The sequence below is a fragment of the Chelonia mydas genome, chromosome 1 (assembly GCF_015237465.2).
Source record: "Chelonia mydas isolate rCheMyd1 chromosome 1, rCheMyd1.pri.v2, whole genome shotgun sequence".
Classification (NCBI taxonomy): Eukaryota; Metazoa; Chordata; order Testudines; family Cheloniidae; genus Chelonia; species Chelonia mydas.
The window spans coordinates 121,107,998-121,396,355 of record NC_057849.1 but is presented as its reverse complement, the minus strand read 5'-3'; the positions used below and the strand labels follow the sequence as shown (position 1 = coordinate 121,396,355).

The 288,358-nt window shown below is 43.0% G+C and overlaps 4 protein-coding genes across 18 annotated transcripts in view; 1 reads left to right on the top strand and 3 right to left on the bottom strand.

Annotated features, from left to right (window-relative positions):
• Nucleotides 1-72,517, bottom strand: part of JADE3 (jade family PHD finger 3) — a 105,832-nt gene extending 33,315 nt beyond the window's left edge. For 2 of the 10 annotated variants that reach the window (XM_037899011.2, XM_037899041.2), the window contains exons 1-4: nucleotides 54,325-54,478; nucleotides 40,579-40,641; nucleotides 11,537-11,596; nucleotides 9,630-9,712 (exon numbers count right to left, since the gene is read on the bottom strand). In XM_037899011.2, the coding sequence (XP_037754939.1) occupies nucleotides 9,630-9,712; nucleotides 11,537-11,585 (132 nt within the window). In that variant the 5' untranslated portion in view covers nucleotides 11,586-11,596; nucleotides 40,579-40,641; nucleotides 54,325-54,478. Of the gene's footprint in view, nucleotides 1-9,629; nucleotides 9,713-11,536; nucleotides 11,597-20,601; nucleotides 20,680-40,578; nucleotides 40,642-44,981; nucleotides 45,011-49,897; nucleotides 49,967-51,341; nucleotides 51,445-54,324; nucleotides 54,479-72,498 lie in introns of those variants that run through there. The other 8 variants (XM_043537713.1, XM_037899049.2, XM_043537712.1 and 5 more) reach the window with 8 other exon arrangements.
• Nucleotides 64,774-93,831, bottom strand: RP2 (RP2 activator of ARL3 GTPase). Its single transcript, XM_037899003.2, has 5 exons — nucleotides 93,590-93,831; nucleotides 74,991-75,656; nucleotides 73,863-73,977; nucleotides 72,499-72,584; nucleotides 64,774-67,243 (listed from the first exon to the last, which is right to left on the bottom strand). Exons 1-5 carry the CDS (start codon nucleotides 93,716-93,718, stop codon nucleotides 67,160-67,162), a joined length of 1,080 nt encoding a protein of 359 aa, XP_037754931.1. The 5' UTR covers nucleotides 93,719-93,831; the 3' UTR covers nucleotides 64,774-67,159.
• A 22,326-nt stretch (nucleotides 93,832-116,157) lies between these two features.
• On the top strand, nucleotides 116,158-237,992 carry SLC9A7 (solute carrier family 9 member A7). 6 transcript variants are annotated; one of them, XR_006287812.1, is made up of 18 exons: nucleotides 116,158-116,589; nucleotides 176,821-177,020; nucleotides 178,209-178,286; nucleotides 179,030-179,106; nucleotides 181,312-181,424; nucleotides 182,857-182,962; nucleotides 185,335-185,476; nucleotides 191,333-191,438; nucleotides 192,449-192,537; nucleotides 192,636-192,749; nucleotides 196,989-197,100; nucleotides 198,483-198,636; nucleotides 206,331-206,390; nucleotides 212,735-212,798; nucleotides 214,157-214,413; nucleotides 214,824-215,020; nucleotides 216,481-216,563; nucleotides 221,579-221,614. XR_006287812.1 is itself a non-coding variant. In XM_037898962.2 (17 exons), the coding sequence occupies exons 1-17, from the start codon at nucleotides 116,337-116,339 to the stop codon at nucleotides 236,392-236,394; spliced, it is 2,106 nt and encodes a 701-aa protein (XP_037754890.1). In that variant the 5' UTR covers nucleotides 116,166-116,336; the 3' UTR covers nucleotides 236,395-237,992. The 6 variants fall into 6 exon arrangements, 2 of the variants coding, with proteins under 2 accessions (XP_037754897.1, XP_037754890.1); XR_006287814.1 differs by lacking the exon at nucleotides 206,331-206,390; XR_005225342.2 differs by lacking the exon at nucleotides 214,157-214,413 and having other exon boundaries at nucleotides 116,161-116,589; nucleotides 221,579-221,609.
• Nucleotides 237,993-240,207: 2,215 nt separating this feature from the next.
• Nucleotides 240,208-277,727, bottom strand: CHST7 (carbohydrate sulfotransferase 7). Its single transcript, XM_037898955.2, has 3 exons — nucleotides 277,039-277,727; nucleotides 265,054-276,071; nucleotides 240,208-245,464 (listed from the first exon to the last, which is right to left on the bottom strand). The coding sequence occupies exon 2, from the start codon at nucleotides 266,908-266,910 to the stop codon at nucleotides 265,081-265,083; it is 1,830 nt and encodes a 609-aa protein (XP_037754883.2). The 5' UTR covers nucleotides 266,911-276,071; nucleotides 277,039-277,727; the 3' UTR covers nucleotides 240,208-245,464; nucleotides 265,054-265,080.
• Between the last annotated feature and the right edge of the window lie 10,631 nt (nucleotides 277,728-288,358).

The following is a 288,358-nucleotide window of genomic DNA, read 5'->3' as shown; positions in this document are numbered from 1 at the left end:
CACATTCCCCTACAGAACCTTTTGTAAAATTATGTGCTTAGTGATCATTGCCACACCCAAGGACCAAAGTCTGTCATGGGGTTAAACCCAGCATAGCAGGTACACAACCTAGGATATAATTTTCAGCAGAGATTTTGCAGCTGAAACCAAGCACCAATTCATGTCCACCTCTATCCACTGCTGCCTGACCGTTGGACAATCCCACAGGATAAGCATCAAGGTTCCTTTTTCTTTGTTACAGTGCCAACAAAGAGGATATGGCCTTTATCTTGTGTAACCTCTGTGGCATACAATACATTTTGAGTAAAATTGTTTGTTGCATCAAGCAAAGCCTGAGACAGAGGCATTTTTAACATTAATAATATGCTCTGCCACCTAGATTCTTTTAAGGACTCAAATCTCCTTCCTGCACTTTCACAAAACTCTAAACCAATGGAATTTCTCTTCATTAACAAAATACACACAGTGGACATGGGCCTGGGGAGTTTATGAAGCATTTCTAAGGTACCCACTAGTTCTGAGGTCTCTGGGCCAAACTGATATTTCAGCAAGCGTCTTAGTTGTAACTACTGCCACTCCACTGAGGGTAGCAGGTCATAACATTGCTTTAGCATTAGGAAAGGGACAGCCCTCAACAATGACTGATTATCTGGGAAATCCAAAGGATGCTTCTGCCCAACCAATTCTTCCAAATTATAATTCTGTTCCCAATTTGCAACTCTGAGTTGCCTCAAATAGGTGTTTTTGACAGCAAGGATGAAATTGATCCCTCTTAGTTAGGATAGCCCAGATCTGTGTACCAGCCTCCACTGAAGGCACCTTATTTTCCTCCATTGGGCAAAAAGAACTGCAGAGACCCACTGGGGAAATTGGATGCATTAATGCACATTCAGTTTCCACCCACATAGATAAAAAGATGTTGTCAAATTGGTTCTACCACGTTATCTGTGACCTGATAAAAGCATAATAGTAATTATGTAGGTTTGGGAGCCCAACCCACCCGCCTCACCCCTTGCATACAGGGAATTGGAGGTTGGTTATTTTTTTTTATTTTTATTTTTTTTTTTAATAAACAAAACACAACAACCAATAATCCTGGGTGTTGACCAGGGCCCCACAGGAAGGCTCTAATAATGCTATTAAACCTTTTAAAATAAGATGGAGGAATTTACACAAAATAATTATAACAGTCTCCATATTATTCACCATCCCATTACTTGTGTATCAATACTTTGTTTTTGACCACAGCTGCATCCTGAGCAGAAGTCTTCACTGAGTTACCTAAGCCCAGGTTGCTTTCCTGAATTAATAAACTTAAGCTGGAACCCTGTAAAGTATACAATTTAAGTTTTTTCCTTCAGTGTGCATTAATTTGCTTTTATCAACATTTAATTTAATATGCCACCACACTGCCCATTCACACACGGAACACACAAGAGGTTTGTAAGTTCTCAACGGAATCATGCCCAACTTCTCATTCAGAATCTGATCTTGCAAGGTGCACAAACCTTTCAGACAATGATCAGCAGCTTGCAAGATCAGGCCCTATGATTTCATGTGGCAGGTAATTCTCCCAAAATCACTCTACATAAAAGCTTCATACGTCCAGGTTATAAAACTGGGTACCTTGCACGAAAAGAGCAAAGGTTGGTATGGCATCAAAGCATCTCAGCGTATTATAGTCAGATATGTCCATACGAAATACTATGAGTAAATTTAATGCCCTCGGGGCCAAGATAGAATCCCCTCTGCAGGCAGTTTTGGCCAAGAAAAGGTTTGTCCAGGAATGCAGCAAGGAAACTCCTTTCCACCCCAAAGGCACCTGTTCCAAACCCCCGGGAGTAAACATACACACCGGAATAGTACAAAGAATATAGGAAGGGGAAATATTTATTTACAGAGGGGTGAACGAAGGGGAAAAAAAACAAGGGGGGGGGGAGAATAAAGGTGGAGCAGTAAAACAGGATTACATCCAACACGAGGTTCCACAGTCCCAGTGGTACCACAATACGAAAGGACAGACACTGAGCAATGTGTCTACACTAAGAGTTTTGGGCAAAGTTCCAATCTGGCAGTGAATCTCAGATGCTCCTCGTCATCTCTGATGCCAGTAAACTTTCCCCAACAAACCCCTCTGGTGCCCACTTCTGCCACTCTCTGAAAATCCACAGAGTGACAACCTTCCACTTCGCTAGCTACAGCTTCCCTTCTTATTCCCAATGCAAAGTTACCAGCCCTAGTACTCTCAGCTCCATACAGCTCTGAGCAACAGATATACTGGGTCCAGCTCTGGTTTGTCTTTCTTGGGTGATTCCTCCCTGGCACAGTGCTCCTCCTGTCCTTGGGCATCTGCGGTCAGCCGCTTGATCCCTCCAGGCTTTAGGCAAGTTCTTGACTGCTTATGTGGGGGCCTGCATACCGTACCTCTCTTGCTTGGAGCTACTGACACCTTAAGTTGAGGAGGAAGAAGGAAGGAGTGTGTGTTCATTTACTATATGTTCCATTCTATGCATCCGATGAAGTGAGCTGTAGCTCACGAAAGCTTATGCTCTAATAAATGTGTTAGTCTTTAAGGTGCCACAAGTACTCCTGTTCTTCTTGACACACCTCTGTCGCTCTCCTTCTCTCCACTCCACTGGAACAACCAGCACTCCCTCTCTCTCAGGGAGAAAGTTTTAAAGGGGCCATGCTCTCTAAACCCCAAGGGGGCTACATAAGCAAAGAAGGGAAGATGTGAAACCAGCATTTCTATGTGAGGAGAGTTAAAATAGCATGGGAGCCCTGTTTGAAGATTGCAACCTGAACTCTGCGTTCCTTAAAATTCCAAGGGGGAAATTTTCCCAGGAATTAAAGGAGCACAAGTCCGAGTGACTATCAGTGGAACTCATGCTTCTAAATCCCTTAGGCACTTTTGGAAAATCTCCCCCTTGGAAAAGGAGCATTCACTCTACTGCAACCTTAACAAAAAGTTATTCAAAGCAACCTCTAAAGCTAACTGGTGGGAAAAAAAAATGTCTTGGCCCAACAGCTACTGTATTACTTTAATATCATGAAAACAGCTAAAGTTTTAATTTATAAAACTCTAAAGGTGGGGGTGGAAGGAGGAGAGAACACTTAAGTTTAGAAATTTGGAGACCTAGCAAACCAAGACTTTGTGTAAGAAACACAAAGGGGGAGGGAGAGAGAGAGAGAGAGATCTCAAGTACTTGGGAATACTTGGTGAGAAGATGCCCAAAAAAGAAGTGAAAAAACAAATACACATCTGGTAAACCTGACTTCTGATCTTTCAGTGAGTGGCAATGTAAAAGAAAGACTACTTAGCGGGGACCAGAAAAAAGTATCCAGAGAGCTATTTACAGCATTAGGACCTTTTTTAGATTTTCTGCATTAACTCTAGAAACAGTCTGGTTCCTGGTAAGCAGAAGTCACTGGAAGGAGACCAATTCCAATTCATTAGCAGGACACTACTGTCAAGCTAGAAAAAAAATACATCACCTTTTATCTAAAAATCTAACAGGTGCAGTTAACCTAAAATTATTGTAATTGTTTTGAAAGGTGGGGGAGGGGGGAAGGGGGGGAAAGGATCTCCTTTTCAGTCTTTATACACAAAGTGCTGACAAATATATGGTCAATTTCACTGTTTTGTTGATGATCAGCAGGACTTCCTGTCATGTACTACTCTGCAAGCTCTTTTCCAGGCCCACAATGGCTGTTTATCCCTAGGCAGCAGAACTGAAGCTAACAGTCAGGTAGATTTTTTCCCCCATAGTCCTGGACTTTATTTGGAACTAATCTACGAGATACAAACCAATCAAAAACCATTAAAGAAAACTGGCAGCAGAATGACTGTACCCAATTGGGTGAGGATTCTGGGCAACGGTAAGCAGAAACAACTAATGTTTGTATACTTGGGTAACAAAATTGAGGAACTAGAACTACTGGTGCAGAAAGTAAAACCAGATATTACAGGAACAACAAGAACATGGAGGAATAATAGTCATTACTGGAGTAATGAAGGGAACTGAAGGGAATGTGTTGTTCAGGAAAGACAGAAATAAAAGGTAAAGGCGGTAGAGTAGCATTGTATATTAATGATGACGTAGACTAAAGAAATTAGAAGTGATGGAATGGATAAAACAGTCTCTTTGGGTCAAGATCACTTAGGGGAAAAAAGTTCCCACATTCTCCCGTGGGGTAATGCTGGGGGTTTGTAGTATACCCCAGGATCCAATTTGGGTATGGACAGAGACCTTGAATATTTTTAAATAATAAATACTACTGGAAAGTGTGATTATGGGAAACTAACTAGATACAGATTAGAGGACAAGTGCTACTAATAATAGTAGGACCCAGATTTTCCTGGATGTGATAAGCTGACAGATTTCTTCACCAAATAGTTGCTGAACCAACAAGAGGTGATGCCATTTTAGATTTGGCATTGGTGAGTAGTGAGGAACTCAGAAAAGCTGGTTGTAAGAGACAACCTTGGTTCAAGTGATCATGAGCTAATTCAGTTTAAATTAAATGGAAGGATAAACAAAAATAGATCTGAACTAGGGGCCTTGACTTCAAAAGAGCAAACTTTTAAAAAAATTAAGGATATTAATTAGGGAAGTGGACTGGTCTGAAGAATGCAAGGATCTGAATGTGGAGGGCGCCTGCAATTACTTCAAGTCAAAATTGCAGAAACTATCTGAAGCCTGCATCCCAAGCAAGGGGAAAAAATTGGTAGAGAAGGGTTGCAGACCAAGCTGGATGAGCAAGCATCTCGAACAGATTAAGAGAAAGCCTACAAGGAAAGCTACCCTCCTAAAAGGTCAGAAAACATAGGGAAAAAGTGAGAACTGTCAAAACCCAAGCAGAGCTGGACCTTGCAAAGGCAATTAGAACTAATAGTAACAGGTTCTATAGCCACATAAATAGAAAGAAAACAAAGAAGTTGGACCACTAAACACTGAGGATGGGGTGGAGATAAAAGATAATCTAGGCATGCCCCAACACCTAAACAAATACTTGGTCTCGGTTTTTAATAAGGAAAATGAGGATCTTATAGTGGCAGGGTGGCTACTGGAAATGAGGATAATGAAGTAGAAATTGCCACATCTGAGGTGGACGTCAAATTTACATCTTAACAGGACTAAATCGGGGGGGCCCAGATAATCTCCATCCAAAAATATTAAAGGAACGGGCACATGAAATTGCAAGCCCAATAGCACGGATTTCTAATGAATCTGTAAACTTGGGGGTTGTACCCTATGACTGGAGAATTGCTAATACAGTCCCTATTTTTAAGAAAGGAAGAAAGTGATCTGGGAAACTACATGCCTATTAGTTTGATCTTAATTGCATGTAAGGTCTTGGAACAAATTCTGAAAGAGAAAAAACAGTTAAGAACGTAGAGGTTAATGGTAATTGGGACAAAATACAATATGGTTTTACAAAAGGTAGGCCCTGCCAGACCAACCTGCTCTCCTTTGAGGAGGAGGAGACAACAAGTCACACTGAAAGGAACTGTGAGGCTGGAGAGAGGTTACTAGTGGAGTTCCTCAGGGATCAGTCTTGGGACCTGTCTTATTTAATATGTTTATTAATGACTTGGCACAAGAAGTGGGAGTGTTTTAATGAAATTTGCAGATGACATGAAGTTGAGATGTATTGCCAATACAGAGGATATCATACAAGATTTGGATGAGTTTGTAAACTGGAGCAATAAAAATGGGATGAAATTTAACAGTGCAAAGTCATGCACTCAGGGACTAACAAGAATTTTTGCTATAATCTGGGGATATATCAGTTGGAAGTGACAGAGAGGAGAAAGACCTTGGTATATTTGTTGAATACGGGATGACTGAGCTGCCAGTGCAATGCAGCCGTGAAAAAGGCTAATGCAGTGCTAGGATACATCAGTCAAGGCATATCCTGTAGAGAAAGGGAAGTGTTAGTATCATTATACAAGGCACTGGTGAGACCGCATCTGGAATATTGTGCGCAATTCTGGTCTCCCATGTCTAAGAAAGATGAACTCAAACTGGAACAGGTGCAGAGAAGGACTATTAGGATGATCAGAGGAACAGAAAACCTACCTTATGAGAAGAGACTCCAAGAGCTTGGTTTGTTTAGCCTAACCAAAAGAAGGCTGAGGGGAGGTATGACTGCTCTCTATAAATACATCAGAGGGTAAATAAGTCCTCTCCCTCCCTGGTATTTAAGTGAAGCGCCAATGTTGACACAAGAAAAAAAATTTAATATAAACTGGTTATCGGTAAGTTTAGTCTTGAAATTAGATGACAGTTTCTAACAAGGAGTGAAGTTCTTCAACAGCCTTCAAGGTGAATAGTGGGGGGGGGGGGGGGGGGGGGGCAAATCAATCAATCAATAAATCAATCAAACTGTCTTGAAGACTGAGCTTGATAAGTTATGGTATGATAAGACTGCCTACAGTGGCATGCAGCCAATCTGCAACAGCTAGTAGCAAATATGTCCAGTGGCTGGTAATGGGACACAGCTCTGAGTTACTACATGTCTAACTGATCGCCATATTTGGGGTCAGGAAGAAATTTTCCCCTGGGTCAGACTGGTAGAGACCCTGGGGGTTTTTCGCCTTCCTCTGCAGCATGGGTCACTCACAGCTTTAAACTAATGTAAATGGCAGATTCTCTGTAACCTGAAGTCTTTAAATCATGATTTGAAGACTTCAGTAACTCAGCCAGCAGTTAGGAGTCTATTTCAGGCGTGAGTGGGTGAGGTTCTGTGGCCTGCATTGTTCAGGAGGGTCAGACTAGATGATCATGATGGTTCCTTCTGGCCTTTAAGTCGATGAGACAACTGAAAGTCACATGCATAGAGAGAAAGGGGTAAAGGGTTGAGGTTGGACCCAAGCAGTTTAGTAATGTTCCCTTAAGAAGGGTTTAAAAAAAAAAATTAAAAATCAGGACATTCTTCTACAAGAAAATTGTATTTTTTTTTTTTTTTTTTTTAAGATCAAGTTGCAAGTGTCCCTTTAAACATTGTAGCAGGAAAGCAGGATTTCAAGCACTATTAGAATAGTTGGTCTGATGAAGTTCAAAGACACTTAATTATTTTTCATCAGAGTACACTCTAGTTTAATTGAAAAAGGAGATTCATACTTGGAAGATAGTCTCTTACTGGCAAACCAGACCGAGTGCATGTTTTGGGGCTAAAGATACGTACTCACAGTTAAGAGACAGAAAATGTAACGTGTAAAGGAAACTAAAGTATGAGAAACACATGCCTAATTTTATCTTCCAATAGCTATTACATACAGCTATACATTTGATGAGTCTTCATATTTATTGTTGTTCATATGTACATGCGTATAAAGACGGGTGGAAGGGAGTTGAAGCGAAAATAGGAGATAGGAGAAGATAGGAGAGTCCCTCTGCAGGGAGACATGGGAGAGCCACAGCTTAAGGAACATGGGGATCTGGGTGGGAAGAGCATGCCTGGGTAAAGGGATGATGCTACAGAATATTTAAAATAGTGGCAGACATTAATATTCTCATTAATTGCAGTTCATATTTGTCTTTCTGGTACGAAGGCTGAATTACTGTACAGAGAAAATCCTTAAGAAGATTTCGGTGGTTAAAACTAGAATCTAAGCATATTATTGAAGAGTGCGATTTCATAAGGAAACATTTTACCAAAAAAGACAGACTTTTTCTTGGCAGTGCAAATGACAGGTCACTACATATACCATTGATCAATCTTCCCCCATGCTTCAGAACACTTGTTCAGTTTCTCTTTTAAAACATCTACTAACATTGGGGAACTTAATTAACACTTGCTAAAACTAACTTTGGGAGAACAAGATACACATTTTAGACACTGCCCTTTCCCACCAAACCAAATACATTAAGCCAGTAAGCAGCATTTAATTAAGGGACTTCCACCTGCTCTTGAATTCTCATAAGGACAGGCAAACTTGTCCATTCACAAAATGTAGTCAGCATTTCATTGTGCGCACTCCCCCGCAAATAGAGGAATTTTGCTGCATACATTTTCCTGGATGAACCCAATCTAGCTATTTATACAACTCCCATCACAGCAGGTGGCTAAAAAGCCTATCATTTTGTACAGCATACATTTTTACCTTGAGCCATGAATCTCTGGTTTAAATTCTAAAGAATCAAAACATTTTCCCCATGCTGTCAGTTCACACTTCCCTCAGCTATCAATAGTCACACCGGCACACATGGGCATTTGTGGTTTTTCAGGGGGGGTTTTGGGAAGGGATTAAGGGGGGGTGGAGGTGGCACAAGATTGGCAACAAGTGAATAGAAAAATAGTTCCCTCAGGGAATGATTAGTTCACTTCAGCCCCTAAGAAAGAATGTCAGACTTCATAATGCTTCCAAACGGGAAAGCAGACCATCAGGGGCTAAGCCCCACATATAGTGGCAGAGCTGTCACAGTAAATACTTGTAGGATGACTGATATACTGCATCACCACTTGTGGGCTACTGTGCCTGAAGCTGCTCTAGCCTCTAGCAATCACTGTAGCCTGGTCCTCCAGCATGTAGACCTCAGGTGACAGTAGGGTGACCAGATGTCTTGATATTATCAGGACCATCCGGATATTAGAGTCTTTGTCGTATATAGGCAACCTATTACTCCCTCCTCCATCCCGATTTTTCACACTTGCTATCTCTTCATCCTACGTAACAGAGGGAGAAAGCAGAGACCAGGGAATACAGGCTTCTATGGTGTCAATCGTCTTCAGCCCTACAGAAGGCTCCCTACTGGGTATGCTCCTGCTTCTCCAGGTCCAATCATTGGTAGAAAGTGGAGATTTGAGTTAGGGAATAGAGTCCTGAGCCAGACAGGAGAGGGAAGAGCTGTGTGTCTAAAGATAGATTTTCTCACCTGCAGAGACTGGGTACATACGTTTGCAATGGAGTGTGGCACGTCCTGATACTGGGGAAGTAGGGTGAGAGGTTAAGAAAGCGGGCATGTACTCAGCCCATAGGCATAGATGTTCGATATTCCTGAGAAGGTGAGAGATGGGCTGGAGAGAGCTGAGTGGTCTTAGGGAGGTTCTCAGCCAGCAGGGGGATGGACTAGGTTGACATGGTTAAGCACAGGGGAGTGGAACCAATTGGTGACAAGCATGTAGAAAGGGTGAGGCAGCAAGGGGACATGGCAGAGTTAAGAGCTAGATTTGAAGGGATGAGGCTGGAATTAAGAAAACTGTAAGGCGATGACAGAGTAAATACAGTCCTTTCCTATCCTGCCCTTTGAAGTGTCCCCATGTTTCATTCTGAAGAGGGCACCCCTGCCCCTTAACAGCCAGCCTTATATGCCCCCCAAAACTCACCAAAGTGTCTGTATTTCACTTTCAAAATAGGATCAGCCTTCAAGGGAAAAGATCATGTGGGTCACCTTCTTCTCTGCAGCCCCACCATTCATTTTAGGCCCCAGACACCACTACTTCCATACTACTATCCAAACATCCTGTTTGTGGACTGGGAGCATGCAGTTTCATTTGAGAGATTTTACAGTTAACACGATCACCCCTCTCCCCCAAACCCATAGTTCAAAGCTTAGAGACAAAAAATATACATTACAAAATAATCAGATTACCACAATCTAAACTTTAACCATTGTTCTCACCTCAGCAGGTTTCTTTTGTTCATTTGCTGGAGTTTTTGATTTGCTCCTGTATTTGGAACAAGAGGAAAAGGAAGTGGAAGGACCTATTTAAAAAAAAAATACAAGAGTTTAGTTGTAACCCATTGAATTTCACATAATTCCTCGATATATTGCAAGGCACTATAGACTTGAATCATCTTTCTGGGTCAGCTGTACCCAAACAGGAACTTTCATGAAGCCTGTAGCCCAACCACAGTCTCTTCTCAATATGTGTAGTTTCAGAAAGAATAAGTGAAACCATGATCAGAATATTCCCTGCTCTGCCTGATACACACCAGGTAAGAGCAGAGAGGACACGATTATGCAGATTCCTTCCCTTTCCACCAGCAATGTTCCCTCTAATTTTTTACGTCCATGTGCGGAATCAATTTTGCTATGTGCACCTATATGGAGGGGATGTGTGGTGGGGGTGTGGCCGAGGGGTTCGGAGTGTGAGAGAGGGCTTAGGGCACTGTCGGGGGGTGCGGGCTCCTGGGTGTGGCTGGGGATGAGGGGATTGGGGTACAGGAGGGGCTCAGGGCTAGGGCAGAGGGTTGAGGCTGGGGTGTGGACTCTGGGGTAGGGCTGAGGCAGAGGGTTGTGATGCAGGCTCTGGGGTGGGACCAGAGATGAGGGGTTTGGGGTGCAGGCTCCCCCGGGGCTGCAGTGGGGAGAGGACTCCACCCAGCCCTCTCTCGCCACAGCAGCAGCTCGGGGCTGGGGGAGGGGCACCTCTCCTCTCCCCAGCAGCTCCGCCAGGGCCAGGCCAGGGAAGGGGCACCTCTCCCCACCTGCACGGCCCTTGAGAGCCTGCTGCGTAGCAAAGCAGCTTACAAGGAACTTAGTTTTACACCCAATGCAGGCAATATTGGAGGGAGTAAGAGTACAGGAGGACTGAGGGAGACTAGAGAATCAAGATGGCGTTAAACTAAAGTGCAGAGATGCACAAAAATCACTGTCACTGCACTGCCAAGTTTTTAAGAAGATACTGGGTCAATATGTGATGCAATATATCATGTCTGTGTGACTCAAATGCAACATCAGCTGTTAATAGTGTCAGATTTATGTAATGCTTAACAAAAACAGATCAGTCACTGCCCTGAAGAGTTTACACAATTTGATCCAGGGCCTCTAGACCCACAACTCAGTATCTCAGTATCTTGAAGGGAAAGACAAAAATATAAACCAAAAGTGTGCCAAGAAAATTAAGACAAAAGTTTAAGACATTTGGTAGACATTTTTTCCATTTAGATCTCAATCCTCAAGCTGATCTGTATGGGCAGAATCCTGAACCCCTGTGGAGCCCAACTGCCATTTATATAAATGCTAAAAAGGATGTCCCATTCATCTCTAGGCACACTTAACATGAGTGTAAAAACACATCCTAAGCGAAGTGTTTTCAGATACCCAACTACACATACCTTCTCCCACAAACAGTTCTCTACCCCTACAATTAAAATTTTTCCACTGAGGCTCTGCACAGGCTAGACCAATCATTCACATGGATCAGCTTACAGACTTTGGGCGCTCTCTCACACTCACTCACACACACACACACACACACTTCAAAAATATATATATTTCTGACTACACCCAATTTTCCTCGACAGCGCATGCTCTCCTGCGTTATGGAATTTTCTCTGAAAGTACACATTACGTTCAAATTCTGCACAAGATTCAAATTCTCTTCCTGAAATTATCAGGTTTTGTAATTTCATCTCTTCTGATGACAGATTTCAGTATTTTGAATTTTGGAGAAAGCAAAAAAGGAAAGGAAATCAAACTTGTTTAAAAAAAAAAAAAAAAGGGTAAAACAGTTTGCCCTCAAGCCACAGGAGGAAACCATAAGGAGGTGACAAACCAAGGGAAGATTAATGCATACTACTTACTCTCATTGTCTGAACTGTCACTGGTGCTTAGATGCCTGTGGCGTTTCATCCTGACGCATCCTAAAGACAGAAAGAAAGTTGATACCATCCATTCTACCAGGCAATCAAAGGACTTGCTTACACACTTCCCCGCAGTTTGGACTATGGGGGTGTGAATAGCAGCACATACCAAGCTGCTGCACTAACTTCTCCATTGATGATGCAGGCGCAAATTAAGAAGTTCCTAATTTGCCTCAATTAGTCCTGTTTCAAAATGCTTACATTAATGAAAAATAGGAACCCTTTAGTTCACATCTGCAACATTCACACAGGGGAGTTACCATGCAGCACTTTGGTGCGCACTGCTATTCACACGAACATAATCCAAACTGTGTGGCAGTGTAGACATGTCCAAAGTCTCTGTGGATCCTGCTGGTTCACAGCAGGCTAGTCACACACAAAGCAGGATTTCTCTGAAGAGTTTTCTCAAGTATGTAAATACCTGGTGATCTAGCAATAGTTAATCACAAACAAAATGTAGTGGCCAGGCACACACAGCTCTATTTATGAGATTTAATATCCTCAGAGTTAAATCACAAACAAAATGTCTCCTTTAAACTTTTTTTTAGAAGTTCAACCCGCTCAACACTGGTTGCTTTCTATAACCCATCTGCTCAGCTAAAGGAAGAGTTGCCATGGTGGCAGTTGCTAGTGGAGTGGGCAGAAGCACAGAAATAAGATGGCAATAGAATAAGACAGGGAGATAAGTGAAAAAAGAAAAAAAAGAAAAAAAAAAAGAGGGTTCTGTGAACATGTAAGGGTATATTTTAAATTGAGGGTATTCAGACAACACTGAAGAATAGTAATTTAAATAATCAGACCAGAGCTTTATTTAAAAGAAAAGCTTAGATACCAGAAGTGCCCTTTCAAGAGTCTGAAAAGTGACAGCGTCAATAACAATTCTATGACTGCATCATTGGTTTCATAAGCCAACATTTTTTAGGTTGCTATTTTAAAAAGTTTAGAAGACAAGCAGAGAGAGGAAGGAAAATTTGAGCCAAAAGAAAAAGAGAATAATTTAAAATATCTGATATGCCAATCAAAAAGTGTCAGCATAAATCCAAATACATTTTTACAGGTCTATGTGCCCCAGTGACAGTGTAATAAAAAATTGATAGTTGCCTAATTAAAGTGATAGCCTTCTCACAAAATTAAGGGATCTTGGCCATCTAAACAGGCTATCTGCACCTCTGTATCCCAATTCCTCACCATGCTTTACTGAAAGGCAGCAGTACCACATTAAAGTGTTTGCTGTACCAGAATTGCTTGTCCATACCATAAGCTTACTTTATTAGATGAAAACTTCCTTCCTACAAAAACTGCTAAAAAAAGACTAGCACATTTTGTATTAAACACTTATCAATGGTTCTTGAGTGTACCCAAAGCCCGTGGGATAAACAGGATTTCCAGTACAGGGAGCCTTTCAGAAGGCTTTGAATTTCAGTGGAATGGTTAAATTACTCAAAATCTCCACTGGTTTTCAGTTTAAGGTCTTTGTAGCGAAAGGGGCGTGGCCTCCTTCCAAGCATGACAGGCAGGGATGGCCACTTACACCCTGGTGGGTGAAGCCAGGCAAGCCATGCCCGCACCACCGGAATAAGGAGAGTGGTACAGGAAGTATAAAAGGCTGACCCTGCAGCTCAGTCGGGCTGGAGCTGCCAAGGGAGACAGATGCTTCTCCCCTACTGCTGGAGCGGGATGCCAAGGAGGACCTCTGCTGTCCCAAGGACTTGTCTGAGCTTCCAGAGTGCCCCACCACTCCAGACATCAAGATGCTGCTGGGACTACCATTGGCGGTGTATCCGGGAAGATAGAGGACAACCCTTGGATGCAGGTACACCCCAAGGGGAGGGGAGGAAGTAGCCCAGGGACAGCTGACAGTAGTCCAGCTGCAGTGCTGCCTGACAACAGGTCAGCGTGTTGCAGCTGGATTCCCCACTGACCCAGTAACAAAACACCTTGCCACTATTCAGGCCCTGGGCTGGGAGCCAGGTGGGCCCGGGTCCTCCTACCACCCTACCTTAGGCCAGGAGGTCTGTGTTAGTTTACTGTCCACCAGAGCTAGGATGCTAGATTAATTGCTCTGCCCTGCCCGCAGGCCAGAACCTTAAGACTGCTTGGTGTCCACCCTGCCTGAGACTAGACTATTCACTGGTCTGCCAGAGCCCTAGACTATTTGGAGCTCCCCCTTGCCTAAGGGCTTGCGCCCCAGAGCCTGATGACTGCTCAGCCCCACTCAGAGGGCCTAGACACCCAAGACAGCTAATTTCCCATTGTTCCAGATGTAGCGGAATGAGACAACATGGGGGGCACTGACTCCCTCCGAAATCGACAGGGAGGGGACTGCCAGGCATTTTTACAGGCTTGAATTTACGGAATATAATCTTAATAGCAAATATATATTTAAAGAATACCTTTGATGTCCTTCCTCTAGAGAGAAAGATTTATAAACAGAGAACTTGAGGGGAAAAAAACTGCATTACTAAAGTTAAGACTTCAAAATTCTTTGTGCGAGGACACCTACTCTACTGAAGTCTTTTTTGGCTGAGGTGGCATTTGTGTAAGTTTGTGCAGGAGACAGTGTTGCCAAGTTTGTTTTAATACAAGCTAAAGTAAAATAGCTGCTAACAAGGTTAATGTAATGTGTACAATGGGTAATATAATTCTAAATAAAACTGAATTATGAACTGAACTATACAAGAAAAGAAAACAATCACCACTTCTATGGCTATTTTAGTCTTAACTGGGCCCTTACTATGCAAGATTCATCTGAAGCTAATAACTCAAATAGCGACTTCCCACACTGAAGCAGCTTTGTAGAAACAAAGCAGCCACACCCCAGCCAAAGCTTATGTCCCAACAGGAGAGCTTCCTCACATTTTCCAGCCGTGCAGAATTTCAAACTACACATAGAAACTAAGCATAGAGTGGGCTAGAATCAGACCAATGAACTGTTACGTGAATCCTTTTAGGCATGAGAATCTCAAGAACTCCGAAAGTGTTAGAGTTGGAGGGGTTCCACTTTAAATAAGTTTCTGGGGCAGCGTGTTTGTCGCGGTATTAGTCTTAGGCCTTGTCTACACTGCCGCTTTACAGAGCTGCAACTTTCTCGCTCAGGGGCGTGAAAAAACACCCCCCTGAGCGCTGCAAGTTTCAGCGCTGTAACGTGGCAGCATAGACAGCACTCCCGCACGGGTAGCTACTCCCCTCGTGGTAGTGCCGCGACTACATGGCCACGTTTAAAGTGCTGCCGCAGCAGCGTTTTAACGTTGCTAGTGAAGACGTGCCCTTAGGGTTAGCTGTGGGTGTTGGCGATGTGATAGGGAAGACCAAGGTAGTAATCAGCAGCAGCTAAGACTGGAGTTTAAGGTTTGACCAACAAAGCCCTAAATGGCTTGGCACTCACCTGCCTAAGAGCTCGCATGTCACCTCATGCCATACTGTAGCAGACAAAATCACCAGAGATGCTCAAGCTGAAGTCCCTCAGTATAAAAGGGTTGGCTTTCTCTACAACAGGGTACTCTCCTGGCTTTGAAGCTTGCTCCCCCTTGGTTTGAAATAGCTCTAACTTGTTGACTTTCTCGATATGTTGCAAAGGGGGACACTGCTGGAAGGCTAATTCTTGGGTGCGCATAAGGTATTATTCCTCATTTGCCTTTTAATAGATGGTTTGAGTGGTTGCCGCTGGTTTTGTTTTTATAGTCAGTTGAGCTTTTTAAACAATTGCTAAAGGTGCTGAAAGTTTGGGATCAGTTACAAATCTACAGTTACACAGTGATAGAACTGCCTTGTTAGGTGCTATGAACTCAACTGTTTAAAGAGTGCAACATAAACGTTTGCCTGAACGGGTTAAACATGTCAAGGGACAGCACTATAATAGAAATACGACAAAGCCTAGATTGGTGAGTCTGCATTTGGCAAAGTTAGTTGGTAGACAGGAGATGCCAAATTTAATTATGGCTTATACACAGAGATATGAGCTGGAATGGCAAACGTAATAGCTACTTTCATTTACAGATATAGAGAAAGGAAAGAAAGCAGCTAAGCTCTAAAGTGCTTAGCACAACTATGAAAACAATTCCATAGTTAAAATGGGTTATTTTTTTTAAACCTATTAATTAGGTTTCTTGGAGCTTTCTTACAATAGCTCAGACAGTGGATTTACACCTCTGTTCCAGCCTGTAGAGGGGAACCAGAAAGCTAATGGTGTTATAGAAGAGTAAGCTTCCATCCCAAAAATGTGGTGGTCTCATCTTGCCATGTAAGTCTCCTGGACACTATCCTTAGGCCACCACGAAAAGGGTGCCAGAGTCACATACTCTTTAGGATTCAATTAAGTATGGTTCTCAAGATCTAAAAATAAGTAACTTCTGGAGGGCAGGCTGGGAGAACAGCTTAGCCACTTCCCCATCTACGCAGAAAACAAAAGGGTCCCTCCATTAAACAAAAAACAAAAAAACCCTGCAACTCTCCTCATAAAAAAAACAGCTGCCAAGAACCTTGTCTTTAGAGTAAGGAACCAAATGGGAACCCAAGTTTCAAATGGCTGATTTATCCAATCTTTCAACAGCAGGCTAAAATTTCATGAACAAAGGACGCAATGCGTCACCAGATCTAAAAAGAAATCCAGAAAACCCAATGCTTCCCCAATCCCCTTGAAAAGAAACTGAGTCAGATCCTTTACTACTGAATACCTCCTTCTCAGATTCAAGGAAATTAACTCAACCCCTTTGCAAGGCCCTCCTGAAAAAAGAAAGTTCATTCATACCTGAATATGACAATGCATTAGAGGTTTTCCTCTCTAGACTAGCCCACAAATGTCCTCTGAGTATGGTACACTGCAATAGTTTCACATGAAAATAACTCAATGAAGTTCTCTTTCTCAAATGTCATACCATGAACACAGGTAAAGCAAGGTGCTAAGCAAGCATTAGACCATGCGCAAAGACAGGAAAGTGAGACTGACTAAACCCTCTTCATCACAGACCATACATCCTTGGAGCACACTGGTGCTCCAACGAATTTCTCAGCCTTGCAGGATACCATGTTATTACTGTCCAGTGTATGTTTACAGAAGGAGGGGAGAGGGTTGTGGGGAACCCCCACTCCCAAGTTTTTAACCATCCCTCCTCAGGAGGGATCCATGGAGCAGTCTTGTAAAGACCACCAGCTCAGAAACAAAATGATTGAACGGTACTGTGAAAGTATACACATAGAAATAGTTCGGGCAAGATGTTATAACACCAAGAGAATGGGAAGACTGCTATGCTAAGACCCACGCTGTAAAAGAGGCTGAAATATGGTCCCAGCTTTTCACCACTCTGGTGCCAGATAGAAATACCTTGTCCATTTGGATACATTAATAAATCCAACAAGGAAGGAATCAACATGATCATTTTCCGGGTAACTATACTCACTGCCTTCAAAGTACACACTAGCTATTGGTAACATGGCCTCTAATTCAGAGTGAGAGAGAGTCAGTCAGTCAGTCATCAACATGGGGATGTGGCCCTGAATTTACAGCCTCCCATTACTCCAGCCACTGCCCATTTCTGCTAAAGAAGAAAAATGGCCAGAGAGAAAAAGACTTGAATTCCAGAGAATAGTTATCGGCCACCACATCTAGTCTATAGTAAATGCAGTTCCTCCACCCCAAGTCACCCCACCGGGCTGTCAATTCTGTTGAAGCAATCTACACTAAAAGGTAGAATGTACTTTCCATAGAATCAGTTATGGACACTTTGCCTTGTTGCAGGATATCAGCCCAGCTTTATAAGTTTCTACCAAAGGAGAAATCATAACATGACATTTGACATTCTGAATGACAAAAAGTTTCCAGAACAGACAAGTAAAAGAGGATTTCCTATCATAGGCACCCCATTTCTCATCCATCATCTCCTGGAGAGATTTATGTACTTTGAGAACTTTGCCCAGCTTCTCAGTGCTAGCAAAGATCAGCTCTGCCCATGGAGATCCTCAGCCTTCAGTACACAGCGGATATTGTTTTACTAGTGTCACTGAGCTGACTTGTTTCAACAAGGCCAAATTCAGGGAAGTTTTATCTTCATCATTCCCAGATTCCATCAGGGGTATTACAGGCTGTAAAAACTGTAAGACACTACTTCCAAAGGCCTGTGGTAAGCAATTCTAAGTGCCCACTATAGTCCTCACGACACCTGAAAGGACTTGTTTTTATTAAGCCTGAGCAGAGGCTATTGCTTTCCAGAACATCTATGCAAGAACTGCGATCACCCATCAGGCCCGGATCGTTATTGGCATGGAGCAACTGAGTTTGGAAAGGAGACAGCTGCTAAACGGTAATCCCCATGGATCCCCCACCATGGGAACCTATTTGGAGTCAATTTGAGCCCTCACAGAGATTCCTCCATTTGCCAAAGATATTTAATAGATTTGAGAATATGAGAACTCATCCTACAGCAGGGGTGGGCAAACTTTTTGGGCCAAGGGCCACATCTGGGTGGGGAAACTGTATGCAGGGCCGGGGAAGAGGGTTGGGGTGCGGGAGGGGGTTCGGTGTGCAGGAACGGGCTCAGGGCAAGGGATTGGGCCAAAGGAGGGTGCGACAGGGGGCTCAGGGCATGGAGTTGGGGGGCAGGAGGGGTCCAAGGTGCAGGCAAGGAGTTGGGGGGCAGGAGGGGTTCGGGCTCCAGCCCAGCACCGCTTACCTAAAGCGGCTCTGGGGTGGCAGCAGCACGCACCGCGGCCAGGGCAGGCTCCCTGCCTGCCCGCGCGCCCTGGCCCCATGCCGCGCCGCTCTGGGAAGCGGCTGGAACCACATCCTTGTGCAGCCCCGGGGGGGGGGGGGGGGCGGGGGAGGCGCCCCACAGGGCTCCGCGTGCTGCCCTTGCTATGCCTCCAGGTACCTCCCCCAAAGTTCCCATTGGCTGTGGTTCCCCGTTCCCGGCCAATAGGAGCTGCAGGTGGCAGTGCCTGGAGGCAAGTGCGATGCACAAAGCCCTCTGCCCCGGCCATCCCCCTTGGGCCCCAGGGACGTGGTGCCAGCTGCTTCTGAGAGCAGCGCGGGGCCTGCAACACCATAAGGGTGACAATCCCGCTGGCTGGATCCAAAGCCCTGAGGGGCTGGATCCAGCCCACGGGCCATAGTTTGCCCACCCCTGTCCTACAGAATGGTCAGGAAGAGAAAGCAATACTGATAAAGCACCAGTGGAGTCAGATCTCCATTTTCCTGAGTATCTCAAAAATGGCCAGGGTTCCCTCTGAAGGAAGTGGGCAGAAACATCTTGAAGAGAAGCACTAGACAGTGAGTGGGAGGGTAGTGGAGCAGCTGGGTCCTCAAGTGTAGTAGGAACACGTAGTATTGAAATCCTACCCGAAGGACGTAACAAATCCTGTAAGAACAGGTGTGGGTTCAGCATGCTGATATACTCAGTGGTAGCTGATGTCTCACGACCAGGCTGTTCTACTGCTGGAAGCACAGTACGTTAAAGGACCAGATGTGAGAGCCAATGTCCCAAGACTAGGCAAGCCGTATTATACAGAACTACCAAATAGCTTCAAGTATTTAACTTGAAATTTTTATGCTTTGTAGGAAGGAATCAGTCACCAAATGGAAATAGCTAGAGTGCCCAAATACGTGGGCTACATCTACAAAAGGCCTCGCACCCTATGCCGGAAGGCAGTGTTGGAGAGAGCAGCTATATTGGCGTCACACAGTCTGGGAATTCATGCATGATTGGTAATCTCCAAAAAGGGAAGATGCTGTTACTTCTTCTTTTAATTATTCATTTTATAGAACTCCTGAGAGAAGGATAAATTCTGATTCTACCTGACACAAGTAGCAATATATTCAATAATCAAGGGTCAGAAATAAAATGAAACTCAGTAGGTTCTTACTCAGCAACTCTAAATCTAAAGCAGTTCCAATTTTGATGTAACACTCATGTGACAGAGCTCTGTCAGGTCATTACTTGATCGCAGATGAAGACTTAGTTTAGGTGAGACTGCTCACGTAAGTACTAACACTAATAAGTTACCATATGCTCTGCACAGAGATTCTAATTCTAGAAGCACTAACTACAAACTAGGAAAGAACAAGCATGCACTAGTTAAACCAATAAGACACAGCAGACAAATTCATAAGGTACCTCCTTCTGTGCTGCACACACAAAATTCTATGAAAAAAATATCCCCCCCAATACTGCAAGTTCTTAGGAGTAGCTACTGGTGAATAAATGATGAGAGGGAGACAATGTAAGATCAGGAAGAAGAACAAATAAGACGTTAAACACTTGCAAATTATACATCTTGCTATCAAGCTGGAGATAACACGGATAACAGTCGCCAAGTGAGTATGTATGCATGTCTCTCCCACCTCCCTGTATCTGGTCACAGTGCTTATGTTTTTGCACTCTTCAGCATCACAGATACATTTTATGGCAGGAAAGCAATGATTGCAATCCAGGAGGAGACGATAATATCCAAAAAACATACAATATTTAGGACTAAAAAAAGGGACGCACTTTTTGCACTGATATAACTACTACAACTTCCAGTCTATGGAACTCACTCACCTAAAACAATTGCTATGTTTTTGTACGGTCAAATAAAATTAAAAGAAAACAAAACCAACTATCATGACATTTTTCTAAATCTCAAATCATTAAATAAAAACACTTAGGCACACCAACAACTCCTCTTAGAGGCGTTTCAGCTTTACTTTAATGCAGGTTACTGCAAACAAAAAGCTTCCTACTGTAATGCTTCAAAAAGACACAATTTGCTGCAAATCACAGGTACTAGCAGTCAACATGTTGTAGCTGCTGCACCTAAATACAGTGACAACAGGAGGGTTAATAAGATCTCTGAAAAATAGGATGATAAAGAAGTTAAATACAAACATGCATTTTTTTTTAAAAATAAACTAAATACAAACACAGAAGCTGGTCATGTACCCTAAGCGGCCCACATTCACATTTACAGCTGAGTCTGACTCAGATTCCAGCTCGTTGATATAGCTTTAAATTGTAATCTGGAAGGCTTTTTACCTGCCAAAACAGGAGTTCAACTTCTCAGGGTTCTGTTTGCCTTTTAACAGCTGATGACCTCACAAACACTTGAAGAAAAGGAAAGGAAGGCTGCAGCTCCTAATGAGGTCATCAGCTGTTTAAAAAAAAAAAGAAAAGAAAATGGAAGCTGAACCTGGGTCTTAGCAAGTAAAAACGAAGTCACCCATGGACCTAGACCCCCCAAAGGAATTCTGGTGGTTTATGATGAAATTATGGTCAACTATGGTCAGCTTCCCAATTCCCCTCCCTTCTCCCCTGCTGGCATCCATCTTCAAGGAACACTGGACCCAGTTCCTGTGCTGCCACCTTGGTAGGAATAGCAAATTAAAATGTGTGCACTCATATGCTATGGGGGACAGATTTTCAAGCTGTATTTAGGTGCCTAGTAGGAGTTTTCAAAAGCTCCTAGGCATGTAACTCCCACAAAGCGAATTAGATGCATTTTCCCCACTAAGCTGCTTTCTACATCTTTAGGCACCTAAATACCTTTGAAAAATCCGGCCACAGAAGAACCCATTTCATGCTGCTACTTCTAGAAAAAGGCTGTGTGCAGAAGCACAAGACGAACAGTGCAAGACTCAGTTTCATTCTCCACTCCCACTGAGCCACAAGAGAAATGCTCTGTGCAAGCGCTGAACAGAGAAATGCTGTGGAAAGAAACCAAAGTAAACTGTGGGGTGGTGGAGAGAATAATTCTCAAAAAGGGTGGGGAAATGGAACAGGGGAGAGAAATAAATTGCTTAGTTCAAGGATAGTGACTGTATCTGAATTTTTTTTTGGATAACACTCCAATTAACAGGAGGTTAGGCAAGACTGGGAGTTAAATGAAACTCCCCCACCCCAGCCAACATCTGAATTCCCCCAATCTATAAGGTTTGTGGTAGACAGGAAGAGGTCTGCCCCACAGGCAAGATGAAACTAGAGTACTACCCATTAAACATGATCACATATAGATACCCATTGTTTTCCAATTAGACATCTCTCTCACCAAAATGCAGCTGCCTCAAATAGCTGTTTTTAGTGCAAATCCAACAAAGTCAACCCCCCCCTCCCCCCCCGATTACCATTATCCCATAAATTAACCAGGTTTGACCAAAAGAAAAATCAGGACAGATTAACGTTTTCAACTTGTTTTTAAGAAACTAAATTAATGTAAAAGCATATTGGCATAGAGCATTTTTCTTAAGGCACTCTACCCATTCACCCTTTCTGTTCAGAAATCAAAGGAATAGATTGTTGAAAGACAGGAGAAGCAAATAATGTCACAAAACAACCTTAGCTATCAAAGTGCACTTTATTTGCAGTACAAATGGTTCAAAAGAGGTAACAAGAACAGGCAAAGGAAAGAGTTAACAGTTCAATCATTAGTCACTGTATATCTCTAAAGCAGTGGTTCTCAAATCAGGGGTCCGGGGCCTCCTGCCGCAAGCAAGTTTCAGGGGGCTGACAAGCAGGGCCAGCATTAGATTTGCCGGGGCCCAGGCAGAAAGCTGAAGCCCCACCGCACAGGGCTGAAGCCCGGGACCCTGAGCTCTGCCACGCGGGGCTGAAGCCTGAGCAACTTAGCTTTCCGGAGCCCCATATGCCATGGAGCACAGGCAGTTGCCCTGCTTGCTAACCCCTAACACTGGCCCTGGCTTTTATATGCTGAAAAACAGTTGTCGTGGCAGAGGTGGGCTGTGGAGTTTTTAATAGTATGTTGTAGGCGGCCTCAGAGAGAAAAAGGCTGAGAACCCCTGCTCTAAAGCAGAGACAGATCCCCAGACTTCCTCCATACTAAAATAAATATACTTTTAAATTACCCCTCGGAATGTTAGATTTGCTATTGAAGCAGTAGTGTCCACTGAAGTGTTTGAGAACTGTTTCTAGAAAGAGACAGGTGTAGCCCCTGCTCCTCAAACATTTGTCATTCTAACAGTTTGCCACAAGGCAGTGGGACCACAAACTTCTATGCAGCAAGTCAATTCCCACTTCCCATCGTCACATCAAAGTGTCATGAATCTCCCCACACATTTTATGTCAAGATACACATTTGCACTGAAAAGTTTTTATTCTACTCTCCACTTGTAGACAGAACAAGGAGTAATGGTCTCAAGTTGCAGTGTGGGAGGTTTAGGTTGGATATTAGGAAAAACTTTTTCACTAGGAAGGTGGTGAAGCACTGGAATGGGTTACCTAGGGAGGTGGTGGAATTTCCTTCCTTAAAAAAAAAAAACAGGAGTACTTGTGGCACCTTAGAGACTAACAAATTTATTACACCATAAGCTGTCATGAGCTACAGCCCGCTTCATTGGATGCATAGATACACACATACATCTTACTATGTTCCATTCTACACATCCAATGAAGTGGGCTGTAGCCCACCAAAGCTTATGCTCTAATATATCTCCCTCTACACACACACGAACGAATGTTGGAAGTTACCATACAAACCATGAGAGGCTAATTAGTTAAGATGAGCTATTATCAGCAGGAGAAAAACACAAAAACACAAAAACACTTTTGTAGTGATAATCAAGATGGCCCATTTAGACAGTTGACAAGAAGGTGTGAGGATACATAACTTACGGAAATAGATTAAATGTGTAATGACCCAGCCACTCCCAGTCCCTAGTGGCTGGGTCATTACACATATTGAATCTATTTCCTTAAGTTATGTATCCTCACACCTTCTTGTCAACTGTCTAAATGGGCCATCTTGATTATCACTACAAAAGTGTTTTTGTTTTTTTTCCTCCTGCTGATAACAGCTCAACTAATTAGCCTCTCACAGTTTGTATGGTAACTTCCAACTTATCTGTATGTATATGTGTATATATATCTATGTCTATCTATATCTTACTATATGTTCCATTCTATGCATCCGATGAAGTGGGCTGTAGTCCGCGAAAGCTTATGCTCTAATTTCTTAGTCTCTAAGGTGCCACAAGTACTCCTGTTCTTTTTGCGGATACAGACAACACGGCTGCTACTCTGAAACCTCTCCTTCCTTAGCCCTGGTCTACACTATGACTTGAGGTCGAATTTAGCAGCGTTAAATCGATGTAAACCTGCACCCGTCCACACGATGAAGCCCTTTTTTTCCCCAACTTAAAGGGCTCTTAAAATAGATTTCCTTACTCCACCCCTGACAAGTGGATTAGCGCTTAAAATCGGCCTTGCCGGGTTGAATTTGGGGTACTGTGGGCACACTTCGACGGTACTGGCCTCCGGGAGCTATCCCAAAGTGCTCCATTGTGACCGCTCTGGACAGCACTCTCAACTCAGATGCACTGGCCAGGTAGAAAGGAAAAGAACCGCGAACTTTTGAATCTCATTTCCTGTTTGGCCAGCGTGGCAAGCTGCAGGTGACATGCAGAGCTCATCAGCAGAGGTGACCATGATGGAGTCCCAGACCTGCAAAAGAGCTCCAGCATGGACTGAACGGGAGGTACGGGATCTGATCGCTGTATGGGGAGAGGAATCCGTGCTATCAGAACTCCATTCCAGTTTTTGAAATGCCAAAACCTTTGTCAAAATCTCCCAGGGCATGAAGGACAGAGGCCATAACAGGGACCCGAAGCAGTGCTGCGTGAAACTTAAGGAGCTGAGACAAGCCTACCAAAAAACCAGAGAGGCGAATGGCCGCTCCGGGTCAGAGCCCCAAACATACCGCTTCTATGATGAGCTGCATGCCATTTTAGGGGGTTCAGCCACCACTACCCCAGCCGTGTTGTTTGACTCCTTCAATGGAGATGGAGGCAACACAGAAGCACGTTTTGGGGATGAAGATGATGATGTTGTAGATAGCTCACAGAAAGCAAGCGGAGAAACTGGTTTTCCCGACAGCCAGGAACTGCTTCTCACCCTAGACCTGGAGCCAGTACCCCCGAACACACCCAAGGCTGCCTCCTGGACCCGGCAGGCGGAGAAGGGACCTCCGGTGAGTGTACCTTTTAAAATACTATACTTGGTTTAAAAGCAAGCATGTGAAAGGATTAATTTGCCCTGGCATTCACGGCTCTCCTGGATGTACTTCCAAAGCCTTTGCAAAAGGTTTCCGGGGAGGGCAACCTTATTGCGTCCTACCATGGTAGGACACTTTACCACTCCAGGCCAGTAACACGTACTCAGGAATCACTGTACAACAAAGCATTGCAGTGTATGTTTGCTGGCGTTCAAACAACATCCGTTCTTTATCTCTCTGCGTTATCCTCAGGAGAGTGAGATATCATTCATGGTCACCTGGTTGAAATAGGGTGCTTTTCTTCAGGGGACATTCAGAGGTGCCCGTTCCTGCTGGGCTGTTTGCCTGTGGCTGAACAGAAATGTTCCCCGCTGTTAGCCACGGGGAGGGGGGAGGGTTGAGGGGGTAGCCACGCGGTGGGGGGAGGCAAAATGCGACCTTGTAACGAAAGCACATGTGCTATGTATGTAATGTTAACAGCAAGGTTTACCCTGAAAGAGTGTAGCCAGTGTTTTATAAAATGTGTCTTTTTAAAATACTGCTGTCCCTTTTTTTTCCTCCACCAGCTGCATCTGTTTCAATGATCACAGGATCTTCTCCTTCCCAGAGGCTAGTGAAGATTAGAAAAAACAAAAACAAAAAACGCACTCGTGCTGAAATGTTCTCTGAGCTCATGCTGTCCTCCCACACTGAGAGCACAGACGAATGCGTGGAGGCAAATAATGTCAGAGTGCAGGAAAGCACAAAATGACCGGGAGGAGAGGTGGCGGGCTGAAGAGAGGAGGCAGGATTCAATGCTGAGGCTGCTGGAGGATCAAACCAGTATGCTCCAGTGTATGGTTGAGCTGCAGCAAAGGCAGCTGGAGCACAGACTGCCACTACAGCCCCAGTATAACCAGCCACCCTCCTCCCCAAGTTCCATAGCCTCCTCACCCAGACGCCCAAGAATGTGGTGCGGGGGCCTCCGGCCAAACAGCCACTCCACCACAGAGGATGGCCCAAAAAACAGAAGGCTGGCATTCAATAAATTTTAAAGTTGTAAACTTTTAAAGTGCTGTGTGGCATTTTCCTTCCCTCCTCCACCACTCCTCCTGGGCTACCTTGGTAGTAATCCCCCTATTTGTGTGATGAATGAATAAAGAATGCATGAACGTGAAGCAACAATGACTTGATTGCCTCTGCAAGCAGTGATCGAAGGGAGGAGGGGAGGGTGGTTAGCTTACAGGGAAGTAGAGTGAACCAAGGGGCGGGGGGTTTCATCAAGGAGAAAAAAAACAGAACTTTCACACCGTAGCCTCGCCAGTCATGAAACTGGTTTTCAAAGCTTCTCTGATGCGTACCACGCCCTCCTGTGCTCTTCTAGCCGCCCTGGTGTCTGGCTGCGCGTAACCAGCAGCCAGGCGATTTGCCTCAACCTCCCACCCCGCCATAAACGTCTCCCCCTTACTCTCACAGATATTGTGGAGCGCACAGCAAGCAGTAATAACAGTGGGAATATTGGTTTCGCTGAGGTCTAAGCGAATCAGTAAACTGCGCCAGCATGCCTTTATACATCCAAATGCACATACTACCACCATTCTGCACTTGCTCAGCCTGTAGTTGAACAGTTCCTGACTACTGTCCAGGCTGCCTGTGTACGGCTTCATGAGCCATGGCATTAAGGGGTAGGCTGGGTCCCCAAGGATAACCATAGACATTTCAACATCCCCAACCGTTATTTTCTGGTCTGGGAATAAAGTCCCTTCCTGCAGCTTTTGAAACAGACCAGAGTTCCTGAAGATGCGAGTGTCATGTTCCTTTCCCAGCCATCCCACGTTGATGTTGGTGAAATGTCCCTTGTGATCCACCAGAGCTTGCAGCACTACTGAAAAGTACCCCTTGTGGTTTATGTACTCGCCAGCTTGGTGCTCTGGTGCCAAGATAGGGATATGGGTTCCATCTATGGCCCCACCAGTGTTAGAGAATCCCATTTCAGCAAAGCCATCCACTATGACCTGTACATTTCTCAGGGTCACTACCCTTGATATCAGCAGATCTTTGATTGCGTGGGATACTTGCATCACAGCAGCCCCCACAGTAGATTTGCCCACTCCAAATTGATTCCCAACTGACCGGTAGCTGTCTGGCGTTGCCAGCTTCCACAGGGCTATCGCCACTCGCTTCTCAACTGTGAGGGCTGCTCTCATCTTGGTATTCATGCGCTTCAGGGCAGGGGAAAGCAAGTCAAAGTTCCATGAAAGTGCCCTTACGCATGCGAAAGTTTCACAGCCCCTGGGAATCGTCCCAAATCTGCAACACTATGCAGTCCCACCAGTCTGCTTGTTTCCCGAGCCCAGAATCGGCGTTCCACCGCATGAACCTGCCCCCTTAGCACCATGATGCATGCATTGGCAGGGCCCATGCTTTCAGAGAAATCTGTGTCCATGTCCTGATCACTCATGTGACCGCGCTGATGTCGCCTCCTCCCCCGGTATCACTCTGCCAAGTTCTGGTGCTGCATATACTGCTGGATAATGCGTGTGGTGTTTAATGTGCTCCTAACTGCCAAAGTGAGCTGAGCGGCCTCCATGCTTGCCTTGGTATGGCGTCCGCACAGAAAAAAGGTGCGGAACGATTGTCTGCCGTTGCTCTGACGGAGGAAGGGGCGACTGACGACATGGCTTACAGGGAATTAAAATCAACAAAAGGGGTGGCTTTACATCAAGGAGTATTTCAGGCAGGACTTCACGGAGGGTTCCAATAAGAAATGGTGCACCTAAGTAATTGTTCTTATTGGAACAAGCAGGTTCGTCTGGCCTCTGATTGATACATGGCTAGATTTACCTTGCTGCACCTTCTCTGTGAGTCCCCGGAGGGGGTGGGGGGGATGTTTTTAATGGGGACAGACGGACTCTTTTACATCTTTGGCTGGCAGCAGACGGTGCAGAAGGACTGATAGCCATCCTCATCTCTTGCCCGCCCGGCAGAAGATGGTACAATAGGACTGACTGCAGGACTAAAGAGAATGACCTGGTCAAGTCACTTCTAATGTAGTCCCTGCACCCATGTGCAGCCAGGCGGAGCACCTCGGACATGACGATGACAGCTACCAGTCCTATTGTACCGTCTGCTGCCACAAGGCAAGGGGTTGCTGCTGCTGTGTAGTAATGCAGTACCATGTCTGCCAGCACCCAGGAGACATACGGTGACGGTTACCTGAGCGGGCTCCATGCTTGCCGTGGTATGGCGTCTGCACAGGTAACTCAAGAAAAAAAGGCGCAAAACGATTGTCTGCTGCTGCTTTCATGGAGGGAAGGAGGGAACAGGGGCCTGACGATATGTATCCAGAACCACCCGCGACAATGTTTTAGCCCCATCAGGCATTGGGATCTCAACCCAGAATTCCAATGGGCAGCGAAGACTGTGGGAACTGTGGGATAGCTACCCACAGTGCAACACTCCGGAAGTCGACGCTTGCCTCGGTACTGTGGAAGCACTCCGCCGAGTTAATGCGCTTAGAGCATTTTCTGTGGGGACACACACACTTGAATATATAAAAGCGATTTCTAAAAAACCGACTTCTATAAATTCGACCTAATTTTGTAGTGTAGACTTACCCTTAGAGGTTTTTAAGGTCAGGCTTGACAAAGCCCTGGCTTGGATGATTTAGCTGTGGATTGGTCCTGGTTTGAGCATGGGGTTGGACTAGATGACCTCCTTAGGTCCCTTCCAACCCTGATATTCTGTGATTTCAGACAGATTCCACAAAGTGGAAGAGGTAACACTACAGAATGAACGCACATACACACACACACAGAGGTTGGGTCTGTTCCAAACTGAGAGAATATGCCTGACAAGAATTTCCTAGACTCAAAAACCTTTCAAATCTCCAAAATTCAAGACTATTCGTTAAATACAGTAAGTTTTGTAGTTAAGCTTTTTAACAAACGTGCTTATATAGTAACTTAAATATCAATGCAAGGTTTTGCTTAGTGACAGATGGGTAAACAAATTTTTTTTTTTTTTTTTAAATTTTAATATCTTATTACTTATTCCTCCTTGTTTTTCTCCAAGGCTCTCACTCTGGGAATATTTAATTCCTTTAATTTTGGGGAACTGCTGTAAACAACTAACTATGCAATTACAGGGCCACAGTTCAAAAGTCCATGACACCTTGTTCCCTCTAGGAATTATATTTCCATTCACCGAGGTTTTGATAATTGGCATGCTTTTCCCCAGAGATATTATGTGTCTATTATCTAAAACTCAAACATTTTCATGACAGATTTGAAGTTTGTTTCTTCCCACTTAGGGAAACAATTCAGAATATATAGTCAATGTGCACTGCTATATTTCTGAATGCAACAGCTAATGAGATGAATTCCTATTTCCAAAAAGACAACCAAGTTTAAACACTCACTTGGAGAGCAATTACAAGTGTGGTCCTAATCTAAGAAGCTGAACTATTACAAGTGGCATCTTATCAGATCATCTCCCCATATGTTTTCAAGGTCAGGTCTTCTGACTTCAGTGACGAAAAACTTACTGCATTTTACTCCTGTTAACACTGTGGTCAGCCCAGCTAAAAAAAGAGATAGATTAAATTATTCTTGTGCAGCAGCAGCATTGCTTATTAAGTTCCAGCCCATTATATCTGTACAAACTCTCAAAGCAATGGAATTGCACAAAGTATACAAGGATATAATTTTGTTTGCAGAACTTTGGGTGATGCACAAGAGGAAGAGAACTATTCTCAGAGCTCAGCTTGCATTTGTAGAAATGGTAATTCAAGACTAAAATGGGCATAATTTATATAGAAATAATTGGGTCAACACCATTTCATAATCATTGTCAAAACAGAAGCACACTTTGAACTGCAGTACTTTGAACTAGTAGCCCTGAAATACAGAAGGCTACATCTCTTCTCTGCCACTCCCCATACCTCCAGGCTGCAGACAGTGGCTAATCAACAACTTTCTTTTCTACATCAAACAAAAAGTAGAGCTAAAGTAGTACTTTGTCAGGGCAGGATTTTACAGTCCTACATACACAGATACAGCCAAGATGAACACCCCCCCATCTATTATACAGGACTGCTTGAAAAAGAATAATTAGTTACAGGTGCTGCCACTAATTAGATACAGGCAGATGATTGAGGACAACAGGTCCTCAGAGCAGTGACTTTGTATTTTAACCCTTTAAGGCTACATTTCCAGAAGAGGAATCAGTGAAGAAAATTCACTTCAGTAAATGTCCATGCCAAGTACAGAAATAGTTTTGCCTGCTTAAGAAAAAAATTAAACTCAGTCACAAAACTGCACAGAAACTAGCTCTACAGTATTTGAACACATACAGAAGTTTTAACCAAACACGCAACTGGAGTGCTTGATTGCAGACAAGCTACTGCATGGACTGTATACACAGTTCAAGACATTATGAGCAGTCCATATTTGGAGATAAAAACACACAGAATAAAAGATAGAAGGAAGTCACCTCATTATCGCCTCCAGGTGCAGGATTTTTCTTTATAGTGTACTGGCTAGTGCTTTGTCTAGTGTACTTTATAAGTGTCCAAAGTGATGTGGCTTCCACCACTTTACTTGAGAAACTACAGATTTTTGTAATTCCCATTGAAACACTAATGCTTCCAAGTAGCATACCTAAAGTAAGATTTGGTTCAACATACTAGGCATATCTGGTCATACTCAAGTAATTTAAGGAGAGAGTAGAGGGGTGGGGATTGTTTTGGGATTTGGGTTTTTTAGTTTGTTTTTTTGGTACTTTAAATATTAAGGGCCTTCAGCATTTGTGGTAGTCTTGGCTTTTTTGGGAATGGGGAGAACCTGAGTAAAGACCAGATTCTGTTTTATTCACCTTGTTATATATCATGTGGGCTATGATATGTAAAGTCAACACATCTGCCTGCAGTATCCTAGCACTACAAGATAAATAGACTTGGAAGAATTTAATTTTTTTTAAATAATTTCAGTGTTTATTTTTAAGCTTTTTTTATTGTTGATTTAACTTTTCACAGTTGCACAATTTTCCGGGGGTTCAGACATTTACTTATAGTACATGTTGAGATTCAAAATGTCAAAACTTTATAACAGTTACAAACTGTCAATATCACATGTCAAAATATACAAAATAAATATTTGTAAATCAAATAAATTCTCAAACATTTTTCTTATTTTGCCTATCTGTACATTTTTATTAACAGCGATGAACATATTTCTTCATCAGGATAGGAGTATTGTGAAATTGACATTCACTGACATTTACCAATAAAAAACTAATCCCTCCAAACTCAAGGGTAGAGATCAAAGCAAATTGTAACTCTGAATTTACCAGAGAAACATCTGCAGGTTAGAATCCAATTAACATCCTTCCTTTGTATATTCCTTTCCTTTAAGGATAATCTACAAAGCTCGTTTATAAGAGATATTAAAACACAGAACGTGTAAATTTAAATTGAACACTTCAAGGAAAAATACCTACTTTGTGACCTGGCATGTAAGGAGGAACTGATTTTTTTTTTTTTTTTTTTTTTGGTGTTTCAGGGTTTCACTAGAAACCAAATTTAGGTTTTGCCAGGTGACTGAAGGATAAAATGATTTTATAAAGTCTATGTTTAGTTTTAAGCTTTGCAATTCACTTAAGAAAAAAAGATCTAGAAGAATAATCATTCAATTGGCACTTCATTTGGGTATCTGAGTATTAATTTTCCCTTAAACAAGCCCCATATATGAAGAACTAGCTACCACGTTTATTGAAAGGCAATCAGACACACCAAATTTAAAATTAAATTTCTTATGACTATTAAAATTTAACTTTGTTATAGTTTGACTATCCATATGAATAGACACCATTTTTATATTATCCCACTCACGTTTTGGAACTATGAGATGGAGGATGCCTGTGTTGGATAGCTGAAGTATTATTCAGCTGACTGAGATCACTAAGAGAAATGCTGAAACCTGCTTTCATAGGAATTATATCTGCTCTGAACTGTATTTGTGTATGTGTCCACTATAATAGTCTAATCAAAAATACTGAAAAAGAAAAGCTATGACCACATTCATTTCCCAGTATATTTCTGTAATGGCCAGCCCCAGATACGTCAGCTTCCTTGGCAGGAATTCTGCTTAGGTGGTCTTTTGAAACTGGTGAATGGCCTTGAACAACGTAAGTGCTGTAAGAAATTCTTCCTCAACCAACAGTTCATACTCAGAATCTCAATGCTTTCTCTACCCCTATAATTCTTCAAGGAAGGAGGAGATGATGATATTTTGTGCCCTATATAGAGAGCATTAAAACAGTTATAATTGTCATACCAGATAGACTTCAAACATTTCTTCAGGATGGTCAACCATTATGTTGAAACCCATCCTAGCAGTCAATACACTCCATGTCCTCCAGACAGAAAAATCCAATAAAAATGGAAAAGCTACTTCCAAGAAACACAATATAGAAGAGGTAGCAATGAAAGTAGAAACTAAGGAACCAATGCATGTGAATGTTGCCAAAGTGGAAAAAAGCGTTTTAAAAAAAAAAAAAGTTACTACACTGTTCGTTTCTCAGTGGAATGAGAGAACTTCTGGCAAGAAGCTCAGCACCGTGTGACAAATGTGTGTGGCACCACTCTTCTCTAGTGGAAAAAGAGCATCATGCCAGATCTTGTCGGGGCAGAAGAGATGCTATTACTTAGCCTAATGTTTCTCAACCTTTTCAAGTTGGGGACCCTTTATTCAGAATTGAAAATTTTCACAGCACCTTTACATTTACTATAAAAGTAGAAGTAATAAAATAAAAAGTTAAAAATGTATAATAAAATCTACTGCATTTGACCTCATGAACTTTGAAGGTTTTGACCACCCTGAAATTCTGGTAAATTGATTTTCTTTAGAATTATCAAGTTTTCAATATCTTGCATGCCCCTGATTGTGTGTGTTTTTCAAGGAGTGGGTCATGACCCCCCAGGAGGGTCATGAAAGGCAATTTCCACCACAATATATATTTTGAAAAGGAACAAAGTACAAAAACAATATATCTGAAATTTGGCCTTGATTAAGGTTTCTTACTCCACGCAGAAACTTGATGTAACTTTTAATGGCCAAGTTAATCCCCTTGAATATACGTTTATAATGGAAGTGCAAAGAAACCTTTAGCCACAGCAGCACAAATGCTGCCATGAAAATACTACATGGGTTATAAGTGGAAACAAAACCACAACCCTTGTGTTGTAGCTGAACCAGCAGCCAAACTAATGTTCTGTTCTTTGCACTGTTCATGAAAAGCTTGCATTTGTTTTCTCAATTGGATACTACGGTTGAACTCAGATGAAAACCAAACAAACTTCTCATCCCATTTCCCAGAAATCATGTACTACTAAGTAAGTATAAGCAGACCTTCAACTCTACTGTTTAACCAATTTCAGGAATAGCAAGACACATTCTGTCATATGCAAAGCATGGAGGGTACTAATACCACAAAACATGAGAAAAATAGTGTTTTGGTAAACCAGTTTTCACATTCTCGTTCGACAACAAACCAATATTCTTTAAGTGTGCAGTCATCCTCAAAGGAAAAGACGGCTGGCTGTTTTCCACTATGTTAAGAGCAGAGAGAGAATTTCCCGTCTCTCTGGCTTGAAGTGCCAATCCCCAAAACTCGCCTTCCTCATTGTCTAATGAAGTCAAAAGCAGAAACTACAGTGAACTCAAGAGAAGTAATTTTCCGAGAGGAAGAGAAACATCAATGCCTTTACATACACTAAGCCAGCAGACCCATTATTTCTACTACCTGACAGAGATGAAAGTATCATGGGAGAAAAGGAAGCAGCGGCAAAAGATTATAGGGATGGAGTGGGTTAGGAAGAGAAAGGGGAAAGTTAATTTTACAGGAATCTGAAGGGCTACTAAAAATGAAATACTTCGGAAGGAAACCAGGCAGAAAACTCAGGAATAGCCACTTTTTAGATTGTTCTATCAAAGGCCTGACATGAAAATACAATAGAACAGACTGTCATAAATATAAAGGGAAGGGTAAACCCCTTTAAAATCCCTCCTGGCCAGAGGAAAAATCCTCTCACCTGTAAAGGGTTAAGAAGCTAAAGGTAACCTCGCTGGCACCTGACCAAAATGACCAATGAGCAGACAAGATACTTTCAAAAGCTGGGAGGAGGGAGAGAAAAAAGGGTCTGTGTCTCTCCATCGGTATGCTGCTTTGCCGGGGATAGAACAGGAATCGAGTCTTAGAACTTTTAGTAAGTAATCTAGCTAGGTATGCGTTAGATTATGATTTCTTTAAATGGCTGAGAAAAGAATTGTGCTGAATAGAATGACTATTTCTGTCTGTGTGTCTTTTTTGTAACTTAAGGTTTTGCCTAGAGGGATTCTCTATGTTTTGAATCTAATTACCCTGTAAGGTACCTACCATCCTGATTTTACAGGGGTGATTCCTTTACTCCTAATTACTTCTATTTCTATTAAAAGTCTTCTTGTAAGAAAACTGAATGCTTTTTCATTGTTCTCAGATCCAAGGGTTTGGTTCTGTGGTCACCTATGCAAATTGGTGAGGATTTTTATGAAACCTTTCCAAGGAAGTGGGGTGCAAGGGTTGGGAGGATTTTGGGGGGAAAGACGTGTCCAAGCTACGTTTCCCAGTAAACCCAGTTAGAGTTTGGTGGTGGCAGTGGTTATTCCAAGGACAAAAGATAAAATTAATTTGTACCTTGGAGAAGTTTTAACCTAAGCTGGTAAAAGTAAGCTTAGGAGGTTTTCATGCAGGTCCCCACATCTGTACCCTAGAGTTCAGAGTGGGGGAGGAACCTTGACAGTAACCTCGCTGGCACCTGACCAAAATGACCAATGAGGAGACAAGATACTTTCAAAAGCTGGGAGGAGGGAGAGAAAAAGGGGTTTACCCTTCCCTTTATATTTATGACACAGACATTATTAGACATTGCCTATGTCTAAACTAGCACTTTTGTTGCTAAAACTTTTGTCGGTCAGCAGCGTGAAAACACACATGCACACACACTCACACCTTGCCCAACAGAAGTTTCACCAACAAAAGTGCTGGTGTGGATAACACTATGTCAGCAGGAGATGCTCTCCCACTGACATTGCTACCGTCACTCGTTAGGGGTAGTTTAATTATGCCGGCAGGAGAGCTCTCTCCTGCTGGCATAAAGCGGCTACACAGGAGACCGCACAGAAGCACAGCTGCAACGGTACAGCTGCACTTCTGTAAGGTCTGTAGTGTAGACATAGCCTTAAACATTAGAGACATGACTGAATAGGAAGAAGGGACTTGAGATACCTTGCTATAGATGACTAAAAGAACTCAGAACTCCTATACATAAAGGAATGGGATATGCAATTTCTTGCTTTGGTTTAGATATATTTCTAAACCCCACACATGATTAATTCTGGAATTGGGTTTTTGTTTTGCTTTTTTATGCTGAAGAACCTTAAAGCACATATATTAAAAAAAACCTCAAACAGAAATGTCATTCTTAGTAAGGCATTCTTGGTAACCGTCAATACCTTAAGCACTAGGTTTACAGCTATTACCCTGAAAACTGGACACTTACGTGTAAGGTGTCTTAAGTTTTATTTTTACAATTATGCACAATACTTACAGAAAGAAGTTCAGAACTGGAACATTTTTGCAACTCTTTTCCTTGTAATGTAGTACATATTAGAAGCAAGAGTAAGACCAAGAACAGGGTAGGCCCATTACTCAGTGACAAGGGAGAGAACAGAAAACACAGCAACAGCCAAAAGTTTTAAGCGTCTTGTTTCACTTTTCACTAAAAAGGTTAGCAGCGATGGGACAACTATCGTAGTTAACATTTGTTTAAATGGAGCAGGAACTACCCCTAAAATAGGTAAAAGAACACATTAAGAATTACTTAGACAAGCTAGATGGCTTCAAGTTAGCAGGGTCTGACAAAATACATCCTAGACTACTTAAATGTGTTAGTCTCTAAGGTGCCACAAGTACTCCTTTTCTTTTTGCAGATACAGACTAACACAGCTGCTACTCTGAAACCTAAAGAGCTCTGAGTCATTAGTGATTATCTTTAAGAACTTGTGTAGGACAGAAGAGATCCCAGAGGACTGTAAAGGGACAAATATAGTACCAGTCTATAAAAAGGGGGAATAAGAACAATACAGCTAGTTATACACCTATCAGGTTAACTTTGATACGCAGAAAGATAACTGAGTAAATAATCAATTCATACGCACCTAGAAGATAAGCTGATAAGTAACAGTCAACATGGATGTGTCAAGAACAAAATCACATCAAACCAACATAATATCCTTTGATGGGAAAATAAATATTGTGGATAGGGGAGAAGCAGCAAATGTGATATTATCTTGACTTTTGTAAGACTTTTGACACAGTCTCACATGACTTTCTCATAGGCCAACTAGGCAAATATAGCCTAGATGAAGTAGGCAAATACAGCCTACGATAAAGTAGACGCACAACTAGTTGGAAAACCGTACTCAGAGTAGTTATCAAATTACTCAGAGTCAAGCCGAAAGGGCTTATCAAGTGGGGTCCTCCAGGAATCTGACCTGGGTCTAGTTCTATTCAAGATCTTCATAAATGATTTGGATAATGGCATAGAGATTGCAGTTTGGAAACCACTGGCATCAAACCCAATATATTTCCAAGGTTGCATGTGCATTGTATCATGAAGCATGTATAATGATCCCCTTCTGTTTATGGCTTTGGCAAGAGCACACTGGAACAGGCATTCAGATGCCAAAGGTAATGCATACATATGGCTTCTGGTTTTTTAGGGGTTTTTACTAAAAATAATCCCCAAAGTAATTAACTAATTTGAGTTTTATGTAGATGTCCAAAACTCAGAGTTTTTCAGGCATCTCTCTTCATATATACTGTAATGCAGGAGTAGGCAACCTATGGCACGCGTGCCAAAGGTGGCACACGAGCTGATTTTCAGTGGCACTCACACTGCCCAGGTCCTGGCCACCGGTCCAGGGCTCTCTGCATTTTAACTTAATTTTAAATGAAGCTTCTTAAACATTTTAAAAACTTTACATACAATAACAGTTTAGTTATATATTATAGACTTATAGAAAGAGACCTTCTAAAAACGTTAAAATGTATTACTGGCACGCGAAACCTTAAATTAGAGTGAATAAATGAAGACTCGGCACACCACTTCTGAAAGGTTGCCAACCCCTGCTGTAATGAATAATCTCTTTGTAATGTTCCCTAGTGTGCTTTAACATAATTCTGTTTCAAACATCACTACACTGAAGTGCACTAGAGAATCTTCAGTGCACACCAGCAGGGCCAAAAGGACCAATTGGGTAAATAGGCCCAATGGCCTGTGATGGGATGTTTGATGGGGTGGGATCTGAGTTACTACAGAGAATTCTTTCCTGGGCATCTGGCTGGTGAATCTTGCCCACATGCTCAGGGTTCAGCTGATTGCCATATTTGGGGTGGGGAAGGAATTTTCCTCCAGGGCAGATTGGAAGAGGCCCTAGGGGTTTTTTGCCTTCCTCTGCAGCATGGGGCACGGGTCATTTGCTGGAGGATTCTTTGCACCTTGAAGTCTTTAAACCACGATTTGAGGACTTCAAGAGCTCGGACATAGGGGAGAGGTTTATTGCAGGATTGGGTGGGTGAGATTCGGTGGCCTGCATTGTGCAGGAGGTCAGACTAGAGGATCATAATGGTCCCTTCTGACCTTAATATCTACGAATGCATAACACCTTAGAACACTTTAGAGCTCACACTCTAAATCCACATTAATGCTCTGTGTAGACAAGCCTTTAGATACAAAAACACTGGAAATTGTTACTTTCTGTGTTCATTAAATAAACAGCTTTCAATTTTTATTTTTTGTATCGGGGTTTTATTTGTATTCATCATTTAAAAATGAAAATCAGACTCGCTATAACAGAACAATTGCGTAAATCGGGGAGCGTCTGTAGTAAAAAGTGACTGGGGCAGAAATGACTGACTTACAAGGGACGAGCCAAAGGAACAAAATATACATAAAAACTTTACTGAGCAAAGAAAAGCGTGTGGAGAAAGAGGTGACTGCATATTTTTAGGCTCCTAATACCAATGTAGTAGAGGAAGTAGGGTGCAAAGGACAGTGACTAAAGGTAATGTGAGAGATTAAAAAGCAAGAATTTAGGCTGAATATTAGGATAAAACTTCCTCTGAATAAGAGCTATTAGGCTGTGTCCCCAAAGGAAGTGGTAGAAGCTACTGTTCCAAACATGCAAATAAAGACTGGACAAAGCCCTTGTATTTTTTTTAAAATAACAAAGGGTGCACTACATGAGCCAAGGCATCTTTTCCCATCTCTAATCTGCACTATTTGGAGTGCATATATTTGTGCACATTTATATACTTTTTAAGTGGACATCTTAAAATAAAAACCTAAAGTGTGAGAACATCTAAAATATGGTAGCAGATGTTATGCTGGTAATGCCATAGCTATGCTATTCTCATACACTCTGCAGAAAGTCTCACGACCCCAGAACAAGCACAGGAGAGTCACAACCATTAAAAACACTCTCTCTGCTTTTTCATGGATCCCCAAACACTAAGTGCTACACTTGCAAGGGGGACTCAGGCACATGGATGCCTGAAAGAGCATTTAAGTCCAAAATTTAGGTGTCAGTGGCTTTCACAAAAACACCTGCTCAGCAGTCACTTGCAAGGCTATGTGACAGAAGTCAATAGGCACCAAAGGGCAGGTATTCACTACCCGCCAGATCGGCGGGTAGTGACCTATCTATTGGGGATCGATTTAACACGTCTCATCTAGACGCGATAAAATCGATCCCCAAACACGCTCCCCGTCGACTCCGGAACTCCAGCTCATGAGAGGCGGAAGTGGAGTCAACAGGGGAGCAGCAGCAGTCAACTCGCCGCCGCCCTCACAGCCAGGTAAGTCGACCTAAGATATGCCAACTTCAGCTACACTATTCGCGTAGCTGAAGTTACATATCTTAGATCGACACCCCTTCCACCCCCCCAGCATAGACCAGGACTAAGTATCGACTGGTAAAGTCCCTGAAGTGCCCATATTTTGGCAGGTGGGTAAGTGCAGAGTCACCTCAATCACCACATCACCCAGCAACTCTGCGCGTAAATCACACTTAAACCCCAGCAGAATTCACAAGCTAGATGTTACCCTACTTAACTTGCCTTTGGGGCCCAATCTGATAGATGTGCTCTGAGCATGCCTAAACCCGCATAAAAAAGGTCAGAGTTGGTGGCAATACCCCCCAAATAACTTTTAGCCAAGTCGTTAAGACACTCACCTAGGATGTGGGAGACCCAGCTTCAGTTCCCCACCCCACCTCCCCTACCTGATGCGGAGAAGAGATTTGAACTTAGACCTCCTACATTTTAAGAGGGTGCTCTAACCCCTGGACTAGAGAATCACTCTCACTGGGTCTCTGACCCATGGCATATTTATATACAGTTCAATAGAAGAGATTGAGGGAGACCTGTTCACAAAATACCCTACAGCCAAGTGGTTAGGGCACTCTGGGTTTGTTTTCACTGTAACAGTTAGCTTGACTTACTCCTCTCGAGCTAAACTAGCTTCAACCCACATCCCCTGATAAGATAGGTAGCTCCATTTGGACAGCACTTAACTCAATCTAGAGACGACGTATGGACAGGCTTCAGGTTTGGGACAAAACTTGAGTTATAGCTCAAGCTTACAATGCGATGAAGACAAGCCCTGAGAAGTGGGAGACAAGTTCAAATCCTCTTTTCACATTAGACAGAGGAGAGAATGAAACCCTGATCCCCCACATCCTGGGTAAGTGCCCTAACAACTAGGTTAAAGGCTGGAGGGGGGAGGGAGGGGGGCACAAATACCTTCTTCTTGCAACAAACGTCTTAAGTGCCTAACTGCAGAAGAGAGTTGAGTGAATACCAAGCAGAGAAATGCACCTCCCTCTGACCGAGACTTGGGCACTTAACTCCCTTAGGCCATGCCCCTCTCCACAAGGCATTTTCTACTGGCTAGCTTAGGCAGCTCCTGCTCAGCGTGCTACCTGTTGTGAATCCCATTCTTAGACACTGAACCGTCCCCATGCATTGTATGGGGAGCCTAACTCAGTTGTGAACTCCACCAAGAGGCAGGGCATCTAAAGTTAGATTCTCCATTGCTTGAGTCCCTTCGCGAATCTCGTCCTAACAATAAAGAGATTTCTACACTAAGAAGAAAATCTTTTACTTTCATACTATTAACAAGCAGAACACTGAGTAATAGACTGGCCGTCTTTTAGGTCATTTTAAATGACCTAACTCAGCAAGTCAAGACACATATGCTTCCTCCTCCCCCCGCCCCATCACAATCTCCCATTAATCCACAGCAACTTCAGTTTCCCACATTGAGAACCTGCCCAATCCAGCAGCATCCCCCACCACTTCATCTCATCTTCAACTCATGAGGGTTGATCCCAACCTACTGAAATGGCTACTCATTCAACTTTTCCTCACTAAACACTATTTCTTTTTTCTCAATATTAAAGTTCCATCCTTCCAACAGCACCCACTTGCTTCATGCGTGCGTGTCCCCAGTCCCCCCACCAGAGCCTTGGAGGTTTTTCACTCTCAGTCCCTTCCTCCTAGCCCTCACCTCAGATTCAGTTGTCCACTCTTCCAACTTTGACTCCCCATTGTCCCTTTCTCCCACCAATTCCCATCCGCTGAACCCCAACCCTGTCTCACTTGCAAAATTAATTTACCTGCTCCTGGTTTTTGTTCTGCCAACACCCGTAAAAAGTCTCAATCATACACGCTTCCTCCACTACAAGTCTGTCCTCTCCTCTTTCAGTTCTGTCATCTTCCTGATCAACCAACACCGTCCCTTATCACTAACCATGACCACTGACCCTCTCCCTGCCCCATCATTAAAACCCTTCACCCCTCTCCAGGCAGGATATTGCCTCCTTCATATTGCCCCAATGCACAGAATACTGGAATACTCTTCCTAAGCTCACCTGCAAGGCCTCTGCCTTCTCTGCAATCAAGTCCCAGCTTAAGACCCACTTCTGCTGCAATGCCTGCAGAAAAAGAAATGACAAGTTTAAGTAGTAGTTAGGAATAATTTATATAGCCTGTTTGAAGTATGGGGGTGAAGAGACTTTGTAAATGCAACCTTATATTACCAAGATGTGGTCAACTATCACCTTGACCACTAATATGTTGTGCCCTTCCGTGTGTTTAGACTGGGAGCTCCTTAAGCAAGGGACCTGCCCTCATTTTAGTGGGGAAAGCACTTTGCATGCTGGAAGTGCTCTCAGTGACTGTCCACAATTGTAATTCCAGACATTTGAATATAAAAATCCCCACACTTCTAAAGTTTCCTCAGCTGTACTCTCCATAGAGCTCTATAAGCAAGACCATTTTAAATATCTTGGCTATAGCTAAGATGCCTATCACCTTTTTATCTAAGCAAATCATGGGGCGGAGGGAGGGGGAGGGGGAAATCAATGCCAAGATGGAACTCCAATAAACTTGTTACTTTGAGACTTAATGATTACTTTAAAAACAAACAAACAAAAAACCTTTCTACTAGTCCCATTTAGCTAATGATTCTGATATTCATTAGTTAATGAATTACTATATTTATTTGTTTCTGTGGTATTGTCAATCTTTTCTTCCTGGTCTCTCCTTTCTAAGATGCGAACAGTGGTCTCCAACCTTTTTACACACAAGATCACTTTTTGAATTTAAGTGCAACACAGGATCTACCCTGCCCCGTCCCTTCCCTGAAGCCTGCCCCACTCACTCCATCCTGCCTCCATCGCTCACTCTCCCCCACCCTCACTCACTTTCACCAGGCAAGGGCAGGGGGTTGGGCTGCAGGAGGGGGTGCGGGCTCTGGCCTGGGGCCACGGAGTTCGGAGTGTGGGAGGGGGCTGAGCCTAGGGCAAGGAGTTGGGGTGCAGGAGGGAGTGAGGGGTGCAAGCTCTGGGAGGAAGTTTGGGAGTAGAGGGGGCTCCGGACTGGGGCAGAGTGTTGGGTTCCAGGAGGGAACTCAGGGCTGGGGTGTGAGCTCCCACTGGGCAACAAAGTGGGGCTAAGGCAGGCTTCCTGCCTGCCCCGGCCCCACTATACTCCCAGAAGCGGCTATCACGCCCCCCACAGGAAAAGGGCTGCACCTGGCTCCATGCACCGCCCCTCTCTGCAGGCACCGCCCCCACAGTGCCCATTGGCCGCAGTTCCCCGTTCCTAGCCAATAGGAGCTATGGGGACAGTGCTTGCAAGCAGGAACAGTGCACAGAGACTCCTGCCCCTGCCCCTGCCCCTTCCGGGCCTCAGGGGCATGCAGGCCGCTTCCAGGAGCGGCATGGGGCCAGGGAGCCTGCCTTAGCCCCACTGTGCCGCCAGATTTTTAGCAGCCGGAGATCGCGATTGACTGGCAGAGGCTCCAGGATCGACCCGTTGTGGAGCTGTTCTAAGGCAGTGGTCACCAAACAATGACATCACCACCACCAGCTCACCTTAAGGAGGCTGCCCCTCCATATCAACAATTTAGTCAGTATTCAACAGGAGGTTAGGCAAACGCACAGGAGAAGAGAGAGTAGGGAAGAGAGAAAAAAGGTCTGTTTTAAACACCAGTGATTTATCATGAAGAACACAAAATTATGTACGACAGGTGCTAAAACTACTCAGTTCATCACTTTTTAAGACTACAGAAGTAACTGCCCCTTATCTGCATTCAAAGACCCACTGGCCCAGTTATGATTTTCAGCACTAGCACTTATGACCTGTGCATTACCTTTATCCACAGAAGAAACCCCTGATATTTATCCAGAAGTCAGAAAAGAGAGACTTTTCCATTTTGGCCTCAAAATAAGGTGTTGAAGACAATCAAGAAGGTAATAATTCTGGAAGTAGAAGACAGAGTGGCCACACACAGTAAACTAGACTTAAATAGCCTCACCTCTGTGGCTACACATTTCATGGCAGTACCCAGAAAATAATTCTTCCTTAAAGTTTTGAATTGTCAGTGTCCCTTACTACTATGAAAGGGAAGCCTCATCTAACATAATACTCCCTTCGGGCCGTGCTGCACCGCACCTCAGTCTGACAGAATTAACATGGAGTTCTAAGAAACAAGTAGTGAAATCTTGGCACCACTGAAGTTAGCAGGAGTTTTGCTATTGACTTTAAGGGGTTCAAGATTTTTGCAAAGGCAATCTAATGACTTTGCTAGCACCTAACAGAAATCTAAAGATACCAGTGAGTTTGCTTTTTAAGATGTGCTTAGCTTTGCTGTGTCCCAGGCAAACAAAGACTTAAGATCGAGTTAGGATATAAAAGCCTTTGTTTATAGAGGTCAACTCTAGTAGGAAGGAGTATTATGAAGAGTAAAATTATGACTTTCAATAACAGTCTAAAAACTTCAAGGTCTTCATGGTCTCCCTCCACTAGCTTAAAAAAGTTACGAGAACAGTTTTGAGAGACTGACATATAAAGCAAACATCTTAAAGCAAGCACAGTTTCCACTGGAGTTCAGCAAGGATTAAAGTAGAAATGTAACTGAACACAGAAGTCATACCCTACCTCAACAGAGGAGATAGCAGCATCAATTCTGAGAACTAAAGTACATAATGTCTCCCCTCAAAAAGCAAGAAACAGCACTAACACAACAATTAAGGGGTCATTTATGCTTACTGTAAGAGCCATGTTCAAGAGAAATTGTACACCCATTGAAATTACAAGAGAGAAGCTTTGTACCGTATCTTCCATGCTATTATAAACCAGAGCTCACTGATGTCTGAAAACTTGGCATTCAAAAAAACAGATGACATTAAAAGAGAAGATTTATTCTGAAAAGTGATCACGGTACATAAAAAAGCATGTTAAGATATCTGTTCACTGAGTATTGTGGTATTGTACCCGCTTATTTTAGTGACAAAAATTAGCTCTCACTGTTCTACTCTTGATAGCCCTGCAAAGCCAACAGCAACGTAAGAAACAGAGCTGAATTCTGCTCTCTAGTGAACTATCACCATAGCTAAATTCAAAATTCTGGTCAGTTACATCTATGCTAACCAATTAAAGGAAAAAAAAAAAAAGAGGTTGCACAGGTGTCATTGACAGCATTATATGAGTACAATAAGGTGGCCCAGACACCCCTTAGGGCACAGTTAGACCTGAAGAAACTTATTACTGATGACAATGCCTGATAAAGAAGCCAGTTTGACTTTCACATCCCAGTCACAGCAGGATAGGCTGAGAGTAAAGCCATGTCTATATTAAAAGATGTATACCAGTGTAACTAAGTTGATTTAGCTACATCAGTCCAAACCCTTAGACAGACTTGAGGCTGTATAAGTTGTTCTAAAACCAATTTAGCTTATACCATTTTCTCCTTTTGTATAGTTCTTCCAAAGAGCAAGAAAACATTTTACAAAATAGAAAAATTAAAAACCACAAAACCTAGTAAAAAGGCATCTGGGAAAAAGTATAGTATCTGAAGCTAATTTTAAACAATTTGGAAATTAACTAGACCTCAAGTGGATATGGTCCCTTTGAGTTTTTATTTTACTAATTCTGGTTTTGCTCTGTTACAGGAAATCACTCAGAGCCACACACAGCTGTAAATGCCGATCAAAAATTAGTAAAAGAGTATGACAGAATGATCTAGTAGGAAGGTTAATTACAACTATACAGATGATGTATATATAAATGTGTACACACAAGTTTGTGACAATTGAAAAGCAAAATAGAGTAAGACCACCTACTTATATGGAAGCAGAATTATGATCTACATCTTCTATATTTATCATCTGAAGTGCGTTCTCAAAAAAAAAATACAGCACAGTCAGTGAGAACGTTTCTTCTCTCCCACCATAATAAACTCTCACCAACAGAAGTTGGTCCAATAAAGATTGCCTCACCACCTTGTCTTTTATATGATTTCCATGCATGCTAACACAAACAGCAACTTTCAGTAGATGGTACTGTATACCCCACATAAATGTCTGCCAGGAAATTATACCACTAACAGACAATCTTCTACCTGACCTAAAGCATTTCCATGAAGTCCATCCAAAAAAGAGCTGACAGGTGCTGGAATGTTTGCAGGCTTATTACGAACAAAACCTGGAAGAACGAACTTGCTGGAGTATAGCTTTGCAGTAAAGATAAATCTGACCCAGATGATTTACACGGTACCTGAGCAAATTGTTTGGCAGTGCCAAAAAAAAAAGGGGGGGGGGAGGGGGGAGAAGAGGTGACTTTCTGGGATCATTATAAAATGATTTGGAAAATCAGCATCAAGATGTTAGAAGGTAAAAAACACCAAATGGAAGAACCGTAAGTGTCAAATGCATGGTTGGAAAGGTAAATAGGACATAAAAGACAACGCGTTCAAGCTGTTTTTAAATACCTTTGACAATTGATTTATCCTATTCCCCCCACTCCCATCTCAGTTCAAGAATGCAGCAAGCCCTGGAAAGAGATGAGAAAATTGGAATGATAATTTAATCACTTTTTTTAAGGCGGTGAAATAGTACCTTCAAAAGCAGTTAGATGCCCAGGCAGTCTGGTTGATGCTGAGTTGGCAGCCTTTTAAAAAGCTTCAGAACTCAGCCATCCTGTTTTCCATGATCTGACTTCCATAGTTTTATGCCATTTTTTGGCCACAATCTGACACTACCTTATTCACAAACCAGATTTAGGTTAGAAATATGGATATTCAGTTGTAAACTCTATAGGAAAAGGCATAAACTAAGGATTAGGTCCACAAATTATGTTTTAACCTCTTCCTCCTGTGCTGGCTCAACCCATGAGCTTTATATTTGGTAAATCATATTGGCTAAAACACAAATATTCCATAGTTTCTCTGAATAGTTTTATTTTATCTGTGTGTGGCCCATTTCTGTTTAATTAGATCGAAGCCAGATTTCCACTGAGAATGCAAGAGTAGCATCATCAACATCCATCCATCTAATCCCTTGGAAACCTCTTTCAACTACCATTGTAAATTCAGTGTCTCTAGACAGCCTTGTTGTGTAAAATGCTGTATTTTGATTCAAGTCTCTCTCATGCTCGGGGCAAATTTCAATACACTTATTTTAGCTGGATGAAAATAGAGAATTTCCCAGAGACTTTGACAAAATATCATTGGGAAGCTACTTTAAAGCCTTTTTAAGACACCAATCAGGTGTTTCATTAATGAAAGTACTGGAAATTTAAAAAAATCATTTGCATTGTGTTTTAGAGTTACTATGTCTACTTCTTTATAAGGTTTAAGTAAGCATGCTGAACACCCATATGTCAGAATTTTAGGATGACTTCAAAGAAATTCTCATCTTTCATTTTATTTTTGTTGCCCGAGTAGATGGAAAAAGGCCAACCAAAACTTGTAAAGAAAAGTATCTTCAGCAAGTTGGACGCAATATTCTGCCATTTTTTCCCCATACACAAGAATCAAGAGCATTAAGCAAGAATGCATCTACTCCATGAATGTATGCTTGTAGCCATTATTAGATCACTCACGTTTTTCCAACCATTTAGTATTAATATCACTGTTGGTTTTTTCAGTTCTTCCTTCAGTTTGATTCACTTTTACCACATTTAGATGTGAAACAGGAGTTCAAATTTGTCTAATGTAGTACATGCAGGGCAAGGTGCTTCACTTGCCTCTTTACAATGCTCATTTCATGCTACACTAAAGGTGATTATGATGTTAGCATAAGTTAAGATTGCAACTTCATTATCAAATTCAAGTCTCCATCTTTTAAATGATAATCACCAGTTTGATCTTTGCCATTTATTTGAGAGAGAAACAGACTGCTGTTGAACAAAGCTGGATGTCGAAGAGCTGCTGGAATGTCCAAAACGGTGGCTTAAATTATGACAGCATAATAGCAATGCTGACCAAGCTATCAAAAGTCTCATTTGACGGTTCAAGCGCCAGTGTTCTGCTCTTCCTGTCCAACAGTGAAATTTTAATTCAGTGGCACATTTGCTCTCTAAGAATCCAGAAAAACTGATTTTCTGCACTTCTTGAGCATAGACGGTTAAAAAAAAAATTTTCTCTGACTGATTTCCCAGAGCCTGAAAGCCCTGGCAGCTGCTGAGTAAAACTGACAATTTCAAGCAAGTCGTCAGGGTCCAGGGAGCAGATTTGTTTTGGAAACTCCATGTTCCGGGGGGAAACCGTCCTCTCCCCCTCCCCCACCCCACCCAGATTTCCAGTTCACAGGGCTTAAAAATACTGGATTCATTTTGACTGGAACAAAACCAAAATTTCAAACCCACAATTTCCCACACTCCAGTAATCCTGCATTGTGACCAGCTCTGCTCTTGAGATGACCACAAATTTCACCTATCTGGTTATTTATTAATGTTTACATTTCGTTTTAGCATTATCATTTGTTTTCATTACTTCACTCCATTCAGTCATTTGAGGGAAAGGAGCCTCTCTGTGTTTCTCCCCTCCTTGGTGCTGCAGATGTAGAAGATCTATGCTCAACTCTTTTCCCATCTTCCATCTTGGAGCCGCCTCCTCAATGAATAGGTCCTGTGCCTGCCTCTGTTGTTCCTTAGTGCTTTCCTAAGGAGCCACAAAATGAAACTTACATTCTGCTGAAGCGGAAAGCACATGCCCAGGAAAACTCTCTCTTGTGATCAGGCCCAAATCTGGATGGGATTTCTCCATACTAGGTCACCATAATGTGTGATTGATTCCAAGTGGACTTATTTGATATCAAGGTATGTAAATTAATGCTAGAATGATATTAAAAAGAAAAATAAGAAACAGGCTGTTAAAGGAGAATAAAAGTCACATATGATCCCACCAAAGACTTGTAATGCTTTTCCTTACCAGGAGTATACACTTTCTGGTTCATCATCACTTTTGTATGTGGTCATTTAAAATCTGGAAAGAACTGGTGTGAAACAATGGCGGGGGGGGGGGGGGGAAGAGAGGCACGAGAAAATATTGCCATTTATTTTGCAATATATGCTAGGTGGTGTGTACATCAAATATGTGGTGTACTGGAACAATAAATTGCTTACAATTTACATTACCCCATTTACATCTGAAACCCGTCAAATCATTTAAAAGTTAACTTGTGAATATTTTCATGAATGAAAGCTCTAAATTCAGTTCATTATGATTCTGTGAGAGAGAGAGATCTATTCAGTCAATCCCCCTAATTATTGAACAAAGCATTATTAGTCTGGAAGTTTGTAACAGAGATACTGTATTCATTATTTTCATGTTTTAAAAGTTTCCATCACTCAGTCAGGGAGATGAAACAATACCACATGGACCAAACACTTACTACAAACAAGGAACTGAACATTTCATGAACAACCCATACATCTAAGATTTCTTCCTTGAAATTTGTTGAATACTTACAAATAGCTAACATATTCCAAAACATCAAAATTAGTTTGTGAACTTGCTAAACAAAGAAAGAGTTAATTATGAATTTAATACTCAATTAGTTACTTATAACCAATGCTTCTGTTATAGTCTTTAGTTCTATTTGTATAGTTATACACCAATCCCTCTCTCTGAGACAGAAGAATAAAATACAAATTATGTATCAGGCGTTAACAGTTTTAGCAGCCAGGAGTGCATGTATAAGCCATATTTTGAGTCTCTCCTTGCCGTTAGGATTAAAACATAAGGAGGCATTTGCAGTGTCATATGCAATGTTCAGTCTCCAGTTTGACAAACAAGCAGAACTCAGTAATACAGTGTTAAGACGACAAACAGTGTACTTAAAGAATGAAAATAACTCTAAAGTTTTCAAACAAAGTTTAACAAGCTGTGACATACACACACAGCAGTATCTAATCTGGGAGCAATTTGTAAAAAATTGCACTACCATTAATTTATCACCCTACCTTCTGCAAATACTACAAACAGGCCAACTTGCTGCCAGTTCAAGCTTCACAGCCATGTGAATAGTCCAAGTTCTCCTCCATTGTCTATATTAAACAATAACTTGTAGGAAAGCTCTACAAAGGCTTAAGCATTCAGCACGTCTAAGATAATGTGTCCCAATGCCGTTCCAATACCAGAACTGTTAGTCTCCTGCTAACTGAAATGTAGATCTCTGTAATACTGAAAGCTCAACTTCTCAGAAGAGGGGAGATTTGAAATTCAGTGAAATATGAAAAAGTGAACAGCTCAAAAAAAAAAAAAAAAAAAAAGAGGGGATTGGTTAGTAATTACAGACATACAGGGGTGAAAAAATGCAATCCTGAGGTTCTGACTTCTATGGAGAGAAGTCAATACCTGGCTGTGACATTACACACTTAAGCCCTCCTGCAAGATGTTATCTTATAGTTAATCTCAAAAGACAATAAAATACAGAACAATATTAATAACATATTGAGGGGCGGGGGGGTGTTGTATTTCACATCTGCAGCTGTACCCAGGAGACAGCACAAAAAGCAACGTTATTTTAGAATAACATTAAGTGATCAGTTGCATTCAGGTGGCTACATATTCTCGGACCAAGATTTTTAGAACAGGAGCCTAAAGTGGAGCTGTTAAATCTATATTTATGCAGCCAAAGAAATGACCCAATTTTCAAGAGCCACAAGTACCCCACAGCTCCCGTTAATCTCAAGAAGCCTCATTCTTACCTCATGCATTCTCCACAGACCTATATTCTGTCAGTTCTGAGTGCAAAATGTTATACATCAGCTTTTGAAAAAAAGTCGTCATCTGTTAGCTTTCATTACATAAACAGAAACATCCCTGATGAGGGATGCTATTAACTTGGTAGTTTCCAAGTTTTAAACAGAGTATACTCAAAATTTTGTTTATAACTCCAACTTCATTATGTTTTCAAACAAACACTAAAACAAAAACTATTTTAAACTTGAGACATCAAAGAGATACACCAAACATAAAATTGTAGAATGGAGTCATTTTTCTCTTTAAAAATTCCAAAAGTATTGAAATTATTCACCTATAACTGTCCAGAAACCTAAACCTTTACCACAAGAGTAAGTGGTAAATTTGGCTATGATCACCATTTGCTTTGGTCAGCAGCAAAGTGACTAAAACCCCACTTTAAGATGCAATGCACATTTAGCTATAGACTTGGTAAGGACATCTTCATAATTTAAGATAGATGCACAGTAAGAACTTACCAACCTGCCCTAACTGGCTCTTTAAAGTATCCTTCATAAACATATGATATTTTAAACAAAGTTTCTTTGTTTTAAGTAGCAAACTAACATCTGATTATACAGAGGGACACGCATGTAACAAACCAGCTTAATTCAGAGCCCCACAAAGTCACTTGTCTAGGCCCCAGGCAAATAACTTACCTTCAAACAAGAGTGTAGAAGAGATACACTGTTTGTTATTTTTGTTTGACCTGTACCAGTTTTCATCCAAAGATCACTAAATGTGTTCTACAGAAGGGAGTAAGAACTATTATCTGTATCCTAGAGATATAAAGAAAAGTTGTACCCTTCAGCAAGTCATATACAATGAGTTAACTGTATAGGTGGGACTAGAATCCAAGCCTCCAGACTCTAGGCAGCACGATCCCGTGGGCATGAAGTTTTCAAAGATTCTTTAGATATAGTTTAGATATCTTACCTACAGAAATACTATGAGTTTTAAACAGACATCTTATTTTAGATCTCATATTTATTATTCTTTTAAATCAAGAGAACACACTAAAATTAAAATTAGTTCTCGTAACCACATGGCTGCTATCATGCCAACAAGGGATTTAACTTATAGGAAAATGCAAATGTAAAACCAAAGTTAATGGTAGGGGCCTCAGGGGCAGTAATACGATCTCAAACTACTTTTAACTCATTTTTTAAATTGACTCAATTTCAGGTTGACTGTATCCCTTTTATAATATAGGCACTAAGGATGGAACTTACAAGGGGGACTTAGGCATCAATGACATTCACAAAAAATGATTGCTCTGCTGCTTCCTAACCGTGTAGAAACCTAAAGTCCGCACCAGTAAAGCCCCTACAGTGCCTACATTTTGACAGCTGGCCATGTGCAAATCCAGCTCAGTCATGACATTGCCCACCAACTTGGTGCCTAAATCACATCCACCTACGCCCCAGTGGGATTCTCAAACAAGGCATTCCACACCTATTTTGCCTTGCAGCTGAATTCACGAGACAAGTTCTGAGCACCCCTAAACCTATAAAACAGATGCAAGAAGTGGCAGTCGTGCCACCCCTTCATTCCCAGAAACCTTTAGCACAATGGTTAGAGTACCCACCAAGAACTTGGGAGACCAGGGTTCAATCCCCACTGTGCCTGATGCAGAGCTGGGTCTTGAATTTGGGTTATCTACCTCCCAGAATAGTGCCCTAACCACTGGACTATGGGGTATTTGGGGGCAGGTCTCAATCTCTCCCGTTGAAGCCACAACCATAAATATTTTAAAGAACTGCTAAGAGCAAAATGCACTCAACATTCTCCACAAGAGTAGAAGTTCAGCAATAAAGAACAGCAGCTTTTTCAAAGCATAGTTTAGAGTAAGTTACAGGTAAACTGCTATTTTTTAAAATGGCAAGACTTAAGATAAAAAACATATAGCCTAGTAAAAAGTTTATAATTTAAATTTTACCTTATTAAAACAACAAGGATGACAACCTCTGAGATGCCAAGAAATGAGACATAAACTTTCTGGTTTCTCTGTCAGAGTGAGTTCACAAGCAACAGGTAGAAAGGGAAAGAGGGTTTAACCCCAATCCTGCCCAGAGGTCCCCTGAAGCCGACACTTATACTCACAAAAGATTCCACTGATTTCAATAGACCCTTGATCTGGCAATAAGTTTTGACACCACTACAGGCGTTCATGTGTCATCTCCTTTGCAAATCTTTGCTTCAGGTCCCTGCTATATTACTCGCTCACTCTAGAAAGAAAACAAGGAAAACAGCTGCTCAGATTTCTCACAATCTTAAGGAAGCAGTTTTTGTAAAGGTGACCTAAAAAAATAAAGGGGGAGAAGAAAGGTTATAGCTTTTTTGGTGATTTATAGTCCACACAAAAACGGAAAAAGATTTCCCACCTCAGCAAAAGTTTGGTTCCCCCTGCTTTCCTTAAGCCTTAAAAATATAAGGCATGTCATGTCTAGTCTGACTGGAAGTCAGAAGTTCACACAAAAAAAGACCCAAATCATTTTATAGTACACCCTACTGTGAAATGATTTTTTTTTTTTTTAAATCAACTCACTTGAAAACTCATTTTTCTACTAGAACAGCCTTTCAATATCACTTACTTAAAAAAAAAAAAAAGTTTTGTGATTTCCAGTTTATAATTTTTTAATGGTCTTCCGGGCAGTCCTAAGAGCATGCTCAGATCTTCCCGTTCTTATCTGTGCACATGCCCAGGCCCCCCAGCATTTTAGCTTAATCAGAACTGAAACTGAAAATATCCTCATGTATTGTTCAGGAATAGTAGATGCAATTGAGCTCCCCCCAAAACAGGGTATCATAGGTGTGTCACCCACATGATGTAAGAAGTGCAACTGATCAACAAAACAGTGAATCTTGTCATACACAAACTGCTGTCAAATGCATGAAGAAAAACTAAAAAGAACAGCTCACTGCCAGTTATAACAACATTAGGTGTTACTTATAGCAATAGTAGATACAAAATTTTCATATGGGAATGACATTTTCAACTGGATGGGTGTCTTTTCAATTACAGGACTGTCAACCAAAACAGTTGTCTCCCCTCCCCCACGTATATCAATAAATGAAAAGCAGGATAAATGCAGATTTTAAAAAAACAAAAAAACAAAAAAACACACCCTAGATCTTAAATTGTTTAGTCCAAAGTATCATTTGACTAAATTTAAAGCTCACAATCACCTAGAAAGATGCTTTCACCCTGAGTTCTGAATCATGTATAGTTAACCTTTGCACAACACCAAAAATGTTTGATTCACAGAAATTAAGTTTTAAAGGAAGTGCATATTTAAATAATAAGAAAATGGAAGATTAAATATCTCTAGCTGCACCACAATAATTTTAACCCTCTTCCATGGCTTGTCATACAATAATTGATTTGTAAGCATTTATTATTTGTATTACAGTAACACCTACTCATTGTGTTGGGAGCTCTGCAAGTGTAAAATAAGGCAGGCATGTCTCAAAGAGCATGACAACATTAACTAAATACAATATGAAGGGTACTGAAAGGTGTTTTCTGGAACGGCAGCAATATAAACTTCCAATTTCCAATTCCAGCGGTAATGTGACATTTATCAGAGGGGTAGCCGTGTTAGTCTGCATCCACAAAAACAATGGTGGCACCTTAAAGACTAACAGATTTATTTGGACATAAGCTTTCGTGGGTAAAAAACCCACTTCTTCAGATGCATGGAGTGAAAGTTACAGATGCAGGCAAAAAACGTGACATTTGGCACTCTGTTGGATTCTCCATTGTAAAGTAATGATACTACTTACCTGTGTCGCACTATGCTATGATTAGTGTACTTTTAACACTGTGTACATGTAAAGATAATGCAGGGATGTATTATTTTAGCTATTAAACTACTATCTAATAAGAACTTTTTAAAGCTAAAAGATCAGATTTTTCATGAATCTGAAATACTTGATTTACCTGCACTCATCAAGTGAGAAATACTGCCAACAAATACTATGAAGCCATTAAGACAACTCTTCCACATAAGCTACATACTTTTCAGTCTGACTTCATTCCTCGGGGCAGAATATGTCCTCATTTATTCCAAAGGCAATACTTATTTTGCATACTAGGCTAACCTCCCACCACACCCAAATGCACTCTTTCATGATTAAGCAGACTCGTGCAGAAACTAACAAGTCTTCACATCTATCTGCAGTGAACAAAGAACATTTCAGCATGGACTTCTCTTATTAGGCATATGCGCAGAGCATAGCAGAACAAGGCCCTGATCAGGTCTTTTGGCATTACCACAGTATTTATAGTTTAAGTGCCAAGAGAGCATAATAAAATAAATAAATAAGTGCATACTGACCCGGTGAGCCCATCCCCAAGTCACCTTTGCTTTCAGCTTGATTAGCACAAGGGGCTCATCTACACAAATTACATTTTCTTGCGGGGAAGGAGGGTAGGTATTTATTTCTTACACCCACTAATCAATTTAAGCTACATCAAAATAAGCCACTCTAACCGAAATAACTGCGTCCCCACAGGGTTTTGCACGGGTTTAACTAAAATCAGTTTTAAAAGATCACAATGCTACTTAAACTGGTGCAACTTTCTTGAACTGACAAGGCCTAAAGTAGCAGCACCCCTGCCTGGGAGAGCCTTAATTCCGCACACAATGCGGGAGCCGAGAGGCAGAGGGAGAGAGAGAAGCAGGGAGAGATCAAAAGGACGCTCGCAGCTCGTGCACTTGTTACTGCCCCTTTGTCGACACACGTGGGGGCCGAAAGGGAGAGAAAAGATCTGCGAGGAGCTGCCGAGCGAGGCACCCCCAGCCCTGGGCTCACCCCACAGTATCCGGCTCCCACCGACTCACCCACCCCGATGCTGCGTCTCCGCCGCCACCAGGCGCGGCTGCTTTCGCCCCAGTCGCTGGCGCCCCAAGTGCTGCCGGAGGTCCCGGGCCGGGGCCGGTGCCCCGGAGCCGCCTGGGGAGACGAGCCCCGCTGCTGCCCCGGGCCCCGCCGGGAGAGGGAGCCGCGCGGCCCCCGCGGCCTTGGCGCCAAACGCCCCGCGCCGCCTCCACGAGGCTCCCGCCCGCAGGGCCCCGCTCACCTTCTGGCCGCGCCCGCGTCCCCCGGCGTGTGCGGCCGCAGCGGCTCCGGGGCGCTCAGGGCCGCTCCCCGCCGCTCATCGCCCTCCCCGGCCGGGGCGTCTCCGCTGCTGCTGCCGCCGCCGCCGCCCTCCCCGGTCCCCGGCCGCGCGCCCGCGCCTAGGCCCCGGCCGCCCCGCTCATGCCGGCCCCGCGGGTCGCTGCTGGCGCTGGCTCTGGCAGGCGGCGGCGGGGGAGGCCGCACACAGGAACCCTATTGTACCAGGGCCGCCGCGGCGCCAGGCCCCGCCCCTTCCCGGCCCGGCCGGCGCGTCCCGCCGCCGCCGCCGCCGCTGCGCAGAGCGGCCTCCCCCGCCTCCCTCCGCGGCGCGCCCGGGCCCCCTCGCCGCCCCTTGGCCCCGCCGCGCTCCGGCCCGTGGGGGGGGAATCGGGTCCTAAAAGCCACCCGGGGGACGGGGGGCGCCCCCTCAGCGCCTCCCCCCTCGGCTGCTGGGCTGTGCCACAAGGGCGGAGGCTGCTCGGCTCCATCCCCCGCCCCAGCCCCAGCGAGAGCGCACAAGGGCCGCCCTTGAGCAAGGGAGCAGGTGGCCGAAGGGGAAGCCGCAGCGGCGGCGGGGGCTGGCTCAGGCCCGGCGGACACACACCGCCCAGCCCGGCGAGAGGCGCGAGTCGAGCTGGGGCCTGCCAGCCTCGGGCCTGCAGAAAGCTGCTGCTGGGCTGCTTTTAACCGTCCTTGGGCACCTGGGCCCTGCTCCGGCACCCACTGAAGCGCATAACATCCCCCTGAACTTCATGGGGTTACTCTCATGTGGAAGCGTTTGTGGGAGCGTTGCTTTGCCACGTCAGAAAGTGCTTTGTTTTTAACTAGTGCCATCTCAGAGCACTTTAATTCTCAGTACTTGGCATGTATGAATAATATTTGCCATCTTTACCAAGTGGTGGCATGCCACTGTGGCTGCCACTGCCCTGTCTGAAAGAAGCATGCCTCAATAGACCTTTGTGCAAAATACAGAATGCCCTCATTGACACCCAAAACCTGAACAAAACAGAAAACAAACCTAATTCGAATAAAACTAACCAAAACAAATGAGAATTACATCATGCCCTGAACTTTGGCAGACCATCAAACTACCACACTGGCACATTTTATCTTAAAAAAAAAAAGGGGGGGGGGGGATCTCAATCTGATTTCACCTACCTCAATGGATGTAAGGTAAGGGGTGCTTTTCATAAGTGGGCCCCTGAAACTTCAGAACTTTAAGAATAAGAGTCAGCACTCTGAATTGCACCCAGAAATTAATAGGAAACAAGTTCAGAGAGTTGGTCTGATTTTAAGTACACATTATTAGTTACATTTCCATGTGATAAATTCCAGCTTAGAATAAGACACAATATCTGTCTCAAAGAATTTACACTCTAAGGTGCTGATCTTGCAGATAGATATGGGAATAACTTTATGCAAATGGACAAATGGGGCTACTTGTACGGTTACTGATAAAAGTGCAAGATTAGGGCCTAAATTTACAATCTCCAGCCCACCATACTTTCAAAATAGACAGCTGCATGCTGCACCTGTATCAAAGTATAGATTGGTCTTTTAAGTGACAAAAAAGCAATGGATAGCCACATGTAAAGCCTGGCCAGTGACCAGCTTTAGGTTTTACCTATTTTGACCTACTTCAAATTAAAAGCCCTCATCCATTGCTCTGAGAAACAGTACAGTAAAATATACAATTGAAACAAAGGATGGTAAAAATTGCTATGGGTCACCACTGTTAACTGAGAATCAAAGAGCAGTGATGGCTCCAGTAGGCCATCAGATAGCAAATGTTTTGGGCAAAAGACCAACAAAATACCTTCAATAATAAGTGCAGAGTCCACCCTGGATAATTCCTTATGCCAAGTATCAGTTATGTCATAGGTGTGTTTTATTTGCCTCCAAACCTATCTATCTTAGGTACTTATGTAGCTTCCATCACCCATAGTGTGTGAGTACTTCACAGTCCCTAATGGATATATCCTCACACCATCCTGTGAGGTAGGGATGGGAGGCTAAGTTCACGCAAGGTCATGCAGGAAGTCTGTAGCAGAGCAGGGAACTGAATCTCAGTCTCCCATGTGCTAGGCTAGAACACTAAATGCTAGCAGTGGTTCTCAAACTTTAGCAACCCCAGGACCCCCATTTTGATTTAAAATTTTTTACGGATCCCCAAGTAACCCCAGTCAGCCCCAGGCCCTGCCCCCACTCCACCTGTTCCTAGGAAATGCAACAAGATAAACAAATGTAAAGCAGATATTGTGCTGTTCTTTTCAGAGATGTCAAAGCAGTTTCCAAGTTTTAGGCTGAAAGGATGAACTATAGATGCTCCAAACATCTAGAGAACATGAGGAATTTGCAGACCCAGATGTTAACATGCCAATAAAATATAGCACAAACACTGAAAATCATCCCTAGGGAAGAACACTCTGGAAACAGAAAAGAGATGGGCAGGATAAAATGTATATAGGTATACCATACTAGGGCTGAAATGAGTAATTATTCAGCTGTATAGATTAGGCTCCACACAGTATATTAAACCAATAACAAGGTAACGTTAAAATAATATTTAACATCTGAGAAATAAGGTCATTCAGAGTTTAGCATGAATGGAACTGGGGAAAGGATGTATAATTTGGAAGCCTGAAAGTATTTCAGTGAACAATTTTGGGAAGCAGGGGGACATTTTCTACCAACTCTACAGTCTGTGTGCAAAGGTGTCACAGGTGATCAGGCACCTGTGAGGTACAAATGTCACAGGATCAGTCACCTGAACTGAGAACAGAAATTCACAAATATTATGTCAAAGCTCAATATACCCCCTTACTTCAAGAGCATTAATTCCAATTCTGAACACTGCCAAAATTCTTCATTCACTGGTAAGAGTTTATGCAGTTGGTGGAACCTTAACACAAACTCAGTAATTATTAGTGCATGATTTTCTGGCATACTGGGAGGACACATCAAGTAGGGTCCTGCAGGGATACCTCCAGAGTTTGGCACTATTCAGTATTTTCATTAATGACTTGGACAATGCAGAGGAGAGTGTGCTTATAACATTTGCTGATGTCATCAAGCTGGGAATGGTTGCAAGCACTTTGGAGGACAGGATTAGAATTCAATGTGATCTTAATAAATTGGAGAATTGGTGTAAAATCAACAAGATGCAATTCAATAAAGACAAGTACAAAGTACTACACTTAGGGAAAAATCAAATGCACAGCTAAAAATCTGGAATAACTGACTGGGCAGTAGGATTGCAGAAAATAATCTGGGGGTTATAGTGAATCACAAATGGAATATGAGTCAACCGTATGATGCTATTGCAAAAAAGGGAAGTGTCATTCTGAGGTATATTAACAGAAGTCTCATATGTAAGAAACGGGAGGTAACTGTTATGCTCTATGTGGCACTGGTGAAGCCTCAGATGGAGTACTATATCCAGCTTTGGGCACCACACTGAAAGATGTGGACAAATTAGAGATGAGCAACAAAAAGAATTTTAAAAAATCTGACCTATGAGGAAAGGTTAAAAAAAACTTGCAAAAAGACAACTGAGGAGAGCCTTCAAATACATAAAATATGTTATAAAGAAGATGATGATCGATTGTTCTCCACATCCACCAAGGAAGAAGAGGACACCAAGGACAAGAAGTAATTGTCTTAGTTTGTGGCAAGGGAGATTTAGGTTAGATATTAGGAAAAATCTTTAAGGATCCTTAAGCACTGACACAGGTTACTTAGGGAGGCTGTGAACTCCCCATCACTGTAGAACAGGTTAGACAAACACCTGACAGGGATGTCTAAGTATACTTATTCCTGCCTCAGTGCAGGGGAATGGACGAGATGACCTCTTGAGGTCCCTTCCAGCCCTATATTTCTATGAAATACAGACTCAAGCCCAGTCTTAAACACCCCTTGCACAGAATTCCCACTTATTTCAATGGTACTTGTGTATATTGCTTTGCATCAAATTTGACACTCCTTCTGGAAGAAGTTAAATATCTCTCAGTCTTTTATCAAATTGTCTCTTGACTTCTACATCATTATGGTAGTAGAAATCAGATGAGATACTTTTTACAATTTCTTAGCAATAAAACTCTTCGGTCAGCACACAGCAAGTCCCCACTCCGGAATTTACTACCTTTGGTGGACTATCAGAACTTGTGCTCATAGAGCTCCAGGATACAATGCAAAGTCTGATTAGCACTTTTTTTGTTTATCTTTTTGTTAATCCCCCAAGATGAATGTTTAGTCATATTGGACACAGACAAAATGTGTAATTTAAGGTGTGCACTGGGTTTCCTGTTGCTGCTGACCTCCTAAATTTCACAGTAATTCTTGTAGACTTGGAAAGCCTGCTCAATAATTAGGAGGAGCAAGAATGGCACAGTAGTTTAGGGATAAAGGGAAAAGTTAATGGGGAAAACTGCCTGGTAGCAAAGTATCATTGGAGCTTAAGAACTTTTAAAATATGCATCTGAAACATGCACACTCTATGAAATATGCATCTGTGGCATTCTGGTGTTTCTTAAAAAATTCACACCAATCTCACCTGCAAGCTTTATAAAATCCCTTCAGCAACCCATACTAAAAGTTGGACCTTCCCCAGTTTAAAGACTTAAGGGTGTGACTACCATTACAGTGAAGATGCATGCATGAAAAAGAAAGCTACATTAATGAAACCTAAGTACTTACAAACATGGAAACATTTAAGACAAGTAAAATACATATCCAAATATTCAGAGCTAATAGTCTTAAATATCTCAAAGAATAATTTTGTTCCTGTTTATTAGCAAGGACTACTAAAACATTATTTGCATTATAAGTAGTGAAGCATGAGGATGCCGTTCAGCATGGGCAGTGGGTATCGTAGGCACGGGAAGGCTCTGCCTTCCCAAACAGCCTGACATCCCCCCACCCATACTCCACCCTCAGACTCCATCCTGCCTTTGTGCCACAGGCTGGGGCAGGCAGGCTGGGGGCCGGGGTGCACCCCCGGGGCCGTGCTATGCCACCCATCCTCCTAGCACTGGGACTGCACTGCCTGCCCAGTGCTGGGACTGGGGGTGCTCCAGCAGAGCCACCACTGGCGGTAAGAAGGAACTGAGGAGGGGCGGGGTCGGCAGGGGCATATATTCAGCGCCATTAAGATGCCACTCCAGGGGGCTCCACAGCCAACCTGACGGGAGCTACTCAGGGAAAACTTTCCGACCACTGTGCACATGGCGCACACACACCCTAATTGGAATCAATATGAGCAATCACTCAAAGAAGAATATTGAATATTTGCAAATTGAGCCATAATCTCTTCTCTGGTTGGCAGTTTGAAATGTTCTCTTTGTATGGCCTTGCTGAGGTCTCTGGGATCTAAGCATATGCCTAGCTGGCTATTACTTTTCTCCATAATGACTAGGGAGCTCATCCATTCTGTTGGCTCCTCAATTTTTTGTGCTACTTGCATTGCTTCCATCCTTGCAAGCTCAGCCTTGAGTTTACCACAGAGTGCAAATGGCACCTTTCTACATAGATGGATAACTGGAAGGACCTGTATGTTTATCCGGATTGTATGTTCACCCTGCGAGCAACCCAACCCTTCCCTTGAAACAGGTCAGGATATTCCCAAAAGAATGCCTCATAGCCATGTTCAATATGATCTTGTAGTGAGAGCACCCATTTTACCAGATTGAGTTTCTCACATGCAGTCAGGCCTAAAATTGGGGTGTCACTTCCTTTGGCACTACAATGAAAGGTAGCCTGTATATTGTGTTTTTATGGTTGATGCTAGCAACACACCTGCCCTTCACTGGTATATTTGTTCCAGAATAACCAGCTACTTTTATTTTTGTTGCTCCCAGTTTGGGTCTTATTTATAGTCTCTAAATCTTGTTCAGACAGAATATTAAGCCGAGCTCCTGAGTCTAGTTTCAGAAGAATAATTGTTCCATTCACTGTCATAGGCAGTATCCAGTCCTTCTCATCAGGCTAAATCCCAGTACATCTATGAAAAACTTCTCAACCAGATGGTCTTTAACTGAATACACTTGACTTCTCTGCACTTGGGATCCACAGCATTTTGCAAAATGATTATTTTCCCCACATTTTTGACAGAGTTTCCCTCAAGGCAACATACTATTTGGAGCCATGCTGTGATCCACACCTTCCACATGACCATCTGTGCCCAATCGTTCCCCTAGCAGTGGTTTTCATAGCAAGTGGTTCCACTCTTTGATTTGACCTATTCTGGCTATATTCTTTTGTACTTAGTACATGGATAACCCCTTCTGGTGAATTCAGTTCTTTGGCTTGGGCCTTCACAATTTTTGCTGCCCTACATATTTGGAGAACTTTTTCTAAAGTGAAGTGTTCATGGAGCAGTCTCTCTCTCAACACATCATCTTTAACACTCCAAATGATTCTGTCTCTGACCAGAGACTCTGTCAGCCCACCAAAGTCACAGGTTTTACTGAGTGTCCTTAATTCTGTGACATATTGCTCTATGGTGTCATCAGTTTTTTGGAAGTATGTAAAAATGTATCTTATGTTTTATTCCTTTTTGGCATGCAATGTTCCTCAAATTTAGTCAGTATTTTACTTAACTTCATGCTTTCACCTTCTTCAAACTTAAAGTTGTTATAAATATCCTATGCTTCCTCCCAAACAACATGAAAAAAGATAGATGATTTCACGCTACCATTTTTCTCCTTTGCCCCTATGGCTGCTAAATACAATTCAAATCTGTCTGAATTTTTTCCAGTTCTCTGCAACATTGCCTGACAATTGCAGACTGGATGGATGTTGCAACACATCTATATTTGGCTTTTCCTCCCTTTTTAAGCTAGTCAAGCTACTATATTGCTTGCCAAATACATGTGGAAGCCTCTGTGCCTTGCGCTCCACGTGCTTCTCTGGTGCCTCTGTTTGTTGCAGTTGCAAACACTGGAGTTCAAAATGACTGGAGTTTCCTTCTCATTCAGCATTTCTAACACCATGTAACAATCTTGGGGTTCATTAAATAACAAGCCAGTGAACGAGAAAGGAATAAAACTTTAATAAAACAAACTGGAGACTGCACACAGCCATGTGGTGTTCCCAGTCCCTATCTCCAGCGCTCATCTCCAAATTCCTGTGTTCATAATACTGTCCCTTATGAGGGAGCATCTCTAAATTACAATCTTCTACAAATCTCTCTCTGCATGTATGTTTACACATAAGGAGAGTTTGGATGCTGCTTTTCAAGAGCTACACCTAGCCTTGAAGTCTCATTTATTAAACTAACATGACATTTGTTTACTAAAAGAACTAGCTCTTAACAGTTTGTACTATTACAGTTAACTGATAGTTTGAGATTAATAAAATACTTACACCAGGAAAATAATTTGTTTCTTACACATGTCCAAAGATCAATACACACAATTTATTAATGCATTGTGTTTTTGCAGTTTGTTTTTTTTGTTTTTTTTTTTAAAGTAGGAACAAGCTTGATTTTGCAGGGCCTGCACATGTAACCCCAGCACCTGGTCTTTGTTTAATTGACTAGGAAACAAACAGTAAATAGCTCCTATTTGCACATTAGTCATGCCATAATGTTTCTGAAAATAATCTAATGGAATAATCATTCAACTACTGAGAGGCAGAACATTTCTGTAAAAGTTTTGCATGGCTCCAATGCTTTGAGAAGGGAGAAATTATATTACATGACTAGTGCAATAATCCTTCCAAAATACACTCCCATCAGCTTTAGCAATAATAGAAATCAAGTATAAAAAAGGCCAGCTCAATTGTTAAATATTACTGATATAATCTAGATAGCCTTGCAGAAAGCTTATCTGAATTTCTAAAGCTATGTTCCTTTTGTTTTACTTTTAGCCCACCCATGGGTAGATTTCCCCATTTTTGTAAAGGTGCATGATTGTTTCACTGACTTTTCCTATCTATTTAAGATTTTTATACCCTTGCTAACATTATCACATTTCTGTGTCCCCCAGGGGGCTGTACTGAGACCAGTACTGTTCAACATATTCATAAATGATCTGGAAAAAGGGGTAAACAATGAGCTGGCAAAATTGGCAGATTATACAAAACTACTCAAGATACTTAAGTCACAGACTGTGAAGAATTACAAAGGCATCTCACAACACTGGATGGTTGGGCAGCAAAATGGCAGATTAAATTGAATGTTGATAAATGCATAGTAATGCACATTGGAAAACAATTCCAACTATACATATAAAATGATAGGGTCTAAATTAGCTGTGATCACTCAAGAAACAGATCTTGGAGTCACTGTGGATAGTTCTCTGAAAACATCTGCTCAATGTGCAGCAGCAGTCAAAAAAGCTAACAGAATGGTAGGAATCAGGAAAGGGATAGATGAGAGAGAAAATATCATGTTGTCTATATAAATCCAGGGTATGCCCACATCTTGAATATTGCATGCAGATCTGGTCACCCCATCTCAAAAGAGATATACTGGAACTGAAAGAGGTATGTGTGACGAAGTGGGAATGTTCTTAATGTTTCCTCTGAATCCTGTAGGAGTGCCTCAGTTTCCCCTATGCATTTCTTAAGTCTCTAGGTGGTGGGATAAGGGGGTGTAATTGTTGCAAAGGGCCAGGGTACATAAATGGCTGACACTGGCTCCTGGCACCTGATGGCCTGGGCCCTTCCCCCCCCGCAAGGTGATAGCTAAAGGGTTGGAGAACAAAGGAATCAAGTGACCTCCTGGCCTGGGAAAGGGACAAAGCCCAGAGGAGGAAGGGCTGGAGGGTGAGTCAGTTTGGGCTGGCTGGGGACGAGGAGTGAAGTGCAGGCGTGGTTGTCTGGCTCACTGTCCCCCAAAAATGGACCTGGCTGTGGGGTCCTGTTCTCTGTACCTACAAGCTCTGTTTTAGACAGTGTTCCTGTCATCTAATAAACCTCTGTTTTACTGGCTGGCTCAGAGTCATGTCTGACTGTGAAGCTGGGGTGCAGGACCCTCTGGCTTCCCCAGGACCACCTGGGCAGACTCGCTGTGGGAAGTGCACAGAGGGGCAGAGGATGCTAAATGCTCAGAGGTCAGACCCAGGAAGGCGGAAGCTGTGTGAGCTTTTTGCCCTGAAGACAGTCTGCTCACAGAGAGGAGACTTCACCAGAGTCCTGACTGGCTCTGTAGGGAGCAGTTCCAGAGCATTGCCTGGAGACTCTGACAGTACAGAAAAGGGAAGGAAAAAAAAAATGATTAAGAGTATAGAACAGTTTCTGTATGGAAGCGAGATTAATAAGATTGGGACTTCTGAGCTTGGAAAAGAGACAACTGAGGGGGGGAATATAATAGAGGTCTATAAAATCATGACTGGTATGGAGAAAGTAAATAAGGAAGTGTTATTTACTCCTTCTCAACACAAGAACTAGGGGTCACCAAATGAAATTAATAGGCTGCAGGTTTAAAAAACAAACAAAAGGAAGTATTTCTTCACACAACAGTGTCAACCTGTGGAACTCTTTGCCAGAGGATGTTGTGAAGGCCAAGACTATAAAAGGGTTAAAAAAAACAACCAAAAAAACGCACACACCCCCCTCTCTACACTCATGGAAGATAGCCATTGATAGACCTATTAGCCAGGATGGGCAGGGATGCAAAACCTGAAGTGTTCTGAGCGTCTTTTTGCCAGAAGTTGAGAATAGGGCGATGGGGGATGGATCACTTGATAATTGCCTGTTCTATTCATTCTCTCTGAAGCACCTGGCATTGGCCACTATTGGAAGATAGGATACTGCGCTAGATGAACCACTGGTCTGACCCAGTATGGCCATTCTCATGTTCTTTCCCCAGCCTAGCTACTGTTCCTCAGTAGCAACTCATTTCTATATTTACTACATAAATGGTTGTATAAACAAAAAATTCATCTTTTGAGATGAGCTGACAAAAACCTCAGTGCTTTCTCCACTAAGTAGTAAGTAATTTGACAGTTTAAAAGTTCTTCCCTTTAACTATTATATCAGTTAACATTTTTGAAATACAGTTTTAGCTATACCACTGTAGAAAGTATTTTAAATTCTTATGAAATGAAAATAACTTTGTTTTGAACAATGTTTATTATAAGTCACATTTCACAACTACTAGAGAAATTACATACAAAAAACTACCAAACATATACAAAAGCTGCATGAAGCACATTCTGTTACACTATACATATAACTGAGGTGAGCTTACTTCATTAGGAATAGAAGTGTTCCTAATATTTGTTAGCAGTAAAGTTTATTAAATAAAGTTCAAAGATTCAGAAATATGCTGTTATCAAGCAGTTATTTAAATATTACGAAAGAAAAAAGTGTGCTATCAAAAAACCCTTTAATTGCATTTGACAGTTTAGTTAGTTACCCACCACACGTAAAAACACAGCATTTTCCTTAAGTTGCGGGAAATTTCCCCCAATATTTCAAACCTAAATTTGTTTGTCATATGAAAGTTAATGCAGAAATAGTTACTCATTCCTGTAGAGACAATTAAAAACAGAACTTCAGTCTGATTAACAAGCAGAAAGTGTTAACGGTCAGAGGAAAAAAAGAACTAAATCCTCATTTACATATAGCACATGGTTTAATTTACTGATCACAAAGGGTTTAAGAATAGGATGACCAATTATATTTCGACTGTTTATTACATGAAAACAGCTTTGCAATATATAGCATGCAGGATTCTAAAGTGAGTGTCAGGACAGACATAGATCTGTTGCGTGTTCAGTTCATTTCCACTCAGTTTACTGAAACAAATTTTACCCTCCGCCCAAATTTCATCATGGCAGATGCATTATACTGGAATAAGAATTTGAATGACGACTTCCAAACAGAAAAACATACTAATTTCTACTACCAGCTAGTACTTAATGGCAGAATAATCTTGTTTTGACCTGTCAAATCAAAACAGAACCTTACCATGTCCATGACAGATTTTTGAGCATCAGCACAGTTTGCAAGTTAGTCAGCTCAAAAGATGCTCCTTCTCTAGAGATAGAATAACAGTTTCCTTTCAATTTGTGCACCTTCCTTATATTAAAAAAAGTGGAGTTAAGAGCATGCGTTTATCTAGTGACAGCAAAGTGGCAGACTTCAGAACCTACATATACTCTTAATTACATTATGGGCCTTGCAAAGGCTGGGAATACTGCAGACAGACATACCCCTTTCTTTCCTTCACCAATCCCAAAGGAAAAGCATTTCAACCAGCCTCCTATGGCATTCTGAAGCCACAGCACTGACTGACTATCACAGTCATTTCCTGCTCTATTTGCAAGACCTTTTCTTTGGATGGCTGGAGGATAAACTACCAGACTATATAAAGTCAATGAGATTTTGTTTAGGAAATCACAACATAGCATTTTACATTCAATGGTACTGGGAAGCTTGTGTTTACACCAGCAAGTCACATCTAATCTGAAGAGTTGTGGGTTTTCACCTCGTATGGTATGAAGGCAGTCAGTTGAGAAGTCCAGTAAATTTGCGACATAATGCAGATTAAGTTTCTGCTGTCTGAACCGAGGGCCTATGGGACCCTGACTTCAACTCTTGTAAGACCTTGCACAAGCTCAGTCTGCATGCTGAGGATCCAATATTCTCATATGTATGCATTAAGATTCACTACATTGTAGTGAATGTTCTTATGCTGGAATGATGTACCTAGTACATGCCACCAGGAATTCTATATAGCTCATTACTGAAAAATAACTACAAATCAGACAGCTATTGTTAAAAAAAAAGTTACATTCCTTTCCTCTCAAATTAATGCTTTCTTGGTCTGTTTCTAGAAGTAACTGACTAATGTTAGTTTTACAATTAGTCATTATCTGCAGCCGTTGGAGACCTTGTGTCCATATCCTTCATCATGATGGAGGAGCACACTCAGATGCATGCATCCAAACACTGCTTTAAAACCATCTCCCAATTCTAGACTGTGGTGTGGTCCCAGTGTAACTAAACTATGGCGGTTGTCAAAGACCCATTATGGCAGCTGGGCTGTAAGGAAGCCTCAGGCTTATCCTCTGCACTAGCCCAAAAGAGGGATGAGACAGGAGCCACTATAACACTGGAGACACTCCTAAATGGGGGGCTGGGAGGGTGGAAAAGAGGGTACAAAGCATCTGCAGCATAGCTCCCAGACTTTATACTATTTGTAATGTAATTAAAATTAATGTTAGTATAGTACATTAATATTTAAGACCATCTGGTATAGAACACTTGGTGCATTTAGTTTTTTTATGAACACAGACTGAAGCAGAGTAAAGTCAACTGTGAAAGCATGCCATTTAAAAGAGGAAACAATTTAAGAAACTTTAGATCAGTTAGCAATGACATGTCTCCTGATTAAGATAATTTTGCATATGGGAAAATTCTGTGAATTCTACAGGTTACCTTCTCTAACGTACCATTGACACATACCAGCAGCAGTGTTTCAGTTAAGAAATTACTTTTTTTAGAACTACATAAAATGTGGTCTAGCATTGTACCTACTTTCTAAAAATCCTACAAATTAAAAGATTTGAGGAATATTCACATCAGAATATAATTAAAATTTCACTATAATCATGAATTACTAGAAAGTTTAAGTGGTACTAAGTATCAGGTGTACATGTGAAGCTACACTGTTCATTGTAATTCACGTGATGCAGTATTAAATTTACCAATTCCTTTTATAAAAAAACATATGCAATACAAAGATCAGAAAAAAAAACCTTGCTACTAATGCAGCATTACACAGTCAAACCAAAGCTATATCCAAGTGGTGAGCCAGGCCATGCATAAGAAAATCTTCAAGTCACACTTCACATTCCCATCTGCATGTCAGCAAAGTTGTAGAAGCTGTCTACATCTCGAGAGGCCGATACTTTGTTCTCCGATACAAAAATCTATATATTTTAAACAAGGAAGTATGTCACTGATATAGATATACAAATGCAAGTCATCTCTGCTCATTCAAGATCCTTACATTACAGAAATGTTGGTATTTCTAGAGATTTATTCATATAACAGATGCAGAATTCATCTTTGAAAGGAAATCAAAATAGTTTCAGGACTCAGTATATGGAACAAAAATTCATTTGTAGAGCAAAACTATCTTTCCCTCATAGAAAATAGCTCCTGTTTAAGCAGTCCATCCTAAAACATAGTTTTAAAATTTTAGACTAGACTATTTAAAGTCACTTCAACCAACATCCTGTAGGGGGAAGAAAAGCTATTAGGTACCATCAAAAACTCACTTAAGACAGAAGAGCAAGTACTCCACCACTTTCCTCTCCCTCCCAAGCCACACAACTGAGAAACGCATTTCTCTCCTCTTCTCCCACATATACCTCCTTGGGTATATTTTCAAAATTTCAGAAGTACTTCCTCAGCAAAGGTGGCTTCCACTTTTTGCCAACATCAAAATTGTTTAAATATTTAAAGTTTTACAAAAAACTCCACTTGTGCAAAGTAGAGGTCCTTGAATATAGTTGAAAAAAATATTGATTTTAATAAATTAACTAGGCCTGCCTGCATCCATCAGGCATCCAAGATTTATCTAAAACAACGCAGCATAAGTTGTCAGGGAAATGGTTTGGCAGTTTACATCTAGCCAAATGCAAGTTTGTCTCCCAACCCAAAGCTGGATTTTAAAGTCTATTTTATACAACCCAGGAGGAAGTTAAGATGTGACTAAATGATAAAGTACAGTGACTGAGTACCCCAGAGTTCTTCAGTTAACTGAGTTATCCAAGGTATCGGTTAGAGACTGATAGTTCTTGGTGACCATGTAAGCTCAACATCTCAAGATCACCATACCAAAACATAATTGTCCCAGCTAACATCAAGCTCAACTCCAACTCCCAATCTTAGTTTTGAGATGAGATTGGAGAGAAGGGTGTGTGTCCTTGTATTGGGGCAACCACTACACTCCATCTTGATATCAGGATAGACACCTTTCCTGTCAGTGCAAAAGGCCTGTTTTGGATGATCCACTTTCAGAGTCCAGTGAAATGTGGAGCCCTCTGACACCCAACAAGGAATAATATCTAATAGATCTATTAATGCTTTGGTGGGATATCATGATCCATTTTTGGCCATGAATACAATGGCTCTTTAAGACCTCCCCACCACCACCACGCTTGTCCTCACAGGACATCACGGTTTTCAGACAGACTGCAAAAGCTTTGTATCAAGACAAAGGACTGGGGAGCAATATAACCCCCCCATCTGTAAAACGGGCATCTTCAACAGAGATTAAGTGACTGTCCAATGTCACAAAGGAAGCCTATGGTAGAGCCAGTAACTGAACTGAGTGAAGTCCAATACCTTAACAGTTCACACTGGAAGAAGTTACTAATGCACCTGTGTCAGAAATCTCAGTCTCAAGTCAGACCACTTTTACCAGGAGTTTTTGTAAATGTGAACTGTGGCTGTGCAATTAGTGAGTGGCTTCTTCACCCCTACCATAACATCCAGAGTGGTGACCAGAGTTGTTTCAAGTGAAGAATCAAGTTAATCACAGTTGTTTTCACCCAGTGACCAAATTAACATTTTTAACAGCACTCTTCAAATCTAGCAGATAAAATAGCCTGTTTAGAATCCAAGTGTGCTCTCCATGGTATTAGATTGAAACTATCAGGAAAAATTCACCAGTCAGTGGCACATTCTGCATACCCCTGGGCAAGACATGTTAACTGATCCATGCCCCAGCTGGCTGGTGAAGGCCAGAAGTGTGGTGCTAGAACCATTTCTGAAGTGGATTATGAATACCTCCTTGCAAAAACAAGTCTGAAGTTGGTTATTTCCATAATTAAAAAGTTATGTTTCCTACTAAAAGTGACATGAAATATATTTCATAATATGCATTTTAAAAGTTAAATTATGGGAAAACTCCTTCATTATGTAAATGCTTGTTTTATTATGTAAGTGGTCTTTGGACTATGTGCAAACAGAAATATTTCCCAGATAACCCCATGTTCCAGTTACTTATTCAATGCAACAAGCATTTGCACATAGATGAGGGCATGAAGTCTGCCATGGAAAAGTGCTGTGTGTAGAAATCAGCTTTAAGTCAGAAAGCAGGGTGTCATTTCCAATTTAGGACTGGAAGTGATGGCACAGACATGCTACTTGAGGGTAATCCAGAGGTTGTCTTATTTGTACATGTTAAATTAGCTATGTAATCAGAATTTGACCACCACACAGTGTTGGGGAAGGGGACTTTAATACTCTGTCCACAGCCACACCCAACATCATGACAACACACCATTCCATATCATTTTTAGAAGTAGGCAAAGTATAAAAAATTCAGTTTGATAATGGTAACTGAAACAACTTCAGCCTTTGAATAAGGAACTGTAACCGAGAATAAGGAACTGGGAATAGCCAACCAACTTCAACCTCATTTCCTGAGAAAAGCATGCCAGCTTCTCAAAGCAGCAATTTTTAGACCACTGCTCAAGCAACTCTGTGCTAAGAAATTCATAAGGCATCTTCCTCTTTGGGTAAAGTGAATAAAGTTGTAGCAAGGCTACATCAAAATTATCTGGATTTCTCTCATCTGATTGCCCTACGCTGGTTTGGTTTTAGGCCTGCTTATGCTATGGCTGTTTGATCTCATGACCTGTGTTCCCTCTAAGTGTGCAGCCACCCAAGGGTCAATCAAGTGCCATGCATTTGATAAGCAGAGCCACACACATCTGGCAACGTGTGTTCAGGTGCCCCTCCCCCCACTGCTCTGCAGCCGGATTGCTCCTGTCCTCTGCCTTGGAGCCTCTGGCCAGCTGCTCCCAGGTCCCTCCTGCTTGCTGTGCAGAGTGAAGGTGGGGCGTGCTGATGTCAGGGGCTTCCTTCCCCTCCACCCATGTACCCCATCTCTGCAGAGCAGGGATAGTGGGACAGGACTCAGGAGCAGGATGGAGTTGCTGAGGTCTGAATGAGCCTTCTGGTGAGTGCTGCTGTGCTTAAAGAGACAGACACTTGTGTTGTTACTTCTTGGTACTTCCTGCAATGCACATATATTCTCTGTAATTTTTTTCTTTCAAAGTGATGTTATTTTAGTTTTTTGACTCGTCTGTGCATTTCATAATTTTATTTCTCTTATGCTTAAATTTAATTCTTTGAATAGTGAGTTCTAAAATGCCTAACCTGTCCTGGCTGAAGTAATTATCCCTATGGTAACTTTTTTAAAAAAATTATATGTTGTTTTTTTGTTTCTACTGGTGGTTCACATCCACACATTACCTTGATATTGGTGCACATAAAATTCATTCCGCACATGGATGGAAAAAATTAGAGGGAACATGGCTCATGACAATGGGTAAAGAAAAACTGTCTTGAAAAGTTGGCATCTTCTCACAATAAATCAACTTAAAGGCTGCTAACAAAAGACTTTGCAGATTGAATAAGTCAAGGAGTTGTTCTTTTGATGGAAACTAAGGCGTAGTTTTGGGCACCTGAAGGCTGGTGTACACTACAAAGTTAGTGTGACATAAGCTCAGTGGCATAGCTAGATGGAGGAAACAGGGGGAGCAGACACAAAGAAAGGTGCTACACGCTCGTACTCACCGGGCAGCGCTCTGGATCCTCAGCAGCTTTGAAGGCCCTCGCACCAAAGTGCCGCTGGACCCAGAGCGCGTGAAGACCCTGCCGCCGAAGTGCCGGACCGGCCGGCGAAGACCCAGAGCGCCTCCGGATGAGCAAAAGTTAAAAAGGCCCCAAACAATTAAAAAGGCACCACTTGTGCTCAGTGGGGGAGCACCCACTCCCACCCAGCTGCTCTACTAGATAAGCTACCTTATGTCAACCTAATTACATCAGTGTCTACACTACAGATTTCCTCCCATCCATGTACGTGCCCTCCTACGCCAACATAACTACTCCACCTCCACAAGAGGTATCACAGTGTCTGTGTAAACACTGCATCCCTTGCATCCAACTTTGGCTATCTTGTCAGTTTCATGGCTCCTGTCCTGAAATTGACAAGAAATCTGGGAGGCTAGAGCCCAGGTGCCCACAGCTCCCTGGAGAGTTGGACCCCGCTCCCAGCTGGGGCAAGAAGCCCCAGCAGCTTCCCCCCTGCTTCTCCTGCCCCCAGGCTGGGAGCCAAGCAGGGGGCCCCCCCCCCCCAAGAAGCCAGGGCAGCCAGACCCCACTCCCCAGGCAGGAAAGCCCCGGGTGGCTTCCCCCAGTTCCTGGTGGGGAATGGGGACGGGGCAGCCCACCAGGAGTCCAGGAACCCGTGGGGCAGCAGCTGAGGCTCTCAGCTCCCCACACTGCCCGTATTAGTTCGGTGGAAGCACTCCTTGTGAGGCTGCACAACACTGACACAAGGAGGGTAGTGTGGACATGGATACGTAATTACTGCAGTGGTTGTAAGTCAGCCTAACATAGGCTGACTTAGGTTTGCAGCGTAGACATACCCTTAGCTTAATGTATGCCACAACAAGGTCTATAAAAAGCTAAGCAAACAGATGAAAGATTATTGGGGCATTATCCAGTTTCTTGCTGCATCATATGATGTATCTGCTTTGAAATGCTCATGTATTAAAGAACTTAGACAAATTACAAACGCTATCCCAGGGAAAGCGTTATTAGAACAAATGAAGAGAAAGCCATCTGAAAAATATGGTGTGAGAAAGCTAAACTATGAGGACGTTTAGGTTACAGGGAAAAAAATTGGTACATCTTTAGATCATCACCATGACCATTTTGCAATTACAGTAGAACCTTGAAAGATATCTACTGATCACTCTTCAGTGAAACAACATAGTCTCATCCTACTTCTCTGCCAAGAATTAAGAGCAGATTGCTCCAGCGTGGTCTACTTTATAAGTCCCAGAACACAGCCCTGCCTTACTGTACATTAGGTAAGATTTTTGCATCCACACATTTTAAATGGAAAGCTTAAGTTCTTCAGAAATTGATGATTTAGCATCCCCTTTTCACTCAGCAGGGAAAGTTTCCTACTTCCCGCTGGTGAGTACTTTTCTTTGGAGTAAATTAAATTCTATGTGAGTTTCAAAAAATTAAGACTCATGTTTTCAGGTCTTGCTGGCTGACAAAATCTTAGGAAATGAAAAATAAGGTTTCTAGATCATGAAATTTTTCAGGCAGATTCTGGTCATACTTATTTCCTCAAGAGAAAAACATAGCTCACCTTGGTTCCACTGAAGACATCATTTATAATGCTTCGACATCCTTCCACGGCATCATCTCCATTAAACTCCAAAGCAACAACAGGGCCTACAAAGAGAGAGTTTCACCTCTAATAATGTTTTTTTAGATTTCTATCTTAAATGGAAGATTAGAGATTTGCTGTTTTCTTTATCCCTTACAGCGCCCTGAGTTTTGTTCACATAAAGCCTCAGAGTTCCTATTGCAGCCACCATCCTTCAGGATAAGGATTAAAGCTATGGTTAATGGAGCTGTGAAAATACAAAAGTTGTCTGGGGGGGAAAAATGTGTACAAAGGAAAACATCTGCAATTCCATGTTTGAAAAACAGCTGAACAATGCAGATTTCCAGTTGAATTTCTTGAAAAGCAGTTGGTCGTAAAATGAAGGAAAAGTCTTATAGTGTGACTAAGAGTCACAGTACTGACTGATGGATAGCTGTGAGATGGCTCAAAGTTCATTCGGATTAGGACCTAATTCCTTCAGAAATTTTTGCCTGGATCACAAGATTGGACACATGCCTAGTATCAACTGGCCCTCATGCACCATTCAGGTTTCATCCTGAAGCAAGGTTCTCTCTCAATTCTCTGCAAGATAGGCCTCCAGCAGGCTTGAGCTGCCACGTGAGCATGACAGCTTTTGCAATTCTCTATTTGCAGAAAACAAAGCTGTTTGTATGCTAAGCATTATGAAGACTAACATTTATGCTTAACTGCTCACTATGGCTGTATCTGATTTCTCCAAATGTATACAAAAAGGACTACTTCACCACTTACTAAGTATGAACGCTAACTTTGAAGCCAGTGGTCTTCAACAGTAGTGAATCATCATGGCGAATGACAAACTGTGATTCTATTTTGGTCTGCCATGCCAAGTTCTAGCCTTTTTCTTTGTGAATTACAGAGTTAATACAACACCTTTGTGGTTTGCCAGAAGCAGGGACTGAACATGCAAGATCTGGATCTAAAAGCATGAATTTATTTCCTAAGCTAAGAGAACCAAGTCCGTTAGATGTTCAGGTTGCCATCGCCTAAGACCTAAGACCCATGTGGTCCTTTCACTAGGAGACAGCCACACTAAGCATGGGTTAGATCAGCTTTGGAGCATTGCCTGGAGGGATCAGGAAGGAATTCACCACTTCATTCAGGGCCTGATCCAAAGCCTACTGAAGAAAACAGAAAGACCTTCCATTGATTTCAGTGATTGTACTGCTCCTGCGGCTCAAGCTATTTTCCCCCTTCTTTTGAAGGATTATCTACAGCCAGAGGGAATACACTAAGATGGACTAGAAACTGAGTTGTATGTGTTGGGGGGTATCACTTAAAAGTGATATTTTAAGACTACTTACCTTTTTCAAGCAAAGGAATGAAGTCAGATGCACTCTGCTGGAACACTCTTTGAGCATCCTCTGCTTTCATTGAAACTTCCTTAGTCTGAACCAACAAAAAGCCTTTGCCAGTCATCTGGTAACAAACAAGGTATCCATATTAAAAACAGCTCTTAACATCACTGATATATAGTGAGGACTGATGTTTGGCTTTTCTGAAAGCAGAAGACCAAATAAATTACATGGGAGTATAATACATAATTTTCCCCTCTGACTATTAAACCACAAGACAACCTTCTCAATTTATTCTCTTCTTCCCTAGTTCGCAAAGGGAAAAGTACTTTCTTCACCATACTTGAAGATTCAGTTTTACTTATCTTTTCATTCCATTCATCCAATCTTTGCTTCTGTTCTATTCCCCTACCTGAAACTAAAGTTTTTTTTAGTAGTTTCAAATTAAAAATGTACATGTGCTGAACACCTACAAATACTACTGAAGCTAATTGCCCAACTTGCAAAGGTGTTGAACAGTATTAGCTTTTCTTTAGCTGCAATAGACACCAAACCTGGATCAGGCTCCTCTCTAACCCACAAATGCAGCATCTGGCTTTTATCTACTAGTCAAGATTGTTTTTTAAAGCCATCCACAAGTTTATGGTTTTAGCCCTAAAATGGAAAAACTTCTCCATGCAGAGAAGTTATCTGAAGATATTGTATCCACACTTCCAAGAAAGCTTCCATTAGCTTCCAACTGGAGTCTTACCCAAGTAAAAATAAATTACTTGTGCATGTAAAATGTCACTCTAAAAGTAACTTTTGATGTTCCCATGTATCCCTCAAGTTTGATAGGTATCAGAATAAGACTGAACATTCTGAGCTCATGTTCTGATGGCAGTTATGGGTACATTATAAATAACCAAATCAGTGCAAGAAAATGCGTCATGAAAAACAAGTTTGGGGATAACAGTTTCACATTTTTTTCCAAACACACCAAAACTACATACTGAAAAGTATTCTAGTAGACATCCAGAAGCAAGCCAGTTTGAACTTCAGTATCTTCACTTCAGTAAGCTATGAGAATTTGCAATTTATTCCGAAAGATATGAAATTGGAAAGTCAAGAAGCTAGAAATAGAAAAATGTGTCTTACCTCATCAATTAACTTTCTAGCATTTGCAGTTGTGTAGTCTCCAGCAAAGAAAACTGCCAGACACGATTCTTCACTGCTCTTCTGCCTCCCACCCTGGGTTATTGGAATTATGCTCTTTGTGGTATCTGTAGAAATTCTGATTACTTTTAGTTCCTCAGATGTAGGTAAGGGGACATAATCCTGAACAAGGGCATCTTCAGGTAGAAGACTCCAATTGTTTTCTCCCGACACAGGTGTAAAGTCATGGATGTTGCTCCATGTGTTATTGAAGATACTCAGTCCAGCATCTTTGAATTGTAAAGCCAGCTCTGGATAGTAGTACTGGAAACAGCCAAATTTCATACCTGTGGATGACTCAATAATGGGTTGGGTGGCACAGCACAAGAATACTTCCAACTTTCTGCAGTCCCGGGTACGAAATTGTTGGCATGCCACTACACATTTACAATCTTTGCAGTCACGGAAAAACACACTGCCTTTTACGGGTCCTAGAAAGATTCGGCAGCTTGTACAATCATCAATTGTGATTGTGGCAGAATGGTCAAAGATGTAGATATTACAGTTCTCACAGTCCTGAATGACAAATTGTTGCCCTGCAACTTTCCCAGGTAAACGGCCCACAGTTTCCTCCTTAAGTCCAGAAAATGTGTAGTCTTTGGGATCAACCTAGGAAAAAAAAACATAACAAGTTTTACAAGTGACAAAAGCAATAGCTAGCATTAAGAACAAGTGGAGAAACCGGAACAAACTAAATTCAAACAGAGACTGAGGGTCAAGGAACTGGCCAGGACACTTATCTTCAGAAGAGACTTTTGTCTGGGATTTTGTCAAGGTGATGGGAGACAAAGACGGATGGTCTGCCAGTGCCTTCATTAAAAGATCTTGATTCAATTTCTCATACTGCTACAGATTTCCTGTATGCTCTTGGGGAAAAACATGCTTCAGTGCTTCGGCTATTCAATGTCATGGCAATCTTTTCCTTCTCCCTCCCTTTCTCTGCCTGGTCCATGGTTCATCTTATAAAGAGTGCACAATCCCATTGCCAATGTTTTTATAGAGTAGTTTGCACGCTGTATAATGTACCCTAGGTGCTACTGAAATAGAAAATCAGATATTGGTCAGCATACCCACATCTCATGGGTCTTCATGCTTTTCAGCTTTTGTCTTTTCTTCCACCAGCTCTCTACCTGATCCCTGGCCCAAAGGAACCTTAGGGCAATATTTTGATCAGCGTATGTTGCATTTGTTAAAAAGTTATCCCTCTCTAGCCTACAATGTCACAAGGCAGGAAACGGTTACTCTATACTGTATACTCTACAGCTAACGGAAAATGTGCATTTTTTTTAAAATTAAGACTGTAGACAAACATTGGCTGGGCTAGCAAAGTCAGCTTTATAGCCTCTGTCTCCCAGTATTACTCTCTTGTTCAGGAGGGCCACCTTTAAAAAAAAAAAAGTTAACTGGATGAAGAGTCCTGTTTTAATGAAGAGAATGACTAATTGTCAGCCAACTACAATTTATTGTTTGAAAGAGAACTTAACAGTAGAGAAACAAATGCTATACTGCAAAATAATTGATGTTACACACTTCTTGCTACATAAAAGAGTAAAGAAAGTTTAAGTGTTACAGCAGGTTCCATTCTGCCCTCATGTATATGTGTTAAAATAGCATCTTACAGTAGTTGAACACTTGGAAGTGTAGGACATTCTTACATGAGAGGTCACTTCCAAAGCCTGAAATTCAACTCCCTACTATATCCTGTGTCAACCTGATAGCTTTGGAGCATTTGCCAAGCCATTAGTAACTCTAAAAGCTAGTAGGAGAGCAACTTCTATATAGTCAGATTTGAGTAGTATGTCCCATTTTTCAATAAGAATAACTTCCCTCTATGCAATTTTAGAAGGTTACATAGACAATGCAAGAAAAATGGAATAGACACAAGTGAACCGAGATCCAGAAATGCCTCTTGCCAGAATATCCTTCCTCACTCTGAAAATCCTAGGAGAGATTTATCCAAAATAGATGTTGAAACTAAAGACTTCAGGAAGGAAGCTGAATAATCTTTTCAAGAAAAATGTATTGTTTACATGGTAGATAGCTAGAGAGAGAAAGAAAGTTAGTCTGATGGAGTGCTACATGCAGCCACTGAAGAGTGTTCTTTCTAAAGTTTTGTTCCCTTTTCCTTCTAAATTCAAGTTGGCCAGTCTCCTTAAATTGTGCTGGCAGGCCTTAAGACAGCCAGCCCAGTAACAAGGAGATGAGCTTAGCTTTCAGACTACTGCAAGCTCTTTGTGGCATAGACTGGTTTCTATGTCTGTACAGCATCTAGAATAATGCGGCCCAAACCCAGCTGAACTCAAACATATATGATGTGGTAATGTCTAAATAAGTATTAGGAAACACTTTCATCAGTAAAGAACAAACAATTATGATTAGAGACCAAATTTCAGGACTCTTTCCCCAAACGCACAACACTCCAGACTACTCCACAACTGGAAGCCGAGCAGAGAAAAGCAGGGGAGTACCTGTGACCATTCCAGAGACTTTCAAGAAAGGCGTGGTACAGAGCCAGGGGGACACAATGAACTACACTCTGTGGTGCTGTTTCAAGGCCTTTCTTACAGTTGTTTTGGACAGCAATGGTACAAATGTTATTGTGATTTGAACTTAAATGGACTAGAGCGCAGTGGCAGGTCTCACAGAAGGCATTCAGAGAACCTACACACACACATTTATTGCGAGCATTTAGTAGAAGACTTCAAGGGAATAATTTGGATAGTCTTGGGATAAACTGTTACTGCTTAAACAGAGTGCGGAAACAAAAAGGAGACGACTTCTCCAAGAAAGGGGAAGATGGAAGTTTAAGGAAGTTATGACTTCCAGTGTTTAGCATAAATATGCTTGTCTTTTTTTTAATCTATAAAGACTTCAAAATAATGCAGGTTCAGAAGTCTTTAGGAAGTCGTGTAGACATACCACATTTCAATAGAATTAGTTTTCTAGTTTTACACAGGTTAAGAAAAAAGTGTCATTCAACAAAGCTTAATCTAATTTGTAGTTCAATCTCAAGTGACAGTGATTTAGTGGAAACAAGTGTTCCTGAATCACTTACTGATAATCAGGTGTCCTTCCATGTGCCTTAAGACTGAATGAACAGTCAGCTTGTGACTTCCTGAATTGAGTCCTTAATTGTGCTTAACATTTCACATGCCAGAGAGAGAGAGCATTGTTAAATGCAAAAGCAGCATTGTTGCAACACAAATTAACTTCCTTGATTTTATTGTGTCACTGAAGTTTGTCAATTTCCTTTATAGGAAAATTGCAAAGCAAAAACTGTAGACCAAGTTAGCTGAAACTAGGGTGGAAGTTGCACAGAAGTGCTTTTAAACTTTGCTAAATTTTCCTCAAAAAATTCCCTTGGTGCTCTCATTCACTGAAGACAGTCTGGAGGGCAACAGCACTAGTGAGGTCAAACGTATGCATGCTGAGAAGTAAGGCCCTATCTACACTGACAAGTTTCTGCACAGTAAAGCAGCTTTCTGTGCTGTAACTCCCGAGGCATACACACTGCCAAGCCACTTAGTGCGCAGAAACTGCACAGTTGTAGCGCTCTTAAAAAAGACCACCCCGCTGAGAGGCATAGAGGTTCTGCGCCGGGGCTACAGCGCTGTGGTGCCAGTATAGATGTGGTGGTGATTACAGTGCTGCGATTGGCCTCTGGGAGGTGTCCCACAATACCTGCTCTCACCTCTCTGGTCATCGGTTTGAACAATACTGCCCTGCCCTCAGGTGACCAACAGTCATCCCCACCCTGTACATTCCTTTAGAATTTTGAAAGTCCCCTTCCCGTTTGCTCGGTGATGCGTGCAGTGGTCTCAGCGCATCTTTCCAGGTGACCAAGCCTACTCCACGCACCAGGCAATTCCCCTGCTTGGAGCAATGTCAAGCTGCTGGACCTCATCAGCATTTGGGGAGAGGAAGCTGTGCAGTCCCAGCTGCATTCCACCTGTAGGAATTATGATGCCTATGGACAGATTTCACAATACATGATAGAAAGGGGCCATGACCGGGACACACTGCAGTGCAGGGTCAAAGTGAAGGAGCTGTGGAACGCCTACCACAAGGTGCGGGATGCAAACCGCCTCTCCGGTGCTGCGCCCACGAATTGCTGGTTCTACAAAGACCTGGACGCGATATTTGGTAGTGACCCCACCTCCACTGCAAAGGCCCCTGTGGACACTTCATTGGCTCGTGTGCCAGTCAAGAGCGGAGCAAGCCAGGAGGAGGAAATCTTGGATGAAGAGGGTGAGGGAGATCCAGAGGCAGAGGATGACTCTGAGGCCAGAGATGCATGCAGTCAGGAGATCTTTTCTACCCTGGAGGAGCCTAACCAGTCACAGCAATCAGATCTTGGTGAAGCGCAAACAGGAGAGGAGGCCCCTAGTAAGTGGATCAGATTTAGGGAATTGCTGAAGTGAGTTGTTGGGGGCAGGAGGGATGGAGAAAGCTGGCTTGTCTCCTACCACATGCTTAGACTCCCTCACTTCACGGGAATCTCCCTCAGAGATCTCAAGGAAACATTGCTGCACACCGGTAAGCTGCATAGGGGCTGGGGGGGAAGCCTCAGGCTTGGAGAAGACCCTCCCTTGATTCCCTGCTCATGCTTAGCAGCGAGATATCTTCCATAATGATCACCTCCTGTGGAAAGTGTGGGGACAGGAATGATTATCAGGCCCTCCCTACAGTGCTGGCTCTACTCAAGAGCCATGTGCCCAGTGTACAGCAGGGCTCGGGAAGAGTGATTTTATCCTGAGGCTACTCACCATTTTGGGCATCTTGTGGCTCATGTGCGCTTGCCTGCATCAGCCAGTTTTTGACAGGTGAGTACTGGCTGTGTTTTAAAGCCCTGAATCAGTGTTCTGTGTTGCAAACAATACTGCTTCTGTAAAACATTGCACTTAAACTTCAGAGATGACCTTGGGAGCCCAGCCTATCAGCGGCAGAAAAGCTGTGCAAAATTAGAAAGTGGCCAAGGAGAATTAAGGAGGACTTTCTTCGTGAGGTTATGATGCACTCAGCCACTTGGAAACAGGAGCTGAAGGAGTGGTGGGACAGCGAGAAGAGGGACCGAAAGGAGAATGCGGCACACCAGAAAGAAGCCACGGAGCGGCTCTTAAACATTATGGAGCGCCAAGTGGACATGGTCCAGGTGATACTAGTTTTTCAAACCGAGCAGCTCCACACCTGCCCTCCCCTGGAGCCACTGTTGCAAAACTCTCTCTCATATGCCCCCCCCACACGACCAACACACTGTTATCAACCTCCTGGCTCCGCTCTCTACCCGCAGCATTCCACTGCAGTTTGGCCCTGCTGAAGTACTGCACTGGGTGCACTGTATTCCAAAGGAGAAGGTTGGGTATGATCCCTGGACATACACAAATCTGTAGCCATCCCAGGACCCCTCCTCCTCTGAGCACAGCAACAAATATTAGTGGCTTTCAGCTTAAAATTGCTGCCTCAGGGCATCCCTGATCCTTATGGCCCTACACTGTGCCCCTCTAATAGCCCTGGTCTCTGGCTGTTCAAACTCCACCTCCATGCGCTGAGCCTCTGCAGTCCAGCCCTGAGTGAAGCTTTCAGCCTTCCCTTCACAAATATTATTGAGCGTACAGCATGCAGCTATAAGCATAGGAATATTGTCATCGACCAAGTCCAGCTTCCCATACAGGCATCGCCAGCAGGCTTTTAAACAGTCTAATGCACACTCAGTCATTCTGCACTTGCTCAGCTTGTTGTTGAACCGCTCCTTGCTGCTATCAAATTGGCTTCATAAGCTACTGCATTAAGGGGGAGGCGGGGTCTCCCAGGATCACAATGCGCATTTTGACTTCCCCTGTGATGATCTTCTGGTCCAGGAAGAAAGTCCCTCCTTGCAGCTTCCTGAACAGGCCAGTGTTCTGAAAGATGCCCATGTCATGCACCTTTCTGGACAAACCTGCATTAAATGTCTGTGAAACACTCACAGTGATCCACAAGCACCTGGACAGCCATTCAGAAATACCTCTTGCAATTAATGTACTCTGAGGCTAGGTGGTCTGGTGCCAGAATTGGAATGTGCGTACTATCTATTGCCCCTCCAAAGTTAGGGAAGCCCATTTGTGCAAAGCCATCCACAATGTCATGCACATTGCCCAGTCATGGTCTTTCAGAGCAGGATGCGATTAATGGCCCTGCACACTTCCATCAACATGAATCCAACGGTCGACTTTCCTACTCCGAACTGGTTAGCGACCAATCGGTAGCAGTCTGGAGTAGCCAGCTTCCACAGTGCAATCACCACGTGCTTCTCCAGCAACAGGGTGGCTCTCATTCTCATGTCCTTGTGCCACAGGGCTGGGGCGAGCTCAGCACACAATCCCATGAATGTGGCTTTCCTCATCCAAAAGTTCTGCAGCCACTGCTCGCCATCCCAGGCATGCATCACAATGTGATCCTACCGCTCAGTGCTTGTTTCCTGAGCCCAAAAGCAGCGTTCCACTGTGGTCAGCACCTCCATGAATACCACAAGCAACCTTGTGTCGTAACTACTATGTGTGGCAAGATCAATGTTGCACTCCTCTTGCCTTTGTAGTTTAAGGAATAACTTCACTGCCACTCATGACATGTTGGTCAGAGGGAGCAGCATACTGGTCAGCAGTTCGGGATCCATTCCTGTAGCCCAAAAGAGGCAGGGCAGGGAGCGCAGTACACTGGCCATTGCAAGATGGTGCCGTATCTGGACTGAAGCACAGGGATTGCTGGGATGCAAAGCAATGCACCACAGGGCACTGGGACTGGACCCAGGATGCCCCATGACTCCTCTCCCCCCACCCCCCCTCCCACAAGTCTTAGGGGCAAAAGAGAAAGATGTTCTGTGGGACAGCTGCCCAGAGTGCACCGCTCTGAATAGCGTTGCAAGTGCCGCAAGTGTGAACACACTATTGTGCAGGCAGCTGTCAGTGTGAACACACAACAGCAGTTTTCCTTCAGCGCTCTGACCGGCACTGTAACTGACAGTGCTGTAACTCTGCCAGTGTAGACGTGCCCTAATTCTTTTATGTGTTTTGTGGGAAGGAAGGGGGTGGAGTGTTAAAATACTTGTAGAGAGAGACACTGTCCACTTGAGGTTTATTTCAATTGACTTTCAAAATTAAGTTTATGCTAAAGTACATTTTTAGTATTTTTTTTTTAAGATATTTTTAAAAATTAGGAAGAGTTAACAGCACCCCTGTTCATAGGGTCTTTTCAGTAAGAGAATCTGACAGCCAGGAAATACAGGGGAAACACTGAGTTACTGTACAGGAAGTACTGTCAAATGCAAGAGGCAAATGAAAGCAATTTTTTTCCCCCGTTAACTTTTCTGTTGTAGTCATCTTAGATGTTATTTGTAATTGCATGAAGTTAGTCATTTTCAGAATAAAGTTTAGGTCAGTGTTCCTTTAAGAACTTCTGTGCTGAATGCAGCTACTGTTGAGACAGTCAGTACAGAAGTTCATACATAATTCAGTTTCTTTGCAGCTCTCTTCAGACAGAAGGGCAGACAGGATTTAACTTAGAAGTGAGCCTTAGGGATTTAAGCACAGAGCTCCCATAACAAATGGGTACTAAGGGGTTAAATCCACCTTCATTACAGTTTATCCCTAGTTGCTTAACAAGTTCAGTTTGATAGCCTGCTTTTTGCTACATTAGGAAAGAAAGACAAGCCTACAACCAATAGATTTCTCAAAGAAATCTTTACTCAAAAAGATTCTTTACCTAGCCATGTATGCTAGAAATTCCATAGCAAGAGTTTCTACACCCCTGGGAGAAGTGTCAGAATTCAGTTATCAAGCAAGTCTGTGGCTGAACAATTCTCATCTATATTACCCATCAGTGGCTAGACAAGATTTTTTAAAAGCTGTGCTATGGTTCCCCCACCCTCCTTCACCATTACTGAGAAGCCCTTTAACAGTATTTGAAGCTGTTTTCCCAGTTTGGTAAAAATTCTAAGAGTGACAGGGCTTATAGGGAAGGGGGAAAAAAGTGAAAAATTAGTAAGTACAAAAGCAAAAAAAGCCAGGGCCTCAACCTTTCAAAATGGTAAGTGTTCCCAAGATGACCAAGGATTTGAACAGCTACCTGAACTTTCCTAAAACAGCTTGTGCCAGCATGCCTATTCTTTGCCTATCCCACCAAATTAGTGGGTCTTACTACTCAGCCCATCATGATGCATCACTGTGGGCTAGTAACCACTACAATTCTCAATGGATCATGCCTGGCTACTGTTTACCCAGGATGCCAGAATTTAGTGGGCTTCCTACCCCAGACTATTGACATTAAATGGTGTCTTTGAACTATGCTATTATAAGGTAATAACAGATGCCCAAATATGAGAGTGAAAGCTAAAGCCACAACAAAGCAGCCTGGTAGAACTCCACAGTTCTTAATGTTTAAAGTAGAAAGAACGAGGAGTACTTGTGGCACCTTATAGACTAAAATTTATTTGAGCATAAGCTTTCATGGGCTAAAGCCCACTTCATCAGATGCATGCAGTGAAAAACACAGTAGGAAGATATATAGATATATCTAACAGACAGCAACATTAGAAGTAAGGGACGTTTGTTTTATGAAAAGCTCTTGCTTTTCAATAGTATCACCTAGACTTCTGGATTGCTGAGATGCTTGAGTGTTCTGCAGAAGTTGGGATGTCAACCGAGAAGATCCAAGCTTCAGTGGATACTCCTACCAGAACCTGAAAACACAGACTCAGTAAACTGCAAAGTGGTACTAACATCAGACCCAGGACATTTGAAGACAAGACTGCCAAGACCTGATTAGGACTACAGGAGATATCTTGGCTCCACTACCAACAGATCTCCTGAAATAATGGAAGCAGAATGAACAGAGGAGTTCTTGATTCCAGTCCAAGAAAAGGGAATATGCCAACACTACTTGTATGGCCCTGGAGCAGAACTGGAAGAGTCTCTGTCCTTCGTAATAAAGGCTAGTCAGGATTTTCTGCCTATGCAGAACAGGTAAGACAAAACTGAAGACACATCTGTGCTGTTGTATACAAGAACTCTGTTCAAAGCATCTTCCTAGACACAGGGAAAGTCTCACAGACTAGACAAACAGCTCTCAAAAATCAATAACTCTTATGTTTAGTGTTCATCTCCTACAGAGTCCACAAACCTTAAGAAGACTGGAAAACAACGTGAATCCCAGTCTCTCCATCTGGAAATATTACAGAATATACGGTAAAATAGGTGACAAGTGAACTCCCTGATGAGGATTTTCAGTGACCTGAAACATATGTGGTTCAGGTGTACATAGCATCAGGAAACTGTTGTATCTTTGTAATTAGTTTTATAAATAAAGGCATTACCTAATTACACGGTCATGGAACCTCTCTGTGGACTAGAGTCTAGAGAGAGACAAGAATACACTCAGACCCAACAGTAGGAGAAGGTCAGGTACCAACTTTCCAGCTTAAAGGATACCTTGGATACTTGCAGCCAGTCAGCCAGTAACAGGACTTAAATTTGTCCCACAAGAGGCGGCAATTTGCCAATTATAGTACCAATGTAGCAATTTTAATGTACTATAGAACCAAGGAATAGGCATTCTTAATCTCATCTGAAAATATCAGATCTACAAGTTAAGTGGTCATTGTCGCTTGAGTGTCCAAGGTCAGATAAATTTAAACCGATCTGAAAACACTTCTGAGGCATCTGCACTAGAAACAGATTATCTGCTACAAAAAGATGAAGGATGAAAGCCCTAGATCTTCCTGGCACTGCAGCAGAACAGGCTCCAGGACGGAAAGATCAGAGATGTGACACCAGAAGGCCCAATCGAGTTGCAACAGAGGCTTTCAATACCAAGGAAGCGTAGTCCCAGTAGTCCCAAGAGTGACTGCTAATTTTTTATTTTGAAAAAGTTGCTCCCAGGAAGCTTAGGGGATGTCGATTTTAGTACATTGCACAAAAATAGAAGCATGCAAATCCAGCCTCTGTAGATGATAGTGGAGCAGATCTGAGAAAGAACTTCAGTTTGGGTCTGGGAATGGTTTTCAAGAATTCAGTGCTGAGGATTCAAGGACACTTTGGTTAGGGAACCCCATTGAGGGGTTCTGGAGCCTAAGGCAGCAGTTCTGGATACACCTCATAATTCTGGCCTGGAAATAGAAAGTGTTCTACTCATTTCATTTGGAGGACCTCCAACAAAAGGAACGTCTAGGCCCTAGAGCCTCAGCCGACTATCGCTGCAGGCAGTGATGAGCTGCCAAAAAACTTAACCACCGGTTCCCTATAAAAAGTGCTGATTTAAGGGATGTCCTGTCCCCTCCCGCCCCCGCAGGCTCTGTCCTGCTCCCCTGCCCTTCCCAGGCCTGTTCTCCATCCCAGGTGCCTGCTGGTGGTGCAGGAGTCCTGCAGCCCTTTCATCAGTGGGGTTGCTCCCAGCATGTCGGGCGGCACCTCCCTGCAGGGGCAGACTGTAGCCTTTCCAACTCCCTACCGTGGGATGTGAGCGCCCCTGAGCGGCGGAAGCCAGACAGCCCCACAGCACAGGCGCAGGAGAGACTGAGGGGGGCTCACCCAAGGCAGCCCCCAGCCATGGCACCAGCCGGCCCTGCCCAGCTCCTGGGGCAGAGGAGGCTGCTGCTGCCAGGGGCCTGGCTCCCCGTCCCTATGCGGCGCCCAGTCACACAGTGCCTGATCTCCCTGCCCAGCAAAGCCAGTCGCGCTCCCTGGGCCGGGCACGAAGCAGCATGGAGCTCGGCCACGGCTGCTGAGCAAGGCGGCACTGGATCAGCCTCTGCGTGTGGGGCCCTGGAGCGGCTGCCTGGATGGCTGCACAGTGCAGGTACCAGCCACACCCCGGCCCCTGCCCCAAGACAGGACTCGGGGTCCTGCAGCTCTTCCATAGCCCCATGTCCCCCAAACAGTGCTGCTCCATGCACCCCTCCTCTAGTACCAAACCCCTTCTCCAACCAGGGCCAGCTTTAGAATTTTTGCTGCCCCAAACAAAAAAATTTTTGGCCACCCCCACTTCTTTTTCGTGCCCTCCTGCCCTGGCTCTGCCCCTTCCCAACCCCTTCCCCAAATCCCCAGCCCCACCTCCTCCCCTGGGTGTGCCACATTTCTCCCCCCCCCCCGGCAACCCTCCGCCCTAGCTCACCTCTGCTCAGCCTGCTCCCCTGAACACACCACTGCTCCACTTCTCCCCCCTCCCTCTCAGACGAGGGAGAGGCAGCGCGTTTAGGGGAGCAGGTAGAGCGGAGGTGAGCGAGGGGGGCACAGGAAGTAACGGGGGGAGAGCGGAGGTGAGCGAGGGGGGCACAGGAAATAACGGGGGGGAGGGCAGAGGAACCGCTCCCTCCCCCAGCTCGTCTCTGCTCCACCACCACCACCTCCTCCCCTGAGCACACCGTCGCTCGGCTTCTCTCTCCCTCCCTCCCAGCGTTGCCACGGAAAACAGGCATGCAGCAAGCCTGGAAGGGAGGGAGGGAGGGAGAAGCGGAGCGGTGGCGGCACGCTCAGGGGAGCAGGCGGAGGTGAGCTGGGGCACATTTCTAGGGGCGGCATGGCCGGCACCGGAATGCTGTCCCTAGAAATGTGCCACCCCAAGCACCTGCTTGTTTTGCTGGTGCCTAGAGCTGGCCCTGTCTCCAACAGCCCCCTTCTATAACACTGAGCCCTACACCTTGCACCCTCCCTAGGGCCGCAAGTCGGGGCCCCTTGGCCTGGGGGGCTGCCCCAGCTGAGCCACACCCCGGCTGGGACTTTCTGGGGCAGCAACTGTCTACCCAACTCACCCCACCCCATTCCCTGACCACCCCCCCAGAACCTCCGCCCGCTCCAACCACTCCCTGCTCCTTATCCAACCCCTCCTCCTAGCCCCAGCCCAGCCCCCTTACCATGCTGCTCAGGGCAGCGTGTATGGATGCTGCGCTGCCCGCTGGAGCTTGCAGCCCCACCCCCTTACCATGCTGCTCAAAGCAGCAGATGCTGCAGAGCTGCCCAGGAGTGGTCCAGAGCACTGCTGGTGCGGCATGCTGAGTGTCTGCGAGAGGGGGGAAGGCGGGGGAGGAGCCAGGGGAGCCTCCCTGGCTGGGAGCTCAGAGAGCTCTGGGAGAAAGCTATTGTTGACACGGTCCCGTGTCAACACTACTCAGAGATTAAGCATCGGATATCAAAAAGACTCTGGGACAGGAAACCCAGTTTTTAAGTGCCAACTCAGTAGTCCCCAACAGATCAGGTGACTCTGGTGCCACCCATAAGAACAGCAATCAACACTGCCAGGTTCTCAGCACCAGACTTAATCTAGATGCTCTGGGGACTACCAGCCACTTACACCAGACAATCTCACAGCACGTGATTTTCCTGATCCTGCAGTGCTCAATTCTTAGCATTGGACTGCTAAGCCCAGAGTTGATGGTTCCAGAAAATCAAGGGAGCTGGCACTTCAGCACCTGAGTGAGCCAGTGTTTGCAAGTCAGGGAACTTGGTGACAGTCATGATGGGGATAACACTACTTTACTAAGTGACATTTCAGAGACAGTCAACAGCACTGAACCCAGCTGACAGTTGGAAAACCCAAGGACCAGGGTATTTGTGTCCAGTAGCAATGAGCCACTTTGACAAATGGTGCTATATCTTTGGCAGCTAGGTATGTTGACTCAGATGGATCCCATTGTCACTTGAGTACAAAACCTCAAACTAGTGGTTCACCAGTCACTGATGCTTGATCTTTCACACTGGGGGAAACCAGAGACATCTGTGCACCAAGCCACTTCAAGCAAGTGGCCCTGGACAGTCAGTTGTGCTGGATCCTCAGCACCAGACTGTCAACACAGACAGACCTGGGGACCAAATGCCACTTTGCTTGAAGTGGTCTAAGTAAGTGCTTACAATAGTCAAAGGTATCAGAATCCTGGTACCAGATGAAGATGACCCAGACTGGTATGGGGACATTAAATACTCAATATAGTGTGCTGCAAACCACTTTAATGATAAATGCTCGGCACTGGACTCTGTTAATCCAGATGAATACAGGGACCTTGGTACCACTTAGAGGTCACTGAACCACTACCAGTTCACTAAAGTCAACAGTGCCAGAACTCTGGCTTCAGATGAGACACAAACTACAATTTCTCTCTTTTTAACCATTTAGCTATGTCTTCTACTTAACTGAAAGTTAAGTCCTTACCACCATAAAGCATGTAGTAATTTTGGCTCTGGTCAGAATGTGTTTTTTGCATCTACCACAAGGTATTTAAAGTACGGTTTGATGTAATGAAATATTAAGTATGGAGACACTAACAATCCCTCCATAATACATTAGTTATCCTGCAACATACACAATTTAAAAAAAAAGAAGACACTTATGTTGTTTGAACCTTGATAAAAGCAAACTGGATGAATACTGCACTACACAATGCAGAAACTTAACAGTTATGTGCAGATGCTGTTTCCACCTAACCATTATACATTTACATTCTTGTATCATCTTCTAACCCCGCCAAGTTCCAGACCATCTTCTGCCCAAAGCAACAACCTGCTATATTTCAGAAGTAGCCAAGAATCCTCTCATACAAAACAGGATAGTTTAAGACAAATATAAAATCCAGCGTCTCTGTGGTTAATGTACCACACTACATGATTTTAGTGACTGCATTGTAGGCATGCCAAAAAGTACCTATGCAATAGCTTGACTCAGGACCACCAAATCTCTCCTCTTAATCTGAAGCTAATACAGACTTTTAAAGGGTCACTGAAATTTAGCACCCTTTTTGAGTATTAATTTTACAAGTAAAACCTAAGATTCTTTATAACTGAAATATCAGAAAACATTTCTGGTTTTTCCAGTTTGTTTTCTGTGTGGCCTTCTCACCAAGTGAGAGAAAATACATCTTCAAGCATTAGGAAAATATGGATGTAAAACTACAAAACGTTAGCAGGAAGATCCAGAAAAGAAGGTAGTCCCCCAAGTTTCTGTACAGAGCCAATGCACAAGAAATTGCTACACAGAAACAATATTTGGAAACATTAAAATGACTGAAACTAAGGATTTATAACTGAAGTGCAATCTGTTTTACTGTTTTGTCATTATTGAAATGCCAATTATGAACAAAAAGTAAATCTAACAGTGTGGCTATTGACTTTAGCTCAGCCCTACACTAAGAAAAGTATCAGAAGATAATCTCATTTTTAAAATTTGAAAACATTACACTAAACAAAGCCATGCAACTTACATTGACATGGGGGGGGAGAAATCAATTTTCACACTTCAGTCACTGTGGCTAGATTCTGTATCTACAGCACTGTCTAGAATGCAATAAAGAGGGCTTCTTTTACAGTATTTGAAACTTGTGATGTCAAAGTTATTGAAAACAGAAAGCTCTATTCAACTCTTAGTTCACAGGAAGGCAACTAAAGTCTAAGCAGAAAGATTCAGGTACACACAAGGAGATTTTTCTACACATTGTTAGACCTATAAAGTTCCAACAATTTTTTCTTTAAAATAACTGGCAACTCCTATAGTTGACAGACAGCACCACATACAATAAAAACCGTCTTGCTGACTGACAGACTGAAGTTAGAAATAGTACCCAGTAAATATGAACGTCCTACCCAAAGCAGGTTTCAGAGTAACAGCCGTGTTAGTCTGTATTCGCAAAAAGAAAAGGAGTACTTGTGGCACCTTAGAGACTAACCAATTTTTTTGAGCATGAGCTTTCGTGAGCTACAGCTCACTTCATCGGATGCATACTGTGGATGAAGTGAGCTGTAGCTCACGAAAGCTCATGCTCAAATAAATTGGTTAGTCTCTAAGGTGCCACAAGTACTCCTTTTCTTTCTACCCAAAGCAGTGTATTAATCACTCACACTATTAAAAGTGACCAAAAATGAATGCCAGAAGACACCTAGTGAAACTATTTATAAAGCTGAGGTTTTGGGGGTTTTGTTACTACGTATTTTCATGTGTGTTTTTGCACAACATAGAAAGACCTAGGTATCCTGTAAATGTTCTACTTTACTCTGTGCATTTGACAACAGTTCTTCATACAGTCAGTTTTCATATTTATTTGGTCCTTTCACACAGCAATGAGGGAGAGGACAACATTAAAGACAGCATAACATGGGAGGAAACCTAGGGACAGTATCTAAAGCAACTTTTAAAAAAAAAAAAAAAAAAAAGAGTTTACATTTTGCATTTGGGCCCCTTTAAAAGTTTGTCAATTCCACTTCATGGATGTTGGTATACTAAATGCCAAATTCTCTGTTTTAAAATTAACTTTTTTTCCATAGTCATTTACTACTATTTCTCAACTTCAACACAAAAACAGTAGCATTGAGTACATTTGGCAGCCAACACAAAAAGACAGAGGAAAGGACAGAGGAATGTTTGAAACAGTTTCTATATATCTTCTTGAGACATTCAAAAATTAAATAGGTTTCAGAGTAACAGCCGTGTTAGTCTGTATTCGCAAAAAGAAAAGGAGTACTTGTGGCACCTTAGAGACTAACCAATTTATCTGAGCATAAGCTTTCGTGAGCTCCAGCTCCAGCTCATTTCATCGGATGAAGTGAGCTGTAGCTCACGAAAGCTTATGCTCAGATAAATTGGTTAGTCTCTAAGGTGCCACAAGTACTCCTTTTCTTTTTGAAAAATTAAATATTTAACCCTGCTGTTTTCAGTATGGTCCTCTAAACTCAAAAGCCAGGAATCATTACATATGATTGTTTGGAAAGACGAAGCCTTTGCATAACTGCCTACAGACATTATGTGCAACAACTTAATATTTAAGTATGAGATTCTCTTTCATACATAGAATTGTTTAAAACTTGGTGTAATCTATTAGGAAAGTTAACCCCAAATGTAGTCTATTCTAATGTCTGAGACACTGACTGCTCCTAATGTTTTAATACAGTCACCTCCTGAGAAACAAGCTCACCTAAACACTGAAGGGGAGTGGGGAGGAGAGAAAAGTGTGGAGTTTTCTCCGAATGACTTGTTTTGACCTTCCTCCGGGTTAGTAAGTTTTTAATATAAAATGATAGCTACAGTTACTTATCCCCGTGGCTGGATATGACAGGTTCACAAAATGTAGTTTACTAATTTAACCGCTTTAACTTTAAATGAAATTAGTGTTTGGGTGGCTTCTGTTGTATCCTTTAACAATGATGTAAGAACCATTCCAACTACATTAAAAAAAGTAGTAACTGATAACAGTAACACTGTGGCAAGGGAATAACAGCTATATAAGTAATATGGTCTACCTCCTCCCTTTGCAAGCACTGTATTAGCCAAGCTGTGCCATAAGTATTCCCTACGTCTAGGAAATCAAAATATCAAGCCTGACATGAAGCAGCCTCCTTTGTCCTTACCCTCTAATCTTTGCACATACTTAACCCCATATCTTAGTTTAATCCACTAGAGAGCCTTAGGTGTCACACCAGGGCATCTGACCATGCTTAAATAAGAATGCAAGCCTGCAAAATAAAATAAATAAATAGTTTATACCTTTTCTCCCTTTATGGCTCATAAATGTGGTCTCAGTTTGGTTTTCACACACACAAACTGAATTTCTAGTCTGTTCTATTTTTTTCAGGAAGGCTGTGTAGAATTGGGGAAGTACCAAGTACGAAGGAAGTGAAACATGAAGCAGTGAGTGAAAAGGAGAAGGATTTTTATTCAAATTTTCTTTCATATTCATTTTTGCTTAGAGACCTCTCTCTCTCAGTGGCCTCTCCACCAGTTGGAGGAGAATCCTTAGCAAAGATCCTGCCATATTATGAGCCAAAACTCCTCTGATCCTCCAAGACAACTTCCAGCAAATAAAAGGAAGAAGTGTCAGGGATATAAAATATTGCCTAAGAGAAAACATGCAAGTTTTAAAAAAGCCTTGCACACATCCTTGACACATCATAATAGCTAGGGCCTGATGAAGTTTAGCTATGCATGGGTAAAGAGGCATTTATGTCAAGAACGCTGTTTGGTTCTGTAGCTACTGCTGAATTTTATTTGTTTTTCTTACGTGAGTCTAGAGTGCCCCAGGACATCCACCCCCTTTTAATCACTGTTAGAAAGCCAAGGGATTAATATAAATAAAGGTACAAATTCAGTTCTGCCCTGTCTACCACTACTTCGCATGTAGGTCACAGTTACCATCTAGCTTAGTGCCAAAAAAGGAGCAAACTCCAATGAAACAGGAGAGAGAAAAAACCAGCCTCATTCTACTACGTTTTACATGGATTAAACCTTACTTTGAAGGCTGGGAGAATGTGGCTGCCCAACTAGTAAGCAATGCCTTGCAAAGAGAGGTAGTTTGCCCCAGTTGCCTGTTACATTCCACCCTAAAGTGAAGGGGTTTGTTTTAAACTTTTAATTTATAAGTCCTGAATGGCATATAATGGGATGGGACATTGCCATATAAGACTGCATCTTTCCATAGGTGACACCACCTAATCTGCAAAAAGAACGAGGAGTACTTGTGGCACCTTAGAGGCTAACAAATTTATTTGAGCATAAGTTTTTGTGGGCTAAAACCCACTTCATCGGATGCATGCAGTAGAAAATACAGTAGAAAGAGATACACACAGAGAACATGAAAAAATGGGTGTTAACAAGTGATCAATAAAGGTGAGCTACCATCAGCAGGAGAAAAAAACCTTTTGTAGTGATAATCAGGATGGCCCATTTCCAACACTTGACAAGAATGTGGGAAACAGTAGGGGGTGGGGCGGGAGGCGGAAGGAGGAGAGAGAGAGAAATAAGCAAGGGGAAATAGTTTTACTCTGTGTAATGACCCATCCACTCCCAGTCTTTATTCAAGCCTAATGTAATGGTGTCCAGTTTGCAAATTAATTCCAATTCAGCAGTCTCTCCTTTTGCGATCAGTAAAGATACTCAACCGACACGCCTCCGGTTTATCTGGGCTGCTAGCAGGGCATTCTCCATGGGAGGTCCTCAGCTCTGAACTTCGTTTCTCACGCTTTGGAGAAATGCTAGAGATCAGATCTCCTAGCTTTCAGGATATGCTAGGACTTCGTGGCAAGTAGGAAAAACAAGACATGGAACTGGAAGATAGAATTTAGTACTATCTGTCCAGGATGGGGAAAAGCACATTTCCCCCCATAGGAGACTGCACAGAGAATATTTTTTAATTAACAACAAAATCAAATATCAACACAACTACACAGGGTGTTTGTTAGCTGTAGCCTGAGGGGGCAGTTCGGGGGCCGGAGGGGGGGGTGTTATGATTTAGCTATCTAGAGTGCCCAGGGGTCAGCAATGGCACCTCCACCCACTCTAGAAACAAAACCCAACCCACCCGAGGGGAAGGAAAAGATGCGGAGGGGGGGGCAAGAGTAGCTACGGCAGAGCCCCACGGGAGCGACGCCTGAGCCGCCGCCACGCCAGGGTGCGGGAGATGGGGGTAGCCGGGAGGAGGAGGAGAACGACTCGCCAGGCTGGGGGGCTGCGGCGGAGGCTCTGCCAAAGGGGGCGGGGGGCTGCTGCAGGGGAGAAGGGGAGGAAGTGCCGGGAGCGGGGGGGGGGTGCCGGGGCGGTACCTTGGCTCGCTGGTCCCAGCTGTACTGCGACGGCGGCTTCTCCTCGTCCGCGGCCGGGGGGTCCTGGCCCGCCCCGCCCTGCGCGCCCCCCTTCGCCGCTTTCCGCCTCTTGGAGAAGAAGCAGCCCATGACCCCGCCGCGCGCCCGCCCGCCCGGAGGCGCCTCCCGACACCCAGGCACCCCCCGCCGCGCGCGCCCACGCGCGCGCCTCCCCGCAGCCGCCCCGGCCTCTCCCCGCGCGCCGCGGCTTCCGGCTTCTCCCACCCCCGCCTCCCTTGGTTACGGCAGCCCCGCCCCCTCCACCTGCAGCCGCAGCCAATGGCGCCTCGGCTCCACTAATCAGCCTCGCCTGCCGCGAAAGCGCCGAGCTCGAGACGCTTTTAAAGAGACAGGCGCAGTGTTTTGCCTGGCCCCGCCTCCTCCCCTGCCCCTGATGGGGGGGGAGAGGGAAGCAAAAAAAATAAACAAATTCCCTCCCTCTTCTTCTCTGCCCGCCCCCGTCTGTTTCTTTAGTTCCCATCTGGCAGCTTTAAAGATTTTTTTTTAAAAAAAAAACATTATTACAAATTTGTCCCTGATTATAACACCAACAAATAGCAGCAGCCCCAGGGGATGTGCCACTGCCCTGTCGGTCAAAATCAATCCTGATTTTTTTTTCTTTTTGGAATTTTTAATTCTGAAGTTTCATAGAAATTTCAACATTAAAAGCATGTCACCCCGCTTTAGGAGCCAGCGTTAAAAGCCCCAGCCAACCGGGCATCTGCAGCCACAGAAAAACGCCTGACCGAACCAGGTTGAAAATGAGGCACCATTAATTGAAAACCCTTCAACACTCCTTCAAACAGGACAATGCACAGCAAGATCCATGGAGAGAGGAATTGTTCTGCAGTTCCCACCCCCTATAATATTTAAAACGAAGCTGCTAGTTTAGCGATCACATCTTCAAGCTTTTCTCTATGTTCCTAAAGACGAAAACTTCCTTTTTAAAAAATCAAAACTCAGATTTTCTCATAATCACATGATTCCAGCAGCTAGGGCTCTAAGAAAAACACCAAATATCAAAGGCTCACAATAAAATTCTGAGGGTTATCAGCACTGAGGCAATATAGCCGTGTGTGTTTTGGAGAGTTATCAACAATATATAAAAAGAAAAGGAGTACTTGTGGCACCTTAGAGACTAACAAATTTATTTGAGCATAAGCTCTAGTCTCTAAGGTGCCACAAGTACTCCTTTTCTTTTTGCAAATACAGACTAACACAGCTGCTACTCTGAAACCAACAATATATAGGGGGCCAGATTCTGCCTGCTGCTTATACACAGGTGCAGAGTGTGTGCGCACGTGTGTGAACATGCATGGACACAATTCCTGTTTTTGTACACAGGCCTATTTCCTCCCTCCCTTGAAGTCACACAGAGTGCCAAATGGGAAAGAGAAGCCAGGATCTAAGCCCTGGCCAAACCAGCTGCACAGGGAGTAAGCTGCACCCTCAAAGAGAAACAGCACACATCCATGCCCTGCCTCTATGATTCTGCTCCACCTCTTTCTACGTACCTACCAGACATAGTTGTGATCAGTGTTTTAGTAGAACTTTACAGGGTTGAAAAGGTTGGGTTTTTTTACATTGCACTTACCCAGCACCTGCCAAGTGAAAATCTAAGGTCAGGACAAACACTCATTAATTAAGTTTCACAACACCCTTAGGAGGGAAGTGCCTAATTACAGCAGTTTGTTTAAATTAAAAGTAAGTATAGTAATGGCTGGTAGTAACTGAGTTATTACTGCAATCATACTGCTACTGTACTTCAGGCTACAATTTTATCAAGTCTCAACTCATAAGCAGGGCTTGGCCTTGTTAGTATTTAGACAGGAAACTAAGTGCTGAAAAATTACTTATGGTTTTTCAGTAAGTGGCATGCTGCCTTCTTAGTCAGCAGGAGCTAATGCTCCAGTGTCGTGGCAAGGGGCACTGTGCAAATATATTTTGCATGAAAGGTAACACCAAGGTCCTGACCACTTGTGGCCATTACAAATTCCATAGCACTTTTTGCAAGAAATTTTAGCCATAACACCATGGAAAACTTCCAGCTCAGCTAATTAAATTGTTCCGTAATTTGGCCTTTGTTTCAAATGAGTAAGTTATTCTTCACTTCCCCATTAAAACACCATTATGTGGTGTTTTCCATACTAACTGCGTGATGCATTTCCACTCCAGAGCTGGCAGTTGCTCTCCGGCGAGCAAGAAGCAGGAGAGGAGACGCCTGGTAAGTGGCTGTGGTTTGTGTAGTGCGGAGGTGGGTTCAGGATATCTGGCTGTGTTTCTGTGAGCTGGACATTTCTTTGTATAGCTGATCAGTACAGCAAAACAGGGTGTTGATGCATGCCGAGATCTCACAGGAATCCTCCAGAGAGATCTCTAGGAAAGTTTCCTGGAGGTACTCTGCAATCCTCTGCCAAAGGTTCCATGGCAGAACAGCTTTGTTCCTTACCTGATTGTAGGAAACTTTCCTGTGCCATTTGGCAATCACTTGTGCAGGAACTAAAGCGGCACATAGACGAGCAGCATAGGGAGCAGGGCAGAAGCCACAAGCATGGAGCAGATGTAGCCTCGTTTCCCTGCTTATCCTTAGCAGTGAGATATCTGCTAGAATGACCCCCGCCTGTGGAAAAGTGTGGAAGAATTTTAGAATTTTTCCCTAGTCGGCTGCACCATGACCCTTGCAAAGTGTGTGCTCTTTTCCCCATGTAGAGCGCCCCTCTCCCCACCAACACTCACCATGCTTTGGCTGTTCGCAGGGATGTTTGCCTGCCAAGGGTCAGTGAGAAAGTGATTGTTATGTTGCAAAAGGTGCATTTAAGTGAAATGTTTCAATGCTGTGCGTGAATTTAACAATCCCACTTCTGTGCATTGTCTCTTGTGCTTCAGCAGATGTGGCCTTCAGGAACACTCCACACACCCCGGCCAAATGTCTCCACCGGATTAGAGAGTGCCGAAAATGCAGCAAAGACGACACGTTCTGGGAGGTACTGCACTGCTCCAATACAGAGAAAAGGGAACACAAGGAGTGCTGGGAAGCCAAATGGCAGGACAGAAAAGAGAATCAGGAGTTTGTTAAGGATGCAACTGAGTGGGTGATTAAAGTCATGGAAGAGCAAACGCAGATGCTGAAGTCCTTAATAATGCTGCAGACTGAGCAGATCCGTGCCCACCCTCCCCTGCAACACAGGGGCTTCTTGGTTTCCCCTTCACTCCACCACCTTGGACAACTTTCAGAATGACAGCTGGACCAACACACAGCTCTGAAAGTCTGCCCTTCCCTGGTTCCTCCTTTCCCACCAAGCGTGTTTGTGTGTGTGTGCATGCTGTTTCTTGTGCAATAAAAGCAAAGTTTTTGAAGGGTAACTCATTTTTATTTGTTTCCTAGAAATTGAGATATCAGGCACTACAAATACATACACAGGCAGTTTAAGTCATTTGCTCACTGGAATGTGAGGCCCCAAATGTCACCATTGCTTTCTGGGAAAACTACATGTAATGTAACATTGCAGCACCAATCACAGAGATATACATTACTGGTTCTCATTTTCAAAGTGTTGCCTCAAAGCCTCCCTGATTCAATTTGCTCCCCTCTGGGCTCCTCTGCTAGCCCTGGTATCTGGCTGCTCAAAATCAGCAGCCAATCGGTCTGCCTCAACACTCCAGCCCGGAGCAAACCTTTCACCCTTAGCTTCACAGAGATTATGCAATGTACAGGACTCCGCTATGACCATGGGAATATTATCCTCATTGAGATCTAACCTGCCATACAGGCATCCCCAGTGCACCTTTAATCTGCCAAAGGCACATTCAACTGTCATACAGCATCTACTCAGCCTGTTGTTGAACCACTCCTTACTGCTCTCCAGGTGTCCCGTGTAAGGTTTCATAAGACACGGCTGTAAGGGGTACACTGGGTCTCCCAGGATCACTATGGGCATTTCAACATCCCCCAGTGTAATCTCCTGGTTTGGAAAGAAAGTCCCCACCTGTAGCTTTCTGTACAGGCCGGTGTTCCTAAACATGCGTACGTCATGCACCTTTTTAGACCACCCCACGTTGATGTCAGTTAAACTCCTTTTGTGATCCACAAGCGCCTGCAACACCCTGGAGAAGTACCCCCTCCTACTGATGTACTCCATTACAAGGTGGTCTGGTGCCAAAATTGGAATATGTGTGCCATCTATTGCCCCTCCACAGGAAAACCCATTTCTGCAAACCCACTCACTATTTCACACACATTTCCCAGAGTCACGGTCTTTTGTAGCAGGATGCAATTTATTGCCCTGCACACTTGTATTAATGCAGCCCCAATGATCGACTTCCCCACTCCAAATTGATATGTGACCAACCGGTAGCAGTCTGGAGTCGCCAGCTTTCACACAGCAATTGCCACACGCTTCTCTACCGATAGGGCAGCTCTCATTCTGGTGTCCTTGCATCATAGTGCTGGGGCGAGCTCTGGACACAGTTCCAGGAAGGTGGCTTTCTGCATCTGAAAGTTCTGTAGCCACTGCTCATCATCCCAGACCTGCATGACAATACGATCCCACCATTCAGTGCTTGTTTCCTGAACCCGAAAGCGATGGTCTACCCTATGCAGCTATTCTGTGACTGCCAAAAGCAATCTAAAGTTGCTCCTATCCGTATCATGCAGCATGTCAGGCATCCGGGAGTCTTCCTCAGTTAGGAACTTCATGATTAACTGTACTGCCATCCGTGATGTCTTCATGACAGTAAACAGAGCATAGGAGAGCAATGCAGGATCCATCCTTTCTCACAAAGATGCTGAGGTGCACAGCAAAGAAGGGCTGTTGAAAAATGCTGTGGAAGAAAGCCAGAAGCCCATGGAGTGCTGGGACAGAAAGCAATGCATCATGGGACATTGAGCCCGGTCCCAAGATGTGCCGTGATCCATTCCGCCTTCCCACAACACCTAGCGACAGAAGGTGTTGAACTGGACTGCGGGATAGGTTCCCACAGTGCATTGCTCACACTGTTGATGATAGTGCCCCAACTGTGGATGCCCTCTGCCAACAGAGTGAGCAAGTGGGAATATGACATTCCGATTTTCACTATGCCGATTTTTGAATGTCGACATTGGTAGTGTAGACACCTCACTTTACAGGCTAAAGGATATGACAAATAGTACCAGTACATTCTCCTCCTCTCTGTCAATCTCCCTCTCCCCTTCCCTCTGCCTCTCCTCTCTCTGACCTCCCTCCAAAGCTTTCACCCCTTTATCCCTTCCTGTCTCTCTTCTCTCCTTTCTCCTCCTGTCCTCTCTGTCTCTGGGGGCTCTTCCTTCTTTTTTCCTTTGTCACTTTCCCTCTCCCTCCTCCTTTTCTCTCCACTCCCTTCTGTCTCTGTGTCTGTCCTTCTGCCCCCCACCCCTTGTCTCTCTTTCCATCTCTAAGCTCTCTCCTCTTTCCCTCAGTCTCTCTTCCCACACATTTTGGCTCTCTCCCTATGTGAGATGTTTTTCTCACAACCTCCTCTCAGCTCAGCAAAAGGTCAGGGAAAACCCTTTGGGGTTAGTTGTGCTGTATTTCCCAGCTGCCTTCACCGCCCTTGTCTTCAGCAGGAAAAAGGTGAGTAGTCTCCTCGAGTTAGCTAACTCAAGATAAAATCCTAGTGCAGACAAGGCAGTTTGTACTTTTCACACAAGCTCCCAGGATGGTTGAGTTAAAGTCTATGTGGGAGCCTAATGGTGCTTGAAACAGAAATTTCAAACTCCCGGCCGGGGAGGCTAGCCCCCATCCTCTCCCCTGCTGTCTCCCCTCCCTCGCAGCCTCAGCTCAATCATGCCGCCAGCACTCTGGGCAGCGGGGCTGCAAGTTCCTGCCAGGCATTGTGGCGGGGTGGCTGGCTCCGGCCGGGCAGTGCGGCTGCCAGTTCTGCTGCTCTGAGCGGCATGGTAAGAGGGCGGGGAGTGGGGGGGGGGGAGTTGGATAAGCGGCAGTGGGTCCCGGGGGGCAGTCAGGGGACAGGGAGCAGGGGGCAGTTGGATGGGGCGGAGGTTCTGGGGTGGGGGTGGTCAGGGGATGGGGAACAGGGTGAGGTTGGATAGGTGTGGGAGTCCTGGGGGGGGCCTGTCAGGGGGCGGGGGTGTGGATAGGGGGCAGGGCAGTCAGGGGACAGGGAGCAGCGGGGGTTGGATAAGGGGTGCGGTCCCGGGAGGGCGGTTGGGGCAGGGGGTCCCGGAAGGAAGAGGTCAGGGGACAAGGAATGAGGGGGTTGGATGGGTGGGAGGTTCTGAGGGGGGCAGGAAGTGGGAGGGGGCGGATAGGGGCGGGGGCCAGGCTGTTTGGGGAGGCACAGCTTTCTCAACCCGGCCCTCCATACAGTTTCGGAACTCCAACGTGGCCCTCAGGCCAAAAAGTTTGCCCACCCCTGACTTGACAGGTTATTCTTTACTTTGTTACCAGCACACTCTATCAACTATGCTCCATTGCATTAACTTCAGGAGATTATGGAGGGCCTACATCCATGCACAATTTGGCCACACACTTTTACAGCATACCCAGTCCATATTGACTAGGGAGGCAACAGTTCAAGATGAAAAATAAGCCAGCGCCTCAGATATAGCAGCACTACCATTAAGCCAGTGGACTACACTAAAACTAGATATTTTAAATGGTAATTTATAATAAAATGATGCTATTAAATTACATAAATGTGAGATTCTGCTTAGATTTTCTCTATCAGCAGACTATGTGATAAACAAACATACTGTTTTTGGAAATACTGCTATATCACTATGGGTCTCTGTGGAATAAATTATCCCACTTGTTGATAACACAGAACAGCAGGGAACTCTGTAAATACAGAAGATGACACAGCAAATATTTAAGCAATTAATAATTTGAAGCATCTGAACTCTAAAGCTTGCTTTCAACTCAACGTATTATAATAGACTGTTCCCTCACCTGCCCAGTATTGATCATATTAGTGCTCATTATCAACAGCCTCAGAATACGATGGACCTAAGAAGCAAAAATCCTCAGGGGGGGAAATAATCCGGAAATAAAACATACGTATGTAGCTGGGTAGGGAGGAAATAAAGGAAATACAGTACTGGAAAATGGACATTTATACAGAAGAGGTACAACCTAGGCTAATCCTATGTGTGGAACCACCTTCACCTGAGATACCTGTAGGCAAAGTATTGGTTTTAATGTTCCTAAAACCAAATCCTGAGGGAGTTCTGTGATACCATGAGAGGTGCGTACCCTCTATTTAATCCACCTGTATGCTAGAGGCTGATTGATCCTGACACAGGGAGAGGAGGGGATGCACAGCCATGCTATGGGAACCAGGTGCAGAGCTGCTTGGAGAGGAGATGGGTGTTGGGAAAGGGCTGGGACCTAATGAAAAGGAGGTCTATGCCCATCTCTCCCTGAGTAGCCTTGCATGGATCTTAGTCCCTGTCATAAATATAAAGGGAAGGGTAAACACCTTTAAAATCCCTCCTGGCCAGAGGAAAAATCCTTTCACCTGTAAAGGGTTAAGAAGCTGGGATAACCTCGCTGGCACCTGACCAAAATGACCAATGAGGAGACAAGATACTTTCAAAAGCTGGGAGGAGGGAGAAAAACAAGGGTCTGTGTCTGTCTGTGTGATGCTTTTGCTGGGGACAGAACAGGAATGGAGTTTTAGAACTTAGTAAGTAATCTAGCTAGATATGCATTAGATTTGATTTCTTTAAATGGCTGAGAAATTAAGCTGTGCTGAATAGAATGGATATTCCTGTCTGTGTGTCTTTTTGTAACTTAAGGTTTTGCCTAGAGGGATTCTCTGTTTTGAATCTAATTACCCTGTAAGGTATTTACCATCCTGATTTTACAGAGGTGATTCTTTTTTACTTTTTACTTCTATTAAAATCCTTCTTTTCAGAAACTGAATGCTTTTTCATTGTTCTTAAGATCCAAGGGTTTGGGTCTGTGGTCACCTATGCAGATTGGTGAGGATTTTTACCAAACCTTCCCCAGGAAGTGGGGTGCAAGGGCTGGGAGGATTTTTTGGGGAAAGATGTTTCCAAACAATGCTTTCCTAATAAATAAACCCAGATAAACGTTTGGCAGTGGAAGTCTAAGGGTAAAATAGTTTGTACCTTGGGGAAGTTTTAACCTAAGCTGGTAAAAGTAAGCTGAGGAGGTTTTCATGCAGGTCCCCACATCTGTACCCTAGAGATCAGAGGGGGGGGAGGAATCTTGACAGTCCCTCTCATATGTCATTGGAGCTGCACAGCATCTATGAGGGAGAGAGGCACCAGGGCAAGGCTAAAAAAGAGAAGACAAATTGATGTATTGTGCGGCTGGATCATGCAATGAGCTGTGTTTCCTCACTCCTCTAGTCTCTTTGGGCCCACATGATACTGTTTCAGAGCTCTCAGATGAGAGATCTCTCTTGGGGCAATGCAGACAGCCTATTCATTTTCTCAGATTTTAATCAGCCAAGGAGGAACTTGCCCTTTGGCATGGATCCTGCAAGGCATTGCACATACTCCGTGTTTCCCCAGTTTCATATAAGGCCCTACCAAATTCACGGTCCATTCTGGTGAGTTTCATGGCCATAGGATTTGAAAATTAATAAATTTCAAGTTTTCAGATTTTTACACCTGAAATTTCAAGGTGTTGTAACTGTGGAGGTCCCGATGCAAAATGGGGATGTGGGGGGTTGCACAGCTGTTGTAGTGGGGCTGTGGGATCGCCACCCTCACTTCTGTGCTGTCTTCAGAGCTGGGCTCTGAAGGCAGCAGCTGTGGTGCTTCCTGCAGCCAGAGGAGGCTCCAGAGGTGCAGATAATCTCCCCTGTGCTTCTGGGAGTTCCCCAGCCAGGGGCTCCTAGCTGCTCGTCTCAGCTGGGCTGGGGAGGGATAGGACTTGCTCTTCCCCTGCATGGCCCCTCTTGGGTGAAGATCAGACCAGGAGCCATGGAAGCACCCTAAAAGTGTGGGGGGACCCACAGGTGCCCGAACCGTGGCTCCAACCTTCCCCGCCCCCCACGTCATGCCGCACCCCTGAGGCCCCGCCCTTGTGCCAACCATTCCCCCTAAGTCCCTGCCCTCAAACCACCTCTTCCCCCAAGGCCCTGCTTCCACGCCACCTCTTCCCCCCAAAACCTCCTCTGACTCGCTCCTCTCTGCTCCCTCCTCCCGTTGCTCACACTTATGTCTGGTAAAAAGTGCGGGGACCATGGCCCTCTGGCTCCTCTGTTCCCCTGGATCAGACCCACCTCTGGGTACCTCCTCCAACTGCAGAAAGCTTCACAGGTAGACAGCAGCCTTGGAGCTTCCTGCAGCTAGAGGAGGCTTCTGGAGGTGTTGGTGGACCCAATCTCTCCTGTGCTGCTGGGCGCATCCCAGCTGGGGGTCCTAGTTGCTAGTTCTGGACAGTGTTGGATTAACACACAGGCCCCTGGGGCCCATGCCTGGGGGTCCTCTGGAAAAATGGGCACCCCAAGTCCTGGCAGAAGCCTTCGGGGGCTGAAGCCCTGAGCCCCAGCAGAAGCGAGCTGCGGCTGAAGCATCAGGATGGAAGCCCTGAGCTCGACTCCCGGTCGGGCTGGGGACAGGACTTGCTTTTCCGCTGCACGACCGCTCTCCGGGTGAGATCAGACCCATCTCCAGGTCCAGGTCCGGATTAACTCGCCTGCGGCTATTAGATCTTGTGGGGCTCCTATATACAAGTCTTTTTCCTAATTTAAAACAAAATGACACAATTAGGAATGGCCACCTCTGAATGTCCCCTTAATTAAATTCCCCTATTTCAACAAGGTTACCATGAATGATATCACTCTTTTGAGGATAACACAGAGAGATAAAGAACGGATGTTGCTTGAATGCCAGCAAACACCGGGATCATACGCTGCCAGGCTTTGTTATGCAATGATACCAGATTACTTGCTACTAACATGGCTTGGTAAAGTGACCTACCACGGAGGATGGAATAAAGCTGCTCTCCCCAGAAACCTTCTGCAAAGGCTTTTAGAGTACCTCCAGGAGAGCTTCATGGAGACGTCCCTGGAGGATTTCCACTCCATCCCCAGACATGTTAACAGACTTTTCCAGTAGCTGTACTGGCCACGAATGCATTCCAAGTCCTCAGGGCTACTTAATCATTAAAAAACGCTGGCTTTTATAACATGTATTATATTTAAAAAGGTACACTCACCAGAGGTCCCTTCTCCAGCTTGGAGTGTTGGGAGGGTATTTCAGTCAGGGTGAGAAAAAGATCCTGGCTGTCGGGGAGAAGGGTGTGCTGTGTGCTCTCCTCAAGCTCGTCCTCCTCCTCCTCATCTTCCCCGTCCGCAAAATCCTCAGACATGGCGGAGAGGACCCCAGCATCGGAGTCCATGGACAGGGATGGGGTACTGGTGGCGGCCCCCCCCCTAGAATTGCATGCAGCTCAGCATGTCTGAGAAGCGGCATGTCTGGGGCTCTGTCCTGGAGCGTCCGTTTGATTCTTTGGTTTTCTGGTACGCTTGTCTGAGCTCCTTAAGTTTCACACGGCACTGTGTTGCATCCCTGCTGTAGCCTCTGTCCCTCATGGCCTCGGAGATTTTTTGAAATGTTTTGGCATTTCGTCTTTTGTAACGTAGTTCTGATAGCACAGATTCCTCTCCCCATACAGCGATCAGATCCAGTACCTACCCTTCGGTCCATGCTGGGGCTCTTTTTCAATTCTGGGACTGCATGGTCACCTCTGCTGATGAGCTCGCCTGGCCAAACAGGAAATGAGATTCAAAAGTTCCTGTGGCTTTTCCTGTACACCTGGCCAGTGCATCCGAGTTCAGAGTGCTGTCCAGAGCAGTCACAGTGGTGCACTGTGGGATAGCTCCTGGAGGCCAATACCTTCGAATTGCGTCCACACTAACCCTAATTCGAAACGGCGATGTCAATTTCAGCGCTAATCCCCTCGTTGGGGAGGCGTACAGAAATCAGTTTTAAGAGCCCTTTATGTCGAAAAAAATGGCTTCGTTGTGTGGATGGGTGCAGGGTTAATTCGATGTAACGCTGCTAAATCCGACATAAACTCGTAGTGTAGACCAGGCCTTGGGGTATGTCTTCACTACAGAATTAACTTGGGTGACTGGTACTTGGTTTGAACACCTGGGATGGCCTAATTCAGGTGTGAGCAGTCACACTGCACTACTATAATCAAGGCTGTCAACTTGACTGTGTCAACAGTGGTATGGTTCTCACTCCTGTGTGTTGCTAGGACTTCTGGGGACATATCCCATAGTTCTTAGCACTGCACTAAGCTGCACTGCTCTATGCATTTTTTTTCAGAGCTTTGCAGGAGAACTTTTCTATCCTCCCTGGGCACCTATGCAGAAGTGGTCTTAGCCCAGCAACCCAGTAAAGTAAACTCTGTAGTAAAAGTAAACTGACTTGGTATGCTCTAGAATTCTGTCTTCAATCTTCATTCCAATCAGTGGAAGGCACAGATCCTACTCTGAGTGATAACCTGTTCCAGCTGTTGGCATCAGTTCAACTCTGACTCCGGCAACAAGATGCAGATACAGTGTATGGAGGGCATTTTGGTCACAGCTTGTCACCCTGAGAAGGTGGCAGCGTTCCTCACTAAGGAGATCATGCAGGCTGCATGCAGATACAGAGCAGTGGAGACATGTGATATATGTTTTAATTGCTGCGGATTCCCCCTATGCTCATTGGTGGCTCTGGAGTAGGACCATGAGAACAAAGTGTTGGGACTACATTGTCATGCAGAACTGGGACAACCAGCAGTGGTCCAGAACATCCTCACGAGGAAGGAGTCCTTTGTGGACCTGTGTGAGGAGCCTGCCTCCGACCTTCAACGCCAGAACACAGAGATGAGAGGCCCTACCAGTCCAGAAGCAGGTTGCTATTGTCATCTGGAAGCTGGTTAACTCAAAGTGCTACAGGTTGACGACTAATCAGTTTGATGCTCTGGTGATGGATGCTTGCAAAGCAATTATTGCTGTGGCTTACCAAGGCATGGGTAACAGCATTAATAATGACAGGTTTCAGAGTAGCAGCCGTGTTAGTCTGTATTCGCAAAAAGAAAAGGAGTACTTGTGGCACCTTAGAGACTAACCAATTTATTTGAGCATAAGCTTTCATAAGCACTTCATCGGATGCATAAAGTGGAAAGTACAGTGATGAGATTTTATATATACACACGGACCATGAAAAAAACCATGAAAAAACATACATTGTAAGGAGAGTGATCACTTAAGATGAGCTATTACCAGCAGGAGAGTGGGGTGGGGGGAGAGAAAACCTTTTGAAGTGATAATCAAGGTGGGCCATTTCCAGGAGTTAACAAGAACGTCTGAGGAACAGTGGGCGGGGGGGGGGGGAAGAGAATAGGAATAAACAAGGGGAAATAGTTTCACTTAGTATAATGACTCAACCACTCCCAGTCTCTATTCAAGCCTAAGTTAATTGTATCCAATTTGCAAATTAATTCCAATTCAGCAGTCTCTCCTTGGAGTCTGTTTTCGAAGTTTTTTTGTTGAAGGATACTCACTTTGAGATCAGAAATCGAGTGACCAGAGAGATTGAAGTGTTCTCCGACTGGTTTATGAATGTTATAATTCTTGACATCTGATTTGTGTCCATTTATTCTTTTACGTAGAGACTGTCCAGTTTGCCCAATGTACATGGCAGAGGGGCATTGCTGGCACATGATGGCATATATCACATTGGTAGATGTGCAGGTGAACAAGCCTCTGATAGTGTGGCTGATGTGATTAGGCCCTATGATGGTGTCTCCTGAATAGATATGTGGGCATAGTTGGCAACGGGCTTTGTTGCAAGGATAGGTTCCTGGGTTAGTGGTTCTGTTGTGTGGTGTGTGGTTGCTGGTGAGTATATGCTTCAGGTTGGGGGGCTGTCTGTAGGCAAGGACTGGCCTGTCTCCCAAGATTTGTGAGAGTGATGGGTTGTCCTTCAGGATAGGTTGTAGATCCTTGATAATGCGTTGGAGAAGTTTTAGTTAGGGGCTGAAAGTGATGGCTAGTGGCGTTCTGTTATTTTCTTTGTTGGGCCTGTCCTGTAGTAGGTGATTTCTGGGTACTCTTCTGGCTCTGTCAATCTGTTTCTTCACTTCAGCAGGTGGGTATTGTAGTTGTAAGAATGCTTGATAGAGATCTTGTAGGTGTTTGTCTCTGTCTGAGGGGTTGGAGCAAATGCGGTTGTATCGTAGAGCTTGGCTGTAGACGATGGATCGTGTGGTGTGGTCTGGGTGAAAGCTGGAGGCATGTAGGTAGGAATAGCGGTCAGTAGGTTTCCAGTATAGGGTGGTGTTTATGTGACCATCGCTTATTAGCACTGTAGTGTCCAGGAAGTGGATCTCTTGTGTGGACTGGTCCAGGCTGAGGTTGATGGTGGGATGGAAATTGTTGAAATCATGGTGGAATTCCTCAAGGGGCCTAATCACATCATAGGGCCTAAGTTCCTCAGACTTTCTTGTTAACTCCTGGAAATGTGCAGGAAATGGCCAACCTTGATTATCACTTCAAAAGGTTTTCTCTCCCCCCACCCCACTCTCCTGCTGGTAATAGCTCATCTTAAGTGATCACTCTCCTTACAATGTATATTTTTTCATGGTTTTTTTCATGGTCTGTGTGTATATATAAAATCTCATCATTGTACTTTCCACTTTATGCATCCGATGAAGTGAGCTGTAGCTCACGAAAGCTTATGCTCAAATAAATTGGTTAGTCTCTAAGGTGCCACAAGTACTCCTTTTCTTTTTAGCATTAATAATATCAGGCTTTACATGAGCAGGCTCCCCAAACTGTGCTGGGGCCATAAATGGCATGTGTGCCATTGTCACTCCCTCCTCTTCCCACTATTCTGGGTTTCAGTCCAGGGACCCTATGTCCAGCAATTATGGTCTGCTTGCTCCCAGACCCTGTTGCTATTTCCCTGGACTCTCTCCTACTTCCCTTCTTTATCTTCTACCCCCCGCCCCCCAGGGTTTACCAGCCTAAACGTCTGCTTCCCAGGGAATAACTGTAGACTACTTCCCCTCTCTGACTTCTTGGCAGACACTGTAGCCCCAAACAAACTTCCCTTCTCTCTGAAAGTGACTGCAGATTACTTCCCCTGCAGCCCCTTTCTGTTCTCAGCTCCATCCCTTTATACAAGTCCAGCCTGTGCCTTCATCTTCCATTCAGCTTTATTGCACCCTGGCTCTCCTCCAGATGCAGAACACAAGATTAATTGATTTAATTTAAACTGCTCTGTATTGTGTGGATTGGACACTCCATCACAAAGTGGAACCGAAGAGGGAATTTTGATGGTGAGAATCTAGGTATTTTAATTGGAATTTGGCTAGGACACCAGGGTTAACACTCCTGTTCTTAGAGATAGTGGTATGAGAATGTTAAGGATCACAGGTGGTCATGCCTTACTTTTGCACCTCACCTGAAGGACAGCAGTAGCTTCTGCATCACAGTGCTCTCTATCCCCACAGAATAGCATTGTCTCAGAGAGAAGAATATGACCTGCTAAATCACTAACCATACTGCAGAGGTATCATGACTGATGTATTTTTATAAATCAGTAAATAAAAATAATGCTGTTGAAAGTCATAGGCAAAAGGAAAATTCTGTGCTGACAGAGTATAAAAGAACAACCAAAATGGGACATTTCCAAACCTTTCCTGGTAGAAGGCTCGTATAATGCCAAATTCTGATACCTTTTCTCATGTTGAGTAGTACCTTACTCTGCAAGTAATCCCACTGAAATCAGTGGGATTATTTGTGCAGTATGGTTCTACTCACTGAGAATGAGGGTGGCCAGCTCATTCTCTTAGTGATCAAACACACTGTGTTGGCAGTGCACAGTAAATTCCTTGGCAGTGTACTCCAGACAAGACGGTCACATGAGGGTGACTTAATTACATGCTTCAGAGTAGCAGCCGTGTTAGTCTGTATTTGCAAAAAGAAAAGGAGTACTTGTATAAATTTGTTAGTCTCTAAGGTGCCACAAGTACTCCTTTTCTTTTTAATTTACATGCCACATAAAACTTCTAAAGGGACACAAACAATCATATGCTCACTAGCAATTCAAAAACAGACATCTTATCACATGCGCACCCATGATAAGGTGATTGTGTCAGATTTATGTATAAATACTGAGGTATATAAAGTTGGTATATAATAAAGTACTTTGGGCAAATCACTGCTCATGCATTGACTTCAATGGGGCCAATTCTGGATTAAATTTGACTCCTGTGCAGAGGGCCATATGGCGGTGTGAGGCTTGAAGGATATTATAACTTAAATATTTAAACATATAATGCTCACACTATACTAAAATAATTCATGGGAATTTGTGACATCAGACAGTCTGAAGAAGTTAACCTTTAATTGTTAAGGTAACTTTTAAGGAACAGATCCTAAGTACTGAACTAATCTCTTTGATGGTCAAAGTTTGCAAATGGAGGAGGTATCAGTCTGACTAGTCTCACTGGCACATGTTTAAATATTTACAGGTAATTGCACATGAGAAGACTGCAATCTCAAGGCTATTCAAACTCAAGGAGTCTACACATTTAAAAGGACTCCGGATAAACACCTTAGGTGTGTTAGGAGTGATTACTTAAAACTGTTAATGCCTTGAAATGTCTGTTAATGGTTAGCTAAATTCTGGGTGAGGTTATGTTTTGAAATAGGATACAATGTGGACTAAAGCTAAATTGATTTCAAGACCTTGCAGTGATGACAGCCAACGTATTAGAGAACTGGAAGAGGAAAAACATCAAGAGAAGGAGACAGCTAACTTTTACTAATTCACAAGCATTTTGTACTGGTTTGAGGAATTATATTGTAAAAATAGGGTACAGAAATGATAGAAAATTCCAATTATATGCAGTATATTTTCCAACCCAACTCATCAGAGCATATGTGATAAGATACTATGAAGGAGAGAAAAGAAGAGTTGGAGGAGCAGGTACACTTTTACAGCAGGACAAGATTTTCAAATAGAGTAGCTGACTTAACACCTACACTAAAACTTTAAACAGCAGCACTGAGAAAACCAGGATCCTCCAACATGGCTAATTAAACATGTGACCAAAGGCTTTGAGGGGGTTTTTAGTACAATGTTACAGACAGAATAAATTTACTAGGAATTGTGATCCAAAATAACATGCCCATGTTTATGCTGGGTTATCTAGGTACATAACTCCCACCAAAATGGGAAATGTGGAACATTTCTAGACGTAGTTGGGGTCAAAGCCTGCTCCAGAGCAGCTTACCAGAGCTGGTCAAAAAATTGTACATTTTACAATTTTTTAAACTTTGTTTTCTGGAAATGTTTCATGAAAAATTTCAAAATTTTCTGATTTTTTTTTTTTTACAAATCCCACCTCCCCTCCACACACCCCCTAAAAAGCCAAAGATTTTTCATTTCTGGATTTCCCCCTGTTGTCTCCTGCTCTTCTTCTTCTCCCCCCCACCCCCGCCCTCTTTTCCAGTTCCATTTTGCCACTGAAAAAAGAAAACAGTGGAAAGGGGGAAAACAAAAAAATAATTGAAAAATTGGAGAGTTTAAAAACAACAAACATTTTCTGGCAAAACATTCATTTTCAGAAAAGGCTACTTTTTCATTAAAAAAAATCAAATGAAAAAAGTTGACCAGTTCTACTTTACATTTCACAGGAAACAGCATCAAGACCTCATCCCATTTCTCACCTTGAGGAAACAGCAGATAAATTACTATTTCTGAAATTTAGTTTAACTGTTTTGCTTCCTGGAACCAAATATCCAAATAGCACAAAAGGCATCTGAATGGAAAGTCCTAGTTAGAGCCATTAAATGTTAGCTCCGTTTTTATTTTGTATGTTTTTCTGCCATGTGTATACCACTTTTGTCCAAGAGAGGTGCACCTATAAATATGCATTCAATACATATTTGTTAAGAAACATAGGGGTGTGTGTGTGTGTGTGTTCAAAAGCACCTAAGAGATCCACGTGCTTCTAAATCTGTTAGGGACTTTTGAAACTCTCCCCGATTATTAACAGTATGAGTAACTGGTGAACATATTTATACTCTGAGTACCTTCCTTCTATTTCCAGAAACAAAACTACCAGATGACATAGTTCACTTAACCAAGGTGAAGAAGTGTGCATGTGTATTACCTTTTGTGGGACTCACAGTAGCTAAAAAATACTCTTGTATGTCTAGGAAAGTCTTTGGGATCAACTTGGAGTGCTGAGCAAAAGATTGTGGGCCACTGGTGCTTGATGGGCTCAACCTTATGTTGTGGGTAGTGTGGAGCTGCACCTCTACCGGGAATGCTCCAGAGAGATGGAGTTCTCCTGGGCACATAGATATGCAGGAGTAGCATGCCACTTGCAGCATCAGCATCCCTCAAAATATTCCTTACCAGCTCAGCAGTCTGATGTGACTAGAGGTGGGGCTATTTCTCTACTGCCTTCCTATCCCCTTTGAGGTGGCTTGCAACCCTGGGCACACAAGGAGGGAGTAGTCCCTACACTCAGTAGGGCATGGAGACAGCAGTTATGCTTAGTCACTGCAGAGGGTTTGCAAACTGGAGAGAAAGATTCTTGCAACCTCCCTCATTGCAGTTGCCTAGCATAATCTGTTCCTGTAAGGACAGAGCGAAAGCACTGTCCCTTTGTATATCAAACACTGTCAAGGTGATATGATGGATAACTCTTAAGGCCCAATCCTTACTCAGCCAAAACAATTGTGGGAGATTTGCCTGAATAAGGACTACATAACTGGGCCTTAAAACAATTTACAACAGTTATTCTTACAATATGTACTTATGTCTACACACAAATGCAAGGAGTATGGGGAATAAACATGGAGAACTGGGAATCTTAAATAAGAGAAATGACATAAGAAAAATTATTACTTAATTGGAATCACTGAGACTTGGTGGGATAAATCTCATGATTAGAATACTGGTACAGGAAGGACAGGCAGGGAAAAAAGCGAGGAGGTGTTGCATTATACATCACAAATATATACACTTGTTCTGAGGTCCAGAAGGAGGTGAGAGACAGACCAGTTGAAAGTCTCTGAGTGAAGATAAAAGCAGGGAAAAAACAGTGGTGACGTCAAGGTAGGGGAGTCTACTACAGAACCACCAAACCAGGAAGAGGAGGTAGATGCGGCAGGAGCAGCTGAAGGTCCATAAAAGTGTGTGTGTGTGTGTGTGGGGGGAAATGGTGCCTGAACCATGGCCCTACTCCCATGCCGCCCCTTCACCCGAGTCTCCGCTCCCACGCTGCCTCTTCCCCCCAGACCTTGTGCCCCACTCACTCCTCTCTGCACCCTCCCTCCTGTCACTCATCCTTATGGCCAGTAAAAAGTGGGGGGTACATGACCCCCTAGCGTCTCCTGTTCCGGCGCCACTGAGATGAGGCATTTCTAGAACAATTAACAAAAATATCCAAAACACAAGTAATTTTGGGGAATTTAAACTGCCCAGGCATCTGGTGGAAAAGTAATATGAGACAAAACACAAAATCTCTCATAAGTTCTTGGAATGTATTAAGGACAAATTCTTGTTTCAGATGGTGGAGGAAGCACTGAGGGAGACAGCCATTTTATACTTGATTCTGACTAACAAGGACGATTTGGTTGAGAATCTATGGCTAAAGGCAACTTGGGTGAAAGTGATCATAAAATGATAGATGTAATGATTCCAAGGAATAGGAGGAGTTAGAGCAGCCAGATAAGGACAACAGACTTCCAAAAAGTAGACTTCAACAAACTCAGAGAAGAGAACTGGTAGGTAAGCTCCCATGGGAAGAAAATCTAAGAGTTCAGGAGTGCTGGCAATTTCTCAAAGGCAGAACAGCAAACTATCTTGATGTGAAAAAATGATAGAAAGAATAGTAAGAGGCCAATATGACTCCATCAGGGGCGCTTTAATGACCTGAAAATAAAAAAGGAATCCTACAAAAAGTGGAAACATGGACAAATTGCTAAGGATGAATACAAACGAATAGTGCAAGCACATGTGAACAAAATCAGAAATGCCAGGGCACAAAATCAGTTACACCTAGCAAGGGACATAAAAGACAATAAGAAAAGGTTATTTAAATACATTAGGAGCAAGAGAGAGATGAAGGCAAGTGTAAGTCCACTACTTTGCAAGAAAGGAGAGCTAATAACGAATAACATCAAGAAGGCTGAGGTGTTTAATGCCTATATTATTTCAGTCTTCACTAAAAAGATTGTGATCAGATACTTAACACAATAACTGTTAACAACCAGGGAGAAGAGCCAAGGTCACTAGGCCTCACTGACCACTTACAAATGGACAGCTGGAAACAAGTCTTGCTTGTCTGTGTTAGCATTATCAAAATCCTCATTAGAGTGAAAAGAAAAGGAGTACTAGTGGCACCTTAGAGACTAACCAATGTATTTGAGCATAAGCTTTCGTGAGCTACATCCAATGAAGTGAGCTGTAGCTCACGAAAGCTTATGCTCAAATACATTGGTTAGTCTCTAAGGTGCCACTAGTCCTCCTTTTCTTTTTGCGAATACAGACTAACACGGCTGCTACTCTGAAACCTGTTATTAGAGTGATAACATCGTGTTTAGCATTTAGATTTTATGGAAGGCTTATAGGATGCTGCATGTATTAAACCTACTTACAATGTCTTTATCCCATGTTATAAAGTAATGTTTAAATCTTTTTTCTGTAACTATAAAAATGTTTGTTAAGACCTTAAACTCCCCACAGTCAGGGGAAAAGCATTACCAAATGTGAAGTATTAGTTTACTCCAAGAAGTGTTATCTCCTGCCCATCAGAAAGGGCTGTTGAATCCATATGGGCTATTGAGGAACAAAGACTTTATCGAATGCTCCCCCCACCCACCCATGGAGAGGTTATATGCTGGAGCACTCATCCCTTCACCTTGGATTCTGGGGTGAGAGGGGATAAAAATCCCTGACAAGGAGAATCTGGGTTTCTTTATGCTGTTTTAGAGACTAACCAATTTATTTGAGCATCATAAGCTTTCGTGAGCTACAGCTCATTTCATCGGATGCATCCGATGAAGTGAGCTGTAGCTCACGAAAGCTTATGCTCAAATAAATTGGTTAGTCTCTAAGGTGCCACAAGTACTCCTTTTCTTTTTGCGAATACAGACTAACACGGCTGTTACTCTGAAACCTGTTTTTATGCTGTCTGAACTCTGAGGGGCAAAGATTCCTAGACATAAACAAGTGATCCCCAAGCTGCTTGGCTTGGGTTAGCTCCAAAGGCCATAAAAACTTGCTTATTATAGACGCGTCTATTACCTTTTGAATTTAAGCTTGTACCTCATTTGTGTGTTTATGCTTACCTGCTTTAATCTTGTAAATAACTCTCATTTCTTTTCATTTCTTTTCTTAGCTGGAACAAGGGCTGTACCAGGGGAAAGGATTGTGCCCAGACTAGGAAGGTGTCCAGTCTGTGATAGAAGCTTCTTGAAACATCTGAGGGTGAGATTTCATCTGTAATCACTTTTCTTACTGTATCAGGCTTAGACTTGCATGTTTTATTTTGCTTGGTAATTCACTTTGTTCTGTTTGTTATTACTTGGAACTACTTAATTCTTACTTTTTGTATTTAGTAAAATCACCTTTTACTTATTAATTAACCCAGAGTATGTATTAATACCGGGAGAGCGTGGGTGGGGCGGGGGCGGGGAGGGAACAGCTGTGCATATCTATCACTGTTATAGAGGGCAAACAATTTATGAGTTTACCCTGTATAAACTTTATACAGGGTAAAACTGATTTATTTGGGGTTTGGACCCCACTGGGAGCTGGGCATCTGAGTGTTGGAGACAGGAACACTTCTTAAGCTGTTTTCAGTTAAGCCTGCATCTTTTGTGGGATGTTGTTCAGACCTGGGTCTGTGTTTTCAGCAGGCTAATGTGTCTGGCTCAAACAGGCAAGGTTCTGGAATCCCAAGCTGGCAGGGAAAATGGGTTAGAAATAGTCTCAGCACATCAGTTGGCAGCCCCAAGGTGGTTTCTGTGATCCAGCCCATCATAGACACCAAGATGGAAGAGGTTTCACAATTTGGATGACAATTTGGAATTCAAAATTACCTTGACAAATTGGAGAACTGGTCTGAAATCAACAAGATGAAATTCAATAAAGACAAGTTCAAAGTATGGAAGGAAAAGTCAAACACACAGCTGCAAAATGGGGAATAACTGGCTAGGCAGTAGTGTTGAAAAAGATCTGGGGATTATAATGGATCACAAATTGAATATGAACTAACAATGTGATGCAACTGCAAAAGAAGCTAATATCATTCTGGGATGTATTAAATGAAATATCATTTGTAAGACAGGGAAGGTAATTGTCCTGCTCTACTCAGCATTGGTGAGGCCTCCCCTGGAATACTGTGTCCAATTCTGGGCACTACACGATAAGAAAGATGTGGACAAATTGGAGATTCCAGAGGAGAGCAACAAAAATGATAAAAGGTTTAGAAAACCTGACCTTTGAAAAAAAGTTAAAAAATCTGGGTACGATTAAACTTGAGAAAATAAGTGGGGAACCTGATAACAGTGTCCAAACATGTTAAGGGAAAATCTTTCTAGCTATAACATGAGTTACGGACTGGAACAGGCTTCTAAGGGAGGTTGTGGAATCCCCATCATGGGAGATTTTTAAGAACAGGTTAGACAAACACCTGTCAGGGATGGCATAGGCTTACTTGATCCAGCCTCAGTATACGGGGCTGGACTCAATGACTTTCTGAGGTCCCTTCTAGCTCTATATTTCTATGATTATTACTAAATAGATTAGTAGTTTGTAAGCTAGAAAGTCTAAAACCTGGTCCCTAATGCTGATAGTGCCTTTGAGTAGTGTATTTGATCATCCAAAGTGAGTCAATTGAAAAAAGTAAAGCAAGATGATTCCTCCCACCCCAAAAATTCTTACAGTTTTAAAACCATAAAGCAGTGTCAATATCATAGGCAATGTAGTTTTTCTAAAAATATTGCCTTATTCTAACCATTATGATGTACAATGTCCCTTTAAAATAATGTGGAAAAACAGATCCTGCTGCAGAAATGAAGCACTTCGTGCTTTGCATGTTATGTAGTCACTTACGCCTGTGCCAAGCACCTGTACAAGATGTTACCCACCAGTGTGCATGGACAGTGTTGTACTGCCACTCTGCCCAGCTGCCAATCAATGGCTACACAAAGGGCAAGAAGGTAGAGAACCAGGTCCTCACAGCGTTTGGATTTGGTAGAGGGAAAGACAAATCTTCAGCTGGGGAAATCGGACAATCTAATAGCTACCCTAACTAGCCATCACACCAGGACTAGCCAGTCGTCAGACATGACTCTGCATAGTCTAGTCCAAAGGCAAAGGGCAGCTGACTCTCACCCTGCCGGCGGCAGTGTGATTCCCAGGCTGCTCCTGCAGAGCACCACGGCACCAGGCGGGCGAGCGCCAACCCAACGCGAGGGCTCTGCCGCCCACCCCGTCTGGATTTGGGCCCCGGGAGGCGGGGAGGAGGCCTGCGCCTTTAAGAGGCTGGGCAGGGGAGGGGGCGGCTGGCTGGCGGCGTCTCCCGTGTGCGCGGGGGGATCCTGCGCACTGGAGCTGCGCCCTGCTTGACAGGCTGCGCGCAGGCAGCGGCGGCGGCAGCAGCCAGGGCTCTCGGGCAGCCGGGATCAGCCGCAGCGCGGCGGGCGGAGGCGGCGGCTTCCAGCCATGCAGCTCCCCGTGCGCTCCGCGCTGCTGCTCCTGCTCCTGCTGCGGGCCCGCGGGCTGCGGGCCGGGGAGCGGAGCAGCAGCGCCATGGAGGAGATCGCCACGGAGAAGGAGGCGGAGGAGAGTCACCGGCAGGACAGCGTGAGCCTCCTGACCTTCATCCTGCTGCTCACCCTCACCATCCTCACCATCTGGCTCTTCAAGCACCGCCGGGTGCGCTTCCTCCACGAGACCGGCCTGGCCATGATCTATGGTGAGCTGGAGCCGCGCGGCCGCGGTGCTGCCCCCGCCGGTCCAGTGTACGCCGGCTGGGGAGGGGGCGCGGTTCCTGTGCTCCCCGCCGCGGTCCGAGCCGGGGGCGGGGGGATGACCCGGGCTGTGCGGGAGGAGCCCCCCCCCCCCCGCTCCTTTTCACTTTCCTTTCCCCGTGTAAACGCGCGTGCCCGTGAGCTCCGGGACTGCACCGCTTGTAACGAGACGCCGGCTCGAGTAGTGTCTCTGGCACTCTTTCCTCTTGACTTGTCTCTTTATTGCCAGGCCCTCGGGCGATCCGGCTGCGCTCCCCCTTCCCTGGCCTGCCCGCCCGCCCGCCGACAACGGGGTGTGGGTGTGTGTGTGTGTGTGATGGGTTGGACGGGACCCTCCTTCAGTTCTGATTTCCCATGAAATGGGCTCAGGCCGTGATTGGTCGGTGTGAGGGGAGCGGAGTAGCCAGGTGTTTCGGTGCCACTCTGCGCTGAGGGGTTCAGTCGCGCAGTGATGGGTGGCGGAGGGAGCCTTCCACAATAACATGGGTGTGTGTGTGTGTGTGGGGGGGGTGTTGCTCTTGTCTGTTCCTGTTTGCTCCTTTCTCAAACATGCTGTTTTATTCTGATGAAGAAGGCAGACATCCTCCAACATGCATGTGGTTGGGCTCTGTTTTTTACACCACGCTTCCTTGTTGTCAAACGGCTAGGAGACCCAGGAATGTAAAAAAATAAAACCAAATAAGAGTGAGCTTTTATGGTAAGTGACAAGTCTTGTAAAATCCATGTCAGGCCAATAAAGCCCCCTCTTGCATAACTTGTCTTTGGTGACAGTTTTTCAGGCAGCTTAGCTTGGGGACTTGCTCTGGACCATAGCAAAGAAGAAAACACCCATTATGCCTGTGAGTTCATATGTGGGGTATAGTATCCAAGATGAACAGTTTTCCCCCCATTATGTATATTTGGGGTAGCTGTGCTCTGTACCACTTGCATGGTTGTATTATGGCATTAGAGTGTTCAACACGAAAAGGGCTCTGGCTTTTCAACCAATTTCTCTGATTTTAGGAAGCTAGCTTGATAAGATAATTTATTCTATATTTCTTGTACTATGTGCACACAGATCATCTCCATCATTACTTTGAAATATAACTTAAACAGTGCTGCCATGGTGAGTATTTCACAAGATGAAAAGAAGCATCATTAAACGTTCATGCACTCTGTCCTGGTAACTGACTGCCAAAGAACTGCTATTTTGTTGTCTCTGGCACCCAGTACTTATTGGCTACCAATTGATTGCAATGGAATTGGATACCAGGAAATGTTCACACAGTGCATCTTAAACCCTCTTGGTTGAATAGGCAATGAAACAAACAGAGCATGTTCTTTTTTCTTTTAAAAAAAAAATCCATCTGTAGGACAAAAATAAACGACACAGCAGAACAGATGTTCACACCTGCACTCTGTGTAGCTGTTAGTTCAGATATGCTTAGTCCCACAGTCTGCTATAATTAATGAGTGGTGCAGGAGCCTGCAGGTAGACCTGTGCTGATGGTTTTTACACACACACAGACAGACACATACATACACACACACAGAGAATTCGTACACACTTAGTTACTCAGAGAACATAAACAATTTTGACCATAAGATATCATCAGTTTTAAAAATGACTTGTCTGTCTGTGATTGGTAACTCTATTACTGCTAGTGGAACTTCTTTTCTTTCATTAGGTAGACCAGCTCTTGCATCATAATGTAAAACACCTACTTGAAATTTGCATTTACTAACTTATCCTAAGATCTGATCACTTGTTAAAACAGTGGAACTTTCCTCTGTTGATGTTTTTCTTAACCCATCCCAGTCTCTTCTTACTCACTGGTCTCTTGCTGCATTGCTGTGCATTTCATTTTACACACACGCACTGCTGCAAACTTAAAGGTTAAAAAGATTGGCGAATTATCTACTAGCATAGAACTACTTAGCACTCGAATAACACTTTGGAGGTGTAAAGCACAGTACAAACATTAATTAGAAAGGAAAGATTACAATCATATCATGCATGTTACTTTGTTACTGCCTTAATGTAGTCATTGTCAGAATTGCTTCAGGTGGGAGTATTTAAAAACAGCACAGTATTCTAGACTTAAGTGGTTTTTTTTTCTTTTCATTGTATATGAAAGTTTTATGTACATCAAGGGCTTAAAAATACCTATTGATAGTGGTGTGCGTTTACTACATTTCTAAAATACACACACTTTTTTTTTTTAATAGGACACCAAGGGTATTTGAATGTATCATGCTTACCTCTTGAGATGCATTTTGACACAAAATGTGAAATACTTCAATTGGAAAAATCTTGGATTTTAATTAAATGCAATAAATTTACTGTGACTTTTAGGCCTTGATACTTAAGATGGTTCCCTAGCTTCTGATCTTTGACAGAAAAATGAAATTTCTATATTCATAAATCTCAGGAAATATGGTATTGTAGGCTTTCTTGTTGTGAATGCAAAAATGTCAGGGGAAATGTCAAAACATTTAGTTACTACATGATCCTGGTGCTTGAGGAAAATATGGCTATTGTTATAATTATTACATGTTTTCAAACAGCAGCTCTTAAAAGATTTAGTATTTGGAATGCATAGATGAGCCTCTTTGTTCCAAGATTATAATATATGATGTGCTTGCTTTAGAACACCCTCTTGCCATGACACAGCAGACCTCTGAGGAGAAATATTTAAATGAGTTTGCGGCTTTTTTTGCAGATGTTAAAATCTTCATGCCAATAAAGCTATGTCAGGGTCTGTCTCACATTATTTAAAAATATTGAAGGCTTCCTATAGAACAAAGCAAGCTAGATTTGTTACGTTTCTGATATTACAGCACATGTACTATATCAAAATTACATCATTCGTATAGCAGTTTCTTTCTTCCTTTTGCACAAACCTTCATACAAAGAATGGTCGCTAAGCTGAGAGGCATTTGGTAAAAGATGATACTTGGGTATTTAAGGAATATAAAACAAAACACAAGCGAATCTATATATATGTATATAAAATTTGATATCCTCTCCTCCATTGTCATGTACTGCTTTACACACACACACAGTCATTGGAGAGCTTACAGTCTAGGAAGCCAAATATCTAACAGAGTTCTGATTCTGACTTGGATTTCTGGGTGTCACTGCAATATAAACATATAATATCAAATGAACCATAACGATGCATGGTTTCAGAGTAACAGCCGTGTTAGTCTGTATTCGCAAAAAGAAAAGGAGTACTTGTGGCACCTTAGAGACTAACCAATTTATTTGAGCATAAGCTCACGAAAGCTTATGCTCAAATAAATTGGTTAGTCTCTAAGGTGCCACAAGTACTCCTTTTCTTTTTTCATAAAGATGCATGTGACTTTTTTTTTCCAGCATAGATTCTAAACAATGCATAATAGATAATAATAGTACTATGTGCACTAACTTTTGGTTCAAGACAAGATAGGTTCCCCATCAAATTTAATTTCAGTAAGGAAGGAAGCACTCCAAAGTCCCAGGTGGCTGTACAAGAGTAGTTGCTTAAGATATCTAAGTACATTTATAAAAGAAGCAGATTTGCATTCTCTAACACTGAGTTACTTTTTCACTCATAGGAAAACTGACCTCCAGACTGTTGGCCATAATTTTTGGTTATGCTTCAAAGAACAAGTTTGTCCACAAGAGCTGAGTTCTTGGAGGTCTGTATAGAATCTATGTCTGATAAGGCCACTGCCATGCCCGGATTTGCCCTTTTACCATAACTTTACATTACTGGCTGACTTGATTCCAGAATACCAAGAGCCATTGTGTAGTCCTACAACACTTATAAATTCCCTGCTCTCTCACAACCGCCTCAATGGCAGCTGTTGCCACTTGTCTATCTGTAATAGGTTCTGATTAAATATGCTCTCTAAAAACTTTGTATTGTTGTGATATGAAGTAGAATTTGAGGTTTCATTCTTCATGCTGTAAGCCATATTTTTCATAACCTGTTGTCACAGTTGCAGCGTGAACTGCACCTTAGATCTCTTATAGTACCTTTTGAGTGCAGCCCATAGATGACAGGCCTCGCTTCCTTAACATCACGCTGGGTGGAAACATGAAGTCTAATCATTCTTAGACTGGATCTCTGGGCTGCAGCCTCCCTGTTTACCGACTGGTTTGGTACCTGTCACCCCTTTTCCTCCTGGGACCTGTGTCTAACAAGTTATTAAAGAAACTCAAAAACAGTGTCTTCAAAACCAAGCATTAGTTATTAATTCCTCTGAAGGTTCAAAGCATCTAGAACAAAGGGTGAAAACTATCCAAGACCTTTATGTGTCAAATTTGCACCATAATATTTCCTTGCCAGGTTTGGAAAGTTCTCCTCAGCCCAGCTAACCCCCATATCTGGTTGGGAGAAGCAGATGGTCCTGCTTGCCACCTGCTCTTTCTGTGTCTTGGTGTGGTCCTGCCAGCTCTCGCTGGCTCTCTGAGAAGCCTCTGTCCACTCATTCAACCCCTTCCCTTGTCTAGGCCCAGTGTTCTTTAGTGGTTTATCATTTCCTTTAATTTTGCTCTTCTCAGCCTTGGCAAAACAGCTATGTCACCTGGTGCTAAGGAGTTGCTTCTTCATGGCTATGAATCTAGCTGTTGTGTGTGTTGGTATGTTACACCTTTATGCTGTCTTTCCTGCTTGGTTCCTTTAACAACCCTTTTGATCTAACTCCAAAGGATGTAACCCATCGTAAACAAACCCACAGAGACATATACCGTAATAATAAGAAAATACAAATATTTCCCTATTTTCACACCTGTAATTTATAATCTTACTTAAGATTAAGCAATATGTGTTGCATCCTGGACATCTCCCGCAAGTACTGGAAGTCGTCTTTGACAGGCTTTGAAAAATACTCTAACAATGTGCATTACATTTAATTTCAGATGGCTAATAGATGTTGTTAACCAATTACAGTTTTACAATTATACCTTCTGCCAGGTGACATGGGCAGCAACAAGGGTCGGGTTCAATATCTAGGGCAGTGATACTCAGACCTCAGTGGTTCAGGAGCCAAATAACCGATCAGCATTACCGAAAAGAGCCACAGTAGTGTGACTTCATGGTTTCATTTCCTGTCGTATAATTTAGACATATATAAAATAAATATTTCCAGTCGTACAGTTTAAATTATTCTTACAGCAAAATGACTATTATTTTACCAAGTACAATTGGTTAATAACAAAGTAAAAGCATCCTGACTGGTTAATAACTTAGGTTAATAAAAATCACAATGTTTTAATGTCGTGCTGCAGAGAGATGCAGGGGACCCATTAAAGAGCCACTTGCGGCTCACACGCCTCAGTCCGAGTATGACTGAGCTAGGGTTTCCTCTTAATGATACAAAACAGAACTGGCTTGAGCGCACACCCAGTGATGTGGGAAAACATAATACCACATCTGGGAGCCTCTAAGAGGCAATACTTCCCCTCTCGCAAGCACTAAGTCTTTGTATAACAAAAGAGAACTTTTAATAAAAGGGAAAGGGAACCAAGCATTAGTTTGGGAAAACACCATAACTACATTCAAAAGCATGTGACCATAAGCAAACCTGACCCCGCAGTGCGTTGGGCACTGTTCTTTGCCTCAGTTTCCCACCTTGTGGTGGGAAATTCCGATGAATGAATGTTTCTTTAACACATCACTCCCCTCTCCCTCTGCTGCATCCTTGGTTAGCCAAGACCTGAGTTTAGAGGTGTGTTTGCAGGGGTTCCCCTCCCATCCCAGAAAGGGTGTGTGTGTGTGGGGGAGAGGGGGCGTTGAGCAATGTCTCTCTGGTCACTGCATGCCTCTGCAAGTGGCTATTTGCCGCTGCTGTCACTGCTTTTTTCTGCTACTGTTGGTTGCTTGCTGCCACCACTTTTCTCTGCTGCCACTGGTCGTGTGCTGCCGCTGTTGGATGCTTGCTGCAACTTCTGTGATGTGTTCTGAGGTTCTACCGCTGAACCCAGATCTTTAGTGATTTTTGCTCTTCATGATTTCACTGGTTTCAGAGAACCTCACTGCCAGGACAACCTCCCCATCGTCTTTCCTTTCATCATTGTCTAAGACATAGCCCCTTGACCTGCTTATCAGTGATTCAGCTCTGGTAATGGCTGAACAGAAACAATGGCTCTCAATTGAGTCTAATTAGCTCTGTCTTTAAACAGTGGAGTGGGGAAGGTCAAATAGTATCTAGGACTCTTTGGGCAGAGGCCACTCCACCAGGTAGGAACACCTGTGCCCACCCTCACTCGCCTTCGCTGGGTGTGGCATCCCTACACCCTGCTTACAAGTAAGGTTCAGATTAGAGTGACCCCCCTCAATCAAGGCTGGCTAAGTACAGTTCTGCTGCCCTTTACTCATACAATACGGATAACAACATTTCATAACCCCTGCACTCAATGCTAAAGTGCTTTGTAGCGCAACACCAGCCAAAAGTGATCATTTTGGCAAAGAAGCTCCATCATACTATGTATAGAGGAAGAATAGGTGTGTCAATGCAAACACGGTCTGTTCCTGAAGTCTTTCCCCCCTGCTCATCACTAGATGTGGTAGAGCTCATGCAGACCCTGCTTACACATCTCTTAAATTACAAGCAGGGCTCCGTGTTTGTCGCTGAAGTTACGGATTCCGTGACTTCCTGTGACCTCTGTGACTTCTGCAGCGGCCAGTGTGGTTGACCCCAGAGCTGCCCAAGCAGCAGCCGATGTGGTTGGCCCTGGGACTGCCTGAGCAGCGGTCCCGGGGTGGCTGGAGCAGCCGCTGGCCCCCTGGGCCTCTTTTTTTTTTTTTTCCCCCCCCCCCCACCAGGGGCAACTGGAGCTGCCACTGGCCACCCGGGGCTCCCCCCACAGCAGCTGGTACTGTGTCCCCCCCAGGGCTCCCCCTCCCCAATGTGTGCCTCCGCCAACCCCCCGATTCAATCAGGGGTATTTATGGTATAAGTCATGGACAGGTCATGGGCTGGGATTTTTTGTTTCTTGCTCATGACCTGTCCATGGCTTTTACTAAAAATACCCATGATTAAATCGTAGCCTTAATGATAAGCCCTTTGGGGCAGGCGTTGCCATTTAGTACGTGGTGTGCAGAACACAATTGGGCACTGACCTTTTTGAGGCATCTAGGTGCTAACACAATATAAATGTTCAGTAATTGTGTAAGACCCACTTCTTCAGCTGCCCTGCTTGTGGTACTGCTCTTGAAGTCAATGAAAGTACCATGTATGGAGCAGGTACAGAAGCAGGTCCTCCCTGACACAAGCATACAAACTTGCGATAGCAGTTGGGGTGGTGGAAGTTCATTTTTCTTGATGTTGATCTGAGTCCTGCATTCGATGCATGGTGGCCAATATATTTCCTGATAAAGATCACCCTTATAACTTAATTGATCTCTGTATTGTTATCATAAGACATTTATTTGGATTTCTTTTATTGATTGTAGCTTTCAAACCCCACTAATGTTGCCTCCTCCCTCTGAATCCCCTCAGATATCTCTTTTTATATCATGTGGAGCAATCTATGTAATAATACCTGTTGCTATACCATTACTTGAAAGCAACACTCCCTGTGAGTAATGTAAAACAGGAGATTTATTTACTGAGAGTATCAAATGGACAGAAACAACGTACAAGAAAAATGGAAACCAATGTCAAATTAACAAATGTGCAAATTTTACCTTCCTGATGTCTGACTACAGAAAAGAGAAATTTTTCAGTTCTCCAACTATCTCAGATAAATGTGTGGCTAAAATTTCAAACTTAGGTTCCTAAAGTTAGGCTCCTAAATCCCTATTGTAAATGTGAAAGAAGGGCTTATTTCTGTTTTCCCACCACAGCGCTCAGTGTGACAAGATTGACCGTCAGACACGGTGGAAATAACATCAGGAATCTCCATGTTGCTGTCAAAATCAATGGGTGTTGCAGGTGCTTAAACAACTGTGTAAAAAGGCCACGCTTACTTAAGTGTTTAAATACAGATTTAGGAGCATAACTTTAGCCACCCTAGTTTTGAAAACGTGATGCTGTCTTTAGCAACCTGGGCCTTCTGCATATTGTTAAGCCACATAGTTTCAGATCTGCCTACTTGCCCAAAAGGAACTGCGGTGCTCAGATTTTCAATTGTCCATCCTCAGTTTGCTCTCTGAGCTGAAGGTCAAACCCAGTCACAGGCCAATCCTATGTTTTGAGAGAGACTCAGTCATCTTATCGCTGTCACAAGCCTTCTTCCCCATTTCCAAACTGTCCTGCAGACAGTGTGGAGAAATGCAGCCAGATAGCTATGATAAAATGTCTGTCGAGACCAACTCTGTCACAGTGGGCACTATGGTGACTCAGTTTTATTAGCAATGAGCATAGGGTATGGCTTGACTTTTGTTCTTGGAAGTTTCCATTTCAAACAAGGTGTTTGATCAGACCGTGCCAAATATTATAACTTTGTTCTGATCTGTGGGGCGGGGGGGGGGGGGGGAAGCCTTTACTTAATGAATTATGTTCTACATGTCTTTATGAAATTTGTCTTTTCTATAGGGGAAGACTCCTTTGGGGGAAGTGTTACAACTGTTAAAAGAGATCTAATATTCATTTTTTTTAAAGACTGGGCTATCAAACTATTAATTGTGAAAACACCTCTTGAAAGTGATGAAGGGGGATGGGAATCCATTTCATCTGGCTTACACCTGACAAGGTTGGAAAAAGTGACCTTTTGAAGTTTAGGAAAGGCTTTAGGTACTCTTTTTCTTCTTCTTCCAAAAATAGCTATTGATTTTGGTGCCACAATTTTTGGGTGCCCAACATGAAAGGATCTGAGACGCGGTGGGTGGGTGCTCTGCCCTTTCTGAAAATCAGGCCACTTTAAGGTGTCTCGTGTTGGACACCCAAAATCATGAGTTGCATTTGACAGTCTGTGTCTCAGACTCAGCTCACTAGGCAAAAAGAACTCAAAGCTGTAGCAGCATGGGATACAGAGCTTGAAATTGGGAAATATAGTAGTGGGTACGTAGCAGCCATTATAGAGACAAAGTGGGTATGGCAATATCTCTTTTATTGGACAAACTTCTGTTGGTGACAGAGATAAGCTTTCAAACTGCACACCTGAAGAAGAGCTCTGTCTAGCTTGAAATTTTTTTCTTTCACTACCCAAAGTTGTTCCAATAAAAGATATTACCTCACCCTCCTTGTCTCTCTAATGTCCTGGGACCAACACGGCTATGATGACGCTATTAGCCCTTACGTCATTCCTCTTTCTTGTTAATGAAGGCTTTTGTTACCTTCACACACGGCCTCAGGAATAATATACACTGATGTCCTCTTGAGAATTAGACGGAAAAGAAACTCTGCCTTAAGAGCCAACTGGATTGATACATAAAATTGTAGAAATGTAGGAGTAGAAGGAACCTCGAGAGGTCATCTACTCCAGTCTCCTTCACTGAGGCAGAACTAGGTACTATCTAGGCCAGGGGCGGGCAACCTTTTTGGCCTGACGGCCACATCAGGTTTCAGAAATTGTATGGAGGGCTGGTTAGGGGAGGCTGTATCAGGCTGTGCCCCCCCCCACTTCTGCCCCATCCAACCCCCCCTGTTCCCTGATAGCCCCCCAGGATCCCTGCCCCATCCACACAGACCCCTGTCCCCTGACTGCTACTGGAACCCCTGCCCCTGACTGCCCTCCACCTCCCCATCCAACATCCCCCCCTCCTTCCTGACTGCTCCCCCGGGACCCCTGCCCCCATTCAACTCTCCCCCGCCACCGTTCCCCGCCCTCTGACCACCCCGACCCCATCCACACCTCTGCCCCCTGACCACCACCCCATACTCTCCTGCCCTCTATCCAACCCCCCCTGCTCCCTGCCCCCTTACTGTGCAGCACAGAGCACCGGTGGCCGGCGGCACTACAGCCACGCCGCCCAGAGCATTGCCCGGCTACCCAGAGCATTGTGCTGGTGTAGTGTAGTAAATTGCTACCAGTAGCACATTCCTACGGAGAGCAGTTTAATACGCTACACTGCCAGCATGGCGTGCTGAGGCAGTGGGGGATGGGCCAGCAGCGAGCCTCCGGGGCCAGGAGCTCAGGGGCTGGGCCGGATGTGGCCCACGGGCCGTAGTTTGCCCACCTCTGATCTAGGCCATCCTTGGCTGGTGTTTGTCCAACTGTTCTTAAAAACCTCTGGTGACCGAGATTCCACAACCTCCCTGGGTAATTTGTTCCAGTGCTTAACTACCCTTACAGTTGGGTTAGACATTAGGAAAAGCTTCCTAACTCTTCCTTGCTGCAATTTAAGCCGATTCCTTCTTGTCCTGTCCTTAGTAGATAAGGAGAACAATTGATCACACTCCTATTTATCGCAACCTTATACATACTTGAAAACTGTTATCATGTCCCCCATCAATGTTCTCTATTCTAGATTAAACAAATGCATTTTTTCAATTTTTCCTTGTATATTTTGTAGACCTTTAATAATTTTTGTTGCTGTCATCTGGACTTTCTCCAACTTGTCCACAGCTTTCCTGAAGTGTGGTGCCCAGAACTGGACACAATACTCCAGCTGAGACCTTATCAGTGCTGAGCAGAGTGGAAGAATTACTCCTCATGTCTTAGTTAGCACGCTTCTGCTAATATATCCCAGAATGATGTGTTTTTTTTGTTTGTTTGTTTTTTGCAACAGTATTATATTGTTGACTTATATTTAGTTAGTGATCCACTGTTAACCCCTGAGATACTTTTCCACAATAATCCTTCCTAGGCAGTCATTTCCCACTTTGTATTTGTGCATTTGATTATTCCTTCCTAAGTGTAGTACTTTGCATTTGTCCTTATTGAATTTCATCCTATTTACTTCACACCATTTCTCCAGTTTGTCAAGATAATTTTTAATTCTAATCATGTCCTCCAAAGCGCTTGCAACCCCTCCTAACGTGGTATAATCCACAAACTTTATAAATGTACTCTCTATGCTGTCATCCCAATCATTTATGAAGATATTGAATAGAACCGGATGAGGATTGATCCCTGTGGGACCCCACTTAATATGCTCTTCCAGCTTGACTGTGAACCACTGATAACCATTTTCCAACTGGTTGCACCCACTTTATAGTAGGTTTGTCTAGGCTACATTGCCTTAAGTTGTTTACCAGAAGGTCACGTGAAACCGTATCAAAAGCTTTACTAAAGTCAAGATACAGCACATCTGCTTTCCCACAAAGGCTTGTTACTCCATCAAAGAAGGATATTAGGTTGGTTTGACATGGTCTGTTCTTGACAAATCCATGCTGACTGTTACTTACCATCTTATTGTCTTCTAGGTGCTTACAAATTGACTGTTTGATTATTTGTTCTGTTTATCTTTCTGGGTAATGAAGTTAAGATGACTGGTCTGTAATTCCTTGGGTTGTCCTTATTCCCCCTTTTACAGACCGGTACTATATTGCCCTTTCCAGTCCTCTGGGATCTATCCTGTCCTCCATTAGTTCTGAAAGATAATTGCTAGTTCCCTAAGTATTCTAGGATGTACTTTGTCAGGCCCTCTTGACTTGAAGACATCAAATTTGTCTAAGTAATTCTTAATTTATTCTTTCCCTTTAGTAGCCTCAGATCCTACTCCATTTACACTGATGTTCTCTAAGTTAGTTGTCCGATCACTGCTAACTTTTTTTCGTGAAAACTGAAACAAAATAGGCATTTAACACTTCAGCCATTGCCACATTTTCTGCTGTTGTCTTTCCCTCCTCATTGAGTAACAGGCTTATCCTGTCCTTGGTCCTCCTGTTGCTTCTAATTTATTTGTAAAATGTTTTCTTGTTACCATTCGTGTTCCTAGCTAATTTAATCTTGTTCTGTGCCTTGGCCTTTCTAGTTTTGTCCCTGCATACTTGTGGTGGTGGTGTTTTTAATATTCATCCATTGTAATTTGACCTAGTTTCCACTTTTTGAATGACTCTCTTTTTTGAGTTTCTTGTCCTTGAAGAGCTCCTTGTTAAGCCAGGGTAGTTTCTTAGATAGGAAGTATGGTTTTGTATACATTGGGATAGTTTGCTCTTGTGCTTTTAATCTCTCTTAAAAACCTATCAACTCTCCTGAATTCTTTTTTTCCCGTAGACTTGCTTCCCATGTGATCTCACCTATACATTCTCTGAGTTTGCTGAAGTCTCCCTTCTTGAAGTCCACAGTCTTTATTCTGCTGTTTTCCATCCTACCATTCCTTAGAATCATGAACTCATCATTTCATGATCACTTTCATCCAAGCTGCCTTCCACCTTCAAATTCTTAACCAGTTCCTCCCTATTGGTCCAAATCAAATCCAGAATAGCTTCTCTCTTAGATTTTGTCCACCTTCTGTGATTAAAAAGTTGTCTCCAATGCTTTTCAAAAACTTGTTAGATATGGATGGAAGCACTGGAATGGATTACCTAGGGAGGTGGTGGGAACCTCCATCCTTAGAGGTTTTTAAGGCCCGGGTTGACAATCATCCCAGCCAAGGGTTTAGTTGGTGATGGTCCTGCTTTGAGCAGGGGGTTGGACTAGATGACCTCCTGAGGTCTCTTCCAACCCTAATATTCTATGATTCTATAATCTGTGCCCTGCTGTATTATTTTCCCAACAGATGTTTGGGTAGTTGAACTCCCCCCTCACCACCAAGTCCTGTGTTTTGGATTATTTTGTTAGTAGTTTAAAAACCTGTTTCTTCTCACAGGTGGAGAACAAGTGTTCATGTTGCCAGTGGTAAGCCTTTAGACACTATATGTATCAAGGCATGGTTACCACCTGTTTTTATAGATGGTAATTGAAATCTAATAGGAATTCTCTTAGCTGGCCAAGCTGACAAATGTGTAAATAATAACTTACAATCAGGTCTCTGTTTGTTCTACTGAGCGATTTCCTTCAGCCCTTTCTGACTGAATTTGGATGTGCTCTTTCCAATTAGGTTAGTAAAAGGCTTATCTATGGTGGTTAAAGTTCCTCTAGCTCCACCTGGAATTTCTGGATGTTTCTTCTATACCAGGGGTGGGCAAGCTTTTTGGCCTGAGGGCCGCCTCAGGTTTCTGAAATTGTATGGAGGGCCAGTTAGGGGAGGTTGTGCCTCCCCAAACAGCCAGGCATGGCCCGGCCCCCCCGACCCCTATCCAACCCCCCCCCACTTCTCACCCCCTGACCAGGGGCCCCCCCAGGACTCTTGCCCCATCCAACCAACCCTGTTCCCTGAGTGCCCCCCCCAGGACCCCTGCCCCATCAACCCCCCCTGCTCTCTGTCTCTGGATCCCCTGGTCCTAACTGCCCCTTGCCACCCCATCCAACCCCCCCTTCCTGATTGCACCCCTGCCCCATCCAACCACCCCTTCTCCTTGACCGTCCCTGGACCTCCCACCCCTAACTGTCCCCCGCCACCCCATCCAACCCCCTCTCCTTCCTGACTGCCCCCCCCCCCCCGGACCCTGGCCCCCATTCAACCCCCCTGTTCCCCACCCTCTGACCACCCCAGCCCCTGACCACCCCCCGAATTCCCCTGCCTTCTATCCAACCCCCCTCCCCTGCTCCCTGCCCCCTTACCGCGCTGCCTGGAGCACCGGTGGCTGGCGGCACGGCTGCACCAGGATAGGCAGCTGTGCCGCGCAGCACAGAGCACTGGGTCAGGCTGCGGCTCTGCAGCTGTGCTGCAGGGGAGGAGGAATAGTGGGGGAGGGCCCCAGGGCTAGCCTCTGGGCTAAAGAGCTCAGGGGCTGGGCAGGATGATCCTGCAGGCCACCGTAGTTTGCCCACCTCTGATCTATACTATGCACTTTAAAAAATTTATATGATGATCAAGTGATAGGCAGGTTGGGGAATTCCGAATCAATTTCTTTCTCCACATAAGCATTAGGGTGGGGTTTTCAAAAGTGCGTAAGTGACTTGGAAAGTCAATAAGACTTGTTACCTCTAAGTCATCTAGGCACTCTTCAAACTCCTACTCTTAATCTGGATTCTGAGTTTATCAGTGTAGCCATATTTAACTCAGATATTTTTTCCCTCCTCCTTGAGATGGTATGGCATCAGTACTGGGAGGATGAGAAACAAGTAATTTAGTTTAAGAAGACCATTCATCTTGAGGAAGAAACAACGAGGTGTCCTTGTGGCACTTTAGAGACTAACTAATTTATTTATTCCATCTTTTCATGTGCTGTGTATTTATATCTGCTACTGTATTTTCCGCTCCATGCATCTGATGAAGTGGGTTCTAGCTCACGAAAGTTTATGCCCAAATAAATGTGTTAGTCTCTAAGGTGCCACAAGGACTCCTCGCAGAGGTGAAAGTAAGCTGGTCCGGTCCAGTCCGGCATACCGGCAAGAGCCAGTACGCCGTGCTGGACTGGACCGGCTTCCCTGGCAGTGATTTAAAGGGCCCGGTGCTCCTGCCACTGCAGAGAGTCCCGGGCCCTTTAAATCACCTCCGGAGCTCCGGCAGCGGGGCTTGGGCAGCGCTTTTAAAGGGCCTGGGGCCCCCCACAGTGGCAGGACCCCCGGGCCCTTTAAAGCACTGCCAGAGCCCGCCTGTTGGAGCCAGGCTTAGGTGGGGATTTAAAGGGCCTGGTGCTCCTGCCACTGCGGGGAGCCCAAAGCCCTTTAAAGCACCTCCAGAACTCCGGCAGCAGGGCTCGGGCGGGGGCTCCCCGCAGTGGCCAGAGCACCGGGCCCTTTAAATCCCCACCTGAGCCCAGTTGCTGGAGCCCCGGGGCTCTGGCAGCCGGGCTCCAGCAGGGATTTAAAATGCCCGGAGCTCTGCCAGAGCCCTGGGCCCTTTAATTCACCCCTGAGCCTCGGGGCTCCCAGCTGCCTCTGCAGCTGGTAGCTCTGGAGTGATTTAAAGGCCCCAGGGCTCCCAGCCAAAGCCTTGGGGCCTTTAAATCGCCTCTTCCTGTTGAGGCCACGCCCCGACTCAGGACTCCGGCGTACCGGTAAGTCCTTTAAGTTACTTTCACCCCTGACTCCTCGTTTTTGCTGATACAGACTAACACGGCTACCACTCTGAAACTGTTCGTCTTGAGGGTATATTTATTAGTTATGCTAAAAGCTGCTAAATATTTCATACATATCAGACCTTTTCAGATTTTTTTTTCTACCAGAAAATGGGTAATTTAGCTCATACTCATTGGCTTTTGGGTTTTTTTTCAGTAGAAGGTGACTGCAGAATGCAATAAACTAGATGTGCAAGAATATAATAAAAATGATAACATTTCTTCTTCATGCACTGAAATCTGATAATTCACTTTACCTTAGAAAAGCCTAAAGCTCCCTAAAAGCTGGGATGGAAGAAATTGGTTTTATGAGGAAAGAATAATTGTGGGTGAGGAGTGGAAAATGTAATAAGACTAATTGTGCTCTTTAGCCAGGAGAGTTGTCTCGTTGCCCCGGAAATCCCAAACCTTAATTCTCAAATGTGTGGGCTTTTTTTGTTTTCTTCCTGTTAAATGTCTCAAACTCTTCTGGGTAAGGTCACTGCTTGCTCAGCCTTCAGATCTCTCAAGACCCATCTCTGGTGAAATGTCTGTAAGAAATCGGTCAGCTAATAATGGTTTGAAGGGCCAATGGGGATATTTGGAACTTCTTACACTTATGAGAACTACAATGTGCATAAAAACTGTGTATTTATTTGATTGCATCTCTTACCTCCCTCTTGTTGTTTTAGAGTATAAGCTATTTGGGGAGAAGCTTGTATTAATGCCTGTACCATACCTGCATAATGGAGCCACGAACCTGAATAGGGACTCTGTGTGCTACCATAACCATCTGGGAGATTTGTAATTCCATGGGGCAGTTAATGTCAGAAAGGAGTCATTTGATTTGTAAAAATCTACAGAATCCTAATTTCAATGGTGTCACCCTCTGCGGTGGGGTGGGGGAAGGAGAGGAGGGGACTCACTGCTCCCAGTTCCAGGTCTTTTGGTTGGTGGAAATTTTCTTAATATAGCGAGGTCGGAAATGGATCAAGTTAGATATAGTTAGAAAGCCATTTCTCCCATGAACACAAAGGTACCAAACGTGACAGACCTAAAGCAATTCTGTAGATATAGAAGTCGAGAAAATGTTTAAAAATCAACATTTTTGTAAATTATACTTTAAACACTGGCTTGTCAGACATGCAGCCCTCACAAAATTGAATGGTGGCCCTCAACTGACAGTACTGTGTTATCATTTAATGCTTGGAACATACCTGCCTAATTTTTTTTTTTAATGTTACAGATTATATAAATGGAAGGAGTGCTTGTCTATTATTGCGGGGGCGGGGAAGAAGCGTTTCAGTAGTATTGATTATCAGCTTTGTTTACTTTGCTGAAAGAATTGTAATGAGGAACTGGTTAAGACATCAGCATCTAGTCAAAAATTAGTGGAATCCCATCTTCAGATGGTATGCACATCGTTCCATGACATACATTATATAATATAATTAATTACAATCCCAAAGCAGGAGTGGCTGAAGGTTGGTAAAAGTGTGGGGGGGGGGCACCAGTGCCAGAACTGAGGTCCTGCTTTTCCTGCACCGCCCCTTCCCTTCTTGATCCTCTCCGCCCCCTCCCTCTCATCACTCGCCCTCTTGGTGGGGCCGTGGCCCGCTGACACACACATACCCCTGTCCCAAAGTAATTTATTACAAAATCTATGTTTTTAATTTGGTCTTGATCATTTTTTTTTGGTATCAATGGGGAGATGAAGAGTAGAATAGTAGCTGAATTTTTGAAGAATACCACTGCGAAGGACCTGGTTAAACATGGTGCTCAGTGACACCTTACATGCTACAAGAAGTAAATTCCTAAACTGAACTTGGCAAGGTTGGAGAAGAATTACAGTGAGCATCAGGAAAAAGTTGAAGATGCCAGGACAAGTGCTAACTATGGGCAAGAATTGCCTTGTACTAAGATGCATGGCACACATTTCAAGATGAACACCTGCTTCTTTTGCAGTAGGATGGAAGACCAAACACACCTATTTAAGCACAGTTTCGACAGGTGAGAAACTGTATGAAGTAGTCACTCTTAGTGAGGACATTGTATGGAAAGTAAACTGGGTGTATTGACCCAAAAGATGCCCGCACGTTGACTTTGCGTATCATAGTGAGTGCTGCATTAAGAATGTACATAATGTAAGTAAAAGGAATAGAAACAAATGCAGATTTTTACTCCTGCAAACTGCAACTCAGCTGGAGTTGATAAATTGCCTCACAGAAGCTCTAATGGTGAAAAGGTGGTGGGGGTAGGTGATGCAGAGGCTAGATATAGAGAAATATGTGCTTTAAATGGAATTGAAGAGGACCAAATGCTTCGCAGAAAGGCTTTTAGAACATGTATTGAAGATGAACTGTGGGATATGGATGTTGTTTGTAGCAATCCACAGAAGTGAATCACAGCACGTATTCTTAAAAGCTGCAAGAGACATGGTGCTATCAAAAGTGGAAGAAAATACTGATGTCAACAGTAACATGAAGACTTGGTTTGCGGAGTCCTTTTAGTGTAGCAGCCATAGATGTCATGGCCGAGGCACAAGCTCTTGACAACCCAGAAACTTAACACCTGCTGAGATTTGGCTGAACACCTCATATGAGGCTACAAAAAAAATACTAAACCTATGACTAAATCCACCTTTTGTTTGATGTATATGCAGCGGAATCAATTAAAAGTATTAACAGGAAAGAGACTCTGGTTTTGGTCCAATATACATTCGTTGACTCCATGAACATCTCCAGCATCACAATGAAGAAGCTGCTGTCTCATATTTACATGAAGGAGAGTTAACCGCATACATTGCAGGGAAAATGCTCCAGCATGCGAAGAATTGCTTGAAGAATTTTGTCATTTTCATGGTGTAATGAAGCTGCTGCCTCACATGGTTCAGTGAAATTTCTTCTTAGCTCCCGTGAGGAGGCTGACACTAAAACTATCTTGCATGCTATCAGTGTCACAGAGAGAGGTGCTACTAAACGCTATAGATTTTTGCATGAGACACAGATGTTCTAATACTCTCTCTAAGATGTTACCCAAGATTTATACAATATTCTGTTTTTGTGCCTGCTGCTGTGAAACAGAATTGCTTATACTTTCAGAGATCTGTTCCTATCACTAGGATCATTAAAAGCTGCCACACTGCCAGGTTTCTGCACCCTTTCAGGATCTGACACTGATGGAAAGTTGGCTGGACAGACCAAATTATCTGACCTGGAAGGGAATTGATTCAGCCTTCACAAACTCTCTCCTCACTCAGATGATGCTCAGAATGGTGGAGACTCTCACTGATGAGGTCATAAATACACGGAAGGGGTTCATATGCCGAATTTATCATTTGAAGACCAACATTATGACACTTGCAGAGCTATGTTGGTGGATGTTGTCCAAGAAGCAGACAAATGGAGAAAAATTGTCACCGACAAAGGGTGCATTTGTACCTGCTATCAAAAGGGCAAATTATCAAGCAATGGAATGACTCCAGGACGATAGAGTGCATCCAAAACTACCCTCCCTGTCAGACATGGATGGATATTGGATGGTGGACTGATCACACAAGTTCTGTGTGAAATACCACGTGCTTCCAAGTCAGTCCTCCAGTTAATCAAATGCTCATCTGCAAAGACTAATGCTCACCACTCTACAAATGTTTGGCCAGCAGCCTATCTTGTATGGAGATGTGTGGATGAGGATCAGTGTGACAAAGAGTCTAGCCATGATGATGATGATGATGATGATGCAGATGACACAGATGATGAATTTGATGAATAAATGTTTTCAGTCCTATATGTCTGGGCTAACTTCCCTCGATTACCAAAGATCAATGTCTTTGTTTACATTTTTTTTTTTAAAAAAAATGTGTCCCTGTGTTTAAAGTAGGATTTTAAAAATTGACTTTAAAAATACTTCCTCAAATACATATCAGCGTAATTGTTCTAGGTTTGTCATGTTTGGTGCCGTGCTGTTTGTGGGAGAAAAGGCTTTCCAATGATACCCAACTAGACCCATTCCTGATGACTGCGTTGTCAAAATTTCTACCAACCAGAGGACCTGAAGCTGGGAGCTCAGGCCTCAGGGAGGCAATGTCTTGCCTGTGCCATGCTGCAGAGGGTGACTCCATGGAACTTAAGATTCTGTAGATTTTTACAAATCAAATGACACCTCCCTCACTTTTCTATCACTGACTTTCCCTCGGAATGATATTTAACGACCTGATATTCCCAGACTGTAATATAAATGTTACATCACCTTCCAGAGGCGGCTGTTCTGAATGACTGACTGAAAATGCCTGCCTCTGTATGTGTTGTGTACTTTGTCAGACTGACTTCTTACATGAGTAATCACTGAGAGTTTTTTGCTGTGCTGTTCTCGATCACGTGAAAACAACCAGAAAGAAAAACTCAGTTATTTGTGGGATTATTGGTATGAGCTGGGTGAAACCTTGTTGTGGGCCAAGTTAAAAACTCATTCAAATGGCTGTGTGAACGTGCCCTTTGTTTAGGATGGTTGTAAGAAATGCTTAAGGGGGTCACATCTAAAACAAGGCCTATTAGAATCTGCCCAGAAACTAGCACTATGTGGGCAAGGGGCGGGTATCATGACCAGGTAGAGGGATGATGAGAGTACACCTAGAAGCTGAGAACAGACCGGGGGAGAGGCGCAAAAAAACTCCCAAGAAAGCCAAGATGAGTGGCTACATCAGTGAGAGTAACACGTAGTAATCACAACTACAGAGGCTTAGGGCTGTAAGCTAAGAAACTGCTCTTTTTGTTCCTCCTGCATTTGGAGAAGTAGGACTTTGCACATTTCCTTGTAAATAAACAAGATTGCATCAAAGAAAATACCAGATTCCATCCATTTCTGCTTCCAAGTGGAACAGCCCCAGGGCCCTGAAATTTGGCTAGCTGCTTGGGTCAAAAAGGGGCAACGTTACCTGTATTATTTCCAATGCATAGTTGTTGTTGGTTTTTTAAATATTTCTCATACACTGAAGGGCAAAATATAGATCTAAATTGTTTCATTTTAAAAACAAATGAATCCATACATCAGTGAGTAAACCTAAGCACACAACTTAACACTGGCTTCTTATTATGCTTTGTTAGTTGTCTATAACCATGCACCTATCCAAGCTGGCTGCCATTAGTGCTAATAGTATCTCTGAGCATTAGTGAAGACCTCAGCTTGTCATGAAACTTTGTAGCCATAATTATGAGAAACTCATGTGGATATTGGCCCTCCATTGGCTTTGACAGTATGGCTTATTTGGTCAGGCTTAATGACAACACAGTGGGAAAGTATTTCTGTGACTGAGGGTAGAATTTCCAAGCATTAGATTTATAGTGTGAAAACTTCAGTTCGTTTAACTCTGTGTGCCATTACACTGAATGTCTGTGCATTTCTACTAGAAAAATAAATTGCACAAGTTTCCTCTGAGAACTAAATACCTCTGATTCATTAAACTTCTTTCTTCCTTTTGTGCAGCTGGCCCACAGGCTGTTAAAACAAAAGGAAGTCGTGTTAACTGAGGGATGGCTGACCGTTAGCAGCAGTGCCATAGTTGTTAAAATGGTCTGCTTCCTTTAGAGACCGCTTTTGACTTACACATGAAACAAGCAGAACTGGCAGTATCTGATTTCTTAAATTTGTGTGTAGTCACAAATAACGACAAGAATTAAATTCAGTCTCAACTCTTTTTGCTGAAAACCTTCCTCCCAACTATTTAATAAAATTCTATCATGTTACCCCCATATCCTCTTTAAATCGCTCCATTGATTTCCGATTCTTATCACATAAAATTCAAGGAGAAAAGTTATAAAGGGCCTTTATGTTGGCATAACCAGTTGGAGGAAATGGCAGAAGTAAATCTGACCATTTTTCATCCCTGGAGTCTGCAACTTGGGGTTCTGGTTGGATTTTAGACAGCTTTTGCATACCTAGAAAGTAGTGGGTGGTGACCAAGGATGCTTTTCCCACTCTCAATCTGATCTTGGTGAGGAGAATGTGATCACTTCTTCTGGTTGCCAATCTTGCTCCAGTCCTATGGGCCTCTCTTACTTCCATCTTATATTACAGGATTATGCTCTACATGGGACTGTACATGGAAACAACACTGAAACTTCAGGTGGTGCAGAATGCAGCTGTTGCTCGTAATAAATAGTGTCTTGCAGAGAGCACATTATGGCTGTGCGCCACAATCTTCCCTTGGCTTCTACTTTATTTCTGGTTGTCTTGAAGATGTGAGGTCATTAGAGTCATGTTCTTAATGAGAGACCCTTCATGCCAGAATATGCTCTGACATGGGCATTTGTGCACATGTACAAGCTTTTCAAAATTTAGCCTTGTGACTGTTGCTTTTGCAGCTGTAGTAGGTCACCAGAGTGGTTGCACATCAGCTTGAGCTAGAAACTTAAAGTGAATCTGTTGGAAGGCAGTGAGAGAGATGTTAATTCTGTGGAATGTATTTTAAGATAGTATGTTCGTCTTTTGCTTAAACACTTTCATCTTTAGTCTTGAGGAACTTAATGGGGAACTATAATTCTTCTGTTTTAGCTTGACTTCGAAGCTTTGGCTTCAACCTTTAAGCTCCAAAGCTTTTGGTTCTTCCAGGTGTCAATCTGTTAGAAGCAGACTCTGCAGAACATCACATGAGACTTTTCAGTTGCCCAAGAGTCACGGGAATAAGGCCCTTGGTTTAATAATAGCAATGGAATTTTGCAAAAAACAATACACAGTGCTAACTTTTTCTCCAGCAAAATGTATGACCGGAGGCTTTTGTAGACAGTTTTCATACTGTGCTAATGATCAGAAGTTCCTTTGTGTAATTAAATTTGGTCTACTTCAGCATAACACATGTAACATGACAAAAATGAGACCCATTAATGTAGGCTCTATCTTGATATCTTTTTGTTTTATGATTGTTAAAAGGATATTGGCCTCAATAGACAGTAAAGGCTAATTTGTTGACCTTGCTGACAAATGTTTTTAAAAAAAGTGAATTAAAGTAAATACATTCAAAGTTCTTGACCTCTGGTGGTTTTAAGCTCTTCTCTATCATTCAGTGGCTGTTAGCCAGGATGGGCAGGGATGGTGTTCCTAGCCTCTGTTTGCCACAAGCTGGGGATGGGTGAGAGGGGATGGATCACTTGATGATTGTCTGTTCATTCCCTCTGGGGCACCTGGCATTGGCCACTGTTGAAAGACAGGATGCTGGGCTAGATGGACCATTGGTCTGACTCAGTATGGCCGTTCTTATGTTCTTAAAATGCAGAATTGATTCCTATATCTTTACAGTTTAAACATACACACACCATAAGCTTCTGACTGCGTCAAATATTTGTGCACACAGTCATGATTTATGTACTGTGGTAGTGTATCCGCCCAGGTGTGCTAGGCACTGTACATGGAGTCCCAGCTCCAGAGATTTTACAGCATGTAAGCAGCCACTCTGTAGAAAACAGGACACACAAACACAATCCAACTGTTATTTATTATTTAACACTTGTATTGCAGTAGCCTCGAGGCTAACTAGGTGCTGTACAAACATATACTAAATGACAGTCCCTGCCTCAAAGAGCTTGCAGGCTAAAGGACAAGAGGATCAGACAAATAAGAAGGTTGGGGTGGAAGATAGGATAACAAAAATAAAATGTATTCAACTTTTATCCAGTTGGGGGCAGTCATCACAACTTGCCACTTGCCTCACTGTTATCAGGTTGCTCTTTATTGCATGCATTATGGAAGAGGTACATTTTAAGGAGAAACCTGAAGCAGGATAAAGGTGGTGAATTTACGGATTTTGATTGGAAGATTTTCCAATGAAGCAGGGGGTGAAAGTGCTTGCTGAAGAAGTCTGCTGCCAGCATTGGCAGAGTGAAGGCGGAAATTGATGACTTAGGGATTGCATTCAAAAATGTTATATATATTTAAAAATTGGCTCACCAGAAAATAGCATTGTTTTAAAAACAAAAAAAGCTTGTTTATTGAGGTAAGCATTAAAAATCATACAATTGTCAATTTGCTTTTTTCCATTTAAGGTAGGTAAAGAGGCCTCCGCAAAGTTGAGTCTGTTTACAAATAATATTAGATTTGTTTAAAATGTTGAATGGCTTGGCATTGTATGCCTCTTCCTTTGCTCCCACTTTTCTTCCAAAATGCCTGCAACTGAAATTATAAGCATGCAAAAACAAAACAACTGGCCACATTCCTAAATTCACTGCATGGGGTACAGTACGTCTCTGTACGCAAACACCGTAAAAGGGAAGGGCACAATTCTCCCTGGGTAGAAAGATTTTATTCTCTTTTAAATGGTTTAAACCACTGTTTGATATTTGAGTTGCAGATGTGTTACTCTTGGCTTTTATTGTCTGCTCCTTGATATTTTGATTTAAAGAACTGTGTGTGGGATGTTTTGACTGAAAGCTCAATATTGTGAGGTTTAAGGTTTGTAAGGCACTTCAAGGCCTGTGGATGAAAGGCACCTAAGAGCAAATGACTTCATATTTAGAAGAAGACTTGGACCAGCTGAACTGTTAGCCTTGTTGATCCTGCTCTGTATGTGAGAAGCTTTATCTTATTACTCAACAACTTAGGACTTTTTTCAGTGCTTTAATTTTTGCCAGGGCTGAGCCCCAGCAACTCTAGGCTGGGCAGTTCATAGCCCTGGCACTAGGATTGCCAACTTTCTAACTGCTGAAATTGGGACTCCCTTCCCCCAAGGCCCAGCCCCCGTCCTGCCTCTTTCCCAGGCGTGCCCCGCCCCCCCGTTTGCTTGCTCCCCTCTGTCCCGGGACTCGCCTGCAGAGCTGGCCTGATAGGAGCTGACGTGACACCTGCCTGCCTGCCTGCCCAATCGGGGCATTGGGGGGGTGGGGTGTCGATCCCTGGAGCAAAGAGCCAGGGTGGAGAAATTGGGCTGGGTGGGGCCAACAGGATTCCCCCCCTATCTGCCGGAGAGGCTGGAGCCAGCCGAGAGCCAGCCAGCCACTTCTCTCTCTGAGCAGCTCCTCCAGGCTGCAGCTGCTGCGCTTCCTGCCCTGTGGGGGTGGAGGCCGGTTACTGCAGATCACCGGAGTTTTAGTGGACGGTTAGCACTGCTCACTGGACACTGACAGGTTCCCTTTTCGTCTGAACTTTCCAGTTGAAAGTCGAAAACCGGACACCTGGCAACCCTACGCCGGCACCTCTGGGCTTGCTGCATCAGTCATGAATGTAAAAAAATTGCTTGAGCCCCGGCATCTCTTTCGTTATAAATTAAACACTGGCTTTTTTATGTTACCTTCTTGAATTATTGGTGAGGAATTTAACCTTTCTTCATTTGGTCAGCATTGGACTGAATGCATTTTCAGTGCTAAAGACCATATAACTCTTTTTAATTCACTTGTCTGTGCATAGTAGAGGTAAGATCATGCACAGCTCTGGGAAGGCTAAAAGCGAGCTGACTCTTTTTGGGTCTTATGAAGGGGAGGGGGGATAAGGAGAGCATATCAAACAGTTGGCTACTTTTGTTACCCTGGTTACAAGGTGGCTGAATTAAGATACTTGGAATCTAGATACTATTCTCCAGACACCATGAGATTGTAAAGATTCTAACATTGATGACACTTCTGTCTTAAATGCATATTGTGTGTGTTTTTGTTTTTTAAATACTCTGAATTATTATCTTACTACAGAGAGGTTTATTCTTGGAATATCCTCTCTGAATACAGAAAAGCAATGTTATTTCAGGAGCTTCACTGGCATCCAGGAGGAAAATACAGTTTCTAATGTATTCTGGAGTTGTATAGGAAAGCAAAACTTCACTTTTGAATGTATTGGTTATATTTTGTATACATGTACAAGACCTGTCAACTAAGGGAAATTGTTGGGACTCTTCTATTTTATCACAGGTCACAGGACAATAGAAGTGAAGAATATAGAATACCATGAAGTAGTATGGAAGATCTATATTATCTACATTGCTGTTGTTTTGGAAATCATTTTGTAATGACGGCTGAATTGGGGGATATACTGTATATTGTTGCTGGTTGAGAAATGGGGAGCATACTATTCTCTCTTCTCTCTCCCATGACCCCTAAAAAACCCAAACAAATCTGGATTTGTTAAAATTATTGTTTGTAGGAACAGCTTTATGCTGTCAGTCAGCTCACCCTAGCCTTTTTAAAGTTCTAGATAACTGGGAAAGAACTTACGTATTTGCTAAACATATGTTGGGAGCAAAACTGTTTTCCATACTGTTGTAATGCTACCGGAGTATTAGTTTTCAAAGCCAAGAAAAGTTAAATTTAAAATAAACTGTTCTTGGCTACTGGCTAACAACATTTTGTTTCCATATAATGACTTTAAGAAACTTGCTGATGTGCCCTAAATTTAGTTACCTATTTGTATGTGGGCTTCATGTTTGGAAACCACTGTCTGCCATTAAGTAGTGTAGGATGTAAGCCAGGACTTACTGTGCTTTGGCTTAGGCTTCTGGTATGAGCACGTAGCTTACGGTGTGATTAGTTTTGTTTCTTGTTCTTAAAATGTGTATACCGTGTACTGTGACTAGTTGGCTTTCCTATTGCCTTCCATATTCAGTTACTTCATTTTAAAGACTATTTTTCAATGTTAGAAACTGAAAGCCAAATTCTCTTTTTGAGTGTAAAGAGACCACTCCTGTGAGTAAGGACATGAGTTTTAGGCCCTTGTGACAGGTGTCGGTCTGTCCTCCGAGCCCCTAGGGGCGATGGAGAGCTACGGTCTCCGTGGCAGGCCTCAGCCACACCTTCTGGGCGTTGGGGAATTAGCGGGGAAGGTGTGCCGGCACGAGTCAGTAGCGCGCCCCTCAGGCAGGGGAGGCGCCGGCAAGAGTCAGTATCGGACTCACGCTGGCCCGGGCTGCAGTCAGGCCCCTCCAGGTCCTCTGGGTATTCAGCGGCTGGCAGCCCTGGTTGCCACAGGCCTTCCTCCCGGTCAGGCTCCTCCTTGCCCAGGGCTTCGCCTGGGTCAGCAGCAGGATAGTGAGGGAGCAGCCTGCGTCTGTCTCCCTCCCTGGTGCTCTCCTCACTGGGCAGAGGGCCCCGCCCTTTGTACTTCCTCTCCCACCCTTCCCCTTCCGGGGATTGGCGGGAGCTTGGCCTGGCCCCGCCCACTCAGGCTAAAGGGTGGCTCTTTACCCTCTGGTTCGGAGGGGAGCCACCCTGGCTCCCTACAGCCCTTAATGCTCAACTTGGCACTTTCTTAATAGTTCAGCATGAATTGGTATTTGTATTCTGTTCAGCCTTCATTTTGCTTTGATTTATTTTTGAAGATTTGTACAGATGGCTTTTCTGAGTCACTGTCTGTAGCCTAAAAGTAAATAACTAATCAAAAGGGGAGCACAGTCTGAGGCTATGACTTCATTAGAAGTGCTGCAGTGCTTGTGTGTAGACAATTACTACAGTGATGGGAGCAGTTGTCCTGTCGCTGGACAGTAGAATCTTAGTGTTCCGAACACCAGACTTAGGAACTGACCAGCCAACCACACATCTCATTTGGAACCAGAAATACGCAATCAGGCAGCAGCAGAGACCAAAATAAAATAAAATATTTTTTTTTAATACAGTACTGTGTTAAACGTAAACTACTAAAAAAAATAAAAAGGAAAGCAGCAGTTTTCTTCATAGCAAAGTTTCAAAGCTGTATTAAGTCAATGTTCAGTTGTAAACTTTTGAAGGAACCACCATAACGTTTTGTTCAGAGTTACGAACACTTCAAAGTTACGGATATCCTCCAGTCCCGAGGTGCTCATAATTATGAGGTTCTACAGTAGTTAAGCCTCCTCCCTGAGAGGAGGTAGCGAAGTTGACAAAATAATTCTTCCGTCATCTTAGTGGTGTCTACTCTGTGGGTTTGGTCAGTTTAATGGTTCTGCTCACAGGTCTGGATATTTCAGTCCCCTGGATTGACCCAACTTTTTGGTGTAGAACTGGCTTGACTCAAGTTTTACCTTTAAAGGAAAAAAATCCAGGAATATTTCTGAAGTACTCATGTTATCTCAGACTGAGTGCACAAAAACAAATCAGGAGCCTTGATAAATTCAAACCAGAATCTGTGTCTAATCCTACCTGTATACTTCTGGCCCTTATCTTTGTATCTGAGCACTTTACAGCATTATTGAAGTTACCCTCACAACATTTCAGTGAAATAGGGAAATACTGTCTCCATGTTCCAGAGAAGGAACTGAGGTGTCCAAGATCAGACAGGAAGTCTGTGGCACAGTTGGAAGTAGAACCCAGGTTTCTTGCGTCCGTTCTGTGCGTTCAACCACAAGAGATTACAGAAGTGGCTACTTACAGATGTGCGTCTCCTCTGCCATAATGCAGCCAAAGTTGTGTGTGTGTGCATGAATTTCTTTCTCTTGTAGTCATGATAAAATGCCCTGTACATATGCAGTTTGATTATTCTTACCTTAACAGACATACCTAATCATAACTATATCCTGTCCCTGACAATAAAATCAACTGATTCTCTGGCAGTCTGTGTGCTATAGGTGGACTACCTGCTGCATGAAAAAGTATTTTGCAGTCAAACCTCACAGATGCACACTGCAAGTTACTGAATTTTGAAGTCTAGCAAATGTATATCCTTTTTTTAAAAAAAAGGATAATTAAAGCAAACAATTATAGCACTTGAGTGCTAGAAAATGTGCTATAGCAAACTTTGGAAGACCTCGGCTATTAAATTGCTGCCGAGAAGCAGGGAGGGCATATAGCACTGTGTGCGTATTAAATGAGGTATGTGCCCTGTAGAGGTTATACTGTATTTGTACATTAGTTAGCTTCAGTGAATGATGATTTGTTCTGTGAATAATAAACAGCATGAAAAGGAAGGTTTTGTTAATTTTCAATCTTTCATAGCAAATCTCCCGTTTAATTTTTCCCCTTCAATCTGAGTCCTAACTACCTGAGAAGAAGATGGGAGAAGTGAACGCAGTGCTCTCAATGAGTCACTCTTCATATGTCATTATAATTTGTTCTGTATTTTAGTGCACTCTGTCATCCTACTAGCATTTAGCTACTGCACTCTTCATATAATTTTTCCCTGACTTCAACAGGATCTTCTGGAAAAAGATGATTTGTGTATGAGATGAAAAATCAAGAGTACTGTTTGTCAATAATCTTATTATGTTACAAATTCCCAAGTTAAATTTAATCTATAAATCTATCTGCAGTTTCTTGGACTAATCTCTGGATTTACTAACCAAAATAATTTGGTCCTCATCAAACTTTACCAATGGTACTTAGATACTATGATGATGGGCACAGAAGAAAACGATATTGTAGATAGTGTCCACTTAGTCTTTTAATTATTAAGAAATATGTAGCACTGGCCCCAAAACAGACGCTTTAGGAAACTCGGGAGATTGTGGAAACTTCACTGGAGGTTTTCAAAAGGAGGCTGGATGGCCATCTGTCTTGAATGGTTTAGACACAACAAATCCTGCATCGTGGGAGAAGGTTAGACTAGATGACCCTTGTGGTCCCTTCTAACCCTCTGATTCTAACTATTGACCTCTCAATACTCTCTGGTCATCACCTCTCGCAACTGTCAGTCTGTCAAACTCCATCGCATGCCCCCCTGTACTTTTTTTTAGAAGTTTCTCATAATCCTTATTTTATACCTTGATGGCTGTAAAATAAGACTATTTAAAGGAAAATCTCCTATATTGGGGAGGAAAGGAAGTTACCGTATCCCTATACACCGGCTCCAGCATAGTTCATTGGTAGACATGATGTCACCTGCAGAGTAAATCCTGTCTCTGGGATGGCTCACCAGCTGGGTTGGAGGTCATGGTTGGTTCTGGACTTCATGGACCTGGTGGCATGGGGAAAGGTAACTCTGAAATTGCTGTTATTAAAATGCTCCCTTAAATATTCACCTGAGGCATTCAGTTTATATTACTAAAGAGGTAAAGGGTGTGTGTGTGTGAGAGAGAGAGAGAGAGATTGTATGAAACAAGTAGTCTTTATTGGCCTTCTGCTTAACCAGTATCATTTGGCAGTTTCCAGTAGGCTGGTGGAAATGGGATTTGAGGACAGAGTTAATAACTTTATGGACTAAGTTCAATGAAGATGTTTTATGTATGTGAGGCAGGATGGTGGAAAGCTTGAAGGTTTTTGTGAAAGAAGTATTATTGGGAAATGGGTGATGGAAGCTGGCATAATTAGCATAGTAGAGGCAATACAGTCAGATACCAGAGAAGATAAGTAGGGAGGGGGAAGAATTGTGAAGGACCTGAGGTGGGAACGAAAAGATCGAATTGGTTGTGGTTTAGAGAGTTAGTCAGTGGAGGGAATCTGAGAGACAGGATGATGTGGTGACAATGCTAGGTCAGGAAGATGAGCTTAGCAACAGTTTTTTTTTTTTTTTTAAAATGGACCCAAAAAGTAAGTGGGCATCAGGAAGACTAGATAGGAGAAGCTGCTTTAGTCTTTAGATAAAGGTCTGCATGACTTCACCTGGGAGATGGGTTTGTGATTCCTTTGCCTTGTCTATATCAGGTGAATGCGTGTTGTAGTCTTCTAGCAATAGTGGAGCTGCACCAACACTAGGAAAGGTGTAAGCGCTAGTGTATGTGGGGTTCAGAATTTCTTGCCAGCATGTCTTGAACTCCTGCTCATGAGAAGTAACAGGAATAGGGAGCCAGAGGCTTCTCTGGCATGAGAACCTTTATAGCTATACAATGGAGTTTCTGCAAGTTGTTCAGCAGTATTTGGGTGTTTTTTGCAATGTGTTAAAAGTGAAAAAGCATAAGTGGGTTTTGTGCCCCTTTGCTGATTTGTGATTTTATAAATTAATGTCTGAAAGGTGGTCAAACATGTTAACAATTTTAGAACTTCAGATCTTATCGCCCCAGGAGGACTAGGATGACCGGAGAAGTGATTAGATCATCACCTGTGGAACTGAAACAGGAGTGAGGGGGAAGTGGTTTTTATTCAAACTGTTCAAAATGTTTCATGGTTATGATAATACTCACTTAACTTAAACTGAGGAGAAGGGACATCTTTAAAATTAAACACTTCCATTTCTTCAATTAAGATCAGAGGCCTGCTCTACACTAAAAGAGGAGGTCAACATAAGCCACCTTGCATTGGCCTGGATGTGCATGTTTCTACACTGAAATTGGTCTCCCACTGATGGTAGCACCCTGTTACAGCGACGCGGTAACACTACCTCCCCAAGCAGCGTAGAGCTGTGGTCAGTGCATGGAGGTCGATGCAGTGCAAATACAGACACTGCATTACCTACGTTGACCCTAACATTCCTCCAGCAGCTGTCCCACAATGGCAGACCCTGACCGCGCTGGTCACAACTGTGTACCCCACTGCAAAGGGGTTGCAGAGATTGGAAGTCACTACCACCGCCCATTTATAAAACCCAGCACATTTTTGAAATGCCTTTTCCTGATTGCCCAGCTTGGCAAGCACACCTAGTAGCTCTCCCTTGTTGTGTGCCACTGCCCAGCTGACCACGCTGGCTACATGCTCCAGACACGCTCCGGCCTGGAGCAGACAGGAGGTAGTCAGTTTCAGAGGGGTAGCCGTATTAGTCTGTTTCAGCAAAAACAACAAGGAGTCTTGTGGCACCTTAAAGACTAACAAATTTATTAGAGCATAAGTGTTGGATCTCTTGGGCCAGAGAGGCGAAGAGGCTGTGCCTGCACAGCTAGGGAGTGGTTGTAGAAACATGGACATCTACGAGCAGATCGCATGGGGCATATAGGAGATGGAGTACAACAAGGAACCAGCAGCAGTGCTGCATGAAAGTGAAGGACCTGTGGCAGAAGGTACCAGAAGGTCATGGAGGCCAACTCTTTATCCGGTATTGAGCCACAGACCTGCTACTTTTACAACTTGGCAGAGTCCCCACCGCCACCCCGCAGACCACCGTGGATACTTCCAAGGAGCCCGAGACACAGACCCCTGCCATGAACAGCAAGGATGAGGTGGAGGCAGAAGAGGAGGCGGCAGAAGGGTCCAGCTGTGCAGCGAGCCAGGACCTGTTCTGAGACTCCACTGCAGTCCAATCAGTCCCAGCAGTTGAGCACGGGTGATCCTCATGTTGGGGAAGGAATCCTGGGTACGTGTGTAAATGTATTCCCCGTTCCAGTGATGTACTGATGATGCCCCCAACTTAACAGAACACAGCTATCGACTTTTCATTAATTTGCGTGGGCTAGAAGAGGCAGCAGCTCAACGAAGAGGTAGACTTATCTGCTTTTCATTCCCCTGTAGAGTTAGGCAGAGGGGGCCATACAAAGCCATTAGTTTGTCTGCACAGGGTTGTTCCTTGAATCCTCCTGAGCGATCTCCAGGCACTCTGCAATCCTCTCCTGAAGGTTTCTAGGGAGGGCTGCCATGTTTCTTCCTTCACAGTGGGACACTTTCCCATGCCATTTGGCAATAAGTTCAGCAAGCACCATTGTAGTACTCAGGCTAGCAGCATACAGGCCCAGGCAGCTTTGGGATGCCAGCAGCAGCTGTGCTGTCTGTGCCTTTGGTATCCTCAGGAGTGAGAGATTAGCTAAAATCACTACCACCTGTGGAAAATGGTGCCAGTATTCAGTGCCATTGTCCTATCCTCATAGGGTATGTCTGCACTATGAAATTAGGTCTATCTTATAGAAGTAGATTTTTAGAAATCTGTTTTATACAGTCGATTGCGTATGTCCACACTAAGCGCATTAAGTCAGCAGAGTGCATTCACAGTACTGTGGCTAGCGTCGACTTTCAGAGCGTTGCACTGTGGGTAGCTATCCCACAGTCTCCGCTGCCCACTGGAATTCTGGCTTAAGCTCCCAGTGCCTGATGGGGCAAAAACATTGTCGTGGGTGGTTTTGGGTACATGTCGTCAGTCACCCCTCCCTCTGTGAAAGCAACAGCAGACAATCATTTTGCACCTTTTTTCCTGGGTTACCTGTGCAGACGCCATACCACGGCAAGCATGGAGCCCGCTCAGCTCACCGTCGCTGCTGTTGTGGGCAAGTCTGCTGTGGGGGCTGCTGTGATCCAAGTAGCCAATGCAATCATTGACGTTCTGTTATCAAGGGTAGTGACTCTGGGAAATGTGCAGGCCTTTTTAGATTTTAGGTGCTTCGTAGTCCTGTCCTTTGTCACTGGTGAAGAAGTCTTGCAGCCGTACATTCCAGTCTGGTTGGTGTTGTAACACCCCATAGCACTTCTGTGGTTGACCCATGTAACAGCTCCAGGGCTCTTGCTCTTTTGCCTTGGCCGAGGTACCTTGCCCTACCAGGATCTCCAAGCATTTGACACAGAAGCACCTGCAGCAGCTCCTGGGTACCTTCGCAGCAGATGGTGCAGTTGGACTGCTAGCTGTCCTTGTCCATGGTGTACAGCTCCACCACTTCCGCTGCAACTCTGCTCTCCTGCGAGCTGGAGGCTTCTGCCTCAGGCAGCTCTCCCAGCTGGCAGCACCGTGTGGTTGCACCTACCCCTGTCTTCCCATGGCTCATGAAGCCTGGACAGTAGTAAGGAGCAGTTCAACTGTAGGTTGAGCAAGTGGAGAATGGTGGCAGAATGTGCCTTTGGACGTTTAAAAGCTCGCTGGTGCTGTTGGTCAGACCTCAGCACAACCAGCATTCCCACTGTTATTGCTGCTTGTTGTGTGCTCCATAATATCTGTGAGAGTAAGGGGGAGACATTTATGGCAGGGTGGGAGGTTGAGGCAAATTGCCTGGCGTCCGATTTTGAGCAGCCCAGACACCAGGGCGATTAGAAGACCACAGCAAGACACGCTGCACATCAGAGAGGCTTTGAAAACCAGGTTCACGACTGGCCAGGCTTCAGTGTGACAGTTGTGTGTGTTTCTCCTTGATGCAAACCTGCCCCCTTTGTTGATTTTTAATTCCCTGTAAGCCAACCACCCTCCCCCCTTCAAAATAAAGTAACTATTGTTTTGAAACCATGCATTCTTTCTTTATTAATTTAAAAAAGAAAATGAGATAACGGACAAGGTAGCCCGGGTGGGGTGGGAGAGGAGGGAAGGACAAGGTCACATTGCTTATTGTAGCCACACTAAAATCAAACTGTTTGAATGACAGCCTTCTGTTGCTTGGGCCATCCTCCTGGAGTGGAGAGGCTGGGTTCCTGGAGCCTTCCCCTCCACCCCCACCCCCCCCCACGTTCTTGGGCATCTGGATGAGGAGGCTATGGAACATGGGGGCGGGGGAGGGGAGGTGATTATACAGTGGATGCAGTGGGGGTCTGTGCTCTTGTTGGCTTTCCTGCAGCTCCAACAGATGCGTCATCGTGTCTGTTTGCTCCCCCATTAGCCTCAGCATCGCGTCCTGCCTCCGCTCTTCGCGCTCACTTAATTCTTTCCTTGCCTCTGCCGCTGAATGCCTCCATGCATTAAGCTGTGCCCTAGCAGTGCGGGAGGACTGCATGAGATCGGAAAACATGTCATTGCGAGTGCAGTTTTTTTCGCCTTCTAATCTGCGATAACCTCAGTGACGGAGATGATAGGGGGAGCGTAGAAACATTCTATGCTCTACGATTCTGGGGGACGGCATGGTCACCTGTGCTGCTGAGTTCACCACGCTGACCAAACAGGAAATGAAATTCAAAAGTTCCTGGGGCTTTTCCTCTGTACCTGGCTAGTGCATCGGAGTTCAAAGCACTGTCCAGAGCAGTCACAATGGAGCACTCCGGGATAGCTCCCGAAGGCCAGTACTATCGATTTGCGTCCACACTACCCCAAATTCAACCCAGCAAGGTCAATTTTAGCGCTGCTCCCCTTGTCGGGGAGGAGTACAGAAGTCGATTTTAAGAGCCCTTTAGGTCGACGGAACGGGGTTGGTTGTGTGGACGCAGTCCTTTTTAAATCGACCTAACGCAGCTAAATTCGACCTAACCCCATAGTGTAGACCTGGGCATAGTTTCATGCAGCTGAGCAGTTCCCTCCTCATTTCTGTTATCCGTGGTGGGCTGTATTCACTATGGCTGATGCTGGTGAGTGGTGCCCTGCACAAGTGCTCTGAGGCAGAAGTGTTAAGTTTTACATAAGACATGCTTATTTTGTGGAGCTAGGGAAGGGAAGTCTGAATCTTAACTTTCATTTTCTGTTGTGACTGTACTGACAATGGTACCTCTGAGTGTTTTATCGCTATCTGCTGCCATTGTGGCCTTGAGGGGTTCCCCTTCGACACCCATTGAATGCCTGAGCCAGATAAGGAGGAGAAAGAAGAGGACTCGGGATGACATGTGCGGCAAGATTCTGCAAGCCAGAGCTGTTTCAGACTTTGAGCAGAGGGCCTAGAGGATGAAAATTGTTGGCTGTATGGAGAAGAAAGGAGTAGACAGGAGGAGGCCCAGCAGGAAAAGGAGAGAGAGATGTACTAGGACATAATGGGGCTTCTTTGGCAGCGCAAACAGATACTGCAGACTCTCTGGTGGACCTATAGGGTCAACAGTCATGGGGGCACCTCCCTTTGCAGGCCCTGGAGAACTCCATTTCAGTGCCTATCTACAGATCCCCTCAACATTCCCCATGTCCTCAGGGGCCACCTACCTACCCCTGCCACTCAGAGGCGGGGTTGGCCAATGGGGGCCCTAAGCAGTAATATTTTGCAGGGGCCTCCCCACACACAACAAAGCAAATACTAAAAAAGCAAATAGGGAGCCCATTTGAGCTGCTCAGGGCCCTAAGAAATTGCTTAGTTTGCTTATGCTCTGCTACCACTCCACAGCTTCAACCACAGCTTCATACACAGTGACATGCGAGAGCCACAGTTGCTGTATGTGTAGCCAAAATAGACGTGAATGTTCTTTTGCCCCATTAACTTCTGTTCTGTTAATTTAAGTTTTAATGTGTTAACTTGCACATAATGTTGTCTGCACTGGTTTTGTTACTCAATAAAATTTTTGTTTTGGGGAAAGCAGTTAATCTTTCTTCATTCCCAACATACCATGCAGCATATAATATAGAATGCCTGATGGGACTGAAAGCATCTACTTATTTGTTATGTACATTGTGACACAACTCATAGGAACAGTGACAAACACAGTGTAATAATCCATAAATGTACATTGAGCACCACAAAATTAATAAGTGCAGTGACACTGTTAAATTCATAAATGTGTGTCAAGCACTGCTCAATTCCTAGCAGGCCCCCAAACTGCAGGACCAGGTGGAGCATCGTCCACCACAATGCATTACTGTGGCTTGCTGATAAAGTAATCTTTCAAGGCCTTCCTGAGTTACAGACCTCCACGCTGAGTTCTTCTTCACTCAGCGCACAGTCAACCTATTGAACGCCTTGCCTGAGGAGGTTGCGAAGGCTAGGACAATAACAGGGTTTAAAAGAGAACTGGTTAAATTCATGGAGGTTAAGTCCATTCATGGCTATTAGCCAGGATGGGTAAGGAATGGTGTCCCTAGCCTCTGTTTGTCAGAGGGTGGAGATGGATGGCAGGAGAGAGATCACTTGATCATTACCTGTTAGGTTAAATCATAGAATCATAGAATATCAGGGTTGGAAGGGACCTCAGGAGATCATCTAGTCCAACCCCCTGCTCAAAGCAGGACCAATCCCCAACTAAATCATCCCAGTCAGGGCTTTGTCAAGCCTGACCTTAAAAACTTCTAAGGAAGGAGATTCCAGTGCCCCAGAGGGAGGTTAACTCCCTCTGGGGCACCTGGCATTGGTCACTGCCGGTAGACAGGATACTGGGCTTGATGGATCTTTGGTCTGACTCAGTATTGCCATTCTTATGTTCTTATGAGCTCTTTTAATAGCCTTTGTTTGGCTGCTCAAACTTGGCAGACAGCTGCTCCACCTCCACCCCAGTGGCTACTTTTCCTCTTTTGCCTCATAGATATTATGCAGGACATAGCAGACAGCTGCAACCCTTGGGTTATTTATCTCACTGAGGTCCAATCTTGTGAGTGAACAATGCCAGCGTCCCTTCAGTCTGTCATTCTGCACCTCCTGAGCTAGTAGCTGAATCTTTCCTTGCTGCTGTTGAGATGGCTTCATGAGCCAAGAGAGTAAGAGGGAGGCTGGGTCCTGCAGGATAACAGTTGGCATTTCAACATTCCCAGGGGTAATCTGACAGTCAGGAAAGAAAGTCCCTGCTTGTTGCTTTCTGAGCAGTCCTATGTACTTAAAGATATGAGCGTCATGCACCTTTCCTCATGGTGAAGCATATCCGGTGATCCATCCGCACTTGCATAATTATAGAAAAATAACCCTTTACATTGGTGTACTCTGTGGCAAGGTGGTCTGGTGCCACAGTAGGGGTATATGTGATGTTTATGCTCCACTGCAGGTCCGGAACCCCACTGCTGCAAATCCATCCACTATGTCCTACACATTGTCGAGAGTCAGTCCTGCATAGCAAGAGATGACTAATGGCCCTGCACACTTGCATGACAACGGCCCCCACAGTGGATTTTCCAACTCCAAAATGACTTCCCACTGACCAGTAGAAATCCAGCATCGCAAGTTTCCACAGTGCGATCACCACTCACCTTCTCAGCTGTCAGTGCAGCTCTCGTTCTGGTGTCCCGGTGCTGGAGGGCTGGGTTGAGCTCAGCTCACAGATCCAGAAATGTGGCTTTTGGCATCCAAAAGTTCTGCAGCCGCTGCTCGTCATCCCAAACCTGTATTACAGTGCGATCCCACCAGTCAGGGCTCATTTCTCAAGCCCAGAAATGGCTCTCCACTGCCTGCAGCTGCTCAGAGAACACCACCAGCAATCTTGAATTGGTCTTCACTGTGTCCCACAGCAGTCTGCCCTCCAGGAAATTGTCATTTCCCCTGCTGCTGTGGTTCTTTCTGCGCCTCTGCAAATACCAGAGAATCTTGTATCCTGTGCTTGCAACACTCGTGACAGTAGTATGTAGTTGTCCAGTTTCCATGCTTCTGTCGGAGACAGGGGATGGGGGTTCATAGAATTTTTTAAAAAGATGTGGAAAAATTATGCAATATGAATGGTATTATGGGATTGAGAAAGCTGCATGCTGGGAAGTTGACACCTTGCTCCCATTCACACCTGTGCAACTTGTTTCTGTCTCACCATGCATTGCCAAAACTTCCCAAAAGAGAGTGTGCTGGATGGAGCCAAGTTACACAGTGGGATGCCTACCCATGTGTGTACCTACAGCGTGCATCGACTCACTCAGTCCTGGTGAGTACCTGGAGTGCAAATGCAAGAAGCCAACTATGCATCCGCAGAAGCAGCGTGCTAACTGCAGTGGTTTTATGCCAATGTAACTTGTCGGCCAAAGTTTGTAGCTTAGACATGGCCAGAAATGCTACCCACGTTTCTGATATCTGCAACACTCCTTCCAGAAGGACCAGTGTAACCTTAGAGCATCCCAATGCTGGAGGGCAGGGGACTCCCTGATATCTGATAGCGTTTCAGTTGGCCTGATCAGTTCAGTGTACTCCAATTCATTAATGTCATAAACTATATCTGATATGTCGTGTAAGGTATCCGTGGAAAACTAATAACACACTGATCATTAATATTCTTGCATGGTGTATGTACGATCAACGCCCAAAGGACCAGACAATGTGAAGGACGTGTGGGACTAAAATGTGTTTACCAGACAAGTCTGTGGAGTGAGTAAACAGGTTTCCCCCAAACACAGGACAAGCCGAAGCCTCCAGCCAGGTGTGATTAGAGTTAATTGGCAATCAGCTGTTAAGTGGCTGTTGGTTTGCATCAGAGAGGGCAGGAACAGATCAATTTGCATTATAGCAAACACTAGCAGTGTTGCCAACTCCATGTAGTAGCAAGTCACCAGACAAACCCTGAAAAGTTACTAGATGTAGCTGTTTAAGCACTAAAAGGAGTCAAAAATATCACCGAACAAAATTGCCAGAGAATTCTACAGAGAATTATATAAACACACACACAGGAGAGCATAGTCACAAAATCATTCACAAGCAGCTCAATAGTGTTAAAATCTGTTCCATGCTCTTTTTACTACATTCTGTTGCACACCAGAAGCAACTACACCAGTACACTGTCATCATCAGGAGGGCGCCCTCCGCTCATTGGGAAGGAAACTGCAGCCCTCTGCTCTTTGGGAAGGGCGCTCTGAACACTGCAGCCCAGGTTGGCTGGGGTTGGTTAATTTAAGCTGAGCCTCCCTTTCTTGCCAGCCTGGATTTGAGCTGACAGGTGAACATGATTAAGGCAGAGTAAGGACACGTGCACAGCATACAGACATTGCTTACTATAAGCATCCCAAGCAAGGAGCTGCAGCAACAGAGCATTTAAAGCACTTGGGGTTACAGGGCAAGTGGTGACACAACCACTCACTGGTGTGGATTGTACCCTAGAATTTGACAACTTTGACTTTTGACCCCCAAATCATTTAATAAATCATAAAGGGGCATCAACCCAATTTTGTTTTTCTTTGCAGGTCACCTTCAAATTATAGTAGTTCCTTTGCTGAGCTTAAAAAAAATGTGTCCTTACTCTGCCTTAATCATGGAATAAAGTCATTCACGAGATAGGGTAAATAAGCAAGAACTCAACAGAAAGGAAAAAATACTTAATTCAAAGCAGAAGGGTCTTACAATTTACTGTAATACAGTCTTTTTAAATAGTGGCAGTCCAAATAATCAAATGATTTCATAGTAAAAATTCAGGACTCAATGTATTTTTAAACTTCTTAAGTTCAAATCATTATTTTGATTTCTGTTCATTTAAAATGAGCATGTTTTTTGGACAAGCACTCTATTGCGCAGCAAATTTCTGAAATGTTTCTTGAAAGCTTGGATTTCCCTTGATTGTAGTGCTGTCGCTGCTTTTGTGAGAGCCAAAGGAAGAAAGCTTGCATTCATAAGAACAACAACATCTGTGAAGTACGAAGAGCAAGTGGGAATGATGAACTCCAGTGCTGATGAGTGAATGGATTGTTCAGTACATTTGTTTAGTTGGCAGTATCTTGTGATGTGTTTGTGTTGGCTTATGGGTAGTGTGTATCAGTTTTATTGAGAGCATAAAGGAGTAGGAAAGAGGGGAGTGTTCCGGTGCTGGGTTTTTGTCAAATGAATAATAATAAATCTAGCCACGAATTATTTCAGTTGGTATCAGAAGAGCCATGCGTAGCACTGTTTTAACAAATGCCTAGAGGGACATATGTAGACTCTGAAGGGGACTGTACCTTCCTGCCTTTCATTACATGGTTTGTTGTTGTTGTTGTGTTTTTTGTTTTTGTTTTTTTTTTTTACTGTAAATGGGCACTTTAACATTGTAACCACAGTATGGATTTATAAGAGAAATCTAGGCCAGTCAGACTTAATTTCCCATGGAATTATTTTAATATTGTGGTATCCTCTTCCCCATCCCATCCCTCTCAGTTGGTGGGGGGAAGGGTGTTGGTAATACACACACAACTCTATATGCAGTGGAGATGTCAGTGTTCAGAATGTTGCCCTTGTCAATTTCTCTCTTGTTCCCCTTTCCTGTCTTCCTTTGTTTTTAGAGAAGTATCCATCCACCCCCGCCTCTCGCACTGCTGTGAAATGGGGAGAGAGTGGTTTATCCAAAATAGCAGTGCCAATCACAGAATGAGCATTTGAGCTGAGGTGTTCTTGGTTTCCAGGCTCTGGTCATGCTGCCTTTCTTACGCCAGATACATTAATGGTGCCTTTATGTTCAATGAAAAATGTTAGCAGTGTCCTAACCACGGGGTGGTATAGCTCAATCTATGTATAAACAGAAGTTCTAATCCTCCGTATTCTAGAGTGAACTTGCTCTAGTCCTTTATGGTAGAGGAAATGTGGTGGCTGAATGGAAACCTGATTTCTTCCTTATATCCTTGCTCATAATCTACATTTTCTTGAAGATTCAACTCCACCTTCCAGAGATCTTTACCTATGTGATTCCCTACCATGTTTTGACTTGTATCCTCTTTCCTTAACTTACTTTCTTAGAATCTAAACAATATTAAGAATTAATTTTGTCATACTTCACTTAGAAATACATTGCAATTGGACAGTGTCCCACTGGTGACAGAAAATGGGGCTCAGATACTTAACAGCAATGATTATGACACTCTTCCTCCCTTAGCATAGACTAATTTATGTGGCCTTCCTATTCCCCTATTGCTTGTTAGGCTACTTGATGCCCAAATTTTATTTTCTTATCCAGGATTGGTGAGATGTCATGGGATAAACTATCTTTTGTCTTCTGTTGTATTATTACTCTCATGTTGGTCTTTTTCCCCCCGTCGTCTTCTGTGTGAGTGCGTCTTTCTTCCTCCCCAAAAGAGCTTCTAAATTAGGCATTAGTAGTTCTAGGGTCCAATGCTAGCCACACTTCTCTCATCAAGTGCAAATAGTACTATGAGCATTTCCCCATGGGAAAGTGTATCATGCTGTCCCAGGACAATTAAAAAAGGAAAAACCTTGCAATTTTGGATCAGGATTACAAGCACTGCTGCAGCCTGAAATGGTCCCTGAACCTTATGTTCACAAGTAAAAAATAGTACCACAATGTTATGCACTTAAATTCCACTTTGTGTTGCATCTTTGTCATATATGCTTACCTTGTAGTTGGGGTCAGTAACAAGTAAAAACCCTTACCCAGTATACTGATAAAGCAGTTTAGTGGCTCTATCCTCAGTGTCATTAGTCACTTGTAATTACAGTGATGTCCAGGAAGAAACACTAAGTCTCTGGACAGCTGCTGCCCTCCAATATAACATGTGACCATTCCAGATTTTTTTTGTACTAGCGCAAATACATGTATTCTCTCGTAAGCCACTGAGATCTTAAGTCTTGATGGAGAAATGTTAAACAACTAGCAATACTTTTGAAAGGGTAAAATGTAAGAACTTGCTTGATTTATGGGACAGTCATTTTGTTCTTTGTATAGCACCTAGCACAATGGGGTCTTGGTCTGTGACCAGGTCTCTAGGAATTTACTGTAATACAAGTAAAGAATAATATATTCTTGGCAAGAAAAGTGCAAACTCCAGGACTTTGTTAAAAGAGAAATTGTGCTATGTCACACTCCATCAGGAACAATCTAGTAGTAAATTATATTTAAAAAATCCTTATTTTAAACTAACACTAAGGTTGCAAAGTCAAGCACTTGTGTGTGTTAACCTTGATTCTAAAATTTTCTGTGCAACCTTAATTTTGCCCCTTTCTGCATATGCATTATGGTACTTTTTTTTTTTTTTTTTTTAATTTACATGATCACAAACTTCAAACCCCCACCTCGCGACAGGATTCCTACCCATTCAGTGCATAGGATGGACAGTTCTCCAATGAGCAGCTATTCCATACTTTATTTTATCCTAGTTCAGTGTGTGTCTTCATGCCTTATATACTGCTGCTATTCAAACCGTGCTCTGAGGGCAGAATTATTAATTTCTCCATGGGCTCTTCTATGAAGCTCATCATTACAATATCTGAGTCTTTCACAAACATTAATTAACCTTAACAGTATCCCTGTGACGTGAAGGGGTGGTGTTACTGCCATTTTGCAGGTGAGGAAGTGAAGCTCAGAGATATTAAGGTCAAAAGTGTCCATGAATTTTGGGTGCCTAATTTGAGACATCAAGAACTTAATAATTTAGTATTCTACATTATAAAACTCCCATTGACTTTCATTGCAGCTGTCAGTGCTCAGTGCATCAGCAAATCCGACCATAGCATTTTAAGTCAAGCATCCAGAAAATGAGGAAGATGCAATTAGTGGCCACCTATGAAAAGTTTGGTTTAAGTGACTTGCCCAGCATCACACAGGAATTTTGAGGCAGAGATAGCATCCAGTTCACCAGTGTAACATTCAGCTGACTTAACCATGAGACTTTGTTCTTCCTGCAGTTCCCTGCCTCATTCATTACACATTTTCCAACTTCTACAGTGAATGAAGCAGGGGTCCTGCAGGCAATAATCTCCTTCACTAGACAGCTGTGAGCCGTGTCCAGAGCAGGTCCATCCCATACACTGAATGAGGCAAGAATTCTGGCTTTTCATAAAGTTTGAGCGCTTGACTTAGCATCCTTAATGTTCTTTTAATGTAGTTTTGGGTGTGTTATTTCCTATATTTTTTTTTTTAACAAGCAAGCTCAAAAAACCCAAATTCCATCATAGTGACCCCCACATGGTTCATCAGCAGAATTGGAACCTTTAGAGCCACCTCACAGGCCTCTGCCTCTTGAGCTAATAGAACAACTGATAACATTATTTGTCAAAATATTTGGTGTTTGAGTCAAACACCAGAACAAGTTTATTTCTGTGATGGTTCCACCTATACACACACAAGAAGACCATCCCCTCCCTCAAAGAGCTACACTGTAACATATCTTGCAGCAAGTTCTACTTTAAAATGAAATTAGAAGACTTCAAGGCCTAGTTGGACATGTGGAAAGCAATTGTTTAAGCTTTGTTATAGAACACCATCACTAACACGTGACTAAAAATAAAAGCTCATTGTAATGACTCACACATTCCCTCAGGATAACTGTCTCTTGGTGAACAATGCTGAGAGATTTAGGTTATCTCAGCATGCGATGCAGCGTGATACAACCTGATAGCTATAAGAAACAATAATTGTGTTTATATTCTTGTATCAGATAACTGCTTAGAATAGACTTTTTAAAAGAAATGTTCTTACAGTCAGGATTTGCTATGAGTAAGGCTGATATTGGCAGATGTAGGTTAGAGAAAATGGCTAAACATATTGTATATGAAAATTATGTTTAACTCTAGTATGTGTATCGCACTGTCGATTGTTTTGTTAGAATTTTTGATGCAAAGAACACTTCTGCTTTTTGGCATTATTCCTTTAAGCTGGCTAAAAATATGTGCATGTGGATGTTATTTAGTTTGGAAAACCTAAACGAACAGGTAAAACGAGAAGATTGTGTTGAAAGTGGTGCTTTGGCAGTAATGCCGTCTTGTTATATCAAACCACAAAGTTGAAAAGGGTATTCAAATAAGCAAAACAACTTGATTATACAATAAGAGTGACAGGGACTGGCTTCACCATCTGTGCAAAAGATGTAGGTTTGCGTGAGTCCCAGTTTATCGTTCCTTGGGTTAGCAGGAAGTGGGAAGCTTCATGTTCCTGATTGATGACTTGCACATCCCCTGTCAGTTTTTTAAGGCCTTGTGTGTAGACAGGTTGCATCAGTACACTTTTACACTGTATAGTTAAACCAATGTAATGGAACTGATTGTAAGTAGTCATACTGTCGTGCTTCCGCTGGTGCAAGCCAACTTACAAGAAATGGCGGTGACAGTTTTTTGTAGGCAGTCTTGGCTGGCGTTTAAGAGCGAGTACTAATAGAGAAGTGTCTGTGTGAAGCAAGACCTTGAGGCTGTGGCAGTGTAAATATGGCGGTGCTTTTGGCCCTAACAACATACTCCATGGCCATTACTTAGGGAAAAAGAAAGGAGAGAAACTCTCTTCCTAGCTGTTTGCCTCTTACTTCAGTTTCCTCAGCACACTAGGTATCACAGGAAAGTTCTAGTTTGTTTGACAAAACTGGTGAACATTTTCACATGGGAACCTACCGATTCACTTTTTAGAATTTTTGCATCCTTTAAATCTCACTTGCTTGGTACAAGAGAAAAAGCATGAGATAAAGTAAATGCGTAGACAGTTAGACACTCTTAAAATGTCAGGCAGGGACAGAAATGGCCAGGGGATAGATTTATGATGCTTCCACCCCAAGGAATGGCAGAGGGATGTGTAACAGTTCCTGCACCTCAATATTCACACACTATGGTCCAGTCAACACCCAGGGGCAAGCTGAGTCACTGAGATGTTGGCAGCTGCAGTGGGTATCAGCTGCCATATCGTTCTGCTGAGCAGGAGCAGATATCTGTGATACAGATATGTCTGAGTCTGTTGATCTTACTTGGCCTCACCTGGTGCTGTAGGGCTGTGTGGGGATTCTAGATAACGGGGAGCTCTGGATGCATGCTCTAGAGACAGTGTTCTCTGGCCTTGTGACTGGCTGTGCGACTGTAAGCACCATCTCCCCCTGGAGTTCATGCAAATTCATCAGGAACTTTGTAATTCCATGAAATTGCTCTTCTATTTCAAACTTCAACAAAAACCATTTTACAGTAATATTATTCCTAGCTCTCATTCATACACTGTTTTTCCCAAAGAAATCACTTAAAATATCTCCTATATATAAGGCACAAAAAAGGTGGCCTTCTGAGCTAGACATGTCCTACTAGATCCCTTTGTGTACTGCTAGACAAAAGAAATGCTTCTTGGTTTGCTTTGCTTTGCTTTGCTGTTAGTGTGTGAGTGAGTGGGAGAGATGAGATGGGTCACACACTCACTCCCCCCCCCCCCGCCCCCCAGCATATTATACAGCTATTGATTAAACTGCAGTAGAATATTGGAGATCAAGAATTCTGTGCTCTGTTCCAGTCTCTGGGAGGAGAAAGGACAGGCAGAGTACAACTATTTAGCGCATCCTGTCTGAAAGGTTAAGTGGAATACACTTGGGTCTGCCCTATTAGAGACCTAAATTCTATTCCCAGCTCTGCATGAAGAGACCTTGTGTAATCTCTCTGTTAACTTTGGGATGGACTAATAAATAATTACCTACCTTCTAGGGTTGGGTGTGAGGCCTCGGTCAGTAATAAGAGCTATGAGGAGCACCCAAATGTAATGGCAGAAACCCAAGATGAGATTAGGATTCATGATCTCCTGGCTCTTAGATCAGTGCACCTTCCTCTCGGTGTTTTGATGAGGAGTCTCCCTCTTTCCCCCTCCCCTTTGCTCCAGAACAGGGAGCTTAATTCACATAGAACGTGGAACATCTTGCAAAATCTGCTAAACTTGAGAGCTCTGACTATAGGATACCTGGGGTCAGTTGATGACAAAGGGTTACTTGCTTGGAGCAGTAAAAGTCAAGGAGAAAAAAGACTGGAAAAGAGATGGGAACTGGGGGGGCGTGGGGGGTCTCTCTTGAAGACAAACAGAAAATGGATTTTCTGTTTGTCTTAATCAGTCTCTAGTTCACTTGTGCCTTATTCCAGCTTCTTTCCATCTTTTGCTCTCTTTCCAATTACTCTGTGGTCAACACACCTAATAGCAATATACAAAGTCTAGACCTTCCCCCTCATTTTTACTGGGCTCACTGCAACTCACAGAAGGGTTTGTTGATTTAGAATGAATGGATTTGGGGTATTTTGTGTAACATGTAAGACTGAAAAAAGTGTTAGAAGCTTATCAAGTGAATGAAGGCCTGGAGATATAAATATAATTTCTTTTAAAAGCTTGAAGATTAGCAGAATCCTTATCTCTAGTAAACAGCTCTGCCTGTAACTGTATTGTGGATCCTCTGAAGCCAAAACCGTGGAGAGATGAATATTTTTCTGTGTGTAGAGCCCTTGGAATAAGAATTACAATAATGTTAGCTGGCTAAGAGAAGAGATTGCTTCTCCTAATTGAATCTCATTGTTTAGTTTATTTAATTTCAGGCTAACATTTAGGTATTATGCTACTGTTGTTACTATGAAGCCTTTATTGAAGTTTTATGGCTTATGTTTTGAAAAAGTGAAAAAAAAATCTTAAATCATATGTATTTCTTTTTAAGTAAACTTTTCTCTTGCTAGTATCTGAGGGGCCACATGGTATTACTGTGAAGCTTTCTGTGAAAGAACCAAGTTGGGTTCCTCAGATGCTTAAGGGATATGCTTGTTTTTTTAAGGAACCTTTTATTTTCTTCCTTACTGAAGTATCCCAACCTGGAGCTTGCAGTACACATGAAAAAGTTGAAAAAGAAGTAAGGAAAAATTGCAAAACTGTCCAGTCTTGGCAAAGATGTTACCCAGAAATCTCCCCAAGACTCCACCCGATGGGCAATCCTGCTTAATTCTCCCTCCGCCTCCCCCCCCCCCCCCCCCCGCCTTTCCTACTTATGTTAAACTGGAGGGTGGCCATGCAAGCCCTCTGGTAACAGAACTACTCTTGGCAGCTTGTGAAGGAGAATCTCAGCTTTTTTTTCTTTTTTCTTTTTTTAAAAAAGTCTGTATAACCCTTTCCCTTGTGAAGATAGCCTTGAAATTGTAAATTGGTCACTAGAGTTGAAATAAACAAGCAGGTAGGCTGCGCTTATTCCGCAGAAGACTGGGACCGATTAGGATAGGTCTACCCTGCAGCTGGGAGCCCCTGGGTAGCCAGATATGCCCCAGCTCCTCTGGAGCTAGTGTGCTAAAATTAGCAGTGTGGACATTGTGGCCAGGGTGACAGCTCGGGCTAGACACCCAGGCTTGGACTCAGGGGCTTGGGTTCTTCCGAGCTTTGATGGCCAGCCCAAATGCTGCCCGTGCTGCAATGTCTGCACTGCTATTTTTAGTGCACCAGCTCCAGTGGAGCTAGTGCATGTCTGCCTCCTTGGACTGGGAGGCACGCTTTCTGCTGCAGTGTACACATACCCACACGTCCCAGTCCTTCCATGCTTAGGGCTTCATATGTCAGAAGGAATAGCTCAGTTCATCAGACTGCAGAGACTTCTTAAATGGTTTTTATTTAAAAAAAATCTCCATAGGTGGGTATTAATTCTGTTTTATTTATTACATAACTTTTAAATATCTCCTCAGAATTGTAGAACTCAATAGCTTGGACTGCTTGAAATCTAAAGTAACAGTGTGTAGTATGAAATAGCTTTTAAAAGTTTTTTAAAGTTTATATTTATCACGGGAAGTAATTGCAACCTGAAAAACTTTTATTTTAAACCAATGTGGTCTTTAACTTTTGAGAAATAGAGGAGACTAATTTTAGCCTTGAAAAGCATCACAGGAGCAATCAACTCTGCAAGCACTTTGGAAGCAATCAGACCTCTCTGATGCTGGTACATTAAAGCTAGTGATGTTCAATCAGTAGTGTACACATTAGCTGATTAGATACGATTAAGTATATAATATATATTATCTCTAGAACTGTATGAGTAAGGAAGGATTGGAGCTTTCTGTTATATAACCAAGTTTCCAAGGATGGTCTTGTGGTTAAGGTACAAAACGGATTTAGGAGATCTGGGCTCAATTCACAGATCTCTTCCACAGACATCCTAGATTACCTGGGGCAAGTCACTTAATCTCTCTGTGCTTCCATTTCCCATCTGTGAAATGGAGATAATACTTGTCTGTTTGGATCCCAATTCTGTTTTGTGATCGCATGAATCAAAATGGAGAATTGGGCCAAAGACCATAACATCTTTAATGCAGGGGTTATTTCTGAACATGAATCTTTACAGTAGCTTGCATAATGGGGCACTGATCTCAGTTGGAACCTAAAGCACTTCTCTAATGCAAATAATAACAAAACTCCTGATATATTATGAAGTCTGAAACTTGAAAGATATTTTCAGCTGAGTGCGATTGGTCTATTGTAATTGGTCTTATGTTGTATTCCTTTACATTCCCCTTGATTTCCTTTTATATTGCCCTTGACTTGAGTAGCAAGCAAAACATTAATTTTTGTTTTTAAATCTTTTGTTAGGCATTAAACTGAAATCCTAAATGAACTAATGCATTTTATGTTTTGTAAACTAAAAGTAGTAACAGATGATATACTGATTTTTCAAATTAAGAACAAAAGGAGCGAGTTCTTTGTCAAGGGTTTTGAGCTTCTCTCGTCAAAGGTACAATAGGGAACTGCAGAGTATTACTGTTCATGACACAAAGCTTTGTTTGTTTTCATAAGCAGACCAGAATTTTATAACATTCTAATATTGATCCAGTCAAATGAAAGGAAAAGTATTGCTGTTTCCTTGAATTAAAGAACTGTAACACATGTGTTTCTAATACACTAATTGTTGCACATAAATACCCAAAGCAAGGAAATAGTCAATGCTGCTCCTGATAATACCTTCCAGCTGGGAGCATGGAAACCTAAACCTGTGTCCCAACTTCTGTATCCACCCTCACTGCCACATAATCCAGCTAGTTAGTAAAGCACTTAAGAATGGCAATAGCTTTTTGTGGAACAAATGCTGAATGATCATTTGGATCTGATATTTTATTTCTATTATGTGCCAAATAGAGCTGATAAATTTAGCAGAAAAGGGATGAAATTCAAGCCGCAGAATTCCACTGAATCATCCCCCTGGAGTGACCTCTCAGTACATTCAAACGAAGGAAGAGACTTGCATACTGAAGGGATAAAACTTCACAATTGCTGAGTTCAGTATGTAATTGGGAGCAAGGGGACCAGCTTACTTTTATCAGAGTGATTTTGTGTTGTAAATCTCTAGGTTTGTGTAAAAGGTTAGTGTCTTCAAACATTTTTTGTAAGCAGTTACAGCTTTGACTACTTCCACTTGGTTGATTATTACTTTTCATTCAGATCTTAAACATGGCATATTTATTTTTTGAACCTTCTCTTGTGTATGGGAATGGCTGAAGGAAAAGCATAGTTGTAAGATAAAACATTACCAGATTCTGACGTTAATTTGCTAATTACTTTTCAAGCTGTGGCTTACATGTTCTCAACCGGAGCCAATGAACTGTCAAAACTTGCTAGTAGGAACTTCTTCTAAATGTAAAATATCTCACAATAATAAATAATGGAGTGGATGGCCCATGTGAGACTTTCCAAAACTGGTTAGGTTCAGCAGGTTCTTTTCTGCACTAATCCCACAGGGATCTTTCTGTTTTTTGACTGTGTCCCATGCAGGTGCCTGTAATGTTTTCCTATATACAAAGAGCTACTGGGTAATTTTAGGAAGAATTACCTTGTTTGTTTTTCTGTGTTTTGCCTGTTCTCTTAAACTAGTGTGTGTGTGTGTGTGTGTGTGTGTGTGTGTTTGTGTCCCACACAAAATGGCTACCTGTATGTGCAGACCGCAGTCTCCAGAAATTTTAAAGGTACAGTACCAAACTCTCCCCCTTTCCCCCCAGATATGATTGTCTCTAGAGTTATATAAATTTGGTGTATTTAGCTATTTCCATGGTTGAGGTGCACCAAATGTTCACAACCTGTAACATTATTTATTCTATAGTTCGGCCATTTTGTTCACTCTTGGAAGAAAAGGCTCTGTCCTATTTTATTAATCCCTCTCCAGATTTGTTGTACCTGGTTGCCCTATTGAACCTTCCTCTTTTTTGCCCCCTCTGTGCTAAATAAACTTCTGTCACATTCTCCAGATTTTGTTACTGTCTAGTGTTAGTCTTTGAAAAGCTAGACCGTATTGAGTGTGGTCCTGAGGGGCCCTAAAAGGAACAATATTCAAAGTGTGGTTGTACTAAGGTTGGGTAAAAGCATTATTACCTCCTCTTAGATGGGAGAGAATAACTGAGCCAAATCCTGCACTCCTCACTCGTACAAAAACTCCCATGAATTTTAATGAGAACTAGTAAAGGCAGAACAAGTTGGTCCAATACCACCTTTTGTCTCAGGATCTGAGTGCTTTACAATAATAAATTGAGCTTCAAAACATCACTGTGAGGTGAAGTATTATCTCCGTTTTACCAGTGGGGAAACTGGGTTAGATTCACCTAAGATTACACAGGAAGTCTGTGGCAGAGCTGAAATGAGAACCCAGATCCCTTAGTTCCCACTCATGTTCATTAATCATGACAACCATTCTTCTTCAAATGGGTAAACCAATGTGAGGTTAAAGTGACACTGTCAACTTCAAAGTTAGTAAACTTCAGAAAGAAAGTTAAAAGTAGTTTCAGGTACTACCTTTGCCCCTGAATCTTCCTGCTAAACTTGGTCTTCAGAATCCTGTTCCTGTTTTTGTTTACCCTTTTCCTGTGTGGAGGACTCTTATGAACAGGGAGAATTTGCTATACTGGGAAACCACTGAGTAAACACAAACTGCTACACAAAGTATACAAGCAGGAAAAAGTAGGTATTTCTCAAATCTGTTTCACTTTCAGAAATCTTCGGTGTTACTTGTAACAAAAATAAATAACGTTTTCTGACCAAACATTCTGATTTTCCCACTTTCTCTGCCCCCTGTAAGTTGACGGTGTCTCTTTAAGGGAGGTCGTTTTTCCAAGTTCTTCTGGTGAGTCAGTAGTTACTCAGGAGCCCTGACTCTCAGTTCCATGCTTGTACCAGTACACCACATGTACACAGTACGGGATGGCAGCTGTCTTTTGTATTGTAAGTCTTCAACTTCCTATACTCTATAGCAGTGGTTTTCAAACTTTTTAGGCTGCATACCCCTTTCCAAATAATGTAGTCTACTGAGTTCCCCACTCTGAGATAGGTGACACGCAGCAGGTGTATAAGGGTCACTTGCGCCTCCCCCCACAGATTTCTGCCTTCCATTTAGCAAGAGCTTCTGGAGGTTTTCAAACTGTAGGGTACGCCCCCCGTAGGGGGGTGTGGAGGAACATTCGCGGGGGAGGCGGCAATGCCGGGTGGCTCAGGCCAGCCCTGTGCAGCAGGGCTGAGGGAGAGAGCCCACCTGCAACCCCTGACTCACCTCAGCGGGCTGTCCAGCAAGCCTGGGTTGTGGAGGGGGGCAAGCAAAAATAGTAACTCCAAGTCGGGGACTCAGCTCAGACCTCGGAGCGTTCCTCCACGCCCGACAGTTTGAAAACCACTGTACTAAATAAAATGCGCTGTCCGCCATTACAGGATTTTTTTCATGTACCCCCTGATGAGAGTTCGTGTACCCCTACGGTATGCATACCTCAGTTTGAAAACCACTTCACTATAGCGCATATATATATATATATATATATATATATATATATATATATATATATATATAATTAAAAATATGCGTGTGTGTGTGTGTGTATATATATATAATTTTTTTTTCCTTTACCTTTTTTTTCTAAATAGTAGAGTCCAGTTGTATAACCACGGCCTATCATTTTTACCCCATAAGTATTAGTATACTTTGGTTGCTAGTATCCCTTTATCTGCTCATCTCTCTACTTTTGCCATAACGGGTATGCAATTTTGATCTTTTTCTGGTACTTTTAATGGTGTTTTTTTTCTGACGCTTTATAACTGAGGTAGTCAGTCACCCTGGAATGAACAATGTTCTCCAGATTGCTGACTATTAAAATAAAACGTGCTAATTCCAGGGCTGATTTTTGCTGGGTTTTTATCACACTCTTACACCCATAATTTTTCTATTGGTCCGAATGAAAATGCACTCTTTTTGACTACTTTCTGCTTGTGTCTGTCAAGTATCTTTTAAACTAGATTGTAGTATGTAATTAATCTACTGTAAACAATAGTTCATATGTAATATAAGATGGAAAATATTATACTGCCTTTATCGAATACTATACAACATACGCTGTTTATAGTCTTGGGGTATCTTTTTAGCTTTTCAAGTTTTTTATAAAATTGCTTCAAAAGTCCTGCTGAAATCAAGATAATTTTTGTCCATTGCATTCCCTTAGTCCGCCTAATCTGTAAAGTCTTAAAAAAATAAAAATTCTCTGGGTCAGTATTTGAATGGTGAAGAGATTCTTCTTAGATCCTACAAAAAATAAAGTTTTGGTATGCTTGATCTTATTTTGTTTCATTCAGCATTGGCTAGAAGAGATGGGGAGGAGATGGTGTGGCATAACCATCTGGATGTCTCCAAATTTAAGATTTGAGCTGGCTTGTCTGGTATATCTTATGAACCCATAAACCCATGAAATCTAATTACTGCACACTGGATTCCTTCAAGTGTTTATACAGATCCTCTTGTTATTTCTTAAATGCAGTTATGTGGTTATTGCAGTACGGCTGGGTGTAAATCTGAGTCTCAAGTTTTAAAGACTGGCACTGTATTTGCCTTTGTTCAATTGCGTCACACCTCATCTGTTCCCGAAGACTTATCGGAAATGATTACTACCTTTTCAGTAGTTTTCTTCCTCATTTATTGTCAAGCTCTTTGGTGTAGCTTGTCCAGTCCTGCTGACTTGCAGGTATTTCTTTAAAAGCTATTCCTTTGCAACCATTAATATGATTCATGGTTCAGAATCATCCCAGTTACCATTTTAAAGTTTTATTCCTTATTTCAGTCTCTCTTTGTTTTTGAAGTCTTAACTCTCTTGTGCCTCAGCCCTGTTGTCTAATGAAGAGAGCAAGAGTAATTTAAGTGCTTATGGTGGGCTGTAGGGAATGCCTTTCAAAGTGTGTATGAAGAAATGGGAGGAAAGTATGTTACACTTACAACAAACTTTTCTTTAATATTTTCTGGCACTTACTTTACATGTATACCAAAGGTTTACTGTGTAGTATTATCTAGATTGAATGACGTGTGCAGACTGTTCAAAGTGCACGTTAATTTCTGTTGTTATTTTGCAAATATATGTACCAGGCCAAAGACCGCTTTCTCAGAAAATGGTGGTAAAGCACAGTTGCACTTCTCAGTCTCCTACTGGAGTCGTGTAAATAGAATGTTGAGGTGCCTTTTTGTTCTGATTTTCAATTGCATGTTTCCGTATGTGAGGAGTAAGGCTAAGATATTTGTCATGGATATTTTTAGTAAAAGTCATGGACAGGTCAAGGGCTTCCGTGAATTTCTCTTTACTGCCCGTGACCTGTGTGTGACTTTCACTAAAAATATCCATGATAAAATGGGAAGGGGCTGGGGCAGCTGCGGGGTGGGTGGGAGCTCCTGGGCCCCTGCCACCTATGGGCGCTCAGAGCTCCAGGGTCGCCCTGTCCCCCGTGGGGCCAGGGAGCTGCAGGGATCCTCCTGCCCACAGCTGGGGAACTGCCAGGGATCCCCCTGCCCCCATGGCCGGGGAGCTGCAGGGTACCCCCGCTGCCCATGGTGGCTTGGAGCTTGGGGGCCCGCTGCCTCAGACGGCGGGCATACCTCACAGCTCCCTGCCATTGTGAGAGGTGGTGGGACACTGCAGCTCCCAGCCGCCAGGGCTGAAGTCACAGACATCTTTGGAAGTCAAGAATTCTGTGACCTCCATGAAAAAATTGTAACCTTAGTGGGAGCCAGTGTAAAAGCTATCAGAGAATTAAGTTGAACATTGCTACGCTGGAACTCTGGAAAGCATCTTGTACCTAGTAAATTCTAAAACTTTTCTTCAGAAATTAGGTTTGATTCTTATAATTTATCGTTTTATCGCTGCATATGAAAGATAGGAAGTATAGCAAGAGACCACCCTGGCTTAACCAGGAGATCTTCAATGATCTAAAAATGAGAGTCCTACAAAAAGTGGAAACTAGGTCAAATTACAAAGGATGAATATAAACAAATAACACAAGTATGTAGGGACAAAATTAGAAAGGCCAAGGCACAAAAGGAGATCAAACTAGCTAGAGACATAAAGGGTAACAAGAAAACGTTCTACAAATACATTAGACGCAAGAGGAAGACCAAGGACAGGGCATGTCCGTTACTCAAAGGTGGGGGGGCGGGAATAATAACAGAAATGGCAGAGGTGCTTAATGACTTCTTTGTTTTGGTTTTCACCAAGAAGGTTGGTGGTGATTGGACATCTAATGTAGTGAATGCCAGTGAAATTGAGATAGGATCAGAAGAGGCTAAAATAGGGAAAGAACAAGTTAAAAATTCCTTGGAGAAATTAAATGTCTTCAAGTCACCAGGGCCTGATGAAAAGCATCCTAGAATGCTCAAGGAGCTGACTGAGGAGATATCTGAGCCATTAGCGATTATCTTTGAAAAGTCACGGAAGATGGGGAGAGTTTCCAGAAGACTGGAAAAGGGCAAATATCATGCCCATCTATAAAAAGGGAAAAAAGGACAACCAAGGGAATTACAGACCAGTCAGCTTAACTTCTGTACCCAGAAAGATAATGGAGCAAATAATTAAGCAATCAATTTGCAAATATCTAGAAGATAAGGTGATAAGTAACAGTCAGCATGGATTTATCAAAAACAAATCATGTCAAACCAACCTGATAGCCCTTTTTTGATAGGGTAACAAGTCTTGTGGATGGGGGGAAGCAGTAGACATGGTATATTTTGACTTTAGTAAAGCTTTTGAAACTGTCTCGCATGACCTTCTCATAAACAAACTTGGGAAACTGAACCTAGATGGAGCTCCTATAAGGTGGGCACAAAACCGGTTGGAAAACCGTTCCCAGAGAGTAGTTATCAGTGGTTCATAGTCATGTTGGAAGGGCATAACGAGTGGGGTCCTGCAGGGATCAGTTCTGGGTCCGGTTCCCCTCAATATCTTCATCAGTCATTTAGATAATGGCATACAGAGTACACTTATAAAGTTTGCAGATGATACCAAGATGAGAGGGGTTGCAAGTGCTTTGGAGGATAGGATTAAAATTCAAAATGATCTGGACAAACTGTAGAAATGGCCTGAAGTAAACAGGATGAAATTCAATAAGGACAAATGGCTGATTAAAGGGATGCTGGCACTGCCTTTTTTGGCAGGTTAGACCTCAGTGAGGAAAATATTTCCACGATCATAGCAGCCTGCTCTCCTCTGCATAACATTTGTGAAGCTAAGCGGGGACATTTCCACAGGGGTGGAACATTGAGGTGGATTGGCTGGCTGCTGCTTTTGAGCAGCCAGATACTAGGGTTGTTGGAGGGAGGTGGTGGTGGTGGGGCTATTCAAATCAGGGGGGCTCTGAAGGAGCATTTTGACAATGAGCTCCAGTAATGTCTGTCTAATGCATTTAGCCAGGCATTGTTTTCTTACGTTGTAGTAATGATTGCTGTGTATGTTAATTTTATAATGCAAATGCACCGATTGCCACTGTATATGTATAGGAATCACTGTTTGCAGGAGAGCAGGGAGCTCTCCACGCTGAGCAAACAGGAAGAGGAATTTCAAAAATTCCTGGGACTATAAAGGGGGAGGAAAACATGCCTGTATACCTGGCTGCAGGGCAGCAGAGTTCAAACTGGAGACCAGAGCGGTCATGATGGGCATTGTGGGATACTTCCTGGAGGGCACTTACAGTGACATAAGCAATGCTGTGTCCACACTGATACTGCATTGCTCTAACTTTGTTGCCATAAGCTCTACACCTCACGTCGAGGTGGTTTTGATATGTTGGTGTAGCAGCAGAGATAAATTGACAGGAGGGACATTGCAGTGTGTACACCTCCACATTTAGGTTGATTTTAGCTGCCTTATGTCGACTTAACTGTGTAGACAAGACCTCAGTTTGCTGTGTCTGGTAATGCAAACATGCCAATTAGTCTTTTCAGAATCTTGGGTCAAACCATTTCCCCTGAGTTCAATGCAAGAAATTTTTTAGCTTCTTTCCAGCAGTTTTAGAGAAGATATTCCTCTTGCAATGGTGCCTATTTGACCCCTAAGATTAGGAGCACTTTAAGGGTAGGTTTACACTGCACAGTTAACTCAGGCACTTACCTGGTTTTAACCCAAACCCTTTTACCATCCACACAGAATACCCTCTGACTCAGCTATGGAGGTGCTTTAAGCCTGGGTTAGTTTACTCAGCTGGGCTAAGCTTGAACTCAGGCTGGAATCCACCCACTCTGCAGTGAGAATGCAGGCTAAATTACTCGAGTGCTGATAGTCCTCTAGTGCCTTTCCTCAATTTCCACCCCCCGCATCCCTCCTTGGAGGACAGACAAGTTCTCCCGAGCACAAAGGATCGGCCCACAAACGTGTATGGGTGAATGAGGATAATGTGGGCAGGGCTTTGCTCACACCCCAAGCTAGGGTGACCTGGGTGCCAATCACCTGAGTGAATTGTGCAGTGTAAACATAGCCAAAAATACAATACTGTACCTGAGACCTTAGCCTAGAGGTTCCTGGCTCTTTTTATGAGGTAAAATCTCCTCCTAAAGACCTCCAGACAAGTATTTTCTGTATTGATTCTGGTTCTTAATTAACTTTCCACCAAAGAGTCCTCATAATGAGGAAACAGAATCACTACATATTCTGCAATTTGCTATGTAGACTCTCTTTATTTTTAGAATCCTTAAGGCTTTATCGAACAGAGTAATGGAATCAAAGCTCTAGTGGATTTATGCTTAGTGATAACAGGCCAGCAATTAATGCTGAAGTTAACCAGGATTACTCAACTTGCCTATCAAGCCATGCTAAATCTGGCTTCTTTTTCCATTTGTCTTGAAGCTGCGATTCTGTCACACTTCTTCTGGAATTGGGTTAAGCCATATATTCAGAGAGATTGTCTAAAAGATGAATTTGTATTCCTTGTGATGTATAAACGTCAGTGCAGGGCTTGCAAATCCAGCCTTTCTGATGTGAATCAAAGTGCTCAGTCTACCTAAAACTAAGTATCACTAAAATTTTGTATGCATGCAGCCCTATCACAAGCAAGTAAACTTAATGGCATGTGACATCTTTTCAGAGTTGATTTATTTGTCATATGTTTGAAGGGAGATGTGAAAGCAACACAGGTCTCCAAGGCATGTAGAAAGTTGAATACATAGCAGAAAATAAAATACTTCTATGTTTTCCACCAGAGGATCTCAAAATGCTGGATAAGTGTTAATGAATTCATCCTTTCTGCGCCTCACTTTCCTGACTGGTAAAATACATCTACTTCACAGATGTACTAAGAGTTAAATAACTTTCCCAAGGTCATATTAAAACTGTGTGGCAGAGCCTAGAATAGAGCCCAGTTCTGTGCTTTGGTAACAAGCCCATCCACCTCCTGAACTGATATGGCAAAGCACACGTACCTTTTAGAGCAGGCCAGACATTTTCTGACAAAAGTGCCCATTTTTTTGGTAAGCAAAATGTTTCACATAAATGTGTTGATTTTGACAAAAATTTGTTTTTGTTGGAGGGAGAGGGCAGGAGACAAACACTTTGATGTGGATGAAACATTTTGTTTCAACATTTTCCAAAGTGAAACATCTGGATTTTTTTTGTTTCAAAACAACTTTTCATTTTGAAATTTTATATCTCAAAAAAATATTTTGATATGGCAAAACTAAAACAAAACATTTTGATCTAAAATGGGTTTTGTGGGGTTTTTAAAATTTCATTTAATGGGAAACTTGGAAAAAATGTTTTTCATTCCATTTCGGAACTGAACAAAGTTTGAAATCGCAGAATTTCTTATAAAAAAAAAAAAAAAAAAAAATCTGGTTCCTGCCTGGCTCTAGTAATTTCCATCTCTTATATAATTGTGTTAAGGGGATGGAATTTCCCTGGCTTCCCGCTATTTCAAATAAAACGTTCCTTACTAGCTTCCTTTGTTGCCTCTCAGGGCTTTGAAGGCTGCCATTTCAAAGATACGCTATAACCTTGTCCACATTGTGTGCGGTTGTCTGTTTTTTTGCAGTGATGCAGGTATATTATTATATAGGTATTTAATGTAAGTTTTTATTTACAAAACCTGTGTCTTGGATCCAAACTATTTCTAAATATCTGTTTGCAAGACAAGATCAGATTCCCCCCTGCCCCCCTCTTTTAGCTGGTCTGTTAAACCCCCAGTAGATTAACCACTTATACTAATAATTTTGATGTGGCTAGCCATAGATATTGTGAAATGATAGGAGCAGCCCTATGCAAGTCCCTTCCTCATTTATGCCTGTTTCCATGTACTTATGACACTCTCCTCAATCTGTGCCCTGTCTGTCTGCACTCTCCCTCTGTAATGCTGTGTTGCTTCTGATGACTACCCACCCCTTCAGGTAATGGAAACCCAGAGATAAGAAATGAAGAACAACTTTATAAGCAGGGGTGGACATTCGGAGAACTTGGTTTCTGATGTTGCGTACTGTCGCCAGACTCTGTGCTCAGTGAGGAGGGTGGGTCCAGACATGGCTACGTTGTGTGAATCCCCATTCAGCTGCAGCTAAGCGCTGGTGTTACATCAGTACAGAATAAATACATGCATGTTTTAGGGTACTTTCCAGATGGCTGCTTTGATTATTGCATTGAATTTTTTATTTATATCTATATAATGATTACACAAAGTATGTTTAATTTTTAAAAGATGCAGATTAGTTATAAATATATCTCACCTAAAACATTTAAATGAACTGCTTTAGTTTGATTACAGAAAAAGAGTAGATTGGATCCAATTCTATAATAGGATTATGTACAACACTACAATAGGACTGACTAATTCAATAGCAAGGGGGATTTCCAACTTTTATGTGTAAAGAATTAAGCAGATGATGGTAGTTTCCAGGTCTAGCTAAAAGAGGGAAACTTCATCTCCACATCTCCAACAAAAATCAAATACAAACAATCTTCCAAGTTGAAGTCTTAGTCTAGCTGTAGCCACAGTCCTCTTCTTTGCTGGAGGTTTTCTCCTTCCATTACCTGTATAAAATTGCGTCTATTAAATTTTAGTAAACAATAAGTGAGACTGCAGTTCATTTCAGCTATCTTGATCTAGAACAATTATTTATCCAGGTTAAAAATCTTCCTCTCAGAAAATGAAATAAAAATACACATTCCATTAACAGAGTTTTCTACAAGTGTGAGGAGAGACAACTGTGCAAAGCTATGAGAATTTGCACCATTAAGCTTGGCCAAATTTCCCTTGCCTGAACTGTTGTATAGGGTGCTGTATGTTGACTAACTGTAGCCATCTGCCCCACATTTCTCTTGTGTCCTCTGTGTAGTTTGTAAAATGCTTTGGGATCATTGGGGATTAACAGTTCGATATAAATGTGAAATTTAATTACCTGAATGTTTGGTATTGATAAGAAATCAGTCTCGTGAATTTTTGAGACTCTTTGGGATTTTTCAGTAACAGTTAATTGCTGCTAGATAATAAAAACAGTTTGCTTTGCTTGTACGATGGCAATTTTTCAATATAAATTCTTCTCTTCTTCTGGATGCCAGGCAAAAGAAGCCTGGGAAATACAATTAACAACCTCTATCAATGCCTTTCAGTTTCTCAGTTGCCAGCACTTTCTGTTGATTATAAACACAGTGGGATGTGAGGCTGACAGCTCTAATGCTGTTCGTACAGGCGTTTGAGACTTATTCCAGTGATCTGGTATGCTATCTGTTCCTAAATGAAATCTGGCGTTTCTGCTATGAGTTTAAGAGGAAATGTTCTTTTCTTTTTGACCTTTGGAAAGATTGATGCCATAAAAATAAAAAGCTTCTCTGTTATCTCATCCTTCCTTTGGCTGTTGTTTTTTATTTACTTCAGTTGGCTACAGTCTAGGGGAAACAAGCTTCTGTGGGGAAGGGAGGATCAGGCCCACAGTGAGCAAAGATGACCTGAGGTTGCCATTCAGTTTCTTACTACTTCTGACAAAAGCACCCGGAACAGTGGCTAGACACAAGTGATATTAGAAATAACCACCTTGACCAAAGGCTTGGCAATTTGTTCATTTTCCCGTGACAAGAGTAGTGGTGACTTTATATTTTTAGCTTCGTTTTGCTGACTCCAGTTCATACTGAGGTCGTTCCTGTGGATTCTCAGTGCTGGATTAAAATCTCATTCTTTTGGAGCATAATAGATAGTGGATAGGGACTGAGCACAATCCCAATCCCATTCTGTGCTTATCCAACTTCCTTGCATGAGCCTTCCCTTAAACTATATTTTGGGAGGGTACAAATCATTCATTCCTGCTTTGTACTATTCTATATCTTTCCCTAGTAATAGTTTTTGTTTTCTGTGGGCTAGCTGAGTAATTCGTTTTCCTCTAAAGCTTTAGAGCAGTTTTCACGTATCGTATGAGCAATGCACCATCTTACTGTGTTTATTTTCACCTTTGTGAAAGATGGAGACCTGTTCTTAACTGAAATGGAAATCCTTTGCAGCAAATGGCTTCGCTGAAGTGCAGCTGGCTCCTGGTGCATATTGTCTGGATGATTGGTTGCTAAATTTGCAATGCACTGAACGTCTCCCTCTTTCTCTCTCTGATGTTGGTTGCAGAATTATAGCAGTGATGCTTTCATGTTACTCTATAAGTGAAATACTGTGGCAAAATAGATATATTTGTTTCAATTAAATAACTTGCAAACTATTTTAAAACTGGTATTTGTTAGCATTGGTATCTCTGTGGGATGTTGCCAATGTACAGTGGTTTATTTTCTGTATTTTACAATTATATGGCTTTCAGCACAATTCTGAATGATAATTCCCCATGATAGAGGAGTACATAGAAAGAAATAGGAACAGTTTCAATGTCACTTTTTAAATTTTGCTATTCAGTTAAATTGAAACCAGCTTCTTTAATCCTGACCTGCTTTGAGCATCCCTAATTTAGAAACATCAGTAAGTCGGTCACTACAAATACGTACATGGTATGTTCCCTTCCACGTATTGTGCACTGAGTGATACTTGAATCTAGAAACTCTCTGCTTATGCCAAATTCATGTAATTACAGACTCTTTAAAACATTTTATCTTTCAGGACTCATTGTTGGGGTGATCTTGAGATATGGTTCTCCCTCCAGCAGTGGCCATGACAAGCCATTCAGCTGCTCGCAGGAGGACAGACCATTTACGACGCTGTTGGTCAATGTCAGTGGAAAGTTTTTTGAGTACACCCTTAAAGGAGAAATAAGCCCTGGAAAAATACACAACGTGGAACAGAATGACATGTTGCGAAAGGTAAGGATAGTTGAGTTTTTGTGAATAACTATTGACCTATTTTGTGAATGACTGCTGCATAGGTGACATTTCCTGTTTCACGCTGCTCTTTTTACCCACACTTCCCTTCTCCTCCAAACTGAGTGTATGGTATGATATTAAGTACTGTATTTCCAGATGTAATAGAACTAAATTATTTAAACTCATTCAAAAGTGTCCTCTGCATAGCATTCATTGGCAAAATTGTATTTTCTTTGTATCCTAGTGTTCACATGTCCTTTCATAACAGTTCAAGAATTAATGTATGCTCAGTATAACCAAAGCCATTTCTGTATAATTAGCTAACATTTATGGATCCACGTCAAGACACTAATTGCTACTGAGTTCCAACTCAGTCCTATAGTACAGGGACTTTTCTACACTTAGCATCTTTGATTTTTCTTCTCTATTTTTTTTAGTTCAGTTATGTTGAAGGAAAAACTAGTTTCATTTCTCCCCCCTTCCATCAAATGTAAAATATCTGAAACTGGGAGTCTATATATGAACCCTAAGTTAGACACAACAGTTTTCTAGTAGTACTGATCACTGACTTTTTACAATCGCTGGTGTATCTTCCGTTTTAAATTCTTTTGCTGTCTTGAACAATTTGGCCTGGCTTTCATTGGGTCTTGACACTTACAACTTCCACTGAAGAAAATATCTCTGTGTGTGCGCGCGCACGCGCGCGCGTGTGTGTGTGCGCACATGCCTGTGGTTTGGGTGACTTACTCATGCGGTAATTATATGCAAAAGATATGGGTTTTTTAAGTATAAATGGTGTTGGCACTACAAATAAGAACCAGAAATCTGCACAAACATGGTTGATACCATGATAAGGGGCTTTATCCAGCACCTTTTGAATCTAAATTTCTGTGTTTCTGGCTCATTTAAGGAGGGGACTACCAGTTGGGACTGTTAAGCTCTAGAAGAACCCTGAATATGTTGTCATACCAAAGTTTTCCAAATACAGTGGTCTCTATTAAAATCTTCATTTCTTTGCCTTTGCACGTATATAATGTTATTTCATGGATAGTAAAGAAAATACCTAGCAAATTGTTTGTTAACATTTACTACTTCCAAAGGTAAAATTGTAAGGATTTTATTGGCAACTGCTGACTGTGTACTCTGTTCTTTTTTTGGTTTTAAATGGACTTTTACATTTTTTTAAAGGTAACATTTGACCCAGAAGTTTTCTTCAACATTCTGTTGCCTCCTATTATTTTCCATGCTGGGTACAGCTTGAAGAAGGTAAGTGTAAGCACTTTCTGAGAATGTAACCATGACACTTTCAGCCTAATGCTGAATCACTAACAGCTAGAGTACAATCTCCATTAGTGCCACAGTCCTGAGCACAAGTGTCTCTTTTGTGGTGCCTCTTGCAAAGCTAGACAATCTCGTCCATTGTTTCTAAACAGTTGGCTAGTTTTAAGAGAAAGTATATTATTTTACTATCCAATATATAGACTGCTGTATTAGTTATGTGTTGTCTTACATTATTTACCCCTGAACATTGCTATTGAATAAGCAAGATAAACTTAAACAATATATCCCTGTGAATTGTCTGGTTTTCCTCTGCATTTTATGCATTCAGTGAGTTACTTTTAGAGAGATGGCCCAAACCTAAACTGCGATCTGAACACCTCTGAATATTGGAGGATGGAAATTCAGGACTACACTTTGTGACTTAGGGCCATCACTTACAGTTACTTTCCTTTTAAAGTCTTGGCCCTCTGTTAAATTAGTCACACAAGCATCTGGTTATAAAGCTGTGTCTCAACAAGCCCCACATAAGATTTTAAACATGATTCGGGGGGACTTGTATTAAATTTGTTTAAATATTACAGAAGATTTACATAATAAGATTGAAAATATTATTTCCTCCCAGAGTGGAAGGCTGTTTCGTTATATTGCTGTAGGGCTGTGCTATACATTTTGTTGATGTCTGAGTTTTCACATAGCTGAGCTTTAATATAATTTTTTTTCTCATACAGAGGCACTTTTTCAGGAATCTGGGGTCTATTCTGGCTTATGCCTTTTTAGGAACTGCAGTCTCTTGTTTTATTATCGGGTGAGTGAGCTTTGTGAGATTGTGCAACTTTTATGTGCTAGTTTTAAGTTAATGAAATAAATGCCATAGCTCCCTAAACTTCGGATTTCTAGTGATTAGAATAGTGACTGTAAATTTTCAATTAGGGTTTTATTGGTGTGTCCTTTTGGCAAAATCAGCCTCTAAAATGAAGCTGGAATTTGGTTGACTTCAAATAGGGTTTTGCTTTCTTACAGTGCTGCCAGAAACAGACCACGAAGTTTGTCCAAACAATTCAGTTCCGTGGTGGTCACTGCTATTTTCCAACCCTACAATCCTAGAGATCCAAGTTTCTGTTGGTTCAATTAATCAGTTATGAAAACAAAACTTTACAAAATACTTGATTCTACATGAATTAGCCTCTATTTCTAATGAAGATACATTCATCCAGAGAATAGAGGCAACTGCTAACCAAGAGTCTTGTCTCAGCTTTTAGAAGCATCCTCTTTCACCTACTTAAAAATAAGACACACAAGCAAAATGGTTTTGATTGTGAATGCTTATTCTGTTAACAATGTTGCATCTTTTCAGCATGTGGACTTTTATAAGAGCTTTAATGTGTGTATATATACTCAGTTGCTGCTTTATTGCATTTGCTATCTTGAGGGAATTTCACTGCAGAGGAAAAAATAATTTAATAGCTGTTACAGTGCAAAGTTCCTTCCTTAAGTACTATACAATTCATTGGGGGAAATTGTTGGATTGTGTGTTTTAATCATGAGGACAGACTATATTTCTGACTTCCTAGGTACTAAATGACCTGTATTGGGTAATATCACACTCTGGACTCAGATGATGAGGAAACATCTTTTGAGAGATTAGAGTTCCACTCTCACTGTTCCATACTGAGCTCTGGGCCTGGGCTTCACTAGAAAATTAAGTCAGTTTAATTACGTCAGTCAGTTGGGTGTGAAAAATCCACACCCCCGAGAGGCGTTGTGAAGCTGACCTGAGTACCCGTGTGGACAGCGCTAGATCGATAAGTGTGAGGGTTTTTTTGTAGGAGTGGTGGGTGAAATTCTGTGGCCTGCATTGTGAAGGAGGTCAGACTAGATGATCATAATGGTCCCTTCTGACCTAAATATCTATGAATCTAATTCTTCCATGGACCTAGTTACTGCTTCTCAAGGACGTGTATTACCTAGACCAGTGGTTTTCAAACTGCGGGTTGCGACCCAGAACTGGGTTGCGGAATGTAAGGCGCTGGTCACAGCAGCTCTGGTCAGCACTGCCGACCAGGCTGTTAAAAGTCCCGTGGGTGGTGCTGCCCAGCTAAGGCAGGCTAGTTCCTACCTGTTCCAACACCTCGCTATGCCCTGGAAGCGGCCAGCAGCAGGTCTGGCTTCTAGGCAGGGGTGCCATGGGGCTCTGCGCACTGCCCAAGCACTGGCTCCGCACTCCCGTTGGCTGCTTCCCGGCCAATGGGAGCTGGGTAGGGGGCAGTGTCTGTGGGCGAGAGCCACGCAGAGCCGCTTGTGCACATCCGCCTGGGAGCTGGACCTGTTGCTGGCTGCTTCTGGGGCACAGCATGGTCCACAGTGCCAGGACAGGCAGAAAGCCTGCCTTAGCGCCCCTTCTGCGCCGCTGACCAGGAGCTGCTGGAGGTAAGCCTGTGCCCCAATCCCCTGCCCCAGCCCTGAACCTTCCCCAAACCTGGAGCCCCTTCCTGCACTCAAACCCCTCATCCCCAGCCCCACCCCAGAGCCTGCACCCCTAGCCCAGAGCCTCGATCCCCCTCCTGCACCCCAGCCCCTGCCCAGCCCAGAGCCCCCTCGCACACCCTAAACCCTCATTCCTGGCCCCACCCTGAAGGCCCCACCCTGCAGCCCTCACCCCAGCACCCAAACCCTCTGCCCCAGCCCTGAGCCCCTCCCACACCCCTCTGCCCCAGCTCCCGTGGGTTGTGGGCATCAACAATTTTCTTCAACTCGGTCGCCAGAAAAAAAAGTTTGAAAACCACTGACTTAGGCCAATGGGAGAACCCCTCCCATCAGTGTAGACACTACCTACGCCAAAGCTGTAGCATTACAAGTGTAGATAATTTCCCCCCCCCCACACACACCCTTAGTGAGGCAAGGCCTACCTGAGCAGTGATGAGATGATTTTATCTTTCCTATACTCTTCAGAGCCTCACAAAGGAGACCCTCCCTGTTTTGATAAACACTGCTTTATCCTCTTTTACTGCAGGAATCTCATGTATGGTGTTGTAAAACTAATGAAGTTGGTGGGACAACTCTCTGATAAATTTTACTATACAGACTGTCTCTTCTTCGGAGCGGTCATATCTGCTACTGATCCAGGTACTGCAGTTACTTAAATTATTCCATTGATAACACATTTTTGAGGATGTATAGCTGATAATTCTAATTTTTTTTTCTTTTCAGTTACATTACAATGGTAACTGTGTGTATGTACTGTATGATGTGTATATATTGGGCATCAGGAAAGTTGGTATCTGGCAAAGACTGTGCTAGTATCTGGCTAGACAACACATTTAGAAACAAAATGTACTGATATGTTTTCCTTAATAGAGTTTTCCTTTCATGAATATAAACTTTAATTCAGTGGAATGAATGTAATCTTTTCATTTTGTGGAGAGCCTGGCTATCCCTTTATAGATTCACTGCTTGAAATATAGTATTACTTTTTATAAAATAGGCGCAATCTTTTTTGAAAATTTACTTTTTTTTTAAATTTTAATATATTTTAGTATTTCAAGTATAAGGACACTTTTTTGTTTATAGCCAACTGTTTAACCTTTTTTGAGATGGTGTCTTCAAATTTCAGTGCTACAGACCCATTAAAGTTGTCTAAGTTTTGGAAACCAACATCTCTGGAGAACTGTTGTGCGTGCGTGTGTCTGTCTGTCTGAAGTACAAAGCAGGAACTATATTTTAAAACACACTTTTTTACATATTCAATATCTGTTTTTGTGAAAATGGGAAGTGGAAGCGAGCAGTTGAGATGGACTGCTGGTAGTTGGATTCACTTCTGCTTCCTTTTACATGGAAACTGGCATATGATGCGTGAAAATAAGATACACATGGGGTGAGTCTCCAGAAGCTTCTTCCTCAATATCAGACCGAAGTTATTGTTCGACAGGATTGCTTTGAATAAATACTAGTCTTGTCTGGTCCTTCTCAATTTCTGTTTGCAAATATGTTTATAACATAGAGTGTACTTTTTGGACAAGGTACTTACGAATGGTTTTATGATTTTTGTTCTTCATGGGTTTTTTTTGTTTGTTTGTTTGTTTTTTTTTTTTTTTTTGAAAGAACTGAAATACTAAAGATTTGTGTGGAAAAAGCTGTAAAAGCCTTCTGTTGTTTGTTACCAGTCCACAACTTTTTTCTGGCTATTTGATTGTGGAACTTGGACGTATTGTTTAAAAAATAGTCGGATTCTGGCAGAGTGGAACTCTTGCCTATTTATGTCCAATGGTTTAGAGAACTTCTTAGAGAAATTTCTTGTGTGTGAGAGAGACAGCGAGTGAGCCAGACCTGTTTTGGAACAAGTGTGCCCTAAAACTGTCATTCCTCCTCCAACAGGCAATTTACCTGTACAGTATGACTCTTAATTAAATATGACTAAAGTCTTTCCCGTTTTGGTTTGAAGTTGTTCCACAGTCTATGGTTTCTGCTTCTTTAGGCAAATTGGAAAATGTCTGCTCCTTCCAGCTCACAAGCACTCACAATAAACTAATGCACATGTTCCTTCTTATTATTTTTGTAGTTACCGTGCTGGCAATATTTAATGAACTGCATGCTGATGTCGATCTCTATGCCCTTCTGTTTGGAGAGAGTGTTCTAAATGATGCTGTTGCCATTGTATTGTCTTCGTAAGTAACAATTCAGGCTTCCGCTATGTGAAATTTTCTATTTCTTTTTTGTGATTTAGGTGGTAGCTGTAAATCATATAATTTTTCTAAAATCTTAATCTCCACATTTCTTTTTCTAAATGGATTCTGCCTTGTGAACTGAATTGATAAACGTTGCTAACGTTTTTGTCTGTGCTACAGAGGTGTGTAATTAGGGTGATCAGATAGCAAGTGTAAAAAATCGGGATGGGGATGGGAGGTAATAGGTGCCTATATAAGAAAAAGCCCCCAAAATTGGAACTGTCCCTATAAAATCAGGATATCTGGTCACCCTATGTGTAATGAATCAGGCAGAAGAGACTCGCAGACTATTAGGGTTGGAAGAGACCTCAGGAGGTCATCTAGTCAAAACCCCTGCTCAAAGCAGGACCAACGCCAACTAAATCATCCCAGCCAGGATTTTGTGAAGCCGGGCCTTAAAAACCTCTAAGGATGGAGATTCCACCACCTCCCTAGGCAACCCATTCCAGTGCTTCACCACCCTCCTAGTGAAATAGTTTCCTAATATCCAACGTAGTCCTCCCACACTGTAACTTGAGAACATTGCTTCTTGTTCTGTCATCTGCCACCACTGAGAACAGCTGAGCTCCATTCTCTTTGGAAGCCCCCTTCAGGTAGTTGAAGGCAGCTATCAAATCCCCCCTCACTCTTCTCTTCTGCAGACTAAATAAGCTCAATTCCCTCAGCCTCTCCTCATAAGTCATGTGCCCCAGCCCCCTAATCATTTTCGTTGCCCTCTGCTGGACTCTCTCCGATTTGTCCACATCTCTTCTACAGTGGGGGAACCAAAACTGGACATAGTACTCCAGGTGTGGCCTCACCAGTGCTGAATAGAGGGGAAATAATCACTTCCCTCGATCTGCTGGCAGTGCTCCTACTAATACAGCCCAATATGCCGTTGACCTTCTTGGCAACAAGGGCACACTGCTGACTCATATCCAGCTTCTCGTCCACTGTAATCCCGAGGTCCTTTTTTGCAGAACTGCTGCTTAGCCAGTTGGTCCCCAGCCTGTAGTGGTGCATGGGATTCTTCCTTCCCAAGTGCAGGACTCTGCACTTGTCCTTGTTGAACCTCATCAGATTTCTTTTGGCCCAATCCTCCAATTTGTCTAGGTCACTCTGGACCCTATCCCTACCCTCCAGCGTATCTACCTCTCCCCCCAGCTTAGTGTCATCTGTGAAATTGCTGGGGGTACAATTCATCCCATCATCCAGGACATTACTAAAGATGTTGAAAAAAACCAGCCCCAGGACTGACCCATGGGGCACTCTGCTTGATACCGGCTGCCAACTAGACATCGAGCCATTGGTCACTGCCCGTTGAGCCCAACATCTAGCCAGCTTTCTATCCACCTTATAGTCCATTCATCCAATCCATACTACTTTAATTTGCTGGCAAGAATGCTGTGGGAGACCGTATCAAAAGCTTTGCTAAAGTCAAGATATATTGCATCCACCGCTTTCCCCATATCCACAGAGCCAGTTATCTCATCATAGAAGGCAATCAGTTTGGTCAGGCATGACTTGCCCTTGGTGAATCCATGTTGACTGTTCCTGATCACCTTTCTCTCCTCCAAGTGCTTCAAAATAGATTCCTTGAGGACCTGCTCCATGATTTTTCCAGGGACTGACGTGAGGCTGACCAGTCTGTAGTTCCCCGGGTTCTCATTCTTCCCTTTTTTTTTAAATATGGGCACTATATTTGCCTTTTTCCAATCATCCGGGACCTCCCTCAGTCACTACGAATTTTCAGAGATAATGGCAATGGCTCTGCAATCACATCAGCCAACTTCCTCAGCACCCTCGGATGCATTAGATCTGGACCCATGGACTTGTGCATGTCCAGCTTTTCTAAATAGTCCTTAACCAGCTCTTTCATCGCTGCGGGCTGCTCACCTCCTCCTTATACTGTGTTGTCTAGTGCAGCAGTCTGGGAGCTGACCTTGTCTGTGAAGACTGAGGCAAAAAAAGCATTGAGTATTTCAGCTTTTTCCACATCATCTGTCACTAGGTTGCCTCTCCCATTCGGTAAGGGTCCCACACCTTCCCTGACCATCTTATTGATTACATACCCTGTAGAAACCCTTCTTGTTACCCTTCATATCGCTTGCTAGCTGCAACTCCAATCGTGCTTTGGCCTTCCTGATTACACACCCAAGAAGGAGCTCCTGGCTGGCTGCTGGGACTCAACCAGAATTGGCATTTAGAATCTGAATCTAGCAGAATATAATATCCCTTTGCTTAATGATCTGGCATAAAAGATTTTGTTGCTATCACTAACTCCTCCATTGTCATCTGACTCTTTTTTTTTTTTCTTTTTTTCCCCTCCCTAGATCCATAGTTGCCTACCAGCCAACAGGTGAAAACACCCATGCGTTTGATGCCGCAGCATTTTTCAAATCAGTTGGAGTTTTCCTTGGAATATTCAGTGGCTCTTTCATGATGGGAGCAGTGACAGGGGTTGTGACAGCTCTGATATCCTTTCTTGTGTATAACTCTTCCAAAGTGCAGGTGTGTTAGCATTAAACATTAAGCCCTGATCCTGGTGAGGACTCCAGCAGGTTTCAATCATTATTAGTCAACACATTACTGAACACAACTTGCCATAGTCTACATTGACAGACTCTAAAATTGTGATCAGTATCATGTCATCTTAGGCCTTGTCTCTGCTAGGAAGGGTTTGTTGATGTAGCTATAATAGCAAAACAAGTGGAGACAGAGCTTATACTGGCAAAAGAACTCTTGCTCGTCTAGGTTGTACCAGTTCCCGCAAACATAATAAGCTATGTTTTTGCAAAAGGACATTATTATTGATATAACTGCATCTATATTGGGACTTTTGCTAGCATAGCTGTGTGGATCTCGAGGGTAATTTTTTTTTATTCATACTCCTAACCTATATAGCTTTGCCAGCAAAATTTTTAAGTGTAGATCAGGCCTTAGTCACCCATACAGCAAGGGGAATAGCTGTATAACCACCTGTGAGGGGGTGTACCAGACCCTTTGAGGCCCTCTGGAGGGCCCTGTAGTCTTACCACATCCCACCCCAGAAAAAGGTAGCAGAGTGGAGTTCTCCATGTGGCCTAGAGAGGCTTCTGGGGAGGCAGCCAATCAGGGCTCAGCAGGTTAGCATAAAAAGAGCTGGAGGGCCAGAGTGAGTTCAGTTCCTTGCTGGAGGTGGAGGAGCATGGATGGTGTGCCTGGCTGGCTCATGAAGCTACAGGACCTCAGACAGAGCAGTGCTAGCAGAGACCTGGGGGAGGAAGAAGGAGCTCCTGGCTGGCTGCTGGGATTCAACCAGGACAAGGCCCTGAGGTAAGGGTGAAGAATGTGCTGGGCCTGCGGGGGGAGTGGCCCAGGAAATCATAGCAGTAACTCAGTGTACATAAAGGGACAGAGTGGATGGCTGCTATTAGAGGGTCCCTGGGCTGGGACCCAGAGTAGTGGGTGGGCCTGGGTCTCCCCCATTGGCCACTGGGGAAGTGACCTGGACTTTGATACACCTCAGAAGGGGAACTGAACCCTTTTAGTAGCCCAGGAGGAGAGCTGGGGACAGAAAGGCCTAGAGAGGACATGGACATTGCCTTCAGGGAGATCGCCTTGGGGTACAGCTCAGTACCAGGGTCAAGGCCATTTAAAGACTACAGGACTAATTAAGGGCCTTAGCCCAAGGAGGGCTACAGGGAGAGAAAGGGCTTGCATATGCACTCTGCCGAGGGGAAGCTCCTGAGAGGCCTGCCACCCCTCTATACCACTTTCATACTGGTATAACTCTTTCCACACTAAGGATTTTACTGGTATAAAAATATCGGTAAAAATCACACACCCCTAAGTGACATAGCTACACTAGTGAGACTTACATATAGATAATAACTGTAGTGGAAATGTACCCTTAAAGAAGCAGTTTTAACACTTGGAAGGCAACTTGGTGGTTCATATTCACTATTCCAATGCCTTAACCACTGAGCCATTAATAACCCTTTCAGACACTATTGGGCTCTTGCTATGGGCCTTATGTTTAGTCTTTCTACAGGAGTCTCATCTCAGATGTTGTTCAAATAAAACTCAATTCTATCTTTATCGGTATTGATATAATATGACACACTTCATGTGAATTTTTTCCATTCTTTTCAAGCCTATGTCCCAATTCTACTATTGGATCTGCAGTGGAGTGCTGTACACAGGTACAATGATCAGTCTCTGTGGATCTGCTTGCAGGACTGAGGCATTAGGCCTAAAGCTTGACTGGAGTAAGAGATCATGATGCTTCATCAAACTCACAGCCTTTTCTTCTAGATATGCTGGTGTACTTTTATTCAAACACAGTCTGTCTGTCTTTAATACATGTGTGCATCAGAAAACTGACCTCAAAGGAGTGGAAGGTGATAAATATTTTTTTAATCATAAATCCACGACATTTCATTTTGGACAATGTTTCCCCCAGTGTGTGTCTCATTACATGTTCCCATAGCCCAGGATATCTGACTGCTCTCCCTGCCCCCACCCTGCCCATGTCCTGCATAATGAAAATGCTTAAGGCATTAAGAGAGAAAAGGTGCCGTGGTACCTTTTTACAGTCTGAATTTTTAAATTTCTCAGGTCGGAGTGACCATTAACATGATAATACCAGAGGTGGGCAAACTACAGGCCACATCCAGCCCACGGGACCTTCCTGCCCAGCCCCTGAGCTCCTGGCCCCAGAGGCTAGCCGGCCCCTCCCCTGCTGTTCCCACTCCCCCACAGCCTCAGTTCACTGTGCTGCCGATGCAATGCTCTGGGCAGTGGGGTTGCGAGCTCCTGGGGCAGCGCCACTGCAGAGCCCGGCCTGACCCGGTGCTCTGTGCTGCACGGTGCGTGGCTGGCTCCAGCTGGGCGGTGTGGCTGTAGTGCCGCTAGCCACCAGTGCTCCAGGCAGCGCAGTAAGGGGGCAGGGAGCAGGGCTGTTGGATAGAGGGTGGGGGTGTGAATAGGGGTCGGGGTGGTCAGAGGACAGGGAACAGGGGGGTTGAATGGGGGCAGTCAGGAAGGGGGGGGTTGGATGGGGTGGCGGGGGCAGTCAGGAAGGGGGTTCCAGGGTCGGTCAGGGGACAGGGAGTGGGGAGGGGCAGATGGGGCAGAGGTCCCGGGGTGGCCATCAGGGAACAGGGTGGTTGGATGGGGCAGAGTCCAGGGGGTGGGGCTGTCAGGGGGGCAGGGATAGGGGGTGGGTGCAGGGCCATGCCTGGCTGTTCGGGAAGGTACAGCCTCCCCTAATTGGCCCTCCATAAAATTTCCGAAACCCGATGCGGCCTTCAGGCCAAAAAGTTTGCCTGCCCCTGTGTTTAATACAGTGTTCCTCAAACTGGTCTGTGGTCTGCCAATGGTCCATAGGGAGCTGGCTGGTCACATGTTGCTGCTACTTCAATTTATATTCAACTACCAAATGTGTGTATTAAAATACATAAATAGTTGTAACATGACCCATCCATTTTAGCATTTGCTCTCACTGACACAGGGATATTATTTGCTGATGAATGGGAGGCAGAGTGGCCAGTCAGGGAATAGAAAGGGAGGTTGTTCACAAAATAACATCTATTAAGAAAAAGCTTGAGACTTTCCTTTAACATACATGCACTGGAATCCTCTGTTAGGGTATGAAACTTTAAACTCTTCCCTTTACAAGCGAGATTCACTTCAAAAAATTTAATCTTATCCAAGTATAATACTAAAAATAAAGATTTTAGTTAGCTATAAAAGAACAGTAACACGTTACGGTTGAGTCACACACAAGCTTCATAAATTTCTGCTTCTGACTGATTTTTCCCCAGTACTGACACAGCTTTGAGCACTTTGCCTGCCTCTGTACCATTTTGTCATTGAGGGTTGATTAAATAAATAGGGGAAGTTTAGTCATGCATTACCCATTTTTAAAATTGTTTTGATTGTTTCGAATAGTTATGCAAATAACTTGCTTTTGTTCTTTTGGTTTTTGGTAAGATATCCAGGGACTGATAGCTGGTCAGTATTGCCACGCTCAACTATGTGATTTTTAAAAAAAATATTGTAAGGGGATTGCACATAATATTTCCTTGCAAGTGCAGAGTCTGCCTGCTTGTTGTGCATACAAGCACAGTATAGTGCCCTCTCTACAATATTGTGGGCTTTGGTGAGGGAAGGGAATAATATGAAGAATAAGGTAATAGCCAAAATACCAGTCTTATTCTTTGGTGTAATGTCACCATCATTGAATGGCCTTCTTCATCTGAGGTTGGTCTTATCTAACTCTAACTCCAGCCAGATTATGCTGCAGACTCTATCCTTGCCTTTCAATAATAACAATATAATAACTTTGAGAGATAAAAGTAATGGGACTACTTAATGCTAAAGGGATTTTAATTGAAATACAGTGTTCTCATTCATTTGGCCACCTGTGGTGGTACATGGTTAATCACTTACAGCCCCATCATGATCATGGAATTTTGTGGTAAAGCCCACATGAGAGCAGCAGAGTTTCCAGGGATGACTGCTTCTCTTGTGAGGCAATGTGAGAGGTAGGGAGCATGGTCTCCAAACCTTGTGGCTCTCCAGAGGAAGGAATTGCCGTTCCTCATTAGTGCTCCTCAGCCCCCCCTTCAACCACTGGCCCATGGCTCCTCAGCACGCACGTTGCCATTGTATAATGGTGGTGAAGAGTGGGTATTAACAAGGCACTGACAAACCCATATAGATGTCAGCTGGAATCTGAGGGGGAGCACGCTGCATACACTTGCTGCATCCTGGTTCTACATTTGCTCACCTGACAGTGGCTCAACCCAATGGTTTCCAGCTGTGAGGAGGGGCTTCTGTGGACACGAGAAAAGAAGAATCCTGCCGTAGCCAGAACAGCCTCTCCCATACTCGCCAGCAAATTAAGGATCTTTTTGCTGCTGCTAGTAGCTCTTTTGTTTCATTCTGCCTCTTAAAGTAGGACCCATATTCGTTTTAGATACAATCAACTGTATGAAGTGTCCTGAATGCCTACCAGTGTTTGATTCCAGCACAGAAACTGGAAATTGCCTAAAACATTAATATGAAAGAATGCAACCAGTTTTTTCTATCATAACTATTTTGAGGTCTAGAGCAGGTGCTATTTTAAAGGTAGAATGGAAGTTGAATTGAATCTCCCATCTTTCAGTAACTCTGTGAGCTTCTCAAACAAATTCCTTTTGGGCTGACATTATCTGGGCTTGCTCTTATGTCAAGGATGAATCTTTGTTTTCCTGAAATATTGAGTTAAATTGGTTCAGCTGGTTTGTTTCTAAGTTATATGGGCATGAAAAAATACAGCTTCATTGAAGCTAAGATTTTTGTTTGTCTCAAAGGCTTCAAAAATAGCCAAGTTTTGAAGAAAAATGATTCCGTAGTTTCAAAGTTATAAAGGTGGCATACTGGAGCATATATATCAGAACTCTTCCATTCAGATTTCAAAGATGCCTTGGTAAAAGACAGCTGGTCTTCTCTGGCTGGATGTGCTGTAAACTAAAATGTTTCTGGACTTTTTAAAAAAATTAATTTAAAAAAAAAATACCCCAGGAAAATCTTTAATTCAGAAACAAGCACTAATTCAGTATCAAATCTGAGAAGTGGAGTACTCAGAATAGAGCGATTTAAAATGGTTACAGCTTCTCACAATGTTAACAAACATATATTGCACATAGGGAGACGATGTAGGCTAGTGCACTATAGCCATCCCCAGATGTAAAATGGGGATAAAGTTATTGACCTCAGTTGTAAAGCATTCTGAGATCTACTGATGCATAGCACTATGTAAGACTTTGGTATTAGTAGTAGTAGTAAGCATTTCTAGTCATGTCTGTCTGGTTAAATGTAAAACTTTTTGATATATTTGTTTCAGAGTAACAGCCGTGTTAGTCTGTATTCGCAAAAAGAAAAGGAGTACTTGTGGCACCTTACAGACTAACCAATTTATTTGAGCATAAGCTTTCGTGAGCTGAAGTGAGCTGTAGCTCACGAAAGCTTATGCTCAAATAAGTTGGTTAGTCTCTAAGGTGCCACAAGTACTCCTTTTCTTTTTGATATATTTGTGTTACTAATGTACTGTATACCAGAAGATGTGCAAGGTGGCCAGGTTACTGTTGCAAAAGAAACCTTAAACTTCCTCATTCTTGAGTGTCTGATATTTCAGCCTTGACATAGATGAGTTGATGCATTTAATGGTGAAATTGTCTTGGTTTTGGATTGACACTTCACACTAATGCAGACAAAAAGGCTTTTTATAAACATTAGGTATAATGGTACTAACATTCAGCCAAAATCACCAGGTGTTTGTTGATCCCTTAACAAAGTGTTTATGTGACCAAGTTTACCAAACTGCATTGCTTCCCCCTGCTGGAGACAGCTCTCTTCTTCCTGATGTCCTGGAGCACTTTCTTGCTAGCGGAAGCTTGTGGGTTTACAGGTGAGATGTTTTGGAGTCAAGCACAGAGAGATCAAACTTCTGTCCATCTCCTTTTTTTTCACTTACCTTATTAAATCTGTTTTAATAGCACTTCATATAAGATGCATGATTTTGATGCTAAAATGTTTTCACTTTCCTTACTGGTAAAACTACACTGGAAAACAGCTCCTGGAAGATGTGGGCTTTTCTTATTACCTGTCAAAGTCTATGAATGTTAGAACTTGGCTCTAAGCAAGAAATTTTAATCTTGATTGTTAATTTTGTGTTGACCGCAATACCCACACTGATTACCAAGGGAGCTGGCTTTCTGTTTTTAGTTACTACTTCAGACCCTAGCTCTAAAGCTAAATAATTCTACTTGCACCTTTTGTCATCTCTGTATTACGTAACTTGAGACTCCTTAGCTTCAGATACAGCTACAGATACAATGGTTCCTCAAATCCCCAGCTAAACATAATTTGATGTAGTGTTCTGTATATCTTTTCTCTCTTGGACTTAAATCAAGGACAGCTCTCCTCTCCTAATGAATCTTCTCTGAGAAGAAATCCAGTCTACTGCACTGAGTTTCCTAAACCTAGGTATTGAAGTGATTTCTGCTGTCTGTTACCAGCAGTGTGTCTGAGCCATGCTGCTCATTTATTTTGTTGAAGACCATTTGGAGAGCTCTAAAATTTGAATTTAATAGTCTTAAAGAAATGGTTGGTTAACAAAAACATCTTTCAACTTCCCTTTTCTGTGAGGAATAAATCCTCAAGAACTAAAAAACAATGTGTTAAACCACGAGTATAAGCAAAGTGGCAGGGCAAGGGACTGTCTTTTTGTTGTGTGTTGGTACAGCACCTTACACACTGGGAACCTAGTCCATGACTAGAGCTCCTCGGTGCAATGGTCATACAAATAATAAAGAAGGCAGTCAGGAGAATCAAGTAATTATGTTCATACTGGATTTAAGATGGTAAGCAAAGAACTTCATCATCCAACTCTGTTTGTGTCTGTGAATCTATTGGCAGGTGTGGTGGCGGTTCTCTTTTGTGGAATTACACAGGCTCATTATACATACAACAATTTGTCAGTCGAGTCAAGGAGCCGAACTAAGCAGGTGAGACCCTATTCTTCACTTGCCAAGTGGTGTAGTGTTGATTTTTTTTAAGTTTTATTGTGTAATTTTTCCATGTGAATGTTTGTTTTTCTCCCCAGCTCTTTGAGGTACTGCACTTCCTGGCTGAAAACTTCATATTTTCGTACATGGGTTTAGCTCTTTTTACTTTCCAGAAACACATATTCAGCCCAATTTTCATCATTGGAGCTTTTGTATCCTTTCTTGCTTTTCATCTAACAAGTTATTTATTTTAGGTACCTGAAAACTTGTCATGCTTTTTTGCCTTCCCTCAGCCACTCGGGCATCTCAGAGATGATGTGTTTTCCTACAATATGCTGCTGATGCAAAAATCTTTTGAAAACAACCTTCCTCTGCCCTTGCAGAGCTAAGGACCTTATGGCATGCAAGCCCCAGGGTTCTCATGTATCTGAACAGAGCTGTGTATCGTTGGTTTATGTCCTCAATAGCACATCTGCTGGAGACCACTACACTCTCTGCAGTTATAAGAACAGAACTTAAAGCTTCAAATATTCTGGGTGGAAAAGGTGTTTCAGAATTAAAGGATTATATAACCTATGTTGTCCACTCAAATCAACGTAGACAAATCAAGGCACTATCTTGCATTAGTTAGGCCATGTCTACACTACACAATTAAGTCAACCTATGTTAGGCTGACTTACAGCCACCGCAATAATTAGTGTGTTTTTTCATGTCATGTCCATGCTACCTTAAGAGGGACAGAGCTTCAGCACCAAGCACTAAGCTCCTGGCTCCCAGCATCGCCCAACCTACATCAGCCTAAGCCTTTCCCGCCTCATTGAGGTGGGTTTACTAGGTCGGTGTAATGGGCAAATTACAATGACAGGAGGAACACTGTAGTGTGTACGCTTACATAGGTTGACGTAAGCTGCCTTACATGGACTTACTTTGTAGTGTAGACATGCTCTTAGACACTCCTTTGCATATACCTGGAAAATTGATTAGCTGAGGGTAAATAACAGAGAACCTACCATGCCAGAGTCCAAATAAGAGAGTGCTAACTTTCTGTGAACAGTGATGGCTCAATAAAACAAGATGAAATTAGGGTTCTAGGTTTTTGTGACATTGGGTTTTTAGCTAGCCCAGAACACATCTAGCCTTAATCCACCTCTGGTAAAATAGAAAATGGCTCAGTAAAGTTGACCTTCTCCAGGTTTTAAAACACAAGGAAGTATGTTATATTTCCTGACATTTATTTTACTTACACACACACCCCCATACTGGGTCAAACCAATGGTCCATCTAGCCCAGCATCCTGTCTTCCGACAGTGGCCAATGCCAGGTGCCACAGAGGGAATGAACAGAACAGGTAATCATCGAGTGATCCATCCTCTGTCACCATTCCCAGCTTCTGGCAAACAGAGGCTAGGGACACCATGCCTGTCCATCCTGGCTAAAAGCCATTGATGGACCTGTCCTCCATGAACTTACCTAGTTCTTTTTTGAACCCTGTTATAGTCTTGGCCTTCATAACATCCTCTGTCAAGGCGTTCCACAGGTTGACTGTGCATTGTGTGAAAAATACTTCCGTTTGTTTGTTTTAAACCTGCTGTCTATTAATTTCATTGGGTGACACCTAGTTCTTGTGTTATGAGAAGGAGTAAACAACACTTTCTTCACACGAGTCATGATTTTATAAACCTCTGTTATATCCCCTCCCTTACTCGTCTCTTTTCCAAGCTGAAAAGTCCCAAACTTATTAATCTTGCCTCATATGGAAACTGTTCCATACCTCTAATAATTTTTGTTGCCATTTTCTGAACCTTTTCCAATTCCAATATATCTTTTTTGAGATGGGGCAACCACATCTGCACGCAGTATTCAAGATGTGGATGTACCATGGATCTATATGGAGGCAATAATGATATTTTCTGACTTATTATCTATCCCTTTCTTAATGATTCCCGACATTCTGTTAGCTTTTTTGACTGCCACTGCACATTGAGTTGATGGTTTCAGATAACTATTCACAATAACTCCATGATCCTTTTCTTGAGTGGTAACAGCTAATTTAGACCCCTTTTTTTTCTATGTATAATTGGGATTATATTTTCCAAGATGCATTACTTTGCATTTATCAACATTGAATTTCATCTGCCATTTTGTTGCCCAGTTACCCAGTTTTGAGAGATCCTTGTGTAGCTCTTCGCAGTCTACCTGGGACTTAACTATTTAAGTAGTTTTGTGTAATCTACACATCAAAATACGGCTGGGCTGGTCTAGGTGAGAATATTGCTTCTAAGGAGGTTGTTTTATCTCACTCCTCAACTGAACAATGTGCATGATTTTTGCAGCCTTCATCATGATAAAATAAACCTTCCTGAGGGAATAACATAATTAAACTTTATGGCAAGACTCATGGAAGATGTCCCCTTCCCAGTGTGCCTAATCTCCTAAATTTTGGATGGATGGATGTGATTTATTTTTTTTAAAGGTGGCTTTCACTAGTGCAGGGATTGGCAACCTTTGGCACGCGACCCGTCAGGGAAATCCGCTGGTGGGCTGGGATGGTTTGTTTACCTGCAGCGTCCACAGGTTCGGCCGATCGCAGCTCCCACTGGCTGCGGTTTGCCATTTCAGGCCAGTGGGGGCTGCGGGAAGCAGCGTGGGCCAAGGGACGTGCTTGCTTCTGCTTCCCACAGTCCCCATTGGCCTGGAACGGCGAACCATGGCCAGTGGGAGCTGTGATCAGCCGAACAGCCCGCCAGCAGATTTCCCTGACGGGCCACGTGCCAAAGGTTGCCGATCCCTGCACTAGTGTATTTTAATCTCCTATTCTTCTTCCTCTGCTGTTCTCTCACCCTGTCTAATATGCAGCTTTTTCAAATTCCACATACTATAGCAAAGTACTGCGTATAAATTTGCCTCTGTGTAAAGTATATACATATTAAAACAAAAAAAAAACCCTTCCCCATGTTTGGCTATTGACTGTTAGCTCTTATTTTATGCTCAGCTCTGGAAAGGTTGGGGATATAGATGGACATATGGTATGGTCTAGAGCAGAGGTTCTCAAACTGTGGTCCGTGGACCACCAGTGGTCCGCAAGCTCCATTCAGGTGGTCCGTGATAGTTCCCTCTAAGGTGCTCACTTGGGCGGCCGCACACAAGAGAATGAAGGCCACCCACCTAATTAGTGGAGCCGTGCAGGTGTGGCTCCACTAATTAGGTGCCTGAACCCTGGAGAAGACTCACACATAAGGTGAGGTGGTGGCCTTGGGGGGAATAGGAGGTAGGTGGGAGGGGGCAGTGGGGTGAGAAGAGGGGGTGGGGGAATTTGGGATATGCAGGGCTGCGGCGGCCAGAGAAAAAGGTGGCTTTCCCCAGCTCCAGGGCTGCGGCTGCTGGGGAGAGACAGCCCTCCTTCCCAGCCCCAGCTTGGGAGTTGCTGTGGTAGGGGGGAGAGGGCACATCCATCACATTAAAAAGGTAAGACTACTGATATTAAAATATGAGTTGTGTGCTTTTATTTGTAGAAGAAAAAAAATTAATTATTAAGGGTTTTTTTATATAGCGCTTTTATCCGTAGCGCTTTACAATACAGTAGTTAGCTAACGGTACAAACAACATTTGGAAAGATCATTAAGTTGTCTGCTTAGACTCTCAGCAATTTTCAAGTGGTCCATGGAAAAAAAAAGTTTGAGAACCCCTGGTCTAGATTGTAAAATTATAATGAAAACTAAAAATGTACGAGACAAAAGGCCTCAGTGGATTTTCTGAAGTGGAAAGGATTTAGAAGTCATCAGGAAGATAGATAATGAAGCAGAGATTACAGTAGTCACCCTCTAGCTTTGGAGAACTCATCTGAAAACGGGGTGGACTTTTCTGATAAATTGTTTCATGCTGTATTCAAATCAAAGTGGTTCCCTGTTGTGTGAGCTAACCATATGGGCAACCAATGAGGTTTTTGTGTACCGTATTGTATTTTAAAAGTGCTTTGGAGGACACTGTATCTTCCTTCTTCTCAATCATCCCTCTCTCCTCAACAAACTGATTCAGAACAAATAAAAGGGGCTGGGGAATCCTCTTTGGTTCCTGCTAGTTATCTGAGCTGTATTAAAAAGCAGAGTTTAAGTTCTCATGCTGAGGTCTGTTCAGTTGTTAATATTTGAAGGTGTTTGACTGCATCCTTCAATTTTTTAAATATTTCAATCTGTATCAAATAGTCTTGATTTATATATTAAATGTCAAATTTCTGTACTCCAATAAGGTATAAAGTAATCAGCCTAATGAGTAAGAAGACCTTTTTACTGTCAATGTACATTTCTAAGTCACTTATAGGAGGAAAAGTAACTTACCTTTTGCTCCAGTGAATAGGTTGTGTTAAGTTTTCAGTAGCCTGATGATGGAGCAGATGTCAGCGACTGTGTATTTATCCTAAGACCAGTAGAGCCTTAACCCCCAGCTGTGATCAGATTGCAATCTTTTTGGGCAGAGCTGCACACATCTACCCTCTCTCTTTCTTCTTGAATCTGGGCAGAAGGCACAAGATCAGTTGGAACTTTCAGCACATGATGATGTTTTCAGGTAAAAGTGTTTGAAGCAATAATTCTATTTTACATAAACGTAAATAATCCTCTGGTGCAATTTCTGAACAGGAGAAGGGTGGTGGGTTGTTTTTTGTTTGTTTTAATTAAAATAGTGCTATAGCAATTGACTTAGCATAGCATCTTTATACAGTGTCTGTCTCCTATTCTTCAACTTCAGTTCTTTACAAACAGATCAGAATCTGTCATGATTCTGACAGGAGTGACAGTCTCTGATCTCTATCAGCTGGATGACCCCTGCATGGTTATGACTAAGATTGGTCAAAATGCTCATGGTTTTGAAATTTTCCTAATAGAAAAGGGGAGGGGAACTGAAAATTTTTGCAATATTCCACTCCCCCCCCTTCACACACCCCCCCCACCCCAAAAAAATTACCTTTAGGGAATGACAGGACCAATGCTGTCAGAAATATAAGTGTGGAGAAACCACCTAGAGTTAAGAGTTAAAGTAAAGAAAAGGGGAGGGGAGTATTTTATTTGCTTTCTCTGTCACACAAGCGAGCTGCTAATGTTCATGTTTCCTTGCTAGTAAAAACAAATTACTGAGTGTTTTTACTGTTGTTACAAATAAGTCCGTGGCTGCCTGTCTGGGTAGGCCTTGCTGCTGGAATTCTGAAACCCAGTGGGATGTGTGCTGTGCTTAGAAGCATGTTATTACCCAGAATTCTCCAATCTCACAACTCTTTTATAGCAACACTGGTGTTAGAGCTGTGAGAACAAGTTGAAATATTTGCATGCTCTTTCTGGATGCAGGGAGCTTCTTGATTTCTAAAATGTATTTTTACTTCAGTCAGCAGGCAATTTCTTTCCACAAGATTTTCTGAAAATATTTGTCTCTATTATTTATACAATTACCTTTGGACTCATAACCATGTTAATGAAAATGCTGTGGCAGAGAACAAAGCTGTCAGGTACCTTGTTACTGCTTCCTCATTTTCAGAGCAGATATGCTCTGTCCTGAGCCATGGCATAGGTTAGAACAGTCTAAGAGCTGCTTGAACTTATGCCTGCTGACTCTGGTTTGTAAGAAACCATAGCCAGCTGAGCATAGCTGGAGCACAGCACACTCTGACCATGCCCCCTCCCTATCATAACATAGCCCCTATGCCTGAGGTGAGTAGGGGTTTGTGCAGGGCATTGCAGTGCTGACATTGCACATCTTAATGGGCCAGATCAGGTGGTGGTGTCATGGTGTTTGGTTATTTTAAAAAGCTGATACAGTGGGGAGTCCCTTCTTTTGGCTCCTATGCAATATCTTGGGGTTTTGTTTTTAGACTGGATGAATGTTTTTAAGAAAGTTTTGTGAATACTGTCACTGGGACTTACGAAGTTCATCTGATTCATTCCTTTCTTTCTGTGCAGGTCTTAGGGGAGCCATGGCATTTGCTCTGGCCATACGAGACACTGCTACGTACTCCCATCAAATGATGTTCTCAACAACCCTTCTTATTGTCTTTTTCACTGTCTGGATTATTGGTGGAGGCACAACGCCCATGCTGTCGTGGCTGAACATTAGGTCAGTACACATCCAAACACTGGGCAATGTTATAGTCTTCAAAAAATTAAAAAATACTGTACTCTGCTAGTCACTGATGCACTAAAGCCACCTGTGTGATGCTTGTTAGGCATCTCTAGATTTTAAGGGGTACAGATGTATTGGCAAGGACACAAAAGTAACTTCTTATTTAGTTGACACTATGAGTGTATAGTACAGTAGGATGCCTAATAACCAAAACACCTGGAGGCCTGAGCTCCTTAGCAGGATACAAGTAACATCTATTGACTTGAATGGAAATTGCTTGTATCCTACAAGGAAGACAATAGGGCCCCTATAGCCCAACTTCTGTATCTAATGAACTAATACCAGTCCCCATCTGTTGGCCTCTGATAGTAGCCCTGCTCCTGCTCTTATTGAATTCAGTGGGAGACTTTTCATGGTTTCAGTGGGAGCTGGATCAGCCCCTTTCTAAACAGGCTGTTATCCAAACAAATTTGGTGTTTCCTGGACTGTTCGAATAATCAGGATCTTACTGTACTGTATGTATTCTGGTTACTGTTTTATAACTAAGGACATTCAAGGGTTTGAAAAGGCTTGAGGACATGGCCAACGTACAGATTATGGTTATAGTATTTAATCATAACAACTTAGTCAAACCGCCAATATACAGATGCTCTGAGGTTATAGGCATATATATTTTTTGAAGCTGCTTATCATGGGAAGCAAAAGCCCTAGAGACTCATGAATCCATCAACGGTTATTTAGCAGGTATGCTCCTGCTATATGAGGGTTTTGGCAGCTGAAGAGAAAAACCGGCATACTGTACGCATGCTGTGTGGCCCTTACAATGTACTGATTGCCTTCGATACTAAGTGTGCTCACCAGAATTTGCAATATCCAAAGTCCTGTAGTAGGGTATAGGGAAGCATAAGGGAAAACTGTAGATGCAGAGGTAAGTCTCAATTTGTCTTAGGTAAAATTAGCAGGTTACCCCTGTAGTTGGACAAAGAGAGGAAATTGCCAGTACCACCAGCTGATCTGTATTTCCTAGGTTTAGTTAAGAGATGACTCGGAGTGCGTGGGATTTCCAAAAACACTTGGAATTGGCCTAACTGCTCCCATTGAAATCAGTGGAAGTTGAACCATTGCAGTCAATGGGCACAGAAACAGGCCAGCACTGAGCACTTCTGAGAATCCAGTACACTGCCTTGTTTTCCTCTAGAATTTTCTAGGCAAATTCTCAGGAGACAGTCTAGCTTTAGTAGCTACGGCTAGCAAAGGCGCTCAGACATTACCCACCCCCAACTCCTTAGATTCTCACCTCACCGTGATGACCTAGGGGTCATTCCAGGTGGCTGAAGGTTACACTCGAACAGCTGGGTACATTCTTGAGTGTTTGGGTAGGTCTTAGTTGGGACAGCAGGAAATACTGCTCCTATCACAGGCCTGTAATTGCCTTTTGCAATTTGAAGATGAGGTTTACCTCTCCTCTTGCAGTGATGAACGTTTTTTTGGATGGTCCAGTCTAGGAACCTGAGGTGACATGAGCATTTCTGGAGGCATTTGAGGGAGGACATTGTTATTCTGACAGATTGCTCTGTTGATGATTGAGCAAAACTATTGAAGTGGCCCTATCAGTAGGTAACACAGTGTTCTTTTCTTATGCTCTTCATGCAAGTGCCACTCCCCAAAATAAATAATTCAGGCCATGAAGCCGCACAGGTAAAAACACTAGTTGACCAGTGCTGTGATACCACTCCTGGAATAGCTTCCAAAAGACAACTGTAATGTCACAGCAGGACAGATTGACGTACCTATAGGTATCCAGTTATGTGTTGGAGGCATAACAGCAACCCTGATTGGAAGTGAAAAGAAATCTCTACCTTTTTGGCTTGGTTGAACAGAACAAAATGGTTAACCTCTCATCTGTATAATGATATTGACCTGTTCATAGCATTCTGGTTAGGAAATGCAGTATTTGACTGACCCCTGTACAGTGTTCACTGGAACTGCTGCAGTATGTCTTCCCAGAGGCCACATAAAATTAAACTTACTTAAACCAGGAGATGGCAGCCATGTGCAGCTGAATAAGAGTTAGAAACTCAAACACTGGTCAGTGGTCATTTGTCATGATACAGTGCCAGCCACTGAGAAGTAAAATACCCCCTTTGTTATAGGAGGCTAGAAGAGGCATAGATTACAGCTTCCCAGTGAAGTTCAGAAGAGTTTAACATGCTAGTTCTTATCCTTTTGGGTAGGGTGTGAGGCATCAGAATATGCAGTATAAAGACAGAACTAAAGGAAGTCTGTATCTCAAACAGAAGCAATAGCATGGAATATAGGGCTCAGCTGAGGTGCAGTATGGAATTCAGGATATTCACTGTTGCTTTACATGGATGATGCCTGTGCCCCTGGCACTTATGCCCTTTAAATTAGATTGCAGTAAATAAAGCGTGAGAGGTTGAGAGTTAAGAAGTGTTTAATTATACAGGATACTTTAACAGAAAAGAGATTAAAGATTAACATTGCTTTTTGTTCATTTACTAGATTAAGTGGGAGAGGGGGCAATGATGCAGTTCATGAACTGGACCTGTAATTCAGATGTTGCAGACAACCATAAAAAAAGGTCACTTGTACCCTGTGAAATTCGGAGTGGTTTTCCTTTAATCCTGCTACGTCTTGACTATTAACTTTACACTTTCATTAATAAAGATTAATGAATCCTCACAAAAACCCTGTGAGGTAGCTGGTATTTCAGCTGAAGTGCATGCTCTCACTGCACAGTTAGCCTGGGTGATCAGCACTAGGGTTTGAGCACGCAGGTTGGCCTAGCCTGGGTGTGAGCAGCTACACTGCAAAGCCCCACCTGAGTTAGTGTGTTTGTCCTTGGTGCTGCACTCACCTGTGTGTGTCACCAGGACTTCTGGGAACACATCCCATGTTCTTTGGACTGCAGTAAGATGAGCTGCTCTGCGATTGTTTCCCAAGGAATTGTGGGTAAAATTGTCTGTCCTGGGCACAAGGGGGGCGGGGAATTGTGGGAAGGTGCTGGAGGATTATCAGCCTCATGCAGTGTGGATACAGGCTGTGTTACCAGCCTGCGTGAAAGTGGCACCGGGGGCTAGCCCATACCTTCAGCTGGGCCTGCTAACCTGAGTTTAAAGCACCACTAAACCTCAAATGAAAGGGTTTTGTGTGTGGATGGGAAGCAGCGTAGGGACAATGCCCAAGTAAGAACTCAAGTTAACTCTGTGGTGAAGACAGATCTGGGACGTGGGGGCCTAAATCACTTTCATAGTGTAACACAATAAATTGATTGCAGTTGGGATTGGTATTTCGCAATTTCTGGCTTCCACTCCCAACAGTGCTGCCTCTACAGAGGTAAACTTTAAGCCTTTAATTTTCAGTTTACACATGAAAATAAGGTTAATGGTTGAATAGGAAGCAATAAAGGCAGAAGAATTTGAGGGCCAACACTGCTACTTCATCTCTAACTCAATTCATTGTGTGTGAATATGACTAGGGTGCTAGAAGAGAAAATGGATTTTCAGAACATGATGCACTACTCATGTGCAATGGATGAAGCTAAAGTGCAGCTAAACAATATGTATGTTCATTTTGTCAATCTAATATAAGATTATTTTTATTTTGTCATTCTTATATTAGATTGACAAAATGAAAATACATAGTGTTTAACTTCAATTTAATTCTTGAGCCATTAGTATAACAAGTTTATAAAAGAAAAAAAAAAAAGTCCAGCTAAAACTAATAAAATTCTTCCACACTTACCTTGTTTGCAAAATTATGTCCATTTTAGATTCAGCCATTGGAAACTAAACATGTTAAAAATTTAAACACCAGTAGTAATAATTTTTCATTCCCATCATATCAGATGCTTGAGTTTCTTGGATCTCATAGATGTCTTTGGAAGATTACATTTAAGTACCTGAATGGTAAATGGCTTTGTTCTTGGAAGAGTGAGTTTGTTTTTGTTTGGAAAATACAGTTTAGCTTGGATAATCTAGTGGGGGGGAAAAAAAGTTTAAGAATCTAGACTCCTCCCATTTGGTGGTTAAAGCCAAGAACCATTTTTCCTGCCTCAAGCTGCTAACAAACTTCAGAGAGATCTGACAGGCCAATAAATCAGAAGCATTGTCAAAGTTCCTCTCAAGAGAGTGGCTGACAAGATTTCACTTGTACTTCTCACAGAGAAAGGGAACTCTTGCATTTATATCTCAAAATAAGGGTCTGTCATTGTTCATTAGGAATGGGTGACCCATTGGGGCATTGCTTCCTTTTTCCAGTTTAGTACTGAATGTTGCTATTGAAGCAAAATGCAGACTAGTGTCCTCCCTGTTTTTGTTCAGAATTCATTGTTTCAAACTAGGTGGGTGGGAATAGTCACTACAAGTAGCTGGAATTAATTCATTTCAAAACATGAATTTTAATTAGAAAACTTTTTTCTGAATTTTAGGAACTATAAAATAGCTTGTGATAAAGATATAATTAAGCACTGTTCTTGCTGGGGGGAGAAGCTCTGATTTCCAATACTAACTTTTTTATTTTTTGGTACTTAAATGATGCATAGTGACATGGTTACTATTGAAATAGCAGGATTTTTAATTGAAGTTCTGTTGTCCAGCTTATTCAGATACAAAGACTTATTGAATGTTTTAACTATATGGAAGTAAAATAGCCCAATGTACAACTGAGCTTAAAAACTTAAGCAATGAGAAATTAAGTGATGTGCAGTAAATGAGGCATGGGGCCAGATACTGACCAATGAGAATAAAACAAAATATTCAATAGCTAACTCATTCAGTGAGCACCATCCAGTGCACTGAATGAGGCAGTAAGGAGTCCGGTGGCACCTTAAAGACTAACAGATTTATTTGGGCATAAGCTTTTGTGGGTTAGAACCCACTTCATCAGATGCATGGAGTGAAAATTACAGATGCAGGCATTATTATACTGATACATGAAGAGAGGGGAGTTACCTCACAAGTAGAGAACCAGTGTTGACAGGGCCAATTTGATCAGGGTGGATGTAGTCCACTCCCAATAATAGATTAGGAGGTGTCAATTCCAGGAGAGGCAAAGCTGCTTTTGTAATGAGCCAGCCACTCCCAATCCCTGAATGAGGCAGGTGTCCTCTGGAGAAAATGTGATCATGTAATTAAAAGATGAATTATAATCTGCACAAGGGTCTGAATTAAGATTGCACAGGCAGAAATTCCATCATGTGGCATCATACTGACACCCACATGGGTCATCAGCAGGGTTGAAACCTATTTAGCCTCCTTCCCAAGCCCTGGCTCCTCATCCCAGTCTTCTCTTCTTCCAGGTTCTCTGTCCGAGTCCCGGCCTCCTCCCCAGGCTCCACATCTGATCTCCGCCTCCCCCACTCCCAATCTCCGTGCCCAACCAGTCCCCCACGCTCCCCCACAATTTTGAGTGTGAGCTCAGTCTCCCCTTCCCTACCCTCCCATTGGCTCCCTGTCTCCTTGACCAATAGGACCCAATCTGGCCTTAATCCCCTCTGCCTTCAAGTCAGACTGCTTCCCCTCTGCTCTGCCTGGAGAGATGGGCTCCCTGCTCTCAGTTCCTGTGCTGGTGCCACTGCGGCCCCCAGTACTGGGAAAGAGCAGTTAATCCTGCTCCATCCTTGCATCCCAGAGCTAGAGCGTGCTCAGAGCAGATGGACTCTTCAGGAAAATTTAGCGGCCAAACTCCAAGAAGTGTCTACTGAGCATGTGCAAACTGGAATTTTTAGGGGCTTGTAATGTGGTTAAATTAGGGTGGGTTATTGGGGGGGATGCCAAAAGGCACATCCCTGACACCAGGGTGCCCTCCTGCCAGATTTGAAGTCCCTGCTCCAAAGTATGGAGGCCCTAGAGCTTCTCAACAGAATGGTTGGAGGGATATTTTAACGTCCGTAAAAATGTATTTTTCGCTAAACTCATCCTAAGGAAAAAGCTAAACAGGTTTTGTTGTAATTTTCCAAAAATAGCTGAGACAGACATAAGCCATGGAAAATATCAGCCTGTTAGTCTGGCAGTTATAAGCAACTGAAAAGAGAATCTTAGAATGGAAAGACTCAGGCAGCCTTAACTGTAGGTGTCACTACCTGCACGAGGTAACCTTCATTCTGGAACATGCTAATTTTAGAATGCTCTACTTTGCAACCTTTAATTTTTTTTTTTTAAATATAGTTTTTGTGCGTATATGCATTGGCCATATCTTATACACATATGCACACAATCTCTCTCTCTCTCATCTATATTATAGATATATCTTATGTGTGTATGTGTAGCCAATCCTAGAAATGTAGGGCTGGAAGGGACCTTGAGAGGTCATCTAGTCCAGCCCCTGCACTGAAGCAGGAGAAAGTAAACCTAGACCATCTTTGACAGGTGTTTGTCCAACCTGTTCTTAAAAACCTCCTTTGAGGGAGATTCCACGACCTCTCTTGGAAGACTATTCCAGAACTTAACTACCCTTCTAACTGAAAAGTTTTTGCTAATATCTAACTTAAACCTCCCTTGCTGCAGATTAAGCCAGTTACTACTTGTCCTACCTTCAGTGGACATGGAGAACAATTGATCACAGTCCTCTTGATAACAGCCGTTAGCATATTTGAAGATTTTTATTAAGTCCCTCTCAGTCGTCTTTTCTCAAGATTAAACGTGCCCAGTTTTTTTAATCTTTCCTTGTAGGTCAGATTTACTAAAGCTTTTCTCATGTTTGTGGCTGTCCTTTGGACTCACTCCAGGTTGTCCACATCTTTCCTAAAGTGCGGCATCCAGAATTGGACACTACTCCAGCTGAGGCCTCACTAGCACAGAGTAGAGTTGGACGATTACCTTCTGTGACTTCGGTACAACACTCCTTTTAATACACCCGAGAATGATATTTTTTAAAACTGCATCACATTGTTGACTCATATTCAATTTGTGATCCACTATAACTCCCAGATCTTTTTCAGCAGTACTGTCCCCCATTTTGTAGTTGTACATTTGATTTTTACTTCCAAAGTGTGGTAGTTTGCACTTACCTTTATTGAATTTCATCTTGTTGAATTTAGACCAATTCTCCAATTTGTCGAAGTCATTTTGAATTCTAATCCTGTCCTCCGAAGTGCTTGTAACCCTTCCCAGCATGGTGTCATCTGCAGATTTTATAGCCATACTCTCCACTCCATTATCCAAGTCATTAATGAAAATACCAAATAGTATCAGACCCAGGACTGACCCTTGCAAAACCTCACTAAATACACCCTCCCAGTTTGACAGCAACCCATTGATAACTTCTCTTTGAATATGGTCTTTCAACCAGTTGGGCACCCACCTTATAGTAATTTTGTCCACCTTGTAATAATTGGTAGAAATAATTGTTACATGTACTTTGTTGTCATGTAAAGATTCTGTGGCAACATGGTTGGATCTCCTTTTCTTGGGGGTGATAGCTTCTGGATGTGATTATCACCCCACATGATTGTATGTAAACAAACTAAGGGATGTTATTAGCAAACGTTTATCATACAGTGTCATTGTTACCTTATATGATTTTTGTTTTATCATTTTGTATTCCATTTTTATTTTGTGTGTTTGTTTCTGTTGTTGTTTTTGGCTTGTTTTTATTTTGAGCTTGGCTAAAGATACCAGCTCACAAACATTTTTTGTTACTTACATTCCATTCTTGTGCTGTACCAGAGTTGGTGATCATGCTCCATCGGTGGAAGAGATAAATGAAAGCCGCTGGCTGTACTTCAGGTGACACTGGTTTCCTCAGTATAAAATTAACCTGGTGCTTGGCTTTCTTCACCTTTCTAACCCAAAGTATGTGTTCTCTTTCTGTGCTACAGCATGCTGCTGCTTTGCAAATGAGGAACTTTGTACAATTTCCATAATTCTGAATCAGTTTAGTTCCTGTGAGCTGAAAGGGTGTGGTTCCCACAGGCAGGGCTTTCACTCTTTCAGCTTTTCCAATTTTGTTTTTATTCCCCTTAAAATCTGGATTACAGACCCCCTTCTACCTTACCACACGCTTAGAAAAGAAAGTAAAAAGGTTCTTTTATTGTAAAAATAGTAAAAATAAAAGCCTTCTGTGAGATGAGAAATCATGGATTTCGTCCTATAATCCTTACTCATGCAAGTAATCTGTGTGACTTCCAAGGGGTTACTAAGGAGAGTAAGATTGACTCACACCACGGTTGCAGGACTGTCCCATATTGGAACCCTCCCAAAGAAAGGTGCTGATCTGCTCTGACCCATTGAGTTTAGTGGGAAAGGAGTCCAGATCAGTTTCAAAGCCAGTAAACTGGAGATAGGGCCTGTTGTAGGCTGCTGCAGTGTATCATGTAATTATTACATTCCTTTGGTGCATCTTTAATGCACCCTGTTGTATCACAGGAATCCCAACCCACCAGTTAGTTTTTAGAACCACAAATAGGCCAACACCAAAACAAGCTGCATTGAGAGCCAGAATAGTTAAAGTACTACCAGCACTCAGGGCTGTTACCACAGTAACTGTACATGCTTAAACATGCCACCTATGGTGAATTCCTGCCCTCCATTTCAGGCATTGGGAAGGCTGGACTTGGGCAAGAATTAGAGTTGCTCTGCTTTCTATGGCCCAGTGTGGAATTTCTCAAAGTGAGGATCAATCGGGCTTTTAAAAGTGGTTTTTTGCCAACCTTTTTTCCCCTTCCATGTAAACTTTCCCTTTGAATTTGTTCTGGGGTTTTCGTGTGTGTTGGCAGAAGTCACAATGACAGTAGCACCATTGTCACAGCTCATGAACATGTGCATGCAAGGTGGGGAGGAGTCTGCCTAACTACAGTGACCCCAGTGCTCAGCTTTAGGGTCACAGGTCGCACATCTGAGTAGTTACTATGGCACCAAGAGTGATGCTGGAATTCTACTGTAATTCTAGATCCCTTCCAAACCAAATTGGTTAAGGAAATAGTGTTGACAGGGAAAGGCTGGTAGTTAAGGAACTCAGTTGGCAGATGAAGTTACAAGCTCAGTGATAATCCATTTACCATTAAAACATGTCTTAAAGTAAGATACACTGTTCATATTCTGAAAAATAGAGAATTATTTCCATAAGGGGTCACACCTTCACTTCAGCGAGCTTGTTTTCTGGTCTAGATCAGTGGTTCTCAAAGCCGGTCCACCGCTTGTTCAGGGAAAGCCCCTGGCAGGCCTGGCCGGTTTGTTTACCTGCTGCGTCCACAGGCTCAGCCGATCGCGGCTCCCGCTGGCCACGGTTCGCCGCTCCAGGCCAATGGGGGCTGCAGGAAAGGCGGCCAGCACATCCCATGGCCCACACAGCCCCCATTGGCCTGGAGCGGTGAACTGCGGCCAGCAGGAGCCGCGATCGGCCGAGCCTGCGGATAAACAAAACAGCCCGGCCCTCCAGGGGCTTTCCCTGAACAAGCGGCAGACCGGCTTTGAGAACCACTGATCTAGATACTGTTCCTTTGTTGTGTCTGTATAAATTCCACTGAATATCCCAAGACCAGAATGAAAATGGTGACTAAACAGTATTTTTACTAAGACAGTTTGTAGTTATCTGGTTCTACATAATAAAATAGTGAATTGATGCTTTTTTGGGGCCAGTTTCAGACTTTATTATCCGTAGTCACAACAGAAAATTTTTCACACATGACTTTTCTCATAACTGTTATCCCTCAGCCAAGTCTTATGTAAATAATTTTGTTGCCAAATCAAAGACGTCATCTGTGCAATCCTAGAAACCATGTGTTGCAGCTACGGATTGTTAGAGTGGATAGCACAGAAAATAGTGGTGGTTGCTGGGACTGCACTACCATGTTCTTGGCTGCATTGCAGCTGACAGGCCCATCTGGTCAGTGCTTAGACCAACATGTGCTCGTTTATCTGGCTTTCCAGTAGACCATTTCAGCGAAATTCCAAGATGACTGGGCTTGCTGTGGTCACTGTGCATCTGGTGTATAAGAGCTAATCCAAGTAAATCAATCCAGCCCTGAACAATTTTGTAATTCAAGCGAACAGGAACAAATACTGACTTCGATAGCAATTGATCTTTGTAATTGCTTATGGAGCATCCAAGTAAAGGGAAACCACTTTGCTTTGAGAGACTTTTCTCCAACATCAAGAGCTTTTCTTGAACTGAACTGGAACTCTGTCTTGACCCCAAAATGAACTATCATATTTGATTACATTCTCTGTACTAAATTCTGATGGTGGGAATAGTAGGATTTGTCATGAATTGTAGTTAAAGATTATTAATTCTTTGGTGGTTGCTTAACGACTAATGGAGAACATCCTTGTGGGAGTAATGTTAACAAAAACTAGCACTCAAACATTTAAACTTTAGAAAAGGGACGTATTTAAAGGAGAGACCTAGTTAAAAAGACCCTGAAGTTAAGCAAAGAACTTAAAATCCTTAGACTTTTCATGAAGACTATTAATAAGCATTCCATAATAGACACATCAGGCACACATACCCCCTAAACAAAAAAGAAGCAGACGGGCAAGAAAAAAGTTAGCTTGGTTAAGTGTTAAGATGCAAGAGGTTATGTGAGCCTCAGAGGTGTCTGTCAGAAAGTGAAAATCCAGGCCAAGTGAAGCCAATAGAAAAGCCTATAAATTAGAGCAGGTAAAATGGGAATTATGAGGGATAAAAGAATTTGAAGAGCAAATAATCAAAGACATTAAACAAAGAGATTTTTTTTAGGAGAGACCGCTTTATATGAAGATATGAAGTGAGGTTGTACTGAAGTTGGGAAGCAAGGAGGGTAAAAAACCAAAGACTTTGGGGGACTGGTGAGTATGGACTAACAGGGAGCAAAGGAACCAATTAAGGAGGAGAAGGACGTTGAAGCTAAATATTTTCTTTGCATCTGCCTTCTCCACAAAGCATATTAGGGAGATACTTATCCTTTTTTCTGGTGATAAAATGAGGTACTGTCAGAGATTATGGTCTCAAAAAGAAGAGCTGCTAGAACAAATTGATAAAAAGCAAAAAGTCACCAAGTTAGTACAAGCCTAAGAATGAAGTGGCTGAGCCTCTAAGAAAAATAAACACTTGCATTAAAATCAGCTACTATACTGGAGGACACCAAATATTGTACCTGTTTAAAAAAAATGCTGAAAGGTGAGACTAATCGTTCAAACCAGTAGGCCCTATTTTGGTTAATTGGCTGAAACAAGTCAAAAATAGGACTGAAGAACACTAAGGTAAACATCTGATAGGAAATAACCCTGCTGACTTCTACAAAGGAAAATCAACAGAAATGAGGTTTTTTCCTCCACAGAAAATTTCAGTTTGGAGCAGAAATTTGAATACTGACAAATTTTAGCCTAAACCCAAAATAATTCCATTTTGGAAATGCTGCTGTGGTGCTTCATGGGAATTGTAGTTCAAGTGCCTCATGTCCCCATTCTCCTCTTCGTGCTGTGCTTTTAAGAGGCACAACGTAGAATCTCACCCTGTGTGGAAAAAGTATTTCCGTATCAGTTTAAAGCTTGTTCCCTTTCTATTTCATTGATGCCCTCTTTTTTTATGTTAAGAAGGGAACAATAACGTCCAATCTACCTTCTCTGTCCCATTCATTGTAACTTTATCATGTCCCTTCTGTCCACCATTGATAGGCCCTTGCCTGGGATTTTCTGTTCAGTTCTGGTAATCCCATCTCTAAAAGGACGTAGCCGAAATAGAGGAGAGTTATAGATGTGTAACGAGTGGCCTGGAAAATCTTCTATATGAGGAGAATAAACTAAACAGTCCGTTTTCTCCAAAAGTAAGCAAATAAGAGGGAACATGATTAAGTTACACGACGTGAGTGTGTAATTTATTCCTATTTTTTCCCTTACTCCTAATATGAGGAAACACTCAATAAAATTGAAAGATGATAAATTTAACACTGATAAACCATTCTCTTGTGGAATGCACAGTTAATCTCCGGAATTTGGGTCCATAAGAGATCCTGGAGATCAAGGGCTTAATAGGATTTCAGAAGTCCTTGACAACTATAAGGATAACAGAAATATTGAGTTACTTTAGGTAAGATTAAATAGATGTTTAGAAGAGATGCTTCAGGCATAAGACAATCACTAACTGAATAACTATAGCAAGGAAATTCCCTTATGGGCATGCTAGTCTGTAATTGCCTGATATCTAGTTTCTTGCTCCTTCCTCTGAAGCATCTGGTCCTGATCACTTTAAGAGATAGGAGACTGGACTAGAGGGATTACTACTCTGATCCAGTGTGGCAATTCCCATATTATTTAGGATAATGAAACTTCCCAAAAGACAGAGCAAACTAAGATAATGAATTCCCGGCCAGGTCAGACTACAGGGGTGTGAATAGCAGTCTGCATCAAAGTCCAGTGCTGTAACTCCTCTGTGGACACAAACAAATAGGTTCCCAGTTTGCTTTAACTTAGTCCTCTTTAAACAGGATTACATTCATGTGAACTAGGAACCTTTCAAAAAGAACAGGAGTACTTGTGGCACCTTTAGAGATTAATAAATTTATTAGAGCATAAGCTTTCATGGGCTACAGCCCACTTCATCGGATGCATAGAATGGAACATATAGGAAGAAGAGAGATATATATATACATGCAAAGAAGGTGGAAGTTGCCATACAAACTGTAAGAGGCTAATTAATTAAGATGAGCTATTATCAGCAGGAGAAAAAAACTTTTGTAGTGATAATCAAGATGGCCCATTTAGACAGTTGACAAGAAGGTGTGAGGATACTTAACATGGGGAAATAGATTCAATATGTGTAATGACCCAGCCGCCTCCAGTCTCTGTTCAAACCCAAGTTAATGGTATCTAGTTTGCATATTAATTCAAGCTCAGCAGTTTCTCACTGGAGTCTGTTTTTGAAGCTTTTCTGTTGCAAAATTGCCACCCTTAAATCTTTTACTGAGTGGCCAGAGAGGTTGAAGTGTTCTCCTACCGGTTTTTGAATGTTATGATTCCTGATGTCAGATTTGTGTCCATTTATTCTTTTGCATAGAGACTGTCCGGTTTGGCCAATGTACATGGCAGAGGGGCATTGCTGGCACATGATAGCATATATCACATTGGTAGATGTGCAGGTGAACGAGCCCCTGATGACGTGGCTAATGTGATTAGGTTCTATCATGGTGTCATCAGGTGACACCATCATAGGACCTAATCACATTAACCACGTCATCCTCACACCTTCTTGTCAACTGTCTGAATGGACCATCTTGATTATCACTACAAAAGTTTTTTTTCTCCTGCTGATAATAGCTCATCTTAATTAATTAGCCTCTTACAGTTTGTATGGCAACTTCCACCTTCTCTGTATGTGTATATAGAGATCTTCTTACTATATGTTCCATTCAGTGCATCCGATGAAGTGGGCTGTAGCCCATAAAAGCTTATACTCTAATAAATTTGTTAGTCTTTAAGGTGCCACAAGTACTCCTGTTCTTTTTGCGGATACAGACTAACACGGCTGCTACTCTGAAACCTAGGACCCTTTTAGTTCATGCCCGCAGCATCCTCAAGGGGGAGTTACAGCATAGCACTTTGCACTCTGCTGTTCACACTGCTGTAATCCAAACTGGGGGGCAGTGAAGACCTAGCTTTAGAAGCTCTTTTGCTGATCCCTTTTTAGGAAGTATATTTAAAAAGTGTAAATTATTGTGTATGCTTAAGCCATTTGGAGGCCTGTCTAGCATCACAGTACTCTTGCGAACACACTCTGCCACATAGGAGGGATGTTCCCTGCAGAACAAGAGACTAGCCACAACTCTGCTAGTCCGTGCACAAAATGGTATGGTTCTAAAAGACACAGCAGGGATGGCAGCCAGCCAAGGAAGAGGGTGGTGAGTTGTAAATGAAAATCTGCTACCTGGAGAAGGATTCTGGTTGATTGAAAAAGTAACTTATTTGTAATATGTCTATGTAATTACAATGGAAGAAAGAAAAACTCTTCCTAAAATGACTTCTATAATAAGCATGTGGAATGCTGTTGAACTAACCACTTAAGCTGCTTTTAAAAATGCATTCTCGTCTCCTTATGGTGTTTATGACCATCTGATAAGTTTGCTTTTGTATTGTTTGTTTTCCTAATGTTTCTGTAGAGTTGGAGTTGACCCAGATCAGGATCCCCCACCCAGCAATGACAGCTTTCAAGTCTTACAAGGAGTAAGTAATTAGATAACTTTCCTACTAGGCTGGTGATCTAATGTAAAACGAGATAATCCAAAAGAACGTGAAGGGTATGTGATATTGGCGAATATTTTCTCTAGTGACGGATGCATTTTATTTGCTGATTGATACCTGTGGTGGCTGATGGGTACGTTTTCAGGTCACAGAATACACCATCTTGATCTGTACTTCAAATTTGGATCTTTTGTAACAGCACCAGAAAATTCCCCAGATCTGAGTTTTTTGCATGCTGTCTAATGCTTGTTTTTTTATTTTTCCAGTAGGGATTCTTGCGTTCTTCTTTAAATGTTCTAAACCATAACCAGTTCTTTTTAGGAGCAATGGATAGAGAAAAGTCCTCTTGGCTTCTGTTCAGTGACTGCTACCAAATATTGCACTTTTAATTGTGTAAAGTAGCTGCAGTCAGATTATCAAATTTTATCTTTGGTCTCATCTACATCAATGTGCACTGGAGGGCAATGATTTCGAAGGTGCACCAACGTGTTGCATGCTAACAGGCCCATGTAGATCCTGCCAGCACAAATTAAAAGTTCCCTTGTGCTCACCACTATGTTAATGCAAGCCCTCACTACTTTACACAGTGCACCAGCGCAGTTTGACCTCACCCCGTATTGCCGATCAGCACTGCAAGACGAAGTGAGTGTCACAAATACACCTTTTATCATGGATACCATATATCTGTGAATTTCTACTGTAACATTCTCTGTGGTAGCTAGGCACCAATATTGCAATAATCACTGCAATTGTATATTGTTGCAGTGATTATTGCAATAATCACTTTTTCAATAAAATAAAAAACATTTCCAGGTTCCTTTGTCCATAAATACAGAAAATGTCACTTCCAAATGACATCCATCCAAGTTCCCTTGGAGTGAGTATTTGGAATGGGAGTAAAATGTTTGTTGTGAACTGACCTTTCTAGCTGCTTGATTGACAGTTGCCTCTTCACAGAGCCATCAGCATCATTTGAGCTACACTCTAGCCCTTAACTCAGAGCTGAAATTGCCAGACCAAGTACTGGTTCATGCTAAACAGATACAGTAGAGCAGTTAATCACCTACACAGAAACGTGTTAAGAAATTAACCTGTTAAAGGGGGAAGCAAAGTGCACAACATAAACACTAATAGATTTCTACCCAGAAGATGCACAGGGCTCTAGTGTGTCAGTTCTACAAAATTCAGTGTACAGAACACACACGCACCCCACTGATTGCATTTGAAGTGGAGTGAAGTTTTTGTTAGCTGTATCTCCTTGCTGTTAGCTTGCTGTTTCCTGTTGGTAGCAAATGATGATTAAAAAGAACTTGTTCAGGAAGCATCTTTCTTTATTGCAGGAACTGAGCTACACATCTGTGTTGAGCTCCTTGCAGATTTTGAGTCAAATCTATCCCTGGTATAATTTCGCTGAAGTCAACAGCATGTTTTATGTAATTTCTAAGACAATGGGGATAAGGTAACACAAAGGATGAATTTGGCCTTTTGTGTCTGGAAGGTCTCCGAATAGGCCCAGTCCTGCAACAGAAGTCTCTCTTTCTGCCTTTCCTAATCTCTGTATGCCCTACCCAGTCCCAAGGAAGACCGTGGAAGCAGGGTAAGACCCAAAGTTTGATGGCTGTGCAATGATGTAATGTTCTCAGCCAGTTCAGACTAGACTGAGCCGTCTCTGAGGAACTGCTTGCAGCAGGAATAATTAGAAAAAACAAGGTATAATATTCGCATTGACAATATTTGCAAGGAAATGAGAAGTTAGTCATTTGTTCTATATTCTGTCCCACACAAAAGTAAAGCATTTATCTGAATTGTTTTTCTGTTTAATGTGTGTATTGTGTCTTAACAACAGCCATTAGTTATAGTTCCCATGGGATTCCTCCCCCTATTTTACAGGCCCAAGGTCAGGAGCAGGTCGCAATTACAGCAGAATAGATTTATCATTTGGGAGGGACCAGTGAGCTGTTTGTTGAGAAGTCTGGCTTTCTGTGGTGATGCTACCACCTTTTTTAGGTTGGAAGCACATGGAGGTGGCAGAATGGCTTCAGCATTATTTCTCCAGTGATTTGAAGAATTGTTTCATGGGTGTTCTCACTTCATTGGTTTCTCTGACCGAGGTTTGGCAGCTTCTAGCCAAAAGAAAAAGCAGTTACAAAAGTACAAACAAGTGCAGCTGAACACCGGCTGGTCGATCACTTCTGCTGCTGCTGGTACATTAAAAGGCTTATATTTAATGCCAGGGACTCTTCTCAGTGCAAGGGCTGATGTGGATTAGACAGAAAATATGCCCCCCTCCACAAAGCCCCACCCCCTGCTCTTCTGTTAAGTGCCAGCCCTGCCTCCTACCCTGAGGCCCCACTCCAGGGCCACGTCGGAGGCCAGAAGCTGGAGATGGGCAGTGTGGATGCACTGGCTAATGCCGTGGTGTGGGTGGCCACAGCGCTCCCCCGTCTCTTGCTGCTGCTCAGAGCCCAGGGGCTGTATCTGCTCCTCAGCTCCTTTCTGCCCTTTGACTGCTCGCAGCCTGTAAGCCGCCCAGGCTGGGGGGACCTGGCTATTGGGCTGGCAGAGCCCTCGCGGGGGCAGCAACTGCAGAGGAGTGGGGCCCAGAAGCCCAGTCTGGAGCAGGCCAGTCGGGCTGCACTAGGGAGTTCTGGCCCCCTCTTCTCTGCTCTCTGAGAGCAGTGGCTGCTGGCCAGGTGTCCAGCTCTGAAGGCAGTGCCGCCGCCAGCAGCAGCAGAGAAGTATCTGCGTAAGGTTTGCGCTGGGAGGAGTGGCTATGTGTGGGCTAAAGCAAGTTTTGGGATGGAAAGTAAGCCCTCCCCCACCCCCTCACCACCCTGTTTAACGTTTTAACACTTCTGAGACTTAGTCTGATCTGGCACTTACCAAATCTTTCACAACCTCACCCAAATATGATTTATCAAGCTTACCTGGATTCACTGACGAGCCTACTTCTTCTAATGCTGATTGACAAAGCATAATTTTATCTCTGAAATTCATCAGGTGTGGTAAAGCCTCTTGTTCTGACCATGAAACAAGAGGCTTAAGGCAAAGATATCAAATAAACCCAGAGTAAAGGAAGCCAAAGTCGAGATGAATAGGAACAAATCTGGAAATGTTCCAGTCCATTTTATTCAGTAAAAACTTTCAAACCATAAGGTCTAATGTTTAAGGGTATTTATCCAGGAAGGCTTAACTCTCTGATGCAATGTCCAGTGTTCAGCTTTAGATTTTTACCCAGGGCTACTACTGCATCAGCTGAGTCACAAGAGGTGAAGTGATTTTTCCCCAAGGTACACTAGTCATCAGTGATTTAACTGGTCTTAGGACAAGGAATGTTTTTTTATCATTAAAGTAATTAAGGATGAATGTCACTCCAGTGCAGAGGGACCCAAAACATGCAGCATACATCTTCTGCATTGAATCAGGCGGAACTGCCCTTCACTGATCTGATTGGGGTAGGGCATCTTCTCAGCACAGCAGTGTTCCTAACTCCTTTTTAAATTATTCCCCCTCTCTTCCCCCCTGAAAAATCCCATATAAGTGTGGTGTTACTCATTTCAGTGGGGATTACATTTATGTCTATAATTTCAGTGGAATTTTTGGGTGGAAGTGTGTGTTTGTGTTTTCAGAAATAACAGAGTGTATTTTGTCCTTTCATTCTCAGGATGGTCCAGATTCTGAAAGAGGAAACCGGACAAAGCAGGAAAGTGCTTGGCTCTTCAGGTTATGGTATAGCTTTGATCACAAGTATCCTTTTAACAAGTATTGCTTAGCTTCAAGATATTAAAGCTAATGTAATGTTCAGTTTCTTTGCCATTTATAACTCTCTGGATTTACGGATTTGACAATGGAGTTTTATAAAGGTCATTCAGCAGAGGGCATTATAGATTTGGGGTAGAGGGCAGAAACTTGAACTTGCAGTTAATTTCCTCCATTATGGCATGTGGTATTTCACCTTGTGTGGGGAGAGAAGAGCTTTACTCAGAAAAGGAATTCTGCAACGAGAGCAATGATCAAATGTTCGAGGTCCAGAAAGTCAGTGATCCATTTTGCAAGACAATTCTCATTTTTGCTAGTGCCCAGAGACCAAACTAGCAGTCTAGTTCCTCCTGAACCTGTGTTCTCCAGCTGAGTTACTTTGCTTTGAATAGCCATGCTGCTTCATTAGGATGGAGCCCTTATGGGATACCCTGTAGATGATATGAGATGTTTAGGACTCGGAAGTTCAGTCTGACTCATCCACCCTCCTACTCTAACACTCTGTCCAAGCGGAAGAAGTTAGTGGGGGGGTGGGGGGGGAAGGAGGAGTGGCACACGCACAGTTAGAGCATGCAGCAGCTTCCACGGAAGCCAGTAGGAGCCTCTGGGAGCCCAGCACTTTTGAAAAATCAGGGTGCTTATTTAGGAGCCTAAATATGAACGTAGGAGCCTAACTCTAGGCACTCAGGGTTGGAAAGTCTTAGCCTAGGCTTCTTGACAGCTGTCCTTGTTCTTGGGTCATGTCCCATGTGGAGAGTTTATACTGAAGACTGAAAACACACAAGTCAACTCCTGCCCTCCAACATGTGCAACCCAAAATTCCTTGTCTGTACCAGATGCAGAATTTGACCCTTATGTGTGTTACACACCTTTCTAAAACACCCTTCACTATGCTATTTGTGTGGTCTTGCTTTTCTTCCATGTAAAAGGGATGCCCTACAGTTGGAGCTTAGCTCTCCTGTCTCTCCTCCTTTCCAGTTCCTCTGATAGATGCACTGGGCACTAGCTATACTTAATAACCCAGCAAGTCCATTTTTTAAGCAGAGGGGTGGGGTGAGGGGATCACCCTGTGTCCAGAAACATTAAGAAATAGCCAGGATAGCCGTGTGGCTTGCACTTGATTGGGACCTGGGAGACCTAGGTTCAGTTCCTGTTCTGCCACAGATTGCTTGTGTGACCTTGGGCAAGTCACTTAGCCTCTGGGCCTCAGTTCCTGAGCTACAAAACCGGGATAATGGCACTTCCCTTTTGGGTGAGGATAAGAGCCGTATGTGATTTTGAAGTGCTCAGACAATATGGTAGTGGGGCCAAAAGAAGTACCAAAGGATACTTCTACACAGCAATGTAAAGCAGAGTGTTAGTGGGACTCCAGTCAGCTGACCCATGTCAGGAAACTCTGGACTTGAGCAGCTACATTGCATTTTAACCCTAGGTTAAGGGATTTTCTGACCCGTACTCAAACTTGGGGCATTGGCGGGACGCAGACCCGAGTCAAAGTAATCCTGTCCTGGAGTGCTTCGCACACCTTCCCCCCTCAATTTTGACACTCTGGCCCTACAAATGTGTTATACTATGGGAAAAATCTACTGCCCACCTTGTTTCCTAACTGTGACGGTGCGATGGATGGGACTCAGGTGCCCATAAGGAGCACCTCAGTACATAATCACAATTAGCTCCTGTGGTGGCTGTCTCAGTAGAATGGCTGCAGTTTCAGAAGGCTTTATACTGATCTGCCACCTAATCTGAGAATTGACTCTCCACCTCTAGGCTGAGTCATGCTGGCAGGGAAATGCCCTTGTGCCTCTATAATTAGGGCATCCATGTCCAGGGCTGTCAAACTATTAACATGAAACTTTGCAATTCTTAATTTTTAAACTAGGCTGTTCAATGAAGGGATTTTTGTTTGGTTGTTCTTTTATTTATTTTTGTCTGTTTTGAAGTTTGACATAAAATGAAGGTTTCAGAGGGAAAACACCCAACCACCCACCCACACACACACCTTGGCTGCTGCTGGCTGCGGAGCGGTGAAGTGCATCCCCAGGCCATGGGGTGCAGTGTGCTCCAGCACCCCCCAGGGCCCCTTATCTCTGCCTTCATCGCACCCTGGAAGGCAAAGCTAGGGGATTCCCAGGAAGCTGTGGGGAAGTTTTGGGGCTGGCTCCCACCCACCACCCTCAAAGTGCACACTACCTGGGTGCCTCTGCACACGCAGCCCCAGGGAGGGCAGGGAAGGCCCAGGAGCAAGGGGCAAAGAACAGAGTGGGACCAACGGCTGGGAGAGGGATGACCCCCAACACCTTGGCAGCCGGGAGCCACCTCCCACTTGTCAGCTTTGCTCCCTGCTCCAGGCAAGCTCTGTGCAGCAATGAGAAGGAGCTGGAGCTGTCACCAGCAAGAGAAGAGTAGGAACAGGAAGCGCGCTCAGCCAGGCAGGAGCTGCCTGCAGCACTGCTCCTCTGCTGCCGGGAACTCTGGGATACATCGGGAGGACTTCCGGGACCCAAGTCAAGCTGAGGCTGCGTGCACACAGGAAAGCAATAGGGCTCAGAACCTGTGGTCCCGTGTAACATGGGCTTGGACCCTCCAGCCCTGCAGCGTCCTGGGACTGTAGGTCCGAACCCTATGTTAGCACAATTGGTGTGTGGATGCAAGATAGGTTAGGCTCGAGCCCAGGCTTACATTGATGTATAGACATAACCTAAGGGAGCACAAACACTAATTTGTTGAAATACTTGTAAATGTTTGTAATCTTTGAGAGACAACTTTTCAAGTGGTTGGAGCCTCTGTCAAAGTATCAGTAGGTCAATTTTTAGGCCAAGCTACTTTGATAGTACTGCTACTTAGCATTCTTTTGTGAGACTCACTCTGAAGAGAGCTGGGAAATAATTCAGAGTATGTGGTAGTGATTAACTGCCTTTTAAGAAGGAAGCAGAGCTGACTAAACTACCCCCTCTCCCTCCTCAAGGTCTGTGCCTTTGTAAACTAGGGTTGGCTGGCAGTGTTTATTTCCTCTTGTCTGCCCCTGGCACAAGCACAGTCACCAGCAGGTGCAGGAGAGGGAAAAACATTAATTTAGAGCAGCTTTGTTTGCTCTATTACAGTTGAATTTTAAATGTAAGAGATCGGCTTTTAATGCACTTGTTTTCTCAGTAGCGACTAGTGGGCTGGGGAAAGATCTTTGCAGGATTTGTGCTGATGAAACATTGGAATTCAGAAATAGAATTTCTTATTGCTATTGGCTTTTTTTAGTTTCACACAGAGCACAGTTAAAATGTACCCTTTAGCACCCATGATTGGGTAGGGAGCGATAGGTTTCTGGTGGGTACAGATCAGTACAAATGTTACCTGTTTACACTGGGCTCATTTAGAAGCCTGTCACCTCTGAACCCCAGGTTTAAAGTAGTCTCAGGATAGCTCTCTCAATAAATGGTTTCAGAGTAGCAGCCATGTTAGTCTGTATCCACAAAAAGAGAAGGAAGACTTGTGGCACCTTAGAGACTAACAAATTTTGTTCCAGTGTTTCACAAGTGAAAAGGAGATTCTTTTTCTTTGAGTTATGGTCCCTGTTGTATTCCACTGAGGGGTTACACGTAGGCGTCCTCCAAATTCGCGACCGTGGAAATGGTGTCATGGACCATGAAATATGGTCTCCCCTGGTCCCCCACCACGCAGCTCTGAAGGGAGAGTAGCAGCTGCTGGCCAGGTGCCCAGCTCTGAAGGCAGCACTGCCCACCAGCAGCTGTAGGGAAGTAAGGGTGGCAATAACATGGTGGGCAGCAGCCACCACTCTCCCACCACCCCAGCTTCCGGTAGAGCCAGTGCAGAAATAAGGCTGGCAATACCACGACCCCCCTAATAAGCTTGTGACCCCCCCCTTTGGGTCTGGGCGTCTAATTTGAGAAATGCTGTGGAGAAATCACACATTTCGCATGGGTTGGTCACCGCATAAATAGCAAATGTCATGGTTGTGTAACACATCCACAAAATTTGCTATTTATTCCATGACCAACCCGTGAAAACTGTGTGATTTCTCTGTGATTTAAGTAGACCCCTAGTTATATGAATGCGCTCTGCATTTGGAGCCAGAGATTTTGAAAGACAATATGTCTGTTGGTCCATGCATGCTGCCTGGCTCCATCTCATGGTTTTGTCCCAGGCAATAAAGGGTAGGGCAGACCAACCACACCCTCGGTTCTCTCTCACCACTGCATGGTCCGAGTCAGAGCTTCTATTGTTCTCTCAGCCCTTGTGATGCATTTTCTAAAACACAGATAAGACTGTTTTTATTCTTGTATATAGTTAGTATTTTTGTTGTTTTTGTAGCCGATTTAAGGAATTTGGGATGCCGTTTTACTGGCCTCCCATTTCTCTCCCCCAGCACCCACACCCGGGTACTGCATTATGCTGAAGATGGCAAGGTTCAAGGGCTGCGCTTACTGCCCTCGCTCGTTCTTGGTCAGCGACGAGCACCAGCGCTGCCTGGGTTGCTTGGTTCTTCGTGCCATACTAAACTGAGCCACTCTTAGAAATTGTTTCATTGCGGATTGTGGGAGAACGTGTCCGTCCTTCCTGAGCTCCTCTGCAGAATGTCCTTAGCCTGCCAACACAGAAAACTAAAGTGCTTCCAGATGTGCACGCTTTTCTCTTCTGTCCATTCCAGATGGTGCCCAGATATGGACCCAGCTATTGTTTCATGAATGATTGGGAAGAGAGTAGTCTAGCCCACTGCTGGAAGAATGTGGGAGGCGAAAGGATTCCAACAGGATCATGGGAAAACTCACTAAAGGGAAAAATTCTTTCTTTTTCCACTTTGGTGTGTTCAAATTTTTTTAAGCAAAAAAAAAAAAAAAAAAACTAAACAGATTTTTCTGTTAGTGTAATCAATTTACACAGAGGACTTGAACTGGCTATGCATCAATGACTGGATTGTTTATACTAAAATGTCTTGTTTTCACAGTGGTTTTCAAGCACACATTTGTTTTCCTTAATTGTTTTTTCTAAAGTTATTTAAAGCCCATTCTCACCCATAGTGGCCCTCCGCTAACCACAACCCTTCCAAGTTGCTGTGGTCTGCTGGCCCGCTGTTTGACTACTCCACAGGTTTATGAGGTAAGTATAACGGCGAAGTATTAACTTCGTTTTTCTATCTACCACTAAAAAGTTTCCTTTACAGGACAAATTACACAACTTAAAAGATGTTGCAAGTGCTGCTTTGTGCTAAGTATGGTAGCAAAAGGTTTGAGACCCAATCCATAGGGCACTATCTTCTGCTGGTATAAATCGGAGACACTCCAATGCCTTCAGTGGCGCTACACTGACTTACACCAGCTGAGAATTTAGCCTATGATGTTTTCAAGTCATACACAAATAGTATTTACATTTCATGATATTAGGAGACCATGAAGCCCAGTCAACAATCTATCTACTGTTCAATCCCTTAAAAGTATCCCTTCTGGTTTTAAATACAAAATGATTGACACCAGACCAATATTTCTGTTCATTATTTTTGGGGTTCCATTTTAGTGTCCCTTAGGAGAGCCAAATGATCCACAGACAATCTGCAGAACTTGGTAAAACACTTCCTTCTCCTCATTCCCACGCTTTATTAAGGTTCTATTTAAAAATAATTCATGAATTGTTGTTAATTTTTATAGATTGATAGACCAACAGGTCAGTATGCTGCTTTCATAACTTTTAAAATAACCAGCACCTTCTACTGATGCTCTTGCAACAATCTAACTCGTACTCCTCAAGTTGAATTTGCTTAGAACATCTGTTAACGCTTTATAAGTGGAACCTTAATATTAAATGTGACCGAATTCAAACTTGCAGGTTCTCCAGTGTTTAAATGTGGGTGTCATGCTATGTACTCTTGACGTAGTCTCTTAAGAACTCTCCTGTTTCTAGTAAAGATTTATAACCCTCCACCGGAAGTTTTGAAAAACTTTCTTTCACTGTCTCTGCACACGTTAGAAATTCATTTTTCATTTCAAAGTCAAACTTTAGACCTAAAAAAATTTGTGAATTCCCATGACACTAATTGCTCTCTGTCAGTAGGTATTAAAAGTGGCATTGTTCCCATGATAGGCATGCCATTGGGAATCTTAAAATAGGTTTTAGGCTGGAAGGCTTCCATCAAACCAATTAGCATACTGTCAGCAGCCCTTTTTATGATTTCATAGATTATTATAGTTCAGCTTCACCTTTTATCCGTTAACTAAGGATTTAACTAGTTGAGCGTGCAGGTCTTGGATTTCATTTAGCTCTGTAGTCTGGCTTTATTTTGTACTCGTATTCTTTTACATAATTTAAACTTCCAATTAAAATGGTAAGTAGCTAGTAGTGCATTTGAATCAGTACAGTTTTTTTTGGTTTTCCTCTTGGGGCATTACCCTAATCAGCTGATGATTTACTGTTTAAAAATTGCATCCTCATGAGAGTTTTTGTTATATAATCTGTAGGCCAGATTGCTTAGCTGTGTAACTCTTGTACTGTAAAAAGCAATACTGTGAAACTATCACTTTTTCTGTCCTTTTTCTCTTGGGCTATGTCTACACTGCTTGCTTCTTTGGTGGCATGTAGTGTACGTACCCGTGTAGCCCCCTCACATGGGTATAAATAGCAGAGTAGACCGTGAGGCACAGCTTAGGCGAGTAAAGACACTCCTGAAAGGCGTGGGTATATACTCGAGTACATTCTCTACACAGCTCTTTACGCACCCAACCTGTGCTTCCTCGTCTATCCTACTGTTTTTAGCAGCATTGTGTCCCACTGCTAGAGCCTTTCCCTGTTGGCGGAGCCCTTCCCCAGACAGCAGTGGGGAAAGACTCAGCCACCTCCCTGGTGCTGGAGCCTTTCCCCACAGTGGCAAAAGACTAGCAACAGGAAAAGGCTCTCACAGCAGTGAAAGGTTCAGCCTTTCCCCATTGCCTCCCCTCTGCCAGAGCCTTTCACTGACATGTATGCCACACACAGCGATGTGGATGTGGTGTGCTTTTCACTGTTGTATAGTGGAAGGTGGTATAGATGTAGCCTTGACGTGTTCCTAAATTTAGATTTAGAAAAAATCTAATAACCTTAAGCTTTAGCCACTCTGCCAGATCTCTGAACCCCAGAGTTGTTCTATGCTTATCCTTATGCTACAACTTTCAGTAGGTGACTGGTTCAGCGATTGCCATGAAAGCTCTCCAGCTTTTCATACACTTCAAATCAGGGGACGTTTTTCTCCCTTCCCTACCAGGTGCAGGGGATTCAGTTGAAAAACAGTCCTGTCTGTTGTGGAACAAAGAGATTAGCCTGTAATGCGTATGCTTTTGTGATGGTGCCCTCAGTTTAGCACACTTAAATAGTATAGTTGAGAGGATTAAAGAATAAAATGAATGACTTATCTAAAAACGCATTACTAACACAGCCAAAAGAGGAAGTTACTCACTTTGTGCAGTAACTATGGTTCTTCGAGGTGTGTGTCCCTATGGGTGCTCTACTTTAGGTGTCTGTGTGCCCCTGCATCTCTAATCAGAGATTTTTGGTAGCAGTGTCCTGTTGAGCCCAAGCATGTGCTCTCCCTCCCTCATGGTCTGCCTTGAGGCTATTTAGCACTGCACAGGCAAACCCCCCTCACTTCCTTCTCTACCACAGAGCCCTATAGAGAACTCTGAAGTAGAGGGGAGGAGGGCGTGTTCTGTAATGTTCTGTGAAAGTATGGATAGAGGCCCCAATCATTGCTCTATAGATTGGGGAGATAGGGGTATCCCTATGGAATGTGATGGAGGTAGGAACTGATCTCATGGAGTGCATATGGACGGAAGCAAGTTGCGCCCTTGCTAAGTGATTAATGCAACTAGAGACCCATTTGGATAGTCTTTGAGGAAATATCACTGAGCTTTTGGATCTTTCTCTGGATGAAAGGAAGAGTTTAGGGGATTTCTTGAAGTCCTTAGTCCTGTCCTAGTAGAATGCTAATGTCCTTCTAATATCTAGCATATGCACAATTGTCTCCCAGTTGTCACAATGTGGTTTTGGGAAAAAACAGGGAGATGGATCTGTTGATTCATATGGAACGTGCAGAAAAAGTAGGGAGAAACTTGGGATATGGCCTTAGAGTTGTTTGTTGGTTTTTTTGCTTTGTTTTTTTAAAGACCCAGGCCGTGAATAGTGCCATCAGGGCCACTATTTCTCCTATATGCCTAGCTGAGGTGATGGCAATTAGAAATGCTGTCGTCATGGACAGGTGTAAGAGAGAACAAGTTGCCCTGGACTCGGAGGAAGGTCTAGTCCAAGCCCTGAGAACTAGATTAAAGTCCCAGGCTGGAGCGGGTGGCAATGCTGTTAAAGAGTCTACACGTTAGTGGTTGAGCACACTTCAAGTGGGAAACCATTTTCGCCATGAGATGTACCTTAAGGGAGCTGAGTGAGAGTTTAAAATGTAGTGCAAAATCAGAGGGAGGAAAGATGAGGTTGGATCTGTCCATTTGGAATGGTACAAACTTGGAGTCGTTTCCATTTTGTAGATAGGTATGTGGAGTGGTCAGCTTGTGTTTCAGCTTGTCAGAGCATTCTGCTTCTAAGCCTTGGAACAAAGAAAGATCCAAGCCTGGAGGCGGAGGACCCATGGGTTGGGGTGCCCCTGTTTTGAGAGAGCGGGTGAGGAATGGGCTGACGTCAGAGGAACAGGAGGGCATATTGCCATCTGCATCGGTAAGGGAGCCAGACTTGTCATCGTCAGTCGGGGCAATCACAATAACTCTCGCTTTGTTTCGTTGAATTTTCAACAGAACCTTGGATAGGGTAGGAAACTGGGAAAAAACATACAAGTGGGCCCTGTCCGCTGGGAAGATGAGAGCAACTGCCAGTGAATGTTTCCCCAAAGGGTGGCTATATCTTCAAGCACCTGTGAATTCAGTATGCACTCATTGTCGTGAGAAAATTCCAGCTGAGACTGTTGGTTATCCTGTTCTGTATCTCTTGTAGAGAGACAGCTGAGATGACCACATTGTGATGGGTGCATCAATTCCAAAGTTTGAATGCTATCTTGCAGAGGGAGGGAGATCCGGCAGCTCCTTGGCAGTTTATATAAAACATACAAGTCACATTAAGTCCATCATAACGTTTGTGTGTTGTTTTTGATGAAAGGCAGAGTTTGTACACAGGCACTCCTAACAGCCCCTAGCCCCAAAAGAGTGATATGGAAGGTCATTTCTGTGGAAGGCCATTTGTCCTGAACCTTGTTGTTGTGTAGGTGAGCTCCCCAGTATATTAAGGAGACGTGTCCCAGGGTGGTGAATGTGGGTAGTGAGAAGAATGGTCTCGCTTGTACTGCATCAGGTTGGTGCTGATAAAGTCCAGTCACTGTACCAGGATTAGTATGCCACTACAATGAAGTGAACCTTGGAGACTATCCTGTGTGCAGCAGTCTGTACCTATAATGATCCTGCCCCAAAGGTAAGCAGTAGGAAATCTCCTGTACAATAGTTGTATTGAGATATGGAAGTAGGTACCCTGTAAGTTCAGGGCTAGAAATCAATCTCTTTGCTCTAGAGCTGGTCCTAACTGCTGTGAAGTAAGGTAAGGTGACTTCTGAGTGGTGTGACAGGTGTATAGATGACAGCTGATGCTGTAAGGTATCATTATTCAGGCCCCCGACTAGGTCATCAAAGTGCTTATAAGAGGCAGTTTGAGAGGTCATGGACTGGGGTGCAGACTGTTCTCACTTTTGAGCCCTGGGCCTCTTACACTGTGGCTCATAACAGCACAGAGATCGTGAGCATTGAGAAGATTGTGATCTGTGGTGTGGTTGAGAGGTATATCTTCTCTTCCGTTCCACAATGTAGATTCCTAAGCAGTGTAGTGCGGTCCGAGAATCCTTCAGGATGTGGCGAGAAAATCTGTCTTCTCCACAAAGAGTTTGGCCCTTCAGATTGGAAGTCTGTAGCTCTTTGGGCAATCTAGAGAGGTGTAGCGAACAAAAAAAAAAAACAACCCACTTCAGTACCACTGTCATGGAGACTGGGCGGGCAGCTGTAACAGCTACATCCAGTGGTGTCTCTAGGACCGGTCTGGCTGTTAACTGACCTTCTCTAAGAATGGTCTGAATCTGTTCTTTTTGTGTTTCCAGTAATGTTTCAGAAACATCCTGGGTTTCCCAAGATGAACAAAATTGTTTTGGCCATGACAGTTTGGTAATTTATGACTCTAAACAGTAATGTTGTTGATGAATACGCCATCTTGCGAAGCCTGATCATATGGAGTTGACTTGGGATTATGTTGCTTGCTTCATGCATTAATCACATCCACTATGATGGAGTTGGGTTGCGGATGTTGAAAACAAAGTCTGCCTCTTTGGGTAGAGATGTAGGGTTGTTTTTGTTTACATTGTTGGAGGTTGGCTCTGCCAGATGATTTTGGTAGGATCTAGAATCTGCTCATTAATTGGGAGGACAGTTCTAGATGAGAAGGTAGTGTGCAGAATTGCCTCCAACTTGTGATGTGTATCTGCCACCTCCTGTAAGGGAATCTGCAGCTCGTCTGCCACCCTCTTGGTAAGATCCAGAAAGTTCTTAAATCTTCACCTAGTGATGAGGAGTGGGCAGCACAGTCTCATCTGGGAGAGATGAGGAGAAGTGTGCTGAAGAGGTAGCCCCTCTTCAGGTGTTTTTTCTTCCTCTTCCCCCTTCTTTCCTGTTCTGAAAAAAGCTTTCTCCTGTCCTGGCTCAGGTGCTCTCCTGCCCTAGCTCAGGTGCCAGGCTGTAGTAAACAATCTGGTGGACTGTCCTTGAGAGACACCGGAGATGGTCACGCCATGTGTGTGTATATACCCGAAGAGTTACAATATGGCCTTGGGAGGGAGAGGCAGGAAGGCAGGTATGGGCGGTTGGTGTGATGGAATTGGGGATGACCCTTGTAGTGTGGTGGTGGGCCACCTTGAGGGGCCAGGGAATGATCTCCTCCTGGCCAGTGTCAGATTCGTCAGTGGGTAAGGGTGCCGCTGACTGGGGTATTGGCAGTATACAGCCCAGTGCTCAGAGCAATTCTGGGTGCCGGGATGTGCTCGATACCAGGGTCCTGGTACCAAGTAATGGGGATTGTGGTTCTTCCCCAATCATCAGGTCTCCAGGGTATCAGAGCTCATGCAGTACCATGGGTTCATTTGGTACCACAGAGGAGGGTCCATGGTACATTGTCAGTACCGATAGTTGGGCAGAGCACTCCCTAAATGAGAGTTTTGCCCAGTACAAAAAGCCACTTTTTTAGAGACGGTATGGTAATTGTCTCTCCCTGGGTATTGAGGCCACAGGTCTCCAGAGTATCAGAACGCCTGTGTTACCATGGGCTCATCCGGAACCCCAGAGGAGCGTCTGTAGTCGGTATCAATGGTTGGGAAGGTGCAGAACATTTCCTAGATGGGAGTTTTGTTGCATCTGGTACCAGAGGGTTTCTCTATGCCGCTCTTTTAGAGATGGTACGGTAACTGCCCTCTCGGTGCAGTAGTTGCCCAGAGTAGAACTCGGAGCAGCACAGAGCTTACAGAAGCCCCTTGTGGGTGCCGAGCAGGGCAGAGCTCAGAGCAGGGCAGAGCTCGCAGCAGGAAGCCCCTTCTCAGGTTTCAGCTTCCAGAGCTTCGGTGCCCAACTGCGCAGCTGAGCTCACAGCAGGAGGTTCCTCTGCTGGTATTGTCCTACCGAGGTGGCTGCTCTGGGGAGTCCCACTGGCTGGCCAGCTACTCGGGGGTCGGTGCCAAGATGGCCACACTGGGGAACACCCCTCTGGCTGGCCAGTTGCTCGGAGGAGCCTTTCCAGGGGGAGTCTGCTGGTGGCTTCTTTCTCTCTCTCTCTCCTCCTCTTCACCACTCGACCCCTTTGGAAGTGAAGGCTCCGGGGATGATCGGGGTCAACACGCACTGGAGTCCCCTGCAGACTGAAGTGTTTTCTCTATAGGGAGGAATTTTTCCTTCAGCTCCTGTGAGGCTGCAGTTTTAGGTGTGGCAGGTAAAGCACTTCTGTGAGGGTCTCCCAGGCACAGTGAGTGTCTGGCCATTACAGGAACTGACTCCTGGCAGGAGAGGAACCGCTTGGAGCAGAGAGAGCCAGGCAAGGCCCTGGGCAGGGGGTTGTCATCCTCGAGCAGGGAGGAATATGCAGAAGAACATCCTCTTTACCCTTTTTTTTTTATTTAACACTGAAAAAGGAAATAATTATGAGTCTACTAGATGCCTGGGGAGGGGGGGGGCATGCCCCCAGACAGGGAAAGAAAGTGAAGTTCTTTTCCTTTTTCTCTTTTCTTTTTAAACCAAAGGAATAAAATAAAATAAAACACTAGCCTGACTACTTTTAGGGAGAACGAAGGTAACAAAACAAACACTACTTATGCTAAGGACACAGATAAGGAAGGTTTCAGAATAGCAGCCGTGTTAGTCTGTATCTGTAAAAGGAAAAGGAGGACTTGTGGCACCTTAGAGACTAACAAATTTACTTGAGCATAAGCTTTCGTGAGCTACAGCTCATGTCATCCGATGAATTTGTTAGTCTCTAAGGTGCCACAAGTAACTCCTTTTCCTTTTACAGATAAGGAAGGGACAACTGCTCGTTCAGTCAGAGGCCAAAGGCGGTAGAGAAGGAAGTGGGGGGGGGGGTTCGCCCATGTAGTGCTAAATAGCAAGGCAGACCAGGAGGGAGGGAGAGCACATGCACGGGCTCAACAGGACGCTGCTACCAAAAATCTCCAATTAGAGGTGCAGGGGCATACAGACACCTAAAGTGGAACACCCATAGGGACACCACTTGAAGAAGAAACTTAGTTCCAAAAGGAAGAAATAAAGCTACTTATTAAAATGATGTCCAGTTTTGAGATCTCCTGTAGGCCTTTGCCTGAGGAGATCATGATCTGCAGGTTGTGGTGAGAAGACGGTGCATGAGCACATTGCTTTACCCTTCAACCTTTTTGTCGGTATTCCTTCTCTGAAGTAATGGGCAGCCAGTGCCAATGTTCCCTCTCATTTTTTTACATCCATGTGCAGAATGAATTTTGTTATGCCTCCATATTGGTGCGCAATGTGTGGCAGGGGTGGGCCCAAGAGGTTCGGAGTGTGGGAGGAGGCTCAGGGCTGGGGCAGAGGGTTGGGCTGTGGGTGGAGGGGGTGGGCTCTGGCTGGGGGTGCAGGCTCTGGGGTGTGGCCGGGGTTGAGGGGTTTGGAGTGCAGGCTGCCCTGGGGCTGCGGTGGGGAGAGAGGACTCACCACAGCCCTCTCTCACTGCAGCAGCCCGGATCCAAGGGAGAGGTGCCTCTCCCCTGGCCACGGCATCTCTGAGGCTGGGGCCGGGGGAGAGGCACCTCTCCCCGCCTGCATGGTCCTTGATAGGTGCAGCTTAGAGGGAATTTAAGCAGCCTCCGCTTTCCATAGCTGGTTTTAAAATTACCTTGCTATTTTCACATTGTGGATGCTTCCCCTTGTGCTCTAGATTCATTTTAATTAGATGATAAGGGATAGAATACCTTGCTGGCAGTCAAGCAACCCCATTTGTATGTAGAATGCAAATAATGGCTTCCAACTTTGATATTTACTGTCCTCCTTACCAATTGAATTCAAGTGGCTTGTGTGTGAGGTGCTGAGTCAGCATACCTTGGTATATAGAGTGGGATATTTTTCAAAAGCAGTCAACATTGGCTTACTTCTGCTCCCACTGAAGTTCTCCCATTGACTCCAGTGAAGGAGAGGTAAGCCAACACTGAGTGCTTCTGGAAATCCCACCCAGAAACTTTAATCTTTACTTCCTCAAATGCAGGTTTACTAACACAAATGGGAATAATGGAACAAATTGTAGTTTTAAAAGAACTTTGTCAGACCTCCCACACTGAAGCTGATTATTTAAAAAAAAAATAACCCACACAATAACCCTGGTATTTGCCTTTTAAGTCTTTAAAGATATCCGTATAGAAGTTTATAATATTTGCTGTTACTTGAAACTGGTTGATCCTACCAAATCTTTCTTCTTCTATTTGAAAACACAGCTGTGTGCTATTGTCTGCTCGTCCTAATGAAGCTACATTTTATCAAAGTTTTTCTGTTAACAGCTTGCTTGATTGGGCACTCGTACTTTTGATGTCTGGATGTTAGGGACAGAGCATTGCTGGCGTAAAACCAGCAGAGGGAGCTAAATTACTTTTCAGGGTAGTGAAAACCTGGCAATAGGTTTTTACTACAGCTGGTCAAAAGTTTTCACATTTCAAAATTTGGAAAGTCTTTTTTCCTTGAAATTTTGACAAACAGGAACAAAATTATGCAGAAATTCTCAGTTTCTTACCCCCCATGTTTTTATTGGCTTGTTTTTATGCCAAACTTGCATGCATTTGCTCCATTATGGTGTACAGAATTTTGCTTAATTATTTAATAGCAATCTTTAAGACAGAGTGCATTCCCCACCAAATTTAAGGTAGCGCAGATTTTTGTGCTCATACTACTTGATATTGTTTGTTACAGTTGAAAACATTGCATCAGAAGTGGTCATTTAAATTACACATACTGTCTGTGCTGGTAAAAAGTGGTGATAGTAGTTACAACTAAACTGCAGCTATTGGTACAAAAACCATATAAACCGTGCCATGTATACGTCTTTTGCACTCCCAGGTCTTTTCTAGTAGATAGCAGAGATGATTGCCTGTGTAATTAGTGATCTTAAATAGGTTCTAATCTTTTAACCACTAGTAACCCCAGCGCCCTTTCCCAGGAGTGTGATAATCTTAAGAGCCAAGTTTTACCGTGACTTACCGCCTGTGAAATTCATTGAAGTGAATGCATTGCAGTGTATAGATCAGGGCAGAATTGGGCCATGTGTGTGCGTAACTGACAAATTGAATGAATTAACAGTGAAGTAAAATATGTATTTCTTGAGTGAATTCAAACTGCTCCTTTCACAGAATGATAGGGGATTGTAGAGGCCAATTTAGCGTTATTCTTGGAAGAATTTCAAGTCCCCAGGGATCCACTTGGATACATTTCCCATCTTTCTCAAAAGAATTCTTCATGTTGCCTGGGACCCTTCTCAAGCACAGTAGGTTCATTCACACATCCTTTCTGCTTGGGAATATGTAATCACGGATTTACATATTAAACATAATTGTTAGAGTACATATTCTGTGAAAACAAATTTCATAATTTGTGAAGCAACTTCCATAGAAGCCTGGATTGTTCCAAAAAAACCATAAAATAAATAGCCTGTTGGTTGCAAATGCTAATCAAAGAGGTGGGATAAATACAAGTCTCTTGGGTTATAAAAGGCTGTGCTTCTTGAATATGTGGCGAAAAGTCATTTGTTTGCCCTAAAATTGATCACATTTATAAGTTCATAAGTATGGTCTTATGGCAAAATCATAGGATGGCAGCCAAGAGCAATGCAGGAACTGCCGTGCAGGATCAGACACACATGGTCCACCTAGTCAGTCTCCAGCAGTGGCCAACACCAGATGCTTCAGGGGAAGATGCAAGAAGCTTTATAGTAGACAATTTTGTGAAATGATGTATTGTTTTCTTCACAATCCTCCTCATTTATTGGTCAATATAAGCATATATATACCTTCTGAAAATCTATTTTACTCTGTTCATCTAATTGAATGTTCTTATTCATACAAACATCAAGTTCTTCTATATTAGACTTTGATACTTTAGTCTTAAATCTTCTGTCTTGGGGTGAGGCAGACTCTGGGCGGCACCTACCTTGGGGGCTCCCTGAAGCAGCAACATCCCCCTCATTCAGGTCATAGGCGGAGGCATGGCCAGGCAGCTCTGCGTGCTGCTTCTGCCTGCAGGCACCATCCCCGCAGCTCCCATTGGCCACGGTTCCCGGCCAATGGAAACTGAGAAGCCAGCACGCTGGGCGGAGGCAGTATGCAGAGCTGCCAGCCACACCTCCACCTAGCAGCTGAGTGAAGGGGATGTCGCCGCTTCTGGGGAGCCCCCCAGGTAAGTGCCGCCCAGAGCCCGCCTCACCCCATCCCATGCCCCTGCCCCCTCCCACACCCAAACTCTGCTGCTGGGGTGGGGAGGGGCACGGTGGCCCAAGACTGCCCCAGCAGTGGCCAGTGCGCCTGGCACAGGGGCTGCCTGAGCTGCCCCGGCTGCTGCAGAAGTCATGGAAAGTCACAGAATCCGTGACCTCCATGACCATCTCACAGCCTTAATTCTACAACATGGTAAATAGGAGTGTCTGGCTTACCTCACCTAAACAATTAATTAATTAATTAATCACATCCTTCTCCAGTCCTGACTAACCTATGTTTTATATCATCTGTGGATTTTGCTACCTCACCATTCACCTGGGTTAGTAGACCATTCTCCATCTAATCTGTTTTTTAGTGGAAAATTGGATTTTCAGCTAGATGAAGTTTTCTGCGTAGTCTCTCCTGTAGAAAATTGTGGTATTTCAATTAGCAATGGAGCCACAATACAACAGTCCTGTGCTCCCATTCTCCTCTCCATTCAGGGCTCTCTTGCTGAACTACACCTCGCATGATTACGGTTAAGATTTTGTCATGGTTATTTTTAATAAAAGTCACTGACGGGTCACGGGCAATAAACAAAATTCATGGAAACCCGGGACCTGTCCGGGCAGGGGAAGGGGGGAGGACTGACAGGTCGAGCCCCGCCGTGCAACTGAAACCAAAGAAGTCAAAGGTCTGTTAGTCATGGAATCTGGGACCTCCATGATGAAATCATATCCTTACACATGATGCACTACAGGCCATGACTTCTATAACACATCACCTCCCTTCGCCAGAAGTGGAGAAAGTGGTGCCTGATAGGAGATGTAGTCTAATAGCCTAGCCTACAGTGGAGAATGGGAGCATAAGAGACTTGAACTACAACTTCCATGGGGCACTGTGGTTCCAGTCTGAAAGAATTACTACTTTCTATCTTCCTACTGTTCAGCAGAGGTGTATCATAGGAGTCCCTGGTCTTAGTGCATCATGGAAAATGTAGTCTGTCAGAGAGCCCAGCCCATAGCGGAGAATGAGAGAATGACATCTGAATTACAAATGCCATGAGACACCACAGCACCATTTAAATCAAAATATTTGTTTTTCAGCTGAAGTATTTCACCAAAATGTCAATTTTCTTCAGAAATTTCATGCGGGGGGAAATTTTGGTTTTGTGTATTAAAAAAAAAAAAAAATTCCATTTTCAGGGGGTGGATGGGGTGGGGGAGGTTGCTGTTTTCTGACCTGCTGTACTGTTCACTCTTTTCCAATATTATATTGAACACTGGTTTCAACAAAGAACTTTGTGGTCCCTTGTGGTCCTTTGACCCATTTTTCTGCATTGGAAATTAGCCATTATTCCTACTTTCTGTTTTCCCTAGCAGATCGTTGCATCTCACCCCATGATGGCTGAGTGTATTCATAGCCTCTTGTAAATCGGTTTCTTAAAGGATTTATGGAAGACAAAAGAACTAGAAGTCTATCTGAGCTGCTATCATGATCTCTTGGCGTTTTTTTATATCAGTTAAATTAATTTACCTTGTGCTCAAGTAGGCTATACTGGCTTAATTCTCAGGATTGCCTTCAGTGCTCTTTCACTCACTCACTCACTCACTCACACACTAACACACACATGCCCTGCTTTCCAGTCTGGTAGCTGGTTTTAATATGTTCATATTTTTGTTACTGGGTCACCTCATTCTTAAATTTCTTTAAGAACTCCTCTTGGATGTACAGCATCTGGTGCTGGTGACTTGTTAATTTTTATCAGTTTGCACATACCTCTTTTGAGACTCCCTCCCCCTGCCCGCCCCAATCCTCAACAGAGCCTGGAGTAAGTATCTCTATCTTTTGTGGTGTTAAGGAAAAGTTAGCATATGTGCATATGTGACTTCATTTTGGTTTGGGACCCACCATTGTCTAAAAGCAAACACATCATGCACCAGGAGGAGTGTTCCTTAAATACTGCATTCCTGTGAAACCCCCCCCCTTGTTTCCAGCCTGTCTCGACTCCCGGTTTCTGTTCTTTGTCTGTTCCTAACTCCCTACCTCCTGGTGTTGATGCGAGCCTCCCATCCTGATAAGAAAGGCTACTGGTGCATTGCTTTAGGACCATGTTGTGTAGTTGAAGTAATGGTTTAGCACGGGGGATGCACTTAGCAGGGATAGGTGGTAGATAAGGGAAGGGTTTGTCTATTGGCTAAGGTTTCAGATGCAAAAGGGCAACATGCTTTGCCAAAAGGTATATAATCTCTGTATAACCTGCATTCGGGGTCCTCTCCTGATTAGCAGGGGGGCACCACGCTCGAGCGTAATAAACTTAGTATCTTTGGGAACTCTGCAGTTGTGGACTTTGTTCGTGTGCCTTAGCCTAGACTCGAACTGTGCGTGACCTATCAGGTATAATTCGCAGCAGTTCTTGTGCGTGTCCTATCAGGTATAATTCGCAGCAGTTTGTGTGCGTGACCTGTGAGGTATAATTTGTATCAATGATAATGACTGATTCCTGTGTAATGTTGAACAAGTCACTTCACATGTTCGCATTTGTAAAATGGGGATAGTAGTACTTACCTATCACATGTGTGTTGTGAAGCTTAATATTTGTAAGTGCTTTGTTATTGTTCATTTTCCTTGGTAATCTTGGCTTGCTGTTTTTCTTTAGACTTTATACCCCACTTCATAATTTAGCGTATTGGCTAATAAAAAATTAGCCTAGATTTTTAGACTCTTGTACTATTAGCTTTCTTTCATAATTCTATTTTGCAGTGACTCTTCAGTGCTAAGAACCAACCATATTTGCTCCAGGACTCAGGTTTTTAAACTTCAAAAACCCTACATTTATAGCAGTAGCTTTACAGGGAACAGTAAGGTGATGTTTAACCACTTGGTTTAAAGTTTTAGCTTTTACTTACTTAGGCTAGACTTTCAGAATTTAGTAGTTCAGGTTTTTCTAATATATCTTGGCTGTTAACCAGAGGTGAAAGTAAGCCAGTACGGCATACCGGCAAGAGCCGGTGCACCGTACTGGGGCAGCCCGGCTTCCCCAGGGGGCAACTTAAAGGGCCTAGGGCTCCCAGCAGTGGCTGGAGCCCCAGGCCCTTTAAATTGCCTCCGGAGCCCCGCTGCTGGAGCCCTGGCGTAGCAGCTGCGGGGCTCCAGCGGCTATTTAAAGGGCCCAGGGTTCCCCTGCTTCTACGGCCCCGGCCCTTTAAATAGCTGCCAGAGCCCCACCGCTTCCCCAGGGCTCTGGTGGCTAATTAAAGGGCCGGGGCAGTAGAAGCAGGGGAGCCCCGGGCCCTTTAAATAGCCCCCAGAGCCCCAGGCTGCTGCTGCTACCCCAGTGGGGGAGGAGGGCACACCTACCTTACAAGATGGTCTGGGGCTGGCTCTGACCCCCTCAGCCCTGCCCCCTTCTGTGCTAGGCCCCGCCTCTTTCGGGGGCCAGAGCTGGCCCCAGCGTATTGGTAAGTCACTCCACTTACTTTCACCCCTGCTGTTAACTCTTATGTATTGACTGGTAAGTGTGGATCCCTTCGTTCAGCTATTTTCAGACAATGAAAAGAGAATATTAACCAAGTGTTATTGGATGCTCTTTTGTTTCAGAATCAGGAGCAGCTTCGAGAGGAGGATTCAGATTTTATTCTGAATGATGGTGACCTCACTCTGACATATGGTGATACAACAATAACTGCTAATGGCTCTTCTGGCTCCCGCACTGCTACCACTAGCCTCGATGGCAGGAAAACAAAAAGTAGTTCAGAGGAGGCATTGGAACATGAGCTGGGAACGGGAGACCATGAAGTTACAAGCAGGGGCACCCGACTAGTATTTCCTTTGGAAGACAATGCATGACTACTGCCTCAGTAAAAATACAGCTGTCGCCCTGTGGATGGATCAAGGAAGACTGCAGGCCCCAGCGTCACTTGAGGTGGGAATGTTGCTTACTGAATTGAACTAACCTGTCTGTCTATAAGTGGTTTTACTAAAGTCTGAAGACACCAACCTTGACACACACCCCACCCCCACCCCCCCACGATGCTGACAGTGAGTTTTTAAATGTCTAAACTAGAGAAATGGGAAAATTGGTCAGTCTCTTCTCACAAAACTACTGAATCTAAGTAGATTAGCATGCTGCAATTCTCTCTTGTTCCATTGCAGCACCTTTCTGAGAAGAGGTATGTGAAAATGTTACCCAGCAGAACCAAGCTAATTCAGGCTGGGTGGAGTTCTAGTTTGGCTTGGGAATAAGGGAGGGGAAACCCAAACAAAAGTCTGTTTATTCTGAGACTTTAAGGAATGGGTGCATGTCTGATTTTCAGCAGGTCCAGTGTTCAATTGCTCTCCAGAAAACTTGAAACTATGTATAAAGGGGAACAGTATGTACTAGGAGTACAGGTGCATGAATGCAACACTTTTCTGGGATTTGTTACTGAACGACAAACTGCATTGAATTACTTCAGAAACAAGGGAAAACAGCACAACTTCCTCATTGGCAACATATAGTAGGGACAGTTTAGAATAATTCAATATTTAAATAGGGAGGCAGTGAATGCTGTTTAGCCCCTTAGCTTTGGGCAACATGAGTATTACTATTCGCATATCTTCTAGCACATCACAAGAGAAAACTTCTTAGTGTCCAAGACTGAAATGATTGACTCAAGCCCTTATCTAGGCTCTGTGATTTTAAAAAAACCACTTGTTCTCTCATTAGGTTATTAAAAATCAGATGAAGGAAGCTGGAACCCTATTTTTTTGATGGAGATAGAGCAGATAGTGATATTACTTGCAGTGAAACTAGAAAACAGTATTGAACAGAATATGGAACCTTGTGGTTTCATACTGAGATGGGAAGTATCCCTGGAATCTGCTTCGATTGCCTGTTAGGTGGGATGGTTTAAACTGCAAATGTTTTTACTTAAAAAGGGGAAGACAAAACTATAAATCTAACCATTTGTGGTTATTACATCTGAAGAAAGGTGTTTCTATTCATTCTCTTTTGTAGAGTACATGTGGACTTTCAGCGAGGCACTGCACAATATATAAACTGTGCAAGTGGCATACAAACTATAGTCCCATCTGAAATGTGAAAAGGGAAAAATGTCTTTGCCTAGTACTTGGCCCATTTTCATGTAGACTTGCTTTAACTTATTGCTTAAGGCTTTTTAATTCCCAGCTCAGTAGCTATTAGGGACCTCTGGTGTATTAAAGCAAATAATTGAAATCTATTACCTCCTAAACAGAAGCTCAGCTACTGAAAGCATGCTTTAAAATGGTGTAAAGTTATACTTTCATGTCTCAAAAGGGTTTAGAAAATGTTATTTTTTTTAAACTGGCATTTTGTGGCCTACTATTAAAATGTAATGTAATATCAGTTTGCTAAAGTGCATTTTTTTTTTAACTTGCCACTTCAGTTTGTTTGCTTCCCATAAAATTATGTATGAATAAAAATCCATTCTGTTTTTTCCTTAAGTGACCGGTTCAACTAAACAACAGGCTAACTTTAAAATTACAAGTTCCAACTGCACAGCAGCTCTTAAATTGTCTAGTTTGGTTTATTTTAACTACAGTGATCTACCTCCTACTCCTTCCCTCTTGAAGACAAATTATTGATCTGAAAGAATCAAATTAATGACTATGCATCATGGGGCAAGACAGTAAGATTTCTAAAGCTAGACCTGCCACTTCTGTGGCAGAATTGGAAAGGTTATACAGTCCATCTGTTCCCTTCTTGAGTAGTTCAGAGATGAAAAGTTCAAGCATCCTGCTGAGAGCACTTCAAGCAACAGACCACGTAAACAGTCTGGCACTCTGCTCCCATGATTAGAATGGATAGCATTGTGTGTGAGCACTCACTATCTTTGCTATTCCAGGACTTGCTTCTTAAATACTACCGTGGGGGAAACTGCTTGTTCTGGAGTGATGAAAATGATGAAGTTTACGCTTGATAACTTTAACTCTTTAGAGCCTGCTGCATTATTCTTCTGGAGTGATAAATCCTAATAATGTCAGACATTTCCATTTGTAAAAACTTAAATCATTAGCCAACCTCAGAATGATGCGAACCGCTTTTCAGATTTTAGAGAGCAGAACCTGTCCAAATCAAATGGACTTGCCCATCTCTGGAGTCAGGCAAACCTTTATATGCAATTCAAGACAGGCTAAAAGCTGTCAGACTATTACAGACAGGGTGGGTGCAGTAATATCTTTTGTTGAACCAACCTCAACAAACTTGCCTCTCTCACCAACAGAAAAGTTGGTCCAATAAAGGATATTACCTCACCCACCTTGTCTCTAATATCCAGGAACCTACAAGGCTACAACAACACGGCATACAAGAAAAAACTATAGTGGCTCAAAGCATTTCAAAAATACTATAATGAAGTGCCAGAGACCGAGACTTTTTCAAAATTACTATTTTCTACTGCAAGACTTGCTCCAAGTTTTAGCACCATCCTGTACCAGAATGCTTCCAATAGCAGAGTTAAGACTGAGCATACTTAAAATGGAGTTAAATCTGAAATGCTAAACCTAAAAGAGGGGCCTAGTACCTTTCCTCTTAGTGTTTCATTCCTTAGCCCTTAACTTTAAAAACTAATGTAAAAAGTCATCTTGCAGCAAAGTTGTCTAGTACAGACAAAAAGAAAAGGAGTACTTGTGGCACCTTAGAGACTAACAAATTTATTTGAGCATAAGCTTTTGTGAGCTTATGCTCAAATAAATTTGTTAGTCTCTACGGTGCCACAAGTACTCCTTTTCTTTTTGCGAATACAGACTAACACGGCTGCTACTCTGAAACCTAGTACAGACAGTTGTCTGAATGTCAGACTGAGGGATAACTTAATTATGCACCCTTAAAAGGAAAGGGTCTTTAATTAAAAGTTATACTTTAAAATAGTGGTTCTCAATCGGGGGTACATTTACCCCAGGGGGTATGCAGAGATCTTCCAGGGATACATCAACTCTTCTAGATATTTGCCTAGTTTAGAACAGGCTACATAAAAAGCACTAGCGAAATCAGTACAAACTAAAATTTCATACAGAAAATGACTTCTCTATATAATATACACTAAAATGTAAGTGCAATATTTATATTCCAATTGATTTAAATATGGTAAAAATGAGAAAGTAAGCAATTAAGTGTGCTGAGACACTTGTATTTTTATGTTTGATTTTGTAAGCAAGTAGTTTAAGTGAGGTGAAACTTCAGGGGATGCAACACAAATCAACTTCCTGAAAGGGGTACAGTAGTCTGAAAGGGTTGAGAGCCACTGCTTTAAAGCAATGAAATGAACATGGTTCTTTCACTTCCAGTTTTGACTTCAACCTTTCTTCCCAATTTGGACTTCAGAATGAATCAAAGCTAAATAAACTAACAGCACCAACCACTTATTACTATGGAACTCATTAACCATTACAGAAAATTACCCTTTAATAGGATTTCTTTACTTAAAAACTCACAAGAAACCTTTAATCTTTAGCATGACATGTTTTACATTTTCAGCTGGTGCTCAGATTCTTCTCATTTGTAGTTCATGTGCTCTTTCAATTTACCTTGTACTGAAATTTTGCTCTAAATGTGAAAATCCTTTTCATGGAACAGTGTGATGAATTTTAACTTCATACCAGTACTGAAGCTGGGTTGTTAGGCTAGAGCTGGACTTAGACATACAAACAGATGTAGTAACAAAACTATGGAAAGTTACTGAAATTCCTTTTTTTTTTTTCCTCTCAAACTTGCTCTGAGTCTCTGAATGGAAATCATAGTTTAAGACTGATGAGCAATAAGGCAACCCCATACGTTAGTATCTTAGTTAGATCAGAGTGAAATTTAAGAGAGGGTCTTCCTGCTAACAGGTGTAGTTGCTGAGTTAGACAGCCTACAGACTGTAAGATCACTTCATTGTCTGATACCTGTATCAAGGATGTGCCTGACAGCTGCCTGTGCATCATGCCTTCATAGCAGTAGCATAATGTTAAGATATTAGTGTCAATTCAATATTTGAACTATGGCTTACCCAAAGTCCATGTACCTGTGGTTCAGGGAATAGGCTATGGAATTTGCTTAAAAACTGAGTTTACTGACTAAAAGTGCTTCACCTCTCTAGCCATTAAAACACAATTATTTTTAGTACTTTGAGTCAGCATGAGCTTTGTCCCAAATGAGATAGACAAAGTTAAGACTATAATCGTCTCTAACACTCCACAGAAGCTAACATACCAATTGTGTTGGGAAAACTGTTTTGCAGCTACTTAACGTCCCATATAAAAATCTTTAACATTCACTCAAATGTGGAAAAGCCATTGTAGTAAATTACCCAGTCCTAGTACCTGAACAGTCTACGACCCTAGCTAAACCTTGCTTGGTGTGCTCATGTGTCCGCTGAAAAATTATGGTAGTGCTTTCAGTGGGGTCATGTGGAAGGATGTAAAAAAAATAAATCTCAAACTTCTGCTTTTAATATGACTATGCTTGTTTCTTTGCCCTTATGCTAGTAGATGTGAAACTAATTTGTTGTGACAGTCCTGTACAAAAAAACCAACAACTTTACTACCTCTCTTGCACAACTACCTCTTAGGCTTATCTACGTCACTTACCAGTGGAATTTATACATGTGGATTACATGCAAACAAAATCTGTTAAGATTACTAAAGTTGCAAGGACAAGCTCTTGTGATAAGAAATACTACAATTAAGGTTCCTGTGACCTTAATTTGACCCTCTTGTGTGTATGCATGGCTAGTTTAATTATCACTTTTTTTTCCCTACAGGACCTCTGCCTCATTCAGTGCACTCAATATTGTATTTTATCTCCCTTGTACAGTGTGTGGCCCTATGTCTGATTTAGTGCACACTATCAAACCTGGCTCTGAGGACAAAAAAAATTATTTCCTCATGGGCTTTTCTATGGCACCTATTGCTAGAATACAAGTGAGTCACAAAAACTCTGAGCACAATAGATATTAACCCAGTTTCACAGATAGTGGATACTTAATCTCAATCTTTGCTCAGTTCCAATTGTGGGGGCCTAACTTGACACCTATAACCTGTCAGAGTACTTTGTATTATATTAGCACTTTAGTTGTTCAAAGCACAGCTCTCATTGATTGACTTCAAATGCAGCTGAGTGCTTCCTCCTGCATGTTGCCTGGGTACCAGCAGAGGGGGTCACAAAATACAGGAAAGACACATTCCCCCAGTTCCAGCGCCTAACCTAGAACAGGCAGGAGCATCCGTTGCAAGGAAATATCTGCCTTTGCCATGTAGTGTGAGGGAGCATGCTTTGGGAGGATGGCCCAGGCAGAGCCTGGTCATCAACACTAGGGGCTGAGAGAGGCTCAAACATGCTAAGCAAGGAGAGAATCTTTAGATTTTTTTAGCAGCTAAAATGTAAGTATGAGCATGTGCTAACTGCCATTTTTGAAAGGTGTATATATAACTTGGCCACCTTTGGACAAACTTTCATAAGGATGGCAAAAGGCCCAGCCTCTGCCCAATTTAAAGTCCTTGCTCCACTGGATGGGAGCTCTAACTTTTTCAAAGAGGTCACTGGAATTTTGAACAGTGAAAAATGTATTTTTCCCCCTAACTTCATTCTCTAAAACAGCTGAACCATCTTGGTGAAATGTTCCAAAAAGATTTCAAGCTGAGGTAGATATCCAGCATGAAACATTTTAGCCTACATGCTTACTGTTTGGCAAAGGATCGCAATTGAAAACAGTCTTATAATGGGAAGTGCTGGGTAACCTTAACAGGTGCTGTTACCAGCTCTACCTATAATAACCACAGGGCCCAGTTCTGTAAGCTTACACATGCACATAGCCCCATTGAAATGAGTGGGGCTCTTTGTAAGTGAGGGTTTGAAGGACTTGGGGGAGGGATACCTCAGTGGTTTAAGCATTGGCCTGCTCAACCCAGGGTTGTGAGTTCAATCCTTGAGGGGGCTATTTAGGGATTGGGGCAAAAATTGGGGATTGGTCCTGCTTTGAGCAGGGGGCTGGACTATCCAACCCTGACATTCTATGATTCTTCTACATAATTTCAGTTTAACAAAACCTACAATCTTTCTTCACACACTAATGATCAGAGAAGTGGTTATTCACTTAAATTCATTATCTTTGCCTTCAGAGAAAGGTTCAGTGTTGCCTTTTGGAACTTGTGTTTTGAAGTTATAACTCACCACTAATAACTTGCTCCAACTCCATTTTGGCAGAGTCCCTGCTTCTGCACATGAGTGAGAATGGAATTTAAGTGCTTAAATAAAAAAAAAGCACAAGAAGTTAAGCTTGTAAGATAAGAAAAAGGCCTGTCAGAGTGAAATCTGTATTCAATGAGTCATCTAGTAGCCATTTACTTTCTCAAAATATTCAGTTTACAGGCCAGAGAGGCTCAGTGGGATGTGAGTAGTGGGAGTAATACCCTTCATGTATATAGCCTAAAGTCCCAGAGAACAGAGAGAAGAGGGTGGGAAGGGGAATCCAAGGAAGCCAATATCACATCTTAGAAAGATCCAGTTCAAACTTCAGGGAGTGAAGCAGACCAGAACAGCTCAGTAACAAGAGCACGATTCTCATATATCCAGTGTGCATTGTAGGGCCAGAGGACATTAGAAAGAGGATTTGTTCTTCTATTTGAAAATACTGTTTTAGTAAGACAGGTTTGCAGTATAATGTAGCTTAATATCCTTCCACTGTATTGTAAGTTTTAAGCTTGTGGAAGAAAGTTTAAGATTCCATCTGATACAAATCCAAATGCCTCTAAAGTGGGTTTTTTATGCCATTTTGTAAAATAAGATTAGAAAAAATAAGCTTACATACCAAAAGACGGAAAATTTGAAGGAACTGGTAAATTACAAAGCCAGAGAAATGGCTTAGAGATGCAGTTTTAATATAGAAATACTGCTGGAAAAAGTCATGCTGAGCTTAAAACTGAGGTCCTAAATTCAGCAGAATTCCCATTGAACTTTAGTGCATTTTTTTGCCAGAGGAAGGACTGCAGGCTTCAATACACAGTAAGGGTACAACATGAGGAATTTACTTGCAGTAACCACTCTTCTCCTTCCGCCACTTGATGTAAGAAATAAAACAGAAAAAATTCAAACTTCAGCAATGGCTCCCATGTACATGTCAGGGTTAGGACAGTGGCTTTAATTACACTGCAGATTGTTTCTGAAGAGTTCAAAGAACAGCTGCCCAAAGCTACACAAACCGAACTCTTAAAGAAATCAGTATTTACTATGGAATGACTTCTGAATTGCTAATCTTAGTCTGGTGAGTGTGCATCAATTTACAGAATCTTTCAAAACACTGTGGCACCCCCCCAAGGATGGCCACATTTTAATGCATGCCACCATGCTGTTTCCTCTGCAAGTTACTCTATTTGATCTACTAAGTAATCTATACTGATGTCACTGGGCACTGACATTTGTTACAACCAAAATCATGATTGAGTGTGGCTCCTGTCCACAAGCATCTAGGCACAAAAGGATGGGTCCATGGTGTGCTGTCAGGGTAATCCTTTTTAAAATTTCTTGTCTATTAACCACCATTTAAGATTTTAAAAGGCTACTGGTAAGTTACTGTTCTCTGTTAGAAGCTCAGCTAGAGTGACTGAAGCCTAGTCTGCACTTTGCTGATATAGCTGTACAGGGTCAGTGACTGAAATAAGCTATAACAGCAAAAGCACTTATGCCAATACAACTGTCTATACTAAGGCATTTGCAGGCATGGAAATGTCACAAAAAGTCCACAGCCTTAACAGGCACTGCTATGAGGGTAAACATTTGTAATATAGACCTGGCCTGCTTGTCCAAACTGAGAGAAATACAAATGTCCATTTCAGATTTGCATTCCATAACAAAGCTGCAATGAAAGGATTTCCAGCAGCACAGGGAAGGGCTAATTCAGCAGCTTTCCGTGGGAATTCTAGTCTATTAGTCCTAGCTTTTTTGTAAGACAAGCTCTTTGTAAGACAAATCTGGAGCCAAATTAAACCTCAGATCGCACTGAATAAATGCCCCATAGCCTTAACATTCTTTTAAAAGGTTTATACAGTACACTAACAATGAGCACTGTGAAATCCCAGCTCTCAGCACCAAAGTGTTATTTAAGGTATGAGTTATAGGCAAACTTGAAGTGGATTTTAGCTTGGCATTTCAGTAAGAGCTTAACACAAGGGTCAGAACCTCAGCTATGCCAACTGACACCAGTTATCAGCCCTGAACTTTTTTCCCTCCTAAACAAACAGAGGTTTGTGCATTTTCTTGTAAGAGTATGGTGCGATGTGACTGTGCTTTCTGTGGATTCGGTCACAATGCAGTAGAAATGGAAGCAGCACTTCAACTGTTTTTCCCCCCCCCAAGGGAGAGTTTGTATAATCAAATTCACAACTTACTATATAATTTACTGTATTCAGAACTCTAAAAACACAGTCCTGGTATTAAGATAAAATTCCCCGTTACAGGGTGGGGAAGCAGAGCACTTAAAAAAAACTTCACCATTTAGATCTGTGAAAGTTGTGCTACGAATCTGGAGTGTACAATACTACGCTTACAAATACTGAGTTTTTGCAATGGTAGATGATTTGTCCAAGTACTGTCAGTAACTTTAAAAATGTAAGTCTCCTTGTTGCCAGAAAAAGCACCTACAACTGACCACAGACTGGCAGCTTCAAACTGTAAAATAAACCACTCCATATTGGAGGTTCATAGTTGTCCATATTGCACTGTCATATCCTTACTGGAAATGAAGTCATTGTTTCCACCTGTTTTAGATGATTAAAATTTGTTCTGCTATGCAAAACTGTACAGTTGTTAGCATTAACTGAAGTTCTGAAAGGATGTGGAATGTAATCTCTTCAGGGATGAATTTTTCTTCACAGTCCTTGGCTGTACAGTAACGCATCCTTCCAATGTCTGCAATTCAAGCTATGGGAGGGGGGAAAAAGTAATACTGCATTAGAACATTGTTTTTGCTATTATCAGCTTTCAGTATTCTCAAAATAGAAGGCATGTTAAGAGAACAGTGTGATCTTTTTTTAAGCTAGGAATTTTAAGCTTGTAGCTCATAAGCTCAGTATTGTAATTACACTAAGTAGCAAACTATAAAATTTTAAATGGGGATGGCTGAAGAGAAGAAATCAAGTTACAATAAAATAATGTGAAAGCTAATAGTATGCTCTGAACAAAAGTAAAAAAATTATTGTTGCTGTGTGTATACTTATGTACTGTCAAACTTTTTTTTAACAGATGGATTTAGCGATATAATTAGTTTCAATAATAACCCAGGTGCTCAAATTAGCTTATTCATACATGCAAGACTGCAGCCACTCATCCCTGTTCAAAGATCTAACAATACAAGACCCTCAGTGGATCGGTAAGATATTATAACAAAATACAGACCAGGAGGAGTATGAACAAGTATGCCTATCATAAATGGACAAAATACACTTATGAATTTACTCGTACTTTAATCATTTACATTTATTAATTTGGAAACAGGCCTTGCACTCATTGTCAAATGACAAGTACTTTATAGATTGAATATACAGAGAACTGAATTTTGTCCTGTGATACAGAAACTATTACCTGACAGTGTTATGCAGCAGTGAGGGGAAAAACAATGGCATGTAAACATTCTATACGTGTAAACATTATAACCCTAATTTGATCACAAAACTTGTTCCTCCAGTCAATGACAAAGCAGTCTGTTCAGTAAATACCCTTCTCAATTTTGAACATAATCCAGCATGATATGTCTATCTTGTAAATGTGATTCCTTTTTAGTAATATTTCCTGGACATAGTAAATCAGGCCTCTCTCAAGTCATTCAGCTCCACTGAAAATAATAATACATCCTGCACTAATTTAATTCAATTTGCATATTCCCAACCCACTGAGTTTTTGCATTCCATGAGAACTTTACCAACACATTATCAAACCATAAATATGTCAAATTAGCATCACTACTTTAGCAGGGATATAGTATACTTCTCTGCGTACTTAGTATTGTTTAACAGAATTTACACTGCAAATGGCAGACAGACATACCTTTTCATGGACTATCAATTGAAGTATCTTAAAGGCACAGTCAAACACATATTAAGTCCGACTAGCATAATCATTACACAACTAAAATTCAAATGACTGCATACTTAAAGTTAGAGCTTCCTAGTCCCTTCCCCACTCTTCCAAAAACTCACTTATTTACCAAAGAAGAAGAGTACTTTAAAACTTAGCTTGAATAAAGTATATGACAGCAGGAACCCTTAGGTCACTGGAGGAATGCATCGTGTACTAACATTACCCCACATATAATGCAGTGGGTCTTTGGCACCATGAACTCTTATTTTTGTACTCCTATTATTCACTAAGTTTTATCAAACAGTTTGTTCTGATTCTCACTACATATGGATATTAACCCTTCAGCTGGGCTTTTGTTATAGATGTTCTCTTAAGGGGACACTTTACTTCCAGTGGAACATCATTTTCAAAACTAGGCAGCAGAGCTATTGTACACACCATCCCCTTTTTCTGCCATCAAACAGGATTTACTATTCCAGGCCATCCATGTTGCATTGCAGAGCCACTACTGTCATACATCACTTGGCTAGTCTCTGATGTAAAGCTCTGTAATAAAGTAGCTATACTCTGGAGGCTGATTTGCCTTTTCTACTCTTTCTGTTAATGAGCACTGTGGAAAAACTAGAGTCAGACACAAAAGCTGCTGCAGCAGCAGCCCTCAGGAAAGCTAAATACTAAATTGCTATGAATACTCCTTTGTAATAAGTGTCATTTTAGTCCAGTGCATATGAAGATACTCAACGAGCCTTGTGGTTTGTGACAGACAATATTATAGTAAGTAGAAACCTGTCACACTTTATTATATCCTACCTTTTGCAGTTCTTTTTAGTAAGCTTGCACAGTTAGTGTCAGACAAGCTCACAAGCACCATTTACAGGATTGACTAAAGTACTTCTAGGAGCTGCTCCAGAAACAGTTTGAAACTTACAATGCAAATTGGTCTTTTCAAATCAAAACTTACTTTTATTTGGTCATACATCTCATCCACTTTTACGCTATCAGAATGCATAAGGGATGGGGTTCTGGACAGCGTGGCTCAGGAATAAATGGTTTAGTTTTTCACTGAGGGCTTGCGATCTTTATGCTACATGAAGTAAATGGCAATAATGCTGCTACTGACTTCAGTGGTGTAGGATCAGGGCCTCATCACTCAGTGTCTTCCCCCTTCTGTAAGATGCCTCCAAATTTTGCCCAAATGAGGGCCATACTGACAACTTGGAAAGAGCTGACAGGTCCCAATGGCTTTCTATAAAATGAAGCAAGACTGCAGTCACCCTAATTGTTTAAACAGAGGTGTGATCCATTGAGACTACAAGTCTGAGCATGCCATGCTGCAGCTTCAAAGTAAAAATACTTCTTCCTGTGATTTGTAGTCTCAGCGCTGCCCCTAAAGAGGAGGGTAGCTCTGGGTCATACTGTAATCAAGCCATAGACTGTACTAGGTCTGCCCTGGCCTATGGATGAAGTTTTTGTGTGTGGGGTTTTAACTGCTGCATTCTGAAAGGAATGGCCTTAGAATCTTCATAACTGTAAAGATGTCCAAAGGAAGTAGCATCTGTGTGCTTGAAGTTGTTCACTTAAACATTTGCTATTTTAATCTTAAACTGGTTCAAAGAAATGTCAGTTTTTAGCCACAAGCAGTAACGCATGTACCCCTTTGGACAGTAACAGCAGCTAGTGTAGCTCTCCCACTGAGCTATCCATCCTTTTCATTGACGTCAGGCTTGCAGACAGAGAGGAAGGACAGGAGGAGTCTGAAAATGAGATCCCGCTATCTAAAATCACCACTCTCGAGATGAGAGCCTACCATGACAGAGCAAGGGTTTAGATAATTCTTGTGCTAGCAGGTTTTAGCTTTTTTTCTCCTTTTTTATTTTTTTGGGGGTGGGGGGTCAGGCGGAGAGGGCATAGAAGTAAAAGGTCTTGCAAGTTCTTATTCAGCTGGCAATACTTAATTTTACTTAGTCCAAATCTGTAGCTTAATGAAGATCATTAGAACTTGCAGAAGGTGTTCCACTCCAATAACATTGCAATGTATAATTGAATCCAGCCTGTTGGAAAATTGTCACCTTCTGTTACTTATACAAGTACCTTCCATCTAGGTCTAGAGAGAAAGAGAGAATCTATGCTTAGGAGATGCAAAAATTGACCACATCACTTAACATGGCCACTGTCAGAAGCTATATATAAGCCAGTAAATTGACTCTGTGCTTCACTTATTATTAAAGGCATTTGAGAACAAAGGATAATAAATAATAAAGGAACACGGTATGCCTTTTACGACAGAGGCATAAAAACTTTCTTCTCACAAGTTCTCTGTGGGAGACTGAAGACCAGTTTCAGAGGGCTCTCTTCCCCTCTTCAGACATTACATTTTCAGTACACCAATATCCTCTATTTAACTAATTCCAATTGGAGATGAATGCAAGTCATCCTGTGGACAGTGACAAAGAACCCAAGTGCACAGAATAGCTTTAGTGGAACCTAGCTGTAGAAATTCCATAGTCAGTCTTTCTCCCTGCCTCCAAAATAGAAAAAAATATTTTAGCAATAAAGTCCCAATATCCTTTTTAAAAACTTATGGGTTCCCCTGAAGACTGCTTATCAAATAGACTAGTTCTTGCTGCCAGAGAGGGCAGCATTTGTTTTGGATTGAGAATACAGTAGTCTCAATGAAGTATTTGTTAATCGAGTTCCGTAACCTTTTCCACTAAGTGTCTAGAACATTCTGGATAACTACTATTTTACCCCTTGCTGAATTAGATGGTCTTTTCTAAGAGAAAAAGGTGCTTGAAGTAACAAAATAACCAAGGTGTGTTCAGAGTCAGGCTTGAAGAGAGATTTTCCACACAACAAAGTCTTTATTATAAAACTTTAGATCTCATTATGATTTCTGTGTAGTGTGATCATTTGAAAATGTGAATTTTTTTTTTAAATATAAGGTTTGTGTTCTAGTTCGCTATTAACTTGAAGATTTAAATAAAACTGAATACAGACATTGATTCTACTGTTTTCATTTTAATATTGAAACAAGACAGTCTGCTGTGGAATGAGAAATTTAAAATTGCTTTGTTTCACAGAAATTTCATACTATAGTAGGTAAGAATTGAAGGGGAATGTATGCTCTGAATTCAATGAGTAGATATGCTAAACAAGGGCACAAAGTTGGAAAAAAGGTTACTGTTCTTGGCTATACACAAAGAGAGAGAGCTTGCTATTCTGTCAACTGAATACTTTAGAGGTCTTGTTTAAGTACAGAATTTTTTAAAAAGAAAAGGAGGACTTGTAAAGCACTAAGCAGAACCCACTGCAAATTTAAATAAGCTCTGCCCAAGTCATAGGACCCCTCCTCTCACAACTTTATCAGCTATATTGCAAGACCTGTCCTAACTTCATACTGAATGAGTAAGCCCCTTCATTTTCAGTTTAAACTGACTTTACTGAAAAAAAAGCCCAGGTTTTACAAAAGTATTATTCATTTTCCCCTGATTTTCACCCTACTTTTATATCAAATATATAAAAAATAACTTATTAGGGAAATGCAGTACATTGCAATAAGATATGTATTATGATAATACAATCATCTGTGTGTATATGTAAAGCTGCTTACAGAAGTAAGGCTATGTATTAATCTAGAAGATACACACAATAAACAGACATGCACGCAAGCTCTGAAGTGTGTGCACATCTGAATGTACTGATGAATCTCACGCCCACCACATAAACATTTCAAGCTGTTAGCAGTATAAGTTTAAATATCTGACACTATAATGGTAAGAAAACTAAAGTCTGTATCAGAATGTGTTTCAGGACATAAAGAAGTATTCAAACCTTTTAAAAAATAAAAACAGGAGAAAAGGATGAAGTTGAGTGTATGCCCTGCAAATGGTATGGCCCAATTATTAAATGTAAGTATTTATAGGCTAGTCATTCAAAGTCTACAACAGTAAACTGTTTATTCAAATGAAAAGTTTTATTTGGGGATTAGGGATATATTGTTTTCTTAAATTTAGAGGTGGCATTGTGTTTTGAATTCTGTTTTAGTTCTGCAGTAAATCACACTGAATTCCATTCATCAAAGTATTAATCTACTGAATACTTTCCCCCGTCCTTCCGTCCACCAAAATAAACCCTGATATTTACCCAGAAAAATTAATAGATTTTTCCACCAATTTTCACCTGTTTTGTTGTTGTAGTAATAAATTCCCAGGAAAAATTAAATAAAATAAAAACTGAAAACGAAGGGCCTTAAGAATGAGGGAGGAGGCCTTGTAGTTACTACACTGGCTCTTAGCCAAGATAGTCAGGGATTCAACCCCATGCTCTGGGTGTCCCTAAAACTGACTTCTAGAAGCTCGGACTGATCATTTTATAATTACCTTGTTCTGTTCATTCCCTCTGAAGCATCTGGCACTAGCCACTGTCCGAAGACAGGATACTGGGTTAGATGGACCGTTGGTCTGACCCAGTGTGGCCTTCGTTATGTTCTCGTTCACTATGCACCATCCACAGTGCATAAGGATTTGCTGAGTTACAGTGGTAACTCCACTGCTTTTAGTAGTTGTTCTGGGTTTATATTTGGAATTACAAACAGAATTGGACCAAGCATGAGGCAGGGATCCTGTCCAACTTTCACAAGGAATGAGGCAGGTGTGCTGCATTACAACAGTAATCTAGGATCATGTAATTCAAGTCCACACTGTAACACATACAAGGGAGAACAGCTGAAGTAGTGCATGTAACATCAGCTTTTCTATTTCCTGGCTTTCAAGTGCTTTACTTTGCAAAACTAACATTATCTTTCCATAGGGTTTAAGGAATACTTTCACTGCTATTTGCCTACACACCATAAGAAAGTCAATGCCATTTTCTTGACACTGTTGTGCTCTATGAATGAACGGTCAGTGGTTCTATGCTCCCACAGCTTCATGCAGAGAAGTCAGTGGTGGAAGCAAGTGCTCCTACAAAGGATGTGCAGAAACTCTGGGGCAGGCAGTAACCAGCCCTTACATATTTCAATGCACCATCATCAGTAAGAAATAACCAATAAGCAGTTGTCCAACATTTGTTGCACACTAATTTCATAGTGCTGCAATGGGTGCAGAAAATGAGGTTACTTGCTGCAGTGAAGTTATTTGCACAGAAAATACACAAATTCACTATATTTTCCGTACTCCTGTATTTAGCTCCACACACACATGCAGTGCAGCCCATGTCACTCAGAATACTGGGAGGTAGTTAAAGACAACACATATGCCAACCCCTGATTCAGCTAAATCTTTTTTTTTTTTTTACCCTAATACTCATGGTACACCTACACTTCGAGCTGGGGGAGAGAGTCCCATCTTGGGAAAGATACACACACACTAGCTCTGACTGAGCTAGTGTGCTAAAAATAAAGCATAGTCTCAGAGTGAGTGAGTGGCAGGAAGGGCTAGCCACCCCAATTACGTACCCCCTCCCCCACTATATTCAGCACATAACTCAGGGAGGCTAGTCCCACCGCTCACTCTGCCGTGGCTACACTGCTATTTTTAGCATGCTAGGATGATCAGAGCTAGCGTTTGTACATCTCCTCAAGCTTGGAATTATACCCCTAGCTTGAAGCATAGACAAAAGGCACCTCTCTTCCCTCAATGCCACCTTTTCTGCCAAATTTCTACTTTATACCACACCCTGCTCAGAACTAGGCTTCTTTTAGAATAAAATTACAAGTTTTTTCATGGGCAGAGCGACACTACAGCTGAACCATTTTTTGCTCCAGCTTTAAAAACAAATAAAATCATGCTTGCGCTCTGCACAAACATGAAAGGTGAACGTTTCAGGAAGCTTTAAACAACTGAGAAGGGGGGTTATTATGCACATGCCTAAGCAACTTCAGCTATTCATGGTAGCACTCCATCTATAATGCAGCTACCATACAAGGAAAGGTACAGGCTGTCTGTACCCTACAGTCTATACTGAAAACTTTTACCAGTATAGCTACGGAGGAGGTGTGATTTCCCCCCCGCAAATGTAATTGACATAACTATGCCAGCAAAAGCCCTAGTGTAGCAGTTACACCAGCAAAAAAGTCACTTAGCTGGTACAGCTTATTCAGTCTGGGGTGCAAGCATAGGACATATTGGCAAGAATTCTTTTGCCAGTATACGCCGTCTCTCCCCTATGAGAATTACAGCTGTACCAGCAAACACATTCTACTGTAGACAAAGCCTACATTAAAGCTTCTCTTGGGCAATGTTCAGATACTCAGAACTATTAACCTGCCTCATGATTCAGCCAAACTGGTGTAAAGATTCTATTCAAAGTAAATAGGTGGTAAAACACTAAGAGTTATTGTAAGTGGAATGCACATCAGACCCAAGTCCAGTCCTTACACAAGTAAAACTCCCTGAGATATACATTGGGAATTTTGCTTGAGGAAATTCAGAGTTAAGGTTAAACTTAAAAAGAAAAGGAGTACGTGTGGCACCTTAGAGACTAACCAATTTATTTGAGCATAAGCTTTCGTGAGCTACAGCTCACTTCATCGGATGAAATCCAAATGTGTTAACTATGCATTTTCATACCTGAAGGTACCCGAACAACCTTAACTCACACTGTGACACCATGGGGGAAGGGGGGAGGAGGAGATGGAATGAATGTCCTTATGTTGATTTGTCATCCCAGATTAAACTATTATATACTAAAGTATGGTTATTGCATAGTGTCACTACAGGCAGAGGTGATGGCATCTTAGCATGTTTAGATTTCTTTTTAAGTGTAACCTAAACCAAAAAGTTCTAGGGTGTTATAATGCTTGTTTTTGGAATAATTACAATATCTCTGTAATGTTTTTATATTTAAACTGTTATGTACTCAACCTTAACTGCAGTCAACTCCAGCTTACCTGGAAATTAAAATAGTATCTTCCACGGAAGAGCCATTAAGAACCCATGCATATGCTCGTTGAAAAGCTGTTTTAGGGCAGGATTGCTGCTTTTGCCAATGTCCAGAGTTCCAAGTGGCAGTACAAGATCAAACATTTGCATCCGTTAACCATACCCCTTAACTGAAAATGATTCTAGCTGCTTCATAATAAAATACTAAATAAGGATTCTTTACTCCCAACAAAGGCAGCCTGTACTCTGCGTGCTTGGGTCATTGTTTCCAACAGAAGAGATTACAAAATATGTTTTCTTTTATTGCAAGTTCAGCCCAGCTATTCAGAACCATGGGCTATTTGCCCATACCATTATGACATCCACAAAGCCATTCCTGGCCCAGTAAGTGGGCTGGGCTATGTTTCCAACAACATTCTGTCTCCAAATCCTTACTCATTCAAGAATGTTCCCACAACAGCCTCCAGGGCATCTGACTTCTAAAACCAGAACTCATGGTAGAATTTTTTAAGAGTTAGATACAGGCATGAGGGAACATGTTGGAATAACTCCAGGCAAACTCAATTTCAGTTTCAAAAGTAAGCCCAGCCTGTTGACAGTCTTAAAATGGCTTATTGGTAATTACATACTTTGTTTAGCCCCCAGTCAAGAGCGCTATATATTATGGAAAATAAAAAGCAGCCCAGGGTGTTACAGTACAAAAGTAACAGAGGCTTTGTGGCTTTACAGCTACTGAAGTAGATCTAGACCACAAGCAAAAGATTCAATCTACGGTGCCACTAATACAGACTGTGAATGGCATCATCGTTAGACTGACAATAATTAGAGCTTAAATTTTAAGCTCTTAGAGGAGAATTTTGACTAATGCAAGTATTACTTATATTTTAATCAAGAGGTTTATTGGAAGGCTTAACTTCAAATTAACAAGTTTATGATCCAAAATGTAACCTATGACTGAAGATTCCCTGCTTATTGTGAAATACAATAAGCATTTTGCAATTGTATTTGACCTGAAAGTAGTCCTAAGTCACTTGTGTCCATTTCGTATAAGTCTTCATCTTCATTAAAGACACAGAAACCTTTGTGTAGAGCCAGTGCTAGGCATAAACAGACTAAGCAATTGCTTAGAGCCCCGAGCAGCTCAACAAGCCCCCTATTCACTTTTTATTGTGTTATGAGGGGAAGGCCCCCAAAATATTCCTGCTTAGAGCCCCCAATGGGCTAGTACTGCCTCTCTCTTTGTGAAACAGTGAAAACCAACTTTAAGCAAACACCTCTTTTCAGAGACGAAATTGGCTCATACAAACCCTTAACATACTTATCTAGTTATCTGAGAAACTGACAGTTCTTATTTTAACTCAATAGCTCTCCCAGGCTTACGTTTCATGAAATACTATACTGTCATAGTAAGTGAATGAACGAAATAGAATTTAAAACTTTGTCAAAACAAGAAATGAAATATTTAACGAGACGTTGCTAAAATTAAGGCCTTTAATCAGAGGAGATGCTAATAGATTATTTTCCAGTTAAATCATAATACAATATTTCCCCCCAGAAGGACACACCTTACAGTTAGTTACTCCTGATCATATATTTCACATCAAATGTAGTTATATACTGTAACTAGTTCAGAATCAGCTTCTGAAAAGGAGCATTCACTCAGGTCATCCCCCTCAAAGCAGCAGCTGCATCAATTGGGGAGAGTGAAGGAAGAATCCCAACTCTTCTGCCAACATAATTTAGGCATCTTATTTATTTTTCAGAAATATACATACAATGCATTAAAAGAACATTTAAGGTTTCAAAATTAAGCACTCCAAAGTTAGGAAATGCCAGAAGTGAGGTTGCCTCTTGTAACATTAATGTGCTCCCCCTTGTGCATCTCTCTTTAATTAAAAAGGAAAGGAGGACTTGTGGCACCTTAGAGACTAACCAATTTATTTGAGCATCAGCTTTCGTGAGCTACAGCTTACTTCATTGGATGTAGCTCACGAAAGCTTATGCTCAAATAAATTGGTTAGTCTCTAAGGTGCCACAAGTCCTCCTTTTCTTTTTGCGAATACAGACTAATACTGCTGCTACTCTGAAACCTCTCTTTAATTACATGATCACATACCATTTTTCTCCCATAGGACACCTGCCTCTGTCAGTACACAGGATGGATAGTGCACTGTTAGTGAGTGGGTAGTAGTTCAATATTTTATTTTCTCCTTATCGTTGAATGTGTGGCTATCGGCCTTATTTACTACACACTACTCACACCCTGCTCTGAACACAGAATTATTAATTTTCTTGTGTGCTTTTCTATGACACTCAGCATTATAATATCCAAATGAATCACCCGCTTTATCAATCTGTCTTCACAAACCCCTGTGAGACGAGGGGCTGGTAATCATTCCCATTTTATAGATTGGGAGCAGATGCACCAAAACATTATCAAAAAGTATCTATTCCTTTTGGGTGCCCAATTTGAGATGACAAAGTGCAGATTTTCCAAAGTACTTACCATGATACAGTGCTTTATATACTCAAGCACAGCTCCCATTGATTTCAGCTGCACTGCTGAGTGCTCTGCATGTCTGCTAATCAGACCACAGTGTCAAGTTGGGCACCCAGAAAAGGAGTACCAGTTCATCAGTGACCACCTGTGAAAAGTTTAGTTCAAGTGATTTGCCAAGTATCACACAGTAACTCTGTGGCAGAGGCAGGAATAGAATTCAGTTCTCCAGGACAGCATTCAACTGCCTCAACCATGAGCCCATCCTTCCCTTTCTGCAATCCCCTACCTCATTTACTACACATCTTTCGACTTCTGCAAAAAATGAAGCAGGGGTACTACAGACAACAATCTCCTTCACCACACAACCCTGATTCATCTCCAGAGCAGGTCCAATCTGTGTACTGAATGACACAGGGGTCCCGTGGGGAAAAAAAACAACAACTAGCATCACGGAAAGGGGCTGAGTTAAGATTGCACAATCTTAATTCTGGCTTTTTCTAACTTTTGAGTGCTTGACTTTGCATAATGTTCTTTTAACATAATTTGTGTCTACTATTATACTATATATGCACATTTTGAAAAATAATTGATATCTTCTTATCAATTTACACATACCACCCCCCTCAAAAAAAGAAATAGACTGGAGCCTCTTCAGGCTTGTAACCAATAGCATTGTAAACAGTAAAAGCTGTACACAGTGTCACTAGGCATATTAACCTAGGTTTTAAAAAAAGCAAACTGAAAAAAAAGAGAAATTCCATCATGTGGCATCATATTGACACGCAGGTGGTTCATCAAGAGGACTGGAACTTTTATCTCCACCACAGAGACCCCTGCCACTTGAGCTAACAGAGTAACTGATAGCAGTGGTAGGTTATCATGTGTGGACTAGAACTAGAAGGGGGAGGACAGAAGTTTGCCAGTGGGTTTCATAGATATTTGCCGACAGCAGAGAAAGTAGGAGATTCAGGACTCAGGTTCCATTCTAGGCTCTGAAGGGGCCTATGTTCTAGTGGGCAGAAAAATCTGCTCGTTTCCCTCAAGACTAACCCCTTGTGCCCCACCACCTCCAACCTATCCCTGTCCCAGTCCTGTCTCTTCCGCACCCGACTCCATACCATTTTCCTTATCTACCCAATCACAGTCTCCACTTCTCAGGCTTCGATCTTGTCCCAGTCTACTTGCCCAGCCAGTCCTAGTCTCTGGCTCCAGGCTTACAGTCTGCATCCCAGTCTCTCACTCACCTCTGCCCCAACTACTTGTTTCAAATCTCTTGCCCTTCCAGTCTGAGTTCCCTGCTCCCCAGGCTCCTTGTCTAATCTCAGTGTCTCCGACACCATGCCTGGCTCCCTGTCCCAATTTCTTCACCCAGCCAATCTCAGCTCCCCCCACACTCCTAGACTGGAACATTTCAGCCCAAGTGGTTGAAGTTTGACAACGCTATAAGTAGCTGAAAACAGGGTATTTCTTATAAGGGGAAATGTCTGGCAACCTTAATAACATGTGCTGTTAACGCCATCTAGAATAAAATCATCTTCATTTCAGTCAAGCAATGCAAGATAAACCTGGCTGTGAAGGGTCAGCACCCAGTAAGATGGTAATGTAGGTCACTGTCACAGCTTAACACACCAGTACTGACAGCTAGAGTTTCTTGGCACTAAATACAAAGATAAACACGCTGTCAGTACTGAGAAGTTATTCTGTCTTTGGCCTTTTGCTGCAGCCAAGGCTGCCAGATGTATCCCTCTAAAACAGAAGTAGTGATGGATCTCCCGCTCATAAAGTGCATTACATTAGGAGGCTTTTGATTGATTAAAAAGGGCTATCAATTTAAACTGAACATTAAATGATCCAGGTCAAGGGAATCTCAAATCTCAAGAGCCAGGATTAACACAAGTAGGATCTTGAAAATTTCCTCTGTCAAATCAAACCTGTCACTGACGGTATTGTTCTTCCCATCTCCTTCTCTAAAATGGCAGCTCTCTTTCAAGTTTAATGCAAGTGGCAAACCAACATTTAATACAGCATGTGGCTCTATTCTGAAAAATGATTATGGGTACGTCTACACAGGGATAAAAGACCCGCAGCACAGCCATGGCGGTCAGCTGACTTGGGTTTGCAGGGCTAAAAACCATGTAGATGGTCACCTTCGAGTTTGAGCTCTGGGACCCTCCACCCTCTCAGGTCCCAGAGATTGGGCTCCAGCTAGAACATCTACACAGCAATTTTTCAACCTTGAGCCGTAACCCCAGAAGCCCAAGTCAGCTGATCCAGACCAGCCATGGGTTTTTTTAGGACACAACCTATTTCAAAATAGCACCTACTATACTTACTGTCCCTAACAGCCAGCTTTAGTGACAAGTTTTTAATTCTTTATATTCTTGTTAGGCTTACAAAACCAATGCATCTCAGAAAATATTCTGTTTATTTTTAGCATAATTTTTCCCCCTTCTGAAATATAGTTCCATTGCATCAAGTTTGCATAAGTGTCTGAGGGCACAGATTTGGCCTGCTGAAACTTTTAGTGTTGATATCTGAGAAAAGGAAAGAACTTAGTTTGATTCTGGGCCTTTCTTTGAACTTGCAGGGTTGACAGGGGGAAAAATAATCTTTAACTGTTCAGTGAACACATGCAATATGAAAACCATTAAGAAATGAGAAAGTCCACTGTCATTTAACCCTTCTCAGAGGAAATCAGTATCATAAATTTGTCCATCTTTGCATTTATCAGGAAAAATATAAAAATACTCCTGCACTATTAAGAGTTTCCTCTGTACTTGAAATACACCAGCATATTGCATGAATTTCTACAACTACCACCTGAATATTGATCTATGAAGTGCCAAACTAAAACAAAGTAAAACGAGGGGTAAATATTGCTGTCATTGGACTTTCATCATTTACACAAACGTGTATCAGTACAGCAAATCATACAGTACCCTAGATTGTCAGTTTAAATGTGCAGATACAGTAACTCCTCACTTAAAGTCGTCCAGGTTAACGTTGTTATGTTGCTGATCAATTAGGGAACATGCTCCTTTAAAGTTGTGCAATGCTCCACTCTTACGTTGTTTAGCTGCCTGCTTTCTCCACAGCTGGCAGTCTCCCTACGCCCACCCCTACACCCCAGCGCCTCCCGCCCGCCAGCAGACCCCACAGATCAGTGCCGTCCCCCTCCTCCCGCCCCCAGCAATCAGCTGACTTGCAGCGTTTAGAAAGGAGGGGAGTGAGGGGGAGCCTGCACACCAAGTCCTCGCTCCTCCCTCCAAAACGCCACAAGCCAGCTGATTGCTGCGGGGGCGGGGGGGGGGGAGAGCGAGGACTTGGCGGGCAGGCTCCCCCTGCCTCCCGAACGCAGCAATCAGCTGGCTTGCAGGGTTTTGGAGGCAGGAGGGAGGAGCGAGGACTTGGTGCACAAGCTCCCCCTGCCTCCCGAATGCGGCAAGCCAGCTGATTGCCCCAGGCAGGAGGGAGGAGCGAGGACTCAGCGCACCTCCCCGCCTCCTGCTCACGGCAATCAGCTGGCTTGCAGCATTTAGAAGGGAGGGGAAGGAGGGGGAGCCTGCGGGCCAAGTCCTCCCGCCTCCCTCCTCCCTCCAAAACACCGCAAGCCAGATGATTGCCATGGGCAGGAGGCGGAGGCGCGCAGAATCCTTTGGCAAAAAAAAAAAAAAAAATTTCCCTGGAACCTAACTCCCCCATTTACATTAATTCTTATGGGGAAATTGGATTTGCTTAACATCGTTTCACTTAAAGTCACATTTTTCAGGAACATAACTACAACATTAAGCGAGGAGTTACTGTATATTGATTGTGTCAATGCATATGAATCAGAGTCTAGATCTGAAGTCTCAGATTTGGAGTAAATAAGTATAAGGTAATATTTTACCAACAGTTATACTGCTTGAGTTCCTACATATCTGAAGACAACTGCATGACAGCTAATCATTAAAGCAGATGATACAAATTATCCTTTGAACATTTATCAGTTTTGTTCCTGTTTTCCCATGAAATTGTATATATAAGCTGTTAACTCATTACATATGATGTAATGCAAGTATGTTGTTCCAAATCTCAGCCTAAACTGCTAAAATCTCATGAATTTGGCACTGATCTCTCCCTTCTAAGCCTGTGGAGTTTAGATCAGCTATGAAAAGTGTTTATGGTGGCACCCCTCCATCTTAGTGATCAATTATACTTTTTGTTAAACCATACCATTCACTAGAATTGGGATTTTGCTTTTTTTTAAAAAATGAAAGTAAAATCTCTCCTATGAAGAGCTAAAATGGTGCAAAACAAAGTGTCTCAGCAGTAATTCTCAGCTGTTCTCAGAATGCAATTATCTATAGCTTCCCACCATCTCACTTTCAGCAAGATCCATTTCTACTTAATTCAAAAGTTCTCAAATACTAAAACTCTACAGCGCTAGTCCTGATTTAAGCTTTGTTCTTAATCCCCTAAATCAGAGTAGATAAATATCAATATTCTTTGTTAGCTGAAACCTATATTTTTGTGCTCCACACTCAATAGGTAAGTTTTCAGACTGAGCAGGGTATGTTGCAAACAGGTTGAAAGACACAATACATCTTCAAGGGAAAAATTCACATTAATTTGCTGTCAGCCTTAAATGCATCGATGATGAAGTTTTCAAAAGCACTTTAAGTGATTTAGGGCCCAGATTTTTAGAAGTATTTAGGGATTGCTTCACTGAGCATTGCAATGCCTAACTTATGAGTCTATGTCTCATTGGAAGTCAATGATACTAAGGGTCCTAAATGCCTATGTCGTTTTTGAAAATGAGAGTTCAGATCCTAACTCAGTTAGGCATTGCAACACTGAGTGGAGCAATGCCCAAATACCTTTAAAATCTAGTACACAAGTCTTACTGTCTTTGAATGTGACTTGTACTCTTAAGACGTAGATGCTTTTGAAAATCCCACTCTTAAGATTTTGACTCTACAGACTTTCTTTCAGTTATGTATATTGCCTAGTTGGGTTCAGGACATTTCTGTTTTTAATGTCAATTACTCTAGATGTGGAATGTTAATAGCTCATGTAGTTATACTGCAGAAATCTTGCAGGACAGACTTTCACAGTTGAGGGGAAAAAAAACTACAAAAAGAATACATAAATACTCAGATAAAGTGTAAGGACAGGAAAATACATTTAAACTGATCACTAATAAAATAAGGAGCAGTGGTGTTAATGAACAAATTCAGCTGAGGATGTAGAAAGGATTTCAATATTGAGGACAAGTCAGACACTTGACAAATTTATCTTTGCCAAACTCAATAGATATTTGAGTGAAAATTAAACAGTTTCTGAAAGATATCTATTTTTCTATTGGATGCAACAGGTTAAGCTGGATCACTAGGCAGATTATGCTTCAGTTTTAGTCAGAGTGACTTTAGAGAATGTGAAATTTTATGTTTTCATTCACAACAGTAGCATAGCACTCTGCTCACTGATCCTGATCCTGATCCTGCAAGGTGCTGAGCACAGTCAATTGCCCCAGGAGAACTGAGTATTCTGATACTGCAAGGTGAAGATCCCTGGTTGAATTTGTTACAAGTGACTCAGCCCAAAATTGCTGAGGTTTTTGATGGAAAGACAGAAATCCTTTTTGATCTTTCAGTATGCAATAAAGTCTTACCAGTTTCTGCTCAAGCACATCAGTACAAGTTAGGTAGGGTATATACATGGACAAGTTTTAGAGTGAGGTGACCTAATATGGGTACTGTTCCTCTAATAAAAGGTAAAATATTACTTAAGAACCAATTTCTGTTTGCACACTCTAAGCAACCTGACTGCAATAAGGCTGCACGAGTACACAGAAATGGCCCTCAGGCTATAAAATAGGTCATTTCAGTACAAAAACAGTAAAAAGGAAACTCAAAACATGCTCGACAGAGTGAAATTAAATAATTTCTCAAGAACATTTTTAGGGATATATTCTCCCTTAGAAGCATGCTTCTGCCAATAATACTAGTGTTAAGGTTAGATCTTCCCCTGCAAAAGTGTATTAAGTAATTCTTTCCAGTGCAACATACCAGTCACGAAAACGGTCTACAATGTAATTAATTCAAATGCTCTTTCAGTAACAGTAACTGTAAAAGATTTCTTTTGAACTGCCTTTATTTTCATCACTTTACATGTATAGTTTTATTCTTGATCCAGGATTATCCCTGATTTGAAGTTCACGGTCTTATTTTGTATCTGAGGGTTACATATAAATGTGAGTATAACCTTGAATGCCCTTGAAGCTTTGTCTAAATGCCATCAGATTAAAAAAAGGAAGAGTCTAACAATTTAAGGATCAACTTCTCTGAAATACAACTTCCCTCCCCTTCTCCCAAATGAAAATATACCCTAGTATGCAAGTTCCAGAAAGTTCAGCTGAAACCAGTATCTTTAAACTCAAACTGAATCCTAAAAATGTTAAACAAACTTCAGGGTAGGTAGAACTTGCCAAGATTGGTTTGTCTTAACCGTGTTAGGAAATATTTGTAAATTGTTTGGGTGCAAATTTACCAGCTGAGAGGATGTTATTGTTGGGATAGGATGTGAGGGACAGAATCCTGTGCACTGCTGCACCCTGTGTCAGGCAGGAAGTTAGGAAAGTAAAATGTTATTTCAATTAATGCAGAGAACCAAAGTTGAAATATCAAGTATCCACTTTTCATTCTCAGAAGTTTTTACAAGATAGCCAGAAGAATGTGAGAGTCACACTAGATATGACAAACCAATTTTAAAACATTCCTACATTAGAAATTTTGTAAAGAGAATTTAAGAGTTCCGATTAAACAAACATCTTCAAACCCCTTGCTATAGCCAAGTGCTTACTCCACTCCTGTGATCACCATCTACAGTACTAGAGACAAATACAAGGAAGTGGAAATAGCTCTCCTTCCCTTGACTTCATGCATCTCCCACATACAGTATTAGCAGTGCTGTACTATAATCCATATAGAGAAAGATTATCCCCAGCCCAGTCACTAGGTTATTGGGTGAGTGTGAATGGAAGCAAAGCCCTTCTCAGGTGAAGACACTTTTCTCCATTATAAACTTGCACCCCAAGCAGTTAAAAGGTCTGTTGGGCTTTATAAAACTTAATATAGAATATAAATTAAAGGCTTAACCTGTTGTGTGTTCTTATGAAAATAGTTTAAATTCTACTTAACATTTGTAGTCTTAAGGAATCATATGATAAAAGAAACATTAACACCTTATATTAAAATTAGGATTAAAAAAATGAAGATATGACTTGTTTGGGCTGTATATTTATTCTTTGCATTTCTCTTAATTTAAGCAATGAAAAGAATCAGAGGAGTTACATTTTTGTATACTTCAGTTTCATACCATCTGGGATGTTTAATAATTGTTCCCATGTGAACTTTTAAAAATTCTAGAAACATTGTTTAGCTTTAGGTTTTTAATAAGAGCCTGCTTTTACAAGATGTAGATGTAAGGATAAATTAGGGTTGATATCCTCCCTTCAATGTACAATGCTTTCTAATTCCAAAGAACCATGAAGTGCCAATTACTTACTAGTTTTCACTATCCAAGACAAATGAAAAACAAGAAAATTGGGATAAGTTAAGTTAAAACTGAAAAAGCTTTATAATAAGATGCTACTTTTACCAGAAGTAAGGAGAGTATTAGTTTGCTTCGACTGGGATCTCTCAGTTGACGGTGTGCCTTTATCATCAGATGTGGTCCAATCACAAATCCATCAAGAGAAAGTCTCAAGAGGAAGGAGTGAAAGTACCAATTCTTGGAACAGTTTAGGACTAGGGTTGCTAAAGCCCTGGGGAACAGAGCTCTAACTAGATCTGCTCCCGTTAGATTTGGGGAGGGTACACTATAATGTCTTCCTGCATCCCAACTCCTTTGCTTGTAGTCTAGGGATGTTACATCCCTAACCCAACTGCTGCATTCTTCTGACCAATATAAAGTTGCAGAATGAGCTTTCACTTTATAAAAAAAAAGTTTACAACTCTGTTGCAAAAATAACCTTGCAAGGATGGACAGAAATATTGCTCCTGGCCTGAAACAACAGCATTGTAGGAAGAGTAACTGTCCCTATTAATCTCAACAGTGCACTAACTCTGAAGCTTAACAGTGAAATTGTAAAGCCATATGGTCCGGCCTCATTGGAGTGTGTGCAATTAGGTGTGTGACAGTCCCAAAGTCAGTGGGGAGTGAAGTCCAGTGTGAATGGAGAGTAACTTCATAACCCTGGCCCACTTATCTTAATTAAAATCTAACCCAGTTCTCAACACAGCATGGGGGTGGGGGGGTGGGGACACCCTCCTCCAGCTCAAAATGCACTAAGGATGAAATCCTGGCCCCACTACAGTCATTGGCTACTCTTTGAGGTGGTGGTGTCACTTCCATTTCGGGGAGCCAGACGCACACTAGCTCTGACTGAACTTGGGCACTAAAAACATAAGTGTAGTCAGGATGGGCACCCCGCAGTGGCAGGAGCTGGCTGCTTAAGTATGAGCAGATGGGATCTTACTCCAGGGGCCAACCTATCCCACCACGTGCATGGCCACAGCTACGGGTATGTCTACACAGTAAAGAAAAACCCACAATTAGCCCACTCTAGCTGACTGGGGCTTATGAGGCTGTTTCATTGCTATGTACACTCAGGTTCAGGGATCCTCCAACCCACAAGGTCCTTGAGCCCTGGGCTCCTACCCAAGGCCAGACATCTACACAGCAATGGAACAGCTCCCTACCCCGGGAGTCAGCTGGCCTGTGTCTAGTTGCTGTGTAGACCTCATCAGTTCAATCAGAGCTAGCCAGGGTGCTTGGCCTGAAGCCAGAAGTTACACCTCCATCTCCAAGTGCAGACGTGCCCAATGGTGAAAGTCCCACGGACTTCAACAGAGACGGGCTTTCACCCCCACCCCTTTCCTATCCCTAGGAGCGGGATTCCACCTGTCCTCCTCTCCCGCCCCCCAGCCCGGCCTCTCCCCTCTCTCAAGGGGAGGCTGCTGCCTTATTGCCCGGGCCCTGTAGGTAGAAAGATGGGGGAGGCGTGTTACCTGCATGTCCCGTCCAGGAGGCGGCCGCTACCTGCTGCCCCCCTCCCGGGCTCCGCCGCCGGGCTCGGCGCTGGGCGGGTAGGACAAGAGGCTCATAGCTTCGCCGCAGGCGGCCTCCACCTGGCGCACCTGCTCCCGGCTGAGCCGCTCCCGCCAGGCGTGGATGGCCTCCCGCGCGTCCCGGGCGGAGATGAGGAAGGGCCGGTCGGAGGAGTAGGCGGCGCCGCGGGTCATGTTGAGCACGAAGCTCTCCATGGCGGGCGGCACGGGCAGGCCGGCGAAGCGCAGCAGGCGGCGCAGCTGGGCGCGGGGCTCCAGCACCAGGTCCTCGTAGCGCAGCTGGGTGTAGCGGCGGCGCAGCCAGGCCGGGGCGCGGCGGGAGGAGAGCAGGTCGCGGAGCCAGGCCTGGCAGATCACCTCCAGCGCGCCGCTCAGGAAGAACTCGGCCCGGTGCTGCTGCGCCCGCATCCCGCCGCCCAGCGCGGCCGCGGGCAGGCGCTGCCGGCGGGGGAGCCCCCGGGGCTCGGCGCGCTGCCGGCTCCGCAGCACCTGGATGCTCTCCCGCAGCAGCGCCTGCTTGGCCTTGAGGCGGGAGTTGTGCACGGCGCGGGGGTCGCGGAAGAGCTGGATGACCCGCAGGTTGAGGCCGGGCTCCCGCAGCAGCGGCAGCAGCGCGCCCAGCTCCAGCAGCCGCACGTCCTTGATCACCACCACCGGGTACTTGCGGCACTCGGCCTCCAGCTCCCGCAGCCCGCGCGGCGGGCAGCTCCGCTCGCAGGCGGCGCCGTCGATCAGGCCGATCTCGTGTCGCGGCCGGGGCGCGGCCGGGCAGAGCGGGGCCGAGCAGATCACCTTGTTCGTCCGCCAGCCGAAGAGCCCGGCCGTGGTGAGGTTGCTGCGGCCGCCGCCCAGGGCCGGCGGGTCCCGGGGCGCGGGCGGGGCGGCGTAGAGGCGCAGCACGGAGAAGTCGCAGCGGAAGAGCGAGCGGAGCATGTCGCGCAGGGCGCCCTGCAGGCTGAGCGCGTCCGCCGGGTACAGGGCCTGCCACAGGTGCCACATGGGCTCGTACAGGTAGAAGACGTCCGGGTGCTGGTTGAAGAGCTCCCCCAGGAAGGAGGAGCCCGTGCGCCAGGTGGCGTGCAGGTAGATGTGCCGCTTCCCGCCGCCGCCGCCGGCCTCGCCCCCGTCAGCCGTCGCCCCCTTGCCCTCCGGCGGCGGCGGCGTCTGCTCCTCCTCGCCCTCCTCCTCCTCCTCCTCCCAGCCCCACTCGCCCAGCGCGTCCTGCAGGCTCGGGCAGCGGGGCTGCAGCGGCGCCTCGCCCGCCCCTCGCCCCCGCCTGGCCCCGTAGTCCTGCACGTAGGGCACCAGGAGCAGCAGCAGCAGCGTGTAGAGCACCAGCAGCAGGGCGAGGCGGCGGTACTGCCCGCGCCACCGCCGCCCCTTCATGGCCCCGCCGCGCTCTGCTGCCGGGCAGCGGCGACTGCAGGCAGCCGCCGCCCCCGTCCGCCCTGCGCTCGGGCTCTGGCTGAGCCGCCGCCGCCGCAGTAGGCAGAGTCCTGCCCGTTGGAAAGCGCACAAACTTGGAGGAGGGCGGCGGGGTGGTGGCTCCGTGGGTCCCGCCCCGTCTGGAAAGACACGCCCACGTGCCGGAGACTCCGCGGCTAGAACAGCAAAGAGGCCGCTGCCCCCGCCTTCCTTCCCCATAGCCAGCTGTTGAAGCTCCCCACAGACCGACAACTGCCCCTGCTGGCTGAGGAGCCGCCTCTTCCTACCTATCTGGGGCTCAGAGACTGCAGCCTTCACTGGCCTCTTTCTAGAACCAGCCCAGGGGTGCTGTCTTGAAGTGGTTTCACTCATCTGCAGGGAGGGTTTATAATTTTGTTCAGTGACTTTCAGCACCACCGCTATACAAATTGTGCCAATGACACTGAACCTGCCCCTTCTTCTGCAGCTCTACCCAGTAGAGAGAGAGCATTGGTGGCCTTTTTACTAGTGAGAGGGGTGAGGCTCTATCAATGAACCGAGAGAGAGGACTCACGCACTCACCAGAAATGATTTTGGAAGGCCCATGGGTTCTGCAGAAAGGTGCAGGGTTGATTTAAAACCTTCACAAAAATGGGATGCAAACCCTTTTTCTGATACAAAATTGATACCCTTAGAGTAGTGATGGGCCTAATCTGGAACCTCAGATCCAAACCTACTGCAAACTTGGGGAAAGTTCCAATCCTGAGACAAGCTTTCTAGCTCACACAATCCTCTACATAGGATGTACAGAAGAAGGTTGGGGACGGGGGGGCAGGTATTTGAAATATTATTTCTATCTGAAAATTGAATAATTATTGTTACAAATAAACAGCTACATGATTATATCCTAATAGAGGAGAAACATCTTTTTCGAGCTTGTTGAACTTGTTTCATATGCTACACTGGGGGGAGCTCACTTGCCTCCCTTAGGCCCTGAAAGGGAACGTTTATCCCAGGAACAGCAATCAAAGAGATGAGACTGAAGAGGCAATGGGTAGGCATGTGGTCCTAGGAACAGGAAGGGCATATTGATCTCTAGTAATGTTGCTCTTGTGCTGCCCACTCCGGAGACCTTCTAAACCTTAGTAGAAGGTCAGGAACCCCTCGCCCCCCTTCAAATTGTAAAGGGATTTAGTTTTATTTTTAGGAAGTAGCACTGGATGCACAGCAGGTAAGAATATCTCCAAAAGACTGCAAAAATATTTCAGATTTGGTACTGGGGGGGTGGGTGTTAAATCGTAGAGAAAAAATTTGCTACCATTATTGCAGTTCCAAAATTTTTCACTTAAGGATAGTTTGACATGAACTGTTGGTGTCAAGACCATGGTCCTGATTGCAGAGGTAAAGATTCTGCACTAGCAGATTCCAGTGCAGGATCTGGGCCCAAGTGAGAAATGAATGTTGTGCTTTGATTCACATCCATTAACCTTATTGGATTTGGACTGGGGAGAGAAAAGAGGGCACTCCACCCCTGCTGGAAAAAAAAACACCTATCAAATGAATTTATATGGGAAAACAATTTGTGTCACTTCTACAAGGACTAACTTTTGCCCTGGAGATTGACTACTCATTTGAAACATTTGTATAAAGGTCTTCTCCTTTCTTCCTTCCTGCAATTACTTCTGTTATGATCTCTCTAATGTTAACTCTCCATAACTCAGGTTGTCCAAAATCCAGCTGTTCATTTCATTTAGGCCCTGATCATGAAACCTCTTCTGTACCGGCAGACCTTTACTGAAGTCAATGTGATTCAATATGAACAGAGGGGTCTACCTCCATGGAACAGTTTTGCAGGATTAGGGGCTTATTTTTGAGGAGTGTGGTTGCTACATTTTATTAAATGAACCATTTTTCAAGAATTTCCGTTTATTCACAGAGGCAAGATCAAAAGGCACTTGAAGTGATAAATTCATTTTGTGGCTGCTGTAACAAAGAACATTTACAACCTGAAACCTTAGCTTTACTCTGATTACATTTCGGTGCTATGACAGGTAATTTCTCCTACTTCATCAGCAGTTGAAAATGGATGCATAACACACTAGTTAATAAAAATGGATTATACCATTAAATTAATGAGGTACTAATTAACAAATTAATGAATAATGTGGGATACAATGTTTACAATTATTCTGTGTTTGTTGATAGTTGCAGCTACCATTTTAAAATTGATGAACCTTATATTTTCTGTCCTTGAGCTCATTCCCTGCCACCATCAAATACCCTAATATTTGTCCCTTGTTGACACCTCCCCATAAAGCATGGTAGATCTTCCAAAGCTGCCTACCACCATCTGGTATAGTCCCCCTCTGGCTAATTGACACCTTGACACTTCAATTCCCTTTCTCATGGTCCATCTCTTCTCTCTCTAATAAAACAAACTCATTTGACTAATTGAGTCTGTTTCTTCATGTATCCTGGTCTCTGAAATGTAGTTATTGTTCCTCTCTTCCTGACTGTCTTAACACTTAGCAGATATTGCATCAGATTCTACCGTGTGATACACATTTATCACCTCTGCAGTCAGCAATATTACACCCATATACTGACAGCAGAGTTTGACCCATTATATAGATATTATAAACAACTTTATATATAAACTGTAATCTGCTATGAAGTATTCTGTCTGCTTCTGCAGGAATTACATTAAACAAAATTATTACACTTTGTGTGTGTGTGTGTATAATATGTGATTAACAAAACTATTAAGAAGTGGAGTCAAAACAAACAACACATGCTTTTGTTCTATCAGTGAGACAGAAGTCTGGTCCCCAGCAGCCTTCCCCTGACCTGTATCAGGAAAGTGTTAAAGTGGTAACATCTTACACTTCTAAGGAGTGTTGAGTGACAGGATTGCTGCAAACAAGACTTCGCAGACCACTAAACAAGATTGGGGGGGGAGGCAGCGTTCAAGAGGGAGTCCGTTGGCTACGTGCATTCCGCTGTTTTTATTTGTTATTATTGCTGAGTTTAATAAACCCTATGGGTAAAATCCTGGCCCAAATGAAATCAATGTGAGTTTTTTGCCATTGATTTCAGTGTGACCAGGATTTCACCCTAGATTACAATAACCTACAAATTTTAAAAAAAGTAGTATGAGGGAGTGATAACTATAATACAGACCTGCTGGAACTACTGAACCATAGAGTGAGGACACAGTATGTAAGCCCATCTGGCATGCCGAAGTGACATCTGTGGGTTAACTGTCCTCTGTGATATGAATGTGCAAAAGAATCCTATTAAACAGGATTTAGTAAGCTTGACATCTCAAGAGGTGATTCAGAGAAATATAAACATGACCAGGTAAATACCAGGTTGCAGGGTTTACATTCCACTAAGACAAATACCAGTGTTGACAGAGTGAGCAGAGCTGTAAGAGCTATCCACACAGTTTAGACAGATGAGATCTGAACATACTACACATGTAGCTGAAAACATTTAGCATTTGATTGGTTTCTATAACAAGCATCATAGTTGGAGAGCTGTGTATGAAGACTATCAACCTATACAAAATGGCAAAAGGATGCTGGATAGCCATCTATGTACACAAAATAAAAGCCAGCCTAAAGAGAATGGAAACATTTTACAAAATAAGGCCTACCAAACTAAATTGGAAACTATAGAAATAAAAATATGTATACCTTATACAGAAAATGTATCAGATAATAAAAGCTATAAGCTCCTATGGCAATTATTTCAAGAAACAATAAGACACACAAATTACTTTACCATATGGTATTTTTTTCCCCACATGTAATATGTAAAAGTACTACTCCTCAGGGCATTCTGTGCCAAAAAATTAAAAATTCTGTGCACAATATTTTAAAATTCTACAAATTTTATTTGTCAAATAAATGTGGATGCTCCAGCATGGCATTGGGGAGCACAGGCCACTGGCCGCACAGAGGTGGGAGATCACTGTGCAGCTCCCGCCCCCGGGACATGGACTTAGCAGTGAGGCTGCACCCAACCCTGATGCAGCACAAGGACAAGGCCTGCCACAGAAACACCCAAGGCCCTGCCCCTCCATGTCAGGTGTGGGCGGGCAGGCAGGCTCAGCAAGACAAGATCCAAGCGTGGGGGGATGCAGGTATGGGTTGATAGGGTTCTGTGTGGGGCAATCTGGGTGCGGGCAGCTCAGTGGGGGAGCCAAGTGCAGGGGGGATTTGGATGCACAGGGGCTTCTTACAGATGCTGGGGGAGTGGGGCTCAATGGGGGTGAGGCTCAGTGGGAGGGTCTGGTATGAGGGGGTCTGGATGCACAGGGCTTGGGTGGATGGGGGAGCAGCTCCCTGTACAAGGGATCCCTTCCCCTGCAGCTGAGGAGCAATGGGTGCAGGAAGCAGCGGGAGGGGGGAGTTTGCATAGCTGCAGCTGGGGAGTGGGTATGACTCAGCCCCAGGTGCTGTGCAGGGGCAGAGGAAGTCCCATCCTTCCCCGCCCAGCCAAGAGTAGCAGCTGAGCTTGGCATAGGGTAGGAGCCACCAGCCGGGTCTTCCCCAATCCCGCCCGTTGCCCCACAGTGATTTACCTCTCTGGTGGCTGCCTTGGGCACCCGAAACATACTGCTGGGGAGGGTTGCATGACCGCTTTTTTGGCTTCCCTTTGCTTCCCCGTCAGAAAGTAATTTTTCTGCAAGGAAGCAAAGAAATTTGCCAGGGACATAAATTCTGCACATGTGCAGTAGTGCAGAATTCCCCCAGGAGTAAAGTACAAGAAGTTTTCAGAATAACTACCCCAACAGACCAGTTTTGTATAGCCTCTCCATGTGAACGGTTCTACCGATGCAAAACTAGCCTGCAGTGTCCTTTTGATTTTTACTTTGCGGTTTCCCTGGAAAGGACAAGTCTTGGAATAGGCATCACTTACGTCTCGGCAGGTAGTGATTGATCTATTGGGGATCGACTTATCACATCTAGTGTAGACACGATAAATCGATCTCCAATTGCTCTGCTCTCCTGTACTCCACCGCGGCAAGAGGCAGAAGCAGAGTTGATGGGGGAGTGGCGGCAGTTGACCCCGCGCCATGAGAACACAAGGTAAGTCAACCTAAGATACGTCGACTTCAGCTACGCTATTCTTGTATACTGAAGTTGCATATCTTAGGTTGATCCTTCCCCCCAGTGTAGACCAGTCTTAGTTTTATGTATTATCAGGTAGTTTGGGTGTAATGGAAATATTTTAGTTCCAGCCTTCACAGAGGATCATTTGAAATATCAGATCTTGTCACTTGGCCTTGATTACTGGTCTAGTATTGTAGGGAAAGGGGAACAGCTTTAGCTTTTCAGTAGAAAGCTCTTTTTTTTTCCTTATCGTACTGATTCACTCTCTGCCTTGAACCCTAATAGCAGAGAGATAGGGGTGATTTTGCTCATCAGCCTTTTTATTATTATTATTTGTATTACGGTATCACTAGGAGCCCTAACCATGAAACAGGACCCTATTGTGTTAGACACAGAACAAAACAACAATTTCCAGAAATCATAGAGACATCCACAGATGCAAGATGATCCTCTACACTTAACTCCAAGGGCATAAGAATTCAATATACAAAAATTCCAGTGAGATTTCTCCTCACTGATATGCTAAACAACCTGAGTGTTTGCATTGATCTGGCTTGTAATGGTTTTCAGTGACAAAATAAATTTAGGGGAAAAAAAGAGTTATGCAGTGGTAAAGCAGCATTATTTTAAGAACATGTTCTTCATAGTTTAACATAGCAGTATTTCTATTCTTGTTTCCAAGTTTGTTACCAAAGAGACTGTCTGTTTTTGTCTAACAAAGCATTGGCTTACTGGGTATTATCTGTTTAAACTGATAATTTTCCCTTCTTCTCTAACCATTTGCATAATAGTTGAGAAGAACACAGGCACATGTTGGCACAATGTTGTGGATCTCAGGATCATTCGTATTTCCCTCATCAGAGGTTTCAATAGTATTAGTTGTCTCTTTTATCACTCTTTAGTGTCTTGTCTGCTGTCACTGACACAAAGGACACTGTGTGATTAAAAAGAATTGGTTAACTCAAACTAAATGTGTTTTAGAAGGCGCACCCCTCAAACATCCTGTCTGTTAAACAGGTTTCATACTTACATGCGTATTCAGCAGCAGATTCAGGCCAAAGGAAGGCAGTGGTTAATGAGATCTTCAAAATCTCAGATATATGCGTGGCCAGAAATACATTCATGCTGCCCTAATACATGCAATTTTTAAAAACAATTTTGAAATCTGTAAATGATGCACTGTGAATAAGTAACATGCCATGAAGCCTATAGAGTCTTAGCTTATTGTAAGGGGATTGTTATCCCCTTACTGAAATTTAGTAGGGATTTTTGGTTGGCACTCTCCCAGTACTGAAAGAAAGGAGAAGGACCAATGAGAAATCAAGTCCCTGAAACGGACAGTTCCCAGGGCCAATGGACAGAGGCTAACACTCCAAGTCAGCCTGATTGACACAGGAGGCAGGCCAATTATGGAGTCAGGATTTGGCTCAGTGGATCAAATTCTTGCCCGGTGTAACTCTGAAATTAGTGGCGGTATCCCAGGAATAAATCTAGCTCAAAGTACATAAGATTTTCACTTTAGAATGTATCAACTCATTCCTTAACACCTCAGTGATGTATCAGTCTCTTAAGATAGGAACAGGCATATTTTAAACTAACAGCCAATATTTTAAGCTCTCCCTAGATCTCAGAGTTTGTGAACAAAATAATATTTCCTCGCCAGAGATGGCTTTCAAGATCTCGCAGCTCTAGCTATGAGCAGCTACCTTGACATTAAAATGCTTGATGGGTCAAAGAAATTAATTTTATCAGCAGGAACCATCTTTTTCTGTTTCCTTCCATTGTCACAAGACTCTTACTAAATTAAAGAAGCTGATTAAAAATAACACTATGCTTTTGGAACTCTGCAAATTAAAGCCTAAAAAGGAACCACCATTTACTGCTCAGCCAAGCAAAAAAACAGATTATAATATGCAGTGAGTCCTGTTTTCATTTGTACTTAAATACTCATATCCTCCTTCTTGGTAAAAAGTAATCTCAGATGCCCAGACTCCACCTCCATTTTTAGTCTTAACTCAGACTTTAGCTTTTCTCTCAAGGCTAAAAATCTTCAATCCTTCTTGATACTTAATCTGTGCTCGCACATTTCCCTATTACCACCTCTGGAACATTGGCACAATTCATCTTAATCTTCTACCCCTACCTGTGCTGAAAGCCTTAGTTTGTTCACCTACTGACACAATTTGCCTCATCCATTGCTCTCAATCTGCTATATGGATTTCATCACACATTACAAAGTTTAAACAAGGAACTCAGCAAAAATGGAAGAATATATTTTGAAATGACTTGGGATTTGTAACATTTGAAATATCAGAGTGACTCCAGAGTACCCCCTTGTGGTGTGGGATGGCCTTTCAAGTACCCTGCCCTCAGTTCCCTCTCAGGATCTTTGCAATAACGGACTCTAAAATCAGAATCCTTACAATAAGTCCCTTTTGTGGGATCTTTTTTTTTCCAGTCTTTTATCAACTACGGACCCTTTGGCTCCACCGTCCCTCTTTCCCAGAGCTTTTCAGCTTTCAGCTCTTTCTGGGCTCTTTTCAGCCCCTCCTGGGCTCCTTTGGGGTGCTCCCAGCTCTCAAGTGGGAAGCAACTCCCAGGGCAGACTAGCTAGCTGGCTTTTCTGCAGTCTTTCCTTCCCTTTCCCACTACCTAGGCCTATCTCTTATTTATCCCCAAGGCCTGATTGGGTTACACAATCCATTTTCCCTACCTTGTGAGGTAAGTTAACTGGGTCACAGGTAGGGTTGCTACTTCCAAGACCCAGAAAAATTGGCCATTGGCTACCTCTCCTCACAGGAGCAAAAAGGGTCGTAATGCCACCTACAGCTAATTATTACTAAAAAAATTTTAGAGAACCATTTTACACAAACACACACAAATATGTGTATTTTTGTGTTATTGTGTCATTTTTCTTACCGTATCCTAACACGGCACTGCAGTCCGGACTACAGAGGTAAGAATTATAGAGCACTCTAACATGTCCCAAGTGAAAAAACAACCCAGCATATTAAAACTTTTACCTAATAAGGCAATACAAAAACCAGCCAGGTGGGAACCCTAATCACAGGTGGGGCTCAGACCGATATCCCCTTAAAGGGCCGGCCACTCTGTTACAGGATTATTTTCTTTAACATACACAGAACAACAAAAGACCATGCAATGGGTTAAAAAAACTGTGCAATGGGTATGGCCACAAAAATGAATACAGATCAGTTGTGCCAGCAAAAAACAGTGTTTGTAGGCACTAAGCATAACTTTATGAATGAGTGTCTATTTGCACTTGTACTCATCTAGGCTTTTATGCACAAAGCCCTATTTACATGCACAAATGAAAATTTTGCAGGTTTACTCATTGCACCTGTGTTTGCATATTGGTCCTATAGAGTTTTGTAGAACCTCATTTTGTAGACACAGAATGTCTAATGAAACAATTTACAGGAATAAACAGTAAGATAACACTAGGTTTGTGTGAGATGAAGAGAAATTTGCTTCTAAAAGAAATGCTGCATTTCATAATGAGGGACAACTGACACTTTCATTAAAGCCATGGACTGTATTCTACAAAGGTTATTTTTAACCAAAGAAATAAGATTACTTATTTATAAAGTCTTATATAAGTTTCTATTTCTAACTGGTTTGATTAAATGTGGATCAACACCTTTTCCAGGCTCTGATCCAAGGTTTCAAACACTTACATAACATTTTAGCAAAAAGAAAAGGAGTACTTGTGGCACCTTAGAGACGAACAAATTTATTTGAGCATAAGCTTTCGTGAGCTACAGCTCACTTTGAGCTGTAGCTCATGAAAAAAGCTTATGCTCAAATAAATTGGTTAGTCTCTAAGGTGCCACAAGTACTCCTTTTCTTTTTGCAAATACAGATTAACATGGCTGCTACTCTGAAACATAACATTTTAGGTAATTTCCCTCACAGCAATGTTGATTTTCTGAATGGCAGGACAGGGAGTGGGCGCCTTCTGGTCCTTGTACCCTCCCCTGGTGTTGAGTGCAAGGGATACCGAACTTCCCTCCCCCCACCCCCATAGGACATTTGGGGGAGGAGGATGTGGAACTTGATGGTAGCAGGTTCAGCATAGGCTGCAGAGGGACTCTAGCATCCAGCATGCATGTCCCTGGTGTAGCTCTTCTCCCCCATGCCCACCTCAACCAGATGCCTCAACAGGTCTGATTGCTCCTTCATAATCCGCAGCATCTCTTCCTGCGTGGCATGCTCGTGTTCCCTGCATGCTCTCCTGTCCATGTCCAGGTTGTCAAACAGTGTGATCCTCCATGCTCTGATCTCCATCTTGTCACTCTTGGAGGCGTGCGTTAACTCATTGAACATGTCCTCCTGAGTCTTCTTTTTTCCGCCTTCTAATCTGGGAAAGTCTCTGTCCCGGTGCGAAGGATACGCCGACGGACAAGGTTTCAGCTACAAGGAATGCAAAGCACATGGGTAGCATTGACAGTGCGTACATTGTTTCTGGTGCCAGGTTAATTCTTTTTATAAAAAAAACACCCCTCAATGCACTTCCCTGCATGCTACAATGTAATCAAAACCACTGGCTACTGCAAGAGTAGGTTTGCTGCTCCAGCCATGATGAGTAAGGCCACAAGGCATGGGCGAGCGGTCTTGTGCTACAGCTTTTGTGAAGACATCCTTGGGATCACTGGCTGGAACTTGAGAAAAGCCCCCTTTCCTATAGCAACCTGGATGGTGCTTGAGGACAGGCACCAGTGTAAAGCTCCCAAACAGCTTGTTTTTTTACAAAAGCGACATGGGGTTGGATGGGAAGGGAGACAAACAGGAAGCTGCCCACCACCCCCTCCTCCCTTTTAAATGCTGGTTGCAATACATGGTGATCCCTTCCAACCACAACCACAGCACATTTAGGAAAGCGTGGTTGTGTGACCCAGAATTCACCAAATGGGGTGGATTACTTGTTGAATTGTTTGTGGTTTAAGGGCAGCATTGAAAACTTCCCCCGTTTCCCCTAGGTGACCATATGCGATATCACTCTCCTGAGAGTAACAGAGGGAACAGATGGTGAAAGCATCTGGGTACAGACCTGGTCCTTATGCTGCAATGTTGTGTGCTGCAGTGATGCCAGCAGAGTTAATACTGGAGTGGAGTGGGAAAGTGTCCTATCATGGTGGATGAAATAAGGCAGCCCTTCCCAGAAACCTTCTGCAAAGGATTGCAGAGTACCTCCATAAACGCTTCCTAGAGATCTCCATGGAGGATTCCTGGGCCATCCCCATGCACAAAAACAGTCTTTTTCGGAGAGCGCCCTCTGTGTAGCTGGAGTGATACCCACTACACCTACTTTTTTGTTCAGATTAAACATTAAAAATAACAGCATGTAACCCCTATAGTTTGACTGGAAATGTGGACTCACCAGAGGTGCCTTCCCCAGCATCACGCTCTGCCGCCAACTGGTCCTGTGAAGGGACGGGCTCCAGGGTTAAAAACAATTCTTGGCTGTTGGGGAGAATGGATCCTCCGCTTGCCTGCCTCACATTCTCCTCCTCGTCGTCAACAATGTCCTCCTCATTGTTGCTTGAGGTTGCCTGGGGCTCCTGGGAGGTCTCCATGGAGCGTTATGGGTTAGTGGTGGGGTCGACGCCGAGAATAGCGTGCAGCTCCTTATAGAAGCAGCATGTCTGTGGGGCAGAACCAGAATGACTGTTTGCCTCCCTTGTCTTCTGGGAGCTTGCCAAAGGGCCTTTATTTCCACATGGCACTGCTGCGTGTCCCTGGTGTAGCTCTTCTCCCCCGTCCCCTGTGCAATTTTGGCATAGATGTCAGCGTTTCTTCTGCTGGATTAGAGCTCTGCCTGCACAGACTCTTCACAGCCATAAGATCCAGCACCTCCTGTGTGCTCCACGCTGGAACGGGTTTGTGGCCTTGAGTCTCCGTGATCAGCTGTGCTGGCGAGCTCTTCACACTGATCAAACAGGAAATGAAAATTCAAAAGTTCCCGGGGCTTTAACAGGGGAGCGGCTGTTTCCTGTGTACCTGGCTGACGTGCAGTGGAGTTGAAAGTGCTCTCCAGAGCGGTCACAGCAGAGCACTGTGGGACACCTCCTGGAGGCCAATTCATTTGAATTATACAATGCAGTGTCTAAACCAGGGTTTCTCAAACTTCATTGCACTGTGATCTCCTTCTGACAACAAAGATTACTGCACAATCCTGGGAAGGGGGACCGAAGCCTGAGTCCCACCACCCAGGGCAGGGGGACAAAGCCCAAGCTCAAGCCCTGTCTCGGCCTCCCTGGGGAGTGCCAAAGCTTGAGGGCTTCAGCCCAGAGCTCTAGCAAGTCTAACACCAGCCCTGGCGACCCCATTACAAAGTTTGAGAACCGCTGGTCTACACTATGCCCGTGTCGACCCCTGGATGTCGAATCAAGCGCTATGCCTCTCGCGGAAGTGGAGTACAGAAGTCGAATTTACAGGCCACTTAGGTCTGCGGAAGGGACTCGATAGACTAGACACACATATTATTAAATCAACCTAATGCGGCTCATGTGACCTAACTTGGTAGTGTAGGCCAGGCCTAAGAAGCGGTTAAATAATCTGCATACTTACTAATGAACTGCCATGAGGAGTTACAAACTAGAAAATTTCTAAGCTCTTTCTGGGTGGTTGAAGACATCTCCTGAATTGCCTGCACTCTGTTAACTGGCGGACAAATCCCCATGGGACTCAACTGCACTCCCAAATATTGTACCCCCTTTCTGCTCCTTTGCCCTTTTGTCAGTGAAACCTAAGCTCCAGTCTGATCCAACTGACATAACACATCTTAACTTCTCAGTTTCTTCACAGGAGAGAGTCTTAATTAGCACATCATCTACTTATATTGGGTTCCCTCTTGCATTTGCATCAGTGTGACGGGGTGCACAAACCCTGTGCTAGAGAACAAGGGGTTAAGGAGCAGCTCTGGGCCCACATGATCCCACCCTGCAAAGTGGGATAAGTCACTTTGCAGTCACACCTGCAAAGTCTGCATAAGCTGGAGGTGGGTTTAAAAGGGGAAGCAATGAAAGGGAGCAGACCTTTGCTCTGGGTAAGTACTGTTCAGGAGTTGTTGTGGCCTGAGACCTGGAAAAGCAGACCCTACAAAGGAGAGATTGTTAACTGATTGGGAAGGTCAGAGACTTTAATAGTGATTCTGTAATTTACTTTGTGGGGAGAAGGGAAACTTGGGTAGGAAGTGTTCTGGGGGGCAGCCGTGTAGCACCCTAGGGCACAGAACATAGCTGCCCATGGTACAGAACACAGCTGCCCACCATCAGTCCCTGGATCAGAGCCTGGTGACAGGGTGGGCCTAGACTCGCCTACCCACTCCCAAAAGATAGGACATCATCAGAACCATGTATCTTGCCAGAGGGCCCAGCTGGGGAAGACTGTTCTAGATCCCAAAGTCCCCATACTAATGTGACAGCCCTGAAGCCCTTGGGGAAGCTGAAGCGCAGGATTATAACTGAAAAGGTGTTGACCACCTGCTGCACTAATGCCTGACCCCCAGGCAGCTCTGGTGTTGAGATTTCCCCTTTTACAATCAGTCATGGACTTAGGAAGAAACATGCTGAGCTCAGTAGGAGCACTGGTGTACCTAAAAGGTGGGATTGTATTCCAGGTGTATTGTTTGTTGTTAAAGGAAAAGGCCAGGTTTTACTAGTTACCTAGATTCATCTTCAGAGTCCCAAATCCACTTGAACAGGGATTGTCTTCCTCTCAGGAGAGCACTCTAATCACTGAGCCATGGTATACTCTGATGTAGGGCGCTCTCAGTCTCTCCTGTTGAAGCTGATCCACAGTTGCTAAATACCATTGAGGCTAGGGGAGACTAAGCCTCCCTAAACCTCATGCTGCCGGGGAGGGTGCGGGGTGGGGACAGTGGTGGATTTGGGGGCCCCTTAAAAATCTACCCCTCCACGGCTCTCCCATTGATGTAATTAATCCACCTCAGCAAGAGGTAGAAGCTAAGTCGTCGGGAGAGCACGGTGTAAGTCGATGTAAATTACATCTCTCGGGATTAATTTTTTCACATCTCTGAGCGATGTAATTTACATTGACATATGCGGTAGTGTAGGCAAGCCCATATACACATACTTTTTCTGCCATAAGAGTTACTTCTGCTCCTGGATCTAGGAGCGCTAGAGACATAACATCTTGCACTCTCACATTTTCTCTCTGGCCCCTTGGGAGAAAGTTTTCAAAATATACTTTACCTTCACTCAAAAATAATAGATCCACCTGAAATAAATCAGTGTCCTGACAATGATGTGACCTAGCATCTTGAACTCCTAATTGGTCCCAGTTCATCAGCCAAAGGATTTTCTTTGGTTTGACTGGAGAGGATGTAGTTTACTTCAAAGCTAAACTTAAAAAATATATACATTTTAAAATATAAACCTGGTTTAGTGTGGGACGCTTTCACCCTCATGTTCTACCCCGATAGACTCTTTTCCCAAGTGCACATTTAAAAACTGTGCGTTTTAAATTTCCAAACTTCCAGGTTTTATTTATTTATTTTAGATTAATGAATCATTTCCCGGCTGGCTTCTCTTCCTTCCGGACTAAATTGTCCCAGATTTTTTTTAACCCCTTAACTGTGAAGGTCCTTGCTCATCTAGGTCCCTAATCTTCTATGATTCTATATTTTAGAGTCGCACTCTTGAACTTGGCCCTGGTGGATATTTGTGTACCTAGCTTTCCACCACTATGGCCTAGGTTGGCAATCTCTTATACCTTTGCCATGATGATCCCTAGTATGTGGAACTCCACCTTGAAATCCATCTAATCTTCTTCCTCCCTTCTCTTAAACAACACACATTTTTCAAAGATATTCTTTATAATAACCACTGGTACCTCTGTTATTCAGAAGTTTGCTCCTTCTCCCTGTTTTCTAGGTGGGATCCCTCTTTATCTTGTTTGTTTGCAATATTGAAGGTGTTTTTATAATGTTTTTCATTTATAAATAACTGATAAGTTATTTTACAGTGCTTTGAGGCACTTCAGCAGGTGAAAATGAGGAGAATTGTGGCTTATAAATAGGGTGACCAGATGTCTTGTTTTTATAGGACAGACCCATTTTTGTGGACTTTTTATTACATAGGCGCCTATTACCCCCCAACCCCCTGTCCCATTTTTTCAAAGTTGCTATCTGGTCACCCTACTTACAAATCAAATAGTAATTCCAAAAATCTTGGGGGGGAGAGCATATGTGGGTAGTGCTTTTATATTAATCCTGGGTGAAGAGTTGGATTTAAAGAAATAATTAGATAATGAAAGTTTTGTTCAAGTAAATAGATTATTATAATTCCTTTTTTAAAAAATCACTCCTACTGTTTTTCTCATACTCTTTGTATGTTTAAGGATTTTGTTTCACCGACTGTTGCAAGATGATTAAAATATTGTTCTGTCCTTTGTCTACTCTTGGACCTAAACACTTGTTTATCTTCTCTGAACAGGAAAACAAATTACTTTAATTCTCTGGATTACAGTTCTCTCAATTTCATGTAATTCCAAAATAATAAATTACTGAATGTATTGCTCTTAGTTTTTTTCATAAAGGTTTCTAAGTAGCAAGTTCCTAATCTATATCAGGCTCTGCTCTAGTCAGCTCTGAGGTGCACAGCTCCAGAGCAGACAACCCAGACCCAGAACTTTCCTGCCCCACCCCCAGCTGTCACATTGCTTGTAGCCTGGTGAGTCATAAAGGACATAGAATCGTAGGAGTGGAAGGGACCTTGAGAGATCATCTAGCCCAGTCCCCTGCTCTCAAGACAGGCCTAAATATGATCTAGACCAGGGGTCTCAAACACGTGGCCCGTGGGCTGCAGTTATTTCCTGCGGCCCACCAGAGCTCCCCCTCGCCCCCCCCCACCTCTGACCCCCCCCATGCGTGCTGCGTCCCCATTCCTCTGCCTACCTCCCAGCGCTTCCTGCGCTCAGGGGAGGAGGCAGAGAAGAGGGGGGTCTGGGGTGTAGATTTGGGGAAGGGGTTGGAATAGGGGCAGGGAAGGGGTGGGAAGGGCCTTATGGAAGGGATGGAGTGGAGGCGAGGCCGGGGGGAGAGGGGAGGGCTTTTGGATCTTTGTATTAAAAGGTCAGTGATGCAGCCCTCAGGCCCATGTACTAGTCCTCATGTGGCCCTCGTGGTGATTTGAGTCCGAGATCCCTGATCTAGACCATCCTGACAAGTGATTGTCTAACATGCTCCTAAATACCTCCAACGAAGGAGATTCCACAGCCTCCCCAGGCAATTTATTCCAGTGCTTAACCACCCTGACAGTTAGGAAGTTTTTCCTAATGTCCAACCTAAATCGCCCTTTCTGCAATTTAAGCCCATTGCTTCTTGTCCTAGCCTGAGAGATTAACGAGAACAATTTTCTCCCTCCTCTTTGTAATAACCTTTCATGTATTTGAAAACTGTTACCATGTCCCCCCCTTAGTCATCTCTTCTCCAGATTAAAAAAAACCATTTTTTTCCATCTTTCCTCATAGGTCATAGTTTCTAGACCTTTAATGATTTTTGTTGCTCTCCTCTGCACTTTCTCCAATTTGTCCATCTTTCCTGAAACGTGGCACCCTGAACTGGACATAATACTCCAGTTGAGGCCTAATCAGTGGAGTAGAGCGGAAGAATTACTTCTCGTGTCTTGCTTACAACACTCCTGCGAATACATTCCAGAACTATGTTTTTGGTATTTTTTTGCAACCGTGTTACACTGTTCACTCATATTTAGCTTGTGATCCACTATAACCCCCAGATCCCTTTCCACAGTTTTCCTTCCTAGGCAGTCATTTCCCATTTTGTATCTGTGCAACTGATTGTTGCTTCCTATGTAGAGTACTTCGCATTTGTTCTTATTGAATTTCATCCTATTTACTTCAGACCATTTCTCCAGTTGGTCCAGATTTTGAATTTTAATCCTATCCTCCAAAGCGCTTGCAACCCCTCCCAGTTTTATCCAGTTTATTGTCCAATGCTCTGACAAGCTGCTTAGTCTCAAACCCATCATTCTTAAGTTGTTTTTATTTAACTCTTATCCCAAGTCTTACAGCCTGAATTCTTATCTTTCAACAGCCTTCTTGTGTGGTGGGTTCCTAATACCTGGCCTTCACACTTCACCTTCCTAGGGAAGATAATTCTCTACCCCCTAACACTAGTTCAGCACTTCCAGATTCAAGAGCACAGATGCTATCTAGCAAGCCACTAGATGCTTTCCCCCTGCCTTCCACTGAAGACCCTTTGGTCAGTTATGCTTTCTGAGTGAAGGTGACAATTTTCCTTGAAGGGGTCAGCTATCATCTTTATCCTCTGTCTCACAAAAACTGGTAGCTTCTTCGAATATAACTTATTAAGATAGGGATGATCATCTGGGTTGCTATCTCCTCCAGCAGTAACACAGATACAGCACCTCTCATCACACAGTGTCTTGGGCATGCCATCTATAACATTAATTTCTGTACGGATAAGCCCTACTGCTCTTATCACTTCTATATAATAATGAGTAATTCCTGACACTATCTCATTCTCCACTCTGGGGGGAAGGGTATCAAACCAAATTCAAGGTGAATTCTATCAGCTTTTGCAATATTTCCAAAAGGCCTTAGGAGTCCTAACCAGGGCAATAAGCTCTTGGATTTGTGCCCGCTTCTTACGAGGGTCACATTGGCCAATTTGCTCAGCTGACTCAAATAACTCCCTTATCTGATCCAAACCTCAGTCTTTCACGTAGAGTCAGGAGTGGTTTAAAGAGAAGCCCAATGTTCAGGTTCTGCAGAATTAGTTTCTCTTTGTCCTTCTGCAAAGCCTGAACTTTGGGTTTCTCTTTACACCATTCCTAATGCAATGCCTGACTTAACAAGACTGAACCATATGTAATGTTATCTCAGTTTGTGTTATGGCACTGGTTCTCCTTTCCTTCCCAATTCAAATAAGAGTTTTCTGTAACTTCCGAGGCCCAGCCCTCCCAGTTTGCTGGGTCAAACCCCACTACTTTCTTAGCTAGATGTCAGAATACAAAAGGTGCAACCTCCGTATTATAGTAATTTAGCAACCCAGACGATCACCCCTATTTTAATATCACCGTCAGCAAGTTATATAAATTTGCTGTGTGATGTTGGGGATGTGTTATCACTAGGTGGAGAGGGGATTCAAGAAAACTCACATTCTGTACTTTTTGAAGTAGACTCTCTAGCAGAACATCTACAGGCTCTCTGCTTCATGAATAAGGCAGTTGGCTTCTCTCTTGAAGGACCTCACAGGTTTTCATTGTAATCCGAAGCTTGTTGACATGCACATGAAGGCAAAGGCAAAAATATAAAAAGTAGGAAACGCCTTTAAAATGCAGAACACACTTGTCTGTTTCAATTCAGGACGCATCACAAACAAAACTGCAAACCACTATTTTTACAGTTAGTCCGTCAAGCTGGGAGGCTTGTCCTTTCATTGAAATTCAAAAATAATGTAGATAATCAATAAAGAAATTTGGAGAAAATCCACAGCAGTTTCTCATTCTCTTTGTCACTAAGAAATGGGTACTTCCTGTTTGCACAATGGCAGCTCCGTGGCTAGTGCTTGTTCTGCTTTCTGCAATACTACTTGCTGTAACAGTCTTTGGATTCCAAGGACAGACTTGGACTACAGACAAATAATTCAAAAACAATTCAGTTCCAATAAGGCTAATCAATGTACTGTCAATCAATGTACAATCAAACCCTGCTAGTGCTCCCTCACCGGAACACTCACCAGGTTGCTGTGTTTGTGTCCCACCACACCAGGTCCATGTGCTCTTAAGCTTCCCTGGGTCTGAGAAGGCTACAGCCCTGTCTCCCTCCTTGGCCCCTCTAACACACTTTCTAGGCATAGGCTTTCTGGCTGTTACTCCTTTGTGGAAATGGTATCGCAGGGCCCAGCTGTCCTAGGTCCCCAGGACCAGCACTAACCCCCAAATTCCCTAATAGCTTATCACACCCTTTCCCAGAGCTCTAATCTTGTGGGCACTAGGGGTTTACAGTTCACCTCTTCAGGGACACTTGATAGTGGCCCACATAATAGACACATAGGGTTCTTCCAAACCAGTTACTCTTTACATTAGCTAGCACAGGAAGTATATTGATTCAGATAAAAACAGCTGTACGCATCTCCCTGCCCCAGTCTCCTTAGCACTCTTGAATATTCTTTGAGCTTACATCAGAATCCTCTAAGGCAGGGGTTCTCAAACTGGGGCTAGGGACCCCTCAGGGGGTCACAAGGTTCTTACATGGGGGGTCGCAAGCTGTCAGCCTCCACCCCAAGCCCCACTTTGCCTCCAGCATTTATAATGGCGTTAAATATATTAAAAAAGTGTTTAATTTATAAGGAGGGGTCACACTCAGATTTTTTTATATGAAAGGGGTCACCAGTACAAAAGTTTGAGAACCACTGCTCTAAGGAGTCCAGAATTCCCACCCCCTGCTGCACACAATTTCTCCTCTCAACCATGGAGTCTTTCTTTCCCATGCAGCCAGTTTTCTTCTTTGTTGGCTGGTCCCTCTGCTATGAAATCATGCCCTCTGTTCCTCGCCTGCCCAGGCTTCCTTTGTCTCACTTTCTGATCCATCCAATCTCTGGTTTTAAAGGCTAGTATCAGTACCTTTTTTTGGGTCATGCTTTGGGGGAAATCCACTCCTCCAAACACTAGCTCTCTAGACAAGCTGGGCAGAGCTTGTTCCATCCAGATTGCAGCTACTCCACTCTTCTGTGATGGTCTAAATGACTATTCAGGTTCTTATAACTTTTACCAATCATCCTATTTAAAGCCAGATACATGTCTGTCCCTTCCTTCCTCAGCACAAGGGTTATGATGTAAGAATACTGTGAAAGACAGCCATAAGATATAAGGATACAGGCAGTTCAAATTTCAAACTGGAGAATTCATAAGCAGTACATAGAAGATTCCCCAAATCATTACAAATACATAAGTCAGCTTTTCCTTCCTCTTCAGGCACCGATTCTGTGAGAACCAGACTCATTAGAAGGAACTAGTCGGGCTTACAGACTGACAGGGTTGTAGCCATCCCAGACCCTAAAAGCTTCTGGTCCCATGTGGCCTACTGAAAGGAATGTGACTCATTATTGGTTTCTGGCTTATAAATGTTATTGAAACTCTTATGCTAAAATAAAATAAATTCAAGAAAACATATCACCAGAACCAAACTATTCATAATACTAAATGTTGTTTTTACTTATCAAATTACAGTAAACAAACCCAGTTTCAAGTTAGTCTCCACAATAGATTGGAATTAATCAAATACCAAAAATAATCAGTCCTTACATAAATTCTAAGAAGCTTACTGCCTGTGAGCTTTAAAAATCGCAATTAAAGCATTTTACCAAATTAAACAAACCTATGCTTTGAATCTAGTTAAGTACCTTAACACTGAAACCAAACTACCACCTAATGTCTGGGCCACAACCTCAGAGTCGATTAGAAACTACCTACCTGGACTTCAGTTACTATAGGACCCTCTCCCACTCCACCAATGTCCCCAGCAAACATATTATAAAACAAACTTTAACAGTACACTCTTGACAAGGAGAAGTTTAACAACTCTTGTTTACCAGAAAAGACAAATGACAATCTCAAGGCTCTCAGGACTTTTACACACAGAACACACTTTAACAAGTGTCTTGAGACAATATTTAGAGCTGTTTAAACTTGAAACTTTTCTTTCTGATACCTTCCTCATGTGGCTTACCCACGCACATGTATACACACAGCCACACTCACTTCCACATCCTGAAAATAAAGAGAAAACAGTTGGGAAATCTCCAGCTAATAAAAACAAAAGATCTAAAATAGAGAGAGGAAAAAATAAGACCCAGGGTCACCAACACTTTAGCTTTCTGTCTTCTAGACTTTTGTAGAGTTGGAGCTGGAATTGCAGTCAAGGAGACAGATGGCAATGATATGCTAGCACAGCCCTAAGTTCTCATTAGCAGACAACCTTCAGGTACAGGGAGAAATGGTTCTAAAGCTGGCATGGCCTGTTTGTTGTCTGTCTTGGAGATTCTGGTAAGTCTGTCTCCCCTCTAATGGCTTGTAGACCTGTAAGGGAAAGCTTCTCAACCTTACCCTTGATTCTTAAAGTTTATGAATTTTGCTCACTCCACTTCTCAGTGACTCCCTCTGAAATCTGCAGACAAATCAGGTGTGAGGCTCACTTTGGAGTTTGGAGCCATGCAACTTAGTTCAATCAAGTCTGAATAGGTCCTTGTTAGTGAGCACCAACTTGGAAAAAGTCCCACGTAAGCAGGCAATTTAAAAAGTATTCAGTGTTTTACATATCAGTGAATGGTGGTCTAGATAATAAAAAAAAATCAAGACACCTAAGACTACTTTTGAGTAAGCTTGCATAGTTTTATCTGGGTTATGGACAGTTAAATATAACCCCCTATAAAAATAGCTAAGGGGGGAAAAACCCTAGTACACCAACAAAACAAAATCAGGCCTTCAGCAAACTAAAAATAAATTCAGACTTATAATTTTTGTCATTGTCACTTTTTCCTCTGCTAATCTAAACCCAGACTAATCTTCTTCTTGGAAACAAGGTAATCATAGTAGTCTTTCTATTTTTGAACTGGTCTATTGGTCAGACAGCTTATCTTCTAAAATCCAAAGTTTAGCAGAGAAAAGTTACTTTAAAGTTCATCAAGATTAAACCCATTTACCATATAAAATTTTAAATAAGGTGTGTGTATATACCCACACAAGGATAACTTACTTAGCATACTATAAGAAAGATAGGGTATAAAACAAACCTTAATTAAGCAACTGCTTTAGCTGATCTGTTTTAGGGCTTTTTAATTTCAATTGTTTGGGACACCAGATTCAAATTAGTTTGATAGAGTTTATTAAATATCCTTAATGGCAAATAACAGTATAGAATATAAAAAGGCAAAAACTATATTGGACTAAGATTTGGCTACATGAATTAAAAAGTTGGTTGATAGCAACATTTGGTTTTCAGAATCTAATTATATAATAAAATAAAATAACACTCAATAATTACCTTGAAGGTAATTTTGTTTAGATTTTTGACCGAGTTCCTCAGAATAGGGCCTTACTTGTGTCAGTTGGTTCAGTTCTGGTGTTGCTAACACAACAGATGGAAAAACAATCCAAAGATTGACCAAAATCGTTTTGTGATCTATTATTTACATGCCAATTCACTAAGGTCTCCTACCCAATAGATGTATAATAGTCAACCCTTTTAATCTATTTGCCTGTGAAAGATATGGCCCCAGGATCTGACTGGTTTCAGAGTAACAGCCATGTTAGTCTGTATTCGCAAAAAGAAAACGAGTACTTGTGGCACCTTAGAGACTAACCAATTTATTTGAGCATAAGCTTTCGTGAGCTACAGCTCACTTCATTGGATGCATACTGTGGAAACTTGTCCCAAACTTGCTTGTATAGGGACAGCCCCTGGCAGGCCGGCCCGGTTTGTTTACCTGCGGCGGTGCGGGCCGAGAGATGTACTAGCCGCCACTTCCAGCAGCTCCCATTGGCCTGGAGCAGCGAACCATGGCCACTGGGATCCGCGATCGGCCAAACCTGTGGACGTGGCAGGTAAACAAACCGGCCCATCAGGGGCTTTCCCCACACAAGCAGCGGAACAAGTTTGGGAGCCACTGCTCTAAAGAGAGACTGTCCTCCTGG

Bases quoted from the DNA above. Each gene is read 5' to 3' on its own strand.
- RP2 (XM_037899003.2), bottom strand. From the start codon at position 93,718: ATGGGCTGCTTCTTCTCCAAGAGGCGGAAAGCGGCGAAGGGGGGCGCG. The intron at 75,657-93,589 runs GTACCGCCCCGG...TTTTTTTCCTAG, and splicing joins GCTGGGACCAGCGAGCCAAG to GTTGATCCCAAAGACTACAC. The intron at 67,244-72,498 runs GTGAGCTATGTT...TAAAATATATAG, and splicing joins ATGTCTTCAGTGGAACCAAG to ATTTTTGTATCGGAGAACAA.
- SLC9A7 (XM_037898962.2), top strand. From the start codon at position 116,337: ATGCAGCTCCCCGTGCGCTCCGCGCTGCTGCTCCTGCTCCTGCTGCGG. The intron at 179,107-181,311 runs GTGAGTGAGCTT...CTTTTACTGCAG, and splicing joins GTCTCTTGTTTTATTATCGG to GAATCTCATGTATGGTGTTG. The intron at 191,439-192,448 runs GTGAGATGTTTT...ATCTATTGGCAG, and splicing joins GGAAGCTTGTGGGTTTACAG to GTGTGGTGGCGGTTCTCTTT.
- CHST7 (XM_037898955.2), bottom strand. From the start codon at position 266,910: ATGAGTGAAACCACTTCAAGACAGCACCCCTGGGCTGGTTCTAGAAAG.